This window comes from Oncorhynchus mykiss, chromosome 12 (genome assembly GCF_013265735.2).
Source record: "Oncorhynchus mykiss isolate Arlee chromosome 12, USDA_OmykA_1.1, whole genome shotgun sequence".
Taxonomy (NCBI): domain Eukaryota; kingdom Metazoa; phylum Chordata; class Actinopteri; order Salmoniformes; family Salmonidae; genus Oncorhynchus; species Oncorhynchus mykiss.
The window spans coordinates 91,411,207-91,629,838 of record NC_048576.1 but is presented as its reverse complement, the minus strand read 5'-3'; the positions used below and the strand labels follow the sequence as shown (position 1 = coordinate 91,629,838).

Genomic DNA, 218,632 nt, shown 5'->3' with positions numbered 1-218,632 from the left:
GATAGCTGCACAAAACATCAGCAGTCCAGGCAGTAGACAGTACTTCAAGCCCCATGGTGTCTGGTTCTGCTCTTGGGGGTGGTGGTAGCCTTGAGGTTCGAGTGGGTTGCCGGTGCAAACCGAATGCCAGTGCAAACCGGAATTTTGGCTGTGGCTGAAGCTGTGCTACTCCCTAGCTTGTCGTGTTCGGTGTGTAATGTGTTGGGTATTGTGTCAGCAATACCTATATCATTGCAAATGGATATCATGGAAAATATATATTCTATTCTAATGCAGCAGTCAAAAACTATGGACCATTTAGGTTTTCATAATGTGTTGTGTTAATAAAGGCAAGGACAAATCGATGTATTATTTAATGTGCTTACTGAACACTATGTTCAAGTAATCTACATTCTACTCTGAGTACCTACATAGTGTGATAGCATGTGTACAATATATGGTGGAGCTTTGCTCCCTCTGCTGGACATGGATAGGTAGTGCAGAGAGGGAGAGGGAAATTATTGCATGTTGAAGCAGTACCCACTGAGTGGACAACATACTGGGCACTCTTTCCATGACATAGACTGACCAGGTTAAAGCTATGATCCCTTATTGATGTCACTTGTTAAATCCACTTCAACCAGTGTAGATGAAGGGGAGGAGACAGGTTAAATGAGTATTTTTAAGTCTTGAGACAATTGAGACATGGATTGTGTATGTGTGCCATTCAGAGGGTGAATGAGCAAGACAAAATATTTAAGTGCCTTTGAACTGGCTATGGTAGTAGGTGCCAGACACACCAGTTTGTGTCAAGAACTGCAATGCTGCTGCTGTTTTTCACGCTCAACAGTTTCCCATGCGTACCAAGAATTGTTAACCACCCAAAGGACATCCAGCCAATTTGACACAACTGTGGGAGACAGTGGAGTCAACATGGGCCCTGTAGAACTCTTTTAACACCTTGTAGAGAGAGTGCTCAGATGAATTGAGGCTGTTCTGAGGGCAAAAGGAGGGGGTTGCAACTCAACATTAGGAAGGTGTTCCCCATGGATTACAGGCAACATTCGCACTGAGCTAAAGGGTAGAGCTGCCGCTTTAAAGGTGCGGGACTCTAACCCGGAAACTTACAAGAATTCCTGCTATGCCCTGCGACGAACCATCAAACAGGCAAAGCGTCAATACAGGGCTAAGATTGAACCATACTACACCTCCTCCGATGCTCGTCTTATGGGGCAGGGCTTGCAAACTATTACAGACTACAAAGGGAAGCACAGCCTCGAGCTGCCCAGTGATACGAGTCTACTAGACGAGCTAAATCACTTCTATGCTCGCTTCGAGGCATGCAGCACTGAGACATGCACGAGCGCATCAGCTGTTCCGGACAACTGTGTGATCACACTCTCCATAGCCAACGTGAGTAAGACCTTTAAACAGGTCAACATACACAAGGCTGCGGGTCCAGATGGATTACCAGGACGTGTGCTCCGGGCATGGGCTGACCAACTGGCAGGTGTCTTCACTGACATTTTCAACCTGTCCCTGATTGAGTCTGTAATACCAACATGTTTCAAGCAGACCACCATAGTCCCTGTTCCCAAGAACACAAAGGCAACCTGCCTAAATGACTACAGACCCGTAGCACTCATATCATCACCATTATCCCAGAAACCCTAGATCCACTCCAATTTGCATACCGCCCAAACAGATCCACAGATGATGCAATCTCTATTGCACTCCACACTGCCCTTTCCCACCTGGACAAAAGGAACACCTATGTGAGACTGTTATTCATTGACTACAGCTCAGCGTTCAACACCATAGTACCCTGAAAGCTCATCACTAAGCTAAGGATCATGGGACTAAACACCTCCCTCTGCAACTGGATCCTGGACTTCCTGACGGGCCGCCCCCAGGTGGTGAGGGTAGGTAGCAACACATCTGCCAGGCTGATCCTCAACACTGGGGCTCCCCAGGGGTGCGTGCTCTGTCCCCTCCTGTACTCCCTGTTCACCCACGACTGCATGGCCAGGCACGACTCCAACACCATCATTAAGTTTGCAGACGACACAACAGTGATCAATTTTCATTTGGAAGAGTCAGCTTTTTAAACCAACATGGCTCAGTTTAAAGTGTTTTTACATTGTAGTAAAACAAAATCTCATTGGATATGCGTTTCGACACTGATCACCGACAACGACGAGACAGCCTATAGGGAGGAGGTCAGAGACCTGGCCAGGTGGTGCCAGAATAACAACCTATCCCTCAACGTAACCAAGACTAAGGAGATGATTGTGGACTACAGGAAAAGGAGGACCGAGCACGCCCTCATTCTCATCGACGGGGCTATAGTAGAGCAGGTTCAGAACTTCAAGTTCCTTGGTGTCCACATCAACAACAAACTAGAATGGTCCAAACACACCAAAACAGTCGGGAAGAGGGCACGACAAAGCCTATTCCCCCTCAGGAAACTAAAAAGATTTGGCATGGGTCCTGAGATCCTCAAAAGCTTCTACAGCTGCAACATCGAGAGCATCCTGACTGGTTGCATCACTGCCTGGTACGGCAATTGCTCGGCCTCCGACCGCAAGACACTATAGAGGGTAGTGTGAACGGCCCAGTACATCATTGGGGCTAAGCTGCCTGCCATCCAGGACCTCTACACCAGGCGGTGTCAGAGGAAGGCCATAAAAATTGTCAAAGACCCCAGCCACCCCAGTCATAGACTGTTCTCTCTACTACCTCATGGCAAGCGGTACCGGAGTGCCAAGTCTAGGCTTCTCAACAGTTTTTACCCCCAAGCCATAAGACTCCTGAACAGGTAATGAAATGGCTACCCGGGCTATCTGCATTGTGTCCCACCACCCACCACCCGCCAACCCCTCTTTTACATTACTGCTACTCTCTGTTCATTATATATGCATAGTCACTTTAACTATACATTTATGTACATACTACCTCAATTGGCCCGACCAACCAGTGCTCCCGCACATTGGCTAACCGGGCTATCTGCATTGTGTCCCACCACCCACCACCCGCCAACCCCTCTTTTACATTACTGCTACTCTCTGTTCATTATATATGTATAGTCACTTTAACCATATCTACATGTACATACTACCTCAATCAGCCTGACTAACCGGTGTCTGTATGTAGCCTTGCTACTTTTATAGTCTCGCTACTTTTATAGCCTCGCTACTGTATATAGCCTCGCTACTGTATGTAGCCTCGCTACTTTTATAGCCTCGCTACTGTATATAGCCTGTCTTTTTACTGTTGTTTTATTTCTTTACTTACCTATTCTTCACCTAATACCTTTTTTGCACTATTGGTTAGAGCCTGTAAGTAAGCATTTCACTGTAAGGTTTTATTCGGCACACGTGACAAATAAACTTTGATTTGATTTAACAGGTTTTTACCCACATGACCCAGCAGGAGGTACGGTAGAGGAATCCCCTGCTTGTGACCACATCACCCAGAATGGACTGGGGTGTATTAACTAGAAACACGGTGGGCTGGGCCCTGGGGTGTATTAACTAGAAACAAGGTGGGCTGGGCCCTGGGTTGTATTAACTAGAAACACGGTGGTCTGGGCCCTGGGGTGTATTAACTAGAAACACGGTGGTCTGGGCCCTGGGGTGTATTAACTAGAAACACGGTGGGGTGGGCCCTGGGGTGTATTAACTAGAAACATGGTGGGTTGGGCCCTGGGGTGTATTCACTAGAAACACGGTGGTCTGGGCCCTGGGGTGTATTAACTAGAAACACGGTGGTCTGGGCCCTGGGGTGTATTAACTAGAAACACGGTGGGCTGGGCCCTAGGGTGTATTCACTAGAAACACGGTGGGCTGGGCCCTGGGGTGTATTAACTAGAAACACGGTGGGCTGGGCCCTGGGGTGTATTAACTAGAAACATGGTGGGTTGGGCCCTGGGGTGTATTCACTAGAAACACGGTGGTCTGGGCCCTGGGGTGTATTAACTAGAAACACGGTGGGCTGGGCCCTGGGGTGTATTAACTAGAAACATGGTGGGTTGGGCCCTGGGGTGTATTCACTAGAAACACGGTGGTCTGGGCCCTGGGGTGTATTAACTAGAAACACGGTGGTCTGGGCCCTGGGGTGTATTAACTAGAAACACGGTGGTCTGGGCCCTGGGGTGTATTAACTAGAAACACGGTGGGCTGGGCCCTGGGGTGTATTCACTAGAAACACGGTGGGCTGGGCCCTGGGGTGTATTCACTAGAAACACAGTGGGCTGGGCCCTGGGGTGTATTAACTAGAAACACGGTGGGCTGGGCCCTGGGGTGTATTAACTAGAAACACGGTGGGCTGGGCCCTGGGGTGTATTTACTAGAAACACGGTTGTAAGGGTTCTCGTCCTCCTCTTCTGAGGAGGAGTAGCGAGAAGGATCGGAGCGTGGTAAGTGTGCATGATGTTTTTTAATAAAGACAATAGAACACTTGAAAACAACAAACGATGACGTGAATATACAAAACCGACAACAGTACCGTGTGGACCAAACACTCACACGGAAAACAAACACCCACAAACCAGAAGTGAAACCCAGGCTACCTAAGTATGATTCTCAATCAGAGACAACTAACGACACCTGCCTCTGACTGAGAACCATACTAGGACGAACACAAAAACCAACATAGAAAAACAAACAGACTGCCCACCCCAACTCAAGCCCTGACCATACTAAAACAAAGAATAACAAAACTATGGTCAGAACGTGACAACGGTGGGCTGGGCCCTGGGGTGTATTAACTAAAAACACAGTGGGCTGGGCCCTGGGGTGTATTAACTAGAAACACGGTGGGCTGGGCCCTGGGGTGTATTAACTAGAAACACGGTGGGCTGGGCCCTGGGGTGTATTAACTAGAAACACGGTGGGCAGGGCCCTGGGGTGTATTTACTAGAAACACGGTTGTAAGGGTTCTCGTCCTCCTCTTCTGAGGGGGAGTAGCGAGAAGGATCGGAGCGTGGTAAGTGTGCATGATGTTTTTTAATAAAGACAATAGAACACTTGAAAACAACAAACGATGACGTGAATATACAAAACCGACAACAGTACCGTGTGGACCAAACACTCACACGGAAAACAAACACCCACAAACCAGAAGTGAAACCCAGGCTACCTAAGAATGATTCTCAATCAGAGACAACTAACGACACCTGCCTCTGACTGAGAACCATACTAGGACGAACACAAAAACCAACATAGAAAAACAAACAGACTGCCCAACCAACTCACGCCCTGACCATACTAAAACAAAGAATAACAAAACTATGGTCAGAACGTGACAACGGTGGGCTGGGCCCTGGGGTGTATTAACTAAAAACACAGTGGGCTGGGCCCTGGGGTGTATTAACTAGAAACACGGTGGGCTGGGCCCTGGGGTGTATTAACTAGAAACACGGTGGGCTGGGCCCTGGGGTGTATTAACTAAAAACACAGTGGGCTGGGCCCTGGGGTGTATTAACTAAAAACACGGTGGGCTGGGCCCTGGGGTGTATTAACTAGAAACACGGTGGGCTGGGCCCTGGGGTGTATTAACTAAAAACACAGTGGGCTGGGCCCTGGGGTGTATTAACTAGAAACACGGTGGGCTGGGCCCTGGGGTGTATTAACTAGAAACACGGTGGGCTGGGCCCTGGGGTGTATTAACTAAAAACACAGTGGGCTGGGCCCTGGGGTGTATTAACTAAAAACACAGTGGGCTGGGCCCTGGGGTGTATTAACTAGAAACACAGTGGGCTGGGCCCTGGGGTGTATTAACTAGAAACACGGTGGGCTGGGCCCTGGGGTGTATTAACTAGAAACACGGTGGGCAGGGCCCTGGGGTGTATTTACTAGAAACACGGTTGTAAGGGTTCTCGTCCTCCTCTTCTGAGGGGGAGTAGCGAGAAGGATCGGAGCGTGGTAAGTGTGCATGATGTTTTTTAATAAAGACAATAGAACACTTGAAAACAACAAACGATGACGTGAATATACAAAACCGACAACAGTACCGTGTGGACCAAACACTCACACGGAAAACAAACACCCACAAACCAGAAGTGAAACCCAGGCTACCTAAGAATGATTCTCAATCAGAGACAACTAACGACACCTGCCTCTGACTGAGAACCATACTAGGACGAACACAAAAACCAACATAGAAAAACAAACAGACTGCCCAACCAACTCACGCCCTGACCATACTAAAACAAAGAATAACAAAACTATGGTCAGAACGTGACAACGGTGGGCTGGGCCCTGGGGTGTATTAACTAAAAACACAGTGGGCTGGGCCCTGGGGTGTATTAACTAGAAACACGGTGGGCTGGGCCCTGGGGTGTATTAACTAGAAACACGGTGGGCTGGGCCCTGGGGTGTATTAACTAAAAACACAGTGGGCTGGGCCCTGGGGTGTATTAACTAAAAACACGGTGGGCTGGGCCCTGGGGTGTATTAACTAGAAACACGGTGGGCTGGGCCCTGGGGTGTATTAACTAAAAACACAGTGGGCTGGGCCCTGGGGTGTATTAACTAGAAACACGGTGGGCTGGGCCCTGGGGTGTATTAACTAGAAACACGGTGGGCTGGGCCCTGGGGTGTATTAACTAAAAACACAGTGGGCTGGGCCCTGGGGTGTATTAACTAAAAACACAGTGGGCTGGGCCCTGGGGTGTATTAACTAGAAACACAGTGGGCTGGGCCCTGGGGTGTATTAACTAAAAACACAGTGGGCTGGGCCCTGGGGTGTATTAACTAGAAACACGGTGGGCTGGGCCCTGGGGTGTATTCACTAGGTACCAAATTATTTATTTCTTTGCGGAACAGGGAGGGACTATCTTTAATTTGTCCAATATGACAAGTTTTTACTTTGCAAAAACATTTTGCTACACACTGTAGCAAAATGATCACTTGTTTTGCTGCAAATCTTCACTTGTTTAGTTGTGAATACACCATGGATGAGAAAATGAAAAGCATCCCCATCCGGGCTTAGAAACGAATAGAGAGAAACAGGCTATTGAATCGTCTATTGACCTGTCGTTATGCCCTTGAGCAAGGCACTCACCACTAAACTGCTCTCCAGCCAGGGGCTCTGCTCATTGGCTGACCCTGTGCCTCTCAACATGTGTGTATTTCGAGGTTGTGTGGGGGACATTTAAGTATCCATTCTGTATGTGTATATAGTATTCTATTCTTTGTCTATTCTATTCTACAGATATATGTGTATATTCTATTGTATATGTGTATATTCTATTCTATATATGTATATTCTATAGGTGTATATTATATTCTATTCTACAGGTATATGTGTATAGTCTATTCTATATGTGTATATTCTATTCTATATTTGTATATTCTATACGTGTATATTCTATTCTATACGTGTATATTCTATTCTATACGTGTATACTATGTTTTATTCTAGAAGTGTATATTTTATTCTATATGTGTATATTCTATATGTGTATATTCTGTTCTATACGTGTATATTATATTCTATACGTGTATATTCTATTCTATATGTGTATATTCTATTCTATACGTGTATATTCTATTCTATATGTGTATATTCTATACGTGTATATTCTTTTCTGTATGTTTATATTCTATTTCATTATATACATTTATATTTTATTATATTCTACAGGTATATGTGTATATTTTATTCTAAATGCGTATATTCTATTCTGTATGTGTATATTCTAAATGCGTATATTTTATTCTAAATGTGTATATTCTATTCTGTATGTGTATATTCTATATGCGTATATTCTATTCTGTATGTGTATATTCTATTCTGTATGTGTATATTCTATATGTGTATATTATATTCTATATGTGCATATTCTATTTTATTCTATATGTGTAAATTCTATTCTATACGTGTACAGTTGAAGTTGGAAGTTTGCATACACCTTTGCCAAATACATTTAAACTCAGTTTTTCACCATTCCTGACATTTAATCCAAGTAAAAATTCCATGTTTTAGGTCAGTTAGGATCACCACTTTAAGAATGTGAAATGTCAGAATAATAGTTGACAGTGATTTATTTCAGCTTTCTTTCTTTCATCACATTCCCAGTGGGTCAGAAGTTTACATACACTCAATTCGTATTTGGTAGCATTGCCTTTAAAATGTTTAACTTGGGTCAAACGTTTCTGCTAGCCTTCCACAAGCTTCCCACAATAAATTGGGTGGATTTTGGCCCTTCCTCCTGACAGAACTGGTGTAACTGAGTCACGTTTGTAGGCCTCCTTGCTCGTACACACTTTTTCAATTCTACCCACAAATGTTCTATAGAATTGAGTTCAGGGCTTTGTGATGGCCGCTCCAATACCTTGACATTGTTGTCCTTAAGCCATTTTGCTTCAACTTTGGAAGTATGCTTGGGGTCATTGTCCATTTGCGGCCAAGCTTTAACTTCCTGACTGATGCCATCTATTTTGTGAAGTGCACCAGTCCCTCCTGCAGCAAATCAACCCCACAACATGATGCTGCCACTCCTGTGCTTCACGGTTGGGATGGTGTTCTTCGGCTTGCAAGCGTCCACCTTTTTCCTCCAAACATAACGATGGTCATTATGACCAAACAGTTCTATTTTTGTTTCATCAGACCAGAGGACATTTCTCCAAAAAGTACGATCTTTGTCCCCATGTGCAGTAGCAAACCGTAGTCTGGCTTTTTATGGAGGTTTTGGAGCATTGGCTTCTTCCTTGCTGAGCGGCCTTTCAGGTTATGTCGATATAGGACTCGTTTTACTGTGGACATACATTCACCCGTTTCCTCCAGCATCTTCACAAGGTCCTTTGCTGTTGTTATGGGATTGATTTGCACTTTTGGCACCAAAGTACGTTCATCTCTAGGAGACAGAACACGTCTTCTTCCTGAGCGGTATGATGGCTGCGTGGTCCCATGGTGTTTATACTTGCATACTATTGTTTGTACAAATGAACGTGGTACCTTCAGGTGTTTTTGAGGTCTTGGCTGAATTCTTTTGATTTTCCCATGATGTCAAGCAAAGAGGCACGGAGTTTGAAGGTAGGCCTTGAAATACATCCACAGGTACACCTCTAATTGACTCAAATGATGTCAATTAGCCTATCAGAAGCTTCTAAAGCCATGACATAATTTTCTGAAATTTTCCAAGCTGTTTAAAGGCACAGTCAACTTAGTGTATGTAAACTTCTGACCCACTGGAATTGTTATACAGTGAACTACAGCTGTATATGTATATTCTGTTTTATTCTAGATGTGTATATTTGATTCTAAACGTGTATATTCTATTCTATATGTGTATATTCTATTCTATATGTGTATATTCTATTCTATATGTGTATATTCTATTCTATATGTGTATATTCTATTTTATTCTACATATGTATATTCTATATGTGTATATTCTATTCTATATGTGTATATTCTATTTTATTCTACATATGTATATTCTATTCTATACGTGTATATTCTATTCTATATGTGTATATTCTATTCTATATGTGTATATTCTATTCTATATGTGTATCTTCTATTTTATTCTACATATGTATATTCTATTCTATACGTGTATATTCTATTCTATATGTGTATATTCTATTCTATATGTGTATATTCTGTTCTATATGTGTATATTCTATTCTATATGTGTATATTCTATTCTATATGTGTATCTTCTATTTTATTCTACATATGTATATTCTATTCTATACGTGTATATTCTATTCTATATGTGTATATTCTATTCTATATGTGTATATTCTATTCTATATGTGTATCTTCTATTTTATTCTACATATGTATATTCTATTCTATATGTGTATATTCTATTCTATACGTGTATATTCTATTCTATATGTGTATATTCTATTCTATACGTGTATATTCTATTCTATATGTGTATATTCTATTCTATACGTGTATATTCTATTTTATTCTACATATGTATATTCTATTCTATATATTTATTATATTCTATACGTGAATATTCTATTTTACAGCTATATATGTATATTCTATTTTATTCTAGATGTGTATATTTTATTCTAAACGTGTATATTCTATTTTATTCTAGATGTGTATATTTTATTCTATACGTGTATATTCTATTTTATTCTAGATGTGTATATTTTATTCTGAACGTGTATATTCTATTCTATATGTGTATATTCTATTTTATTCTATATGTGTATATTCTATTCTATACGTGTATATTCTATTCTATACGTGTATATTCTATTCTATATGTGTATATTATATTCTATATGTGTATATTCTATTCTATATGTGTATATTCTATTCTATACATGTATATTCAATTTTATTATTTACGTAAATATTTTATTCTATTCTACAGGTATATGTGTAGATTCTAGTCTATTCCATATGTGTATATTCTATTCAATATATGTATATTCTATAGGTGTATATTATAGTATATTCTACAGGTATATGTGTATGTTCTATTCTGTACCTATATATTCTATACGTATATATTAAATTGTATTCTATAAGTGTCTATTCTATTCTATTCTATATGTATATATTCTATTCTATGTGTGTATTTTCAATTTTATTCCATATTTTTATATATTATTATATAGGTTTATATTCTATACTATATTCTACGGGTATATGTGTATTTTCTATTCTATATGTGTATATTCGATTCTATACTATACATGTATATTCTATTCTATTCTACAGGCATATGTGTATATTGTATTCTATTCTATAGGTGTATATTGTATTCTATTCTATACGTGTTTATTCTATTCTACAGGAATATGTGTATATTCTATTCTATAGGTGTATATTGTATTCTATTCTATACATGTATATTCTGTTCTATTTTATACGTGTTTATTATATTCTATACGTGTATATTATATTCTATACGTGACTTTTCTATTCGACATGTGTCTATTCTGTTGTATATATGTAGGTTATATTCTATTCTGAGGGACTTGCAGGCTCTGGGACCTGCAATTTGATGGATTATAGATGTAGCCTATATGTTAAACAATGAATGTGAAGAACAGGGACCAGATGTCCTCTTCTATTTCATTTTAATTTCACACTGTAACTATATTCTTAATGTGGTTAGCCTTACATGTAAATCCAGATCTAATCACATGACAGTGGAGCATGCCTCTATTATGTAACAATATGTCGGCTATCCACTAGTAGTCATCGTACGATCCAATGCCATGTGACGCCACTTCCCCGGGATAGGAGGCGTTGGCCCACGGTTCTGCTGCTCAGGCGTCACTTCTATGCAGAAACCGGCTATCCTGCAAAGGGACATACACTAGACAAAGCCTATACATAAAATCGAACGGTGCAGGTATATTTGTGTCTTCGTTCGTGCTATTACTAGGGGTTGCTTGTCCAGCATATAGGCTACGTTGAAATATCATATATAATATCATCGTAGTCTTTTCGTGCAAAAAATGATCAAGAACGGACATCACCCAATGAACACAACAGGGAAAGATGCAGGGACGAACGTCGGCGCTACAGCTTGCAGTCCGGAGAAGAGAAGACGAACCATCCGGGTGTGGTGTGACGGGTGGTGAGTGATACAGAATAACAGTACAGTGACAGCTAGATATAAGGCCTGTGTGGCTACATTGTTGCCCTGGGCATGCATACAATTAAATGAGGCATGCCCACCTCTATGATACTTACACAAATATAGTATATTTCAAAGATTGTATATTTTAATGTGGGGAAAACGTAGCATTATTTCACCATGTATCTGATGTTCAGTGAACTGTCCATAGCCAATGCACTTCTTAGAAATACTGCCATAAACATGCTTGTTCCATTCCGTCGGCATCCCGCCTGTCAAAACAGAAAGGTGTTTCAATAGGCTGCCGCATCACATGCCAGGTATGTTTACCTACCAGTCTTACTCTCAGTAATGGCGACATGCCACCAGGGTATTCACTTTGCATCTTATTCGAGCGATAGGGTAGGCTAAGCACGGCGACCGTAGCCTAGGCAAACTGCATTCACGCATAGTGTGCATACAAGTGGAGAAGGGTGCAATTGTGCCCGCAATTCGGGGTGTTCCTGCATGTGGACGTTCCTGCATCTGCAGGAACCCCTCTTTATACTTATATTGGTAAATGTTTAAGTTTGGGAGAAGCAGGAGGTAGGGAGCTCCAGTACAGTTGGTGGCGTTAATGCACAATAACGTTGGATGCCAGCCACCGATAAACGCCACATAAGAAGGGGTGAGGTGACAACGGTAGCTAGTGTACTTCATCCCTTGCCTGACAGGCACTGTTTTCCCGCAGTTCAGGTAACGACGGCGAGGGCAGGTGTTCAGCAGGTGGGAGAGAAGTACACCGTGTGCTAGCTTAGCCAGCTAGTCCTAAGGAGGACTCCCTTACACAGCAGGAGGACTCTGTTACACAATCAGAATGATGAAACTGAGTACTGAGTACTCCTCAGTTTCATCAGCTGTCTGGGTGGCTGGTCTCAGATGATCCCGCAGGTGAAGAAGCCGGATGTGGAGGTCCTGGGCTGGCATGGTTACACGTGGTCTGTGGTGGTGAGGCCGGTTGGACATACTTCCAAATTCTCTAAAACCCCATTGGAGGCGGCTTATGGTAGAGAAATTGACATTAATTTCTCTGGCAACAACTCTGGTGGACATTCCTGCAGTTAGCATGCCAATTGCACGCTCCCTCAAACTTGATACATCTGTGGCATTGTGTTGTGTGACAAAGCTGCACATTTTAGAGTGGCCTTTTATTGTCCCCAGCATAAGGGGACTGTGTAATGATAGGGAACCAATAGGGTGCTCGAAGGGGGCCGTTCATGCAGGAATGAATGGGATGTTCGATGGGGGATGTTCATGAAGGAACCAATGGGATGCTGTAGATTCATTTACACAGTGCAGGTAATACCACCTAAATACCACCAAAAGTCAGGTAATTCAAGACAGGAAGAGGGACCTCTGAGATAATACCCAGTGTCAACAGTCCACATTCCTTCCAACACACTTCAGAGTACAGTGTCAGCACTCTGAAGTCTTCTACATCTGTCCCTCTTTCCAGGAACAAGGGTGTTTGTTGCATGCTATATTTCTTTGCATGTTTGTATTTTGTTGCACGGAATTCATAGTTTTCACAAAATACAGCAGGTTACAAACAGCACCCCATAGACCTGCACTATAACTCACTCCACCTCCCTGACACCCACTGTGTTGTGCTGTAGGCGTGTAAACCACAGCACCCTCTTCCTCAGTGTTGTAACCTGCTTATGAAGCAGCCGAGCGCACGGGCAGCAGAAACACTAACAAGCCTGCCATTGTTCCGTGGTCAGAGTTTGTTTCAAAACGGAGTGGTAGTGTGTGGAAACTAAACACTGACATTGTCGAGTGTTTCTGCCATGAGAAACACCGCCACACACAATCTCCCCCTGGGGCAGAGTCTGCAGCTACAGGACATGAACCTGACCCACGTCAGGAAAGTAGGAAAGAAAACACGCGTTGAATTCCTGCGTGTGAAGATCAGCATTACGGTGGCTTTCTCTGGGAGAATTCCCGTCATTTGGGTGCAGCCACCTAGCCGTGGTTAGATGGAATGTTGCAGAATGTTTTGGATGCCAGAATATTAATCGGTGGGGTGAGTTCCCAAAGCGTGCCTGTGTCAACAGAGCTCATTTCACTAACCCTTCTAACCCCTCGGCCCACACCTGCCATGTCCATGAAAGTTCATGCCCTGCGGACTCACTCGTCTGTCCTCACTAAATACAGTACATTGTTTGGCCATACATTGCAGCAGCATCACCATGTTCTTGTTGACATCTAGCACCATCAGCTGTAGCAGGCCCTAGGAGCGGCACTGGGCAGATTGACTCAGGAAAGGAAATATATATTTGTTTGTCAGTGAGACTTTAGGCTAGATTCTGTCAGATCTGTGCTAGCCAAGACCCACATGGCAGTTGTTTTGGCAGTGTTGGAAGTGAGAGCTGTCAAATCCACAAGCGGACATTGCCATTGGCTGCATGGATTCGCATTAAGATAAATCCTAACTGGTTTAGAAGTTTGAGCACTGGAATGTGAGCTGTCATCTGCCCCTCTATTAGGCTGATAGAAATCCTCTATTTTGTTTTGTGATTTTCAATTTGAGTGTAATTTTTTTCAGAAATTGCCTACATTTACTCATTCTGAACTTGTAACGCGAGTGGGAGGGGTGTGGCTGTGTTTACAATGACCACACGAGAAGACATTCTGCTTTGACGGCTCTAATGCAGTTACACCTCCGACACCACCAAAACATCAGCTGTGCCGTTAACTAGTTAACGCTTGATCTGATTGAATCCTGCCTTAAATCTGATAAACTATCAATTGTTGGAGTGTCACTTGTCAGTGTAAGTGAGACCTTGTCTGTTTGACTATCTATCCGGACTAGATATTGTAGGGTTGCAAAATTCTGTGAACTTTCAATAAATTCTCTGGTTTTCCCAGAATCCCTGTTGGAGGATTCATGGAATCAGGAGGGAATAAACAGGAAATCCAGAATTCAAACAGGGTTTCTGGAAAACCAGGGAGTTTATTTTGCAACCCTAATCTAGACACTGTCCTGCCTTTAGGGTTGAAGTTTGAGACATTCTGTTCTTAATTGGTTTCCAGTGACAGAAGGTAGCCAGGGTCCAAGTTAGCAACATCATCAACTGAGCTCTAAAGTCCACTGACACTCCTCACTCAGGCTTTCACATAGCTGCTGCCAGGCTGTGTTGTGTTCATTAGGCAACAATCAGAAGGAAAAAAACACATACTGAAACAGGAAGGGACTACCTGGATGCTCATTTTCATTTACCGTTGCAAAATGTTTGAAAACGTGTGTGCCCTAATGAAGACGACCCAGAACACAGCCTATAAACATTCAGTTTACAATCTCAGTCAGGTGAGGAGTCATTCTGAGGTGATGTCTGTCAGCATATCCCCAGTAGTAATAATCTCAGTCAGGGGAGGAGTCATTCTGAGGTGATGTCTGTCAGTAAATCCCCAGTAGTAATAATCTCAGTCAGAGGAGGAGTCATTCTGAGATGATGTCTGTCAGTATATCCCCAGTAGTAATAATCTCAGTCAGGGAAGAGTCATTCTGAGGTGATTTCTGTCAGTAGTAATAATCTCAGTCAGGGGAAGAGTCATTCTGAGATGATGTCTGTCAGTATATCCCCAGTAGTAATAATCTCAGTCAGGGAAGAGTCATTCTGAGGTGATTTCTGTCAGTAGTAATAATCTCAGTCAGGGGAAGAGTCATTCTGAGATGATGTCTGTCAGTATATCCCCAGTAGTAATAATCTCAGTCAGGGAAGAGTCATTCTGAGGTGATTTCTGTCAGTAGTAATAATCTCAGTCAGGGGAAGAGTCATTCTGAGATGATGTCTGTCAGCAAATCCCCAGTAGTAATAATCTCAGTCAGGTGAGGAGTCATTCTGAGGTGATGTCTGTCAGCATATCCCCAATAGTAATCATCCTAACAGATGTAATGGCACCATAGATTATCTTTATGAGAGAGATAGCACAAGAAGCCTTTATTGGCCTGTGTCATGTATCTATGGTACATGGTATATCATGTATAGATAGTATATCCAAGCACATTTTAATAACAGCATAGATTATCTTTCTGAGAGCGATATCATATGAAGTATTTGTGATAAATACAAGAAACCATTAGACAGGCATCAAACAAAAATTTGAACAACAAGAAAAGCGAGAACAAATGTTTGGGCCGTCTTGCTGGAGGGTTGCTAGCCTGGCAGACGTGTAGACCCACGAGGAGGTGGGACTGGTATCAGCCAGACTCTGAAGTCAGGAGGACTGGTATCAGCCAGACTAGGGGTCTCAGCCAGTAACGGAAATTAGATGGTCTTGGGACTTTTGGGGGGGGGGGGGCTTGTGCTCTTCTGTTGTCTGTCTACTTCCTCTGATAGTGCTCTCTGTTGTCTGTCTACTTCCTCTGATAGTGCTCTCTGTTGTCTGTCTACTTCCTCTGATAGTGCTCTCTGTTGTCTGTCTACTTCCTCTGATAGTGCTCTCTGTTGTCTGTCTACTTCCTCTGATAGTGCTCTCTGTTGTCTGTCTACTTCCTCTGATAGTGCTCTCTGTTGTCTGTCTACTTCCTCTGATAGTGCTCTTCTGTTGTCTGTCTACTTCCTCTGATAGTGCTCTCTGTTGTCTGTCTACTTCCTCTGATAGTGCTCTCTGTTGTCTGTCTACTTCCTCTGATAGTGCTCTCTGTTGTCTGTCTACTTCCTCTGATAGTGCTCTCTGTTGTCTGTCTACTTCCTCTGATAGTGCTCTCTGTTGTCTGTCTACTTCCTCTGATAGTGCTCTCTGTTGTCTGTCTACTTCCTCTGATAGTGCTCTCTGTTGTCTGTCTTCTTCCTCTGATAGTGCTCTCTGTTGTCCGTCTACTTCCTCTGATAGTGCTCTCTGTTGTCTGTCTACTTCCTCTGATAGTGCTCTCTGTTGTCTGTCTACTTCCTCTGATAGTGCTCTCTGTTGTCTGTCTACTTCCTCTGATAGTGCTCTCTGTTGTCTGTCTTCTTCCTCTGATAGTGCTCTCTGTTGTCTGTCTACTTCCTCTGATAGTGCTCTCTGTTGTCTGTCTACTTCCTCTGATAGTGCTCTCTGTTGTCTGTCTACTTCCTCTGATAGTGCTCTCTGTCAAAAAACAGTTAAAGGATCCACATAACGACATGATTGCCCCAAAATGGAGTACATGATTGATTTTAGACATTGATGCTCAATCTATCAATTTAAATGTACAGTAAGTGCACAAACACTTAGAGATTGTATATTTGAAAATATGTCAGTTAAAAAAAACACACAGTATGGTTACTTTGTAAACACATGTGACATGGTGTAGACTTAAAGATATCTTTACATTATTATAGTTATTCTATTTGACTGTTTTTTTACCACAGATTTGTTCCGTTTTATCCTGTTTACCTTATTATAGTGATTCTGTATATCTATCGTTTATCTCTTTAGTTGTGCACTCCTTGCTGTGCTATCTCAATACCACTGTGTCATTCTCTACTAGGACCTAGCTGGTGTTATTGTAGCTCTCTACCATTCTCTACTATAACCTAGCTGGTGTTATTGTACCACTCTACCGTTCTTTACTAGGACCTAGCTGCTGTTATTGTACCACTCTACCATTCTTTACTAGAACCTAGCTGGAGTTATTGTAGCTCTCTACCATTCTCTACTAGAACCTAGCTGGTGTTATTGTAGCGCTCTACCATTCTCTACTATAACCTAGCTGGTGTTATTATACCACTCTACCATTCTCTACTAGAACCTAGCTGGTGTTATTGTACCACTCTACCATTCTCTACTAGAACCTAGCTGGTGTTATTGTACCACTCTACCATTCTCTACTAGGACCTAGCTGGTGTTATTATACCACTCTACCATTCTCTACTAGAACCTAGCTGGTGTTATTGTACCACTCTACCATTCTCTACTAGAACCTAGCTGGTGTTATTGTACCACTCTACCATTCTCTACTAGGACCTAGCTGGTGTTATTGTACCACTCTACCATTCTCTACTAGGACCTAGCTAGTTGGGTGTCTGTCTGCTAGCTGACCTTGCCACACTACTTAATATTTCATCACGTCCTGTGATCCTCTGGTGATTCCTACCCTGCTAAAAAAAACAACAGGAGCAGCATCACCCCAGGCCACCTTTCAAGCCACCTAGCGTTCCTGGGTTACACTGTCCAAGGGCAGACAGGCAGATATACAGGCAGGCAGAGAGACTTGGACACCAAGCCTAGGACTGCAGGGCCTCTCTCACAAGCATAGTCTCTTATGTAACCCTTAGTCCTTTGTCTCAGTCTCCTTACACACACACAGACACACACACACACACACACACACACAGACACACACACACACACACACACACACACACACACACACACACACACACACACACACACACACACACACACACACACACACACACACACACACACACACTTCACTTCACTTCTGGCCTGACCAGCCACACTCAGTAGTCACATTAAGCCCCCTATTTAGAACAAGCATGTGGATTCCATTCCTCTAACAGACAGTGTGACCGAAACGTCTGAACGGTCAGGGACTGCTTATACTGTTCAGTCATCACACACAAAACAATGTCCTTTTGGCCGCGCCATACAACGTGTTCAGTTAACATTCAATACCGTTGATAACTGACTTGCCAAGTTAAATAAAGGTTAAATAAATAAACAATAAAAAATGCCTTTAAGAACAGCCACGTGGGAAAGAAAGCTGATAAAAAAGTGATAACATTAAGTGGTCCATCTTGAAAGTTCACTTAAGGGCAGTAGGAAGTAGGAACAAGAGCAGTCTGCAGTGTATAGTGATACGACCACATCACACCATGGTTCAGGGGTTCACTGTGTCATCACTGCCCTACCCCTTAGACAGGCAGGCTACTTAGCAACATGAGATTCTCTTACTGCTCTGGGCTGGACATCTCTAAATCGTGACAGCTCTATTCCGATGACATTTTATAGCAGCGATAGCAATCAGGTCATGTACAGTAGTTGTAAATGGTTCATGACTGATTTGATCCATTTTTACGATCAGTCAAATTACTACAGTTGATGTACCATTAACACACGTTGTATTGACACAATACACTGGTGATAAGAAATCTCCAGGTTTCAACTTTCTCTCTAATACTTTACTGTAGGCAATGTGCCTTTATGTCAAGTGCCTCTATAACACAGGTTACATGACTACAAATGTGCTCTTCTAGTTTCGCTATAACATGCTACTGAAGAGACTATGATGTCATTTGCCACATAATGGAAGTTATAGCCCTGAAATTCAACTCAACTTGGAAGCCAGTTCCACTGCTTTTTTCCATTTCCCCCCTCTAGCCAGGGACTGATTTAGACCTGGGACACCAGGTGGGTGGAATAAGGATCAGGTAGAACAGAACCAGCAGGCTCCGGACCTCGTAGGGTCAGATGTAACCCTGGTGGGCCTGGGGAATGGAATGGGGAAAGTGATACATCCAAAAGAGGTCACAGGACTAGAGGTCGACTGATTAGTCGGCATGTGCGATTAATTAGGGCCGATTTCAAGTTTTCATAACAATCGGTAATCAGCCTTTTTGGACGCCGATTATGGCCGATTACATTACACTCCACGAGGAAACGGCTTGGCAGGCTGACCACCTGTTACGCGAGTGCAGCGTCAAAAGGACCTTGTGGCTGCAATGAGCCAAGGTAAGTTGCTAGCTAGCATTAAACTTATCTTGTAAAAAAACAATCAATCTTCACATAATCACTAGTTAACTACACATGGTTGATGATATTACTAGGTTAACTAGCTTGTCCTGCGTTGCATATAATCAATGCGGTGCCTGTTAATTTATCATCAAATCACAGCCTACCTTAACCTCGCCAAACGGCTGATGATTTAACAAAAGTGCATTGCCTAAAAAAGCACAATCTTTGCACAAATGTTCAATACACAGAAGTATATATTTTTAAACCTGCATATTTAGTTAAAAGACATTCATGTTAGCAGGCAATATTAACTAGGGAAATTATGTTACTTCTCTTGCGTTCATTGCACGCAGAGTCAGGGTATATGCAACAGTTTGGGCTGCCTGCCTCGTTGCGAACTAATTTGCCAGAATTTTACATAATTATGAGATAGCATTGAAGGTTGTACAATGTAACAAGAATATTTAGACTGATGGATGCCACCTGTTCGATAAAATACGGAACGGTTCCGTATTTCACTGAAAGAATAAATGTTTTGTTTTCGAGATGATAGTTTCCAGATTTGACCATATTAATGACCAAAGGCTCGTATTTCTGTGTTTATTATATTATAATTAAGTCTATGATTTGATATTTGATAGAGCAGTCTGACTGAGCCGTGGTAGGCAGCAGCAGGCTTGTAAGCATTCATTCAAACAGCACTTTACTGCGTTTGCCAGCAGCTCTTAGTAATGCTTGAAACACAGCGCTGTTTATAACTTCATGCCTATCTACTCCCGAGATTAGGCTGGCAATACTAAAGTGCCTATAAGAACATCCAATAGTCAAAGGTATATGAAATACAAATGGCATAGAGAGAAATAATCAATGCTTCATGATTCCTAAAATAACTACAACCTAAAACTACTGGGAATATTGAACCACCAGCTTTCATATGTTCTGAGCAAGGAACTGAAACGTTAGCTTTTTTACATGGCACATATTGCACTTTTACTTTCTTCTCCAACACTTTGTTTTTGCATTATTTAAACCAAATTGAACGTGTCATTTTTTATTTGAGACTAAATAGATTTTATTTATGTATTATTTTAAGTTAAAAAAGAAGTGTTCAGTGTTAATTGTCATTATTACAAATATATATATATATAAAAATTGGACGAATAATCGGTATCAGCTTTTTTTGGTCCTCCAACAATCGGTGTTGGTATCGGCGTTAAAAAAATCATAATTAGTCGACCTCTACACGGGACAACAGCGTCCTGTCATCTATAGTACCCATTATGACAAGCTTCATTGTATATAATACCATGGTTCATCATGTTTATGACTGACTATGATAGATGGTATGTCTTATGTAGCTGTTATAAAGGCTTTATGAATCCATACATCAGGGGGCCTACAATATAACATTACCACTTGCTGTGCTAATTCTCACTGTACCTGTACCTCAACCACCACTGAGTGAGGAGCTGGAACAGACACCAAACCACTGCAGGGCCTGTCATGTCAGCAGTTTGAGTGATAGCAGGCTAATGCTAATGTCCACCTGTTAGTCATCACCGTGCTAGATTACTCTGTACCAACCTGAGTCCCAATCTGGGCTATAATCTAATCAGCTACAGATGGAGTGCTCAGTGCTCGTCTCCATGGCTACTCTGGATGTAGTGACTCTGTTTCTCTGACTGTTAGTTTGGTGGTACTAGATGTACATTATAGACAGGTTTCCCAGAACCAGATTAAGCCTACTCCTATTTTACAAAACATTCTCAGTCCAGGAATAGGCTTAATCTGTGTCTGTGTATGAATGCTCCCTAGTATTAACTGTGGCTTTGTTATCCTTCCTCTAGCTATGACATGGTCCATTATGGTCACTCCAACCAGCTGCGGCAGGCCAAGGCCATGGGAGATTACCTCATCGTTGGAGTACACACAGACGGTAAGAGCTTCAGGGTTGGGGTTCCAGTCCCAGCATGCAACAGGGGAGCCTCCATCACACCAGGGCTGGGGTTCAAGTCCCAGCATGCAACAGAGGAGCCTCCATCACACCAGGGCTGGGGTTCAAGTCCCAGCATGCAACAGGAGAGCCTCCATCACACCAGGGTTGGGGTTCAAGTCCCAGCATGCAACAGGAGAGCCTCCATCACACCAGGGTTGGGGTTCAAGTCCCAGCATGCAACAGGAGAGCCTCCATCACACCAGGGCTGGGTTCCAGTCCCAACGTGCAACAGGAGAGTCTCCATCATACCAGGGGTTGTATTCATTAAGAACAACGTAAGAAAATGGATGGAAACAGGGAGGAGTTACCTGGACCAATACCAGGCGTTACCTTGTCCAATAAGAATTGTTAATTTCCGTTGTGGGCCCTAATGAATGTGGCCCTGACCTCCATGGAATAACCACCACCTCCCAATCCCCTCAGATGCCCAGACCCAGCATAGTGACCTCATCTTTCAGTCCTCAACTGCCAATACTAGTCCCCCATTACATCTCCTACCCCAACCAAGACCCCAACCAGACCTGACCTGCATCACCTCAACGCAGAGCCAACACCCCCTAAACACACACACACACACCAAAGCATCTCCCACCAGACCCTATCTCTCTCCTCCTTCTCTCCCAAACCCTTCAGCCTGACATGGGGAGGTGTCGTGTGGCCAGCCTCCCACTGCTTTAATAACTCATCACCATCAGACACCAGAGTTGTGTTCATTAGGCACAAAATTAAATAAAAACAGACTGAAACAAGGATGGACTACCTGGATGGACTACCTGTTTTTCATTGCGTTTCCTAATGAACACGAGCCACTTGTGTGCTGTAAGATCTTGTGACAGTAGTAACACAGGGGCCCAAACAGTGGCTGGGACACAACAACACATCACAGCCTCCCATGGCACACTAGGGCACTCTGACACTGGGACCGACAGACACACTGTGCGACGGGCACCATGTCAGTGTTTACCATAACCCAGAACTACATGGCTTAACTCAAACAATAGAGCCTCACACACTGTGGTCTGTCAGGGACAAAGGAGCACATATATAGTAGGCTATAACCTCTCTATCACAGAGAGAGAGAGGGGGGGGGGGGGTGAGAGAGAGGCGAGAGGCGAGAGGCGTGATAATGGATTATCTTTGCTACAGTGTGGATAATGTACTGTACAGTCAGTGTAAAACTATTATACAGCTGGTCATGTATTTCTCTCTACCCCCCCTTAGGTTTATAACAGACAAGGTCATTGTCACATCCAGTTTTGATGACTTTGCTAAAAGATATACACAGACTGTAAAGCCCTTGTCTTACCCACATTTATCGTTTATAGCCTGGGCCTAGATCTATTTGTGCTGTCTTGCCAACTTCTATGGCAAGGCATGCCGATGAGCACAGGGGTTAATTTGGCAGACAACACAAACAGTTCTGGGACCTGGCTGGATTATTTCACTTTATTGAAATAAATTCACAGTCAACCAAGTGTTGGCGGCCATTCAGTATATCCACCCCTATGTTGTTGTACACACTTTGTTATTGTTTGAGTCCATCACACTATCTACTGTAGCAGCCTGGTGGTCCAGTCTTTTCATGCTCTAGCCTACTATTTTCTTTCTTCGTTGTCATGCCAATGGTTGACAACAACATGACAGTTGGCTACAGCTCATGCAGTATAGCAGGGTTTCCTAAACTCGGTCCTGGGTCCCCCCTGGGTGCACTTTTTTGCCCTAGCACTACACAGCTGATTCAGATAATAATGTGTGGGGGGGGGGCAGGACCATTGTGAAGCACACAAAGACTGTGTGAGAGCAAAGTCTAGCGTTGCGTTTGTCTTAATATCTGTGGTGCTGTTGGTTGCAACGTCTTGCTGAGTGTACCTTATCCTGTCAAGACGTTCAGGACACTATCTGTTTATGACTCGTCTATTTAAAAATATATATATTTCACCTTTATTTAACCAGGTAGGACAGTTGAGAACAAGTTCTCATTTACAACTGCGACCTGGCCAAGATAAAGCAAAGCAGTTCGACACAACCAACAACACAGAGTTACATATGGAATAAAACAAACATGCAGTCAATAATACAGTAGAAAAATAAGTCTATATACAATGTGAGCAAATGAGGTGAGATAAGGGAGGTAAAGGCAATAAATAGGCCATGGTGGTGAAGTAAATACAAAATGGCAATTAAACACTAGAAGGGTAGATTTGACAGTAGATGAGTGTGCAAAGTAGAAATACTGGGATGCAAAGGAGCACAATAAAATAAAAAATACAGTAGGGGGAAGAAGTAGTTGTTTGGGCTATTTATAGATAGTCTATAGTAAACATGGTCATTATGACTCGTCTATAGTAAACATGGTCATTATGACTCGTCTATAGTAAACATGGTCATTATGACTCGTCTATAGTAAACATGGTCATCATGACTCGTCTATAGTAAACATGGTCATTATGACTCCTCTATAGTAAACATGGTCATTATGACTCGTCTATAGTAAACATGGTCATTATGACTCGTCTATAGTAAACATGGTCATCATGACTCGTCTATAGTAAACATGGTCATTATGACTCCTCTATAGTAAACATGGTCATTATGACTCGTCTATAGTAAACATGGTCATCATGACTCGTCTATAGTAAACATGGTCATCATGACTCGTCTATAGTAAACATGGTCATCATGACTCATCTATAGTAAACATGGTCATCATGACTCGTCTATAGTAAACATGGTCATTATGACTCGTCTATAGTAAACATGGTCATTATGACTCGTCTATAGTAAACATGGTCATCATGACTCGTCTATAGTAAACATGGTCATCATGACTCGTCTATAGTAAACATGGTCATCATGACTCATCTATAGTAAACATGGTCATCATGACTCGTCTATAGTAAACATGGTCATTATGACTCGTCTATAGTAAACATGGTCATCATGACTCGTCTATAGTAAACATGGTCATTATGACTCCTCTATAGTAAACATGGTCATTATGACTCGTCTATAGTAAACATGGTCATCATGACTCGTCTATAGTAAACATGGTCATCATGACTCATCTATAGTAAACATGGTCATCATGACTCGTCTATAGTAAACATGGTCATTATGACTCGTCTATAGTAAACATGGTCATCATGACTCGTCTATAGTAAACATGGTCATTATGACTCGTCTATAGTAAACATGGTCATTATGACTCGTCTATAGTAAACATGGTCATTATGACTCGTCTATAGTAAACATGGTCATCATGACTCGTCTATAGTAAACATGGTCATTATGACTCGTCTATAGTAAACATGGTCATCATGACTCGTCTATAGTAAACATGGTCATCATGACTCGTCTATAGTAAACATGGTCATTATGACTCGTCTATAGTAAACATGGTCATTATGACTCGTCTATAGTAAACATGGTCATTATGACTCGTCTATAGTAAACATGGTCATTATGACTCGTCTATAGTAAACATGGTCATTATGACTCGTCTATAGTAAACATGGTCATTATGACTCGTCTATAGTAAACATGGTCATCATGACTCGTCTATAGTAAACATGGTCATTATGACTCGTCTATAGTAAACATGGTCATTATGACTCGTCTATAGTAAACATGGTCATTATGACTCGTCTATAGTAAACATGGTCATTATGACTCGTCTATAGTAAACATGGTCATTATGACTTGTCTATAGTAAACATGGTCATTATGACTCGTCTATAGTAAACATGGTCATCATGACTCGTCTATAGTAAACATGGTCATCATGACTCGTCTATAGTAAACATGGTCATTATGACTCGTCTATAGTAAACATGGTCATTATGACTCGTCTATAGTAAACATGGTCATTATGACTCGTCTATAGTAAACATGGTCATTATGACTCGTCTATAGTAAACATGGTCATCATGACTCGTCTATAGTAAACATGGTCATCATGACTCGTCTATAGTAAACATGGTCATTATGACTCGTCTATAGTAAACATGGTCATTATGACTCGTCTATAGTAAACATGGTCATTATGACTCGTCTATAGTAAACATGGTCATTATGACTCGTCTATAGTAAACATGGTCATCATGACTCGTCTATAGTAAACATGGTCATTATGACTCCTCTATAGTAAACATGGTCATTATGACTCGTCTATAGTAAACATGGTCATCATGACTCGTCTATAGTAAACATGGTCATCATGACTCGTCTATAGTAAACATGGTCATCATGACTCGTCTATAGTAAACATGGTCATTATGACTCGTCTATAGTAAACATGGTCATTATGACTCGTCTATAGTAAACATGGTCATCATGACTCGTCTATAGTAAACATGGTCATTATGACTCGTCTATAGTAAACATGGTCATTATGACTCGTCTATAGTAAACATGGTCATCATGACTCGTCTATAGTAAACATGGTCATTATGACTCGTCTATAGTAAACATGGTCATCATGACTCGTCTATAGTAAACATGGTCATCATGACTCGTCTATAGTAAACATGGTCATTATGACTCGTCTATAGTAAACATGGTCATTATGACTCGTCTATAGTAAACATGGTCATCATGACTCGTCTATAGTAAACATGGTCATCATGACTCGTCTATAGTAAACATGGTCATTATGACTCGTCTATAGTAAACATGGTCATCATGACTCGTCTATAGTAAACATGGTCATCATGACTCGTCTATAGTAAACATGGTCATCATGACTCGTCTATAGTAAACATGGTCATCATGACTCGTCTATAGTAAACATGGTCATCATGACTCGTCTATAGTAAACAAGGTCATCATGACTCGTCTATAGTAAACATGGTCATAAAATGTGTCTCTTACCGTCAGCTGATTACAGGACACTTGTTAAAGGGATAGTTCACTCAACTAATTTCATCATCATCACAGCTTTTTCTCTGTACTGAAAGTGCTCTATCTTGAAAACTTAACTGCTGATATGGACACTTTTTGGGGGATCATGTTAACAGTGTTCTAATGAACAAAATACTAAAAGATGAAGTCTCCCTTTAATGCCAGGTGAAAACACTCTCTACAGCTATTAGCTTCTGGTGGTCGGTGTGTTTTGATGGATATCAGTGACCATTAGTAATAATACCTCCTCACCCTGTAGGTGAGATCTCACAGCACAAGGGTCCCCCGGTCTTCACCCAGGATGAACGATACAAGATGGTGAGAGCCATCAAGTGGGTGGATGAGATAGTGGAGGGAGCGCCCTACGTCACCACGCTGGAGACCCTGGACAAGTACACCAGTGACTTCTGTGTGCACGGAGGTGAGTTTGCTGAGATACTTGAATGGGTGGGCCGGTTCTGAATATTCAGTTAATCTTTATTTAACCAGGATAGGCCACTCAGCAACTGTTTGTGTAGAGAGAGAGAGGAACACCCCCCCCCATGTCTTTGATAGGTTTGCTGAAAATCTGAAACAGAAAATTTTAATTGACTGTAACACCACATAGTGCAGACTCAAAAATAGTAGAGTAGAACTTATTTTCATTGTATTGTTTTAATGTGAAGTGTAACATAGTAACACAAAAACATAGTAACAGTAGTAACACAGTAACATAGTAACACAGTAACATAGTAACACAGTAACATAGTAACATAGTAACATAGTAACATAGTAACACAAAAACATAGTAACAGTAGTAACATAGTAACATAGTAACATAGTAACACAAAAACATAGTAACAGTAGTAACACAGTAACATAGTAACACAGTAACATAGTAACATAGTAACAGTAGTAACATAGTAACATAGTAACACAGTAACATAGTAACATAGTAACACAGTAACACAGTAACATAGTAACACAGTAACATAGTAACATAGTAACAGTAGTAACATAGTAACATAGTAACACAGTAACATAGTAACATAGTGACATAGTAGCATAGTAACACAGTAACATAGTAACACAGTAACAGTAGAAACATAGTAACACAGTAACAGTGGTAACATAGTAACACAGTAACATAGTAGTGTATTAATACAATAACATTAGTAACATAGTATCACAGTAACACAGTAACAGTAGTAACATAGTATCACAGTAACACAGTAACAGTAGTAACATAGTAACATAGTGGCATTGTGACACAGTAACAGTGGTAACATAGTAACACAGTAACACAGTAACATAGTAACACAGTAGCAGTAGTAACACAGTAACATATTAACAGTAGTAACACAATAACATAGTAACATAGTAACACTGTAACATAGTAACAGTAGTAACACAATAACATAGTAACATAGTAACAGTAGTAACACAATAACATAGTAACAGTAGTAACACAGTAACATAGTAACATAGTAACACAGTAGCAGTAGTAACACAGTAACATAGTAACAGTAGTAACACAGTAACATAGTAACATAGTAACATAGTGGCATAGTGACACAGTAACATAGTAACACAGTAACACAGTAACATAGTAACACAGTAACATAGTAACACAGTAACATAGTGGCGTATTAACACAATAACACAGTAACAGTAGTAACATAGTAACACAGTAACATAGTAACACAGTAACATAGTAACACAGTTACAGTAGTAACACAGTAAAATAGTAACATTAGTAACATAGTAACACAGTAACATAGAAACATATTAACACTCTAACACTACTATACTATAGTAACACAGTAACATAGTAGCATATTAACACAATAACACAGTAACAGTAGTACCACAGTAACTTATTAACACAGTAACATAGTAACACAGTAACATAGTAACACAGTAACATATTAGCACAGTGACACAGTAACATACTAACACAGTAACATAGTAACATAGTAACACAGTAACATAGTAACACAGTAACATATTAGCACAGTGACATAGTAACATACTAACACAGCGACATAGTAACACAGTAGCATAGTAACATACTAACACAGTAACATAGTGGCGTATTAACACAATAACACAGTAACAGTAGTAACATAGTAACACAGTAACATAGTAACACAGTAACATAGTAACACAGTTACAGTAGTAACACAGTAAAATAGTAACATTAGTAACATAGTAACACAGTAACATAGAAACATATTAACACTCTAACACTACTATACTATAGTAACACAGTAACATAGTAGCATATTAACACAATAACACAGTAACAGTAGTACCACAGTAACTTATTAACACAGTAACATAGTAACACAGTAACATAGTAACACAGTAACATATTAGCACAGTGACACAGTAACATACTAACACAGTAACATAGTAACATAGTAACACAGTAACATAGTAACACAGTAACATAGTAACACAGTAACATATTAGCACAGTGACATAGTAACATACTAACACAGCAACATAGTAACACAGTAGCATAGTAACATACTAACACAGTAACATAGTAACATACTAACACAGTAACATAGTAACACAGTTACATAGTAACATACTAACACAGTAACATAGTAACATATCAACTTATTAACCCATTAACATATTATATTAACATAGTGGCATTATTAAACCATTAACATATTATATTAACATAGTGGCATTATTAAACCATTAACATATTATATTAACATAGTGGCATTATTAAACCATTAACATATTATATTAACATAGTAACACTGTGAGGAACTAGTAACACAAGCATTTCACTGCATCCGCCATAACATCTGCTAAACTGTTTACGCGACCAATACACTTATTTGATTTAGTTTTAATATTTTTGGGGGGAATATCCTGTTTTGTGTTTTCCCAGTATCTAATTGTTCTATCTTGCCTCTTGACCTCCTGTAAAGTATCTCATGTCTGTCAACTTGATCAGAATATAGCAGACATGTTGAATGTGTCATTTCAGATGACATCACACTAACAGTGGATGGGAAGGACACATACGAAGAGGTGAAGAGGTCAGGGAGGTACAGGTGAGAGTTACTCAAGCTGGAATGAACCTTGAACTAAAGCTGTCGTTAATAATATACACTGAACAAAAATATAAAGGCAACATGTAAAGTGTTGGTCCCATGTTTCATGAGCTGAAATAAAAAATCCCAGAAATGTTCCATATGCACAAAAAGCTTATTTCTCTCAAATCTTGAGCTCCAATTTGTTTATATCCTGTTAGTGAGCATTTCTCCTTTGCCAAGATAATCCATCAACCTGACAGGTATGGCATATGAAGAAGCTGATTACACAGCATGATCATTACACAGGTGCACCTTGTGCTAGGGACAATAAAAGGCCACTCTAAAATGTGCAGTTTTGTCACACAACACAATGCCACAGATGCCTCAAGTTTAGAGGGAGTGTGCAATTGGCATGGTAACAGCAGGAATGTCCACCAGAGCTGTTGCCAGAGAATTGAATGTTCATTTCTGTTACCATAAGCCACGTCGTTTTAGAGAATTTGGCAGTGCGTCTGTGAACGGAGTGCCCCATGGTGGGGTTATGGTATGGGCAGGCATAAGCTGCAGACAATGAACACAATTGCATTTTATCGATGGCAATTTGAATGAACAGATATACCGTGACGAGATCATGAGGCCCATTGTCCTGCCATTCATCCGACGCCATCACCTCATGTGTCAGCATGATAGTGCACAGCGCCATGTTGCAAGGATCTGTTACACAATTCCTGGATGCTGAAAATGTCCCATTTCTTCCATGGCCTGCATACTCACCAGACATGTCACCCATTGAGCATGTTTGGGATGCTCTGGATCGACATATACGACGTGTTCTAGTTCCAGACAATCTCCAGCAACTTCACACAGCCATTGAAGAGGAGTGGGACAACATTCCACAGGCCACAATCAACAACCTAATTAACTCTATGTGAAGGAGATGTGTCGTGCTGCATGAGGCAAATGGTGGTCACACCAGATACTGACAGGTTTTCTGATTCACGACCCTACTTTTTTAAAAACGTATCTGTGACCAACAGATGCATATCTGTATTCCCAGTCATGTCATATGCATAGATTAGGGCCTAATGAATGTATTTCAATATGAATTGTAGCTGCAAAATCTTAGAAATTGTTGCATTTTTCGTTTATATTTTCTATAGTATATTTTCTATTATTTTATATATTATCATATTATTATTGCTGTTGTTATGCTCTGTTTACAATTGTACAATTTTATATCATGGCCTGGTGTGGTTCCAGGGAGTGCAAGCGAACCCAGGGAGTTTCTACCACAGACCTGGTCGGTCGCATGCTACTGATGACCAAAACCCACCACAGCAACATAGTGAGTATAGAAACCCCTCATAGGTTACCATGGTGAGTATAGAAACCCCTCATAGGTTACCATAGTGAGTATAGAAACCCCTCATAAGTTACCATGGTGAGTATAGAAACCCCTCATAGGTTACCATGGTGAGTATAGAAACCCCTCATAGGTTACCATGGTGCGTATAGAAACCCCTCATAGGTTACCATGGTGAGTATAGAAACCCCTCGTAGGTTACCATAGTGAGTATAGAAACCCCTCATAGGTTACCATGGTGAGTATAGAAACCCCTCATAGGTTACCATGGTGAGTATAGAAACCCCTCATAGGTTACCATGGTGAGTATAGAAACCCCTCATAGGTTACCATGGTGAGTATAGAAACCCCTCATAGGTTACCATGGTGAGTATAGAAACCCCTCATAGGTTACCATAGTGAGTATAGAAACCCCTCATAGGTTACCATGGTGAGTATAGAAACCCCTCATAGGTTACCATGGTGAGTATAGAAACCCCTCATAGGTTACCATGGTGAGTATAGAAACCCCTCATAGGTTACCATAGTGAGTATAGAAACCCCTCATAGGTTACCATAGTGAGTATAGAAACCCCTCATAGGTTACCATGGTGAGAATAGAAACCCCTCATAGGTTACCATGGTGAGTATAGAAACCCCTCATAGGTTACGATGGTGAGTATAGAAACCCCTCATAGGTTACCATGGTGAGTATAGAAACCCCTCATAAGTTAGGAGTTCTTCCACTTCAGTTGAATTTCCACAGTCTCCTGTTGACATCAAAAATGTAGAAGTCATGATATGCTCCTATCTGTCATGTCTCCGAGCTCCTATTGTTACAGTTGAATAATAGATCAACTGAAGCCTGTTTCCTCTCCTATGTCCCCTCAGGGCCATTCAGACTATCAACAGCACACAGACAACTTTGGCAAGGTAGGTCCCATGTCTACTCTCATACAAGTACACCTTTAAGAAAAGTAATTTTTTTAAATCCCACAAAGGCTCACTCTGTGAAATGCACAGCTGTCTGTTTTTGATCATTTAAATAAAGAAGTGCCCTTTAAAAAAGAGTGCACTTGACCATAGCAACTGCTTTGTCATGGTCTACTATTTGTGTCCAAATCCTGGGTAGACTTTCTCTGCTACAGCTTTAGTACCCCCCCAACTCTCGCCAACTCTCTCTCTGAAACAAAGAGTGTTATTGTGGTGCCCAGTTGATAATCAAAACTGTGGGCCTGGCCAGGTGGTAATGAATACCACCTCTGTTCCCTCTGAATGCAGAAACTGACCAGAGAATCTACATTTGAACAACGTTTAGATTCCAAATGGGGGTGGGAAAGAGAACGGAATGATCACCGTTACGTAACAAATGTTCTCTTTTTCAAACGTTGAAAGAGAGAGAAAAAATATATTTGGCCAGTGTTGAATAAATGTGTTGGGGGCTCTGACGGACATTGAGATATACCTCACAGTGCTGACGGACTGGCTACTGGATGTTCAAGAAGAGGGATCTCCGATGGTGTTTTACTCATTTGGCCACTGGGTGGCGCAGTGTGATCATTTTCTCCTATGAGAAAAGACCATAGTGAATATTGAATACCAACTTTGAATACCAAATGCTATAGGATTTTAATAAGTCAAGCTGCCACATACTGGCATGGTGTGTTGTTCCCCTTTCTGCCCAATGAACACATTTATGGACAATACTTCATTCCATTTAGGGGACTTTAAATCTTTTGGCACAATAACTCCCTCAGAGGTTCCACCTGTATAGCCTCTGTAAGGAATATCATACAGCATCATCTATTACTCAGTGTAATGATATCATTCCTTTGCTGGCTTGGAATGAACATTTAGTCGTGGTTTGTCAAGTGCTACACTGTATTTATACTTTGTGCATTATGGGTGTTGCAGGGTCCTAAGGGCCACAGTCCGTGGACGGGGGTGTCCCAGTTCCTCCAGACGTCCCAGAAGATTATCCAGTTTGCCTCAGGACAGGAGCCTCAGCCTGGGGACACCATCATCTATGTGGCTGGAGCCTTCGACCTCTTCCGTATCCTCTGTCCGGTGGCTCCATGAACGCACTACTTTCAATTGCATGTGTTTGATACCATTCCATTCGTTGCATTCCAGCCAATACAATGGCTGGAATCCTGCATGGTGATGTCTCCCTCCACCAGCCTCCTCATATTTACCATGTCTGGTGCCAGGACATTTTCCTGACCATGTCTATAATATGAAGTGTGTTGATACAGGTAACTGACAAAATAAAGGAAACACTAACATAAAATGTCTTAATAGGGTGTTGGGCCACCACCAGCCAGAACAGCTTAATTCCCCCTTGGCATACATTCTACAAGTGTCTGGAACTCTATTTGAGGGATTAGACACCATTTTTCCACCAAAAATCCATCATTTGGTGTTTTGTTGATAGTGGTGGAAAACGCTGTCTCAGACGTCGCTCCAGAATGTCCCATAAGTGTTCAATTGTGTTGAGATCTGGTGACTGAGACAGCCATGGCATATGGTTTACATCGTTTCCCTGCTCATTCAGCGACCACTTGTGCCCTGTAGATGGGGACATTGTCATCCTATGGTGGCATTGCCATGGTAGCCAAAAATAATGGCTTACCCAGCATTTTTTTCATCACCCTAGGCATGATGGGATGTTACTTGCTGAATGAACTCAGGAACCAAACCTTTGTGGAAGTACCTGCTTTCAATATACTTTGTATCCCTCATTTAGTCAAGTGTTTCCTTTATTTTGGCAGTTACATGTACATAAGAACAGTTTGACTTGTTACTAAGGCCTTCTCTGACAGCTGTGAAGGCCCTGATGGTAGGATACTTCAATGGCAGGTGACTCTATACAATCATACCTACCATGTTAGAGCAAAGAGTTGTTATTTTCTGACCATGTGACCTGACCAAGAAAAACTGGGCCATAGAAAGACAAACACCCCTCATGCTAGTGTAACTGATGTGAAATGGCTAGCTAGAACTGGGCCATAGAAAGACAAACACCCCTCATGCTAGTGTAACTGATGTGAAATGGCTAGCTAGAACTGGGCCATAGAAAGACAAACACCCCTCATGCTAGTGTAACTGATGTGAAATGGCTAGCTAGAACTGGGCCATAGAAAGACAAACACCCCTCATGCTAGTGTAACTGATGTGAAATGGCTAGCTAGAACTGGGCCATAGAAAGACAAACACCCCTCATGCTAGTGTAACTGATGTGAAATGGCTAGCTAGAACTGGGCCATAGAAAGACAAACACCCCTCATGCTAGTGTAACTGATGTGAAATGGCTAACTAGAACTGGGCCATAGAAAGACAAACACCCCTCATGCTAGTGTAAACGATGTGAAATGGCTAGCTAGAACTGGGCCATAGAAAGACAAACACCCCTCATGCTAGTGTAACTGATGTGAAATGGCTAGCTAGAACTGGGCCATAGAAAGACAAACACCCCTCATGCTAGTGTAACCGATGTGAAATGGCTAGCTAGAACTGGGCCATAGAAAGACAAACACCCCTCATGCTAGTGTAACCGATGTGAAATGGCTAGCTAGAACTGGGCCATAGAAAGACAAACACCCCTCATGCTAGTGTAAACGATGTGAAATGGCTAGCTAGAACTGGGCCATAGAAAGACAAACACCCCTCATGCTAGTGTAACCGATGTGAAATGGCTAGCTAGTTCGCGGGGTGCGCTCTAATAGCGTTTCAATCGGTGACGTCACTCGCTCTGAGACCTTGAAGTAGTTGTTCCCCTTGCTCTGCAAGGGCCGCGACTTTTGTGGAGCGATGGGTAACGATGCTTTGTGAGAGGCAGTTGTTGATGTGTGCAGAGGGTCCCTGCTTCAAGCCCAGGTAGGGGTGAGGGACGGAAGCTATACTGTTACACTACCTAGCTGCACTACACTTATGTGACGTAGATGTTCTATATTTCTATAACTGGCTAGTCCTGTGGTCAGCCAAAACACCTGGGCCCAGTCATCTACAGTGTGTGGAGAGGTTTGAGATTATAGACTGGACTCAGAGGCCGAGTTTGTAGATACTATAGTTGTTGTTGTCGGCCTTGACCAATGTCTTCTCAGATATTGGCCATGTGGACTTCCTGGAGGCGGTTTCCAGGCTTTCAGACAAGCCATATGTTATAGTGGGGTTACACTTTGACCAGGTGAGTCTGACAAGCCATATGTTATAGTGGGGTTACACTATGACCAGGTGAGTCTGACAAGCCATATGTTATAGTGGGGTTACACTATGACCAGGTGAGTCTGACAAGCCATATGTTATAGTGGGGTTACACTTTGACCAGGTGAGTCTGACAAGCCATATGTTATAGTGGGGTTACTCTTTGACCAGGTGAGTCTGACAAGTCATATGTAATAGTGGGGTTACTCTTTGACCAGGTGAGTCTGACAAGTCATATGTTATAGTGGGGTTACTCTTTGACCAGGTGAGTCTGACAAGTCATATGTTATAGTGAGGTTACTCTTTGACCAGGTGAGTCTGACAAGCCATATGTTATAGTGGGGTTACTCTTTGACCAGGTGAGTCTGACAAGTCATATGTTATAGTGGGGTTACACTTTGACCAGGTGAGTCTGACAAGTCATATGTTATAGTGGGGTTACTCTTTGACCAGGTGAGTCTGACAAGCCATATGTTATAGTGGGGTTACACTTTGACCAGGTGAGTCTGACAAGCCATATGTTATAGTGGGGTTACACTTTGACCAGGTGAGTCTGACAAGCCATATGTTGTAGTGGGGTTACTCTTTGACCAGGTGAGTCTGACAAGCCATATGTTATAGTGGGGTTACTCTTTGACCAGGTGAGTCTGACAAGCCATATGTTATAGTGGGGTTACACTTTGACCAGGTGAGTCTGACAAGCCATATGTTATAGTGGGGTTACACTTTGACCAGGTGAGTCTGGCAAGTCATATGTTATAGTGGGGTTACTCTTTGACCAGGTGAGTCTGACAAGCCATATGTTATAGTGTGGTTACTCTTTGACCAGGTGAGTCTGACAAGTCATATGTTATAGTGGGGTTACACTTTGACCAGGTGAGTCTGACAAGCCATATGTTATAGTGGGGTTACACTTTGACACAATCTGGTCTATTGTCTCCTCAGTTGAGCTGTAAAACAGATCATTTAGACTGGGATTTGTAGGTCTAATACAGCCATTTATATATCAATAAGTATAAATTCTGGGTAACAATTACTGTAATAATTGTGCATTAAAATGGACAAAAATGGCTTTTTAGCAAAAAACTATTTCTCAAGCAAGAAGTTTGCAAGGACTGTCTAGGAGTGGTCTCAGTGGGGAGAGGATCATGTAAACGTAGCTGTTATTGACAGAGAGGTTTGGAACTCTTTGTTATTGGTCTGTTGACCAATTTACCGCCTGGTGATGGCTTTCAGAGGCAATGTTCCCTCAAGGTTCTCGGTGATCCCATTCACGGTAAACGCTGCATATTTCAACTCAATCAGAAATGGCCTTTTAAAACCCACAATGCCTATAACCAACCCACTGTCAAATTACATCCTGACACTGATAGTGGACATTTGCATCATCTTATTCTTACTTTTGGGTTTTGTGTGAATTTTTCAGGAGGTGAACCGCTACAAAGGGAAGAATTACCCCATTATGAACGTCCATGAGAGAACACTCAGTGTGCTGGCCTGTCGGGTAAGTTCTCTCTCCTTCTCTTCCATAAAAGATACTGTACATCTCTTTTGTAAGAGTTATTTTGTAAATTGTGTGTATGCAGGGCTCCCTTGTGAGAGAGACCTTGGTCTCAATGGAACTGTTAAAATAAAGGTCAAGTATAATAATGAGAAATTCTGAGTATATTAATCTAATGCCCTTCTGTTCTGTTTCTGTCTGCAGTATGTCTCTGAGGTGGTGATTGGTGCGCCTTATGCAGTCACGAGAGAGTTACTAGACCACTTCAAGGTAAGGGTTCAAGACACTACACTTGTTCTGCAGAGCCATTTGAACCAGGCTGAACATGCTTACATTTGTGGAAACTCCCAAGGTTAGTTTTGGGTCTCATCCTGCATGGTATCTACAGTGGGTTAGTTTTGGGTCTCATCCTGCATGGTATCTACAGTGGGTTAGTGTTGGGTCCCATCATGCATGGTATCTACAGTGGGTTAGTGTTGGGTCTCATCCTGCATGGTATCTACAGTGGGTTAGTTTTGGGTCTCATCCTGCATGGTATCTACAGTGGGTTAGTTTTGGGTCTCATCCTGCATGGTATCTACAGTTGGGTCTCACCCTGCATGGTATCTACAGTGGGTTAGTTTTGGGTCTCATCCTGCATGGTATCTACAGTGGGTTAGTTTTGGGTCTCATCCTGCATGGTATCTACAGTGGGTTAGTGTTGGGTCTCACCCTGCATGGTATCGACAGTGGGTTAGTGTTGAGGTCTCATCCTGCATGGTATCTACAGTGGGTTAGTGTTGGGTCCCATCATGCATGGTATCTACAGTGGGTTAGTGTTGGGTCTCATCCTGCATGGTATCTACAGTGGGTTAGTTTTGGGTCCCATCATGCATGGTATCTACAGTGGGTTAGTTTTGGGTCCCATCATGCATGGTATCTACAGTGGGTTAGTTTTGGGTCCCATTATGCATGGTATCTACAGTGGGTTAGTTTTGGGTCTCATCCTGCATGGTATCTACAGTGGGTTAGTTTTGGGTCCCATCATGCATGGTATCTACAGTGGGTTAGTGTTGGGTCTCATCCTGCATGGTATCTACAGTGGGTTAGTTTTGGGTCCCATCATGCATGGTATCTACAGTGGGTTAGTGTTGGGTCTCATCCTGCATGGTATCTACAGTGGGTTAGTTTTGGGTCCCATCATGCATGGTATCTACAGTGGGTTAGTGTTGGGTCCCATCATGCATGGTATCTACAGTGGGTTAGTGTTGGGTCCCATCATGCATGGTATCTACAGTGGGTTAGTGTTGGGTCTCACCCTGCATGGTATCTACAGTGGGTTAGTGTTGGGTCCCATCATGCATGGTATCTACAGTGGGTTAGTGTTGGGTCTCACCCTGCATGGTATCTACAGTGGGTTAGTGTTGGGTCTCACCCTGCATGGTATCTACAGTGGTTTAGTTTTGGGTCTCACCTTGCATGGTATCTACTATCTACAGTGGGTTAGTTTTGGGTCTCACCCTGCAAGGTATCTACTATCTACAGTGGGTTAGTTTTGGGTCTCACCCTGCATGGTATCTACAGTGAGTTAGTGTTGGGTCTCAACCTGCATGGTATCTACTATCTACAGTGGGTTAGTTTTGGGTCTCACCCTGCATGGTATCTACAATGGGTTAGTGTTGGGTCTCACCCTGCATGGTATCTACAGTGGGTTAGTGTTGGGTCTCATCCTGCATGGTATCTACAGTGGGTTAGTTTTGGGTCTCAACCTGCATGGTATCTACTATCTACAGTGGAATAGTTTTGGGTCTCATCCTGCATGGTATTTATTTATTTTCCATTATTTTACCAGGTAAGTTGACTGAGAACACATTCTCATTTGCAGCAACGACCTGGGGAATAGTTACAGGGGAGAGGAGGGGGATGAATGAGCCAATTGTAAACTGGGGTTTATTAGGTGACCGTGATGGTTTGAGGGCCAGATTGGGAATTTAGCCAGGACACCAGGGTTAACACCCCTACTCTTACGATAAGTGCCATGGGATCTTTAATGACCTCAGAGAGTCAGGACACCCGTTTAACGTCCCATCCGAAAGACGGCACCCTACACAGGGCAATGTCCCCAATCACTGCGCTGGGGCATTGAGATATTTTTTTTTAGACCAGAGGAAAGAGTGCCTCCTACTGGCCCTCCAACACCACTTCCAGCAGCACCTGGTCTCCCATCCAGGAACTGACCAGGACCAACCCTGCTTAGCTTCAGAAGCAAGCCAGCAGTGGTATGCAGGGTGGTATGCTGCTGGCTACAGTGGGTTAGTGTTGGGTCTCACCCTGCATGGTATCAACAGTGGGTTAGTGTTGGGTCTCACCCTCATGGTATCTACAATGGGTTAGCATTGGGTCTCACCCTCATGGTATCTACAGTGGGTTAGTGTTGGTTCTCACCCTGCATGGTATCTACAGTGGGTTAGTTTTTTGGTCTCACCCTGCATGGCATCTACAGTGGGTTAGTGTTGGGTCACCCTGCATGGTATCTACAGTGGGTTAGTGTTGGGTCTCACCCTGCATGGTATCTACAGTGGGCTAGTGTTGGGTCTCATCATGCATGGTATCTACAGTGGGCTAGTGTTGGGTCTCATCATGCATGGTATCTACAGTGGGTTAGTGTTGGGTCTCACCCTGCATGGTATCTACAATGGGTTAGTGTTGGGTCTCATCATGCATGGTATCTACTATCTACAGTGGATTAGTTTTGGGTCTCATCCTGCATGGTATTTACAGTGGGTTAGTGTTGAGGTCTCATCATGCATGGTATTTACAGTGGGTTAGTGTTGGGTCTCAACCTGCATGGTATTTACAGTGGGTTAGTGTTGGTTCCCATCATGCATGGTATCTACTGTGGGTTAGTGTTGGGTCTCATCATGCATGGTATCTACAGTGGGTTAGTGTTGGGTCTCATCATGCATGGCATCTACCGTGGGTTAGTGTTGAGGTCTCATCATGCATGGTATTTACAGTGGGTTAGTGTTGGGTCTCATCATGCATGGTATCTACAGTGGGTTAGTGTTGGGTCTCACCCTGCATGGTATCTACAGTGGGTTAGTGTTGGGTCTCATCATTCATGGTATCTACAGTGGGTTAGTGTTGGGTCTCACCCTGCATGGTATCTACTATCTACAGTGGGTTAGTGTTGGGTCCCATCATGCATGGTATCTACAGTGGGTTAGTGTTGGGTCTCATCATGCATGGTATCTACAGTGGGTTAGTGTTGGGTCTCATCATGCATGGTCTACTTCTGCAGGTGGACCTTGTGTGCCATGGGAAGACAGAGGTGCATCCTGACAAAGACGGGTCGGACCCCTATGCTGTGAGTACCCTGTGCCTTTTTCTGACACAACTCTGTTACTAAAGAACAATGTGCTTGTGCACTCCAATTGATACAAACTACAAGGCCATGGGGACTTGGTATAAGGTGCTCTTTGAAAGGGTAGTCTGTGACTGGCAGAAAACTACAAGGCCATGGGGACTTGGTATGTTTTACATTCACGTACATTGGGGGGGGGGGGGGGGGGGGGGAGTATTTAGTCAGCCACCAATTGTGCAAGTTCTCCCACTTAAAAAGATGAGAGAGGCCTGTAATTTTCATCATAGGTACACTTCAACTATGACAGACAAAATTAGAAAAAAAATCCAGAAAATCACATTGTAGGATTTCTAATGAATTTATTTGCAAATTATGGTGGAAAATAAGTATTTGGTCAATAACAAAAGTTTATCTCAATACTTTGTTATATACCCTTGATGGTATTTTGGCCCATTCCTCCATGCAGATCTCCTCTAGAGCAGTGATGTTTTGGGACTGTTGCTGGGCAACACGGACTTTCACCTCCCTCAAAAGATTTTCTATGGGATTGAGATCTGGAGACTGGCTAGGCCACTCCAGGACCTTGAAATGCTTCTTACGAAGCCACTCCTTCGTTGCCCGGGTGGTGTGTTTGGGATCATTGTCATGCTGAAAGACCCAGCCACGTTTTATCTTCAATGCCCTTGCTGATGGAAGGAGGTTTTCACTCAAAATCCCACGATACATGGCCCCATTCATTCTTTCCTTTACACGGATCAGTCGTCCTGGTCCCTTTGCAGAAAAACAACCCCAAAGCATGATGTTTCCACCCCCATGCTTCACAGTAGGTATGGTGTTCTTTGGATGCAACTCAGCATTCTTTGTCCTCCAAACACGATGAGTTGAGTTTTTACCAAAAAGTTATATTTTGGTTTCGTCTGACCATATGACATTCTCCCAATCTTCTTCTGGATCATCCAAATGCTCTCTAGCAAACTTCAGACGGGCCTGGACATGTACTGGCTTCAGCAGGGGGACACGTCTGGCACTGCAGGATTTGTGTCCCTGGCGGCGTAGTGTGTTACTGATGGTAGGCTTTGTTACTTTGGTCCCAGCTCTCTGCAGGTCATTCACTAGGTTCCCCCGTGTGGTTCTGGGATTTTTGCTCACCGTTCTTGTGATCATTTTGACCCCATGGGGTGAGATCTTGCGTGGAGCCCCAGATCGAGGGAGATTATCAGTGGCCTTGTATGTCTTCCATTTCCTAATAATTGCTCCCACAGTTGATTTCTTCAAACCAAGCTGCTTACCTATTGCAGATTCAGTCATCCCAGCCTGGTGCAGGTCTACAATTTTCTTTCTGGTGTCCTTTGACAGCTCTTTGGTCTTGGCCATAGTAGAGTTTGGAGTGTGACTGTTTGAGGTTGTGGACAGGTGTCTTTTATACTGATAACAAGTTCAAACAGATGCCATTAATACAGGTAACGAGTGGAGGACAAAGGAGCCTCTTAAAGAAGAAGTTACAGGTCTGTGAGAGCCAGAAATCTTGCTTGTTTGTAGGTGACCAAATACTTATTTTCCACCATAATTTGCAAATAAATTAATAAAAGATCCTGCAATGTGATTTTCTGGATTTTTTTCTTCTCATTTTGTCTGTCATAGTTGAAGTATGATGAAAATTACAGGCCTCTCTCATCTTTTTAAGTGGGAGAACTTGCACAATTGGTGGCTGACTAAATACTTTTTTTGCCCCACTGTAATTCAGCAGACCGCTCTTATCCAGAGCAATTAGGGTAAAGTGACTTGCTCAAAGGCACATCAACAGATTTTTCACCTAGTCAGCTCAGAGATTCGAACCAGCAACCTTTCGATTACTGGCCCATGCACTTCACCGCTAGACTTCCTGCCACCGTATAAGATGCTCTTTGAAAGAGTAGTGTATGTCTATCAGAAAACCAAAGGGGATAATAGCCACCACTTTACTAAACGAGAACTGTTGAACAATTTATCATGGGGTTTACAGTACTTTTCCCATCAAGGCAATCTCACAGAAAAATGTAGGGATGAACTTCTCCATTTAAAAAGCCTTTGTTACTTGGTTACTAAGTGGTTACAATGTATTTGGAAGACTGATATAATATACAGTATTGTATATAATAACATATGCCATTTTTTGCAAACTTTTATCCTAAGCGTGCAATGTCTAAGTGAATGTTTAAGTGTGGACTGTGTTTCTCTAAATGCAGGAGCCCAGGAAGAAAGGAATACTGCACACTGTGGACAGTATGAACAGCCTCACCACTGATAGTATTGTTCAGAGGATCATCAAAAACAGGTGAGGGCAGGAAGGAGTGAGATAACCTGGTATGTCACATCATCATGATAATATCTCTGTAGTTTTAATGATGCTAAGGTCACGTCATTATGATAATATCTCTGTAGTTTTAATGATGCTAAGGTCACATCATCATGATAATATCTCTGTAGTTTTAATGATGCTAAGGTCACGTCATTATGATAATATCTCTGTAGTTGTAAGGTCACGTCATCATGATAATATCTCTGTAGTTTAAATGATGCTAAGGTCACATCATCATGATAATATCTCTGTAGTTTAAATGATGCTAAGGTCACATCATCATGATAATATCTCTGTAGTTTCAATGATGCTACGGTCACATCATCATGATAATATATCTGTAGTTTTAATGATGCTAAGGTCACATCATCATGATAATATCTCTGTAGTTTTAATGATGCTAAGGTCACGTCATTATGATAATATCTCTGTAGTTTTAATGATGCTAAGGTCACGTCATCATGATAATATCTCTGTAGTTGTAAGGTCACGTCATCATGATAATATCTCTGTAGTTTAAATGATGCTAAGGTCACATCATCATGATAATATCTCTGTAGTTGTAAGGTCACGTCATCATGATAATATCTCTGTAGTTTAAATGATGCTAAGGTCACATCATCATGATAATATCTCTGTAGTTGTAAGGTCACATCATCATGATAATATCTCTGTAGTTTAAATGATGCTAAGGTCACGTCATCATGATAATATCTCTGTAGTTTAAATGATGCTAAGGTCACATCATCATGATAATATCTCTGTAGTTTCAATGATGCTACGGTCACATCATCATGATAATATCTCTGTAGTTTTAATGATGCTAAGGTCACATCATTATGATAATATCTCTGTAGTTTTAATGATGCTAAGGTCACATCATCATGATAATATCTCTGTAGTTTTAATGATGCTAAGGTCACATCATCATGATAATATCTCTGTAGTTTTAATGATGCTAAGGTCACGTCATTATGATAATATCTCTGTAGTTTTAATGATGCTAAGGTCACGTCATCATGATAATATCTCTGTAGTTGTAAGGTCACGTCATCATGATAATATCTCTGCAGTTTAAATGATGCTAAGGTCACATCATCATGATAATATCTCTGTAGTTTAAATGATGCTAAGGTCACGTCATCATGATAATATCTCTGTAGTTTTAATGATGCTAAGGTCACATCATCATGATAATATCTCTGTAGTTTCAATGATGCCAAGGTCACATCATCATGATAATATCTCTGTAGTTGTAAGGTCACGTCATCATGATAATATCTCTGTAGTTTTAATGATGCTAAGGTCACATCATCATGATAATATCTATGTAGTTTAAATTATGCTAAGGTCACATCATCATGATAATATCTCTGTAGTTTCAATGATGCTACGGTCACATCATCATGATAATATCTCTGTAGTTTTAATGATGCTAAGGTCACATCATTATGATAATATCTCTGTAGTTTTAATGATGCTAAGGTCACATCATCATGATAATATCTCTGTAGTTTTAATGATGCTAAGGTCACATCATCATGATAATATCTCTGTAGTTTTAATGATGCTAAGGTCACGTCATTATGATAATATCTCTGTAGTTTTAATGATGCTAAGGTCACGTCATCATGATAATATCTCTGTAGTTGTAAGGTCACGTCATCATGATAATATCTCTGCAGTTTAAATGATGCTAAGGTCACATCATCATGATAATATCTCTGTAGTTTAAATGATGCTAAGGTCACGTCATCATGATAATATCTCTGTAGTTTTAATGATGCTAAGGTCACATCATCATGATAATATCTCTGTAGTTTCAATGATGCCAAGGTCACATCATCATGATAATATCTCTGTAGTTGTAAGGTCACGTCATCATGATAATATCTCTGTAGTTTAAATGATGCTAAGGTCATGTCATCATGATAATATCTCTGTAGTTTTAATGATGCTAAGGTCACATCATCATGATAATATCTCTGTAGTTGTAAGGTCACGTCATCATGATAATATCTCTGTAGTTTAAATGATGCTAAGGTCATGTCATCATGATAATATCTCTGTAGTTTAAATGATGCTAAGGTCACGTCATCATGATAATATCTCTGTAGTTTCAATGATGCCAAGGTCACATCATCATGATAATATCTCTGTAGTTGTAAGGTCACGTCATCATGATAATATCTCTGTAGTTTAAATGATGCTAAGGTCACATCATTATGATAATATCTCTGTAGTTTTAATGATGCTAAGGTCACATTATCATGATAATATCTCTGTAGTTTAAATGATGCTAAGGTCACGTCATCATGATAATATCTCTGTAGTTTCAATGATGCCAAGGTCACATCATCATGATAATATTGGGGAAAAGTAAAGAAAGTCACCCACTATATTACTCCCAGTAACCTTTCTCTACTTTGTAAGTGTATGAACCATTTGTCTGAACCTGCACAGCATTTTGGGTATGCGTTTTCAGCTCCCACTATAAAATGATATAATAACACTATCTGCCATTTAGCAGATCGCTTTATCCAAAGCGAATTACAGTCATGCACGCATACATTTTACGTACAGGTAGTCCCGGGAATCGAACCCACTATCCTAGCGTTGCAAGCATCATGCGCTACCAAGACATTCCAATGATACTATACTCTAAATCACAGAAGGGTAAATATTCCATGCGTTACCATGATGGTTTTAACCAATAGCCCTCTGCACACTATTGAAACCTCCCCTCTGTGTCCCCTGCGATGTAGGCTGCTGTTCGAGGCCAGGAACCAGAAGAAAGAGGCCAAAGAGATGGCTGTGATCCAGGCCATGAAGAGAAGAGAGGAGGAGAAGGGCAAGGAGAGAGCCCAGGCTGTGCTCTAGGACGACAGGCCCGAAGGAGCACTCCCACCACGAGGAACCATTGACCACCCTTAGGGTCAATCTGAGACGGACTAAACCCAATACATCTAACCCCCACCACCAATGCAGCGCAGTAAATCCACCTCATCTGGGTTCCAATTCCCAACCAACACCCTCCAGGTCACACAGTCTCCTTACCAACAGCCAGACAGCGAGCCTTTGTTTTCAACATGCAGTATTCTTACAATGGGAGTTCTGTTGTAGGTTTGACATGGTAACATGTTAGGTAAGGCTGTTTTCTTTGTCTTAATATCTTAATACAGGCTGTATGCATTTACATGTTCTTTATTTCTTATGGTTTGACAAACCACCTTAACAGTATAGACCTCTCACTGTCTCCCTTCCTCACTGAGTTAGAACTAGACAAGGAACCAGAAGGCCCAACGTAGTTACTGAGTTATAACCAGACAGGGAACCAGAAGGCCCAACATAGTCACTGAGTTATAACCAGACAAGGAACCAGAAGGCCCAACATGGTTACTGAGTTATAACCAGACAGGGAACCAGAAGGGCCAACATAGTTACTGAGTTATAACCAGACAGGGAACCAGAAGGGCCAACATAGTTACTGAGTTATAACCAGACAAGGAACCAGAAGGCCCAACATAGTCACTGAGTTATAACCAGACAGGGAACCAGAAGGCCCAACATAGTTACTGAGTTATAACCAGACAGGGAACCAGAAGGCCCAACATGGTTACTGAGTTATAACCAGACAGGGAACCAGAAGGGCCAACATGGTTACTGAGTTATAACCAGACAAGGAACCAGAAGGCCCAACATGGTTACTGAGTTATAACCAGACAGGGAACCAGAAGGGCCAACATAGTCACTGAGTTATAACCAGACAGGGAACCAGAAGGCCCAACATGGTTACTGAGTTATAACCAGACAAGGAACCAGAAGGCCCAACATGGTTACTGAGTTATAACCAGACAAGGAACCAGAAGTCACTGGGTTATAGCCAGCCAGACAGGGAACCAGAAGTCCCAGCCTAGTCTTGTGAAACCAGACAGGTGTGTCTCTAAACAAATCTGTCTGTGCAAGTTAACGCCAGACTAATATTTGTTTTCTAAATAATTAACATAACGCAAGTTATTTTTCTTGGGGTTGATTGAGCTTTATTTAAACAGGAGAATTATGAATGATTCATTTCTGGGAGAAATAGTGTGGTTAGGTTGAAGTCTGTCAGGCGAGGCTTGGGCTTGTTGCTTTGGAGACCCATCAAACCACCTCTGCTGCTCCTAACAGAGCGATTATTGAACAACCAACACATTGGATGCATCCAACATGGCACTGTTTTTCCTATATAGTGCACTATGTTTAACACGGACCTGATGGTCAACAGTAATGCATTAAATAGGGAATAGGGCTTAATTTCAGATGCAGCCGTTGTCATTCTCCAAGGGACTGTTGCTGCTGTCATCGTGGCAATAGGCTAATCCCCTCACAACTTACAGTCCTATCTTATCTATCTCTGTATATATGTACTGTATGTATGTATTATAAATTAATATTAACCAGGAGAACTCTCTGGAAGATGTTGAAACCACTAGAGGTGTTCAGGGGTGGGTTTGAAAATGTACCATCTCTGTGAGAGCCTATTGGTCGATTTTACCTTGGGAAAAGCTGAGGTCATTAATGATTCAAGCTTTCTATCAGAGACTACCCTCAACTTTCGGACAGTTTTAATCAGTTTCTAGAAGAGAAATGGAATTGAATATTACACTCTTAGAAAAAAGGGTTCCAAAAGGCTTATTTGGCTGTGCCCATAGGAGAACCTTTTTGGGTTTCAAGTAGAACCCTTTTTGGTTCCATTTTGAATCCAGGTAGAACCGTTTTGGCAACCCAAAAAGTTTCTACCTGGAACCAAAAAGGGTACTTCAAAGGGTTATCCTATGGGGACAGCTGAAGAACCCTTTTCGGTTCTATATAGCACCTTTTGTGTAGATGGGCCAACCTATGGGACCTCATGTAGATAATACTACCAGAACATACTGACTGGAACTGTTCTATGTTATAGAATGAATCTATAATATAGATAGAACGGTTCTCCACTACAACAAATGCAAACTATTATTCCAGGACCCATTGTCCAACCTTTGAGCGCAGTTCTAGTTTTAACCACAGCAGGTCCCTCTTCCTCTGTAAAAGACACGATTTATCCTTGTACATTCTGGTAGAGCACTGAACTGAGTTTTAACCACAGCAGGTCACTCTTCCTCTGTAAAAGACACAACTTATCCTTGTACATTCTGGTAGAGCACTGAACTGAGTTTTAACCACAGCAGGTCACTCTTCCTCTGTAAAAGACACGACTTATCCTTGTACATTCTGGTAGAGCACTGAACTGAGTTTTAACCAGATGCTTTTAATGGCAAATTATTTTAAACGATAGGAGATTATGAAATATGTACGGTGCTGTTAACTTAGATAAACTAATGACCTTTTACTGTCATATGATCAAAAGTCTTAATCAAACCTCTGGAGAAGAAATCACCATTTCAAAACATTAATCGGATTAAATACTATATTTTTCATAAATGTATATTTTTCAGTCAGACCACCTCGACATAAACTCTGGTTGGTTTCATATGTTTTAAAAGCATATAAAATATTGTCTGTCTATAAAGTTGGAATGTATTCAATGTACTGTATAGGCTACAGTGATCTCCTATGTATGTTATTGACAACTCTGATCTCCTAAATGACAAACGCTGTGGAATTTGGTACAGTATATTATCATTGTCAATAATAACAACTCCATCTGAAAAACTGTGTTGGTCATCTTGACTTTGTTTCCTTCTTTACCACAAGACCAGACTCAGGACAGGATTCATTCTGAGGGTTCAGGGTTCAACTGGAAAACATAGTATAAGTAGTAAAATTGTATGTTTCATAAAAATCTGCTTCTTTCCCTTGCAGTACATTTATTCAAACACACAAGTGTACTACTCAGCTATACCGAACTGCAGTGTCTTTTGCATTTTTTGTCTTTAAATTTTTTGGGTGGGAAACAAAGTTCTACTCTCTCAAAACAAATGTCAAAACTTTTTTGTGCAAAATTATTAACATTGTTTTCACACACATTAAAACCCAATTTTGCTAAAACATTCACGCAAACCCTTTCATGAAAATTTAACTTTCAGGTGAGTAATTCTGTAACATGTACTCATTATGTTCTTAATGTGTAAAATTAATAATATACTGTACACTGGCCTGATAGAAATGGTGTCACGCCCTGACCTTAGTATTCTTTGTTTTCTTTATTATTTTGGTTAGGTCAGGGTGTGACATGGGTAATGTATGTGTTTTTGTCTTACTCTAGGTTGTTTGTACTGTCTAGGGTTTTTTGTAGATTTATGGGGTTGTTTTCATCTAGGTGTTTATGTTGGTCTATGGTTACCTAGATTGGTTCTCAATTAGAGGCAGGTGTTTATCGTTGTCTCTGATTGGGAACCATATTTAGGCAGTCATCATCTTTGGGTATTTCGTGGGTTATTGTCTATGTTATGTTGCACATCATTTATATAGCGGTCACGGTCGTCTTAATCGTTTTGTTGTTTTTTGTTTAAGTGTTTTTCGTGTTCTTCATTCAATAATGAAGAATGTATTCACACCACGCTGCGCTTTGGTCCCCTCCATACGACGATCGTGACAAATGGAGAGTCATTGTTCACTAAATGTTTGGCAGTGTCTATACATGTGTAAACAAATATGTATGTGTTGCATAAGGGAATACAGGTAAATACACACAAATGGATTGATTGTTCTGAACAGCGATAGGTATCCAGAGTTTAGACTCATTTGACTTCATTCTCTACAGGGCTAGGTTTCTATATACCCCCAAAAACATTTTTATAGTTTGTTTACTTCACCTTTGTGGAAAAGGCTGAAGATTTGAGCTAAATTACACATATGAATAGTTTCCCTGGATACGCATCTTTGAACGCCAGAGCCATTCCTCAACAAAACTGAACATTAAATCTGTCACATTGAGATTGACCCTATAATTGAAATCTAATCTATAACCTCACCCATCCCTTTATGTATTACTGCCCTCCAGTTGCAAAAAGTGACATCCAAAAAACCACTTAAGAAACCTATACAACATTCTATTCACGCTATTCCAGCCATTATTATGAGCCGTCCTCCCCACTGCAGCCTCCTGTATAGGAAGATTTTGAACTCTTTTGGGTTCCATGTAGAACCCTTTCACAGAGGGTACTCCATGGAACTCAAAAGGGTTCTAACTGGAACTGGTGATAGTGATAGCTATTTAACAGTCTGATGGCCTTGAGATAGAAGCTGTTTTTCAGTCTCTCGGTCCCAGCTTTGATGCACCTGTACTGACCTCGCCTTCTGGATGATAGTTATTACTACTCGGGTCCAATCCAGGTCATAAAAAATCTAATCAAACTTTATTTGTCACGTGCGCTGAATTCAACAGTGAAATGGTTACTTTTTTTTTTCTTCTAACCAATAGCGCAAAAAAAGTTAGGGGAACAATAGGTAAGTAAAGAGAGTAAAAAACAGTGAAAAGACAGTGGAAAAAAAACAGTAGCGAAGCTTTATACAGACACGGGTTAGTCCGGCTGATTGAGGTAGTATGTACATGTACGTAAATATGGTTAAAGTGACTATGCATATATAATGAACAGAGAGTAGCAGTAGTGTAAAAGAGGGGTTGGCGGGTGGTGGGTGGCGGGACACAATGCAGAAAGCCCAGTTAGCCAATGTGGGGGAGCACTAGTTGGTCGGGCCAATTGAGGTAGTATGTACATGAATGTATAATTAAAGTGACTATGCACATATGATAAACAGAGAGTAGCAGCAGCGTAAAAGAGGGGTTTTGGGGGGCACACAATGCAAATAGTCCAATACTTGTTCAGGAGTCTTATGGCTTGGGGGTAAAAACTGTTGAGAAGCCTTTTTGTCCTAGACTTGGCACACCAGTACCGCTTGCCATGTGGTAGTAGAGAGAACAGTCTATGACTGGGGTGGCTGGGGTCCTTGACAATTTTTTGGGCCTACCTCTGACACCGCCTGGTGTAGAGGTCCTGGATGGCAGGCAGCTTAGCCATAGTGATGTGCTGGGCCGTACGCACTGCCCCCTGTAGTGCCTGGCGGTCAGGCTGAGCAATTGCCGTACCAGGCAGTGATGCAACCAGTGCTCTCAATGTTGCAGCTGTAGAACCTTTTGAGGATCTCAGAACCCATGCCAATTTTTTTTTAGTTTCCTGAGGGGGAATAGGCTTTTAGTCGTGCCCTCTTCACGACCGTCTTGGTGTGTTTGGATTCTAGTTTGTTGGTGATGTGGACACCAAGAACTTGAAACTCTCAACCTGCTCCACTACAGCCCCGTCGATGAGAATGGGGATGTGCTCTGTCCTCCTATTCCTGTAGTCCACAATCAAATCTAATTTTTATTTGTCACATACACATGGTTAGCAGATGTTAATGCGAGTGTAGCGAAAGGCTTGTGCTTCTAGTTCCGACAATGCAGTAATAAAGTATAAAGAAGGTCCATGAGTTACTCATTGAAAGTACAAATTCTGGGTCCATATTTACTGTATATAGAGTACTGTAGGAGTGATGATCTAGGATTGGATCATCCTTGTCCGTGTAATCTTATTCATTGGTCCAAATTAAATTAAATGTAAAATAATATATAATTGAATTAATTTAAGATCAATTAAATTACTTAGTGTTCACCGACCTACCAGGTGACGTGCTCGTCAACGTGATCCTGGGCATCATTTTGAGAGTACTATTATACTTTGTTATTATTATTATTGTATTGTTATTATTATAAGGTGTGCTTTCGGAAAGAAAGAACATATTTAGAAATCAAATGTACTTCCTATTATTCTCTTTCCGATGCCACCTGTAGCGCCAAAACCCAACACCAACGTCCCTTCTGATGGCTTATAAGGTTGATTTGCTGCTGGAAATGGGCTGGCTAGCGGTTCCCAAACTAGCGTTCGCAACACCGTGTGGGATCGCCTGATATCAAAATGGGATCACTGGAGAATTTCCAAAATCCTGAGGGAAAAAAATGTATAGACAGAAAAATACATATATTTTAACATTGTTTTTGTATCTCAAAATCATTGAAATGTGGTTAACCTTAAAAATCTAAATTCAAATCATTCATATCTAAAAGATTACATTCAACCAGGGAGCGCCCTTAGATCATGGGAAAATGCACTTGAATCATTACCACGGTGAATGGCTAGGCCTGCAACACTATGAAACCACACACTATTGCAGAGACTTAGATATTACAGGACGCAATTGATATGGTGAAACAATGTGTGGGGAGGCAGAGGCACAGAAACTCACATCAATACCTTTGTCAGATATCACTGTTCCATTAAGAATTAATGCTATTGCTAGCAGTCAAGAGGAACCTGACTGAAACACTCAACCTACCCAGCTTATGTGCTCCAAAGGGTTAGCTGAGAGGGCCGAGATGCCCATGAATTTACTTTTGTTTGCTATACATGTCGGTGAAATATTGAGATATTGAGATATTCTTTCACAATTCCAGACCATGAAAGGCACAGGGCATGTTCAGTGTGCTGCGTGGCTATATTGACAAAAACAGATTCCATGGGATCGAATGGTGGGCTTTTGCACAGAAGGGGCTCCATCTATGGGGGGACGGCAGGCAAGTCTCTGCACTCTAGTTATGAATGTGTCTCCCTCTGCCATATGGACACATTGTATGATACACCCAGAACAGCTGGCGGTAAAAGAGCTGAGCACAGAACTCGTAGACATAATGCAGCAGGTAACTTCGATTGTAAACTACATCAAACCACATCCACTGCACCGCCTGTTGCAAAACTATGTGGAGGTATGAGATCCGAGCATGACAATGTTCTATTTCACACCGAGGCTTGGTGGTTATCGAAGGGAAATGTTGGAAAGATTTTTCGCATTGAGTGAGGAACTGTTGTCATTCACAATGGGTGTAAAAAAACAGACTTTGACTACTGTGTAATGAAAATAAAATGTAACATACATATCTGGGAAACTGAACGAACTGAATGCAAGCATGCAGGGGAAATACATGACACCATAGACACTGTATATTTGATAAGCAATGACTTGAAAAACTACAAACCTCAGATTTCCCACTTTCTGGTTGGATTTTTTTCTCAGGCTTTTGCCTGCCATATGAGTTCTGTTATACTCACAGACATCATCAAACAGTTTTAGAAACTTCAGAGTGTTTTTCTATCCAATACTACTAAGTCTACTAATTATATGTATATTCTAGCTTTTGGGCCTGAGTAGCAGGCAGTTTACTCTGGGCACCTTATTATCCAAGCTACTCAATACTGCCCCTTAGTCCCAAAGCAGTTAAACAATTTAAAGGCAATGCTACCAAATACTAATTGAGTGTATGTACACTTCTGACCCACTGGGAATGTGATGAAAGAAATAGAAGCTGAAATAAAACATTATCTCTACTATTATTCTGACATTTCACATTCTTGAAATAAAGTGGTGATCCTTTCTGACCTAAGACAGGGAATTTTTATTTGGATTAAATGTCAGAAATTGTGAAAAACTGTTTTTAAATGTATTTGTTTCAAGTTATATCAACATGACATAGATTTTTCATTTTAATACATTGATAAGACATTTGTTTAATATGTTCTTGCACTATTATCTCTTTGTTACAGAGAGTTGTCTATTTCAACACACATCTCTTTGGCTTTCAAAAGTCTGGCTTGTGATTTCCCCAGTAACCCAGGCAGATCACAAGGCTGATTTGACTCTTCAACCTCAGGAGGCTGAAGAGATTTGGCTTGGCACCTAAAACCCTCACAAACTTTTACAGATGCACAATTGAGAGCACGCTGTCGGGATGTTTCACCGCATGCAACGGCAACTGCACCGCTCGGAACCGGTCTGTTCAACGCATCACTGGGGACAAACTACCTGCCCTCCAGGACACCTACAGCACCCGATGTCACAGGAAGGCCAAAAAGATAATCAAGGACAACAACCACCAAAGCCACAGCTTGTTCAACCAGCTATCATTCAGAAGGCAAGATCAGTACAGGTGGTACTCGGTCCCAGCTGACTGAAAAACAACTTTTATCTCAAGGCCATCATACTGTTAAATAGCCATCATTAGGCGGTTTCCACCCTCTTACGTAACCCTGCACCTTAGAGGCTGCTGCCCTATACACATAGACTTGAAACCACTGGCCACTTTAATAATGGAACACTTATCACTTTAATAATGTTTACATATTTTTTGCTTTGCTCATCTCATATGTATATACCTTATTCTATTCTACTGTATTTTAGTGTATGCTGCTCCAACATCGCTAATCCTAATATTTATATAAAGATGTGTATGTGACCGATAAAGTTTGATTTGATTTGTCTGTCTTCTATCTCCTGACCTCCTTAGCGTCATTCAGAGTCATAAAGAAAGGTGGGGGGAACAGATTAACTATTGTCCCAGGTGGCCTTTATGGCCCCACAACATCATGGAGCTGACATTCCAGAACTTGCAACCAACTCATGGACAGGAATGGTGACGCTGGTCTCCAATACCGGAAGATCTTCCCCAGTCTTTATTATTTTTGTTGGTCCTAGAGTCACGAAATGTTCAGATAACATTGAGGAGAGTTACTGATGTCAGTACATGGAAAGAAAAGAGAATTGACAAAAATTTAGATTTCATCAGACAGTAACTTTTTGCTACAATTCATATTTTATAAACTATAGAGCTTGTTAATTTCAATTGAGGAATGCAAACTTCAACATTCTAAACTGAAATAACTGCGAAAGAACTTTCAGAATGTTCAACCTATGTCTGTCTGTCTGTCTGTCTGCCTGTGAGGTCCCCGTTAGTATGACTAGGGTCAAACATGGTGCAAAGTACATCACCAGGTTATGCTGAATCACAGGTGAGAGTACATGTGGATATTAACTGTACACACGTGTTGAACCTATACTGTACTGTTCATACTTTTGATATCTACAGTATATTTTCATTATTTAGTCAACCAAGCGTAGCCTGGTCCCAGATCTGTTTGTTTGTAATGATTACGATTCCGATTTTGATTCAGTGTTTAATAGTCACATGTAAAGGGTTTCAGGTGTTATTGCAAGGTACAGTGAAAATCTTGGGCTCTGAGCTTCAACATGCAGGACTAAGTGAAATAAAATAATGAAAATGGTAATTAAACCTCAACAATATGAATAGAAATTGTACTATATACGTTATAACTGTAGCAGTGATGAATAAATAAATGTCCATTGGGGTGGAGGCAGAGTAAAGACTGTTGAGGGGTTGTGGGGGTATGACCATAGGGGGAGCAGCATGACCATTGAGGGGGTGTGGGGACCAAGTGAAATTAAAAACAAAAAAATATATGATTAAAAAAAGTAACAATATACTGTACATATTAACAACTGCAACAGTGATGCTCTACAGACCTGACCACTAGAACTTCCCTCTTGAGTCTTTATTTGAGTCATGGTCGGATTTGCCAAAAGGAGGACGGGAGAGGGCCTTATATTCGTGTCGAAAGGTTGGTAGCAGTGGTCAAGAGTAGAATTTCTGCGAGTTTCACTGCCTGGTATGGCAACTGCACCGCCTGAGGATGGTGTGGTCTGCCCAATGCATCACCGGGGGCAAACTACCTGCCCTCCAGGACACCTACAGCACCCAATGTCACAGGAAGGCCAAAAAGATCATCAAGGACAAAAACCTATTCACCCTGCTATCATCCAGAAGGCAAGGTCAGTTTAACATTTTTTTTATTTATTTTATTTAACCTTTATTTAACCAGGTAAGCTAGTTGATAACAAGTTCTCATTTACAACTGCTACCTGGCCAAGATAAAGCATAGCAGTGTGAACAGACAACAACACAGAGTTACACATGGAGTAAACAATAAACAAGTCAATAACACAGTAGAAAGAAAAAAAAATAGTCTATATACATTGTGTGCAAAAGGCATGAGGAGGTAGGCGAATAATTACAATTTAGCAGATTAACACTGGAGTGATAAATGATCAGATGGTCATGTGCTGGTAGAGACACAGGTTTGCAAAAGAGCAGATAAATAAATAAAAACAGTATGGGGATGAGGTAGGTAAATTGGGTGGGATATTTACAGATGGACTGTGTACAGCTGCAGCGATCGGTTAGCTGCTCAGATAGCAGATGTTTAAAGTTGGTGAGGGAGATAAAAGTCTCCAACTTCAGCGATTTTTGCAATTCGTTCCAGTCACAGGCAGCAAAGAACTGGAAGGAAAGGCGGCCAAATGAGGTGTTGGCTTTAGGGATGATCAGTGAGATACACCTGCTGGAGCGCGTGCTACGGGTGGGTGTTGCCATCGTGACCAGTGAACTGAGATAAGGCGGAGCTTTACCTAGCATGGACTTGTAGATGACCTGGAGCCAGTGGGTCTGGCGACGAATATGTAGCGAGGGCCAGCCGACTAGAGCATACAGGTCGCAGTGGTGGGTGGTATGAGGTGCTTTAGTAACAAAACGGATGGCACTGTGATAAACTGCATCCAGTTTGCTGAGTAGAGTATTGGAAGCTATTTTGTAGATGACATCGCCGAAGTCGAGGATCGGTAGGATAGTCAGTTTTACTAGGGTAAGTTTGGCGGCGTGAGTGACGGAGGCTTTGTTGCGGAATAGAAAGCCGACTCTAGATTTGATTGTCGATTGGAGATGTTTGATATGAGTCTGGAAGGAGAGTTTACAGTCTAGCCAGACACCTAGGTACTTATAGATGTCCACATATTCAAGGTCGGAACCATCCAGGGTGGTGGTGCTAGTCGGGCGTGCGGGTGCAGGCAGCGAACGGTCGAAAAGCATGCATTTGGTTTTACTAGCGTTTAAGAGCAGTTGGAGGCCACGGAAGGAGTGTTGTATGGCATTGAAGCTCGTTTGGAGGTTAGATAGCACAGTGTCCAAGGAAGGGCCAGAAGTATACAGAATGGTGTAATCTGCGTAGAGGTGGATCAGGGAATCGTCCGCAGCAAGAGGAACATCATTGATATATACAGAGAAAAGAGTCGGCCCGAGAATTGAACCCTGTGGCACCCCCATAGAGACTGCCAGAGGACCGGACAACATGCCCTCCGATTTGACACACTGAACTCTGTCTGCAAAGTAGTTGGTGAACCAGGTAAGGCAGTCATTAGAAAAACCGAGGCTACTGAGTCTGCCGATAAGAATATGGTGATTGACAGAGTCGAAAGCCTTGGCCAGGTCGAGGAAGACGGCTGCACAGTACTGTCTTTTATCAATGGCGGTTATGATATCGTTTAGTACCTTGAGCGTGGCAGAGGTTCACCCGTGACAGGCTCGGAAACCAGATTGCACAGCGGAGAAGGTACGTGGGATTCTAAATGGTCGGTAATCTGTTTGTTAACTTGGCTTTGAAAGACCTTAGAAAGGCAGGGTAGAGTAGATATAGGTCTGTAGCAGTTTGGGTCTAGAGTGTCTCCCCCTTTGAAGAGGGGGATGACCACGGCAGCTTTCCAATCTTTGGGAATCTCAGGCGATACGAATGAGCGGTTGAACAGGCTAGTAATAGGAGTTGCAACAATTTCGGCAGATAATTTTAGAAAGAGAGGGTCCAGATTGTCTAGCCTGGCTAATTTGTAGGGGTCCAGATCACCTATCTGGATTTGGGTGAAGGAGAAATGGGGAGGCTTGGGCGAGTGCAGGGCTGTTGACCGGGGTAGGGGTAGCCAGGTGGAAAGCATGGCCAGCCGTAGAAAAATGCTTCTTGAAATTCTCAATTATTGTGGATTTATCAGTGGTGACAGTGTTTCCTAGCCTCAGTGCAGTGGGCAGCTGGGAAGTCTCCATGGACTTTACAGTGTCCCCGAACTTTTTTCAGTTTGTGCTAAAGGATGCAAATTTCTGCTTGAAAAAGCTAGCCCTAGCTTTCCTAACCTACTAACCTCCTGTTGGTTCCTAACTTCCCTGAAAAGTTGCATGTCACGGGGGCTATTAGATGCTAATGCAGAATGCCACAGGATGTTTTTGTGCTGGTCAAGGTCTGGAGAGAACCAAGGGCTATATCTGTTCCTGGTTCTACATTTTTTGAAAGGGGCATGCTTATTGAAGATGGTGAGAAAGGCACTTTTAAAGAATGACCAGGCATCCTCTACTGACGGGATGAGGTCAATATCCTTCCAGGATACCCGGGCCAGCTCGATTAGAAAGGCCTGCTCGCTAAAGTGTTTTAGGGAGCGTTTGACAGTGATGAGGGGTGGTCGTTTGACTGCAGACCTTTTACAGATGCAGGCAATGAGGCAGTGATTGCTGAGATCTTGGGTGAAAACAACAGAGGTGTATTTGGAGGGCAAGTTGGTTAGGATGATATCTATGAGGGTGCCTGTGTTTACGGATTTGGGTTTGTACCTGGTGGGTTCATTGTTAATTTGTGTGAGATTGAGGGCATCAAGCTTAGATTGTAGGATGGCCGGGGTGTTAAGCATGTCCCAGTTTACGTCACCTAGCAGCACGAGCTCTGAAGATAGATGGGGGGCAATCAGTTCACATATGGTGTCTAGGGCACACCTGGGGGCAGAGGGTGGTCTATTGCAAGCGGCAACGGTGAGAGACTTGTTTCTGGAAAGGTTGATTTTTAAAAATAGAAGCTTGAATTGTTTGGGTACAGACCTGGATAGTAAGACTGAACTCTGCAGGCTCTCTCTGCAGTAGATTGCAACACCGCCCCCTTTGGCAGTTCTATCTTTTTGTAATGTTAGGGATGGAAATTTCTGGGTTTTTGGTGATCTTCCTGAGCCAGGATTCGGACACGGCTAGGACATACGGGTTGGCCGAGTGTGCTAGGGCAGTGAATAAAACAAACTTAGGGAGGAGGCTTCTAATGTTAACATGCATGAAACCAAGGCTTTCACGGTTACAAAAGTCAACAAATGATAGCGCCTGGGGAATGGGAGTGGAGCTAGTCACTGCAGGGCCTGGATTAACCTTCACATCACCAGAGGAACAGAGGAGGAGTAGGATAAGGGTACGGCTAAAGGCTAAAGCAACTGGTCGTCTAGTACGTTCAGAACGGAGAGTAAAAGGAGCAGATTTCTGGGCACGGTAGAATAGATTCAAGGCATAATGTACAGACAAAGGTATGGTAGGATGTGAATACAGTGGGTGTAAACCTGTGCATAGAGTGACGATGAAATATATATTGTCTCTAGAAATATAATTTAAACTAGGTGATGTCACCACGTGTGGTAGGTGGAACTAAAGTGTTAAATAAGGCGTATTGAGCAGGGCTAGAGGCCTGCTCAATAATTACTAACCAAAACAGAAATGGACAAGGCATTTTGACATTAACGTGTGGCATGCGTAGCCGAGTAATCATAGCAGTCCAGTGATTGGCTTCAGGCAGCTAGCAGGCCAGGGCTAGCAAGCTAGCAGAAGGGCCTTGAAGGGACGTCGTGGCAGAAGAAAGTCTGTTGTGGCCCCCTCGTGCTATTTCGTCGACAGATGGATCAGCAGGGCTCCGTGTGGTAAACCAGGCCTATTGGCAAAATAGGTATAGTGGCCAAAGAATTTACAGGAGTTTCCCCTTGAAATTAGACATGTCCGTGGTAAGGACAACTTGATTGACTTTCAAGGTTGGGCAGTTCATACCTTTTGTGTTTAGCCAGTATGTATCTGTCACAGCTGGCTAGGTGTGTAGAGAGGAATCAGGCGCAGAGAGCAGAGAGGTCCAGGGGAAAGATGCACTTTAATGAGGCACCAAAATGAAATGCCCAAACACGCAGGGCGCAAAACACTGACCAACCCAAAACAACGGGTAACAAGGTCCAGAGCACTAACAACACCAACGACACAACGTGAACATCAAAATAACAAAGTGAATGAAAGAAACGAAACAGTTCTGTCAGGTGAGACACACAAAACAGAAAACAACTACCCACCAATCCTAGTGGGAAAACAGGCTGCCTAAGTATGGTTCTCAATCAGAGACAACAATCGACAGCTGCCTCTGATTGGGAACCATACCAGGCCAAACACAGAAATACCAAACCTAGAACAAAAACATACAATGCCCACCCCAACTCACGCCCTGACCAAACTAAAACAGAGACATAAAAAAAGCAACTAAGGTCAGGACGTGACAGTATCCCTGGCTCACAATTTAATTTGACTGCACGTTTCAACGTTTTGGAGATGGCTATTGTTTTGGTTGGGCTCGTTCTAAGGGGACCAGATTAGACGTTGCTTCACGTTGCTTACGTGACTTTTTTGGGGGAAAAATGAAATAAAAGAGAAAAAATATATTATATTATATATTTAAGTAAGGGTTTTGTCTTGTATTTAATTGTTGACAGCCAATAGACACCAGTTTATATTGGAGAAGGCGATGTATTTAAGATTATGTTGTGAGATGGAAGTTGTTTTCTGTTGGTGGTGAGCCAACTTGTTCAATAAAAATATAGGATATATTGTTGCCTTAAGTGGGAAGGTGTCACAGGCATTGGTTTTTCCATTCATGTTTGGAGGTTGGACGTTAGCACGTAGTGTCGTTAGTCAGTATGTGTTCTACCTGTGCTGGTTTGCCATTAGTGGGTAGGTGTTTCAACTGTGCTGGCCCAGGTGCTATTTAAGAGTGGCTGGCCCACTGTTCCAGTTGTCTTGATAGTTGGTTCTCCCTATTGATTTCCAGAAAGACAATCCTTTATCTGATTTTGTTTTGCGACAACTTTTTGGTTTGCCTCCTGTCTTTAAGTTTGTTGTGGGTTTTCATTTTGTTTGCTTCTTAGTGGGCTCTCATGGTGGGTGTCTTTTAGGTCAAGGTTGTTGTTGCGATGCAATTTTCAGTTGACAGCCCCATGAGTGTTTTTCAGAACCCCTCCTAAAACCCCACCTGTTTTGTTTTGGTTGTCATTGACTCTTTGTTAGGTCCTCTTTCTGTTTTGAGCAACATTTTTTGGTTTTCTTGTTGGGGAATGTTACACGCACCAAAAAGTTACTTTTTCCAATGCTCCTACAAAGTCACATGCAGGTGAGACGTTTGATTTCTATATAGTATCAGAAAGAGCAGATTCTGAGGTTTCCAAAACATTTACCGTTGCCAAACAACTGAAGATATGAGTTCTATTTCAAAATGTAACTTTTTCCTATGTCATGACGTTGCCCTCTTTGGGTACAGCAAGCCCCATCCCCCTCTCTCTGTCTCCCACACTCAGGCTGCTGCGACCTCAGGTTGTAAATTCCTGGAGGAGATTATCTCCTCATGGCCACAGTATAGAACCAGTGAGTTTTCATAGAGAGAACAAAGGAATTTCTTCCACCTCACAGAACTTGAGGTCCGAACAACATTTATGTTCTGGAGAAGGTATAAAAATCGGTGAAGAATCCAGCTACGAACTGGTCCGTTTGGTACAAATTTGTAAAACTCATGGGAGACGGTATGGCCACATTACCATAACGCTGTTTATATAATAGCCTCAGTTATGAGGCTTGCATCTAATTGCTGTACAGGATGAATGAGGAAAGATTAAACTATTTGTGAAATTATGGGATGCTATGTAATGATGTAATGTGAGAGAATTGTATTTCTGTGTAAAGTTTCACTTAAGTCACTGGCATGCTCCATGAACACAGCCAGGACTTGGCGTCATGAGACAGCCTTTTTCTGCTCTTCCGAATAAAACCCCCACCTTGAGAATTTCTCAACAGACCATGTTTCTTTCAATTACGAGAGGACAAAGGTTGCAGACCAGCTTACCTTGATAAGGAGAGGGCCAAGGTTTGAGACGATTGCTGAATCGTTTAACCATCCCACGTGGTTAAACTCTTAGACTATCGATACCGACAGAATAAGAACACGTCTTTGATATTAATTACTAGTCTGCAGCTAGGAATTCGGTATCATTGAACGCGATTCAAATATCTGAAAGTTATATTAGGAAAATTATAACTTTTTTATCTGAATAGTTTCCTTGGTGCCCCGACATCCTAGTTAATTACAGTTACATGATTAATCAGTTTAATTGCATAATAATAATTACAGAGAGTTATTTGATAAATCAGTCTTCAGTTTAATGATGCCAAAGACACGACACCTAGAGTAACTGCTGTTCATTTTGTGCTCTACCAGCTCTACACATGAGCAGGCGTGAGAGGTAACAAATCGTTTACAGTAACATACTAATGAAAATGTTATTGTGTTCCTTGAAATAAAAATGTTTTTGTATTCTGTTAACCAACACCTTCATAAACACAACCAAAGTACTTTTCCATAGCATGTATTAAATGTATGTGTTAGAATGTTGCAGTCAAAATGGCTAGTAAGGGTGGTAGCGAGGCCCAGCAGTTTAGGTGTAAAAAAAATATAAATTTTATTTAAACAATTTCTAGAAACATGTTTGCATCAGAACCTAAGTAATCTTGCTAGCTTTTGCTGCTAGTTACTTTGTTATCTTGTTATAAATGGCATAAATACACCACAGAAATTCACTTACTAGATGCTGTATTTCTAGATACAAAATACAGATAAATATAAATGTTAACAAATTATTATTATATTAACACTAATAAATGTATTGGTCAGAAACTACATACATTATATGGCTTAGAAGGAAGTACAGAAACGTTTAATATTAAGCATGGAACACATGTTTATTTATCTTTTGACATGCCAGATACATCTCAACATATTTTTAGAGTGCAGGACAAACACAGCATTCCTTAGTCTAAACACTAATAATTTCCTGTATGCAAATTACTTCTATATTTTGTGCATAGTTAACACATACAGTATTTCCATAATGATAAAGTGAAGATTTGTCTATACTGAACTTGTATTACATGTTAAAATGGGTTGAATCCTGTGGATAGGAGACACTGGCATAACAAGAACATTACTAATAATAAGAGCTGAATATAACAATAACTCACATTCCAGTTTCCTGTTTTTGAAGTGTCTGTATTGTATTGACTATGCATCTAGTCTCTTGATGTATTTCTGTAATGCATTGCTGTAATGTATAGCTCAATTTGCAAAACGTTTTGCATCGTGTGTTTTTAATTCCTCAAAAAGTCCAGTTTGATTGATTGAGTTTGTTTTGATTCTATGTCAGTAGCCGTGGCTTGCATTTCTGTGAAACCAAACTTGATTTCTAACCTGATGCTGCGGTCCAGACCCTTTGTGGTGTCAGGACTTTGAACAGTGAAAGATCCAATCTGATCCATTCCCCACTCATCAACATATTTGGCATTCAGTCTCTCTGTGCTGAAAAAACTGAAAGATATTTCCGTCTGATCACTTGATACGGGATTGAAGATGTGTTCCCTGACTTCATCACAACCCACTGACTCACCCTTCTCCACCAGTTTATGGAAAACATCACAGCAGTACTCAGTTCCCTCATTAGTTGTGAATTTCTTCTCAGGTTTGTGCTTTGACTCATCAAACCTCTGATATACAGTGATTCCATAAGTCAGGGCACTGACTCGTGACGACACTACCTTGGGGTTTTTCCCAAACAGAACAGCCCCCTTGATAATGACCTCCTGGGGATCAGTTGGAAAGAGCACTTTGCATTGACCACTAAACTGCTGTTTAATGTGACTCCGCAGTGTGTTACATGAGGCATAACCTCCCACTAAGAGAATGAAGTCAATGCTGAGGCCTTCAGGATTGTCCTTACTTTTACTTTTCAAGATTTGTCTGATGCTCTCAGTAATCCCTTTAAAACTATCATCAAAGAAGGACCGCATTCTTTCTTTTGTGATTTTGATTGACCCCTCCTCCCAGGAAGCTCCCTGACTTGTCTTGAAGAAGTCTGACATTTCTGAGTGGTATTTCTTTGCTAATTCTCCCAAGTTGTAAGGGCAGGATATGTCTATGTCATCATCTGTACCCTTAAGTAGAGAAAAGCCATACATCATCTTTTGCAGCTCAGGGGCATAACATTTCTCATAGTCATCCCATAGTTCATCAGAGAATATTTCTCTTAGGAACATTTTCAAATTCTTGTCAACAGTCCCCCCTCCCATGTCATTTCCAGAGGCCTTGTGCAGCTCCTTCAGTGTTCCACCTTGTAGCACCTCATGCACTGTTATGTCAATAGTTCCACCTGAAAAAGCACAATATCAGACCTGTTAAATATACTACAAGCCATATTTTCTTCCTGCAATGCAGCTCTTTTTGTAAATTATACCAAAATGATAATTTGAAATACAGCTTATAACTATTTATACACTGCAAACTGACAACTAAGCCCAGACTGACAAGTAGCCAACATTTCAAAGACACAGGAGAGGAGTGTTTCTTTGGTTATAAATGTAAACCATGAGGTGGTCTTTGATCATTGGAATAAATACTATACAATAAAAATAAGTTGATGCTGTATAGTAAACAATGCCGAAAAAAAACTGACTGCCTTAATTACTTCTGGAAGTTATTTGTGCACATATGCTTTTTCTGAATTTGAGTATCCAGCATCAACTTATTTTGTTCTATAGTCTACAATTTATTTGATAATAACACAATCATTTCATACCTTCGTTACATTGAGCCATGATCATATGACATTTATTTGTGGGAATAATTGGGAACAGAATTCCCAAAGTCAAGTTATTTTGAAGTAAATTCCTGGCATTGTTTGTGTTTTTATTCCTTAATTAACAATGAATATTCTAAAAACAGACGAGTTTGCAGAGCCAAATAAAATCAGCAGATTTGGATTTGGTCTGAAGGCCACCTATTGCCTTTCCCTGCTCTATGGCTGCTGGGCTGATGACCTACTGAGGCTGACAGTCTATTTGGGATTGGAATGACCATGCATATAGTAAACACTTGTTTGAAATAGATAAATAAATTGTGAATTGTTTGAGATGCTCTTATCACCATACCGCCACAGTCCACAACCATGTACTTGGTTCCAGGGGTTTTCTCCAATGTGTCTTCGTTAATCTCTTCTGCTATAAAACCATCGGATGGAAGCTTCTTACACCAGACTGATGCTGCCTCTGGTTCCAAAGCCAGTATTAAGCTGTCTGAGTTTAGATCTGTCACAAGACCAGCCTGGAAATGAGTTAAAACACAATTATATGTAGTTATTGGAAGGAACAACTGTATTGTGATTGGTAAAGCTGACAAATGTACTGAACTCAATAAAATCATACTTCCAAATGATGGCTAAATGTTTACATGTAAAATAAGACAATCACAACACATACATGTCCCATAGCTCACCGCTGTTGCTGCCTCTCTCATGAACTGCTTGGCTGCAGCATCCCATATGGCTGGAACAGTCAGGACCCAGGTAACATCTGAGGCAATGAACTGCCTGCCACTTGTGTGATCACCAATCGTTTTCAGTGCATGGTCCTTCAGATACCGCAGGGTTTCTGCGATTATCTTCAAAGCACTCATCGATTTCCCATTGTGTGCTTTAATCATCAAGTTCTTATTGATTGTCTGAAAAAGAGTATACAACATAAATCCAAAATAACATATTGAAACAAGTGACACCTTTTACATTACTTTTTACAGCAGGTCGGGTATTGTAATGATGTGCACCACCACATCCAAGTACATTTTGTCCCATGCGAATCTGCCATTTCAGTCATTTTTAAACGGCAGGAGAGTAAAGCCCTGTTCGGATGGAACTAGTATTACTAGAGATGTTGGTTATGCCATTATTATTCCAGCATGTGCTCCAGACAATTTGTACGGGTTTAGTGTGAAACTGCCCCTTAATTATTATAATTGTTTTTATTCAATTGACTCATGGACGTTTTTATTCTAGGCTTGAAGATATTTAAACATAATGTCAAGACGATAATAGGCTACACTGATTACTCTTATTTGGCTACCAAATGTATAGGTGTACCATGATATTTAAATTGAGGAAGTATAATTATTTTAGCGATTTGTCCATCCTAATATACTGTAAGTGCCAGCAATCCTGCTGATTTAAGCTGCTGGACATTAGTTACACCTGAGAAGCATTTATGGATGAGAAAGTGAACGTGCCATTTCCAAAAAGTTTGGCTCAGTGGGGGAATCTGGGATTCCCTTCTTTAAATATATTGGCTACTACACCAACAGCCAGGGTTTCATTAAATAAGCCTATAGGAACAATTATTTTGTATTGCACATTTATGACATTCATTTCATTCATTTCATTAGCCGAACTCCCACAGTAAAACAAAATGCATCCGTTTAAATAAACTAATCCCATTGAATAGGGTTTAACATTTAACACCAGAAAAAAAGGGTTTTCGGGTAACTCCACCGTCCTCTGATAATACTATTTCCGTGCATATATACTGGCATCCGTATGTTTTGCGCGACATTAGAGTTGACTCTTAAAACAAAGTGCAGCACATGTATTCAACCCTGACTGTAAGAAATAGATCGCAAAGCAGAGCGTCCTCGATTCCCTACTGAGCTACACTTTTTGGAAATGGCAAGTTCACTTTCTCATCTGTCATCTGTTTAGCTCACATCAACAGGATTGGGGGATTTCCATTAGGATGGGACAGACGTCTACTGTGGATCGCTAAAATAATGAGTATGGATTACCTGTATAGATTATGATCGTCTAGCCATGATGTTAAAATATTTTCACGCCTAGAATAAAAATGTACAGGCTTCCGTCATAATAATTACAAAAACGTATCCCCTATGAATCACCCTCAGGAATAACGCACATGCTGGGGTACTAATTACATAACCGATGCCTTTAGTAGGCCCCTCTACTAGTACCAAGTCACATTTTGTATTAATACAATGGCAGTTCAATCATTAGGTTGTTTGTCATTTCATTAGTAAGTAACCTACTAAGTACTTACTTTGCTATAAAGTTCCATTTTTGAGTTTTCAAAAAGATAATGTTTCTGTGCGTCAGCTCCATGCATTTTTGTGTACGCCATTTTAGCGTCAAAGCCAAACATTTTAAATTCTTCATGTTCATCAAACAAAATGCAGGTGGGAGTCTTTGGGGAGTTGAATCCATGTTCCTGTCCCCACTTCGGAACCCTGGGTCTTGGTTCGGAATTTCCAGATGACACACAGAAGGCATAGCCACTGTATGCTGTGCCAAAGTCAATGGCGATAAGAAACCATCCACCCATTTTAGAACCAAGCCTTATGTTTTAACAATGACTTATTTCCAGCTTCTCTAAACCTTAGTTTGACAAGCGGTTGAATTTATAGCTAAAAGTTTGGCTTTCACTTTCAACACTTGAGAAGCCCAACCCTTGTGTGAAGGGGTATATTAGCAGGAACACAACAGTATCACTACTAAACACAGCAAAGGTGGACAGTGAAAACGTGCCAAACATGAGCTATCAGCACTGTCCATGTTTGGAATCGACAAAAAAGGACTTGGAGGGAATTAAAAATCAGTTTGAGACCTTGATTGCCAACATGTAAGTAGTATCTCCATCTACCCGCAGTTTTTTTTTCTCAATACATTTATTTACATTCAAGTAGTAAATGTCAAAACATTTGAATTGCTTTTTTACTAATTTCACATGTCTGTGGTCTATTTTCAAAACTCTTCACACAAAACAAACATTGCTGACATTCAAGTAAAACGACTACTAACGACTACAATTTGCAGCGTTGTATGTGTCCATTTTAATGAGCCAACCTGAACACTATTCAAATACAAAATATCAAAGTGAAACAAACGAAACGGTCCCGTGTGGTAACAAACACGAACATGGAAAATAATCACCCACAACTCAAAAGTGAAACCAGGCTACCTACATATGGTTCTCAATCAGGGACAACGATAAACAGCTGCCTCTGATTCAGAACCATACCAGGCCAAACACAGAAATCCCAAAACATAGAAAAAGGAACATAGACAACCCACCCAACTCAGTGCACACAGATGGAAGATGGTGGCGGGGAAATTCAGCTAGCTAGAAATATTGTATGCTGATTTCACAAACAGGATCCAGTTGCAGAGGGAGGTGTTTAGTCCCAGGGTCCTTAGCTTAGTGATGAGCTTTGTGGGCACTATGCTGTTCAACACTGATGGTGTTGATGTGAGCCATGACCAGCCTTTCAAAGCACTACATGACTTCCAACGTGAGTGCTTAGGGCGATAGTAATTTAGGTAGGTTACCTTCACTTTCTTGGGCACAGGGACAATGGTGGTCTGCTTGAAACATGTAGGTATTACAGACTCGGTCAGGGAGAGGTTGAAAATGTCTGAAAAGGTCAACATTCACTTGCCAGTTGGTCTGTGCATGCTCTGAGAACATGTCCTGGTAATCCGTATGGCCCTGCGGCCTTGTGAATGTTGACCTGTTTATAGGTCCTGCTCACATCGGCTACAGAGAGCGTGATCACACAGTCGTCTGAAACAGCTGGTGCTCTCATGCATGCTTCGGTGTTGCTTGCCTCGACGCGAGCATTCAAATTGCCATCAATAAAATGCAATTGTGTTCATTGTCCGTAGGTTATGCCTGTCCATACCATAACCTCACTGCCACCATGGGGCACTCTGTTCACAACGTTGACATCCGCAAACCGCTCACCCACACACCATATACGCTGTCTGCTATCTGCCCACTACAGTTGAAACCGGGATTCATCTGTGAAGAGCACACTTCTCCAGCGTGCCAGTGGCCATTGGAGGTGAGCATTTTACCACTGATGTCGGTTATGACACCAAACTGCAGTCAGGTCAAGACCCTGGTGAGGACGACAAGCACGCAGATGAGCTTCCCTGAGACGGTTTCTGACAGTGGTGCAGAAATTCTTTGGTTGTGCAAACACAGTTTCATCAGCTGTTCAGGTGGCTGGTCTCAAACAATCCCGCAGGTGAAGAAGCCGGATGTGGAGGTCTTGGGCTGGCGTGGGTGCACGTGGTCTGTGGTTGTGAGACTGGTTGGACATACTGCCAAATTCTCTAAAATGACTTTGGAGGCGGCTTATGGTAGAGAAATGAACATTCAATTCTCTGGCAACAGCACTGCGTTTATATTTTTGTTCAGTGTAGTTATACAGACTTTAGAGAATTTGAAGTTAAGATAACCTGAACATGTGAACGTCGGTTTGGTGTCTCTAGCTTGAACTGTTCAACAGTTACGGTTGGTGAGTTATTTTATGCAACTTTTTATTGGTAATTCTTTAAAATCTGTAGGAACTATAACTATAAAAATGTGCATAAAATAACTCCACAGAATCGTCTACAAAGTCATTGTAGGCTGTAACGTTAAGATATCCCTTCACTGGAACTAAGGGGTCTATCCCGAACCATGAAAAACAGAGTTTACAGTTGGCACTATGCATGCTGGCAGGTAGCGTTCTCCTGGCACCCACCAAAACTATATTTGTCCGTCGGACTGCCAGATGGTGAAGCGCGATTCATCACTCCAGAAAACACATTTCCACTGCTCCAGAGTCCAATTGCGGCGAGTTTTACAGCTCTCCAGTCTATGCTTGGCATTGCGCATGGTGATCTTAGGCTTGTGTGCGGCTGCTTGCCCATGGAAACCCATTTCATGAAGGGCGGCAGGTATCCTAGCGGTTAAAAGCGTTGGGTCAGTAACCAAAAGGTCGCTGCTTCGCATCCCCGAGCCGACTAGGTGAAAAATCTGTCTATGCCATTAAACAAGGCACTTAACCATAATTGCTCTTGTAAGTCCTAATTGCTCCGTTGCTTCCAGAGGCAGTTTGGAACTCGGTAGTGAGTGTTGCAACCGAGCACAGACAATTTTTATGAGCTACATGCTTCAGCACTCGACGGTCTCATTGTCCACTTTCTTGGCCACCGTTGTTGCTCCTAGATGTTTCCACTTCACAATAACAACACTTACAGTTGACCGAGGTAGCTCTAGCAGGGTAAAAATATGACTTGTTGGAAAGGTTGCATCCTATGACGGTGCCACGTTGAAAGTCACTAAGCTCTTTAGTAAGGCCATTCTACTGCCAGTGTTTGTCTATTGAGATTGCACGGATGCGTGATCGATTTTATACACCTGTCAGCTATGGGTGTGGCTGGAATAGCCGAATCCACTAATTTAAAAGGGTGTCCACAAACTTTTGTATATATAGTGTAACTCATCAACAGTAACTCTTAAACCGTTCAAGCTAGAAATACCAAACCAACTTTTATATGTTCAAGCTATCCTCATTTTACATTCTTAGATCAACTATAACTGTATAAATTAGCATAAAATAACTCACCATCAGTAACTCATAAACCGTTCAAGCTAGAGATACCAATCCAACTTTCACATGTTCAGGCTTTCCTAACTTATCTTATCCTATTCCTGCAATCAATTATTCAATCTTTCCATCTACCTACATTTAACTACAACCATTCAATACCATTACTACTGCAGTCACTACCACTTTAATAATGTATTTCACAACCATAAATACTAGCAAGCACACCATATTTCCTTCAGGAAATGTACTTTTCTAGTTATGACTTTCTACCTCATAACAACGACCTATTATTATATATCATAATTATGACTTACTATTTTATAACTAGTAGTCAGACTTTTGTTTTTTTGGGGGGGGGACAGGCTTCCATAAATTTGTCTAGATCAGTGAGAATAAAATCCATTTTTCTAATCCATTTTAGTTCCAGGTTGTAACAGAGCAAAAAATCCACATGGATGAATATTTATTATACCAACTATATTTTCCCAACGTTGCTCTGTCTTCAAAACAATTTAACACAATTCATCCATATCTCATTAAATTGCCCTTTATGATTGTTTTGTTGTTTCTAGTTTTTGATTATTATTTGTGTACTTTGACATTTTTGCCGCACTGTTAGGAACTAGTAATCCAAGCATTTTGCTGCACCCGCTATAACCTAAAACTTTGTAAGCGACCAACACACTTTTATTTAATTTGTCAGTAAATACTAGCCACTATTAGTAGCCTATGGGGTGCGGTACATAAGTATAACCATATTTAATCTCAGCGCCATACCACAATAAGACGGAGAAATACAATCTGTCAGCCAGTAGAATTTTCATTGACCGTTCATCAAGTGTGGGCTACTGTACATCTGCATAGGCTACTGTCCTCTCTTTCTCAAGTCGGTAGGTAATATGTTAGAATGTGCAAGCAGCGTTTCCCACTAAAAAAAGTCACTGCAAAATATTGTTGAATGAAAACGTACAGCCAATACCTCCACAACAATCCCATATGTGCTATTGTTTATTATTTTATATATATAATATTATATATATTTTATAATTTCTTTGTCATAACATCATTGCTCATAATTTCTTCAACTTTCAGGCCCGTTCCAGCCTGAAACCAACTCAGTATAAACACTGAACTTGGATAATGACATTTCGTGTAGAGGACACAATGGTGTATGACAAACCGTACCTGTATCGTGATAAGGGCAAAAGAGATGAAACATCTACCATAGCATATTTCATTCTAAATATTTATTGTCCTCTTTTTGTAGTAAGGGTTCGAGCTGTCCATCGTGTGCGAAGAAAGACGGAGAGAGTGAGAAGACGGTGTCACGATCGTCGAAAGGAGCGGACCAAGGCGCAGCGTGCGAATAGTTCCACATAGTTTATTTCAAAGTGAAACTTAACAAAAACAACAAAGAATAAACGACCGTCCAGTACAGAGCGCACTTAGGCACTAACTGAAAACAATATCCCACAACACAGTTGGGAACAATGGGCAACTTAAATGTGATCCCCAATTAGAGACAATGATAAACAGCTGCCTCTAATTGGGAACCACACTCACAAATCAACATACACATACAAAATACTAGATAACCCCCCCTAGTCACGCCTTGACCTAAAACACCATAGAGAACACCGAGGGCTCTCTATGGTCAGGGCGTGGGTACCCACGCCCCCCAAAGGTGCGGACTCCGGGCGCAAAACCTGAAACCAAAATGGGGAGGGTTGACTAGCGTCTGTGGCGGCTCCGGTGCGGGTCTTAGCACCCGCCCAAACCACGGATCCGGCCATGGAGCCGGGCTGAACGCCGTGCTTGGACTGGGCAGAGGAAGGCTCTGGCCCTGGGAGCGAGTGCGGGGAGCCGGCACAGGACGTACCGGGCTGGGGAGGCGCATTGGAGACCTGGTGCGTGGAGCCGGCACAGGTGGCACCGGACTGATGACACGCTCTTCAAGGCGAGTGCGGGGAGCTGGCACTGGATGTACCGGGCTGGTTTCCTTCCGACATGCTTGGCATTCAGGCCAAAGAGTTCAATCTTGGTTTCATCAGACCAGAGAATCTTGTTTCTCATGTCAGAGTGCTTACGGTGCCTTTTGGCAAACTCCAAGCGGGCTGTCATTTGCCTTTTACTGAGGAGTGGCTTATGTCTGGCCACTCTACAATAAAGGCCTGATTGGTGATGGTTGTCCTTCTGGAAGGTTTTCCCATCTCTACAGAGGAACATCTCCCTGACCAAAGCCCTTCTCCCTTGATTGCTCAGTGTGGCCAGCTGTAGGAAGATTCTTGGTGGTTCCAAACTTTTCCATTTAAGAATGATGGAGGTCACTGTGTTCTTGGGGACCTTCAATGCTGCAGACATTTTTTGGTACCCTTGCCCAGATCGGTGCCTCGACACAATCCTGTCAGCGACCTCCACGGACAATTCCTTCGACCTCGTGGCTTGGTTTTTGCTCTGACATGCACTGTCAACTGTGGGACCTTGTAAAGAGGGGTGTGAGCAATTCTTAATATTATTATTTATTTAACCTAATGTAACTATTTAAGCCTTTCCAAATCATGTCCAATCAACTGAATTTACCACAGGTGGACTCCAATCAAAATGTAGAAACCTGCGAGATGATCAATGGAAACAGGATGCACCTGAGCTCAATTTCGAGTCTTATACCAAAGGGTCTGAATACTTATGTATTCTGACACTTTGTTTAATTCAAAACATGTCTAAAAACCTGTCATTATGGGGTATTGTGTGTAGATTGATCAATTTTAGGATAAGGCTGTAACGCAACAAAGTGGAAAAAGTCAAGGCGTTTGAATTCTTTCCGAATGCACTGTACCACACCCCCCCGGGCCTTATTGTGGAATTATAATTTTGTGTAATGTTGCATAATCACCTTCCGGTGTAAAAATCTTGGACATTAAAAACAATAGGCAGTGGTCTGAAGCCAAAAAATAAAGGAAATTCACATGAGCACCACAATGCCTATTCCACCCATGCTCTACCAAGGTGTTCCAGCACATAGCTTTGACCTACTATAGTAGCTATGTTGGTGTTGTACTTCAAACTATGTGTAGGCAAGTTGCTTAGGATTCAAACCTTCTCAAACTGCCTCATTCATACTCTTAGAGGCGGTGCTTCCACAATAATGTGATTTGTACCGCCTACAAGGAAAGGTACTGGATTCTCCACACACCTCAGTAAGACATTAAGTCAGCAAGTAATATTTCAGAATGTGCAGGCAGCGTTTCCAACTAAAAAAGTCACTGCAAAAGAATACCTCCACAACGATCCCATATAATTTGCTATCGGTTAATATTTTATATACCTGTACTTTTTAAATTTTGATCATACAAAAAATGTACTAATGACATTATTTGCCAAATACAGAGTCCTTCGTCCACTGAATTTTCTTTGTCATAATGTTATTTCTAAGCCCAAACCTGACCAGGCCCAAGTGTATTCATAAACTTTCAGGCCCATTCCAGCCTGAAACCAACTCCGTGTAGAAACTGAACTATGCTTGGATAACAGTTGGTGTAGAGGACACAATGGTGTTATGACACACTACTTTTTTCAATAATTTTTGTAAAATGTTACTTCATTCTACATATTTAATGTGCTCTTTTTGTAGAATGCTTCCATGCCGTTGGTATGAGAAGAAAGACACGGAGATTGAGAAGGACCGAGAGCATAAACAAAGGTGTTATTAACATTTATTCAATTGAACTTAGATTATGTAATTTATCCACACCATACTTGGCTAAATGTAGAGAGATATACTGGAAATTCATTGAACTTTAAAAAAAATAATTGAATGTTACATAATGCATTAAGTTAACGCAGCTGTTAGGCTGGATTTACAGTATACTTCATTACTCTGTAGAAGCTCCACAGCCGCTTTGTGACTTCACCACACTGCATGGGTGGCATTCAGTGCAATTCCACGGTGACACTGACTCAGATTTTTCATTTTAAAAAGTATGTTAATTAAACAAAAAACAATGATTGCAAAGTTGAACAAACCATTCACTTATATGCACAATACTACTTTTAACAATTTCCACTGAAAATATTTACAAAAACACATTTACTTGAAGAACAGTGGAGATGCAAAGATTGGTAAAAGAATGACTGCACAAACAGCACAAATCAGCACAAATATTTGCAATCATTGTTTTTTGTTTGAAATACATTTTTAGCTGAAACATCTGAGTCTCCGCGTAACTCTGCTATCATGGAATTGCCTGCATGCCAACATGTGCTTTAATAAGGTTTTGCCAAATAGACTGCTCGGAGGAGTGTTAACCAAGTATTAGTGTGTCAAACACCACAAATGTATTTATTGTGCTCATCAAATACTTATAATGATTGTTGACTTTGCTCTTAACACAGTATTGCCGAGATGGAAAACTTTTACAAAACAGAGCTTGACAAAGTGAGGTAAATACTACTCTGGCACTAAATAATACTAACCGCTTTTGAATCTACAGTATCTATTGTGCAACCCAATGGCACACTATTCCCTAGTGCACTACTGTCGACCAGAGCCCTATGGGACCTGGTCAAAAGTAATGTACTAAATAGGTAATACTATGCTGTTTGGGATGCAGGCTCTGTGTTCTAAGGGAGTATTTTTGCTCGAATACTGGATCTAAGGTTTGTATTTTGACTAATAATCGAGTACTCAAACTTTTAAAATGTGATTATCCTTTGTGGAGTATGTCAAGTGTAAAGAAAATATGTTAAGTTTCACTTTCAGTTGTGTGTCAGCCGACAGCATACCGCAAACTATTTATCTTTAACAGAAGTACTCAATTTATGAGAGTAATCAAACAAGACATCTTTCAATTGCCCATCCCTAATCTTTAGAACTTGTCTGTTTGGGGTTTTACAGTAGCCTACACTCTACAGACTGAATATGATGTGGTTACCTGGATGGATGGTAGGTCAATGACATGTTGACCACAAAACCACTGCATACCGTTGATCAAATGTTCTTCACATTTTCCAATCACAGATCTGATCTTGAAGCAGAACGAAAGAAACATGATTCCTTTAAACAGAGGTATAGTATTCAGAACTATACAACCATTTGGAACATTAGCCTAATTCATGGATATTCAGAGGGCATTGTAGCTACTGCACATGAATTCAGTATTACATTTTTAAAATTAAGAATTTGAAGCAGCTGTAAGAGTCAATGGATGTTCAAGAAATGAATATACTGTATAGATAATTGTTAATTCATTAATATAAAGTGACAGTTAAGTGCTATAGGTAAATGAGATTGTTTTTTAGGTGGACTCTTTCATGAAGCCTAAATATTTTATCTTCTTACTTCAACTTAATCCAGAATGGCAAGTGAATTGTCCCCTGAGATAGAAAGCAGAGGAGATTTGTCTGAAGACATCACCAACCCCTGCAGAGAAACACAACTCAGAAAGATGTATGATCAACTGCAACTTGTTGAATGGCCAAAGATCAAAGAAGCATTCAATTCATCTGGTTATGACCCATCCAATGCAGAACGCTTGGTGAAGGTAATACATCTGGTAACATTTTAAAATGCTTTACATTCATTTGAATGTGGTTCATGCCAGAGGTAGAACAACTTTGGCTGAATGACTTCAGTCTTGCTTTATCTTTATAGCACAAACGTTATTCAAGCTCAGATATAATAATGTTTGTGCTTTTTGTGGATACCACTTTATGGTATCGTGATAGGACACGTTCGAGGTGGCATGGGGTGATATGGAGAGGAAGAAAAAGGACATGAAACAACTGTTTTCATTGGACAGCACCACACAACAAAGCACAAAAAAGGTACACCATCTCGGAGTGATGTATAGTAATTCACTTTTTTGAAGTTTAGCTTATTTTCGATTGTCTAAGGTTGCTGTTTCCCATGCTTTTGAATGCAGCTCTAAGTCAGTTTTGCTAGGGTAAGTTTGGCGGCGTGAGTGAAGGAGGCTTTGTTTGCGAAATAGAAAGCCGATTCTAGATTTGATTTTGGATTGGAGATGTTTGATATGAGTCTGGAAGGAGAGTTTACAGTCTAGCCAGACACCTAGGTATTTGTAGTTGTCCACATATTCTAGGTCAGAACCGTCCAGAGTGGTGATGCTAGTCGGGCGGGCGGGTGCGGGCAGCGAACGGTTGAAAAGCATGCATTTGGTTTTACTAGCGTTTTAAGAGTAGTTGGAGGCCACGGAAGGAGTGTTGTACGGCAATGAAGCTCGTTTGGAGGTTTGTTAACAGATTGTCCAAAAAAGGGCCACATGTATACAGAATGGTGTTGTCTGCATAGAGGTGGATCAGGGAATCACCCGCAGCAAGAGCGATTTGATTTGACACACTGAACTCTGTCTGCGAAGTTGGTGAACCAGGCGAGGCAGTCATTTGAGAAACCAAGGCTATTGAGTCTGCCGATAAGAATACGGTGATTGACAGAGTAGAAAGCCTTGGCCAGGTCGATGAAGACGGCTGCACAGTACTGTCTTTTATCGATGCCGGTTATGATATCGTTTAGTACCTTGAGTGTGGCTGAGGTGCACCCATGACCAGCTCGGAAACCGGATTGCACAGCGGAGAAGGTACGGTGGGATTCGAAATGGTCAGTGATCTGTTTATTAGCTTGGTTTCAAAGACTATAGAAAGGCGGGGCAGGATGGATATAGGTCTATAATAGTTTGGGTCTAGAGTGTCACCCCTTTGGAAGCGGGGTATGACCGCGGCAGCTTTCCAATTTTAGGGATCTCGGACGATATGAAAGAGAGGTTGAACAGACTGGTAATAGGGGTTGCAACAATGGCGGCGGATAATTTTCAAAAGAGAAGGTGCAGAGTTGGTTGTGTACATCAGTAGGAATAAAATCTAATTTAATATATTTTTATATTTAATTTTAAACAGCAAATGTGAAGACTGTGCAAAGGGTGTGTAGACTTTGACTTTGAACTGTTTATGGGTTGACCGGTGAAAAGTTGCTCGTCTTGAACTTTAGCTAACATGGGCAGCAGCTGTACAGGGAATGGGCTGTCAGTCAACCTGAATTCATGAATGTTGTCAACACAGAGAACTTGATCAATTCATAAAAGCTGTTTCAATAAATACTTATTGGAAAAATTGTCAAAAGTAACATTCATGTGACATTTGATTGGCTTTGAAATAGCTTTTATACTCAAGAAATAGTGATTTCAGTTACTCAAACTCAATCACGATTGGCTTGATTTATGCCGTTTTCATATGCTAGTCAAAACTCGGAAATATCCAACTTGCTAAATCATTGTAGAAAGATGATCCCGAGTTTCCAACTTGAAGTATCAGAATCAACCAATAGGAAGCTCTATTAAAAATAGTATGTTAATTTTAGTTTGAGGTTTTGAGTTTCCAATTGCATGTGAACGTGGTATTTGTGTACCAATTTTGTGGACAGGTCAGGGATATCTCTCTTGGTAAGTAATGACCATACTGTATTAAGACAATTTAGTATTAATAGAATGCATCAAAATAAAAAACTAACATGCATTTTCCATTCATAAAATGTGTAGGGTAAATTACCACAGTAGATTTGCTGTGGTAAAAGAGGGAATAACTGCCAAACAGTAAGAGGAGCTTGAAATGTTGAAAGCAATTGAGATGGAGCTGTGAAGGGTGATCAAAGCTCTCATTGATTGTTTAACGAGCAATCCCCTTGCAGTGATATGGTGGCCAATGTTGGTTGCAATTAGCCTAGCAGTTGGATAGCAGAAGACCGCTATGCTAAGTTTGTGAAGCATTAAAGTCTTATTTAAGAATGAATTGGTTAAAAATCTATAATTCTAGTAGGAACACGATTAGACACTACATTGCCATTTCCACACTCCATCCCAAGGGGGCAGCAGCAACCTGCTCCAGGTCCCGTGCCAAGTCTTGTTTATAGAGTGTGGTACTCTAATATGAGTATGAGTCATAATACCCATTAACCCTAGCGGTAAAACAGGGAAATGGTTCCAATTGTTTTTCCATCATTAATTTTAGAAACACTTTAGATAAGGGATGTGTTTCATGAAGGCTTTCCTTGGCATGACGTTTTGATAACTGTGTGAATCTTTCTTGGACAAGGTGACCTTTATCAATGTATTTACACCAGAAAATAATTAGCTGCTAAAGTGGCTATCATAAAGAACTAAACATGTCATGAGGATCTGGATGAGACTGCTGAATCGAGGCAAAGGTAAGAATCTCTTTATTAACTATGTGATGAATAAATTGGATACATTTCTTTAAATGAATTGACAATTCTGTGAACAGTCTTGTGCAAGTTTAAATTTACACAATACCTGTTTACAAAGGTGTCAGCTAGAGATTGCAGGGATATGTAATTTTACATGTCTACTTTGATGCTAATTGGCATTTTCGAATCTGTTAGTAAATGAGACAAATACAGTGCCTTGCGAAAGTATTCGGCCCCCTTGAACTTTGCGACCTTTTGCCACATTTCAGGCTTCAAACATAAAGATATACAACTGTATTTTTTTGTGAAGAATCAACAAGTGGGACACAATCATGAAGTGGAACGACATTTATTGGATATTTCAAACTTTTTTAACAAATCAAAAACTGAAAAATTGGGCGTGCAAAATTATTCAGCCCCTTTACTTTCAGTGCAGCAAACTCTCTCCAGAAGTTCAGTGAGGATCTCTGAATGATCCAATGTTGACCTAAATGACTAATGATGATAAATACAATCCACCTGTGTGTAATCAAGTCTCCGTATAAATGCACCTGCACTGTGATAGTCTCAGAGGTCCGTTAAAAGCGCAGAGAGCATCATGAAGAACAAGGAACACACCAGGCAGGTCCGAGATACTGTTGTGAAGAAGTTTAAAGCCGGATTTGGATACAAAAAGATTTTCCAAGCTTTAAACATCCCAAGGAGCACTGTGCAAGCGATAATACTGAAATGGAAGGAGTATCAGACCACTGCAAATCTACCAAGACCTGGCCGTCCCTCTAAACTTTCAGCTCATGCAAGGAGAAGACTGATCAGAGATGCAGCCAAGAGGCCCAAGATCACGCTGGATGAACTGCAGAGATCTACAGCTGAGGTGGGAGACTCTGTCCATAGGACAACAATCAGTCGTATATTGCACAAATCTGGCCTTTATGGAAGAGTGGCAAGAAGAAAGCCATTTCTTAAAGATATCCATAAAAAGTGTTGTTTAAAGTTTGCCACAAGCCACCTGGGAGACACACCAAACATGTGGAAGAAGGTGCTCTGGACAGATGAAACCAAAATTGAACTTTTTGGCAACAATGCAAAACGTTATGTTTGGCGTAAAAGCAACACAGCTCATCACCCTGAACACACCATACCCACTGTCAAACATGGTGGTGGCAGCATCATGGTTTGGGCCTGCTTTTCTTCAGCAGGGACAGGGAAGATGGTTAAAATTGATGGGAAGATGGATGGAGACAAATACAGGACCATTCTGGAAGAAAACCTGATGGAGTCTGCAAAAGACCTGAGACTGGGACGGAGATTTGTCTTCCAACAAGACAATGATCCAAAACATAAAGCAAAATCTACAATGGAATGGTTCAAAAATAAACATATCCAGGTGTTAGAATGGCCAAGTCAAAGTCCAATCCAATCGAGAATCTGTGGAAAGAACTGAAAACTGCTGTTCACAAATGCTCTCCATCCAACCTCACTGAGCTCGAGCTGTTTTGCAAGGAGGAATGGGAAAAAATGTCAGTCTCTCGATGTGCAAAACTGATAGAGACATACCCCAAGCAACTTACAGCTGTAATCGCAGCAAAAGGTGGCGCTACAAAGTATTAACTTAAGGGGGCTGAATAATTTTGCACGCCCAATTTTTCAGTTTTTGATTTGTTAAAAAAGTTTGAAATATCCAATAAATGTCGTTCCACTTCATGATTGTGTCCCACTTGTTGTTGATTCTTCACCAAAAAATACAGTTTTATATCTTTATGTTTGAAGCCTGAAATGTGGCAAAAGGTCGCAAAGTTCAAGGGGGCCGAATACTTTCGCAAGGCACTGTATATTGATTACAGTCACTTTGTCCAAGAGAATGTAATGCTCAATGAGTGAATAGGTGTGGAGTCAGGCGCAGAGAGCAAAGGATGCGGGAAAAAACACGCTTTAATGTCCAAAAAAATCACAGGAACAAAATAGTATACCCAACACAGGCGTAACTATAAAACAAAATAGTACCCTGATGTGAAATACTAGGACAGCGAGAAAACCCAACAAAACACTAACACCTCTCACAAATACAGAAGAACAAGCCCGCACAAACAGAAGCGGGCTAAACGAACTTAAATAACCCCACCCTAACAACCAAACAATGAACAGGTGAAACCAATTAGACAAAACCAAACGAACACGGAAAAAAGGATCGGTGGCAGCTACTAGACCGGCGACGACGACCGCCGAGCGCCACCCGAACAAGAAGAGGAGCCACCTTCGGTAATATTCAGAGAGATTTACATAGTTGAAAACATCACGCCAAGGTAAGCCTGCATGAAACACAGCCCTTATTTTAAGGGTTTTTAAAGTCCTCTATGGGAAAAATGAATGGTGGAAAAACGAATGAAACCATTTCCCTGTTTTACCACTTTACCACAACTCAGACAGGAGGATTACGGTCAGTGACTCAACCCACTCAAGTGATACACCCCTCCTAGGGACAGCATGGAAGAGCACCAGTAAGCCAGTGACTCAGCCCCTGTAATAGGGTTAGAGGCAGAGAATCCCAGTGGAGAGAGGGGAACCGGCAAGGCAGAGACAGCAAAGGCGGTTCATTGCTCCAGTGCCTTTCCGTTCACCTTCACACTCCTGGGCCAGATTACACTCAATCATATGACCCACTGAAGAGATGAGTCTTCAATAAAGACTTAAAGGTTGAGACCGAGTCTGCGTCTCTCACATGAGTAGGCAGACGATTCCATAAAAATTGAGTTCTATAGGAGAAAGCCCTGCTTCCAGCTGTTTGCTTAGAAATTCTATGGACAATTAGGTGGCCTGCGTCTTGTGACCATAGCGTACATGGGGTACCGGTACAGAGTCAATGTGCGGGGGCACCTGTGTCGAGATAATTGAGGTAATATGTCCATGTAGGTAGAGTAACTTTGCATAGATAATAACAGAGTAACAGAGTAGCAGCAATGTTCCGGGGGGGCAATGCAAATAGTCTGGGTAGCCATTTGATTAGCTGTTCAGGAGTCTTTTGTACTGGGCCGTACGCATTACCTTCTATAGAGCCTTGTGGTCGGAAAGACCAAGCAGTTGCCATACCAGGCAGTGATACAACCCGTCAGGATGCTCTCGATGGCGCAGCTGTAAAACCTTTTGAGGATCTGAGAACCCATGCCAAATCTTTTCAGTTTCCTGAGGGGGAATATCTCTTGTCATGACCATGTTAGTTTGTTGGTGACCTGGATGCCAAGGAACTTGAAGCTCTCAACCTTCTCCACAACAGCCCCATCAATGAGAATCGGGGTGTGCTCGGTCCTCCTTTTCCTGTAGTCCACAATCATCTCCTTTGTCTTGATCATGTTGAGGGAGAGGTTGTTGTTGTCCTTGCACCACACGGTCAGGTCTCTGACCACTTCCTTATAGGCCTGTCTCATCGTTGTCGGTTATCAGGCCTACCACTGTTGTAATCTGCAAACTTAATGATGGTGTTGGAGTTGTGCCTGGCCGTGCAGTCATGAGTGAACAGGGAGTACAGGAGGGGGCTGGACACGCAGTGTGGAGTGCAATAGCGAATGCATCATCTGTAGATCTGTTGGTGCGATATGCAAACTGTTGGTCTAGTGTTTCTGGGATAATTGTGTTGATGTGAGCCATGACCAGCCTTTCAAAGCAATTGATGGCTACCGATGTGAGTGCTACAGGTCGGTAGTCATTTAGGCCGTACCTTAGTATTCTTGGGCACAGGGACTATGGTGGTCTGCTTGAAACATGTTGGTATTACAGACTCAGACAGAGGTTGAAAATGTCAGTGAAGACACTTGCCAGTTAGCACATGCCCGGAGTACACGTCCTGGTAATCCATCTGGCCTTACGGCCTTGTGTATGTTGACCTGTTTGAAAGTCTTACTCACATCGGCTGTGGAAAGCGTGATCACACAGTCGTCCGAAACAGCTGATGCTCCCATGCATGTTTTAGTGTTACTTGCCTTGAAGCGAGCATGGAAGAAGTTTAGCTTGTCTGGTAGGATCGTGTCACTAGGCAGCTCTCGGCTCTTCCCTTTTGTAGTCTGTAATAGTTTGCAAGCCCTGCCACTTCCGACGAGCGTCGGAGCCGGTGTAGTACGATTCAATCTTAGTCCTATATTGACGTTTTGCCTGCTTGATGGTTCGTCAGAGGGCATAGTGGGATTTCTTATAAGCTTCCGGGTTAGCCCCGCTTCTTGAAAGCGGCAGCTCTACCCTTTAGCTCAGTGTGAATGTTGCCTGTAATCCATGGTTTCTGGATGGGGTATGTGCGTAGAGTCACTGTGGGGACGACGTCGATGCACTTATTGATAAAGCCAGTGACTGATGTAGTGTACTCCTCAGTGCCATCAGAAGAATCCCGGAACATATTCCAGTCTGTGCTAGCAAAACAGACCTGTAGTTTAGCATTTGCTTCATCTGACCACTTTTTTATAGACCGAGTCACCGGTGCTTCCTGCTTCCTTTTAATTTTTTCTTGTAAGCAGGAATCAGAGGATAGAATTATGGTCAGATTTGCCAAATGGAGGGCGAGGGAGAGCTTTGTACTCGTCTCTGTGTGTGGATTAAAGGTGGTCTAGATTTAATTTTCCCCTCTGGTTGCACATTTAACATGCTTGTCACGTTCTGACCTTTATTTCTGTTTTGTATTTATGTAGTATGGTCAGGGCGTGAGTTGGGTGGGCAGTCTATGTTTGTTTTTCTATGTTTTGGGGCAGTTCTATGTTTTCGGCCTAGTATGGTTCTCAATCAGAGGCAGGTGTCATTAGTTGTCTCTGATTGAGAATCATACTTAGGTAGCCTGGGTTGCACTGTTTGTTTGTGGGTGATTGTCTATGTTAGTGGCTTGTGTCAGCACAGGTCTCATTGTGTAGCTTCACGGTCGTATTTGGTTTATTGTTTTCGTTACTCTTTTGCATAGTGTTCAGTCTTTCTTTATTAAAGATTCACCATGGACACTTACCACGCTGCGTATTGGTCCTCAGATCCATCTCGCCTCTCCTCTTCAGATGAAGAGGAGGACGGCCGTGACAGAATCACCCATCAACCAAGGACCAAGCGGCGTGGTAGAAAACAGCGACGACAGCAGCAGCAGCGGCAGCAACAACAACAGCGGCCGGCTTCACAGGACTACACAACTTGGGAGGAGATAGACAGATGGGCCATCGACCCAGGGAGAGTGCCGGAGCCCGCCTGGGATTCGATGGAGCAGTGCAAGGAAGGTTACAGGAGAATGAGGTTGGCGAAGGCAGCACGGCAGTGCGACAGGTACGAGAGACAGCCCCAAAATTTTTTTGGGGGGGGGGCACACGAGGGGTGGAGCTAAGCCAGGTAGCAGACCTGCGCTCACTCCTCGTGCTTATTATAAGCAGCAAGATACTGGGCAGGCACCGTGTTATGCGGTTAAGCGCACGGTGTCGCCAGTACGTGTCCATAGCCCGGTGTGCTATAGGACAGCCCCCCGAGAGTGTCATGCGAGTGCGGGCATCGAGCCAGGGCGTATGGTGCCTGCTCAGCGGGTCTGGTCGCCGGTACGCAGTTTTGGCCCAGGGTATCCTGCGCCGGCTCTGCGTGCTGTGTCTCCGGGGCGCTGGGAGGGTGCAGTGCGTCCTCTGCCTGCGCTCCGCTCGTGCCGGGCGAATGTGGGAATGGAGCCGAAGGGAGAGGTGCGTGTAGTAAGCACTAGATCTCCCGTGCTTACCCACAGCCCGGTTCAACCTGTGCCTGCACTCTGGACGGTCCGGGCTAGAGTGGTTATCCAGCCTGGGGAAGTGGTGCCAAGGTTGCGCACCAGAGCTCCAGTGCTCCCCCACAGCCCGGTCTTTCAGGTGCCTCCTCTTAACCCCAAGCCTCCTGAAGGTCTTCCCAGCCTGGTGGTTCCTGTGGCAGCCCCACGCACCAGGCTGTCTCTCTGTCTCCTCCCTGCAGGTGGTCCTGTCTGTCCGGCGCCGCTGCCGGAGTCTCCCGCCTGTCCGGCGCCTCTGCCGGAGTCTCCCGCCTGTCCGGCGCCTCTGCCGGAGTTTCCCGCCTGTCCGGCGCCTCTGCCGGAGTCTCCCGCCTGTCCGGCGCCTCTGCCGGAGTCTCCCGCCTGTCCGGCGCCTCTGCCGGAGCCTCCCGCCTGTCCGGCGCCTCTGCCGGAGCCTCCCGCCTGTCCGGCGCCTCTGCCGGAGCCTCCCGCCTGTCCGGCGCCTCTGCCGGAGCCTCCCGCCTGTCCGGCGCCTCTGCCGGAGCCTCCCGCCTGTCCGGCGCCTCTGCCGGAGCCTCCCGCCTGTCCGGCGCCTCTGCCGGAGCCCCCCGCCTGTCCGGCGCCGCTGCCGGAGCCCCCCGCCTGCCCGGCGCCGGAGCCCCCCGCCTGCCCGGCGCCGCTGCCGGAGCCCCCCGCCTGTCCGGCGCCGCTGCCGGAGCCCCTCTGCCCAGAGCCCCTCTGTCCCGAGCAGCTGCCCCTCTGTCCCGAGCAGCTGCCCCTCTGTCCCGAGCAGCTGCCCCTCTGTCCCGAGCAGCTGCCCCTCTGTCCCGAGCAGCTGCCCCTCTGTCCCGAGCAGCTGCCTCTCTGTCCCGAGCAGCTGTCCCTCTGTCCCGAGCTGCCCCTCTGTCCAGTGGGGTCATTGAGAGGGGTGGTCATGCTGAGAAAGCCACGGAGGCGGACAATAAGGCGGACTAAGACAATGATGAGGTGGGGTCCGCGTCCCGCGCCAGAGCCGCCACCGCGGACAGACGCCCACCCAGACCCTCCCCTATAGGTCAAGGTTTTGCGGCCGGAGTCCGCACCTTTGGGGGGGGGTACTGTCACGTTCTGACCTTTATTTCTGTTTTGTATTTATGTAGTATGGTCAGGGCGTGAGTTGGGTGGGCAGTCTATGTTTGTTTTTCTATGTTTTGGGGCAGTTCTATGTTTTCGGCCTAGTATGGTTCTCAATCAGAGGCAGGTGTCATTAGTTGTCTCTGATTGAGAATCATACTTAGGTAGCCTGGGTTGCACTGTTTGTTTGTGGGTGATTGTCTATGTTAGTGGCTTGTGTCAGCACAGGTCTCATTGTGTAGCTTCACGGTCGTATTTGGTTTATTGTTTTCGTTACTCTTTTGCATAGTGTTCAGTCTTTCTTTATTAAAGATTCACCATGGACACTTACCACGCTGCGTATTGGTCCTCAGATCCATCTCGCCTCTCCTCTTCAGATGAAGAGGAGGACGGCCGTGACAATGCTGATAGAAATGAGGTAAAACTGATTAAGGTTCTCTGCATTAAGTCCCCGCCCACTATGAGTGCCGCCTAAGCGATAAGCGTTAACCTGTTTGCTTATGGCGGTATACAGCACATTGAGCGCGGTTTTAGTGCCAACATCGGTCTGTAGTGGTATGTTGATAGCTACGAAAAATACAGATAGTGTGGTCTACAGCTTATCATGAGATACTCTACCTCAGGCGAGCAAAGCCTCGAGACTTCCTTAGATATTGTGCACCAGCTGTTGTTTACAAATATGCATATCCACGCCTTGTGTCTTACGCTGCTGTTCTATCCTGCCAATAGTGTATAACCTGCCAGCTGTATGTTCTTAAAACCTCTTGGGGATAGTGAGACGCTAGCGTCTCAAGTGGCCAATAGCCTCGGGAAATGCAGAGCGCCAAATTCAAATAAAACGCGTTAAAACTCAAACTTTCATTAAATCACACATGCAGGGTACTCAATTAAAGCTACACTCGTTGTGAATCCAGCCAACATGTCAGATTTTAAAAATGCTTTTCGGTGAAAGCATGAGAAGCTATTATCTGATAGTATGCACCCAGCTGAACCATTTGTAAACAAAATAATTAGCGTAGCCGGCGCTACACAAAACGCTGAAATAAAATATAAAACATGCATTACCTTTGACGAGCTTCTTTGTTGGCACTCCAATATGTCCCATAAACATCACAATTGGTCCTTTTTTTCGATTAATTCCGTCCATGTATACCCAAAATGTCCATTTATAAAGCAGGCTTTATCCGGCAAAAAAACTGCTTTCCAAAACACAACGTCCCTACAAAACATTTCTAAAGTTGCCTATAAACTTTGCCAAAATATTTCAAACTACTTTTGTAATACAACTTTAGGTATTTTTAAACGTTAATAATCGATCAAATTGTAGACGGGGCAATCTGTATTCAATAGAGCAAGTAAACAAAACATGCACCATTTTCCCTCTTGCATAACTATCAACAGTGTAACGTTGTTCCAGGATGTGCCTCTTCTTCGTTTCACCAATGATTAACTTCAACCTAATTCCAAAGACTGGTGACATCCTGTGGAAGTCGTAGGAACTGTAAAATGGTCGCTATCTAATTTCCCTTGGCAAAGACAATTGAGGGAACGGTCAGAGAAAAAAATAATAATAATCTGAACAGTTTTTCCTTGGGGTTTTGCCTGCTACATAAGTTCTGTTATAGTCAGACATGATTGAACCAGTTTTAGAAACTTCAGAGTGTTTTCTATCCACACCTACTAATCATATGCATATAATATATTCCTGGCATGATTAGCAGGAAGTTGAAATTGTGCACGCTATTTATCCAAAAGTGGAAATGCTGCCCCTTATCTCTTAATGTTGTCATTCAGCCACGAATCTGTGAAACATAAGATATTACAGTTTTTAATATCCCGTTGGTAGGATATATGTGCGTTCAGCTCGTTCCATTTATTTTCCAGCGATTGAAAATTGGCTAGCAGGATGGAAGGCAAGGGCAGATTAGCCGCTTGTCGCCTGATCCTCACAAGACACCCGGATCTTTTTCCACAAAATCTAAATTTCCTTCTCCAGCGATTGACGAAGATGAGGTCCTGGTTGGGTGTCTGTGGAAGTCTGGTTGATAAGGGTGATCATCAGTCAGTGTTCCAGCTTGCAAGCCTGGAGGTTTTGTTTGGTGGCCATGAGGCCTTCCGTTCATTTTTTTTATCTTGCCTTTGATATTTTTCATTGTTGTGCTTGTGTATTGTTTTTGTCACCATCTGAACAAATAATAATATTCTTGAACTGGCTGACCAAGAGGTCAAGAGAGAAGTAAGGTTGCTGTCTCCCTGGGCACATGTACATTCAAGACTTAGGCACATATGCTGATTTCTCACATAAATGCACAACTTCATTCAGATTACAGAACATGTAACTAGGCCTAAGACCCCTAGACTTAGCGAGTGCAAAAATATTAGCAGGCAAGGTAGTCGGTTATTCAACATTAAGCCTTGATAAGCATAAAGGTGGAGAAAATCAGGTGATTGTGAATCTTTCGTTTGGGTATGCCTGTTTGTAGTTTCCCCTTTTTAGTATATATTTATTTTCGTCACATAAACTGATCAATAATCCACTTGGGCTGGCCATGGACCAAGGGGTCCAAACAGAGCTGGCCATGGACCTAAGGTACGGTTGCTGTCTCCTGAGTACAATCATTCAACACCTGATCGCATGTGCTTACTTCCCACGTTAATGCACACACCAAGGTTACAGACCATGTAGCTAGGCCTAGTACCCCTAGACACAGTGAGTGCAACAATTTCAGCAGGTTTGTTATCAGTTTTGTAATAGTACCTTATTTATGGTTTGAAAGATGTTTTCTCTTTCCTAAAGGTCTCAGAATATATGCAAGCAGCAGTCCGGAATCTTCAAATGGCATTGTTCTACAGCCAGAAAGCTGATGTTGTTAAGGTAATATTTAAGACAATTAATGCAATTGAATCATTCTGCTTACATTTGTAATTCTGATTAAATCAACCTGGGCACACTGCCAACAAAACAGCTCTCTGCATGTGCAAAGTTACCCCAAAATGATGGGAACATTTTCAAATTCATTGGACACAACTTTGGAATATTACGTCTAGCAATGAGTGTGAAACACATTTTACCGTTGTTTACATTCATCTGCATGAATATTCACTTTCTCATGGACATCGTAAAAGGAAAGCCACAAGATGATTTCTGCTATAATATTGTAAGTGTTAAGATGATTTCATAGATCAGTATTTTGTGGACAGAATGTTGCCCAAAATTCATTATTTAAAAAATGTAATTCTCTTCCACAGGATCAACTCTCCAGTCTACGCATCACAGATCTTCAGGTCAAAGGGATTCGAAACCACATTTTTGCAGAGTGCTACTGGTTGGGTAGTTTGATGGCTCTGCACAACCCACCTCTTAAACCTAACTGGCAGTGTTGTGATGCCAATAGGAGTGTCAATTTTCCACCTCTTATAATCCCCAGTGAGGTGGAGAAGTTTCAATGGAACTTTAACAATTAATTACATTGTTAACGAAGCATTCGGTTCAGAGGGATAAACTATAAAGCAGGATCAATGAGATTATGTTAACTTTGATTTTCAAAAAACTGAAATGACTTTAGATTTTCTGGTTCATTAAGAAAGCAAAACTTAGACATGTGTTTTTGGTTGTTGAGTCAATTAAACTGTGCCCATTTCAAGCTTATCTTTCCCAAATAAAAAATAAGTTATTTCAGAATATTTGGGCAAGTTAGCTGGCTGGCTAACTCATTAAACATGCTTTGTAATATACCCCTCCGATGGGTAAGACAGTTGAACTAAAGCTCAACAATTTGGTCCATTTCCCCTGCTCAGGCGTTGCATGCTTAAACCAATGGTTGCGTGCCACGTTATTGACTGTCATCAACTGACAGATTGCTATACCATATGGTGTTGTTAGCTAATAATGTAAAATACCTATCCTGGCGTAAGACCTGGCCAGTATCCGCAACTCCTGGGCAGAGGAACATGCCCTATAACTTAAAATATAACTTACATATCATTTATGCCTTAATGAGTAGTGCCGTGCGTTTTGGCTATTTATGTCACATGACCTGGAATTTAATATTTTTTATTTAAGGCTTTTTTTTTATCAAACTGTCCCCTTTTCTTTTTCCGTCAGATCTTCTAGCACCATCCTCAGACGAGTGCTGACATTTTTGTTCTAATTCTCATTCCTGGAAAAGACTTAAAAGAAAGGTTCAAATACAGGTCATGTGACATGAATAACAAAAGTACAGGGCTCTACTCATTAAGGCATAACTGAGTGGTATACTAAAAAAAAGCAGAACTAACGAGTAAACCAGCTAACTTACCTAAATGTTTTGAAATACATTTAGATTTTTTGAAAGATAAGCTTGAAATTGGCATGGTCTAATTGACTCAACAACAACAAAAACACATATCTAAATTCAGCTTAACCTACAGTTTAGCTGAATAAACAGTTATTTATGGTTGTTTGTCAAAGTTAGCTAGTTATACATAGGCACACAGCCATGCTAATTGGCTGGATTATTATCTATTTAGACAACACATTAGTCTTACTCTTATTCAGATATCACGTCCAACATCACACACATCTACCTACTCAGATTTACTACACACAAAATATCCTGACTGTCACGCTCTAGATGGCACGGTAGAATTAACTTGAAAATGGAGAATGAAGTACTTTTAGCTTTATAGCTGAAGCTGGTAAAATCACTCTACAAACTATCATTGTGCCATTAACGAGATCACAAATATTATGGACACATTAGAAAAAGCAGTTTCTGCCTAGAGACAAGACTAACAGGAACTAACAGTACAGGTAGATTACATTAGAAACGGTACTACAAAAGTACAATACAAGAGAGAGAAAAAACAAAGAACTGGAGGAACTTATTCAAGAACAATCTAATGTAGTCTTTTATAAAAAATAAAGCAAACTCCATGGAATATGGAGATAAATGTTATTTCATGCCAACTTAACTTTTTTTGTGAATATGGCTTCCTCCCTGTCAAACACATTAGAGAAAAATGATCGAAATCCCATGGATTACATTATTTCCCTTCTCTGCTTCAGTTCGATCCTCCTGGTATGATGGAGGTAATTGGTAACTTAAAGATATCAGCAGCAGGTCATGATGAGATTGGTGCCTCATTCGTGAAGTCAGTGTCTTCTTTGATCACTGAGCCTCTAACGTATATCTTCAACAAATATCTATGCAAACTGGTATTGTTACTAAAGATTAGAAAATTGCCAAACGTATCCCCCTCTATAAATCTGGTATCCCAGATCTTTGACAAATTATCACTCAATATCTGTACTACCATGTTTTTCTAGAAAAATCGGTGTGTAAAAAAATGTTGAAACATTAAATCAACACTGTATTCTATATGAGCACCAATATGGTTTTCGTAAAAACTACTCCACAGATATGGCCTTTTTGCAACTTGTGGATAAAATCTTTACAGTCCTGAACAACAATGAATACGTGCTTGGCATCATTTTAGATTTATACAAAGCGTTTGATCATGAAATATGACTTTCTAAATTGCATTATGGTTTTCATATAATTGGCTATATATTTATGTTTATGATAGAGAACAATTTGTTTATGCAAACGGCCGTGCATCTACCTGGGCCAAGATATCCTGTGGCGTGCCACAGGGAGGGATAATTGGACCTTTGTTATTCCTAATCTATATCAATCTATACCGTAATAACCATTCTCTTTGCTGATGATACCATTTTGATTTTAACACACAATCATTTTGACTCACTAATTAATGAAGCCAACTCGGGCATGGTCAAATTTTCTGAATTGTTCCAGATAATTTGTTAATTTTTAAATGTAAACATCTGACCTATATTGTATTCACTATTAAGAATAAGAAATATTGTTAAATAAAGAGCCAGAATCTCAATTGGTAGGAATGAAATCAAACCAGTCATATCCACTAGATTTCTCTGAGTTCTAATTGATGAAAAGTTATCCTGGAAAGATCATATTCAATTTGTCTGATCAAAGTGTTGGTATCATTAGAAAGATTACTGCTTTGTTTCATCAGATTTGCTTCCTAGCTCTTTACTATATCTTATGCCTCCTACCTGCACAAATTAGTCATACTACAAAAGACATTTGCAAGACTAGCTACCTCCTCTAATTGCCTGGCTCCATCTGCACCTTTGTTTAAGAAACTCAATATCTTGTCTATGTACCGCATTAATGTATGCCATTTATGCACTTCCATCTCCACACTTTTATACTTCCCAGACAGTTTACCTTTCAATGGATTCTTCCAGGTTAACTCTGAAATCCATCTATATAACACAAGACACAGTGATAACCTTCACCCTCCCCACTGCCGTACCTCACATTGGCACCTCTATATCTGATAGAGAATTGACTTACTCCTAGAATCCACATTGGCAAAATATCATCTTCCCTCAATAGATTCAAGCGGAGAGTGGGGGTCAGCCTGATGGACCAAACTACTCCATAATCATCTCCATATAGCCTAACTCTCACACACACACGTGCACATTCACACACACATTTAAACAACACAAATATATATTTTTCCTGATTACTGATCAATTCATTTATACATTTAAAATGAGTAGATTTCCAACCACACCTGCACACCATTTCTTTTGATGTTCTAATTTGTCATTACAGTAAATAATCTATGACAAATGACGTTAAACAGAAGGTATTTTTTATTTATACCTTTATTTAACTAGGCAAGTCAGTTAAGAACAAATTCTTATTTTCAATGATAACCCACTGTTCCTAGGCTAACTGCCTTGTTCAGGGGAAGAATGACAGATTTTTACCCTATCAGCTTGGGGATTTGATCTTGCAACCTTTCGGTTACTAGTCCACTAAGCTACCTGCCTAGTGGTCAGTAATTGTTGTTTGTTATGATTGCTAAATTGCTGTTGTATTTTTTTAAATGTAATTTCATTTTGTCAAATGTGTAATTGTATATTAGTCTATTTTAAATCAATGGGATATGTACTATGTATCAATGCAAAACAAATAAACCACTGTTTAAAATACACATGGAATTTGTTGCTAATCTAACATTTTGTCTTGGAGACAGCAGTTCTGTCCCTGTCTTTCCCTTCAGCCTGGCTCCAGGAAATGCAGCCATTTTAACAGGTGGAAATGCTGGTCAGTCACACCTGCAATATATTTACACAAACAATTAGTTGAAAAGGACCAATAGGGAGCTCACAGTTCACAATCACATTACTACCCTACGGCATCTAATAGAGGCCATACACTGTCCTTTCCGTGTGTGGTAGTTGGTGCCGTTTTAAGATGAGGGAGGACAATTTAAAATATTTAATGAGCATGGCCTTATTTCTATTACAGCATATTGGATGACTCATTCATATTCCATTCACCCAGTTCAATGTAACATCGATAGGTTTAGGCTACTACATGATATTATATTCCCTATACCCATCATGAGTGAACGTTTACAACGTATGTGCATAGGTCGAGATATATTTTTGTAATCGAGTTGACAGACAGTGACACATTCAATACCGGATTGTACCCTCTTGCCTGGTCAAAGCTGATCTAGGGTGTAATCATTAGTCCAACATTAGTCACTTTGCTTTGTATAATTCCTTCTCGCATCTACGCACTCTCTTCTCACCTTTTCCCTTCGCTTCAGTGCTCAACATATCAGCTGTCTGGTACCAGGCAAAAACATTTTTTAAACATGCATACCATAACCGTTGCACACAGCCTACATCCTTGTCACCATTTTAGCTATCATCATAGTCAATATAGCTACTAGAACTAACGCATGAGTAAACGCACTACAGTCATGCAGTACAGTAAGCAAGCAGTTTAGAAACTTACACTGTGGCAATAAATGAATAAACCTTGACTTGGAAGAGATCCAGTGTTGGATAGCCATAGCCAGTTAGCTAACATAACATCCCTCTCTAATTGAGCCGTGTGTTTTGAGTATGCTAAACTAGCTAGCATTCGCTAGCAAAGTAAGTGAGAAAAAAATACGAAGAAATATAACTAGCTCTCTCTATTGATTTTTCTTCATTTTTGAAGAAATGTATTTTGTGTTTCTCTTTGAGTCAACTAGACCAACTCACCTTTTTAAGCACTTTACTACTATATTCATTCTAGGATCCATATCTCTGACTGTATAAGTCTATGGAAGGGGGTGAGAACCATGAGCCTCCTACATTTTGTATTGAAGTCAATGTACCCAAAGGACGGAAACTAGCTGTCCTCCGGCTAAACCATGGTGCTACCCCAGACTGTGCTGTTGAGGCTACTGTAGACCTTCAATGAAATAGTGTCTTAATCAATTATTTGTTGATGTGAATATATTTAGTATAGTTTAATCTAAAAAGCATAACATTTTAAAAATCTTTAACTTTTTATTTTTACACAGGCTGTATGCATTTACATGTATTTAATTTCTTATGGTTTGATTAACCACCTTAACAGTATAGACCTTTCACTGTCTCCCCTTCCCTCACTGAGTTAGAACCAGACAGGGAACCAGAAGGGCCAACATAGTCACTGAGTTATAACCAGACAGGGAACCAGAAGGCCCAACATAGTCACTGAGTTATAACCAGACAAGGAACCAGAAGGCCCAACATAGTCACTGAGTTATAACCAGACAAGGAACCAGAAGGCCCAACATGGTCACTAAGTTATAACCAGACAAGGAACCAGAAGGCCCAACATAGTCACTGAGTTATAACCAGACAAGGAACCAGAAGGCCCAACATAGTCACTGAGTTATAACCAGACAAGGAACCAGAAGGCCCAACATGGTCACTAAGTTATAACCAGACAAGGAACCAGAAGGCCCAACATAGTCACTGAGTTATAACCAGACAGGGAACCAGAAGGCCCAACATAGTTACTGAGTTATAACCAGACAAGGAACCAGAAGGCCCAACATGGTTACTGAGTTATAACCAGACAAGGAACCAGAAGGCCCAACATAGTTACTGAGTTATAACCAGACAAGGAACCAGAAGGCCCAACATAGTTACTGAGTTATAACCAGTCAGGGAACCAGAAGGCCCAACATGGTTACTGAGTTATAACCAGAGAGGGAACCAGAAGGGCCAACATAGTCACTGAGTTATAACCAGACAAGGAACCAGAAGGCCCAACATAGTCACTGAGTTATAACAAGACAGGGAACCAGAAGGCCCAACATAGTCACTGAGTTATAACCAGACAGGGAACCAGAAGGCCCAACATAGTCACTGAGTTATAACCAGACAGGGAACCAGAAGGCCCAACATAGTCACTGAGTTATAACCAGACAGGGCACCAGAAGGCCCAACATAGTCACTGAGTTATAACCAGACAGGGAACCAGAAGGCCCAACATAGTCACTGAGTTATAACCAGACAAGGAACCAGAAGGCCCAACATAGTCACTGAGTTATAACCAGACAGGGAACCAGAAGGCCCAACATAGTTACTGAGTTATAACCAGACAAGGAACCAGAAGGCCCAACATGGTTACTGAGTTATAACCAGACAGGGAACCAGAAGGCCCAACATAGTCACTGAGTTATAACCAGACAAGGAACCAGAAGGCCCAACATGGTTACTGAGTTATAACCAGACAGGGAACCAGAAGGGCCAACATAGTTACTGAGTTATAACCAGTCAGGGAACCAGAAGGCCCAACATAGTTACTGAGTTATAACCAGACAGGGAACCAGAAGGCCCAACATAGTCACTGAGTTATAACCAGACAGGGAACCAGAAGGCCCAACATAGTTACTGAGTTATAACCAGTCAGGGAACCAGAAGGGCCAACATAGTCACTGAGTTATAACCAGACAAGGAACCAGAAGGCCCAACATAGTTACTGAGTTATAACCAGTCAGTGAACCAGAAGGCCCAACATAGTCACTGAGTTATAACCAGACAGGGAACCAGAAGGCCCAACATAGTCACTGAGTTATAACCAGACAGGGAACCAGAAGGCCCAACATAGTTACTGAGTTATAACCAGACAAGGAACCAGAAGGCCCAACATGGTCACTAAGTTATAACCAGACAAGGAACCAGAAGTCACTGGGTTATAGCCAGCCAGACAGGGAACCAGAAGTCACTGGGTTATAGCCAGCCAGACAGGGAACCAGAAGTCCCAGCCTTGTCTTGTGGAACCAGACAGGTGTGTCTCTAAACAAATCTGTCTGTGCAAGTTAACGCCAGACTAATATTTGTTTTCTAAATAATTATCATAACGCAAGTTATTTTTCTTGGGGTTGATTGAGCTTTATTTAAACAGGAGAATTATGAATGATTCATTTCTGGGAGAAATAGTGTGGTTAGGTTGAAGTCTGTCAGGCGAGGCTTGGGCTTGTTGCTTTGGAGACCCATCAAACCACTGCTGCTCCTCGCACAGCGATTATTGAACAACCAACACATTGGATGCATCCAACATGGCACTGTTTTTCCTATATAGTGCACTATGTTTAACACGGACCTGATGGTCAACAGTAATGCATTAAATAGGGAATAGGGCTTCATTTCAGATGCAGCCGTTGTCATTCTCCAAGGGACTGTTGCTGCTGTCATCGTGGCAATAGGCTGATCCCCTCACAACTTACAGTCCTATCTTATCTATCTCTGTATATATGTACTGTATGTATGTATTATAAATTAATATTAACCAGGAGAACTCTCTGGAAGATGTTGAAACCACTAGAGGTGTTCAGGGGTGGGTTTGAAAATGTACCATCTCTGTGAGAGCCTATTGGTCGATTTTACCTTGGGAAAAGCTGAGGTCATTAATGATTCAAGCTTTCTATCGGAGACTACCCTCAACTTTCGGACAGTTTTAATCAAGTTTCTAGAATAGAAACGGAACTGAATATTACACTCTTAGAAAAAAGGGTTCCAAAAGGCTTATTTGGCTGTGCCCATAGGAGAACCCTTTTGGGTTCCAGGTAGAACCCTTTTTGGTTCCATTTTGAATCCAGGTAGAACCGTTTTGGCAACCCAAAAAGTTTCTACCTGGAACCAAAAAGGGTACTTCAAAGGGTTATCCTATGGGGACAGCTGAAGAACCCTTTTCGGTTCTATATAGCACCTTTTGTGTAGATGGGCCAACCTATGGGACCTCATGTAGATCATACTACCAGAACATACTGACTGGAACTGTTCTATGTTATAGAATGAATCTATAATATAGATAGAACGGTTCTCCACTACAACAAATGCAAACTATTATTCCAGGACCCATTGTCCAACCTTTGAGCACAGTTCTAGTTTTAACCACAGCAGGTCACTCTTCCTCTGTAAAAGACACAACTTATCCTTGTACATTCTGGTAGAGCACTGAACTGAGTTTTAACCACAGCAGGTCACTCTTCCTCTGTAAAAGACACGACTTATCCTTGTACATTCTGGTAGAGCACTGAACTGAGTTTTAACCAGATGCTTTTAATGGCAAATTATTTTAAACGATAGGAGATTATGAAATATGTACGGTGCTGTTAACTTAGATAAACTAATGACCTTTTACTGTCATACGATCAAAAGTCTTAATCAAACCTCTGGAGAAGAAATCACCATTTCAAAACGTTAATCCGATTAAATACTATATTTTTCATAAATGTATATTTTTCAGTCAGACCACCTCGACATAAACTCTGGTTGGTTTCATATGTTTTAAAAGCATATAAAATATTGTCTGTCTATAAAGTTGGAATGTATTCAATGTACTGTATAGGCTACAGTGATCTCCTATGTATGTTATTGACAACTCTGATCTCCTAAATGACAAACGCTGTGGAATTTGGTACAGTATATTATCATTGTCAATAATAACAACTCCATCTAAAAAACTGTGTTGGTCATCTTGACCTTGTCTCCTTATTTTAAAAACTATTTTACTAATAGAATTTTCGCTGCCTAGTTGTTCTTAAAGGATCAATTTACCACAAAAAAATATATATTTTTTGTATTTTGTTAATTAGACCATGCATGTTAGCAGTTAACGTCTCTATTCAATCAGTATCACTGAAATTCAGTGTTACAGCGTGGTTGAAATTTAAAGGCAAAGTTCACCCGTTAGCAGAGACTGCATTCACGGTAAAAGCTGCATATGTTGGCTCAATCGGAAATTACCTGTGAATTTCGATCAGGCAATCTGTAACGCTTCTGCAATACAGATTGAATAGAGCCATACGTTTTCAAGATAGAGAACTTTAGATAAAAATAAAAGTGTGATGATGGTGTGATTTACATCATCACACTTTTAGCATTTTACTAAAGGTGCTCTATCTTGACAACTTAGGGTCTTGCACCATATCTAAAGTGGACTAATGAGCAAAATACTTGAAGATAGTTTGAGTAAAGCTATCTTTATAGGCAAAGGAATTATAAAGGTAATCATCATCATTCATTAAAGAGTATGAGGTCATGTGTTGGACAGATAAGTGAACCTTTGATCCGCCTAAATTAGGGTCAAATTGCATCTGTCAATCACTTCACACTACAAAGTCAGGAAATGTCAGTTCATTACTGTGACCATTTTTTATTAGCCAGAGCCTAATTAGTGTGCAGTATATCCTCATACAGAAAAGTGATATATTGAATATACAGTGGAGAATTAACACTTTCTATGAAGTAGGTCAACATTTGTACAATGCTTTATATTATAATATCCTTTATAATGTGTTATGACACTGACTATACACTGAGTGTACAAAACATTACCCTCTAATATTACCTACCCTAATATCTTGTTGCAACCCCTTTTGCCCTCAGAACAGCCTCAATTCGTTGGGGCATGGACTCTAGGTGTTGAAAGCGTTCCACAGGGATGCTGGCCCATGTTGACTCCAACGCTTCCCACAGTTGTGTCAAGTTGGCTGGATGTCCTTTGGGTGGTGGACCATTCTTGATGCACACGGAAAACTTGAGTGTGAAAAACCCAGCAGCATTGCAGTTCTTGACCCACTCAAACCGGTGTGCCTGGCACCTACTACCATACCCCGTTCCAAGTCACTTAAATATGTTGTCTTGCCCATTCACCCTCTGAATGGCACATATACACCATCCATGTCTCCATTGTCTCAAGGCGTACAAATCATTCTTTAACCCGTCTCCTCACCTTCAGCTACACTGACTGAAGTGGATTTAACAAGTGACATCAATAAGGGATCATAGCTTTCACCTGGATTCACCTGGTTAGTGTGTGTCATGGAAAGAGCAGGTGTTCCTAATGTTTTGTACACTCAGTGTAAGCATCTATAGTAGGGAAGGGAAAGGGAATAACTCAGAAGTGGTGATAAACTCTGTATGATGTTTTATTGATAATGAACTATAATGAGTTATAAGGCTATAATGTATTATTATAGCCATACTTGTTTGGAAACACAGACAATATAGTTTTTAGACACATTAGGCCTTGTTATACTGTAGCGATCCTGCTATATGAGCCACTTTACAATTCCCACCAATTCAGTTAACCCTATTGACGCAATGCATAGGGTTTCACGCCAGTCTGAGACCAATGTTTGCTACACTGGTGTCAGAAGTGGGATGGCGGCTGTGAGGTCATCGGAGCTCACGGGCCTGGACATGTGAGGGGTTGGAGTAGCGATCCTCGCTATATGAGTCAGGTTACAATTTACACCGTTTCTATTGGCACAATGCGTAGAGTGTTTGCCTTTACGCCTGGATCACACCTACTGTGATTCGTTTTTAAACACCTCGATCACACCTACATCGGTTTTGCGCAAAATGGTACGCAGCATCATCTGCTACCATTTCAAACCGTCTACGCATACAATTTGATGCATATGTTCGACAAATCCAATGTATGCACCACACAGAAGACACTGCAACGCAATGCTGCAAGGTAAACACACAGTTCCATTGTAAATGAATGTACTTATGGTGTCCCAAAACACAAATATTATTTCCGTGTGGTCGAGGCGTTACAGTGGCAATCAGCAGTTAAAACCATAACAAAACACATCCCCGCCCCTGTTTTCGTAAAAAGCTGAGGAATGGGACTGGAGAAATGTTACCACTCAAATTCATAGACAGCTATGGATGCAAGGACTGACCATCTATGATGTAAACATTCTAGTTTTAACCATGATGAGGCTATATAGTGTTTGTTTACAAGAGCACGTAATATTATAAAGCACTATGCACGTGTTTGTTCAAATAAAGCGATCCATTTAGTTATAGAACACTGTAATAGATATTTGTAGGCTTTAAATAAATTCTGCTTCAGTCTCGCGCTCGTGATTTGTATCTTCATGATATGAGCACGGGTCTTCTCCACTAATAATCCACAGGTGTTATCTGTTAGGTCAGTTACCGGCAAGATTTGACCAGTGAGTAGTATAATCTATAGAAAATGATTGGACATATTCAATGTTCTTGAGGTTTACCTAATTTATCTTTATCGCGTGTTGAATTTTCAGCCCCAGTTTGTAGCAAACGTTACCGCAAAGATGTTCCGCTTTTTCAATATTCTGCCAGCCCCTCTGCAGGTATATCAAAATGTTGTTTTTGTTTGTGTTAACGTGTACCCCTCATTTGTTTTTCAAGCAAACATCTCCGGACAGTCGTTATGCGACATTTTAATAGAACATACTGTATCTTCGACTAAAGTTTACTTTTCAAACCTAGATGTGCGTGAGATCAATTTGCTTTCACCCCGTACCCGACGTTACTGAGGATGAGAAAAGGGCGAAAATTCAAAGCTCTAATATAGAACGAGATTTGTTTGAACAAGCCAAGCTTGAGGTGAACGTGATCAAAATATTGCTACTTGGTAAGTTTGTGTGCGTGCGAGGTGTATGTGTTGCAACAACCATGTCTCACATAATTTCGTATTATTATGTATGGAAATCCGAGACCCCTAAGTATGATATGTTATCTTTGGCATGGTTACTTGAGACAGATGGTTACTTAATGCCAAATTGAAAGGAGTTTGGCTGGGTGGGTATAACACACATTTCTAGAAACACAGTGGATAATTATAATTTAGGCTACTTTTGAACTACTTTTATCCACTTTGCAACAACTTAGCGTGTTAGCTAACCCTTCCCAATTATGTAAAGTACTTAAGAAGATATACTTTCAAGTAGGCCCTACTGCTGTAGTTTGTGGTATCTGTACTTTACTATTTATATTTTTGACTACTTTTACTCCACTACATTCCTAAAGGAAATAATGTACTTTTTACTCCGTACATGTTCCCTGACACCCAAAAGTACTCGTTACGTTTCGAATGTTTAGCAGGACAAGAAAAGTGTCCAATTCACACAATTATCAAGAGAACATCCCTGGTCATCTCCTGCCTCAGATCTGGTGGACTAAACACACATGCTTTATTTGTAAATGTATAAGTGTTGGTGCTGTGTTTGCTTAATATGAGGAATTTAAAATTATTTATACTTTTGATACTTAGTTACATTGCAGAAATCGCCCTGCCATTGGTTGCTAAAACTCTAATACACTGAACGAAAATATGAATGCGATATGCAACCATTTCAAAGATCTTACTGAGTTACAGTTCATATAAGGAAATCAGTCAATTTAAATAAATTCATTAGGCCCTAATCTATGGATTTCACATGACTGGGAATACAGATATGCTGTTGATCCAGAGCATCACGAACAAGCTCAATGGGTGACATTTCTGGTGAGTAAAGTCTGGTGAGTATGCAGGCCATGGAAGAACTGGGGCATTTTCAGCTTCCAGAAATTGTGTAAAGATCCTTGCTACATGGAGTACTGGAGTGCAGTATCATGTTGAAACATGAGGTGATGGCGGCGGATGAATGGTATGACAATGGGCCTCGGGATCTCTTCATATTCAAATTGCCATCGATATATTGCACTCGTGTATGTTGTCCATAGCTTATTACTGCCCATACCATAACCCCACCACCGGGGCACTCTGTTCCCAACGTTGACAACTGCAAACCGCTCACCCACACAACGCCATACACACTGTCTACCATCTGCCCGGTACAGTTGAAACTGGGACTCATCTGTGAAAAGCACACAATTCCATCGTGCCAGTGGCCATCGAAGGTGAGCATTTGCCCACTGAAGTAGGTTACGGTGCTGAACTGCAGTCAGGTCAAGACCCTGGTGAGGGCGATGAGCATGCTGATGAGCTTCCCTGAGACAGTTTCTGGCAGTTTGTGCAGAAATTCATAGATTGTGCAAACCTACAAATTAATCAGTTGTCCGGGTGTCTGGTCTCAGACGATCCCGCAGGTGAAGATGCTGGATGTGGAGGTCCTGGCCTGGCGTGGTTACACGTGGTCTGCAGTTGAGGCCAGGTGGACATACTGCCAAATTCTCTTAAAACAATGTAGGAGGTGGCTTATGGTAGAGAAATCACCATTACATTCTCTGGCAACAGCTCTGGTGGACATTCCTGCAGTCAGCATGCCAATTTCACACTCCCTCCCAATTGGATGGCTTGTGGTTAGAGCGTTGGGCCAGTAACCGGAAGGTTGCTGGATCGAGTCCACGAGCTGTCAAGGTAAAAATATGTCGTTCTGCCCCTGAGCAAGGCAGTTAACCCACTGTTCCCTGGGTGCCAAAGACGTTGACGGTTATGGCAGCCCCCCACACCTCTCTGATTCAGAGGGGTTGGGTTAAATGTGGAAGACACACCTCTCTGATTCAGAGGGGTTGGGTTAAATGCGGAAGACATATTTCAGTTGAATACATTGTTGGACAACTGACTAAATATCCCCCCTTTCCCCTCAACTTGTGACATCTGTGGCATTGTTGTGTGTCAAAACTGCAATTTTTTTTTTAGTGGCATTGTATTGTCCCCAGCACAAGGGGAACCTGTGTAATGATGCTGTTTAATCAGCTTCTTGATATGCCACATCTGTCAGGTGGATGGATTATCTTGGCAAAGGAGACATGCTCATTAACAGGGATGTACTAAATTCGATAGAAATAAGCTTTTTGTGTATATGGAACATTTCTGGGGTCTTTTACTTCAGCTCATGAAACATGGCACCAACACTGTGTTTTTTTGTATTTGTGTAGTTTGCCTAATTTCAGTTTGTAACAAAATAAGCTGCTCTAGTGTAGAGAATCATTCAACCATCTAAACCCTTGTGAAATATATTTTCCATAATCTTTTGAAGACGCAAAAGAAATTGCGCACATAGAACAGATCTACCGCTTCTTAGACTTGCGTTCAAGTAGAGTAATAGAACTATAACTCATATTTCTACAGTGTGAATTTGGCCAGGTCACCCAAATAGTTACAGCAATTACATTTATTTTTTGATAATTAAGCCTATTTAAAACCAAATACTCTTGAGTCATTTTCTATTAAGGTATCTTTACTTTTACTCAAGTATGAACGTTGGGTATTTTTCCACCACTGACCCTGACCTTAACCATTTTAGCTACCCATTTGCCTAACCTTAAGCCTTTAACCGAACTCCTAAACTTAACCCTAACCTTATAATGCAAACGGTTGATAGATCATTTAGAATCTCAGCATGTACAACTTTAGCATTTTAGCTAATTGTCAACTTTTGAACTACTTGATACTTTGCAACTACTAGCATGTTAGCTAACCCTTCCCCTAACACTTCCCTTAACCCTTTAACCTAATTCCTAAACTTAACTCTAATGTTAGCGAGCTAGCTAACCTTAGCCACCTACTTGGAATTCATAACATATCAAATGTTTTGCAGATTCCTAACATAATGCATGCTTTTTATGAATTCATAACATGTAATAGAAATTGTCATTCTTAACATATCACCCATTTCGTATGATAGGCATCCACAAATGAATACATACCATACGAAACGCAACATATCATACTAAATGCGGTGTCTCGGATGTATGTACAGAAAAATACGAAATGCTCTGAGACCAGGTTGGTTGCAAATCACAAATATGGCCAACCATGTCACTGCAGAATATATTTAATGTGTTTTGTGATTTAAGTTCCCATTAGATTGCACTGATGTGATGACTACTTTGTTCCAGGTGCTACAGAGAGTGGTAAGAGTACCATGGTCAAGCAGATGAAGGTCATCCACAGTCATGGCTTCTCCAAGCCAGAGCTTATTAGCTTCAAGGTGCTGTACACTTTACCCTCCTTGGCAGAGATTCTCGAATGTGTTGTGACATGTTTTTTTCTTTAAAGGGGATTCTTGGCTTTGTTACACTACATTCTCACTATTCTAAAGAACCCAGACAGGTCCATAGCCTGTTATGTTGTTGGCTTAAAAAGGCTGTATTCAACAGTCACGATACCATGATCAATGCATACTGCCCTCCATTAATACTGTGTGCTTCCATTCTGTAAGAAAATGCTCTTACTGATGCTTAATCGAATAGTGTTTTGGCTGGACAGGGCACTGATGTAGCTGATAGTGACTCCACTTGGGAGATTAGGGAGGGAGTTGTTGCGTCTGGATGTATGGTATGGGAGCTGGGGTTTGGGAAAGGTGATTCTACCTCCTACCAATCAGACCATGGAGGTAGAAGAGCTTAGGTGTGGTTAATGGTAGCTGTATACTGTTCAAACCATGTTTTTTTTACTGTGTACAGTCCTTGGCTAGAGGTCTGTAAAGGTGGGTGTTACATTATTGAACATTTTACATTCACATAGAACAGGCATGAATATCTGTCTGGTAGAATAGAACAAAAATAATGATTCCCTATCTGCAGTGTTGTGAAGAATAGCCCAGTCCCAGTGTTCAATGGTCACCCCTCTCTCTCCCTCCCTCTCTGGCTCACCATCCAAAGTATTTAAACTGAGCCCTCCATGAGTGATTCCATCAGACTACTGAACTTTCTCGATTAGCGAACATTTATTGATTTACTTGTCTGTCTTGATGTATTCACACTTCATATTTTAGCTGCCATGTATACCGAAATAAAACTCAAACTCCCTCCCTTCACAGGCTGCAGTGCTGGATAACCTCCTGACCTCCATGAAGTTTGTGCTGCGCGGCATGGGACTGCTGAGGATTAATCTGGCCAACAAGAAGAACAAGGTGAGGGAGAAGAGCTAGTAGCTAGTCTTGGAGCATCATGTCATACTGACTGACCACCTTGTTAGGACCTTTTGATTTGACAATTTAAAATACGTAGTTACTCCAGGCAACCGATACATAAACCACAACTAGCAGAGGGTACTAGCCAGAAGACCATTTGTGGTCTTCTATCAAACAGATACAGCACACATGATGAAATATGGTCTCTATTCACACCCTCTGGTAATGATGCAACACATTCTGTACCCCCATTTAACACATGTTGACCTAACAGGATCATACAGTGTAACTAGTCAGCCCAGTTTTAGACCTACATCTCTTCCCATGGTCATAGCTTCCTCCTTTTGAAACTGTAGAGCTCAGATGTCACGTTAGATGTCAGCCTTGCTCTGGTATTCTCCTAGCTACGTCCCTAACACGATCACAAGCCATATCTTGAAGTTTAAAAGCCTCTTTGCCTCACACATCTTTCTTGACCTCACTAATAACGACAAGTGGACACAGGGACTGGCATTTATCTTCTACATCTGTCATTATGATTTAGTTGGGTTTTTCATTAGGACCAAATGGAAGAAAAGACTGAAACCGAGAGGGACTACCTGGACTAGTCCAATAAGAAACACTAATTTTACATAGCAAAACACACACAAAAAAAGCATATGTCTTTCATTCCCTAATGAACAAGACCCGAGACAGCAAATGTTTATCATATTCCCAAACTGGAGCAATGCCGTCGGGGGTATGCCAAATAAAAATATGATTTACATTTATTTATTTTTTAAAACTTTTTTTTCACCTTTTCAAACAGTCCATTTATATTTTCCAACGGGGTCTATACATTTGGGTGAGTTTTTTTTTCTTCTCTCGCCTGATTAGCCTCGTTTCACTGCCAAAAATAAAATTAAACCATCTAGTGTTCAGCGAAATAACAACACAATGTCAAATACAGGTAGCCTAGTCAAATAATTAACATCCAATCACATTAACCGTTACACTCTCGCGGGAATTCCATTAACGGTCGTATGTAGCCAAACATAGCTGCTGCTCATGTTGGCATCTGTACTGATGGCACAAAAGCCATGACAGGGAGAAATAGTGGAGTGGTAACGCTCGTGCAAGCAGTTGCTCCCGACGCCACTTGGGTACACCGCAGCATCAACCGAGAGGCTCTTGCTGCCAAGGGAATGCCTGACAGCTTGAAAGGTGAAAATGGTTAATTTTGTTAAAGCAAGGCCCCTGAACTCCCGTATTTTCTGCACTATGGGCGACGGCCATGTAATGCTTTTACAGCATACAGAAGTGCGCTGATTATCAAGAGGCAAAGTATTGACACTCTTGTTTTTTAAATTGAGAGACGAGCTTAAAGTTTTCTTTACTGACCATAATTTTCACTTGTCTGACCGCTTGCATGATGAGTTTCTTATACGACTGGCCTATCTGGGTGATGTTTTTTCTCGCCTGAATGATCTGAATCTAGGATTAAAGGGACACTCCGCAACTATATTCAAGGTGCGGGACAAAATTGAGGCTATGATTAAGAAGTTGGAGCTCTTCTCAGTTTGCATTAACAAGGACAACACACAGGTCTTTTCCATTATTGTATGATTTTTTGTGTGCAAATGAACTCAAGCTTACGGACATTATCAAATGTTATATAGCCTCCAGTCCACTTACTGATAAACTGAACAAGAGAGCCTCATTGAAATTACAACAAGCAGTTCTGTGAAAATTGATGGACAACACATGCCACTGCCAGATTTTTGGATAGGGCTGAGCTCAGAGTATCCTGCCTTGGCAAATCTCACTGTTAAGACACTGATGCCCTTTGCAACCATGCAACCATATATGAGAGTGAATTCTCGGCCCTCACTAGCATGAAAACTAAATACAGGCACAGACTGTGTGTGGAAAATGATTTATGACTGAGACTCTCCAATATAACCCAACAGTGCAGAGTTATGTGCATCCTTTCAAGCACACCCTTCTCATTAACCTGTGAGTTATTCAACATTTTTGATGAACAAATAAGGTTTTAAATGTAAGATGGTTAAATTTATTGATTATTATTTGTGCCCTGGTCCTATAAGAGCTGTTTGTCACTTTCCACGAGCCGGGTTGTGACAACTCCCACTCATTCTTATGTTTTAATGTATCATTTTGTGTTTGTGGGGGGCAGGCTTACAATGATGGCAAAAAAACATTTGAGGGTGCGCTGTCCCTGGTGCTAGACGGGGTATGCAGCTGGAGATGAATGTTTTGAAGGGGTACGGGACTATATAAAGTTTGGGAACCACTGCCCTGGAGTATCGGTGATCATGAAGCCCTCTTCCTGTTGTCCCCATGCAGGCCCATGCCCGCTCTGTGCTGTCCTGTGGCCAGTGTTTCGGGGAGGACGGGGAGCTGCTGCCGTTTGTGGCCCTGTCTTTCTGTGCTCTCTGGGCCGACCAGGGTGTGAAAGCTGCAGCTGCCAGGGGCTATGAGTTCCAACTCAACGACTCAGCGCTCTAGTGAGTACCTTACATGTAGTGTTGTCACTGTACTCAGTATCACAGTTCTCTGAAGTATGAGCATGGCAAGGAAACAACGTACGGAGCGCACTGAATTTCATGATGAAACAGTGGAAGTTGATAATGCTGCGTTTTGGTATCAATTTATATTTTAATCAACCTCTGTTGGAGAGCGAGGTAGGGGCAGTGTTGTCTTTTTCACTGTCGTCACTCGCATCCTATAATTGAAGGTATAGCAGAAAGCATATGACATAAAGCAGGTTCTTAAAGGCTCAAACAGTTTAATAGTCTGTCTCGTGGCTGCTTTTCTTTGCCATGGAAAATCAAGAATCGTGCTACTGGTGTCGTGACGCATGTTCTATCTGCGCCGTCCCACCTCATTCAGACTGACTGGACCGTGTGGATCCTCCCAGGTCTTACAAGGGAAGCCTTTGCTTACTTCCTCGTCGATATACACATAATGGGATTGTAGCGAAAAATACATCCGTCACAGGAAATGAGTCTCCTGACATTTTGCTGAATTGACATTTTTAATTGGTCCTTCATTATAATGTCATGCCTGTCATGTCTTTGTAAAGGTGGTTGGTTAAAAAAGGACATGGGGGAAAAAAAGACATGAGAATTACGTTTGAAATGCTTGTGTGTCTAATGAGCAAGTGAGGGGATGACAACCGGGGATTATGTACATACTACTATTTACAGTGGCGTGTTGTGATTGGGATAATTGGTTAAAAGACTCCTGACTGTCTGCGTTATGAACTAAGCAGCGGCCAAGTGTTCTGCTTCACAGCTATTCAGCTTTACTTTACCCACCACCTGGGGGGCAGCTGTCGGTAAGGTGGCATCAGAGGGCTATGTATGGGTAAGGTGGCATTAGAGGGCTATGTATGGGTAAGGTGGCATTGGGGGGCTATGTATGGGTAAGGTGGCATTAGCAGGCTATGTATGGGTGAGGTGGCATCAGGGGGCTATGTATGGGTAAGGTGGCATCGGGGGGCTATGTATGGGCGAGGTGGCATCGGGGGGCTATGTATGGGCGAGGTGGCATCGGGGGGCTATGTATGGGCGAGGTGGCATCGGGGGGCTATGTATGGGCGAGGTGGCATCGGGGGGCTATGTATGGGCGAGGTGGCATCGGGGGGCTGTGTATGGGCGAGGTGGCATCGGGGGGCTGTGTATGGGCGAGGTGGCATCGGGGGTCTGTGTATGGGTGAGGTGGCATCGGGGGGCTATGTATGGGCGAGGTGGCATCGGGGGGCTATGTATGGGCGAGGTGGCATCGGGGGGCTATGTATGGGCGAGGTGGCATCGGGGGGCTATGTATGGGCGAGGTGGCATCGGGGGGCTATGTATGGGTTTGCCAGCCAGAGGGGTTGGCGGTGGATCCACATATTGCGGCGTTACCCAGCTCCAATTTAATCTGCACCAGTTTATTCTCCATTTGTCCTCTTTTTGAATATACTCCTGTATATTAGACTGCTTATGTAGATGGCTACTTAAACACCATGGCGTCATTCTCTGTAGTTGGAGGTATGTGTGCGTTTTACGTGTTCCTAAAACAGGCCCCTGCCCTGAACTGAGGTCATGCTCAGAATAGTTTTTTTATTGTTGTTCTGGTGTCATAGACACACATCCTCTCTTGTGGGGGTTGATCAGCGGTGTTTCTAAGCATGTGATGTGATGGGACATAGACACACATCCTCTCTTGTGGGGGTTGATCAGCGGTGTTTCTAAGTGATGTGATGGGACATAGACACACATCCTCTCTTGTGGGGGTTGATCAGCGGTGTTTCTAAGCATGTGATGTGATGGGACATAGACACACATCCTCTCTTGTGGGGGTTGATCAGCGGTGTTTCTAAGCATGTGATATGATGAGACATAGACACACATCCTCTCTTGTGGGGGTTGATCAGCGGTGTTTCTAAGTGATATGATGGGACATAGACACACATCCTCTCTTGTGGGGGTTGATCAGCGGTGTTTCTAAGTGATATGATAGGACATAGACACACATCCTCTCTTGTGGGGGTTGATCAGCGGTGTTTCTAAGTGATGTGATGGGACATAGACACACATCCTCTCTTGTGGGGGTTGATCAGTGGTGTTTCTAAGCATGTGATATGATGGGACATAGACACACATCCTCTCTTGTGGGGGTTGATCAGCGGTGTTTCTAAGCATGTGATATGATGGGACATAGACACACATCCTCTCTTGTGGGGGTTGATCAGCGGTGTTTCTAAGCATGTGATGTGATGGGACATAGACACACATCCTCTCTTGTGGGGGTTGATCAGCGGTGTTTCTAAGCATGTGATATGATGGGACATAGCACCACGTCCTCTCTTGTGGGGGTTGATCAGCGGTGTTTCTAAGCATGTGATGTGATGGGACATAGACACACATCCTCTCTTGTGGGGGTTGATCAGCGGTGTTTCTAAGCATGTGATATGATGGGACATAGCACCACGTCCTCTCTTGTGGGGGTTGATCAGCGGTGTTTCTAAGCATGTGATGTGATGGGACATAGACACACATCCTCTCTTGTGGGGGTTGATCAGCGGTGTTTCTAAGCATGTGATGGGACATAGACACACATCCTCTCTTGTGGGGGTTGATCAGCGGTGTTTCTAAGCATGTGATATGATGAGACATAGACACACATCCTCTCTTGTGGGGGTTGATCAGCTGTGTTTCTAAGCATGTGATATGATGGGACATAGACACACATCCTCTCTTGTGGGGGTTGATCAGCGGTGTTTCTAAGCATGTGATGTGATGGGACATAGACACACATCCTCTCTTGTGGGGGTTGATCAGCGGTGTTTCTAAGTGATGTGATGGGACATAGCACCACGTCCTTGGGGAGGACACTATTAGGCGCTTCATGTGAAGCGCGTCGGGTTTTTACGTCATTTTGTTTCAAGTGTCATCAAATCTCAATTTAGTGCCTCTTTATGCCTTGTTTTCAGGGACATTACCTTTGCTGAATGGGGTGTTGTTCAAGTGAAGTGTGGATTATGATGATGTGGGTTTGGGTTAACGGCAGTAGCATTCTGCTCTCTTTAGTTATGTTTCATACTGATGTTGTGAGTTTTATTTGATAAAAAAACAATTTAATATAATGTGCCCTTATTTTACCAGGTAAGTTGACTGAACATTCGCATTTACAGCAATGATCTGGGGAATAGTTACATGGGAGAGAAGGGGGGGAAATGAATTAGTCAATTGGAAGCTTGGGATGATTAGGTGACCATGATAGAATGAGGGCCAGATTGTAAATTTAGCCAGGACACCGCGGTTAACCCCCCCCCCCCCTACTCTTAACAATAAATGCCATGGGAATATTTAGTGAAGACAGAGTCAGGACACCCGTTTTAATATTCCATTCAAAAGACAGATCCCTACTCAGTGCAATGTCTCGGTCACTGCCTTGGGGCATTGATCTTTTTTAGACCAGAGGTAAGAGTGCCTCCTACTGGCCCTGCAACATCTGTTCTCCTAGCCCAATAATGGATTAAAGGAGCCTAACATTACTCCTCAGTCCAAACATGTTCTGTTTAAAGGGTGAATTGGCTCTAGAAGCCAAAACAGCCAAATATTCCATCTAAACGTGAATTGATTCTCAGTTGCGGCACAGTTCTAGAAACATAAATGCTTCCACTTTCACATCACAATAATAACACTTACTGTAGGGGGACAGTTGCAGGGGACATTTAAAAAAAAATAAAAAAATTGTGACATGTTAATCAAATCAAATCAAAGTTTATTTGTCATGTGCGCCGAATACAACAGGTGTAGACCTTACAGTGAAATGCTTACTTACAGGCTCTAACCAATAGTGCCAAAAAGCAAAAAAAGTGTGTAGGTAAGTAAAGAAATAAAACAGTAAAAATACATTTGAAAAAAGAGTAGCAAGGCTATATACTATATATATATATACTATACTAGGCTATATATACCTGTTAGGCTTATTGAGGTAGTATGTACATGTAGGTATCGTTAAAGTGACTGCAGGTCCCAGGATCCTTGTGGTCTTCTGTTTACAAACAGGTGTTCGGAGATGCAGAGAGCTAAATAGCACAGTTAGTCCACTCTGTTTTTTTCTGTAAACAAGCGCGGTAACATGAAAATATGGCCGTGTGGGAACCCTAACCATATAAAGGTGTGTATCAATTGAACCTTTTGATTTTGGAAAAATGATTTATTGCTAACATGAAAGAAGTTCCTTTTGCTTCCAAAGCCTTACTGCAAGCGACATGTTAATGTTCAGACCGAGTGTCGCAGATCTTAACACAACTCCCCCCTACAGAAGATGCCTTCATCTAATGACTTATGTGTAATGTAATAGAACTGAGTCATGATAAAGGGCTACTGGTCTCCCATCCAGGGACCAACCCTGCTTAGCTTCAGAGGCAAGCCAGCAGAGGAATGCAGGGTGGTACGCTGCCCTCACACTATACAATTGAGACACCAGACACACACACACACACACACACACAGGGTGTACAAAACATTAGGAACACCTTCTTAATTTTGAGTTGCACCCCCTTTTGCCCACAGAACAGCCTCAAATTGTCAGGGCATGGACTCTACAAGGTGTCAAAAGCGTTCTGCAGGAATTCTGGCCCATGTTGACTCCAATGTTGTCAAGTTGGCTGATGTCCATCTGTGGTGGACCATTCTTGATAAACACAGGGAACTGTTGTGCGTGAAAAACCCAGTGGTGTTGCAGTTCTTGATGGACTCACATGTCAATAGAGAGTCTGTCTGCATCTGAAATGGTACTGTCGTGTCTTTACTATCATTAACTGAAGACTGATAGTTTTTATCAAAGAGTCTCTGTAATTAGTTACTGCGCGATCAAGTTCGTCTTTCGTTGAATTGTCAGTCTCTCGCTCGCTCTCTCTCTCCGTCTTGTTTAGAAGGGATAGTTCAGTGACATTCGTTATAGATGGATGTTTCGGCGGTTGTCGTTCTTCACGTTCAATGATACTGAATTCCTAGCTGCAGACTAGTAATTACTATCAAAGACTTGTTCTCATTCTATCGGTATTGATAGTCTAAGAGTTTAACCATGTGGTATGGTTAAGATTCAGCAATGGTCTACAACCTTTGTACTCCTGTGATTGAGAGAAACTGCGGATAATTTATCAAATTTGGGTTTTATTCGGAATGGCAGAAAAGGGCTGTCCCAGGATGTCTGACCCTAACTGGGCTCAGGGGCGGTCCTCTGATTTAGTTCAAATCAAAAGGGAATTGTATTTTTCTTCATTAAACAGTCCACAATCATATTACACAATTATACAAACAGTATCATACTCACTCATTCATCTTATACAACAATTAGATGTAAACCTCATATCTGAGACTATTATATAAACAGCGTTTTGGTAATGTGGCCACACCGTCTCCCATGAACTTCCCAAGTTGTGACAAACGGACCAGTTCGTAGCTGGATTCTTCACCGATCTTTTATACTTTCTCCGGTACATGAAATTTGTTCGTACCTCAAGTTCTGTGAGGTGGAAGGATTTCCTTTGTTCTCCATGAAAAACGACTCTCTAACTGTCCATGAGGTCTTCTCAGGAATTTACGACCTCTGACCACAGCAGCCTAGTTGAAGGAGGCAAGGGGGAGGCAGGGAGAGGGGGATGGAGTTGCTATACCCAAAGAGGCCAACGTCATGACAGTACCCTATTCCCTTTAGAGTGCACCACTTTTAGATCAGAACCCTGTAGTCACTAGGGTTTAGGGTTCCATTTCAGACACCCTTGGTATGACTAAGGATTACCTCTGTCCCAGCTCTCTCCCCTGTCCGTCCTCTGTCTGTTAGACCACCTGTTCTAATTGATCTCTTCCACATGAATTGGCAGATCAGACGGTCGTGACACACTTTGACTTCCTCTGGATGTGAAGGGAGGAAATTATGATTGACTGAACTGATGGACTCAAAGGCTCAGTTTTTTTTTCTGGTCTTCTCTCCTCTGCCGATCACTGATCTCACAGGTCATTTCAGGTGAAAGCAATATAATGGAAACCTTTCCTGTCCTTTCACTCACTGGTAGTCATGAAGGGAAGGTGATGAGGAGAGGAAGCCATTTGAAGTATTAAGACTGTCCAAGAGGTTATACATGACAGCTTACATGCCTACACACTTTTGTTACAGAAATGAGCAGGGAGGGAGGGAGGGGGTGGGTGTGTGTGAGGGCAAAAGGGAGGGAGGGGGTGGATGTGTGTGAGGGCAGAAGGGAGGGAGGGGGTGGGTGTGTGTGAGGGCAGAAGGGAGGGAGGGAGGGGGTGGATGTGTGTGAGGGCAGAAGGGAGGGAGGGGGTGGGTGTGTGTGAGGGCAGAAGGGAGGGAGGGGGTGGGTGTGTGTGAGGGCAGAAGGGAGGGAGGGGGTGGGTGTGTGTGAGGGCAGAAGGGAGGGAGGGGGTGGGTGTGTGTGAGGGCAGAAGGGAGGGAGGGAGGGGGTGGGCGTGTGTGAGGGCAGAAGGGAGGGAGGGAGGGGGTGGATGTGTGTGAGGGCAGAAGGGAGGGAGGGAGGGGGTGGATGTGTGTGAGGGCAGAAGGGAGGGAGGGGGTGGGTGTGTGAGGGCAGAAGGGAGGGTGGGGGTGGGTGTGTGAGGGCAGAAGGGAGGGAGGGGGTGGGTGTGAGGGCAGAAGGGAGGGAGGGGGTGTGTGTGAGGGCAGAAGGGAGGGAGGGGGTGGGTGTGTGTGAGGGCAGAAGGGAAGGAGGGAGGGAGGGGGTGGGTGTGTGAGGGCGGGAGGGGGTGGGTGTGAGGGCAGAAGGAATGGAGGGAGGGAGGGGGTGGGTGTGAGGGCAGAAGGAATGGAGGGGGTGGGTGTGAGGGCAGAAGGGAGGGAGGGAGGGAGTGGGTGGGTGTGAGGGCAGAAGGGAGGGAGGGAGCGGGTGGGTGTGAGGGCGGGAGGGAGGGAGCGGGTGGGTGTGAGGGCAGAAGGGAGGGAGGGGGTGGGTGTGAGGGCAGAAGGAATGGAGGGAGGGAGGGAGGGGGTGTGCATACTTGGTGGATGACACAATGAGACTGGACCGGAATGTCTGGAATGCCTGGCTCGTGGCGGTGTAGTGCAGCGTGGGTGGGTAGGAAGGTGGTTGGCGGGAACCTCTCCGTCTCACCCTGGAGGTATCACTTTACAGCGCTTCGTGACATTCTCTACTGCGCCAGCTTGTGTGTTGCTTTGTGAAAAGTGCTAATTGCTGTGTGATCAAAAGGTCAGCTCCAATATGTCATGTTATTCCTCCCCCTTAGATCAACACTACTCATTTGGCCTTTCTCTTCTAATGGTTGTCTGTACCTGTTTTATTGTGGCATGAGAAGTGACTTGTTGTTTTGACGTGTTCTAATGATGAGTTCTCTCTTATGGACTTGGCTTTTAGAGCTCTGCTGAAACAGTCAGACTATGGTAACACAGCTATGACGTTATACCTTCAAAGTATTCCAGTAAGAAGCTAGCGTTGATATGTCTCATGAACCTGATTTGCATACAATGAGTGAAGGTGTGTTGACACGGAACATGCTTTATAATTACAAATTGTAAAGACGGGTCATTTCCCTAAGGCTTGGTGTGTTTTAACACCATCCACAGTTTTTTGATGTTTTTGACTGTCCCTTATCACTATGGACATCTTCTGACTCAAGTCCCTGTGGATCCTACGGATGACGTAAGTTTTCTATGAACACGTTCAACACAAAGCATCTCTCACGGAATTATTTTTTGTGTGGACGTTTGTCTGATCACCTAGATTAGAATGCTGGTCCTCTGGTGGTGGATCCCACCTAGCTAGCCACTTGGTGATCCCACCTAGCTAGCCACTTGGTGGACTGTCCAGTGGTGGTGGATCCCACCTAGCTAGCCACTTGGTGGACTGTCCTCTGGTGGTGGATCCCACCTAGCTAGCCACTTGGTGGACTGTCCTCTGGTGGTGGATCCCACCTAGCTAGCCACTTGGACTGTCCTCTGGTGGTGGATCCCACCTAGCTAGCCACTTGGTGGACTGTCCTCTGGTGGTGGATCCCACCTAGCTAGCCACTTGGTGGACTGTCCTCTGGTGGTGGATCCCACCTAGCTAGCCACTTGGTGGACTGTCCTCTGGTGGTGGATCCCACCTAGCTAGCCACTTGGACTGTCCTCTGGTGGTGGATCCCACCTAGCTAGCCACTTGGTGGACTGTCCTCTGGTGGTGGATCCCACCTAGCTAGCCACTTGGTGGACTGTCCTCTGGTGGTGGATCCCACCTAGCTAGCCACTTGGTGGACTGTCCTCTGGTGGTGGATCCCACCTAGCTAGCCACTTGGACTGTCCTCTGGTGGTGGATCCCACCTAGCTAGCCACTTGGTGGACTGTCCTCTGGTGGTGGATCCCACCTAGCTAGCCACTTGGTGGACTGTCATCTGGTGGTGGATCCCACCTAGCTAGCCACTTGGACTGTCCTCTGATCTCCCACACTCTCAAATGACTGCTTAATTTAGTTATATCTCTCCCATCTCTGTCTCTCTGTCGCTCAGTACAAGTTACTCATTAAACTGCCTCGGAGACCATATACTCATACAACTCATCACTTTTACATACACTACCGTTCAAAGGCTTGGGGGCACTTAGAAATGTCCTTGTTTTTGAAAGAAAGGTACTTTTTTTTTTTTTTTTTTGTCCATTTTAAAACATTAAATTGATCAGAAATACAGTGTAGACATTTTTTAATGTTGTAAATGACTATTGTAGCTGGAAGCGGCAGATTTTTTAATGGAATATCTACATAAGCGTACAGAGGCCCATTTATCAGCAACCATCACTGTGTTCCAATGGCACGTTGTGTTAATTAATCAGTTTCTAATTTTAAAAGGCTAATTGATCATTAGAAAACCCTTTTGCAATTATGTTAGCACAGGTGAAAACTGTTCTGATTTTAAAGAAGCAATTAAACTGGCCGCCTTTACACTAGAGTATCTGGAGCATCAGCATTTGTGGGTATGATTACAGGCTCAAAATGGCCAGAAACAAAGACTTACTTACTTGGGAACTCGTCAGTCTATTCTTGTTCTGAGAAATGAAGGCCATTCCATGCGAGAAACTGAAGATATTGTACAACGCTGTGTACTACTCCCTTCACAGAACAGCAAAAGAGGAGTGGGAGGCACCGGTGCACAACTGAGCAAGAGGACAAGTACATTAGTGTCTTGTATGAGAAGGAACTTTGCCTAGAAGGCCAGCATCCTGGAGTCGCCTCTTCACTGTTGATGTTGAGACCGGTGTTTTGCGGGTACTATTTAATGAAGCTGCCAGTTGAGCTTTTCGATCATAAACAAGGACATTTCTAAGTGACTGCAAACATGTGGAGTGTAATCTCAATGTAGTAATTTTATTTTTACTCCGTTATGCACTGATTAATGCATCAATAAAATATAATTTTGAACATAATTCACCATGTTGGTATTTTTTTTAAATCAACATTGTCTGATTTATGTTCTTCAGTTAAACCATTTACAGTCTTAAAGCTGTTTTTGTTTCTTTTGACTGTCGTTTCCTCCGTCTGCCTTTCCCAGTTTCTTTGAGAACATAAGTCGGATCATCTCTCCCAGATACATTCCCACTGAGGCGGACGTCCTGCGGGTGAGAGTGCGAACCTCCGGAATCATCGAGACTCAGTTTCCAGCCAATCACATGGTTTTCAGGTAAGGAATGGTTTTCACTGGCTCATGTGAGAATTGCCTTGTCTAAACCAGTCCATAATTCATCTACCCATGAATCTTGTTCAATACATTCATCGTGCTTTCTAAATGTTATTTTGCATATGTTCTTTATAACAAATGTACACCTTTGTCTTACTTCAGAGTATAACTAACAACTCTGTTATAATGACGCCATATGTCATAAGACAATGACACCCATTGATACCTTGAGAAAATATTCTGTGTGATCATACATTCTCAGTTCAGTGTCATAGTGTTATATCTGTGGGTGGTGTTGTGAAGGGGTTTGTGGTATGGCTGTTTAGAGCAGGTCGGCGTCATACTGACAACACTACATGATTACAGGCGACGGGGTGATATTTCAAAAATAATTCTGCTTGCCAACTTCCTCTGGTGATCGTCATCTTATGGTTCCTTGAGTATGACCATTTTCAAATGAGCATTATGAATGTCCATAGTGCTTCATCTCAAACCAATAGAATATTCTGTATTGGCTCATTCTAGTAAACTGTTGTAGTATCAAGACGATGTCCCCTCTTCGCCTCACATATGTGTATAAGAAGCCTCTGTGTAAGTCTGGTGTTTCAGCTGTGTGTGATTGTAAAAATGGCTTCAGACAAGTTGTCACAGTTTTTCTGGCTTCTTGGTCTCCTGATGCGCAGAGAGGAGAACTGTGCAGGAAGATTGTCGGTGAATCACTATCACGCCATAAGAGAATGTCATGTATTCTAGTTCTAACCGATGGGAACCACTTTCCCAACATGCAGTACTGTTTTCCAGAGGCTTGAATTCATAACTGCAAGCGTACCCAGACGTGCTCCACCCCAGCGTGACTACAAAAATGACCGTTGGGCACGACGGGACTATTCCTAGAAAAATAAAAGGATCACTCGGATGTCTACCGTGATTTTAATATGTACTACAGGGGCAAACAGAAATGAAGATATTTGGCTTGTCAGACACCTTCCTCAGAGCCATTAATTAATCTTTGTTCTTTTTTGGCTTGGCTTGGCTTGGCTTGGCTCGGCTCGGCTCGGCTTGCTGTGACATGGAGGGGTGGGTGAAACTTAGTGAATCATACCGCAGCCATAGAACTTTGTTCCCACAATGTGATGCCATGGACAAAGGGCACAAAATTGCATAAATGGATGAAGGTAGCTAAGAAAATTAAGGCATTTTTGTACTCTATTGGTAATATTCTAGTTTATATGATGCTAATAGAGTTTTAGTTTTGTGTTTTCTATGGAACCATGTATTTCTTTTTACTTTTCCAAACCCCTAATTTCCAACCCCCTAATTTCCAACCCCCTAATTTCCAACCCCCTAATTTCCAAACCCCTAATTTCCAAACCCCTAATTTCCAAACCCCTAATTTCCAAACCCCTAATTTCCAAACCCCTAATTTCTAAACCCCTAATTTCCAACCCCCTAATTTCCAACCCCCTAATTTCCAAACCCCTAATTTCCAAACCCCTAATTTCCAACCCCCTAATTTCCAAACCCCTAATTTCCAAACCCCTAATTTCCAAACCCCCCTCGGTTTAATTTCTTCAATAATTAAATGTATGCGTTTAAATCAAATCCCCTTACATCTGCATGACATTTCTTGAAATCTCCATGCAATATCAATGCCTTTAACTTCACAGTCAAATGTTTTTCTGTCTTATTCAATTGGTCTTATTGAATGATGAATGTGGCCAAATGTTTCACGATAGCCAGGGGATGCCTACGTGGGCAGTGTAGGTGGAGTTTGCCATTGTAATGAGTACTGTAGAGCCGGGGGTGAAATATTATTCCCCGCTTGCAAAATGAGTGTGCCCATTGAAAAACAATTTTAAAAAAGTGGGGATGGATTTGTGCAGCTCAAGTTCCATCTATGAACTTGAGTGGTTACATTTCACCAGCTCTATCCTTCAGCTTTATAGCAAACCAAGAGCAGGGCTTCTGTTTGACTGAAAAACAAATGTAGTGTTTCAGTGTAGTAAACAGTTGAGTATGCCTTCTGATTATCAAAATCATTTGTTGGACTGCACTTTTCCCAAAGTGTCTTGGTACACAAAAGGAGCGTGCTGATCTCCAGGGTGGGAAGGGGTTGGGTTATAAACCAGCCCTGCTGATTTCCCTACTCTCTGGGCTCTAATGTCCCATGGTGGCCCCATCTGGCCCTTCTCACGACTTAGCAAGGGGTGCCTGAGGAGTGCTAGCAGACACCCCCTCACAGCTGCAAGGGAGGCGGCATACTGAGGAATGAATCAGACCTATGAGATATTGATGTCCCTCACTCATGCGCTCGCTCTCTCTGTGCTTCTGAGAGAGAAGGAATAGCAAGAGGTTTCCTCCTAATGGCCACGAAATCCCCTCCACACCCCTTCTCTCCTTGCTGATTCTCCTTGTGCTGATTCTCCTTGTGCTGATTCTCCTTGTGCTGATTCTCCTTGTGCTGATTCTCCTTGTATTGATTCTCCTTGTATTGTGCTCCAGCCTGCTGAACACGTCATGGCATCATGCTTCAGCTCCACTCTTGTGTATTCCACATAGAACCATGATCAATGACACTACCAGGTATTAGACGTGGATACAGTTGGTTGTGAAACAGAACTTCAGCAACATTAAATGTCAACTTTTATTTTTTCTCATCACGACAGAGACCCAGTCATGTAGCAGTCTTGTAATGGTTCCAAAAATACTCTACCTCAATGACTGTTATCTCAGGGATTGCTGCTGTAGCCTGGTAGTCCAGTAATTAGCTAACTCCTCTCTGTGTTGTGTGTTTGTTCATTGTATGACATGACACCAATGGAAGAGTTGTATGCCGTATGGGACCAGGCTATCTTTGCACTGCCCGGTTTTAAAACAAAATGTGACCCCAAAGACACAAAGTATCTGACAAGGGTAGTGTAATCACACTCCTGGCGACCATCAGATGCAGGTTGGTCACTATCACAATGACCTGTGTCACCAAGACCCTGAGTTTCATAGGGATTCAACATGGAATACTACTTTTCCAGTTCGAGAGTTTAAATGTTTTACCCAGAATGCTCTACTCCTACTCCATGTGCTTTAGACAATACTCAGTTGTTGGTTACAGCACGTACAATAAGGGACCAGACTGCTACTATCTTGTTGTTAATCCCTAGAGACTGGAGTACAGTAGGCCTATTCCTGTGCTTCAGTGTTTGCTGGTGGTGCTGGGTGTAATATAGTCTGAACAAAAATAGATCACAGAAATGTTCCATATGCACAAAAAGCTTATTTCTCATTGTGTGCACATATTTGTTTACATCCCTGTTAGTGAGTGTTTCTCCTTTGCCAAAAGAATCCATCCACCTGACAGGTGTGGTATATCAAGAAGCTGATTAAACAGAATGATCATTACACAGGTCCACCTTGTGCTGGGGACAATAAAAGGCCACTTTAAAATGTACAGTTTTGTCACAATTCAATGGCACTGATGTCTCAACATTTGAGGAAGGGTGCAGTTGGCATGCTCACTGCAGGAATGTCCACCCAAAGCTGTTGCCAGAGAATTCAATGTTCAGAGAATTTGGCAGTACGTCCAGCCAGCCTCACAACCGCAGACCAAATGTATGGCGTCATGTGGGCGAGCGGTTTGCTGATGTCATCGTTGTGAATAGTGCCCTGTGGTGGTGGGTTCATGGTATGGACAGACGTAAGCTACGGATAACGAACACAATTGCATTTTATCGATGGCAATTTGAATGTACAGAGATACTGTGACGAGATCCTGATATTGTCTTGCCATAACTCCACCTCATGTTTCGCCATGATAATGCACAGCCCCATGTCTCAAGTATCTGTACACAATTCCTGGAAGATGAGAAATGTCCCAGTTCTTCCATGGCCTGCGTACTCACCAGACATGTCATCCATTGAGCATGTTTGGGATGCTTTGGATTGACGTGTACGACAGCGTCTTCCAGAATCCCATTGATTTTGGAACTCATTTCCCTTGTGCCTGACACCTTGTGTGGACAGAAGGACAAATCAATGAAATGTGGAAGTTGGAAACATTTGTGATGGGCGGGTGTGAAGTTATTGTTTATTTTTCCAGTCAATTATGTTCAACATTCTGAACTATTTTCATGCATTTGAATGGATCTGTAAGTTATTTTGCTTCATTGATGTTGATCACATTTCAAGATGACACAGGATATAATTAGTGACATTGAAGTTCTGTTAACAACGACATTAAATAAATATTGTTTTTCTTACCACATGTTGCATCTGGCCACTGCTGCCAATAACTCTCTCCCCAAGTGACTGTACCAATCTGTCAAATCTTTCTTCAGCTTTACATCAGTTACATGAAGTCTGTCCATTGTTCATACACTATTTATGGTGTTTTGCTTCAGTGCTTTCAACCTTTTCAACCTCAAACTTACAATATCCCCCGTGGAGGGTGATGTACATATTTTACAAGTCTTTGGAAATGAAATGATTGACACCAGAAGCTGTAGCCTGTTAATTTGTGTTGTCACCTCATGTCTCTAAGTTGTGAGTAAAGTTGTCTGTCTGCCTACCTACAGGATGTATGATGTGGGCGGCCAGCGGACCAAGAGGAGGAAGTGGCTCAGCTACTTTGACTGTGTCCGGGCCGTGCTGTTTGTTGTGGCGCTCAGTGACTACGACATGACCCTGACGGAGGACCGCTCTATGGTAATAGATAGTAGATACCATTTAGCAGAAGGTAAGGGAGTTGGAGCTGTTCAGTCTCAGCTTTGATTAAAAAGTAGAGGGGGATGTTGTGTACCCTACAGTACCTTCTCTACGTCAGAACAATGTATCAAACCAGTAGAATGGCCTAAAGCTGTGTATGGTACCATCTAATATTTGAAGCTGACAGATTGAGTGAAACTTTGTTTAGATCTTTTATGTCCAGTATCATTGATTTTCTTCATCCCCCCCTTTTATCTGTCTCGCTCGCTCTGTTCAAATCTCTCTCTGTTCTCTCTTTCTCCCTCTTAGAACCGGCTACAAGAGAGCCTTGAACTCTTTACCTCCATCTGCACCAACATAGTTTTCAGAAGTACCTCATTGGTAAGTTTTCACATGGAGATTGTCTGACAACACCTACTTAACAAATGTCTGCCATAACACAGTCCTCTGAACAGATTGCCTTTCCCAAACATTGTCACTCTTAAGTAAAACCATTACACACTCAATCAAGGTGAGGGTTTCTCCTCTGGCCACTTCCAGTTACCCACATTCAGCTGCAGGTAGAAGTTGCCCTTGTTGACAGATCTAGCATCAGATTAGCCTACCACCCAATTCTTACCTTATTTCAATTATGGGGAGAAATTATGTGGTTTTAGAGGAAACATCTTCCTGTACTCCCAATGTCACGTGCTTGATGTTGGGGCTGTCTATGCGGTGTGGCAGAGCCCAGGGCCACGTTCAGGCATATCACATATGGAGCTGACATGATTCCTTCTTCTACACGTCCGAGAGGCCTTTCTGTTCCACATGACACGGCTCCTTCTGAACTTTCCACAGCGTTCAAACATGTCGCCATCGCATCATGGTGTTTAATTGACTGAGCTGTATAAATAAAGGTTAAATAAAAGCACAACGCTGTGACCTGCTGAGGGCAACCCAGTGGATGTAATTAAAGCCCATGGAGTCCCCAGAGTGCCTCCTGCTAACCACCTCTGCCCAGCCAGCCGCAGGCGGCACAACTGCCTCTAATTGCCTCAGACACAGGCAATTACCACACAAGGGTCATAATTGAGGTGATCTCAGTTCAGCTCTGAGGCCGGGAGGACTGTTTATAAAAAGCGTGTAACGAGCTTGTTTTAATTTGTCTCGTTTAGACTGTAAAAGGTTTTAAAAGACGTTTGGACTGTGGATGTGTGAGTCATAATCAGTTTTCTGTCGTTAATTACACTCAACAAAAATATAAACGCAACATGTAAAGTGTTGGTCCCAAGTTTCATGAACTGAAATAAAAAATCCCAGAAACGTTCCATGTGCACAAAAAGCTTTTCTCTCATGTTGTGTACAAATGTATTTACAGTGAGTATTTCTCCTTTACCAAGATAATCCATCTACGGGTGTGGCATATCCAAGAAGCTGATTAAACAGCATGATCTTTATACAGGTGCATCTTGTGCTGTGGACAATAAAAGGCCACTCTAAAAAGTGCAGTTTTGTCACACAACGTGATGCCACAGATGTCTCAAGTTTTGATCAAGTGTGCAATTGGCATGCTGACGGCAGGAATGTCCACCAGAGCTGTTGCCAGAGTATTGAATGTTCATTTTTCTACCACAAGCCAACGTTATAGAGAATTTGGCAGTGCGTCCAACCAGCCTCACAACTGCAAACCACGTGTATGGCATTGTGTGGGCGAGCGTTTTGCTGATGTCAATGTTGTGAACAGTGCCCTATGGTGGTGGTGGGTTTATGGTATGAGCAGGCAAAAGCTATAGACAACAAAGAAAATAGCATTTTATCGATGGCAATTTGAATGCACAGATACCATGACGAGATCCTGAGGCCCATTGTCGTGCCATTCATCTGCCGCCATCACCTCATGTTTCACCTCATGTTTGCATGATGATGCGCGGCCCCATGTTGCAAGGATCTGTACAAAATTCCTGGAAGCTGAAAATGTCCCAGTTCTTCCATGGCCTGCATACTCAAACATGTCACCCATTAAGCATGTTTGGGATGCTGTGGATTGATGTGTACAACAGCGTGTTCCAGTTCCCGCCAATATCCAGCAACTTTACACAGCCATTGAAGAGGAGTGGGATAACATTCCACAAGCTGCAATCAACAGCCTGATCCACTCTATGTATAGGAGATTTGTAACTCTGCTTGAGGCAAATGGTGCTCACACCAGATACTGACTGGTTTTCTGATCCACGCCCACATTTTTTTATGGTATCTGTGACCAACAGATGCACATGTGAAATCCATAGATTTGGGCCTAATGAAGGCTTTTCAATTGACTGATTTCCTTATGAACTGTAACTCAGTAAAGTCTTATTTTTGGTGTCTGGCCATGCCCTACAACAGACAACCTCCCAACTAATTTCTCTTGTCTTTCACCTTTTTAGGTTATGTTACTGGTATCTCTTTCTCTCTTACAAGCTAATGATGTGCATTTGGAAAGTATTCAGTCCCCTTTTTCCACATTTTGATACATTACAGCCTTACTCTAAAATTGATTCAATTGTTGTTTTTCCCCCCACATCAATCAACACACACTACCCCATAATGAGAAAGCAAAAACTGTTTTTATAATTTTTTTCAAATGTATTAAAAATAAACTGAAATCACATTTACATAAGTATTCAGACCCTTTACTCAGGACTTTGTTTAAGCACCTTTGGCAGTGATCACAGCCTCCAATCTTCTTGTGTATGACTCTGCAAGCTTTGCACACCTGCATTTGGGGAGTTTCTCCCATTTATTCTCTGCAGATCCTCTCAAGCTTTGTCAGGTTGGATGGGGAGCGTCGCTGCACAGCTATTTTCAGGTCTTTCCAGAGATGTTCAATCGGGTTCAAGTCCAGGCTCTGGCTGGGCCACTCAAGAACATTCAGACTTGTCCCGAAGCCACTCATGCGTTGTCTTGGCTGTGTGCTTAGGCTCGTTGTCCTGTTGAAAGGTGAACCTTGGCCCCAGTCTGAGAACCTGCTCCAGAGCGCTCAGGATTTGATCAAGGATCTCTGTACTTTGATCTGTTCATCTTTCCCTCGATCCTGACTAGTCTCCCAGTCCCTGCCACTGAAAAACCTCCTCACAGCATGATTCTGCCACAACCATGATTCACGTAGGGATGGTGCTAGGTTTTCTCCAGACATGATGCTTGGTATTCAGGCCAAATAGTTCAATCTTGGTTCATCAGACCAGAGGATCTGTCACTGAGGAGTGGCTTCCGGCTGGCCACTCTACCATAAAGGCCTCATTGCGGAGTGGTGCAGAGATGATTGCTCTTCTGGAAGGTTCTCCCATCTCCACAAAGGAACTCTGGAGCTCTGTCAGAATGACCAACGGGTTCTCGGTCACCTCCCTGACCAAGGCCCTCCTCGCCTGATTGCTCAGTTTGGCCGGGCGGCCAGCTCTAGGAACAGTCTTGGTGGTTCCTAACTTCTTCCATTTAAGAATGATGGAGGCCACTGTTCTTGGGGACCTTCAATGCTGCAGAAATGTTTTGGTACCCTTCCCTAGATCTGTACCTCAACACAATTCTGTCTTCGACCTCATGGCTTGGCTTTTGCTCTGACTTGAACTGTCAACTGTGGTACCTTTTATAAAGACAGACAGTGTGCCTTTCTAAATCATGCCCAATCAATTGAATTTACCACAGGTGGACTCCAATCAAGTTGTAGAAACACCTCAAGGATGATCAATGGAAACAGGATGCACCTGAGCTCAATTTCGAGTCTCATAGCAAAGGCTCTGAATACTTTAACATATCTTGTTTTTCTTTTTATAAATATGTAAACATTTCTAAACCTGTTCAGTTTGTCATTATGGGGTAGTGTGTAGATGGAGGATAAAACCTTTTTCAAATCCTTTTAGAATAAGGCTTTAACGTAACGGTGGAAAAGGGGAAGAGGTCTGAATACTTTCTGAATGCACTGTTTATTTGTTACTGTGCTTTTCACAGGTTTGACACCAGCTGTGGACCCTGAATTGAAAAACTATATCAGTGTTTTTGGTTCTCTTCTAGGAAGATATTGTGTGTCATGTGAGTTGGTATAGGTCAGGAGTGACACAGTAGAAGGAATGTATGGGATAGTGTGAGTTGGTATAGGTCAGGAGTGACACAGTAGAAGGAATGTATGGGATAGTGTGAGTTGGTATAGGTCAGGAGTGACACAGTAGAAGGAATGTATGGGATAGTGTTAAAAGGTTTACTTTTAGAAATGCAGCTTTATTGATTTTATTATCTTTGTCCTCAGAAATTGTTCAAATGTTGACATTGATTTAGCTATTTATGCTTGTGCAATTAAGCTCTAGTCTATCAGAATGATATATTTTTGTATTGTCATCAAATCTTTTTCAGATTCTGTTAATGAACAAAAGTGACCTCTTCCAGGAGAAGATCTTAAACTCAGGAAGGCATTTGCGACTCTACTTCCCTAGTTACAAAGGTAAAATAATAATATTGGTATCAATTGTAGTTAGTTTTTGCTGTTGTCCAAGTCAGTCAATCCAAAAACATGTGGAAATGTACTTGTCAAAAATTATGCCTGATTATTTTAGGAATAATGCAAATCTGTTTTATTCCTCTGCTGATTTAGCGAACACCATTGCTTTTAGATAAAGCTGTGAAGAGAATAAAATGACCTCTCTTCACGTGTGTATTCTTCGGGTACAGTTGAAGTTTGCATACACCTTAGCCAAATACATTTAAACTCAGTTTTCACAATTCCTGACATTTAATCCTGGTAAAAATTCCCTGTCTTAGGTCAGTTAGGATTATCACTTTATTTTAAGAATGTGACATGTCAGAATAACAATATAATTATTTATTTAAGCTTTTTTTCTTATATCACATTCCCAGTGGGTCAGAAGATTACATACACTCAATTAGTATTTGGTAGCATTGCTACCAAACGTTTTGGGTAGCCTTCCACAAGCTTTCCATAATAAGTTGGGTGAATTTTGGCCCATTCCTCCTGACAGAGCTGGTGTAACTGAGTCAGGTTTGTAGGCCTCCTTGCTCGCACACACTTTTTCAGTTCTGCCCACACATTTTCTATGGGATTGAGGTCAGGGCTTTGTGATGGCCTCTCCAATACCTTGACTTTGTTGTCCTAAAGCCATTTTGCCACAACTTTGGAAGTATGCTTGGGGTCATTGTCCATTTGGAAGACCCATTTGCGACCAAGCTTTAACTTCCTGACTGATGTCTTGCTTCAATATATCCACATTTTTTCTTCGTCATGATGCCATCTATTTTGTGAAGTGCAAGAGTCCCTCCTGCAGCAAAGCACTCCCACAACATGATGCTGCCACCCCCATGCTTCACGGTTGGGATGGTGTTCTTCGGCTTGCAAGCCTCCCCCTTTTTCCTCCAAACATAACGAGGGTCATTATGGCCAAACAGTTCTATTTTTGTTTCATCAGACCAGAGGACATTTCTCCAAAAAGTACGATCTCTGTTCTCGTGTGCAGTTGCAAACCGTAGTCTGGCTTTTTTATGGCGGTTTTGGAGCAGTGGCTTCTTCCTTGCTGAGTGGCCTTCTAGGTTATGGTGATATAGGACTCATTTTACTGTGGATATAGATGCTTTTGTACCCATTTCCTCCAGCATCTTCACAAGGTCCTTTGCTGTTCTGGGATTAATTTGCACTTTTCGCACCAAAGAACGTTCATCTCTAGGAGACAGAACGCGTCGCCTTCCTGAGCGTTATGACGGCTGTGTGGTCCCATGGTGATTATACTTCCATACTATTGTTTGTACAAATGAACGTGGTACCTTCAGGTATTTTTGAGGTCTTGGCTGATTTCTTTTGATTTTCCCATGATGTCAAGCAAAGAGGCACTGAGTTTGAAGGTAGGCCTTGAAATACATCCACAGGTACACCTCCAATTGACTCAAATGATGTCAATTAGCCTGTCCGAAGCTTCTAAAGCCATGACATCATTTCGGGGAATTTTCCAAGCTGTTTAAAGGCACAGTCAACCTAGTGTGACCCACTTTAATTGTGACACAGCGAAATAATCTGTCTGTATACAATTGTTGGAAAAATTACTTGTCATGCATGAAGTAGATGTCCTAACCGACTTGCCAAAACTATAGTTTGTTAATTAACAAGAAATTTGTGGAGTGGTTGAAAAATGAGTTTTAATGACTTCAACCTAAGTGTATGTAAACTTCCGACTTCAACTGTATGGTCAATATGGATCCTGGTGGCTATTCAGTGCATTTGAAAGTAGACTTATTCCACATTTTATGTTACAGCCTTATTCTAAACTGGATTAAAATAAATATATTCCTCATCAATCCACACACAATACCCCATAATGACAAAGCAAAACAGATTTTTAGAAATGTTTGCACATTCTTTTAAAAATGAATATAACTATTTACACAAATGTTCAGATCCTTTACTATGAGACTTGAAATTGAGCTCAGGTCCATCCTGTTTCCATTGATCATCCTTGATGTTTCTACAACTTGATTGTAGACCAGTAAATTAAATTCATTGGACATGAGTTAAAGGCACACACCTGTCTATATAAGGTCCCACAGTTGACAGTTCATGTCAGAGCAAATCCTAGCCATGAGTTTGAAGGACTTGTTCGTAGAGCTCTAAGACAGGATTGCGTCGCGGCACAGATCTGGGGAAGGGAACCAAAAAATTTCTGCACCATTTAAAGGTCCCCAAGAGCACAGTGGTCTCCATTTTTTTTAAATGGAACATTTGAACCACCTCTTTCTAAAACTGACTGCCCAGCCAAACTGAGCAATCGGGAGAAGGGCCTTGGCCAGGGAGGTGACCAAGAACCCGATGGTTACACTGACAGAGCTCCAGAGTTGCTCCAGAGTTACTCTGTGGAGATGGGAGAAGATTCCAGAAGGACAACCACATCTGCAGAACTCCACCAATTAGGCCTTTATGGTAGTGGCCAGACGGCAGCCACTCCTCAGTAAAAATCACTTGGGAGTTAGCCAAAAGGCATGAGAAACAAGATTCTCTGGTCTGATGAAACAAATATTGAACTCTTTGGCCTGAATGCCAAGCGTCACGTCTGGAGGAAACCTGGCACTATCCCTACGGTGAAGCATGGTGGTGGCAGCGTCATACTGTGGGATTGTTTATCAGCGGCAGGGACTGGGAAACTAGTCAGGATCGAGGCATGGATGAACGGAGCAAAGTACAGAGATCCTTAATGAAATCCTTCTCCAGAGCGCTCAGGACCTCAGACTTGGGCCAAGGTTCACCTTCCAACGAGCCTAAGCACACAGCCAAGACAATGCAAAGTAATGGCTTCGAGACAAGTCTCAATGTCCTTGAGTTGCACAGCCAAAGCCCAGACTTGAATCCCATCGAACATCTCTGGAGAGATCTGAAAATAGCTGTGTAGCAAAGCTCCCCATCCAACCCGACAGAGCTGAAGAGGATCTGCAGAGAAGAGTGGGAGCAACATCCCAAATACAGGTGTGCCAAGCTTGTCGCGTCACACCTGTTACGAACTGGCTCGTACCCTGTAACAGAGGGAGACGATGGGGAGATAAAGAAATGTTGTGTCTTTGGCTATGCCGGATTAAGTGATATTGACATGCTATTCTTTAAAATAATTTCTCTGTAATTAATATTACCTGATTAAGCTAATCAGGTAAATGTAATTAACTAGAATGTTGGGGCACCAAGAAATAATGTTTAGAGCTGTTATCTTCCGAATAAACTCTTAAAGACCTGGTAATCTTTTACCTCAATAGCAGTCAATTTAATCATCACTTTATTTAGTTTAATCTGAAAGTTGTAAATGATTGGTTATCTTCACGAACCCTGGCTAACAAGTTGAATCAGCAATACAAAATGTGGTTTAATTATTTATTTACTAAATACCTAAATCACACAGAATTACATCTACACAGAATTGATCATACATTGATTGCAAATTATGTCAAGGAAAACGTCCCTAGCGGAAGGAACGGATACGACGGCTGGTTACACAAAGAAAGGGTGTTGGGTTTGAGTGAAAGAGCGGGAAGACTAAAGAACAAAGGGAGAAGCTATGTCTCTATCGGGCCGTAGGCAGCTATGCTATCGTAAATACAGTGTCTTATGCATTCTAAATAACCACCCATTTGAAAAAGGAAAATGCAATCAATATTTACTCTGAGCTGTGCTTCGGTAGATTGGTCGTAGATAGAAGGCGGGGTGGTCCAGCATGGTTCTCTGATCCTCTGAAGAATGTCTAGTGGTGAATGGATACTCTGTCCATCCTCTCCTAGCCCACGTTTAGCGGACGGAGAGGGTATCACTTCTCTAGTGAATAAGAGTTCAAAGTTCATACCAAGTTGCCATACTTTTAAGCTCATGCTATATTCTGGCTGGTATAGTCGAATTTCATCCTTTCGGTGTGTTGACCGTCATCTTCACGTTGAAATTCGATGCTAATTTCGTTATGTTCTTGTCGTTCAACCAGAGCTCACGCTGATGTTGGCTTAGTTCTGTAGGTGACCTTCTTTTTAACGCGGGGACCACAAGTCCACGTCCTTGGAACAGGAAGTTACATTTTCGTGAAGGGGCTTATATAGGGTTGGGGGAGAGGGCCGTGTTTCATAGTTTACAACCGATGTCTGTTCACATGGGCCACTGAGTTGGGCATAGTTCACTCATGAAAACCATTTCTCTCACTTAGGAGCTAAAATTACATTTCATATTTAAACATTTAAATTGCACAACAATTCCATGTGAATCTGATAACTAGAATGTGTAGACTTTCCAAGATAGTTTGTCGTCCTATCATCAGTAATAATGTCTGACGCCAACTGATCTGACATCATATTCATTAAGTACCAACGCATATTTTCAACTGGTTAGTTTACCCAAATAGGGTTCCGTTTCCCACCATTTGATGTTCCCAGACTCTGTTAACAAAGGGATTTTCAATAGTCACATCGGTAGAGAGGGGAAAAAGGGGAAAGGTATTTATTGGGGTCATAAATCTCCCCCAACAGGCCAACTTTATGACAGAAATAACGAACATATTTATTAAAGAAAGTAATATATATCTAAGTAACAATGGGATGTGTGTGTGTGTGAGTGGATGCTTGCATAGAAGGTGATAATGAGGAGTGTTCAGAGGTGCCAAAACCCTATTAAATAAAACAAGAGAAAAGAATTCGGCAGACAGTGGGAGTGTTAGCAAACATTTCTAAAATCCTGTTTTGGTTTGTCTGTGTGTGTTGATCAGGGGGAAAAACACTTGAATACATTTTTGAATAAAGATGTAACCTAGCAAAATGTGGAAAGTCAAGGGGTCTGAATACTTTCCGAAGGCACTGTATATGTCTGGTTTTATGATTCTATATTTTAGAGCTCAATGTACCCCCTGATTCGGTTTAAGCATTGTTTTAAGCAGTTCAGTGTTTTTGTATTAAAGTGTGAGAAGAAAACAAGGGGAAAACCAGGAAAAAATTGCGGAATTTGGAAAGACAAAAAAAAATCATAATTAGGCAAATTTGAAATGGTTTTAAAAAGCTTTACTAACATTTTCTGTGCATGACAGGACTTTAGAGCCTGTGTCATTTTGCGAAATGTCGAGGTCAATATCGGCTATGCACCGAAGAGGGAAAACGGTTGGGCCGTCCTAGAAGTGTTTTAGTGAAATATAATAATTTTGCCATTGAGACGTTTTTATCCAAAGGGACTTAGTCATGCGTGCATACATTTGAACATATGGCTGGTCCTGGGAATCAAACCCACTATCCTGACATTGCAATGCTCTACCAAGATGCATGACAATGTTATAAATGCTTTGTGAAGCCTCAATTGAATGATTTATTAAGCTGTGCTTATGCCACCCTTTTATAAAGCACAGGTTTGTAATATTTAACAGTGGGTTATGGTATATTTGACATTGGTGGTTGTCACACAGTTATGCCACTTGTATGAACCCTTTATAGAGCATGACATACGTTCTACATTTATATAGTGTTTAGAAAGGCTATAGGCTGCATGTCATTTTAAAGCTGGGACTGGTTTCTCCATATGGAGAATCCCTTCTTTGCAGGCATTCCTGTGTTACTGTGTTTTCTATGGGAATCCCCCTCCAACATACATCCAGAATCCACATTCCGGTTTACGCTGCCACATTCTTTAGACTGGAACTACTGCACTTTCCCCTGCAGCATGAGGGGACTCCTACTCATAGCATTCCCAATGGGAGTATCAAGGTACAAGACAATGGCTGGGGTTTAAAGTGCACCCTATTCTCTACATGGTGCACTACTTCTGAACAGAGGTCTATACGACACCATTTCAGACACAGCCACTCAGGAGCCAGAATGTCTTGCCTGGGGGGTTATCATGGCAGACCGATAACACCTCACTTATACACAGCCTCTCTGGTCCTAAGGGCTCTGTAACAGTCTTATATATTTCACTCTCATCCCTCAGAACTGGACGTGTGGTAATTAAAATGGAGGTGTTTCAGTTGAGCTGCAGGGGTTGTTCTCTCTCTGTTTTTCCACTCTATAAAAACCAAGTTGTTTTGTGTGAACTTGTCACGGAACATAATTTCACTTGTTCACTGAGTTTCAGTTCATCATGCCTAAATGAGACATTTATCTCCAGACACTGGATTTTTTCAAACCTTTAAATTTGTCCATGATTCTGAAACATGTACACACCTAACTAATACTGTGAGTCCTTTATAAAAATACATCTAGGAGCAAGGCTCAGCAGACATTCACCGTTTTTCATTTTTAGGACGCATGATTGCTACTAAACATGTTTCCTTACAGCACTCTTGTACCAGAGTCAGTCTTTGTAATCGTGTGATGGAGTTGATGATGATATGGAATAAGCTACAAGCCTATGGAGATGGACAGGGGTGGACTGAGAAAATATATTTGCCAGAGAATTTGTAACACCAGCTTTTAATTTTTTTGAGGCCCCCTTCATTAGCCAAATGATCACAGCACAAAAAAACTAAATTCACTTAAACATGGGCCAGCCCATCAGGCAGTTGTGGGAGATTGAACTTGAAATTCAACTCGTATACTTAACTCAATTGGGTATATGTCACTCAACTGAGGGGACTTCTCTGCTACGTCCCCTTATACAGGAGCCGACAGGGACGTGGATGCTGCCTCGCGTCACATCACTGGCATGTTTGTGGCCTGCAACAGGACCCCCAACAAGCTTGTCTTCCACCACTACACCACCGCCACGGACACACACAACGTACGGGTGGTCTTCCACGTCGTCATGGACACCATCGTCAAGGAGAACTTGGAGGCGGTCTCGTTGCTATAAGACCTGACCTGGGTGCATTTGACTGCATCAGTGCCTTTAAAGACACTTTCTAGATTTTATTGATGGATATTTGTTTTTATATAATTTAATATAGGTAATATTTACTAATATAGATGGACATTCCTCATTTGGATTTTTTTTCAATAATCATGTTGGTGTTGACATTTTGTTTTAATTCAATAAAATAATGTACAGGCCTTACTTGTCTTTGGTAATTATTTTAAGATAGTGGCAGATGTATGCCAAGCTTGAGTGGTTTGCATTAAAAATGTCTTAAAACATTTACATACAAATAGGTGTCTGGGTGAGAATTGTACAAATGTGTGAAGCAGGATTAATTTAGACCTATAGGGCAAAATCATTTGAGTGCAATATAAGATGTATTTATTCATTCAACAAAGAAATGAATACATATGTACATTGCTATGCATGACATAATATGATTTAACAGACGGGTATTACCCGTTAGGGGAAGTAGTAGTCAGACTGCGCATGACAGTACGCTAAAACAGACATTCTCACAACATTTGTGCCATATTTGTGAAAATGAGAAACATTCGCTTCCATCGAACATTATCAGTCCATCCACGTTCGCGGTGCTGATCATGCTTCCACACAGTCCAATGAGTCGAGCGATACGAACACGTCTGCTTTACATTGAAATAACCTTGAGCCATCCTGAACAAGTTCGCAGCTCTGCAGATTCGGTGTGATATCTTTGATACAAATAGCCTGGGAAAAAAACAAGACATTTTAATCAACATAATGCAACATTAACGAGAAAGTTCGTTGATGTTCAAGACCTGTGGCTGTTTGAGATTAATTTCCCCAAAATGTGGATTTTGAAAATAACAATTTGACTTTAAACTGATTGTAATATGTCCTTTTCTAATCTAGTCCAAACTTGACTGTATAAAGAGGCTGTAGGCTACTTGGTGGTGCGCTGGTGCTGAATGGACAGCTCCTTCATGATGATCCAGTTTCAGGGTGTCAAAACAGTTGGAAATATAAAAGTAGTCTACCAAAAAAAACATAATTGAACTACTTTTATTCTTGTGCCCTGAGCAATGTTTAACTTTTACGCACCTTTAAGCACTTTTACCCATTGGTGCGCATTGCTCAATTGGACATAAGTAATGTAAAATATAGCCTCTTACCATAGATTTAAGGACCGAATTCAGTCGACTGCTCGGTTCCGAGAGGATGCTGTTCACCGTAGACTCTCCGCTGTCCGCCACCGAATCGGTCTCGGACCTCCTAACATATGGTGATCTCCGGATCCCGGACAGCAAACCCGATGCTCTGCCCACCGAGTAGTAGCTTGGGCCGGAAACTTGCTTGTACCATGCTTCGGTTGGGTTGCTAGAAACCAGCATGGAAATAGCTACAATTACTAAAGCAAGTTTAACGGACCTCTCCATGTCGAACACTGTGTGAAGTTCTCGTTCTTGCGCTCCTTTCTCCCTATAACTTCACCCCAATGACAACTTGGTATATGTTTTTTTCTTACTGTCCTCTCTTATATAGTGACCTCGTGATCGTATTTACATTTCGTCAACTAGGCTACGATAGAGTGGGTGATTCATATTCGCTTGATAGAATCTTGTGTGGATTGATCCGTTTTACGCGTTGGAGAGCCAGGGACGTAGGCTTGTGGAGTCTGAAGGGGGGTATGGTGTCAGACATGATCTGACGTTTAATTTAGATGAAGCGAATCTATTTGTTTATAAAACTGCTGAAGAGTAGTAACGTCAGGTTCTGCACACATCAAAACACTTTAACCACTTTAATTTTCTGACGATTTACAAGGTTTACAATTCACAATGCTGCTCAAGTTTCCTATATACACTGCTCAAAAAATAAAGGGAACACTAAAATAACACATCCTAGATATGAATGAATGAAATATTCTTATTAAATACGTTTTTCTTTACATAGTTGAATGTGCTGACAACAAAATCACACAAAAATTATCAATGGAAATCAAATGTATCAACCCATGGAGGTCTGGATTTGGAGTCACTCAAAATTAAAGTGGAAAACCACACTACAGGCTGATCCAACTTTGATGTAATGTCCTTAAAACAAGTCAAAATGAGGCTCAGTAGTGTGTGTGGCCTCCACGTGCCTGTATGACCTCGATACAACGCCTGGGCATGCTCCTGATGAGGTGGCGTATAGTCTCCTGAGGGATCTCCTCCCAGACCTGGACTAAAGCATCCGCCAACTCGTGGACCGTCTGTGGTGCAACGTGGCATTGGTGGATGGAGCGAGACATGATGTCCCAGATGTGCTCAATTGGATTCAGGTCTGGGGAACGGGCGGGCAAGTCCATTTCATCAATGCCTTCCTCTTGCAGGAACTGCTGACACACTCCAGCCACATGAGGTCTAGCATTGTCTCGCATTAGGAGGAACCCAGGGCCAACCGCACCAGCATATGGTCTCACAAGGGGTCTGAGGATCTCATCTCGGTACCTAATGCAGTCAGGCTACCTCTGGCGAGCACATGGAAGGCTGTGCGGCCCCCCAAAGAAATGCCACCCCACACCATGACTGACCCACCGCCAAACCGGTCATGCTGGAGGATGTTGCAGGCAGCAGAACGTTCTCCACAGCGTCTCCAGACTGTCACATGTGCTCAGTGTGAACTTGCTTTCATCTGTGAAGAGCACAGGGCGCCAGTGGCGAATTAGCCAATCTTGGTGTTCTCTGGCAAATGCCAAATGTCCTGCATGGTGTTGGGCTGTAAGCACAATCCCCACCTGTGGACGTCGGGCCCTCATACCACCCCCATGGAGTCTGTTTCTGACCGTTTGAGCAGACACATGCACATTTGTGGCCTGCTGGAGTTCATTTTGCAGGGCTCTGGCAGTGCTCCTCCTCGCACAAAGGCGGAGGTAGCGGTCCTGCTGCTGGGTTGTTACCCTCCTACGGCCGCCTCCACGTCTCCTGATGTACTGGCCTGCTCTGGACACTACGCTGACAGACACAGGAAACCTTCTTGCCACATCTCACATTGATGTGCCATCCTGGATGAGCTGCACTACCTGAGCCACTTGTGTGGGTTGTAGACTATGTCTCATGCTACCACTAGAGTGAAAGCACCGCCAGCATTCAAAAGTGACCAAAACATCAGCCAGGAAGCATAGGAACTGAGAAGTGGTCTGTGGTCCCCACCTGCAGAACCACTCCTTTATTGGGGGTGTCTTGCTAAATGCCTATAATTTCCACCTGTTGTCTATTCCATTTGCACAACAGCATGTGAAATGTATTGTCAATCAGTGTTTGATTTCACAGAAGGGTGATTGACTTAGAGTTACATTGTGTTGTTTAAGTGTTCCCTTTATTTTTTTGAGCAGTGTTTTTATTAATGTTATGTTTTTATTTTATTGGAAACCCACTGTGAAGTTTAGCATACAGCCTACCTAGCCTACAGTAAACCTTAAAAAAAAAATAGATTTCTCAGTTTGAGTTTTTTCAATTGTAGTATAAACTATTCTCTGTTTTGACTAATATTAATTTTAGGTTTCACAAATGTATGGTGCATGTTCATATAGTTGGTTTATTCTATACATCTTCTGTGTGGAATAACGCATATATTTGGGAATAATTTACTTCTGGAAATGTGAGTCAAACACAGTAGTCTGCCACCATGTGGACAATGTACAACACCACACACAATCACTTCAGTGTAACAATATTCTCCTTATTTGGTCTGGACCGCAGCAGAAGTTGTGATTGGCAGGCCTACTTTTTTGCACTGAGCTGATGGTACAATCTGGGTCAACGCCCTCAACCTCCACAGGTCTCTCTGTTCATGGCTAACATATAGTATAGTAAGTGGAAATGACTTACAGTGCCTTCAGAAAGTATTCACACCGCTTGACTTTTTCCACATCTTGTTGTGTTAAATTGACTGAGGTTTTGTGTCACTAGCCTACACACAATACCCCATCATGTCAAAGTTAATTACAAATGAATTACAAATTAAAAGCTCAAATGTCTTGTTTCAATATGTATTCAACTCCTTTTGTATGGCAAGCCTTCTGTTGCATGGACTCACTTTGCAATAATAATGTTTAACGTTATTTATTTTATGACTGTACCCCACACATACAATTATCTGTAAGGTCCCTTAGTTGAGCAGTGAATTTCAAACAGATTCAACCACAAAGCAAGGTTTTCCAATGCCTCCCAGAGAAAGGCACACAAGGGCACAAAAAATAAGTAGACATTGAATATCCCTTTGAGTATGGTGAAGTTATTAATTACACTTTGGATGGTGTATCAATACACCCAGTCACTACAAAGATACAGGCATCCTTCCTAAATAAAAGTTACAGTTCAATGACTGCGATAGGAGAAAACTGAGGATGGATCAACAACATTGTACTTCCTCCACAATACTCACATAAATGACAGAGTGAAAAGAAGGAAGTCTGTACATAATACAAATATTCCAAAACATGCATCCCGTTTGCAATAAGGCACTAAAGTACAACTGCAACAAATGTGCCGAAGAAATTAACGTTATGTCCTGCATACAAAATGTTATGTTTGGGACAAATCCAATACAACACATCACTGAGTAACACGCTTCATATTCGAGCATGGTGGTAGCTGCATCATGTTATGGATATGTTTGTCATCGGCAAGGACTAGGGATTTTGATAGGATAAAAAGAACCAGAATAGGCAAAATCCTAGAGGAAAACCTGGTTGAGTCTGCTTTCCAACAGACACTGGGAGACAAATTCACCTTTCAGCAGGACAACAACCTAAACACAAGGCCAAAGATACACCATTATTGCTTACCAAGACAACATTGAATGTTCCTGACTTAACTCGGCTTGAAAATCTGTGACAAGACTTGAAAACTGCTGTCTAGCAATGATCAACAACCAATTTGACAGAGCTTGAATAATTTTTTAAAGAATAATGTGCAAATGTTGTGCAATTCAGGTGTGCAAACTCTTAGAGACTTACCAGAAAGACTCACAGCTGTAGGTGATTATAACATGTATTGACTATGGGGTGTGAATACTTATGTTAATTAGACATTTCTGTATTTAATTTACAATAAATTAGCAACAATTTCTAAATAAAATGTTTTCACTTTGTCATTATAGGTTATTGTGTGTAGATGGGTGACTAAACAATCTAATTGAATCCATTTTGAATTCAAGCTGTAACAAAACAAAATGTGTAAGAAGTCAAGGGGTATGAATACTTTCCGTTGTGCCTGTGGTAAAATGACCTGATTTGGTTGCAGAGAGTGTCTCTGATGTCAACAGGACTCTCACTCAGCTCATTAGCTTGCTGATACACACAGACATTTTGATGACACTTGCAAAGACAGTTTGCCTTTTTGCAGGGCAGCTTCTGATGAGTAACTCCAAGCCCCAAAATAAATTGACACAAAACGTCTGTGTTTTAAACTAGATGACTGAGGTTCACTCTGCATTTCTGACTGCTATATTAAGAACTCCGACTCAAGTGAAGGACCTTAGAGAGATTGCTGTTTGGCTACAGAGATGAGTGTTGGGCTGACACAACCCATCTGTATGGAAATAGCTCTGGCTCTACTCATTTTGCCAGGTAAGAACGACAAAGGAAATAAAAAAATAAACACTAGGAAGTAATGTATTATATGTATCATGTATAATTAGTGGTATACAATGTATTGTGTCATGTTGGAGTCACTTTTATTGTAAAATAAGAATAGAATATGTTTCTAAACACGTCTACATTAATGTGGATGCTACCAGGATTACGGATAGTCTTGAAAGAATCGTGAATAATGATGAGTGAGACAGTTACAGACACATAAATGTCATACCACTCCAAAAATGCTTAACCTTCCCGGTTATTGTAAGGGTTAGCATGTCTTGGGGGTATGATACAGTGCATTGCGAAAGTATTCGGCCCCCTTGAACTTTGCGACCTTTTGCCACATTTCAGGCTTCAAACATAAAGATATAAAACTGTATTTTTTTGTGAAGAATCAACAACAAGTGGGACACAATCATGAAGTGGAACGACATTTATTGGATATTTCAAACTTTTTTAACAAATCAAAAACTGCAAAATTGGGCGTGCAAAATTATTCAGCCCCTTTACTTTCAGTGCAGCAAACTCTCTCCAGAAGTTCAGTGAGGATCTCTGAATGATCCAATGTTGACCTAAATGACTAATGATGATAAATACAATCCACCTGTGTGTAATCAAGTCTCCGTATTAATGCACCTGCACTGTGATAGTCTCAGAGGTCCGCTAAAAGCGCAGAGAGCATCATGAAGAACAAGGAACACACCAGGCAGGTCCGAGATACTGTTGTGAAGAAGTTTAAAGCCGGATTTGGATACAAAAAGATTTCCCAAGCTTTAAACATCCCAAGGAGCACTGTGCAAGCGATAATATTGAAATGGAAGGAGTATCAGACCACTGCAAATCTACCAAAACCTGGCCGTCCCTCTAAACTTTCAGCTCATACAAGGAGAAGACTGATCAGAGATGCAGCCAAGAGGCCCATGATCACTCTGGATGAACTGCAGAGATCTACAGCTGAGGTGGGAGACTCTGTCCATAGGACAACAATCAGTCGTATATTGCACAAATCTGGCCTTTATGGAAGAGTGGCAAGAAGAAAACCATTTCTTAAAGATATCCATAAAAAGTGTTGTTTAAAGTTTGCCACAACCCACCTGGGAGACACACCAAACATGTGGAAGAAGGTGCTCTGGTCAGATGAAACCAAAATTGAACTTTTTGGCAACAATGCAAAACGTTATGTTTGGCGTAAAAGCAACACAGCTCATCACCCTGAACACACCATCCCCACTGTCAAACATGGTGGTGGCAGCATAATAATTTGGGCCTGCTTTTCTTCAGCAGGGACAGGGAAGATGGTTAAAATTGATGGGAAGATGGATGGAGCCAAATATAGGACCATTCTGGAAGAAAACCTGATGGAGTCTGCAAAAGACCTGAGACTGGGACGGAGATTTGTCTTCCAACAAGACAATGATCCAAAACATAAAGCAAAATCTACAATGGAATGGTTCAAAAATAAACATATCCAGGTGTTAGAAATGCCAAGTCAAAGTCCAGACCTGAATCCAATCGAGAATCTGTGGAAAGAACTGAAAACTGCTGTTCACAAATGCTCTCCATCCAACCTCACTGAGCTCGAGCTGTTTTGCAAGGAGGAATGGGAAAAAAATTCAGTCTCTCAATGTGCAAAACTGATAGAGAAATACCCCAAGCGACTTACAGCTGTAATCGCAGCAAAAGGTGGCGTTACAAAGTATTAACTTAAGGGGGCTGAATAATTTTGCACGCCCAATTTTTCAGTTTTTGATTTGTTAAAAAAGATTGACATATCCAATAAATGTCGTTCCACTTCATGATTGTGTCCCACTTGTTGTTGATTCTTCACAAAAAAAATACAGTTTTATATCTTTATGTTTGAAGCCTGAAATGTGGCAAAAGGTCGCAAAGTTCAAGGGGGCCGAATACTTTCGCAAGGCACTGTATTTGTACTCCTTGGATTGGTATTACAAAGCGGGATTTACATTTATTTTATTGAACCTTTTTTTTGTCAACAATCTAAACAAAATAACATGTAATGTCAAAGTGGAATTTATTTTATTCATATAAATTAAATAACAAATATAGCTGTTGCATAAGTGTTAATCTCCTTGAGTCAATACATGTTATAAACACGTTTGACAGCAATTACAACTATGTGTCTTCTTGGGTCAGTCTCTCAGAGCTTTAGCCACCTGGATTGTGAAATATTAGCCAATTATTATTTTCCTAATTCTGCAAGTTCTGTAACTGTCACCAATGGGGCGGCAGGGTAGCCTATTGGTTAGAGCGTTGGACTAGTAACCAGAAGTTCAAATCCCCGAGCTGTTGTTCTGTCGTTCTGCCCTGAACAGGCAGTTAACCCACTGTTCCTAGGCCATCATTGAAAATAAGAACTTGTTCTTAACTGACTTGCCTAGTTAAATAAAGGTAAAATAATAAATAAATACAAAATGGCCTCATGGTAACATCCCTGAAAAGTTTCCTTCCTGTCCTGCAGCTCAGTTCAGAAGGACGACTCTATCTTTGTTGTGTCTGGGTGGTTTATAACATCATCCACAGCATAATGATTAACTTGACCATGCTTAAAGATATATTCAATGTCTGATTTATTGTTACCAATCACTGCCATTCTGTATGAGGCTTTCCAAAGGCTCCCTGGTCTTTGTAGCTGAATCTGTGCTTGAAATTCAATACTTGCCTGAGGGACCTTACAGATGTTGTATGCATTGGGACAGAGGAAGGGTTAGTCATTCAAAAACCATGTCAACCCCTATTTTTTCACTCAGAGTGAGTCCATGTAACTTATTACGTGATTTGTTTAGCCAAATTTTACTCAATCTGAACTTGAACAAAGGGGCGGAATACTAATGCAACAATTATATTTTAGTTATGACATTTTTATTCATCTTTAAAAAATGATTGAATTTTTCTTCCATTTCTTTGAGTATATTGTTGACCAAAAAGTGACAATTAAATCAATTTTCATCCCACTTTGTAGCACAAAAAAAAATGTGAAGCAATTCAAGGAGTATGAATAATTTGGCAAGATGCCATAAATACATAGGGGAGTGTAAATCAATAAAACATAGATCTTTGTTTCAGGGGTTTTGTGCACCGACTGGCTTGTGGCATATCAACCGAAAGAGATCTGTGCAGTAAGAGGCTCTTCTGTTGTCATTTCATGCACATTTCACTATCCTGAGAAGCTTGATAACAAGAACCTAACAGTGGAAAAAGTCATGTGGAGTCAAGGGAGGAAACAGTTTTTTGATGGCCCTTTCATCACTGAGAGTAATAATAGAACTCATAACAGCACCAAATTTGAGTACGTTGGTAACAAAGTTCATAATTGTTCTTTGCAAATCCACCAAGTAGAGCAGAGAGACAGTGGAGAATATGCATTCAGATTTGAAACTAACAACGGCAATTGGACGGGAAAGAACGCTACAAACGTGAATGTTTCTGGTAAGTCTGTTTTCCATCCTTTGCTTCAAAAGTGAAATGTTCTTAGGTCACCATTGCATTGTCAATAGATTAGGACATTTACAGTTGTTTTTTCTCCACTTTTAGAGTTGTTCATTTCGATGACAACACCCAAAGTAGGCAAACCAATAAAAGAAGGGGATTGTGTGAATCTGACCTGTATGTACAACTGTTCATCTGCAGTTATGTGGTTCAAGAACAGAAAACCCCTGCAAGAGGAGTCCTCAACTCTTTACCTCCGTGACATATCCTTTCAAGACTCTGGAAACTACTCGTGTTCGCCAAAGCATTACAACAGACCACTTTCTGGGGTTATCAGGGTCAATGTTGAATGTGAGTAAAGGAAGGTTTTATCAACAAGTAACACTGTTTTCTAAAAAGTCACTGATGGGAGGAATACCTGTCTGATCTCTTTCAGATGGCCCTAGGAATACCTCAGTCTCAGTCTGGCCGTCGTCTGAAGTTTTGGAGGGTAGTGATGTTATTTTGACCTGCAGCAGCAATGCTAACCCAACATTGAACTACACTTGGTTTAAAATAGATGGAGACAGTTGTCTGGAAATGGTATATCAGGCTGAGCTACAGTTTAATGTTACTCTCACTGGTAATAGTGGGAAATACTTCTGTGTCGTCATCAATAAGCATGGAAGACAGAATTCCACTATTCTATCACTGAAAGTCAAAGGTAAGTACAATAACATGTTGTAACCACAACGGGTTACAAAGAGTAACAATTCCAACAATCAGAAATCTGAACAACTTAAATGCAAAAACAAATGCACTTGTCTTTTCCTAATAGCACTGACTTTTCTTATAACTTCTTTATTGAGGAAAAATGTGTTTACTATGACTGTGATATGTGGTTGTCTCACCTAGATATCTTAAGATGAATGCACTGATTGTAAGTCACTTTGGACAAGAGCGTCTGCTAAATTATTTAAATGTATTTTAAATTATAATGCTTTTGTGTTCATATGCAGATCATGCAAAGGGGATGGTAGCTGTGACACTCACGATACTTATTGCAGTTCTTGCTGTTGTGCCAATGATTATCATTGTGCCTATGGTTGCTTGGCATCTTGTTGCTCACAGGTACGTTTTACCCACTATTTCCTCAAACTAATTTTTTTAGCTGATTTACTATGCATTCTAAATGAGTCAAAATCATGCTGCCTATTTGTGTGTCCCCAGGAAAAAGACTACAGCACCAAAACCACACACAGAAGAGAACACACAGGTGACAATATGTTTTAAACCATTTGTTACCAACTATGTGTTCCCAGCTATTTGTTCCCGGCTATTTGTTCCCAGCTATTTGTTCCCAGCTATTTGTTCCCAGCTATTTGTTCCCAACTATTTGTTCCCAGCTATTTGTTCCCAACTATTTGTTACCAGCTATGTGTTTGTTATTTGTTCCCAGTTATTTGTTACCAGCTATTTGTTCCCGGCTATTTGTTCCCGGCTATTTGTTCCCAGCTATTTGTTCCCAACTATTTGTTCCCAACTATTTGTTCCCAGCTATTTGTTCCCAACTATTTGTTCCCAGCTATTTGTTCCCAACTATTTGTTCCCAACTATTTGTTACCAGCTATGTGTTTGTTATTTGTTCCCAGTTATTTGTTACCAGCTATTTGTTTCAAAATATTTGCTCCCAGCTATTTGTTCCCAGCTATTTGTTACCAACTATTTGTTACCAGCCATGTGTTCCCAGCTATTTGTTCCCAACTATTTGTTACCAGCTATGTGTTTGTTATTTGTTCCCAGTTATTTGTCACCAGCTATTTGTTTCAAAATATTTGCTCCCAGCTATTTGTTACCAACTATTTGTTACCAGCCATGTGTTCCCAGCCATGTGTTCCCAGTTATTTGTTCCCAGCTATGTTCCCAACTATTTGTTACCAGCTATTTGTTCCAGCTATTTGTTTTGGGCTATGCACGTAGGTCATATTTGTGCTTTTGTGTTGCAACCAAACAATAATTCTTACATCCTTATCCTCAAACTAATTGTGATGATAGTCATGCAGGGTCAATGTTTGAACCCAATGCAGTTGCAGCACAGTGTGCCACAGCTATCACATGTACAGAACAAAATGCAGGCAGTCACTATTTATGCAGTCTTCACCACAAAAACACCCACAATGTTCGTGGTGAGACACAAGCAGAAAATCCTGCAACCAGTATAGACTGTAATTGTATATGTCTGTGTGTGGGTAGGAGCAAGTGTACTGGCAGATTCACAGAGGAAATTGATGTGAAAGTGTGATCATTTACAATAAGGAAGTGGAAATATCGTAGCTGAACTTTGTTTTGCCCAGATATTTTTTAACTATTGTGCAGAAAGTTCTGCTGTTCACTGCCAGTATTTTCTCTGTCTCTATCTCACTGTGTCTAGACCACAGAAGCGCATGTAACCAGCCTCACATCAGACTGTAGTCTGACAGAAGAGTGGAGAGAGGAGGAACCATCGCAACAGGAAGATGTCAGCTATACAACAGTGCACACCAACACCAAGCAAAGGGCAAACATGTAAGTAAAGTGATAATTGATTAAACAATACACAAATCAATGGGTGATGTTACCTTAACCAACTGCACTGTGTTTGTGTTCACGTCCTCTGTTAGAGAACAGCAGAACGAGGAAACTACGGCCCTCTACAGCTCTATATGGTAAGACAGCTACTTTAAAGAAATACACTTAATATGAACATTTTATTTAGATTTTTTTGTGATAACCAATAACAATATGTTTCTGTTTCCACATGTTCAGGGAGCAACAAGCCAAGGAGGACCTCTACAGTGTAGTATCCAGGTACCAACCAGTTATATCCTCTCTGCAACAAGGACAATGACCGTCGCAATGACAGGCCTGCGTATAAAGGGAATGTAGTTTTACCAACGACACTTCTTCATATTCTAACGGTCTACAGCCATGTTTTTAGACCTAGTATAAACCAGTCTTTATCAACAATGATTTGAATAATAACAATTAGAATGTAAAAGATAATGGTAACAACAATAGAATTCCACAACCATGATAATGACTGTGTTCCTGTTTGTAGACCCACTCCTAGGGGGAAACAGGCCCAGGATGACCCAGTCATCTACAGCACTGTGTTCAGGTAACACATCTCAACTAAGACTTTGTGTCACTTTGGCTGCGTTTAGACAGGCAGCCCAAATTCTGATGTTTTTTTCTCTTCACAAATTTTTTTTTTTTTTACCAAGCAGATCAGATCAGCTCTGAAAAAGATCTGATGTGAAAAGATCAGAATTGGGCTGCCTGTGTAAGCATAGTCTTTGCCTTGGTGTTTTAAAATAAAACAAAACATTATGATCATGCAGTTCTATTACCATAAACGTAAGGCAGATATTTTCAGAAGTAAAAATCTAATCTGTGTTTTACAGTGTACATTGACCCAAAATACTTTATTTTGGTTTCAGGCAGTAGTTGAGATGTTGCCTGGCTAACCAAACTCCTTGCTCCGGCCAACCGCTATGCCACGCCCACAGATGTTAGTGTCTTCCGAGTCTGGATCGGAGTACCTTCCTGACAATTTCTAGAATGCAAACACATTCTAACCACTCGGATTGGTCCCAGAAACTGATGGGTTGGGCCAGAGCCAGTACACACGTGGGTAAAGCGCATTGATAGAGGACTCATCTTTTTATCTGTGACATAGCGTCTGTGACAGCATGTGCAGCACCATTTAGGCTATCTTCATTTTGAAGTAGTTAATTTTCTTCTTCAGGTTGGCTGATCCCTCCTGATGACCCGGTTGGACATGACTCCAACATGGCCACCAGGAGGGATCAGCCAATAAATGTTGGAAGTCTCATCCAGTTGATTACATTAAAATGGTGGAAGCCCTCAAAGGCGCTTTTAAAATTCTTCATTGGCTTTGATACTCTGATTGGTTAGAGATTATCCAATTGCTGATGACCTAATTCTGACTTCAGCTGCGTCTGTCTGACTGAAGTACGTAGCAAACAGAACGGCTGAAGATTTCAGTTACCTTGTGTCGTCAGGCAAGTTGAGATGGTGAACCTCACACAATGGACCCTGAGGATCTATTAGACTCCACTAGAGGTCAGAACAGAGCCTTTGCATGATGAATGAACTCACAGCTGTGAACAGAGGAAGAGAGTACGATATCTGCAGTACACCTGAGACAATGCAGATGGCCACCTTGGATATCTGCAGTCCAATCATTTAAATATTCCATAAGAATAAAGACTCCAATATTTAGAGACATTGTTTCTTTTGGTTTACTTTTTCAATGTATTTCACCTAGTCATATGCATCTGGCAATGCATTTGACATTTATTTTGAAAACCCTTTCCTGCAGTCAAACGACCAAAAGCACCCTCATTGGTAGAATGAGAATGTAAATATTTTTTCTAATTTCATAATTTTAAACATTATATCCGGTGTTCTATTTAAAGACGATTTGGTTATATTTCAGTCTTCTATGATGTATATAAAGTGTCAACTTGGGATGCAAAATTGAATAAATTTAAACTCTATGTGACATGGTACAGGTGTCTTCTTTTTTTAAGCCCATAACCATGTGTGTGATGTATATACTTCTGTTGCAAAGTAGATTTGTTTAAGACTACCAAGAAACACTGTGGCCCTGATTTAGCCCACTGCAGAAAAAAGTACTTTAATTTCATTGTATGTACTTTATAGCTATCCTTAGCCATTATACTTTACAGTCTTAAGTAAAAATGTAAATAAATACATGAAGCGTATCAATCTAATTTATTTAGCTTGTATTTGTTTATGCAAATCCATCACCTCTCCATGTGCACTCCTTCTGTGACCTACAGGGGATGACATAGAAACTCTCCTCTGAAACCCTGTTCAATGACAGATTTCCTCATAGAAATAGATCCATCACAGAACATACGACTTGAATGGAATGTTCTTTCTAATAATTCCACTTCCAGGACTACTCTCCATTTTCTGAGCTGAAGCATCACCATGGCATAGCCCCTTGACCCATGACCTCATCATCTGAAGGTCATCCTGCTCTCCGGCTCCCTGAGCGAGACGGCCGGGTGCAGGGGATAGGAAGGCACCTTCTCGAAACTGCGGAAGACCCTGGCTCTGGACACAGAGAAGAAGGAGAGGTGACCCTGGTCACAGTCCATTTACAGCCCAATCTTACCAGGGTGCTACTGAGAGAGGTAGGGCTGAATGTTCCCATTGTGGCAGAGTCCTGAGTTCCCTTTCCTCAGCCTTGCAGTAGTGTTCTCCGGAGTGTCTGGCTCATCCCCTTTTTCTTGTTCTACCTCCCTCTTTACTTTTTGATACCTCTTTTCTTTCTCTATGTCTCTCTTTTCTGGACCTACTCTTGTCTTTTTCAACTCTTTTTTTGAACCACCTTGCTCTCTTCCTTCTGGCGTCCATAGAGACCACTCCCCACTTCCTGCTGTTCTATCCATTCCTTCTGAGGGCCTCGAATGTACCTCCTGCCTCTTACAGTCCACCTACTTCCTCTTGGCGAACGCTGCTGCAAAAGCCTTTCCAATCCCCCACTTTCCAATCCCCCACTTTCCAATCCCTCACTTTCCAATCCCTCACTTTCCGATCCCTCACTTTCCAATCCCTAACGTTCCAATCCCTCACTTTCCAATCCCTCACTTTCTAATCCCTCACTTTCCAATCCCTAACGTTCCAATCCCTAACTTTCCAATCCCTAACGTTCCAATCCCTAACGTTCCAATCCCTCACTTTCCAATCCCTAACGTTCCAATCCCTAACTTTCCAATCCCTAACGTTCCAATCCCTCACTTTCCAATCCCTCACTTTCCAATCCCTCACTTTCCAATCCCTAACGTTCCAATCCCTAACTTTCCAATCCCTAACGTTCCAATCCCTAATTTAGCAATGTAAAGAATGTTAGCTGACATGGGCTAATCGACTATCTGTGACTGACATAAGAGTAGAACTGCTGATGCACAAACACATTTTGTAATTGAGCCTTGTGTAGTCTACTATTCCAATTCGCAGAAATTTGCCAGTCTCACATTCTGAAAAAATATATAAAATGCAAATGTTTGGAATGGACTTGACTCAACATTATGAATCATGACATCATGCTGAACCAAAGAGAGAGGATATTTTCAATTGGGTACAAGACACTACCGTCTGTCACGTTCTGAATGTTGTGCTCTGTTGATTGTGCCCGTTTTCCCCTTGCATACATGAGTAATGGAGGTGGTTTGGTGAACTACGCTTGGTGAACTCGTGATGACCTTGCCTAAGACCAGGACCTGTATTCATAAAGCGCCTCAGAGGAGTGCTGATCTAGAAATCAGATCGCTCCCTGTCCATATACAGTGCCTTGCGAAAGTATTTGGCCCCCTTGAACTTTGCGACCTTTTGCCACATTTCAGGCTTCAAACATAAAGATATAAAACTGTATTTTTTTGTGAAGAATCAACAACAAGTGGGACACAATCATGAAGTGGAACGACATTTATTGGATATTTAAAACTTTTTTAACAAATCAAAAACTGAAAAATTGGGCGTGCAAAATTATTCAGCCCCCTTAAGTTAATACTTTGTAGCGCCACCTTTTGCTGCGATTACAGCTGTAAGTCGCTTGGGGTATGTCTCTATCAGTTTTGCACATCGAGAGACTGACATTTTTTCCCATTCCTCCTTGCAAAACAGCTCGAGCTCAGTGAGGTTGGATGGAGAGCATTTGTGAACAGCAGTTTTCAGTTCTTTCCACAGATTCTCGATTGGATTCAGGTCTGGACTTTGACTTGGCCATTCTAACACCTGGATATGTTTATTTTTGAACCATTCCATTGTAGATTTTGCTTTATGTTTTGGATCATTGTCTTGTTGGAAGACAAATCTCCGTCCCAGTCTCAGGTCTTTTGCAGACTCCATCAGGTTTTCTTCCAGAATGGTCCTGTATTTGGCTCCATCCATCTTCCCATCAATTTTAACCATCTTCCCTGTCCCTGCTGAAGAAAAGCAGGCCCAAACCATGATGCTGCCACCTCCATGTTTGACCGTGGGGATGGTGTGTTCAGCTGTGTTGCTTTTACGCCAAACATAACGTTTTGCATTGTTGCCAAAACGTTCCATTTTGGTTTCATCTGACCAGAGCACCTTCTTCCACATGTTTGGTGTGTCTCCCAGGTGGCTTGTGGCAAACTTTAAACAACACTTTTTATGGATATCTTTAAGAAATGGCTTTCTTCTTGCCACTCTTCCATAAAGGCCAGATTTGTGCAATATACGACTGATTGTTGTCCTATGGACAGAGTCTCCCACCTCAGCTGTAGATCTCTGCAGTTCATCCAGAGTGATCATGGGCCTCTTGGCTTTATCTCTGATCAGTCTTCTCCTTGCATGAGCTGAAAGTTTAGAGGGACGGCCAGGTCTTGGTAGATTTGCAGTGGTCTGATACTCCTTCCATTTCAATATTATCGCTTGCACAGTGCTCCTTGGGATGTTTAAAGCTTGGGAAATCTTTTTGTATCCAAATCCGGCATTAAACTTCTTCACAACAGTATCTCGGACCTGCCTGGTGTGTTCCTTGTTCTTCATGATGCTCTCTGCGCTTTTAACGGACCTCTGAGACTATCACAGTGCAGGTGCATTTATACGGAGACTTGATTACACACAGGTGGATTGTATTTATCATCATTAGTCATTTAGGTCAACATTGGATCATTCAGAGATCCTCACTGAACTTCTGGAGAGAGTTTGCTGCACTGAAAGTAAAGGGGCTGAATAATTTTGCACGCCCAATTTTTCAGTTTTTGATTTGTTAAAAAAGTTTGAAATATCCAATAAATGTCGTTCCACTTCATGATTGTGTCCCACTTGTTGTTGATTCTTCACAAAAAAATACAGTTTTATATCTTTATGTTTGAAGCCTGAAATGTGGCAAAAGGTTGCAAAGTTCAAGGGGGCCGAATACTTTCGCAAGGCACTGTAGTCTTACTCATTATGATCCAAGATAAAACTGATCCTAGACCAGCACTATCACTCTGACATGCTTTATAAATACCGGCCCTGAAGATGAATGCCTAGGATATAGTTCGAACCCCAGTCAATAACACATGCTTACCTGTGTCCTCGTGACACTGCAGGATGGCGTCTAGCTGGACCACCAAACCTCCATTCAAGACGAGCAGATTGGACACCATCTTCTCCACGGCCCGGCTGTCCAGCTGAATGTCAGGGCAAAGAACCTGGTCAACCTCTTCTTTCGAAGAAAGAGGAACACAAAGCTAGATTAGTTCCCCCTTGTCCCACACCCTCATCATTCTGGTACTCGAATGACAGTAAAAGAATGACAGCACAAACAGCAATTATGTTAGCAAACTTTGCATCTCCACTGTTCTTAAAGTAAATGTATTTTTGTAAAATATTCAGTGGAAATTGTTAAAAGTTGTCCTTGTGCATACAGTTGTACGGGTTGTTTAACTTTTCAATCATTGGTTTCTGCTTGACAAACATTTTAAGGGGAAAAATCGGAGTCTCAGCGTCACTCTGTTATCATGGAATTGCCCACAATTAAGATGCAATGTTCAGTCACCGTTCAGATTTCCATACTAGTAATAGGTACATTAATAAATCAATGTCTATTCGTTGCAAAAACTCCTCTTCACTTCCCATCATTGCCAACCCTCAGTCGACGAGCAGCCAAGCTGTATTCTAGACTTACTGTAATATGATGCCAGCATTGTGTAACGTTCTCACTTTAGAGCCTGCTCTGGCCACTTGGCTGGAGGTACAGCAGTAGTAGTAGCCTACTAGGGTGGTGTAGAGACAGCTGCGTCACAGTGATTGTAGAGAAAACGTCTGGGGGAGCTGTACACAGAGTACCCCCATCCACGCAGGGTGTATGGGGAAATCCCTGGGCTAGAAACCTGATCTGTGAGATCCACTGTCATAAGTGGATGCTGCTCAGTGTTCACCCTCACCATTACAGTAGAGGAGGACTTGTGCCTAAAAAATACATTGTTATTATAATGTTCATGCAATTAAGTCAGATATCATATTACCTTGAATCTCATTCAAATTCTATGATTAAATAATTGCACAAAAAAGCAAATGTCAAAGGAGGTTAAAGCATTGCACATTTAACTTGGCATGCAAGTTGATGACAATAACCAGAAAAGTTTGCTTTAATTAATGGGCACGGGGCCCAAACATACAGCAACTGCTATCAGTTCTTGATTAATCAATGAACCTTTATTAATTCACTTGGGGGAAAGAAGAATGGCAAAACATTATATGACCTTTACAGTTGGACAGTTTAAGGGCAAGAACATGCCATGTCATTCGGAAAAACCCCCACCATGTAGCTGCCCTCGCTTGCCATGCATGTGATAAATTGGGAACTCACTGAATAAAATAGTTGGACAGTGGACACGGATTAGCTTGTTGACGCCCATTTCTCACTAAACGAAAGTGTAATTCTACTTCACCCATTTCGTGGAATGGTAAAACAACAGATCCTCGTGTGATTAACACAGGTAAATGTATACAGTAGCAGAGCTATTTTCAATTACCAACCGTTAGCCAACTTTAGCACTGAGGTAGCCTTTTCGCTCCGAGAGACCTGTCCACATTCCCGGAGCCAAGAGACTAGCACTGAGGTCAGATGGTGTGGACGGCTTTGCCGGGCAACTCAATATTGCTAGCTAGCTAGCTAGCTAGGTCACGGTGTACTACGTAGCTAACAACTGTGTAGGCTATTTACCAAACTAGTTAGATGGTAACTGCTTGAATCGAGGCAGTGAAGGGTTGGTGTCATGTCATAATAATGATCTACATGTCAGATAGCAATACAGAACAAACTGCTGTACGTTGTCATGTCGGTGACAGGGTTTTGGCATTCATTTGCAATCGTTTAACGTTATATGGGAGATAGCTAGCTATATGCTATCCATCTGTGGTCGTGCTTTTTTAGCTAGTTAGCCGCTATCTGGGTACCAGTCGTTTCAGCTAACATTCCACTCTTTATCGAGTGGATTGTAGCAATAGCTGAACAGAGCCGCGCCAGGCTAGCTAGAAAGCTTGCTATTGATAATGTCAGTGCATTTCATCGTCATTTCCGAGGAGCTTTTGCATTCGTCAAATTGTAATACAGTTGGCTAGTTAATTATCCAGGTACTAGGCTGTTGTGTAGTTCTCTAGAAACGAAAGAGGAAGTGGCTATCGGCTGGGTAGCAGAGGATTCGTTTGGGACTGGATAATGTATCAATCGCTGGGTGGGCGTGGGCAGAGTTGAGCATTCAGGAACACCAACACTGTACTGACAACTTTCCGCTTTTCCCAAAAGGTAAACAGGAGCTAGCTCGGTTGCAATGTTATATATTATAATTACTTAGAAAAAATATTTAGGAAGGAAAAGCAATTTCTAGTTCACTTAGCTACATGAAAAAAATGTGTTTGGGGGTAGAGCCATAACGTTAACAGAAGATATAGCCTGGACTGAAGATAACTTACTGTATGTATGGTTTTGGGGCAGTTATTATAGTCTGCCACAAAACAGATCCAAGAATATATTTGACTGGCTTTAGTTTAAGGAAGTGGCTATACCTTTAGCTGGCTAGTTGTTTGTCATATTTCATTGAAATTCAAGAACGTTTAAGTGAAATAGATATTTTGTCCGGAGCAGTGTTCCCTCTGAAATACAGACGCCATTGAAACTTCAAGATGAAGTGCACAGGTTGTGGCCATGTTGCGTTTGAGAAAACTGCTAGATTCTGCAGCCAGTGTGGCCATCAACTAGCTGCACCACCAGTCACCAAGGAGCCTGGTCAGTACTGCCCTGTAATGTTATGTTATATAAATACATGTTCTTACTGTTTTACTTGAAGAAAGTAAATGGGATTTTGTAAAAATGTCTGTGGAAATTGTAATCCTTGTGCATAGACTTGTATGGTTTGTTTAACTTTGCAATCATTGGTTTTTGTTTGACACACATTTGAAAGTGAAACATCTGTCACTGTCACTCAGTTACCGTGGAATTGCCTGTATACAGTCGTCATTAAAAATAAGTAAAAATCTGACTCTGACCCTCCTGTCATGTAATCAAACTTGTCTGTACGTGAGTAAAATAACTACTAACTGTGTATCTTTATGAAGGCACATTTATTGCTAACTTGCAAGCCACATGAGAGAGAGATGCTTTCCTCATGAACCCCTACATTCCCACAGGCCCTCATTAACATATGGCCAATCAGGATGCAGTATACGAATAATACACACTTCTATCAACATATGATTTATTTTACAACTGTAATGGTGAATGAAGAAAGAGGGGGATATATTTTAAATTGAACCTTTTATTTAACTAGGCTAGTCAGTTAAGGTCTCCCAAGTGGCGCAGTGGTCTACGGAACTGCATCTCGGTGCAAGAGGTGTCACTACAGTCCCTGGTTCGACTCCAAGCCGTATCACATCCGGCTGTGATTGGGAGTCCCATAGGGCGTCGCACAATTGACCCAGCATCATTTGGGTTTGGCTGGGGTAGGCCGTCATTGTTAATAAGAATTTATATTTGCAAGATGGCAGCCAAACCGGCTGCCATCTTGTATGAATTGATTTTGTCCCCCCACACCAAACGCGATCACGGTTAAAATATCAAAACAAACTCTGAACCAACTATATTAATTTGGGGACAGGTTGAAAAGCATTAAACATTTATGGCAATTTAGCTAGCTAGCTTGCTGTTGCTAGCTAATTTGTCCTGGGATATAAACATTGGGTTGTTATTTTACCTGAAATGCACAAGGTCCTCTACTCCACCAATTAATCCACACACAAAACGGTCAACTGAATCGTTTCTAGTCATCCCTCCTCCTTCCAGGCCTTTTCTTCACTTGACTTTATATTGCGATTGGCAACTTTCATAAATTAGGTGCATTACCTCTACTGACCTCGTTCGTCTTTCAATCACCCACGTGGGTATAACCAATGAGGAGATGGCACATGGGTACCTGCTTCTATAAACCAATGAGGAGATGGGAGAGGCAGGACTTGCAGTGCGATCTGCGTCAGAAATAGAACCAACTTCTATTTTAGCCCTCGGCAATGCAGACACTCGTTGGCGTGCGCGAGTAGTGTGGGTGCAATAATTGAATAATATAGATTTCTACATTTATTTTGCAATGCTTGCGGACGCGACACAAGCGGTGTAGTCAGCCTGTTAGCCCTTGGCAACGCAGACGCTTGTTAGCGCTCGCACAATAATTGAATAATATAGATTTCTACATTTATTTTGCAATGCTTGCGGACGCGACACGAGCGGTGTAGTCAGCCTGTTAGCCCTTGGCAACGCAGACGCTTGTTAGCGCGCGCACAATAATTGAATAATATAGATTTCTACATTTATTTTGCAATGCTTGCGGATACGACACGAGCTGTGTAGTCAGCCTGTTAGCCCTTGGCAACGCAGACGCTTGTTAGCGCGCGCACAATAATTTAATAATATAGATTTCTAAATTTAATTTGCAACAAGCGGTGTAGTCAGCCTGTTATTAACTGACTTGCTTAGTTAAATAAATACAATTACACATTGTAAATAACAGTGACGGCCTACACTGGCCAAACCCGGACGAAGCTGGTCCAATTGTGCGCCGCCCTATGGGACTCCCAATCACGGCCGGATGTGATACAGCCTGCATTCGAACCAGGGTGTCTGTAGTGACGCCTCTAGCACTGTGATGCAGTGCCTTAGACCTCTGCGCCACTCGGGAGCCCCAATAGCCTACACCAATGTTCCTTCTAAGCTGTGCTCAGCTCCCCTCTTACTGCCATGCAGATGAAATACCAGTGCCCACAGAGATGCATGAGATTGAACTTCACTCAACTTTCTAAAGAGTTTCCCTCTTTAGTTAACACTATCAACGCGTCACTCTGCTGTGGGACTTGTGCTCAAATCAACACTATATTAGACACTTTCAATGTAACACACCGAAACAAAATGAACTGTGCAAGAGTTAGTGCGAGAGATTTTCTTTTAGGCAGTGCACATTGGAGAAGGATTTGATTGCATTGACATGCAGAACTTAGGCCCTTACTCTACACAGACCAGTGTGTCATAACCAATCAGCGCTGTAGTAGGCCTAGATGCAAATAGCCATTGACATATATGGATCTGTGCAATTCACCCAGAACTGGACAACATCTGCTATCTTGAGTAGATATGCTTGTTTTGAAATCAAAGCGAGAGCTGCATGTAGCCAAATGTGCACATTTGTTCATATTCTTTTCTAGTTAGTGAGTTATTAGCCCAGTTATAGCTCATTTCTTGTCAACAATGGGGAGTGGTTGCTTCCTACAGGAGCACAAAATGTGTGCATTTCTAGCCATCTTTGAAAATCAAGTCATGTAAAGACCATTTTTTGATGTCTTAAAGGGGCAGTGTTGTATTTTGGTCTTGATTAAGCCAAGTAGGCAGAGTGTAGCACATTTTGTCTGAATCTCTGTAATAAATGGAATGGGAATAAAAATGAGTTTTATTTTAAGTGGTTTCTTGCATCAAACACCACAACATTTTCAGGCACCTCCTTGTCTGAAGGACAAGTGGATAAACAGGTTAATGTCAAGCCCTGCATGTTGTTTTTCAGTCTCATGTAATGTAGGTCTACATTGATCACCACACATTTGCTGCTTCTGTAGTCTGAATGATAGAACAGCTATTTCCATGTTAAAATGTTATGGGATGCATTTTTCTCAATTGTTAACTGTAACTTAAAGCAGTAAAGCCTCAGTGTTCACAGTAAACGTGCACCAATGTTCAAGTTTGTGCTCACTAGACCTGAAATTTGCTCAGTGCCGAAAATGTTTTGAGTGAACATTGGCCTACACCAGACAACTGAGGGAATTCTGATCAAGTTGACAATGTAATTCACAAGCACTAATGCAACTGATTTATTTATTTTTTTTTTCAAATGCAGACAACACTTCTGGAAGTTCACCTAAACCGTTAGATCCATCACTGGAGAGTGTGAATGAGAAGACGGAAATGGAGAGTGATGTGTCAACCCTGAATAACCGGGAAACTAACACTTCTCCGAAGCGGCCCAATGAAGAGCCCAACAGCAACCCTAAGAAAAAGGTGGATATTAAAACCAACATGTTTTTGAGAACTTCCTCGTTCTAATTTCTGATTTTTTAAATTTATTCTGTGTTTGAAAATATTTTTATCTGAAGATGTTGTTTTATCAGTCACTAAACTGTGTCAATAATACTGTCCAGGTATAGAAACTGATCACCTAGCTTGTAGGCCCCCTGCTGCTCCTGCAACAGCTAATAGGAATCCTAATAAGACACAAAATGTAAGTAATGTTGATTGACGGAAGAGTGGATATACTAAGGTTTGTTCTCTTTTTTCAACCTTTGGCTCAATCAGAGAAAAAAGAGGAAGAGGACCAAGAAGAAGAAGGACGGCAGCCCTGCGTCATTGGACTCTGACCAGTTGACCTCTGACCTGTCTGACATCTCCCTTATGGACAGCCATGGGAATAGCAGGAAACAGGACGTTGCAGAGTCCTCCGACAGCGATGCTAGCGCCATGGACGAGACACCCAACTCACTTCATGACACTTCTGCCTTAGTGGAGAAACCAGCCAGTGCATCATCAGCAGCACCCAGTACAATCAGTCCATCTGAGAACACGTCTGACAATAAAGATCCTCCAAGCACTACCTCGTCACAGCCTGAGGCCAGCGCAGAGAGCCATTCTGCCGAAGGGAAAGATCAACAGCGCAGTGAAGAGAAAGACCGATCTCAGTCACCTACAAAACAGACCTCCAAGTCGGCTCCGAATGACACTCCTGCCTCTCTCACCGACTCGGCTGGCAAATCCACCACCATCACCATCCCCCCTCTTCAGTCAGCCTCAGTGGTATCGGCGAAGACCACTGACCAGAAAGCTCCAAAGGATGCTGACTCAAAGACCGCTGAACAGAAATCTCCAAAGGATGCTGACGTAAAGACCGCTGACCAGAAATCTCCAAAGGATGCTGACGTAAAGACCGCTGAACAGAAATCTCCAAAGGATGCTGACTCAAAGACCGCTGACCAGAAATCTCCAAAGGATGCTGACGTAAAGAGCACTAAGAACAAGAAAGACGTGGCCAACTCAAAGCAGACGAACCTGAACCAGAATGCGAACGTGAACCAGAATGCTAAGCAGAACCAGACCAGACGAGACAAACAGAAAGGGACAGATGATCAGCAGAACCAGGATTCGAAGCAAACCACCGCTGGTAATAAGATGGTGTTTGGCACTCAGAAGAAATCAGAGGTAATGTAGCTGCTTGACATTACAAAATACACTGAGGGTACAAAACATGCTCTTTCCATGACATAGACTAACCAGGTGAATCCATGTGAAAGCTATGATCCCTTATTGACTTCACTTGTTAAATCCACTTCAAGCCTTGAGACAATTGAGACATGGAGTGTGTATGTGTGCCGTTCAGAGGGTGAATGGGCAAGACAAAATATTGAAGTGCCTTTGAACTGGGTATAGTAGTAGGTGCCAGGAGCATCGGTTTTGACTGTGTCTAGAACTGCAATGCTGCTGGACATTTTAACACCTTGTGGAGTCCATGCCCCGACAAATTGAGGCTGTTCTAAGGGCACAATATAAGGTATTCCTAATGTTTTGTACACTGGTCCAATTGTGCGCCGTTCTATGGGACTCCAGTATGTTTCCTTCCCTGACGTGGTGTGTGTTTGAGATCAACTACATTGTCGTCAGACTGCGCAGAACCACTGATCTACAAATCACCTTTAATTTTAGTCTTGAGTAATTATATTCTGTGCTTCACCCTGCTGAAACTCATCCCCTCAAACACACTATTTACATTTTAACATTTGACTTACAATCAGCACATTCAATTAAGATTGGTATAACAAGCACATATCAGAGTCATTTCAAGTGAAACCTTCCTCATAAAAGCAGGTATCAGTGAAATCCGTGCTAGTAAGAAAATGTAAGTTCCAGTATGCACACGAGAAAGATGAGTAGAGTAGTAAGGTGTTCTGTTTTTTGCCCTAGGTGTAGGGTGCCAGGGAGGTCAACCAAGGTACTGAGAGACCATCTCTTTAAAGAGCACCTTGGTTGACCTCTGGCCAGGTGGAGAGCAGACTGATCCTCAAACTGTCTGTTTCCCCTCATGCCAGGTGGAGAGCAGAGGCTCCAGTGTGGACCCACAGGTGAAGGTGGAGAACATGGAGGTCCAGCAGCAGCCTTCCCGTGGGGGGGGAGATGCCTCCTCCCCTACACCACAGAGCCCAGGCGTCAAGAAAGAGAAACAGAAAGACAACAAAAGCGACGACTCTGAAACCAAGGGTCAGGATGTTCCACCGCCAAAAAGGTATTTACAAGTCTTGTGTTGTTCAAAACAGAAATCACACAATTATAACACAAAGAACCTAAAAGGCACACTTTTCTTGCATTGATCAACATCTATAGGTGCACAAAAGCACTTTCAAAAACACCCACAGACTCGCACAGCGCTACTATCCACTGTTGTCTGTGTACACAATGTTGTGTTTATTTCCAAACACGTTTCTGAGAGAGGAAATCCACTCTACAGGTACAGAAGCAAAGTAAGTATTCATACTCCTTGACTTATTCTACATGTTGTTGTCTTCCAGCCTGAATTCAAAATGGTTTAAATACATGTGTTTTCTCAACAATCTACAAACAATACCCCATAATGACGTAATAATGTTTTTAGAATTTTTGCAAATTGATTGAAAAGTAAATACAGAAATATTTCATTTACATAATTATTCACACCCCTAAGTTAATACTTTGTAGAAATCGCTGTTGGTGGCGATTTCAGCTGTGAATCTTTTTGGGTATGTCTCTAAGAGCATTTCACTCGTCAAGCTCTGTCGAGTTGGTCGTTACTTGCTAGACAGCCATTTTCAAGGCTTGCCATACATTGATGATGATTTAAGCGAACTGTAACAAGGTCACTCAGGAACATTCAATGGCGTCTTGGTAAGCAACTCCCAGTGTATATTTGGCCTTGTGTTTTAGGTTATTGTCTTGCTGAAAGGTGAATTTGTCTCTGAAAGATTTTCCTCTAGGATTTTGCCTGCACTTATATTCTGTTCCTTTAAAAAATATATAATGTTATTCCCCTTTTTTCACCCCAATTTCATGGTATCCAATTGGTAGTAGTTACAGTCTTGTCTCATCGCTGCAACTCCCGTACGGACTTGGGAGAGGCGAAGGTCGAGAGCCATGTCCTCCGAAACACAACCCAAGGACCCATGGACCTCCCGGTCGCGGTCGGCTGCGACAGAGCCTGTGCTCGAACGCAGAGTCTCTGGTGTCACAGCTAGCACTGCGATGCAGTGCCTTGGACCACGTCTTCTGTTTATTTTTATCCCAAAAAACTCCCTAGTACTTGCCGATGACAAGCATACCCATAACATGATGCTTCCACCACTGTGCATTGAAAAACCTCCCAAGTCTTTGTGGTTGAATCTGTGTTTGAAATTCAGTACTCAATTGTGTGGTACATAAATCATGATCACCACTATTATTGAACATGGAATGAGTACATGCAATTTAAGCATATTTTTTACTCCTGAATTTAATTAGGCTTTCCATAACAAAAGGTTTGAATACTTACTGACTCAAGACATTTCAGCTTTATATTTTTTATTATTTTCTACAAACAAAATTCCACTTTGACATTGTGTGTGTGTGGTGTGTGTGTGTGTGGTGTGTGTGTGTGTGGTGTGTGGTGTGTGGTGTGTGTGTGTGGATCAGTGACATAATCTCAATTGAATCCATTTTAAATTTGGGCTGTAACACAACCCAATGTGGAAAAGGTAGTGAATACTTTCTGAGTGCCCTGTATGAGGAAGGGTGGAGATGGGGATTGAACCCCAGTCTCCGGTGGGGGAGGTGCTTGTGCCCGGGAGTGTTACACATTCCACCATGGATCAGCACATTTGAAATCCCTTTTATCAGTACCGATCACGCCGCCACTTGGCTAATACAATACTCATGATTATACTCTGATTAATTTTGTTTGGTCCAATTTCAGGATTCCTCCAGGGAAAAAACAGCTCTCTGCAAGGGAGAGACTCACAATCTATTTCCACGCTGTCCTCTCCAAGGATTTCAAGCTGAACCCGGACGAGGATCGCATCTTCATCAGGGCTGGGGGGAACATTGGGAACTGGAAAACCAATTCCGTTGAGCTCACTGTGTCTAAGTAGGTTTTTATATACATGTATCAGCCGTCAAGACAGTTTAGCCAAATATGTTTAATATTTATTCAATAGGAACCTGCTTATAATGTTCAACGTTGTTCCCATCTATCTCACATAGAAAACAACCGACTCGTGGGGGGGGTTAAATGTATATGATGTGTAACAGAGGATAAACCAATGCATTACCTCCTACAGGGATCTTGGAGAGCATGGGTTCCTAGTCGAAGGGAGCTTGATCACAAGCAAATCTAATGCAACTGTGTCCATACCATACAAGTACCTTGTCTACAAGCTTAAAAAGCAAAAGTACGAGTATGAGTACATATACAAACTGGATTCTAACTACCCCACCACCAACAGATGTCTTTTTGTCAAATCCCATCTGCTTAATGAAGAAGGTGGGTGCAGTTGCTATAACAACTTCTATAGCAGTTCTTTATTGTAAGTCACTGATTTTAAAATGTTCCATTTTCTTCATGTAAGTTCAAAACCTTGTTGATGTTTATCATACATCTATTTGGTATTGCTCGTCTATTTATGCTCACACTGTCTTACATGTGAGGAAATTGTTTAAAATGTACTCAAATATATTAAGCAATGATTTTGTTTGGTTTCAGGGGACTGGCATCAGTATGATGACATCATCTGTGTGGAGCCGTCCAAGAACGTGCTCAAGCGGCTAAAAGACGCTTTATGGCCGGAACAAAGGAAAAGTGTCATCGAAGGCCGAGAAATAGCAGGGAAAGTTATGCTGGAAAGTATATTTGACCTCCTCAGGAGCTGGACTGACATTAACTTCAAGAGTTTCCTCAATCAGCTGAATCAGTTTTACCAGATCTATGGGAACCCGTTTGTCTATGAGGAGACACATAAGAAATGGTACTCCTTAGACTACGATGAAAAAGATGTAAGTGAAATTGTTAATGTCCCACCGGCTCTGGAGCTCTCTCCTTCCACCTATCCGAAACTCCGAATCCCTCTCCATCTTCCAGTGCTGCCTAAAGACCCACTGCTTCACCCTGGCCTAGATGTACCCCCACCCCCACCTACCTGAATGCTAATGCATGCACTGATGTTACCCCCCCGCCCCCTAGCTGTTTGGCTTTTGCTTGTTTTGCTGTCTCCTGCCCTGCCTCCCCTCTTCTGATTTATCCCAGTTATTTTGTTGCTGTTAGAAGTGAAATGAGAGCAAGCATTTCACTGTGTCTATTTGCTTGACTTGTAGAAAAGATGACACCCACTCATATGATTTTAACTCTGCCCAATAAACGTGCGGACGCTGCACAATGCTGTAAATGTATAGAGGTAATATTGTGTGTGGGAATGATCATTTCTATAATGATTGATGTTGTTTTTTCACATGTATTTTTCATTTGGTTGTCTTATTGTACGTTTCTTTTGTATGTGGAAGGGAAAAGCAAATGGATGAGTGTTGAGTTGCAGTGTGCAACCGTCCCCAAAACAAATCTGTTAACATTCACTGTTTGTTCTGCCTCCCCAAGGTCAGGAAGCTGCTGAAGCAGTTCATGCTGGATAACGTTGTTCCTCAGCTGCAGAAGGAGGGTGAGGGGAAGAGCTGCTTCATCCAGGACCCCATGAGGGCAGCTGTGGTCATGCTGTACGTGTGGAAGCAGTTCGGCCTCAAGCTGGACCACGGAGAGTCCACCCGGCTCTGCAGCGCCCTGTGCTTGCCCAAGCTGCCCAAAGACTCCTTTCTGCAGTACTGGACCGACTTCGCCCAAGCCGTCTCCGGTCTCAAAAAGTGGGTTTTGGCGTCAGGATTGCTGCTTATTTTTTGCCTATTGCAGACATTATGATTATTGTTTATTTTAATACAAGATGTAATCATTTGTATTAGTCAAACTGAGTAATATATTTTACACACATCTTCTCAAAACAGTTTCTAACAAAGTGCTTGTTAGTGGATGAGTTGATGCTGATTTAGTGGATGAGTTGATGGATGAGTTAGTGGATGAGTTGATGGATGAGTTGATGGATGAGTTAATGGATGAGTTGATGGATGAGTTAATGGATGAGTTGATGGATGAGTTAGTGGATGAGTTGATGGATGAGTTAATGCTGATGCATTTCTTTTTGTGTGGAAATCAACCTGTTGTATTTTTCTCTGCACTAGCCTGCCAGACATGTTGGTGGCTCTGATCAACAGTGTGAAGACTGAAGGGCCCCGGTGGATTTTGGTGCTCCCCCTGCTCCACCTCCTCAAGGGATCCTCCAAACCGTTCACACCCATATCTACCACAGTCACCCCCAAGTACGAGCAGTCCTGGGCGGGCCTCCAAGGCCTCAAAGCAGACTACATGACACACAACAGCCAGGACAGGAGGTACAGTCCTTCTATTCTCCCGGTGGTATTAGAAAATCATTCTTATTGTCTCACTAGATTACGCTAAAGGTTTGGCCTTTCGTAACTATGTCCTGTTCCTTTTTTGGTAAACAAACAAAGAAATTAAATACCCTGTAGAAATTCCCAAAAATTATATATATATATTATACATATTGCCGTCGGGTAAGTATTCAGACCCCTTCACTTTTTCCACATTTTGTTATGTTACAGCCTTACTCTAAAATTGATAAAATGTTTTTAAAAATCCTCCGAAATCTACACACAATACCCCATAATGGCAAAGCGAAAACAGGTTTTTAGAATTTTTGCAAATGTACAAATGCATATTGGTATATTTGGTAGCACTTATTTGTTTTTCCTTTGCCTCCAACCCCATTCGATGTGTGGAACGGATGTGGGTGGGGCCAAGTCTACATAAGGGTGCACATTTTTTATTTTTTTACAAAAGCTCGTGAGGCCGATGGGTAAGTTTATTAAATATCAGTGATACTACCAAGAGCAGTGTGTTTCCCTTTTCCTTCCTGTTGTTCAACTGTTGCCATGCACCTGCAAATTAGATTGCTCAGATGTGCGAGTGCCTTTTTGAATTTTGCAAATGTACAACAACAAAAAACACTACTGTTTAAAAGTTTGGGGTCACTTAGACATTTCCTTGTTTTTGAAAGAAAAACACTTTTTTTTGTCAGGTACTATTTAATTTTCATCTGTGCTAACATAATTGCAAAATGGTTTCCTAATGATCAATTAGCCTTTTAAAATGATAAACTTGGATTAGAACACAGGAGTGATGGTTGCTGATAATGTCCGTCTGTATGTAGATATTCTATTAAACATCTGCGGTTTCCAGCTACGATAGTCATTTACAACATTAACAATATCTACGCTGTATTTCTGATCAATTTGATGTTATTTTAATGGACAAAAATTGTGCTTTTCTTTCAAAAACAAGGACATTTCTAAGTGACCACAAACTTTTGAACAGTAGTGTGTTTTTTAGTTGTACATTTGCAAAAATTCTAAAAACATGTTTTCGCTTTGCCATTATGGGGTATTGTGTGTAGATTGCTGAGGATTTAAACAAAACTCATGGCTTGGTTTTTGCTCTGACATGCACTGTCAACTGTGGGACCTTATATAGACAGGTGTGTGCCTTTCCAAATCATGTCCAATCAATTTAATTTACCACGTGGACTCCAATCAAGTTGTAGAAACATCTCAAGGATGATCAACAGAAACAGGATGCGCCTGAGCTCAATTTTCTGGTCTCATAGCAAAGGGTCTGAATACTTATATGAATAAGGTATTTCTGTTTTTTTATTTTTAATACATTTGTAAAAATAATCTAAACCTGTTTTCGCTTTGTCATTATGGGTTATTGTGTGTTGATTGCTGAGTAGTTTTAATTTTTGAATAAAGCTGTAATGTAACAGAATGTGGAACTAGTGAAAGGGTCTGAATACTTTCTGAAGACACTGTATATAATTTAGATTTTTTATTGATGATATCCCATCTTTTTTCCCTCCTTTTTTTTTAGAGCGATGTTGAATCTCATGAAAAACAATGGCCATCTGGTTGAGATGGACAGACTAGTGTCTCGGTCCTGGATGTGTCTGCTGACCATAGAGGACTTGGTGGAATGCAGCATACTCATCAACGTGGAATTGCTGGACCTGCTCCAAGTCTTCACTCTGAAGGCCCCTCAAGATGTCACCTACAGCAACAAGCAGGTGAGCTGGACACTAGTTTCCCCCCTGACTACATTGCCTACAGAAAGTATTCACACCCCTTGATTTACTCCACATTTTGTTGTGTTGCGAAGTGGGATTAAAATGGATTTACTTTACTTGTTAACGATCTACACAAAATATTCTAACATTTTGTATAAAAAAATATATTAAAGTATTAAACCCCAAGAGTCAATACATGTTAGAATCACATTTGGCAGCAATAAAATCAATACAATTTCTGGGAGTTTTTCACACCTGGATTGTGCAACATTTGCCCATTTATTATTTTCAAATCTCTTCAAGCTCTGTCAAATGTGTTGTTGATCATTGCTAGACGACCATTTTCTGGTCTTGCCATTGATTTTAAAGTAGATTTAAGTCAAAACTGTAACTTGGCCACTCCGGAACATTCACTGTCTTCTTGGTAAGCAACTCCAGTGTAGATTTGGCCTTGTGTTTTAGGTTGTTGTCCTGCTGAAAGGTGAATTCATCTACCAGTGTCTGGTGGAAAGTAGACTGAACAAGTTTTTAATCTAGAATGCTTACCTCCATTCCATTTTAGCTGATTATTTCAACTGATTGGTTATGTGTCTTGTTAAGCAAATTATTACTCTAATTTATTTAGGCTTGCCATAACAAAAAGGTTGTACTTATTGACTCTAGATATTTCAGCTTTGTATTTTTAATTAATTAGTGAAACATTTGAAAAACATAATTCCACTTTGATATTATGGGGTATTCTGTTTAGGCCAGTGACAATCTGAATGTAATCATAATTTAAATTCAGGCTTTAACACAACAAAACGTGGAAAAAGTCAAGTCAGGTGTGAATACTTTCTTAAGACACAGTATGTAAAGCGCATTGAGCTACTGGTAAGTGTGCCATATAGCTAAATCCAATCAGTTGTTTTTATAACTAGTTGAAGAAGTAATACCCTGTAGGAGTGGGCTATGGTAGTTTAGCGGTCTTAGCCGCTGCCTCCAGAACAGAGGAGTGTATATATCATATACTCCTGCAGCATGGGTTTGAATCCGGCCCACAGCTTTTTCAGCGTACTCTCTCCTCTATCTCTATCCAATAAACCCAGAATGGTTTTAAAAAGTATTATAGAGCATTGAAAGTTTCAAATCAACTTGTTTTTTAACAATGTGTTTTTTTTCTGCCCTGCAGTATGTGTCGGACACTCTCTCACATATTCAAAGCAATCTCATCGAGGAGAAATACAGGTGACTGACTTACTGTAACTCATTTGGTTCACTCGTTTCCTTTTGATCTTTGATGATAGTTATTGTACAACGTCCACTGTTTTTTGTGGTTGCAGTTGTTTTAGTGAGGCGTATGGCAGAGAGTGCTTGGCAACGGCAGTGAAGCTTTTTGAGAAGATCTGCAAAGGAGTCCGATCCACTTCAACCTACACGCAGAACTTCACAGACATCCCTGTGGCATGCATGAACATGGTTGTCTCAATATCTGAGTTTGCCCGGGCCTTCGAATCACAGGTATGTGGAGTTCAAATAGAAAATGTCTGATGACTCATTTAGACTTTGCCCAAGATAAGCGGTTGGCCAACAGTATGTATGTAATGACTCTCTAGATAACAAGGTTATTTAATAAACAGAAAATACATTAAGAAAGACGTCTTTGAATCTGACCACTATCTTGTATTTCAGGGAATTTTCAGCGATGTCACAATACTATATTATCATAATACATAGATGCCGATACGATATGTATTGGGATTCTATATGTATCATGATTCTTTATTGCGATTCTTGCTCACTATATGTCTGCTGCAGAGCGATAAGAGAGAGCATGAGAAAAACAACTTTTGATCAAGTCGGGGAAATAATAGTTTCAAAACATGTTGGTTCACTATTTAAAAAGAAGATGGAGAACAAGCTCTAAAAGGAGAAACACCAGAGTTTTGGTGCAGGTACAGCTGACTAGTTCAGACCATAGAAAAATATTTACTAGAACGGACATTCCCATTTAAGTCAATTTTCTGTCATGGGTGGACCGGTGGCCATATTGAGTGTACCCATGAGTGTTCCAGACAAATTGCTGTGGTTTGAGGGTCTTTGTCCATTCTAGTAGTTGTATTTCTATGGTTGAGACATTTCCGAAAAAGGATGGAATAAAAAAAGGATAACTTATCATTCCTTTCAAGGCAACTAAGGATGTGGAAAGAGAGCATATGCATGCCAAGGAGCTGGATCTGCTATCCGAGGCGATGGTGATCGTCAGATCCTGGATCGGCACAACCTTCAGAGACCGGTTGCTAGCCAGGAGTGTGACCACCTTGTACCTCAGTGTAAATGTCACCACAGAGATAGAGGTGAGAAAATGATTCATTTTTGTTGTGCAAATCATGACCTTGATTTTTATTTTTTCATGTGTAGTTCCGTATTGTTTGTTTTTTTACTGACTGCTCTTTTTTTATTTGCCAGATGTGGAACAACATAATCTCTCTCAAGTTCGCCAATGACGATTTCACAAAAGAATGGAGACAAACGTTCACTAGGGACTTGGAGGGCAAATTGAAACAGGTATGAAACTTCCACACATACAGTAGAATTGAGACCAGACTGAAATATCCATTGGTGAAATGACTGAAATACCTTTTCTGCACTTCTAGGAGTCTCCTCTGGATCAGATAGAGATCTACTGTTCCAAGATTGAGGTCCTGAATGAATCTCACCCTCACGTAGCCAAGACTATCGAGAAATGTGCCCTAGAAGCTGTCACCTCACTGTGCCAGGTAAGTAGACTGGTTACACTTGACTTAAATACAGATTCAATATACAGTACCAGTCAAGTTTGGACAAAACTACTCATTCCAGGGTCTTTCTTTATTTGCAATATTTTCTACATTGTAGAATAATACTGAAGACATCAAAACTATGAAATAACACATGGAATCATGTAGTAACCAAAAAAGTGTCAAACAAATCAAAATATTTTGGGGATTCTTCAAAGTGAATGGATGATCTCCGCATGTGTGGTTACCACCATGAGCATGGAGGCGGAGGTGTGGGGGTGCTTTGCTGGTGACACTGTCTGTGATTTATTTAGAATTCAAGGCACACTTAACCAGCATGGCTACCACAGCATTCTGCAGCGATCATTTGTTTTTCAACGGGACAATGTCCCAAAACACACCCCCAGGTTGTGTAAGGGCTATTTGACCAAGGAGAGTGATGGAGTGCTGTATCAGATGACCTGGCCTCCACAATCACCCGATCTCAACCCTATTGAGATGGTTTAGGATGAGTTGGACCGCAGAGTGAAGGAAAAGAAGCCAACAAGTGCTCAGCATATGTGGGAACTCCTTAAAGACTGTTGGAAAAGCATTCCAGGAGAAGCTGGTTGAGAGAATGTCAAGAGTGTGCAAAGCTGTCATCAAGGCAAAGGGTGGCTACATTGAAGAATCTCTACTTTAAAATATATTTTGATTTGTTTAACACTTTTTTGGTTACTAATATGTTATTTCATAGTTTTGATGTCTTCACTATTATTTTACAATGTAAGAAAAATGAATGAGTAGGTGTGTCCAAACTTTTTATCTTTTATAAGCAGGTATGAGCCCATATTAAACTCATCCGCTTCTGAATGAAATGGAAAATAAACCTTGATGAAGAAGTTGGCTAAGACATAAACCTAATCTCTTATTTTAGTAATTCATATCCTGTACAAATCTCAATCTCTTCAATGTTTTTTTTCTTCTCACACAGAGCAAGTCCGAGGGTAAACTCTTTGACCGGTTGAAGATCAACTATAAGTTTGGCAAACTCATCTCAACCATCATCCAGAAGTCCTGGCCGAGAGATGAGCGTGGTGATTACCACGAAGACGACGACGTGGTCTTTCAACACCTGCTCTCCTGGACAGCCGCCAAGAACATCTTCCAGCTACACGGTACTTCCATCAGTCTATTTACTGTTCTTCCATCAGTCTATTTACTGTTCTTTAATCAGTCTATTTACTGTTCTTTAATCAGTCTATTTACTGTTCTTCCATCAGTCTATTTACTGTTCTTCCATCAGTCTATTTACTGTTCTTCGATCAATCTATTTACTGTTCTTCCATCAGTCTATTTACTGTTCTTCCATCAGTCTATTTACTGTTCTTCCATCAGTCTATTTACTGTTCTTCCATCAGTCTATTTACTGTTCTTCCATCAGTCTATTTACTGTTCTTCCATCAGTCTATTTACTGTTCTTCCATCAGTCTATTTACTGTTCTTTAATCAGTCTATTTACTGTTCTTCCATCAGTCTATTTACTGTTCTTCCATCAGTCTATTTACTGTTCTTCCATCAGTCTATTTACTGTTCTTCCATCAGTCTATTTACTGTTCTTTAATCAGTCTATTTACTGTTCTTCCATCAGTCTATTTACTGTTCTTTAATCAGTCTATTTACTGTTCTTCCATCAGTCTATTTACTGTTCTTTAATCAGTCTATTTACTGTACTTCCATCAGTCTATTTACCTGTTTTAGTGTATGGTCTGATTTCTTGATGATTTTGGCTGCCGTATTGTCCCGAAAGACTCTCTTCTGGCCGTCTTTGGCCATCACTGTGTCCCAACCCTGGTGAAGTTTATGGAGTTCAATTGTATGTGGTGTTTAATCGTTTTTGTGATCTCAATGAGACTTTTCTGGTTTCACATTGAGAGTCCTGTAACTGTCTCAAGCATTTAACCCATCTTGTTTCAGTATCCAGCTGCTTTTACCCCGTATTGTAATGTAAATCATATGTGGTTTTAGGTGCAGATGAAAAGCTGATTGAGCAGCTCTCTGAAGAAGCCAGGGACAGGATGGCCATAGCTATCTCATCCTTCACTGCCATCTCCAACCAGCTGGTCCACGGAAACATCCGGATCAAACTGCTCAACTCCGTCTTGGAGAAGAGGGATACTTTCACAGAGCTGCTGAAAATAGGTAATGAAAGGTTGTGTTTTTTTTAGGGTGGAAAATGTCCATTACATGTCCATCTTTTTCAGAAATCCTGGTTGGAAGATTCTTTCCTCTGAGAATTCCTCAACCGGGATTAAAAAATAAATAAAAAAGAAACTTTTGGAACATTTCCATAATTTTGCAACCCAAGTTCTTTGTTCATATGAAAGGATTTCATAATGTTGATAAAGGCTGTCTTCTTTTATTAGTCTTAGTGCTGTTTGCTTATGAAATGTGTGTTTTTGATCTAAATGCAGACTGTCTTTCGGAGAATGAGCGCTACAAGGACAGCGCCCCCATGAAAAGGCTGCTAATGTGTAGGCAGGAGGAGGTGAAAGCTGTCTACCATGAGAAGGAGCTGGTGGAAGTCCTGCTTACCATGAGCCGCAAACTACAGGAACATGTCGTAGGTAGGTGTGTTTGTGTGTGTGTGTATTCAGTCAAAGGCCCAGAGAAGTCAAATGGGTGAATGAAAGTAAAATCTTTCCAGGGAAGGTTGCGTTTGGCCAGTCTGATAAGTGGTCCTAATCGTTTTCATGCTTTATCCCTCTGTTGCAGTTCAATTTGAAGGCTTGGAAGCAAGACTACAGACCAACATCGAAGCAATGACCCTTGACCAATTCATGGAGGTCCATCCATTTGACCAACTCTCTTCTCCAACGGCCGGTGTAGTCACCTTCTTCGAACTTGAGGACGACGTGAGAGAGATGGCAGAGGTTCTGCACATATTTAAAGACAGCTACATCTTCAAGTTGTGCTGGGAGAAACAGGCCCGAGACCTTGCCAGAAGAGATGCATATGATGAAGACTATGACCCTGAGGAATCGGTTGACTACTTTGTAGGACCAGTCGAGATACACAGCGATATTTTTCTTCCTTGCTACGCGAAGTACGATAAGATCTACAAATGCCTGAAGAACGGCAGCCTTCGGCTCGAAGAGGTAGATACTCTCTTCAAGGCCTACAGGGGCAAGTACGAAGAGCTGGCGCAGGACTTGGATATCATGTGCAGAAACGACAAGTCGGATAACAAACAGTGGATCCAGAGAAGGGTGCACCAGATTGAGCAGTACCACGAGCTTCACCTGGCTGTGGAGTCTGCTCAGGTCATCATGTTGGTCAAGCAGACGCTCAACCTTCAAGGCAACTTCCAAGTCCTGCAGACACTGCTAGAAGTTGTGAGTTGGTGTGAATTGCCATTTCATTTATTTATCACAGGTTTAAAACAAATGTCATCTTGTTTTGTGCACATTCACTGACGTTGCTAGCTAGCTAGTTACCTTGGTAATAAACTTATTCTAGCCAACTAAGCTACCGCTCAAACATAGAAAATGTTAGCAAGTTTGCTTTTGCCACTAGGCAACATTGTATCAGCTTTCTAGCCACCACTGTCCTGGCCACCACTGCTGAAAATGACAGTGCTCGTTAAAAGTTGGTTTTACAAATTATTGCGAGCTAGCTAACAAACTGCATCGCGCGGATGTCGCGCTACCCTTGAATTTAAAAAGGTAATTTACATTTGAGCTGACACCCGTGGCGTTTTTCTGCATGGAACTAAACTGTGTATTAAACCTTTCAGCCAATCAGAAACAAGTATTCAGCCAAGTACTGGTAGAACAAACAATACTCAAACAAATTCTGTATTTCTCTGTTGTCAGACGCATGAGGACTTTAAGAGGGAGCACCTGGATCGTATTGACAATGACCTGATGCAGACAAAGCTGGTTCTGGTGGACATCACAGAGCCCCGCAGACTGTGTCTCCGGGAGCTCGGCCTCAGGAAAAACTTTGTCATCTGGGTTAAAGAGGCTCTTGAAGGTACACGGGGGTGATCATCTTTACCTTCAAGAGAGTAACCTGTCAGTAATCAGTCACTAACTGTATCTATTGAAAATAGACAGTCATGTTTTGTGTAGTTATATTTCATGTGATTATCATGAGGTCTCATGTTATTTGTTATACTGTATCTGAACTGCTTGTCTGCACAATTACCCATTGTGGGATAAATGTAGTGCTATTGGATTAACCAGTCTGTTGTGCTCTATTCCAGATATCAACGAGCTGAAAGTGTTTGTTGACCTGGCTTCCATCTCTGCTGGGGAGAATGACCTCGACGTGGACCGCGTGGCCTGCTTCCATGATGCTGTCCTGGGTTACTCTCCGATGCTGTACGAATTGAAGCCAGACTCCGGTTTCCAGGCCTTCAAGGAGGTGCTGAAGAAGCTGTGGAGGGCATTGGACAATGACAACAACCTCCCAAAGAAGCTGGTGAGGACGTTTTAGGATATTTTACTTACTTTCAACCTACCTTAAATAAGCCAAAACTTCAAAAAGATAACTATCCCTTTAAACGTGGAAAACTACCTGAGTGTGAATGTCCTTATTGCAGCGTGACACAGCACGCCACCTGGAGTGGTTGAAGACTGTGAAGGACAGCCATGGATCTGTGGAACTATCCTCTCTCTCCTTAGCATCAGCCATCAACAGTAAAGGAATCTACATCATCAGTGCCCAGAACCAAAAGAAGGTAGGCCTGAACAACAATCCATAGAATATACAGTTGTTATTTTCAACCATCTTTAGAATTATCATCTGTTACTCATGTTCATTTTAGCCAGAACTTTGTTCCAACTGCTTACCGACACTTTGAAGTTCGGTTAAAACGTTTACCACTCCAGTGTGTAGAATGATACTTCAGTGGAGTAGAATATTTGTCATAGTTCTACAGTGCCATGGTTCAGCATCATTTTTGTCTTTTTGTCCTTCCAGTTGAGCCTGGACACGGCCCTGAAACTGCAGATCCCAGAGGAGCACGACGAGGGCCATGAGATGCGCCGGTACTCCCTGGAGGACCTGAGGGAACTGCAGAACAAACTCATGCTCATGTCTGGGAAAGGGGACCAGGGCCAGTGTGAGGTGGACCAGTTTGCAGAGGTACTGTAGTCTTTTTCTTTCTTTAATTTAACCTTTTATTTAACCATGCATGTCAGTTAAGGTTAAAGCCTCTTCTTCAGGGTGCGCTTGGTAGTCATATAGTTATAGAAGAGAGGAGCATTTGGTATGGGATGTTCTAAACAAGGATTCACTTTGTGTTCTTTTCCTCAGGTTTTCGCCAGTGTCCAGAGGCTAGCTGTGGCATTCATTGCCCTGTTCACGGCAGGGAACCCCCTGTTCAGACACTGGGAGGCCAACATCAACTGTAGTTCCCTCAGCCAAGACGCCGGCATCATCATGGACTTCAACCTTGGCAGCGTTGTCAGTGTGATTATGGTGGAGGGCAGCATCGTGGAGCAGCTTCCTGAGCTGTGCAGGAAGATGGAGAAGTGTCTGAAGTACTGGAACGACTTCATGGACAAACAGAGATCCCACAATTACTACCTGAACTACTACACCGCCGAGCAGATTGTGTACCTGTGCTGTAAGCTGACTCAGCAGAATGTGTCGAATTTGGAGGACCAAGTTCTCATGATGCTCTCCTTTGTCAAACCCAACTGCACAGCTTCCGATCTTAGGCAAACCTGGCACACACTGCAATACGAGATCCTCACTAACCCACCTGTGCAAAATGAGGACATTGACTTCCAGACTTTTGTTGAGGTGCCGAGCGGTGTACAGGGAGGTCTGGATTTCATTGGAGAGTTGAATCTCTCTTCAGACAATCTTCCAAGTCTTGTGGAGCACATTAGCGGCTCAGGAAAGTTGGACTTGATGTGGAACGCCTACATGAGAGACATGAATTCTTTCCTCCCAGACACTCTCGACGTCCGAAACTTCGGAAAACTGCTAGAAATTCTGGCCAACATAGGTGATGAGAATGAAGGAGACATGACTGATGAGAAGAAATACAAAAGCATTGAAAGATTGATGCCCAAGGGCCTGGCTATCGGAAGTCCAAACCTCATAGTTTCCCCACACGACGAGATCCTGACGTCTTGCATCTCCATTTACATGAGCAGCAAACACGAGCCGCTGCCCACATACGATGAGGTCCTACTGTGCAACTCCTCCACGCCTTACGAGCAGGTGGAGCTGTTCCTCAGACGCTGCCTCACTGCCGGCTACAGAGGAGAGAAGATTTACACCATGCTCTACGGCGATCAGCTTAGCTACGAAGTCAGCTCCAAGGTGGAGAGCTTTTTCCAGCGAATTAAAATGCAGAGCAGGAAGGACTACAGGCTCGTGATCATCTGCAGCTCGGACAGAGAGCATGCCTACCTTCCCTCAGCCTTCAGCCAGTACAGGTTACACATGGTGCCCCAGGAACCCCTGAGCAGCATCCAGAGGTACCTCAACAAACACTACACGGTCCCGTCAGATCAGAGCAGTGCTGCTGCTGTGTTCAAGGACAGGATGTTTGTTGGAGTTGTGTCGTCCAGTAGAGCTGGAGTTGGTGAGTATATTTGGCCTTCAGTTTATGTAAACTCCTGTGTTGATCATTGAATTGGTGGTTTGATATATCCTACTTATCCGCTGGATTTATGCTTAAAATAATGACATGATCTTCACACTTTCAGGTAAGTCCCTTTACATCAAGAGGCTGTATGAAAAACTGAAACACTCCACCAAGAAGCCGTCACTGCTGAAATGCATCCGCTTGATCGAGCCAAGGGTTGATGAGAATGTTATTCTTCAGTCTCTGCTGAATACCCCCAAGTCGAAAGAGCTCATCATCTTCCACTTCGATGTCACATCTTCGGTAAATATACTGTAGCCTATTGGTCATTATAATTTGTTTAGTGATAGTTTAACTATTTTTTGATAGAATGTTTACCAATTAGATTCATTTAGTGATATTTTGCTGAAATTCTTTTTTAAACATGTTTTATCAACAGGTGCGGAAAGGCCTCTATGAGTTTCTCTTTAAACTGTTGGTCTTGGGATATTTGATGGATTCTGAGGGAAGGATGTGGAAATGCAGCAACAAACAGCTTTATGTCATTGAGATCCTACAGTCAACAGTAAACTTGCCCAGAAATGGCCCAAGAACGGTAAATATTTAGTCTCTTGGTGTTAAATCCCATACATTTTCATTGTGATAAGAGAAAAAGAACACTCACACTTTCGTTCCTCACACTTTATTTATATACAGAATGCACGTGCCAACTCCACATTCCTGGATGTGTTCCCAAATGTCTTCTGCCGCCCACCAAAAGAGGTTCTAGATCTGGAAATGAGGATGCGGGAGGACCCCTCCTTTGTAAAGCTTGAAGACCCATTCATGGATGACAAAGAGTTCAGGAGTGAAGCATACCAACGACCCTACCAGTATCTGACGCGTTTCCATAATCAAATCGACCTGGACACCTTCATGTACAATGGGGTGGAAGGCACTTATGTAGAATGTCTGCAGATGCTCTTTATGTTCTGTGGCATAATGGACCCATCGTGGGCAGAGTTAAGGAATTTCGCATGGTTCCTAAACCTTCAACTACGAGACTGTGAGACGTCAGTCTTTTGTGATGCCTCTTTCACCGGGGACACCCTCCAGGGATTCAAGAACTTTGTGGTGGACTTCATGATACTGATGGCCAAGGACTTTGCCACACCGTCCCTCAGCATCTCTGACCAGAGCCCCGGGAGGCAGCAAATGGACCTGACTGGGGTCAGCGATGAAGACTTGGCACCCTTCCGGATCAGGAAGAGATGGGAGTCAGAACCACATCCATACATCTTCTTCAACGATGACCATGTGTCCATGACCTTCATTGGCTTCCATCTTCAGCCCAACGAACAGAACTCTGTTGACGCCATCGATCCATCCACAAGAAGGGTGATCAAAAGAGACATCATGACCAGAGAGCTGTATGAGGGTCTAAAGCTACAGAGAGTCCCTTTCAATATCGACTTTGACCAACTGCCCAGAGGGGAGAAGATTGAACGCCTTTGCAATGTTTTGGGAATCCAGTGGCCTCTTGATCCTGATGAAACATATGAGCTCACCACTGACAATATACTGAAGATGCTGGCCATCCACATGCGTTTCAGGTGTGGCATCCCAGTCATCATCATGGGGGAGACAGGCTGTGGGAAGACAAGGCTCATTAAATTCCTATGTGAGCTTAGGAGGAGCGGAGTGGCCACGGAAAACATGAAGCTAGTCAAAGTTCATGGTGGGACCAGCTCAGACATGATCTACACCAAAATCCGGGAAGCAGAAGCCATTGCGTTCACCAACAAACAAGACTACAGCTTTGACTCTGTCCTCTTCTTTGACGAAGCCAACACCACGGAAGCCATCAGCAGTATCAAGGAAGTCCTCTGTGATAATACAGTGGAGGGAGAGTGTTTGGTGCCCCATTGCGGCTTGCAGATCATCGCCGCATGCAACCCTTACAGAAAACACACTGATGAGATGATTCAGAGGTTGGAATCTGCTGGACTGGGATATCGAGTCCGAGCTGAAGAGACTGATGAGAAGCTGGGCTCCATCCCTCTCCGCCAGTTGGTGTACAGAGTCCAGGCCTTGCCCCCCAGCATGATACCTCTGGTGTGGGACTTTGGCCAGCTCAATGATCACACTGAAAAAATGTACATCCAGCAGATTGTCCAGAGGGTGGTTGAGACCAACACAATTGATATAGTATACACCAGGTTGATCGCGGATGTCCTGTCTGCTTCGCAGAGGTACATGCGGACAAGGAAAGACGAATGTAGCTTCGTAAGTCTGAGGGATGTAGAACGTTGCATGCAAGCCTTTGTGTGGTTCTACAAAAACCATGCGATGCTGCTTGCTGAGCTAAATCAGTATCAGAGAAATCAAAACGCAGAGAGGAGTGAGAGGAACCAGAGGGAGCCAGAAGCAAGAGACCCAGTCTTGTGGTCTGTAGTGATGGCTCTGGGAATATGCTACCATGCCTGTTTGGAAAACAAGGACAAGTACAGACAGAGAATCTGCAAATACCTCACTGAAACCTACACCCCATTCAAAGTGATGCAAGAGATCTCCCTCATGCAGGATCTCCTTCTGAGCGGAGTGCCCTTGGGCGAAACTATTGCACGAAACAACGCTCTGAAAGAGAATGTCTTCATGATGGTGGTCTGTATAGAGCTGAGAATCCCCCTCTTCTTGGTGGGGAAACCTGGGAGTTCAAAATCTCTGTCTAAAACCTTGGTGGCAGACGCCATGCAGGGCCAAGCCGCACACTCTGACCTCTACAAAAGGCTTAAGCAGATTCACCTGGTGTCCTTCCAGTGCAGCCCTCACTCCACACCGGAGGGCATCATCAACACATTCAAGCAATGTGGTCGCTTCCAGGAGGGGAAGAACCTGAACGAGTATATATCTGTGGTGGTGCTGGATGAGATTGGCTTGGCTGAGGATTCTCCCAAAATGCCCCTGAAAACCCTCCATCCTCTGCTAGAAGAGGGATGCATCGATGATGAGCCGCTACCGCACAAAAAGGTTGGATTCATCGGCATATCCAACTGGGCTTTGGATCCTGCGAAGATGAATAGAGGCATTTTCGTCTCACGTTGCGACCCCGACGAGAAAGAGCTGATTGAGAGCGCTAAAGGTATATGCTCGTCTGACACAATGATTTTGGAGAAGGTCAGGGATTTCTTCCAACCCTTTGCCAGGGCCTACCTAAACATCTGCCGTAAACAAGGGAAAGGTTTCTTTGGTTTGCGTGACTACTACAGCTTGATCAAGATGGTTTTCGCAGTGACCAAGGCTTCCGAACAGAGGCCTAGTGCAGAGAAGATTGTGGAGGCGGTCCTCAGGAACTTCAGTGGCAGGGACGACGTGGATGCAGTCACAGTCTTCACCCAAAGGCTCCAGAAGATACAGATCAACTTGAATCTGGAGAGCATCAGCACCATCAATCTTGTCAGACAAAACATTTCTGCGATTGGCCAGGAGGATGAGTGCCGCTACTTGCTAGTTCTGACCAAGAACTATGCAGCACTACAGATCCTGCAGCAGACTTTCTTCTCTGAGAGCTGCCAGCCAGAGATTATCTTCGGGTCTAGCTTCCCCAAGGACCAAGAGTACACCCAGATCTGCCGCAACATCAACCGAGTCAAGATCTGCATGGAAACCGGTCGAACCGTCGTGCTCCTGAACTTGCAGAACCTCTACGAAAGTCTCTACGATGCTCTGAACCAGTATTACGTCTGCTTGGGAGGACAGAAGTACGTTGACCTGGGACTGGGGACACATCGTGTCAAATGCAGAGTTCACAAAGACTTCAGGCTCATTGTCATTGAGGAGAAAGAGGTGGTCTACAAACAGTTTCCAATCCCTCTCATCAACAGGCTTGAGAAGCACTATCTGGACATCCATACAGTTCTCAAGGAGGAACAAAGAGCAGTTGTTGTGGAGTTGGAGAAATGGGTTGGGCAGTTTGTGGCCCTCAATAACCAACACACCATGGCCCCCCAGACATACAAGTACCTACCTCCTGACGTTTTCATTGGCTACCATTCCGACACGTGTGCTTCAGTGGTCCTCCAAATGACAGAGAAGCAAAGGGGAGAGACAGACATTTCCGACCCCCAAAGAAGAGTCCTGGACGAGGCCAAACTGATCCTTCTGAACTGTGCCACTCCAGACTCGGTGGTTCGGCTGGACTGCACTGTTCTCCCCAGGGTGGAGAGTGAACATCTGGCCAGGATCTATTTTGAGGACCAGAAGCACAGCTCTTTGGCCGACTTCATCTTCTCTCACACTCAACAGGACGAGCAGTGCCATTCCTCCTTCACAGAGGTAACAATTTGTTATATATATATTTTTTTAAATTACCACCATCAAATGTAGGCTTTCAATATTCCAATAATTCTTAGTTTTTTCAGAAATCTTGATTGGGGGATTCCCATAATCAGGAGGGAGTTCTCCAACCAGTATTTCTGAAAACCCTGGCAACTTTAGGACATGACATTATATAACTCTTATTAAACGTTTGTTTATATAGTCCTATTTTTATTTTTTTTTACTTTCCAAGGTGACTACCTTTTCCAGACTTTTAACAGCATCAGATGTTGGGCCACTGGAAGAGGTCGTGAACAATGTCGAGCTTCTCTCTCTTCAGCAGTTTGACACTGAGCACTCCTTCCTCAAGAAGATCAGGTTTGACACCTTTTAGTTCATCCTCATCATGCTTAACTGATTGTCCATTAGCCGTTGAGTTGAAACCTTTTGGTCAGGTTAAAAACATTGCTCTCTTCTTAGTCATTTCCTCACATCTGGAAATGGGAGAGAGAATACATCTGGCAACAAAATACTGATCATTCAGTCAGATTTTGATGAAGCGTCGCACAGTGCAAATCTCATTGCCTCCGCCAAGTAAGTGAAGTCTGGAATACATGTCATTAAATAAAAACATTTTTTTTTAAACGAAATCTGATTATATCTAATAATTTATCTAATTCATTTCAGATATTCTGCCATCAATGAAATCAACAAATCAAGACAAGTGGAGATGGGAGGCAAGGTCTTCGTCTACTTCATTACTAAATTGCCAAGAATGGAAGGAGGGACATCCTATGTCGGATTTCATGGAGGTGAAGTTATCATTGGTTCAAACATTTGACAACTTTAGAACATGTTGAAATGGGATACGTGCTCAAAAGATAATCCGAGATTTGAAAACTGTTGTTAAAAAAAAAACGTTTATGAAGTTATTATTTTTTCCAAATCCAATATAGACCCCTGGAGGTCGGTTCATATTGATGACCTCAGAAGATCGAAAGATATTGTGTCAGATATCAAAGCCTTGAGAAACCTTACCATCAGTCAACTGTTTGAGGAGAAAAAGGATGAGCCTGAAGGTGAATGACCTTTAAGACTCGTATTGATGATCATGACAAAATGTCTTCGTACTGATACACTTCTTCAGAAAAAATGACCTGTTGACATCGTTAAAAGAGCCTTGTATGTTTATGCACAGCGATGGAGGTAGATGACATGTACACTGAGACAGAGCAACAGGAATTGGAACATGAAGACCAAACAGTGAGTTTTTTACACCATTACTTACCCGCCAGTGTTGTGATTGGCTGTGATATTTGTCTATTGATTTCTCTTCGCCAGAGGGGCATCCGTTGTCAAAATGGGATTGCCGTTCTGACTTCGTGGCTGTGTTATTTAGTGCAAATGTAATTTCCTGGTTGCTAAAATTCCACACTCAATTTCAGTTTGTGACAAAACAAGCACTGAAATTGTACAAACAGTGTAGAAATCATCATAGTTTTGGTTGAAAGGTCCTATATGACAGGTCTACACTATTTAGCATTATAAACTGAGATACAATCTAATGCTTTAAAAGAGGATGCACTTTTGGATGTTAGACTTTAACGTTTTAATATTTAGGTGTTTATTATTTTCTACAATATTGTTTTTGGCATTCTGTATGATGGACTTCCTCTTGTACAAATTACAGTAATACTGCAAAAATTCAAAACAATCCTGTTTGTAGCACCATTTTAAATATCATGTGTACATAACCCATGTTGTTTTACTGTACATAAACCATGTTGTTTTACTGTACATAAACCATGTTGTTTTGGAACACCTTCCTCGTGTTTCATGTGTCTTGACCATGTTCCTACTGCAGAGCTGGGGGAGTGTTGTGGACACCACGGCGCTAGTACGTAGCTGTGTGCAGAGCGCAGTGGGCATGCTCAGAGACCAGCTGGAGGGCGGAGTCCGTAGTACCAGGAGAGTGGAGATCCTGCTCACACTCCTGACTGACAACCAACAAATAAGAGGTAGGATAACTACTATAGTACTAATTGTTTATTTTTAGAATTTTAAAGCGACTTGGAGATTCTTCTTGTAGTAATAAGTGCTATATAAAATAAATCTGTTATTATTGCTGTTTAGGCCAATTCTTAATAACTGTTTACCCATTGGCGTGCTAAATCTAAGCAGTAGTGCGTGCTAACGCCGGAGAAGTTTGAAAATTGAGAGACTCTACAAGCGATCTCCATACTTCTCTGGCATTACCATATCCAAGCTTGCATGGATACAGCACAACACTGGGTCATCATTGACATGCATTCCATTCTCAATGATAATACTCAGACTATGAATGTTCTTGAACAGCTGAATTTCTGAGGACCGTGAAGAGACGTCTTCACTCGTTGCTGTCGACCCATGATGACAACACGCTCAAACTGTCCTCAAATAACTGGGTCATCAAGGAGGCGTCCAACATTGACGCACTGCAGGAAGGAGGGACATTCAGGTGAGTGACCACTATGATTTCAAAACCTCTTATGCCAGTACAAATTCTCATTGTAAATTCAAAGGGACTTTAAAGATAACTTTTTTTTAACTAACTTTTTAAAACGGACATAAGATATTTTTGATTGGCCAAATAACCATACATTTTGCCTTGTACCATATTGCCCATAAACGGCTCTGCTAAACTGATTTTCTACTTTTTTGTACCAGACACACCCTATGGAAAAGGGTGCAGGCTGTGGTTATTCCCTTCTTGGCCCAGCTGGTCTCTGTCATCGACCGCGACCGCAACCTGGACATTCTGCTGGACTCCAACTCTGGAGAGGCGGTTAAGAAACTCTGGTTGGACATCTTTGGGAACGATAAACTACTCGAGGTTCCCTACACAAAACTGGACCGCAAGTAAGTACTGTACTGTCACAGCAATGGTTATGTTGTTGGACTAGAGAGCATAGAAATAAAATGACAAGAACAGCCATTTCTAATCAAGTTGTTGTTCTACAATGGGTGGACCGGCGGCCATATTGAGTATTACAGTCAAATTACCATGGTCTGAGGGGCTTTGTCCCTTCTAGTAATTATATTTCTGTGTTCAAGACTAGAGATGCTGTCTTCTGTCAGCTCTGATTCTAGAATGTCAGTGAATCAACAACTCCCTCTCTCTTGCCACCCTATATTAACCCCTCCCTTCCTGTCCCAGTTCAGAGTCAAAGACCATCCTGGTCCAGAACTACATTGGGCTGGACAAGAACATCGGCTGTATCATGCCCTTCAGCTGGAGGATCAGGGACTACTTGGATGAACTCTGGGTCCATGCTCTCCAGCATGAAGGTAGTGGGTTATGACAATACCTCATATGTCTAACTTATATGTCAGGGATCAACAGATTCAGCCAAGGGCCCATTTTCTTTTTTTGTTGGGGGGCCGGAACATAATTACAAGTAATTTGTAGACTGCAAGAAGCCCAAACAGATATGTTTGACTAAAACATAATCATTTCAAACCTTGCTTACATTCGTATACAATCACGTCTCTCTCTGTTATGCGTGGGAATACTTTGGAACAGATTTCTTAAATTTAAATCCCTTGGAGCTGATTTCCTGGTGTTTTTACAGTCTTATGTTCAACAACGAAAATAAAAAAGTATTCTATTTTTTTATCAGAAAACCTTAAGGCCTCCAGTTTGGGAACCCTGTAATGTTGTAACCAGGGGTTGTATTGGAGGATCGTTAATTTATTTAGTGAATAGGGCATTACGTTTTGACCAACGTTCAGCATTGTTTTACTGCTACATCCCTGGTTGTAGTCTATGTGTTGTCTTCAATAATTCTTCAGAACTAGGTCTCTATCTAGGAAGGATGTTATTTTCTCTTCATTTAACCTAGTTATGGTGTTTCTGGGATGTTCAGGTCACACTCAGGGCCAGTTTGAGGAGTTCTTTAGGAAGACCCCACTGGGCCGCTACATCTCAGAGGCAGACCCGGAGATGCAGGCTGAGTTCTTCCACAGGTACCTGCAGGATTTCATCTCCATGACCATGAATGTGACCTGTCAAGAGGATCTGCAGGTAATGAGTTTCATTCTTTTACTGTCAACATTTATAAAATGATGTCATTAGTCTGTTTTTATGGATCCCAGCAATCATTGGAAAACATGGATGTCTGTTTCTGACTGGAGAGTCCTGCCTAAATAAAGATGAATTGAATTGTTATTTCAAGGTGTTAATTATTAGTTTGTGTGTGTGTATGCATCCATACATCCTAACCAACCATCCAGCTCCTTTGCGGTGCCTTGACCTGTTGTGTGAACGAGCTGCGGCTGCGTCACGATGACGTCATAGGGAAGGAAGTGACCTCGCTGCCCTGGGTCCACGCTGCCTACCATGAGTTTAAGAACCGCCTGCAGAACCTGTCCAGGATGATCAGCATGGAGCCCCAGTTGGCCCAGGTCCTCCGGGGGAACACACATGCCAGAGAGGGGGATGAACTGGTCAGTATTACTGGGAAGCTCCACTGGGGCGTTGGAAAAACACTATGTTCTATACCAGCTGCACTGGAGTCCAAACTGTGGGCCAGCGCAAGCAGAGCGCGAGGCTTCTAAGTGTGAACATCTTGAAATGAAAACCAGGAGCAACACACATTATTATGAGCCGTCCTCCACTCAGCAGCCTCCACCAAAGTCTAGTATAGCAGGCCAGTTCAGTGTTAAAGGGATTCTTCATTTTATTTCAAGCAATGATACATGTTTTCTTCCAGTCTTTTGAATGCTGGTAGAGATGAAATGGAAGGTAAATATTTGTGTTTTAGCTCAAGCGTAGGGGAGATGCTTGCTGTAATATCACTCCTTTATGCTGTGTGGCTTGTGTTGTATTGGCACGAATACTTGTGTTCATATAAACCATTTTCAGGAACAAGGATATCTTAAATAGATTCCTCTGCATTGTGTCATTTTACATTGACCATAGCCTTGTGTGCCTGGCATCTATGTTCTCCTCTGCCAGGATGCAGAGCCAATGTGATAATGCAATGTCTAGCTACATGAGACTGTGTTACCCCTCAAAGCATGTGTTAACTCCCCAGGTGCTGGACGTGTATGCGGCCGTGGCCTGTGTAGAGTACCTGGAGCCCCAGGCTCTGGACACGGACGGCCAGCGGCTGGTCTGGCTCAGACAGGTCAAGAGGCTCCAGGTTCCCATCGAGCTGGTCTGCTCCGAGGAGAATCTGAGACACTATAAGGACAGGAGCGTGGCCATGGTCCACAGAGTTCAGTGAGTTAACAGGGATTCTATTCAATCTCAATGACAGGAACTTGAATGTCAAGGTTGACACAGTGACATTGACATGGCCAGTATATAAGCTGACTCTATTTATCAACTGTTGTTTTTTGTTTGTTGCATTGTTCCTTCAAAAGTACCTTTATTTCATTTTGATTAAAACAAATTAAAAAGTGTAAAGCTGTCCAGTCATCTGATGGGCAGTTTTGTATTATTTGGTAGCTGCTAAAACTTTAGAACAACAGAATGCCAGTTGTATTTTTTTTGTGACTTGTTTTTTCTGTGGTTTCTGTAGGACTGGGTGGAACCGCGTCGTCACCCTGTCTCTGTTTGTGGAGCACATGTTACTGGGCATCGAGGCGGTGGAGAAGAAGCTGAATCCTCTGGTCTTGGAGCACACCAGAGGGTTGTGCCAGGTCAGTGTGGTCTGGGGTCATATCTATAGGAATAATGATGTCAATTGACAATCTCCATCAAAAATGATTTAAATCCAGGATTGGGCTTACTCTGTGTCTGGGAAACCTCCTTTTAGTGTATGTATAGTACTGTATAGTGGCACAGCGGTCAAAGGCACTGCATCTCTGTGCCAGAGGCTTCACTACACACACCCTGGTTCGAATCCAGGCTGTATCACAACCGGCCGTGATTGGGAGTCCCATAGGGCGGCGCACAATTGGCCCAGGTTTGACCAATGTAGGCCGTCATTGTAAATAAGAATTTGTTCTTAACTGACTTGCCTAGTTAAATAAAATGGTGCCCTTCAGTGGTCTATTTTAGTCAGTGTAACAGGTAACCACACCACTCCTCTGATTTGCCTGGGCTAATATCAGAATAATATACTGAACTAAAATATAAATGCAATATGCAACAATTTCAAAGATTTGACTGAGTTTCAGTTCACATAAGGAAATCTGTCTATTGAAATAAATTCATTTCATCTATGGATTTCACATGACTGGGAATACAGATATGAATCTCTTGATCACAGACACCGTAAAAAAATGTGGGGATCAGAAAACCAGTCAGTATCTGGTGTGACCACCATTTGCCTCATGCGGCGACACTTCTTTGCATAGAGTTGATCAGGCTGTTGATTGTGGAATGTTGTCCCACTCCTCTTCAATGACTGTGTGAAGTTGCTGGATATTGGCGGGAACTTGAACACGCTGTCGTACCCATTGATCCAGAGCATCTCAAACATGCTCAATGGGTGACATGTCTGGTGATTATGCAGACCATGGAATAAATGGGACATTTTCAGCTTCCAGGAATTGTGTGCAGATCTTTATGACATGGAGCCATACATTATCATGCTGACACATGAGGTGATGGCGGCGGATGAATGGCATGACAATGGGCCTCAGGATCTCGTCACGGTATCTCTGTACATTGAAATTGCCATTGATAAAATGCAATTGTGTACATTGTCCGTAGTTTATGCCTTTTTAAAGGGGTGGATCTGCTTAATATTGAGGAAAGAATATTGGTTCCATCAATGTAATTGTCTGCATCATTTCCAATCTCCCATATATTTTTGGGGTAAATATATACAGTGGGGAGAACAAGTATTTGATACGCTGCCGATTTTGCAGGTTTTCCAACTTACAAAGCCTGTAGAGGTCTGTAATTGTTATCATAGGTACACTTCAACTGTGACAGACAGAATCTAAAACAAAAATCCAGAAAATCACATTGTATGATTTTTAAGTAAAGCCATCCCTAAAGCCAACACCTCATTTGTCCGCCTTTCCTTCCAGTTCTCTGCTGCCTGTGACTGGAACGAATTGCAAAATTCGCTGAAGTTGGAGACTTTTATCTCCCTCACCAACTTCAAACATCTGCTATCCGAGCAGCTAACCGATTGCTGCAGCTGTACATAGTCCATCGTTAAATAGCCCACCCAATTTACCTACCTCATCCCCATACTGTTTTTATTTATTTACTTTTCGGCTCTTTTGCACACCAGTATCTCTACCTGCACATGACCATTTGATCATGTATCACTCCAGTGTTAATCTGCAAAATTGTAATTATTCGCCTACCTCCTCATGCCTTTTGCACACAATGTATATAGACTCTTTTTTTCTTTCCTACTGTGTTATTGACTTGTTTATTGTTTACTCCATGTGTAACTCTGTGTTGTTGTCTGTTAACACTGCTATGCTTTATCTTGGCCAGGTCGCAGTTGTAAATGAGAACTTGTTCTTAACTAGCCTACCTGGTTAAATAAAGGTGAAATAAAAAAATTCAACCTGAACATTCAACCTCTCCCATCTATCTCTCAACGTCATCCTTTTTGGATTTCTATTTGCCATATATTTTTCAACTGTGCTATGATGCTTCACAAACGAATTGAGCACTATTCACAACGTTGACATCAGTAAACCGCTCACCCACACGATACCATACATGTGGTCTGCAGTTGTGAGGCCGATTTTTGAATGTACTGCCAAATTCTCTAAAACAAGTTTGGAGGAGGCTTGTGGTAGAGAAATGAACATGACATTTTCTGGCAACAGCTCTGGTGGACATTCCTGCAATCAGCATGCCAATTGCACGCTCCCTCAAAATTGTAGACATATGTGCCATTGTGTTGTATGACAAAAGGCCGCTCTAAAATGTGCAGGTTTATTGTCCCCAGCACAAGGTGTACCTGTGTAATGATCATGCTGTTTAATCAGCTTCTTGATATGCCACATCTGTCAGGTGGATGGATTATCTTGGTAAAGGATAAATGCTCACTAACAGGGATGCAAACAAATTTGTGCCCAAAATTTGAGAGACATACGCTTTTTGTGCATATGGGATATGTCTGCAATCTTTTATTTGAGTTCATGAAACATGGGACCAACACTTTACATGTTGAGTTTATCTTTTTGCTCAGTGTCATTTTTCCTTTCCTTTCAAAATGGCATTTGTTGTCTTTGTTCTATCAAGATCCTGGAGAAGGACTCTGACCTGAAAATGAAGAAGCCGTTTGAGGCGGTGATCGGTATACTGAAAGCCTGCAAAGACGGAGCAATGGAGCGCATTTTCAGGTACGGATTCCCTTTCCTTCCGCATCTGTCTGGAAGTATGTTTCTATTAGAATCCTGATCCAGCAAAGCAGAGATTGGCTGGTATTATACCACAAAGGAAGCATATGGCTGGATCATGATTAGACTCTGACCACTAAAACCTCAATGCCTTACTTATAGTGGGTATATACAAGGACCTGGAGTTTTTCCTGGTCACATTCACATAACAAAGAAAAACTCAGGGCCTTCATTATAGTGTATAACTAGTGTCTAGCTCTATAATTTTAACTAACTTAACGCCCTGCATGCTGTATGCTTTACTTGCATACCGATATCTTGTCCGTGTCCAGGTTTGGCCTCCAGCCGTGCCCTGTGTGTATGAGCGACCCCCATGACCCCCTGAGCCTGCCGTGTGACCATATCTACTGCCTGGCCTGCATCAGACAGTGGCTGGTCCCAGGTCAGATGTTCTGTCCTCTCTGCATGCAGGCTGTGCCAGACGACTTCGCTCTCAGGCCCTCTGAAGACATAAGGTGAGGGCGGACCCTCTCATATTGATTAGTACATGACTAAGGTTATTAGACATACTGATGGCTCTGTTATCTGAAGAAGATAACCTCATGGAAATAACTCTGACTTTATTGTGATTTAATCTTATTTGAATGTTTTATTGTTGTTTAAGCTTCAATTCATTCATTCATTTCCCTGCCATTCATTAGTTTCACTGCCATTCATTAATTACCTAATACCGTTTTTGTGAAATGCATTTTAGGCTCACCAGTTTTAAGTGCTTTCATACTGTTAGGTTCTAAATGAACCTTGTAAACACTCATGGAAGATTAGTAAAGCTCAAACCAAGTTTACAGCTGCATAATACAGACATATTTCCACCAGTGGTAGTATATATACCCCAGTTTGGGTGAAGTCTCCTCTTTCTCTTTATTGCTAGGCAGGAAGTTAGGTTATGCGGGCCATAAACTGTTCCTTCTCCCTAAATGTGACCTGACCTGACCTCGACCCCCTTCCTCACTAAACCACATCTCTCCACCGTCATGCAAACCTGTGATTGCCTTCCATTTACTCAATACATTCCAAACTGAATTGCCTCCACCATATACATTCCTCCTACATATACCCACTAACTTCTGGTGTAGAAACCAGACTATGGCACTCAATATTTCAATAGGATACCCGATAATTCACACCATTTCAAGTTTAGAGTCAGAACCCATCAATACTGTAACGGAATTTAATTGTTGGTCACGATTGTGTCAATCATATTATTATACAGAGTTCTCATCAACCAGAGCGCCCGCTTCAGGAAGCAGTGCAACGCCTTCTTCATAGACCTGGTCTCAACAGTGTGCTTCAAGGACAACTCTCCCCCCTGCAGGGCCATCATCCTCCACCTGCTCTCCTTCCTCATGGTGGAGGTCCACTCTGTGCCCATCATCAGAGGTGGTGAGTGGGTGGAGATGGGGGTGTGGGCCACTGTGTTTGTCTTGTGTGTTGTGGTCCTCACAATCCTCTTCCTCTTTGCCAGCTCATCGTCAGATTCTGACCAAGGCCCTCTCTCCCTTTGACGATTCTGTTGACAAAAACCCAGTAGTTCGGTCGGTTGTTCTTAAACTCCTGCTCAAATACAGGTGATTATGTGACTAGTACTGCTAGACTACTCTTTCATTCATGATTTTAAATATATCAACATTTTTCAAATGCCCCTCACTGTTTGATTAAATTCATGTTTGTTTTTGAAGCTTTGATGATGTGAAAGACTACCTGCAGCAGCACCTGACAGCAGTTGAACAGAGCAACATCTTGGAGGAATCAGACAAGAATGAACTGTATTCTCTGTATATCAACTGTCTGGAGGTAGGTGTACATATGGCCCACTGAATCATCTGTCTGGAGGTAGGTGTACATATGGCCCATTGAATCATCTGTCTGGAGGTAGGTGTACATATGGCCCATTGAATCATCTGTCTGGAGGTAGGTGTACATATGGTCCATTGAATGGAGGTAGATGTACATATGGCCCATTGAATGGAGGTAGGTGTACATATGGCCCATTGAATGGAGGTAGATATACATATGGCCCATTGAATGGAGGTAGGTGTACATATGGCCCATTGAATGGAGGTAGATGTACATATGGCCCATTGAATCATCTGTCTGGAGGTAGGTGTACATATGGTCCATTGAATGGAGGTAGGTGTACATATGGCCCATTGAATGGAGGTAGATGTACATATGGCCCATTGAATGGAGGTAGGTGTACATATGGCCCATTGAATGGAGGTAGATGTACATATGGCCCATTGAATCATCTGTCTGGAGGTAGGTGTACATATGGTCCATTGAATCATCTGTCTGGAGGTAGGTGTACATATGGCCCATTGAATCATCTGTCTGGAGGTAGGTGTACATATGGTCCATTGAATCATCTGTCTGGAGGTAGGTGTACATATGGCCCATTGAATCATCTGTCTGGAGGTAGGTGTACATATGGTCCATTGAATCATCTGTCTGGAGGTAGGTGTACATATGGCCCATTGAATGGAGGTAGGTGTACATATGGCCCATTGAATCATCTGTCTGGAGGTAGGTGTACATATGGCCCATTGAATCATCTGTCTGGAGGTAGGTGTATATATGGCCCATTGAATGGAGGTAGGTGTATATATGGCCCATTGAATGGAGGTAGGTGTATATATGGCCCATTGAACGGAGGTAGGTGTATATATGGCCCATTGAATGGAGGTAGGTGTATATATGGCCCATTGAATGGAGGTAGGTGTATGTATGACCCATTTGAATCTACAGTAGCATGTATGTGGTTGGTGTATATAAAGAGTTATGCATCAGTAATTGTTGGTGTGAAGAGATATCGGCTAAGTACATTGATTTGACTGTTTGGAGTTGATGCAAAAGCCTAGCCTTAAAAGTAATACATAGTGTCATGCTTGAAACTCAGTCTTTACTGCTGTGGATTTAGTTATGTCAATGGCTGCATGTGCTATTTCAGTGAATAATGCTGTTTCAGTGACACGTGCTATTTCAGTGAAGTGTGCTATTTCAGTGAAGTGTGCTATTTCAGTGACGCGTGCGATTTCAGTGAATAATGCTATTTCAGTGACTCGTGCGATTTCAGTGAATAATGCTATTTCAGTGACGCGTGCGATTTCAGTGACGCGTGCGATTTCAGTGAATAATGCTATTTCAGTGACGCGTGCGATTTCAGTGACGCGTGCGATTTCAGTGAATAATGCTATTTCAGTGACTCGTGCGATTTCAGTGAATAATGCTATTTCAGTGACTCGTGCGATTTCAGTGAATAATGCTATTTCAAGCAACTACATGTAGAGTTTTTGCATTGTAATTTCAGAAAATTTCCATAATAATCTATCTGCAGTAATAGTGGAATGATAGTGTTTCACACATTTTTTTTTATTTTGGGCCAATACAAAATAGCATTCTAAAATGCAGACTTGCTATTTGACAATGAAAGCCAGATGGGAAAACTGCACCCTCCCTCTTACATCGACGTCACTAAAAGGCGTGGTCATCTCCTCATCGTGCACAACGGACAATGGCAGACTGAGACAAGCGGCCAATGTAGAAATCGCTTTGTCATTTCCTGGTTACTGAAATTCCATGCTCAATGTCAGTATGTGTGAGAAAACAAGCACTGAATAGTGTAGGGAATCACTGTAGCATCTACATCACTGTGAAATAGCTTTTCAATGACCAAAAATATTGTTTTTACGGCTGTTTTGAAGTTGATGGACGTAACTGAAAGTAAAATAGTCTTGCTATCAAGGATCCTTGGGAAGACAGATGGCATTAACCTCTCCACCGTGTTGCGGGGAAATGGCATGCGGGGGAGGGGAGGGAATTGTTTATATTGAGCCTAAGTGTAGTTGCAGTTCACCAAGCTTCTACATGGGTGACACATTCTACATGTAACATCTTTCAGTGACATGCTTTTTCAGTGACATCATTGTCACACCCTCCTCTCCATCCCAGGATTCCATGTTTGAGCGGATGCAGTGCCACACGGTGGCGGAGCAGCAGGCCTGCATGCAGGATGAGAGGGTCTTCCTGGGGGACTTCCTGCAGTTTGATGCCGGCCACGCAGCCACCGTAGAGTACCTGCAGCAGGTGGCCAGGGTGCGCATGGGGCTGGACAGGGCTGCAGACCTGCTGGTCCACATGCTGTCGGCTGCTGCCACAGGTACGTACGTCATCCTGGATCCTGTTCAGTTGGGTACAACTAGCATTGGGTCATTTCAAGTAGTCTGCCTGTATCACTCCATTTAATAACGTTTTTTTCTTCCGTTTTGTGCCTGTTGAACACAACCCTTGTGTTTCAAAATGATACTTGTGGGTGTAGGTCAACTGTCGTATAATATATATGATTGATTTGATAGACTATTCAATCATTTAATTAATACAGTAGGACGGCAGGTAGCCTAGCGGTTAGATTATTGGGTCAGTAACTGAAAGTTTGCTGGTTTGAATACCCGAGCCGACAAGGTGGAAAATCTGTCGATGTGCTCTTGAGCAAGGCACTTAACCTTCATTTGCTCAATGGGCGCCATACTACTATGGCTGACTCTGTAAAACAACATATCTAACTTCACCTACCCGGTGTATGTGACTATAAAACCTATCTATTTAAAAATAAAAAAATAGTATACGTTTGCCTAATTATCCTAGTCCTCCTCTCAATCAATCGTATGTGTTCATGTGACGCTTCCCTCTCCCATTATGGTCCAATAGGATCGCAGGAGGAGTCTCCTAACGGCGTTGCGGCCTTCCTGACCAGCGTGGTAGAACTGTGTAGACGCAGCGGGAACGACTGGTACCGGGTCTACCTCATCCGTAAGATCTGCAGCCAGCGCGGCGTGGAGTTTGTTCAGAAACTCCTGAAGGTGGCTGACATCCGGTGGTTGTTCCCTGCTGAAGTTCTGCAGCAGGTAATGGTGGCCATTTTGTCTTTCTTTACGGGAGAGTAATGTAGGGAGCAATACGATGTCCGTACCAAGCTGGAAGTGGGACAGGGATAGTCAACCTTTTAGCTTCGGGTGTTCTTATTTCATCCAAAATGTTTTTAAGTTTGTATTTGTTAAAAGGGTATTTAATATCTAGAATCTCATGGCTAGCATTTTTGGAGTATGTAGCGATTTTTTTTTTTACAAAGTATTCCTGTATTGATGTGATGATATAAACCATATTTCATACCACTTGAACCACTCTTTCTCTCTTCTGTTGTCCTTCAGAATGAAGATGGCAGCCAGATAGACCAATATCTTGTGTGTGGAGAGGATTACAAGACAATTCGAGATGCTGTTGCCAAGGCAATGATGGAAGGCAAAATCGAGGGATTGGACAACGCTTGTGAGGTATTGTTGTAGTTCTACTTTACTTCATAACTGAAACACCTGCAGAACATTTTACATAAGCTTGTGATTTGATTTTGCTTGTTCATGTGTATGTTCTTTCTATCAGATATTCTGTTTTTAAAGTGTTAAAGGCCCAGTGCAGTCAAAACATGATTTTTCCTGTGTTGTATGTATATTTCCACACTGAGGTTGGAATAATACTGTGAAAGTGATGATAAGGCCCTATTACTGTGAGAGCTGTTTTTCAGCCTGTTTTGGTGGGATGGAGTTTTGGCCTTCCATGGTGGTGACATCACCAGGCAGTAAATTAGTTAATGGACCAATAAGAAAGAGTTCCAAATCTCTGCCAATAACAGCACGTTTCCAGTTTTCCCATCCCCACTCAGTCCACTCCCAGACAGACCACTCCCAGACAGACCACTCCCAGACAGACCACTCCCAGACAGTCCACTCCCAGACAGTCCACTCCCAGACAGTCCACTCCCAGACAGACCACTCCCAGACAGTCCACTCCCAGACAGTCCACTCCCAGACAGTCTACTCCCAGACAGTCCTAGCAAAACTCTTTCTTGAGAAATTGCTCTTTGTTAAGAAGCTATTGTTTCTGTTTAAAACAATCATAGTAAGGTACTTAATTATTACCAATAAATTATTTGATATTGGGGGAAAAACACTCCATTGTTTGTGTGTGTGTGTGTGTGTGTGTGTGTGTGTGTGTGTGTGTGTGTGTGTGTGTGTGTGTGTGTGTGTGTGTGTGTGTGTGTGTGTGTGCAGCGCTGTAAATGTCCTCCACAGAAGAAAGCAGTCTACCTGCTCCTGGCCCTGTTCAGAGAAGTCACCTCTCTCTACAGATCAGCCAATGACAGCTTCCATCCTAAACCTGTGGTAAGAGTCCTTATACAAAGACAAGATACTGTGATGTAGTCCCAATTCTCTCCTTCCTACCCTTCACTGATTTGAAAGAAAATGACTGACATAAGACATATGGTGGAAACTCCTACTAGTCCATGTCACCACCAATCAAATGCTTTTAGATTTGCAGGAAGTAGTGAATGAGTACACGTCAAGAGAAAGGAATATTATTGTCAGTCTCTTCAGCTTCCATACTTCACCTGTCTTTACACCTAAAGCTAACACTGTGTATCAACTGTCTCCTCAGCTTCCATACTTCACCTGTCTTTACACCTAAAGCTAACACTGTGTATCAACTGTCTCCTCAGCTTCCATACTTCACCTGTCTTTACACCTAAAGCTAACACTGTGTATCAACTGTCTCCTCAGCTTCCATACTTCACCTGTCTTTACACCTAAAGCTAACACTGTGTATCAACTGTCTCCTCAGCTTCCATACTTCACCTGTCTTTACACCTAAAGCTAACACTGTGTATCAACTGTCTCCTCAGCTTCCATACTTCACCTGTCTCTTTAACATTGTCTTTACACCTAAAGCTAACACTGTATCCCCCCCAGCAATGCCAGGCCCTGTTGGCGTTCATCCAGGCCTCCAAGGTGTTGGTCAGCCCAGAGGTGAGGGCCTTCGCCCAGGCCCTGGTGGCCAACCGGCTGGGGCCCCTGGAAGTCCGTCCCGGGGCCTCTGGGGCCCAGTGTGTGGTGGTGGAGCTGAGCATCCACCTGGCTGCAGTGCTGCTCTGTGGGAACCAGGGTGTACTGACGCCCCTCCAGCAGCTGGCCCTACTGCCTGCCAACATGCAGGTGGGAACACTGTAGCTGCGTGCCCAATGGCACACTGTTTCCTATGTAGTGCACTACTTTAGTTTTGACCATGGCCCATAGGGTATGGACTAGTTAAGAACTCCCCTCACCTGGTTGCCTAGGTCTTCATTTGACATGAATAGAAAGGAAATAACAAAAAACATCTTCCACACGGCCCTCCAGGAATTTAGTTTGACACCCCTGGTCTGGAAGGAATCCAGGCTAAACCCTTTTCACACAACAAAGCCGAGCCAAGCTGTACTGGGCTGGCCTGGTAACCTGTGAAAATAAATATCAATGCCAGCGCAGTATGGTTTGGCTTTGCCCTGTAGTCTGAAAATGGTTGGTTGATTAATTATTGAAATACTTTAAAAGGCATATCCACCACATCAGTGAAGTATCAGTCAGTACAGTCCATGGAAAACAACAGCGTTCAACACATTAAAGCCAGTGACTTATCTCCAGGGTGGTCCTAGTATCCCGTTCTGTTCATGTATAGTCCAGCTAACGTTGATGTTTGTTCCTGTGTGTCTTTAGAGAGCCTTCCTCCCCACCATGCCAGAGGACATGCTAGCAGTGGCTCACAAAGCCATGGGGCAGCTGCAGTGGTACTGTAAGTATAGTAACAGCCACAACAAAGGATGTGTGAAATTTGAAAGATTTAGCAGATTTAACTGTCTAAAATGTGAAGTCATCCAAGCTTTTCTTCTGCTCTTACACAGTTTGTCCCAACAATCACCCGTGCACCATCGGTGAGGTACGTAACGTTTGAGTTTATTCTGAATAATCTTATCTTTGGTCCTAACTTTCAGTTAAGTACTGTTTCTCAGAATCTCTCTCTCTCCTACCCCTCTGTCTGACCCCTCTAACCACAGTGTGGCCAGCCCATGGAGAGGAGTCGCTGCCTGGACTGTGGCCTCGAGATTGGAGGGGACAACCACATAGCTGTCCCTGGCTTCCAAGCCGTTCAGATTCAGTGAGTGGGATTTTTATGGAATTTCTAAGACCGCTGATAATGACTTGAGCAGGTGCTGCACTGTACAGACTTCGGTTCAAACAGAATTTTATTTGATTTCAAATTGTTTAGCTGTGCTTGATTGAGCTGACATGGCACAATGGAACCAATGGAATAGCCCCCAAAGTACAAACCCTGGCCATCTGGCCATCCAAGCAGGCTCATACTATTTGAACCCAGGTCTGGTATCATGACGGCACCGGAGAATGGAGAAAAAAACACATGTTGTTTTTCCCTTCTTCACAGGGGTGACCGCACCCAGACCGGCCACATCCTGGGAGAGCCCAGACGGAGAGACAACCTGGACATGCAGGACACCAAGAACATGTCCCCAGTGCCCTTTAACCTGCTGCGCCTGGTCACACACATGGCCATGCTGCTAGGGGCCAGCAGTCACCCCCAGGTAAGTACACTAGAGCAGGGGTTTTCAAACATCTCCTCGTGATCACACACATGGCCATGCTGCTAGGGGCCAGCAGTCACCCCCAGGTAAGTACACTAGAGCAGGGGTTTTCAAACATCTCCTCGTGATCACACACATGGCCATGCTGCTAGGGGCCAGCAGTCACCCCCAGGTAAGTACACTAGAGCAGGGGTTTTCAAACATCTCCTCGTGATCACACACATGGCCATGCTGCTAGGGGCCAGCAGTCACCCCCAGGTAAGTACACTAGAGCAGGGGTTTTCAAACATCTCCTCGTGATCACACACATGGCCATGCTGCTAGGGGCCAGCAGTCACCCCCAGGTAAGTACACTAGAGCAGGGGTTTTCAAACATCTCCTCGTGATCACACACATGGCCATGCTGCTAGGGGCCAGCAGTCACCCCCAGGTAAGTACACTAGAGCAGGGGTTTTCAAACATCTCCTCGTGATCACACACATGGCCATGCTGCTAGGGGCCAGCAGTCACCCCCAGGTAAGTACACTAGAGCAGGGGTTTTCAAACATCTCCTCGTGATCACACACATGGCCATGCTGCTAGGGGCCAGCAGTCACCCCCAGGTAAGTACACTAGAGCAGGGGTTTTCAAACATCTCCTCGTGATCACACACATGGCCATGCTGCTAGGGGCCAGCAGTCACCCCCAGGTAAGTACACTAGAGCAGGGGTTTTCAAACATCTCCTCGTGATCACACAGCTGTTCCATGTGTTGGAACTATTCCAGAGTTAACACACCTGATTCAACTGATCAACGAATCATCAAGCATTTAGGGCTCTCGAGTGGCGCAGCTCTCTGAGGCACTGCATCTCAGTGCAAGAGGCGTCACTACCGTCCCTGGTTCGAATCCAGGCTGTGTCACATCTGACCGTGCGCACAATTGGCCCAGCGGCGTGGGTTTGTCTGGGGTAGGCCGTCATTGTAAATAACAATTTGTTCTTAACTGACTTGCCTAGTTAAATAAAGGTTAAATGTTTTACTTACTTTTACTTTTTTTGATAAGGTGAATTAGAATTAGTTCAGGGCCACAACAACTAAAGTGTTGAATGTCTGAGGAGGTTGAAAAGCACTGCACTAGAGGTACCTGCTGTACATGGATGGATGGGGTTATTGGTTTGACTGTTGTCCAGTGGTGACCGTTACATCTCTTGAAGGACACTTGCCTCAACGGAGTCTCTTGATCTCCCTCTTTTTCTCTCTGTCTCCGTCTCTCTCTCTGCTCACTCTCGCTCTCTTTCACCCCCACTCCCTCTACCCTCCCCCTCTTTCTCTCTCTGTCTCCGTCTCTCTCTCTGCTCACTCTCGCTCTCTTTCACCCCCACTCCCTCCCTTTCTCACTCCCTCTACCCTCCCCCTCTTTCTCTCTGTCCGTCTCTCTCTCTGCTCACTCTCGCTCTCTTTCACCCCCACTCCCTCCCTTTCTCATTCCCTCTACCCTCCCCCTCTTTCTCTCTCTGTCCGTCTCTCTCTCTGCTCACTCTCGCTCTCTTTCACCCGCCTCCCTCCCTTTCTCACTCCCTCTACCCTCCCCCTCTTTCTCTCTCTGTTTCCGGCTCTCTCTCTGCTCACTCTCGCTCTCTTTCACCCCCACTCCCTCCCTTTCTCACTCCCTCTACCCTCCCCCTCTTTCTCTCTCTGTAGGTCATCGGTGCCATCATCAAGCCCCCAGTGCCCGACCCCGGTGCGTTCCTGTGGGCCCACCTGTTGAAGGACATGGAGCAGGTGACCAGGTCGCTGGGGAAGGGGTCTGACGACACGGTCAACACCGTCCACCTGGTCATCAGCAGCCTTCTGGGGCCCCACCAGCCTGGCCAGTGTAAGGGACCAGAAACACCTCCATGTCCTCAATAGGTTTACAATCACTAAAAACAAGCATCACCTTAGGCCACTAATGCTGTCTGATTACAAGCCAACTAAGCATGCTAATGGTGCTATTAAATGAGCCATTCCTTATTGAAGTTTTAGAATCATATGTACATTCTTTACCATTATATTGTTATTGAATCATTGTCTGTGAATGATATCAGACACTGAACGTTTCCTTGACTCTTGTCTGCTTCTCTCTCCAGGGCCTGTTCCCTATGACAACCTGCTCTCCACCAAGGAGGCCCGAAACGGCTGGGAGACCACCGTCAGCAATGACATCATCACACCTCAGCTGAAGGTACCAACTGATTACATCAGTCACCATTTGACTCAGTTCATCATCTCTAGATTAATAAATGACTTTAGTACCTTTTTTAATACAGTCAACAACATTTGTATTTGTTCGGTAGTCCATCTATAACTGTCGTGTTCATTAGAGCACCCAATGGAAAACGTTTTAAAATGTTTGCAATGGAAAAGAAAAACATTTTGCGTTTTCTTATTGGACAAGTCTAGGTAGTCCCTCTCTCTTTTGAATTTGTTTTCTTCTGTTTATTGTTTAATGAACACCGCCCTGAATAACAGAAACATGATCTGAATGATACCCTTTCTTCCCCTCTGTCTCTCTCTCCCCTCGTCCCATCCCGTCTCCAGCACCTGGACAGGCGGCTGAAGGAAGTGAACGCCTTTGTCCGGGCCGACTTGCGGGTCTCCTCCAACCCTGTGATGAGGCTGGTGTTCGGGGACCCGCGCCTCTTCCTTGCCTCTCTGCCCCGGGAGTCTCTGATCCACAGTTCGGCTGTGTGGAGCTGCAGGGAGCGGGTGTCTCTACTCAGCCTCACCCACATCGTGGAGCAGCACAACGGCAGGGACACCCTGCCCATGCTCTGGCGGTTCCTGCAGAGGGTATGAGCTGAGGCATCGCTGAACGGAAACCTTGGTCTTATTCATTAGTGCACAGCGTAGCAAAATGTTTTGCGATGGAAGCGAGCGATTCTTATTGGACAGGTTTTTGTAGTCTCTCCTTGTTTCCGGTAATCATGGTAGCATCCGCATTAATGTGAAAATGTTTAGAAACATATTCTATTCTTATTTACAATAAAAGTGACTCCAAAATGACACAATACATTATTTACCATGTGATTTCTATTGGGCACAGAATAATCTGAAACACAACCAAAACATTCATTATAATGTTAATAATAAACGTGTTTACAGTCACAATGTTGGTCAGACCTTCGTTCTATGCGGTGTGATTGGCAGTTTGTTTGTTTTACCGTACCCTGTGATTGGTTGCGGTAACATCACCCCCCCCCCCCTCTGATTGGTCTGGTGACAGGAGGCAGAGCTGCGGTTGGTGAAGTTCCTTCCTGACATCCTGGCACTGCAGAGAGATTTGGTGAAGAGGTTCCAGAACGTGACTGACCTCACCTGCCATACCATCGCTGACTTCCTTCACAGCCAGAAAGCAGGTACTAGTTTAAACTATACTTCTGGGTTAGTCACAGTACTGTATGTCCAACTGAAAACAATCAGTGGTATTTTTTGTGTTATTGGCATGGTACAGCGAGCAGATATATCATTAGTTTCACTCTACTGAGGCCAGCCGAGCTAAGCTGTAGTGTACTGTAGTGTAGTGGCCTGGTGATGTTTCCACCATACAGGCTGGAAAATCAAATAGAAGAGTCGGCTCAGTACAGTTCAGGCCAGAACACTAGTGTCAAAAGGGTATTCCAGTTGGTTTACAATATAGGCTTCCATGTGGATTATTATGTTTGTTGTCACAGCCTCCCTCACAGCCTGGTACGAGAAACGGGTCAAAATCTTCCTGACAACATGGAATCAGCTCCGGGTCTCCCTGGCAACCAACGGTATGAGCACAGATGATCGTAGCACAACTCTAGGGCTCTATTAATTAAGGAATAATAGAAATATATACAATATTTTTTAAATATGCTCTTTGGAGGGGCACTCATGCATGATTTCTTAATCTGCTCTTTTGTGATTTATAATCTGTGTGTTTTGGCTCTGCTCCAGGTGAGATTAAAATCCCTGGCGAGTTCTGCCGGGAGGACCTGGACCTGACCAGTGACTTCCTGGTTCTGTTGCCACGGCGACAGGGTCCCGGCCTGTGTTCCACGGCGCTGGTCAGCTACCTCATCGCCCTGCACAACGAACTGGTCTACTGCGTGGACAAGCACACTGGAGAGGAGACCAGGTGAGGGTGCTGTTGTCCTATCTCAGAGTAGGAGTGCTGATTCAGGATAATTTTTCCTTTAGAATCACAATAAGATCACTTGGATGGGGGGGACCTGATCCCGGACCAGCGCTCCTACTCTGATACATATGGCCCCTGGTCTCATTAGGCTTGTTAGAAAAAATGCTGTATGCATGGTCGGTCTGAGAGGGGATACCTAGTCAGTTGTACAACTTAATGCATTCAACTGAAACGTGTCTTCTGCATTTAACCGAGAGAGGTGTGGGGGGCTGCCTTAATCAACGTCCAAGCCATTGGCCCCCGGGGAGCAGTTGTTGTTAGGGGTTAGGGGTTTTTCCACCTTGCCGGCTCGGGGATTCAAACCAGCGACATTTTGGTTATTGGTCCAACATTTTTAACTGCAAGGCCAGTGGTTCCCAACCTTTTTCGGTTACTATACCACCAACTGAATTTTACTCTGCCCAGAGTACCCCCTCGTGCATTTTACCAGTAGGACTATGGTCTCTTGAGTCTTCCCAAGTACCCCTGGTTGGGAACCCCTGAACCCCTGCTGAACTGATGGAAAGCAGAAGCAGACATGGTTGATATCACCAGATTAGTTCACTCTTCCCCTTTCTCTCCCCCAGCTACACGGTGAGCCCGGCGGACCTGAGCGACCTGCACGTGATCCGCTACGAGCCGGAGAGGGATCTGCTGCCCTTGGTTCTGTCCAACTGCCAGTACAGTGTGGAGCGTGGCCAGGAGGCCCTGCATGAGTACGACCTGCCCAAGATCCAGCAGCAGATCCTGGCCCGCTTCCTGCAGGGAAAGCCTCTCATCACTCTCAACGTGAGTCTGTCTGTCAGCACACGGTCAGTCAAATGTACAGTTCTCGGCATCGACAAAGTTACTAAATGCCTGTGCTGCAGCAAGGTCAATCAATCATTCAAATGTATTTATAAAGCCCTTCGTACATCAGCTGATATCTCAAAGTGCTATACAGAAACCCAGCCTAAAACCCCAAACAGCAAGCAATGCAGATGTAGAAGCACTAGCACTGGCTAGGAAAAACTCTCTAGAAAGGCCAGAACCTAGGAAGAAACCTAGAGAGGAACCAGGCTATGAGGGGTGGCCAGTCCTCTTCTGGCTGTGCCGGGTGGAGATTATAACAGAACATGGCCAAAATGTTCAAACGTTCATAAATGACCAGCATGGTCAAATAATAATCACAGTGGTTGTAGAGGGTGCAACAGGTCAGCACCTTTGAGTAAATGTCTGTTGGCTTTTCATAGCCGATCATTCAGTTAGAGACAACAGGTGCGGTAGAGAGAGAGAGAGAGAGAGAGAGAGTCCAAAACAGCAGGTCCGGGACAAGGTAACACGTCCAGTGTCAGGGTTCCATAGCCGCAGGCAGAACAGTTAAAACTGGAGCAGCAGCATGACCAGGTGGACTAGGGACACGCAAGGAGTCATCAGGCCAGGTAGTCCTGAGGCATGGTCCTAGGGCTCAGGTCCTCCTCCGAGAGAGAGAATTAGAAGGAGTATACTTAAATTCACACAGGGTACATTGTTAATGTGACAAACTCTCTTGTAGGGTAACGCTAAGTTCATTAGCAATCGTCTAACAATAACAAATGCAATGAAATACATTTTTGAAATATTCTCTTAAATGGTGCAACTACGTTCACGTATAAACATATGTTTTACTGAAGTTAGTGTGGGGTAGAGGTTAGACCAGAACGGTCTAGATTTCCCTTTTTACAGAAACACTTAGCTGTCACAAGCTGCGTTTTCACATTCTGATCTTTTTTTCACTAATTGTTCTTTTGACCAGTCATATCAGCTCTGAAAAAGATCTAATGTGATTGGTCAAAAGACCAATTAGAGTAAAATGCAGCCAAATTGAGGTAAAGACAGGAGTTACTATATGACCGTGTATTAGACAGGTTTTGATGTGTTGCTTACCACCTCATACAGGGAATCCCAACCCTGGTGAACAGACACGACCGCAATTATGAAAACATCCTCAAGGATGTGAAAGGAAAGGTTCAACAGGTAAGTCACAATAACTCTGGTGACATGTTGTCACATGGTACAGTATGATATGAACGGGGAAATCTGGTATTGATACACTACATCCAATTTTGGAACACAACCCTGGCATGAGGTTGAGTTGACCCTGTTCTATGCCTTGTCCACGTCTCTGTCATTTGCCTTTGTGTCCCCAGGAGCCCCTGCCCATCCTGACCCTGTCGGCGCTGGCCGGGGAGCTGCAGTCATACAGCGAGGTGTGTGAGGCGCTCTCCACCGTGGAGGTGGCTCTGGGCTTCCTGGCCATGACGGGAGGCGAGCCCCAGCTGCAGTTGGAGCGCTACCTGGAGGAGGTTCTGCAGATGGGAGACCAGACTGGCCCACACATCCTAAAGGTCAGTCCCCTTCCTCCGTCCGGAGCCCACAGACTGTCCGGGTGCAGCAGTAACATACCTCTGTGCCCTTGCCTTTAAATAGTTTAACTTGGGTCAAACGTTTCGGGTAGCCTTCCACAAGCTTCCCACAGTAAGTTGGGTACATTTTTGCCCATTCCTCCTGACAGAGCTGGTGTTACGAAGTTAGGTTTGTAGGCCTCCTTGCTCGCACACGCTTTTTTCAGTTCTGCCCACAAATTTTCTATAGGACTGAGGTCAGGGTTTTGTGATGGCCACTCCAATAACTTGACTTTGTTGTCCTTTGGAAGTATGCTTGAGGTCATTGTCCATTTGGAAGACCCATTTGCGACCAAGCTTTAACTTCATGACTGATGTCTTGAGATGTTGCTTCAATATATCCATATCATTTTCCTATCTCATCATGCCATTTATGTTGTGAAGTGCACAAAACCGTGCTTCACCGTTGGGATGGTGTTCTTTGGCTTGCATGCCTCCCCCTTTTTCCTCCAAACATAAAGTTGGTCCTCATGCCAAACAGTACTATTTTTGTTTCATCAGACCAGAGGACATTTCTCCAAAATTTAAGATATTTGTTTCCATGTGCAGTTTCAAACCGTAGTCTGGCTTTTTTATGGCGGTTTTGGAGCAGTGGCTTCTTCCTTGCTGAGCAGCCCTTCCGGTTATGTCGATATAGGACTTGTTTTACTGTGGATATAGATACTTTTGTACCTGTTTCCTCCAGCATCTTCACAAGGTCCTTTGCTGCTGTTCTGGGATTGATTTGCACTTTTCGAACCAAAGTATGTTAATCTCTAGGAGACAGAACGTGTCTCCTTCCTGAGCCGTATGACGGCTACGTGGTACCATGGTGTATATACTTGCGTACTATTGTTTGTACAGATGAACGTGGTACCTTCAGGCATTTGGAAATTGCTCCCAAGGATGAACTAGACTTGTGGAGGTCTACAATTGTATTTATTTATTTTGATTTTCCCATGATGTCAAGCAAAGAGGCATTGAGTTTGAAGGTAGGCCTTGAAATACATCCACAGGTACACCTCTAATTGACTCAAATGATGTCAAGTCTGCTATCAGAAGCTTCTAAAGCCATGACATAATTTTCTGGAATTTTCCAAGCTGTTTAAAGGCACAGTCAACTTAGTGTATGTAAACTTCTGACCCACTGGAATTGTGATACAGTGAATTATAAGTGAAATAATCTGTCAGGAAACAATTGTTGGTAAAATTACTTGTGTCATGCACAAAGTAGATGTCCTAACCAACTTGCCAAAACTATAGTTTGTGGAGTGGTTGAAAAACAAGATTTAATGACTCCAACCTATGTGTATGTAACCTTCCAACTTCAACTGTAGTTAGCATATTATCAGTCAGTCTTGCCTAATTTGGTATTAATTGTAGCCGAAAGTTAATACAACACATCCCTCAGTAAGGTGAGCTCTTTCAAGAGAATCCATTAGCAGTGATTTAATGTTTTCTGATGTGATTAGAGGTTATATTAAACTAAGGGATAGTTCACCCAAATTACAAAAGGACATGTTGGTTTCCTGACCCTGTCTATTATAACGCAGTCTATTGACAAGGTAAGACAGGAATGCATTATTTGGTTTTGTTTACCTGGCCACTGTTTCAAATGCTAACCTTTTTAGCACAAATCCAGTGCAATGTTGCCCTGAGCAGGTGTAGTCTGAGTCACTGTGTTGTCCTGTTGTCCTCATGCAGGCCCTGAGCAGGTGTAGTCTAAAACACTGTGTTGTCCTGTTGTCCTCATGCAGGCCCTGAGCAGGTGTAGTCTGAAACACTGTGTGGCCCTGTGGCAGCTCCTCACCTCACTCAAGTCTGAGAACATGCTGCGCCTCAAGAGGGTAAGACGACGAGACACCACACATTCACCCAGACAAGTCTTCACATGACTTTGTTAGGGTCATGTTTTTTTATACTGGTTATGAAGTTTTGTCTGGATTACTGTTTGTATGGGTGAGATGTGCTTGTATTACTTACAACATAAGTTGTAACATTGTGACTGAAGTTGTACTAACTTACAACATTAATTGAAACTAACCTTAGTTACACTAACTTACATAATGTGATAAATAGAAAATGATCATAATGTCATGTTACACCCTAGTGTATATTAAAGCTTCTCTAACCCTCCCCATCCTCAGGACCCGTTTGTGGGGGTCTCAGAGGAATACAGAAATCCCCTGGGAGATGAAGACCGGAGGCTACTCACTACGTTCTTCACCAAGAGCAGCGCTGACTCGTTCCTGCTGGAGATGCACGAGTTTCTGCTGCTGGTCCTGAAGAGCCCCCGTGCCCCCGACACATACAGGCCTGACTGGGGGTAAGCCAAGGGGATAACAGCTAGCTGGCATGGTGTAGTCTCTCTTGACACTCTTAGCGGTTCCATTTTTGATATTGTAGTATTGTTTACGTCACATGAACATCATGTCTTAAGTACTAGTCAAAAGTTTGGACACACCTATTCATTCAAGGGTTTTTATTATTATTATTTTTTTCTCCATTCTACAACACAACTATGAAATAACACATATGGAATCACGTAGTAACCAAAACAAAGTGTCAAACTAATTAAAATATTTTTTTGATTTTTCAAAGTATCCACCCTTTGCCTTGATGACTGGTTTGCACACTCTTGGTGTTCTCTCAACCATCTACATCTGGAATGCTTTTCCAACTGTCTTGAAGGAGTTCCCACATATGCTGAGCACTTGTTGGTTGCTTTTCCTTCAGTCAAATCAAATTTTGTTGGTCACATACACATGGTTAGCAGTGGTTAATGCGAGTGTAGCGAAATGCTTGTGCTTCTAGTTCCGACCGTGCAGTAATATCTATCAAGTAATCTAACAATTTCACATCAACTACCTTATACACACAAGTGTAAGGAATGAATAAGAATATGTACATATAAATATATGGATGAGCGATGGCCTCAACAGCATAGGCAAGATGCAGTAGATGGTATAGAGTACAGTATACATATGAGATGAGTAATCTAGGGTATGTAAACATTATATAAAGTAGCATTGTTTAAAGTGAGTAGTGATACATTTCTTACATCCTATTTTTAATTACTAAAGTGGCTAGAGATTTGAGTCAGTATGTTGGCAGCAGCCACTCACTGTTAGTGATGGCTGTTTAACAGTCTGATGGCCTTGAGATAGAAGCTGTTTTTCAGTCTCTCGGTCCCAGCTTTGATGTACCTGTACTGACCTCGCCTTCTGGATGATAGCGGGGTGAACAGGCAGTGGCTCGGGTGGTTGTTGTCCTTGATGATCTTTTTGGCCTGCCTGTGACATCGGGTGGTGTAGGTGTCCTGGAGGGCAGGTAGTTTGCCCCCGGTGATGCATTGTGCAGACCTCAGTACCCTCTGTAGAACATTACAGTTGTGGGCGGAGCAGTTGCCGTACCAGGCGGTGATACAGCCCGACAGGATGCTATCGATTGTGCCTCTGTAAAAGTTTGTGTGTTTTTGGTGACAAGCCAAATTTCTTCAGCCTCCTGAGGTTGAAGAGGCACTGTTGCGCCTTCTTCACCACGCTGTCTGTGTGGGTGGACCATTTCAGTTTGTCCGTGATGTGTAAGCCGAGGAACTTAACTTTCCACCTTCTCCATTACTATCCTGACGATGTGGATAAGGGGGTGCTCCCTCTGCTGTTTCCTGAAGTCCACGATCATCTCCTTTGTTTGGTTGACGTTGAGTGAGAGGTTATTTTCCTGACACCACACTCCGAGGGAACTCACCTCCTCCCTGTAGGCCGTCTCGTCATTGTTGGTAATCAAGCCTACCACTGTAGTGTTGTCTACAAACTTGATGATTGAGTTGGGGGTGTGCATGGCCACGCAGTCGTGGGTGAACAGGGAGTACAAGAGATGGCTGAGAACGCACCATTGTGGGGCCCGGGTGTTGAGGATCAGTGGGGTGGAGATGTTTCCTACCCTCATCACCTGGGGGCGGCCCGTCAGAAAGTCCAGGACCCAGTTGCACAGGGTAGGGTCGAGACCCAGGGTCTTAATGACGAGTATGGAGGGTACTATGGTGTTAAATGCTGAGCTGTAATCGATTAACAGCATTCTTACATAGGTATTCCTCTTGTTCCAATGGGTTAGGGCAGTGTGATTGCGATTGCGTCGTCTGTGGACCTATTGGGGCTGTAAGCAAATTGGAGTGGGTCTAGGGTATCAGTTAGGGTGGAGGTGATATAGTCTAGTCTCTCAAAGCACTTCATGATGACGGAAGTGAATGCTACCGGGCGTTAGTCATTTAGCTCAGATACCTTACCGTTCTTGGTAACAGGAACAATGGTGGCCTTCTTGAAGCATGTGGGAACAGCAGACTGGGATGGGGATTGATTGAATATGTCCGTAAACATATCAGCCAGCTGGTCTGTGCATTCTCTGAAGAAGCGGCTAGGGATGCCGTCTGGGCCTGCAGCCTTGCGAGAGTTAACACGTTTAAATGGTTTACTCACGATGGCTGCGGTGAAGGAGAGCCCGAAGGTTTTGGTAGTGGGCCGTGTCAGTGGCACTGTATTGTCCTCAAAGTTGTTTAATTTGTCTGGGAGCAAGACGTCGTTCTGCCCGACGGGGCTGGTTTTCTTTTTGTAATCTGTGATTGACTATAGACCCTGCCACATAGGTCTCGTGTCTGAGCCTATGAATTGCGACTCTACTTTCTCTATACTGACTCTTAGCTTGTTTGATTGCCTTGCGGAGGGAATAGCTACACTGTTTGTATTCGGTCATGTTTCCGGTAGCCTTGTCATGATTAAAAGCCGTGGTTTGCGCTTTCAGTTTTGCGCGAATGCTGCCATCAATCCATGGTTTCTGGTTGGGGAAGGTTTTAATAGTCACCGAATCAGCGTATACATCAATGTTGTTGTCTGAGGCTATCCAGAACATATCCCAGTCCACGGGATCAAAGCAACCAGTGTTGAACAGACCTGAGCACGGGCGTTTCCTGCTTTTGTTTCTGGCTATAGGCTGGGAGCAACAAAATGAAGTCGTGGTCAGATTTGCCGAAAGAAGGGCGAGGTAGGGCTTTTCATGCGTTGCGGAAGTTAGAGTAGCAAGTTAGAGTAGCAATGATCCAGAATTTTGCCAGCCCAGGTCGCACATTCGATATGCTGATAAAATTTAGGGAGCCTTGTTTTCAGATTAACCTTGTTCAAATCCTCAGCTACAACAAATGCAGCCTCAGGATATGTGGTTTCCAGTTTACATAGAGTCCAATGAAGTTATTTCAGGGCCGTCGAGGTGTCTGCTTAGGGGAGATATGCACAGGTGTGATTTTAATCGAAGAGAATTCTCTTGGTAGATAATGCGGTCAGCATTTGATTGTAATTCTAGGTCAGGTGAACAAAAGGACTTGAGTTCCTGTATGTTGTTATGATCACACCACGATTCGTTAATCATAAGGCATACACCTCCGCCCTTCTTCTGACCAGAGAGATGTTTGTTTCTGTCGGCGTGATGCGTGAAGAAACCAGGTGGCTGTACCGACTCTAATAACGTATTTCGAGTGAGCCATGTTTCTGTGAAACAGAGAATGTTTCAATCTCTGATGTCCCTCTGGAAAGCAACCATTGCTCGGATTTTGTCTACCTTGAGACTGGACATTGGCGAGTAGTATACTCGGGAGCGGTGAGCGATGTGCCCGTCTACGGAGCCTGACCAGAAGACCGCTCCGTCTGCACTTCTGCGGCATCGTTGTGTTGGGTCGCCTACTAGGAACCGATCCATTGTCCTGGTGGTGGTCTAAACAGAGGATCTGCTTCGGGAAAGTCGTATTCCTGGCCGTAATGTTGGTAAGTTGACGTTGCTCTTATATCCAATAGTTCTTCTCGGCTGTATGTAATAAGACTTAAGATTTCCTAGGTTACCAGTGTAAGAAATAATACATAAAAAGAGTCTGCTGTCCAAGGTCATCTGATGCAGCACTCCATCACTCTCCTCCTTGGTCAAATAGCCCTTACACAGCCTGGAGGTGTGTTGGGTCATTGTTCTGTTGAAAAACAAATGATTGTCCCACTAAGCGCAAACCAGATGGGATGGCGTATCGCTGCAGATTGCTGTGGTAGCCATGCTGGTTAAGTGTGCCTTGAATTCTAAGTAAATCACAGACAGTGTCACCAGCAAAGCACCCCCACACCATCACATCTCCTCCTCCATGCTTCACGGTGGGAACCACACATGTGGAGATCATCTGTTCACCTACTCTGCGTCTCACAAAGACACAGCGATTGGAACCAAAAATCTCAAATTTGGACTCCTCAGACCAAAGGACAGATTTCCACTGGTCTAATTAATGTCCATTGCTTGTGTTTCTTGGCCCAAGCACAACAAGACAGTTGCGAAGAGGGCACGACATAACCTAATCCCCCTCAGGAGACTGAAAAGATTTTGCATGGGTCCTCAGATCATCAAAAGGTTCTACAGCTGCACCATCGAGAGCACCATCGGTTGCATCACTGCCTGGTATGGCAACTGCTCGGTCTCCGACCGCAAGACAGTACAGGGGGTAGTGCAAATGGCCCAGTACATCACTGGGGCCAAGCTTCCTGCCATCCAGGACCTCTATACCAGCCGGTGTCAGAGGAAGGCCCTAAAAATTGTCAAAGACACCAGCCACCCTAGTCATAGACTGTTCTCTCTTCTAAACAGCTTATACCCCCAAGCCATAAGACTCCCAAACATCTAATGAAGTGGCTACCCAGACAATCTGCATTCCCCCCCCGTCCCCTCTTCTACACTGCTGCTACCCTCCGTTGTTGTCATCTATACGTAATCACTTTAATAACTCTACCTACATATACATATTACCTCAACTAACCTGTGCCCCTGCACATTGACTCTGTACCGGTTCCCCCCCTGTATATCCCTGTAAAAACATAGTCTCGCTATTGTTATTTTACTGCTGCTCTTTAATTACTTTTATTTCTTATTCTTATCCCTATTTTTTTTTTAAACTGCATTGTTGGTCAGGGGCTCATAAGTAAGCATTTCACTGTAATAAAATCTTTATTTGAATGATGTTTCATAATATGGACTTGGTCTTTTACCAAATAGGGCTATCTTCTGTATACCACCCCTACCTTGTCACAACTGATTGGCTCAAACGCATTAAGAAGGAATTAAATTCCACAAATTAACTGTTAACAAGGCACACATGTTAATTGAAATTAATTCCAGTTGACTACCTCGTGAAGCTGGTTGAGAGAATGCCAAGAGTGTGCAAAGCTGTCATTGCAAAGGGTGGCTGCTATAAAATATATTTTGATTAGTTTAACACCTTTTATTGTTTACTGTATGATTCCATATGTGTTATTTCCTAATTTTGACATCTACACTATTATTAAACAATGTAGAAATAGTAAAAATAAAGAAAAACCCTTGAAATTAGTAGGTGTACTAGCACTTTTGACTGGTACTGTACGTGTTTCATAAGGGCCACAAACATCTCTTTTTGAGGCATGTTTGATGAAAGGAAAAATCACAAACACTGCAAAACTTACACACACACACACACACACACACACACACACACACAGGAAAGTGGAACGTGTGTCCATTATCCTCTCCTCCATTGTCCTGCAGCCTGAAAGACACCCTGGTGTCCTACATGGAGCGGAAAGACCTTGACGTTCCCCACGACGTGGACGAGTTGTTCCCCGGAGAGATCAGTCTGGCTCAGTACATAGAAGCCTGGAAGTTCACCGTGGCCTTCAAACAGGAGCGCAGCCAGAGATAGCTCAACCACCGACAACTGATTCTACTCTGCCTTTGTTTGCATCCCACATTGCTCCCTATTCCCTACATAGTGCACTGCTTTTTCTTCCTGAAGAGTCGAACATCATTTCATACTTTTATTGGTTTTTAGACAGGACAGTATGAAGTCAGGGGGACAGACTATGTTGGAGGAATGACAAGTCGGAAGGGAGCATAGCCAAAGCTCCAACCCCCAGACTCCGCCAATGTAGTGCACTACTTTTGACCAACCAGTTTGGGGTGCCATTTCAGATGTAGACTTCGTACAGACTTTATAGTCCCTGTATAGTGTATGTAAGGGCCACAGATATGTTTACAATCAGGTTTATAGAATACACGTATGTGATATAGATGCATATGTTTTACACAGGGGAACATGAAATGAGTGCCTTTTTGGAAATGCACTTTCAAAGTGCCAGCAGACAGGTTCTACTCATGTACAATACCTATAAACTGTTTCATTCTGGTATCTAAAAAGTCAACTGTGATTTGTACTAAGAGTACAATGAGTGAAGGGGAGGAAGTTACGAAAGTTGTAGTTAGCAAATATTTGTTTTATTAGTTGATAAATATGCAAATCCAGTGGAGGCTGCTGAGGGGAGGAAGGCTCATAATGTCTGGAACGGAGCGAATGGAATGGCATCAAACACATGGAAACTATGTGTTTGATGTATTTGGTACCATTCCACCTTTTCCTCTCCAGCCATTATTACAAGCCCTTCCTCCCCAATTCAGGTGCCACCAACCTCCTGTGATGCACAAAATGTTTGATTGCTGATGATCTTTTGTGCACTTTTCCAATGTGACTTTCTCGGTCACATAGTGGTGGTAGTGGAGGGAAAGACTGAAGTCTAAATACCTAGACTTTTGGTCTTAGACTCAGGGATGCAACTAGGTGAGATGTTGGACTATAACTCTGGGGTCTGACATTTTTATCTCAACCAAACAGCAATCAAGAAAATAATCAAGATTTATCATAGGTGATGTTTTCTAATGAGGGAAATGAGTTTGCACATTTCTGAAGCCACTTTGTTATTAATATCTACGGTGTCCCCAATGGAAAATTAGGTTTTATAATTCACTTTGTCCGTTAGGGCCACCGTAGATATCTATTTACATGGCTTTGCCTCAAGTGATATGTTTTGTCCTTTCATAACGGACTCATGTTCAATCATCTAGTCAGAAATGGCATGACAGTTTCCCCTTACAGAATCACTGCCTTACAGAATAAACCATGCTCATTGTATTTTGCACTTTAAGTTCCTCTTGTTGAACTTAAAGTTGGACCAAACGTTGTTTCTGTGTTTCATTTCATTGCTGAAGAGCGTGACATGCAGTGATTATTATGTTGAAACAAAATAAATTGTTTGTCTCTCAGCAAATCTTTCTTTGTTGTCATTTTATTGTGGTCAATTTATGGTCTTTCTTGCCGCCACTGAAGACTGTTAAAAATGACAGTCATTTGATCAAAGAACAGCGTTCGGTTCAGGACTGTGGGTGTAGCAAATTAACATTTAAAGTGACTGTCCCATATGAGAGTCATAATCAAATGTATCTGTTTGTGATGTGTAACATATAAGTGAAAAGAAGATAAAACAAGCATCATTATTTTACTGACCAGGTGGTCTCCATCAGCCCAAAGTCTAAATGCAGGCAACAAACTGTTCTATTTCTTTATTTAGCACACAAAGCAGTCACACATTTGGACAAATATAAATTATATTTATTAGATTATGATAGTTGAAGTCAAATCTAAAATCAAAGATGATTTGTTATATGCACAGGATACATGGTGTGTACAAGGTACAATGAAATCCTTACTTGCAGGTTGACCTCAACATTACAACAAAAATGTAAAAATAAGTAGAATATAATGGAAAAGGAAGAAATGGGAAACACAAAAAAGGAAATTAGAACTAAATCCATAAGCCTCATTATGAACAGGAGAAGGCAGTTTACTCGGGTTATACGTACATTAGATCAGTGTTATTCAATCTTGTTAAGTAGGAACCCCACTTTAAAAAATCTGTAAATGTTCAATTTTACATCAACCAATATCGAATTCATTCCATTTAATTTCTTATAAAAAATTAAGAGAACCAATAAATATTAGAACTTTTACGATTAACCCCCCCCCCACCTCCCAAAAAACAACAATGTAAATAACACAAAATACACTCAATTTAATCAACTAAATAAAGTGACACACATTCCTGTCAAGTTAAGTGTAAAAAAACATCTTGCAGTACTTTGAGTAGGCTATTTTGAGATTGAGATTTTCATATTGTCCCATACAATAATCTATATTCTTGTTTGTTATTTTATTTGTAGGTGGGGACCCCACTGTATTTCCCTCGCAACCCTGACTCCACTAGGCGTTGCGACCTTTACTTTGAACACCAACAAATTAGCTGAAACATTATGGGCTGGTTTCACAAGGCCACATTAAATCAATATCCAGTTCTAAAATGGCATAACAAGCATTCACATTCCTGACAGAGAACCTGAGATGGTTAAACTGGTCCTGTATCTCACAATTGAGTTTAGCATGACATGTCAAATGTTAATAAAATGACAAACATTAATTTCGTATTACTAAAGCACTTATATTTACTTATTGTAGCATCATCTCAGGTCACAGCTTCAGTGCCTGTTTGGCTTTGAGACAAATATCAGCTGCCCTCTGTCTGAAAACAGCCTGACCGATGCCCAGGTTTAAAGTGGTGCCGAACTTGTAGAGAGAGATTACTGTGTACAAGATATTATCGTCAAAGGATGTAGAAGAAAGAACCTTGCTTGAGTAATGAATGAAAATCCACAGTGCGGTAAAGAGGAAGAGAATTCCCTGCAGGATACCGGCGATGGTGACCCTCATCTGACTGTGCAGTCGGGGAGAGGAGAAGGGGCTGCCGCTCTCTTTCATGCTCTTCATGTGTCTGTGCAGGTAGCACACCGTGGCACAGCTTGACCCCACCATCACACAGAGGCAAAAAAAGACGTAGATAATTTTCAAACACTCACTTGCTGTCAGTGTGTGAAGCAGGACTGTTAGAGAGGCAGCATCAGTGGCGTTGGCTAATGTGGTTGTGTTATTAATCGGCACCTTTTTGGGAGAGACATTAACAGTACCATTCGTTGATGTGAAACCTGTGCTATTAGAAGGTCCTTTTCCTGAGGAATAGAATTCTCCTGCAGCCCTCACAGCAAATTGAAACATAATGAACATCCCGTCTCCAAATAGGCCCCAGTAGATGATGCTTTTGATGTTCCTCTTCACCCAGGTGAAGAGAGCTCGCTGGGCAGGGACGATCTGGGTGTAGTAGAAGAAATTCAGCCATACAGATGTTGACATGCTGGTTGATGCCATGTACAACATTATTAGATAAGAAGCAGAGTAAAACTCAGAACTGGCAGAGACCATCCACAAGCATTGTGCTGCAATGAGAGAGACCAGGTAGACAGTGGTACAGAATACCATAGATCCCAGCAGTAACTTCATGGGCTGTTTGAGTCCCTCTCTGCCACGCGGTGGGCAGAGCATGCAGAAGATGAAAAATATGTTTGCAAAGATGTTGAGAAAGGTGAGCGGTCCGTTGACTATTGTGAATGACAAGTCATCCATCATGATACGTGTCATTTTTGAAGAGGATTTTCTTTGCAGGGGTAGCCTATCTTCTCTGTCAGTGTCTGGTGTTCAAATACTGGACACCCAATCCCAGTCTGGTGTCTGAGACATCAGGAAAACAAACTCAAATGTAGCGTAACCTGTTTACATTGCAGATACATGCAAATGATTGAGGTGTAACGTCAACACAAAAAGTGACTATTGCATAAGTCACCTGCATCATTAGCATAATTTATCCTACCATTTGTGGTAGAGATGGATTCAACTTAACCTGGACTATAACAACAATTCGTAAATGCTTTGTCACGTACACATATTTTGTAGATGTTGTTGGAAGCGCAGCAAAAATATGTTTCTAGCTCCAACCGTGCAGTAATACCTAACAATACACACAAATTCCCCAAAAATGTAAAGAAAGAAATGAAGGAATATCAGAACGAGTCAGTCGAGAATATAAATATATACAGAGTGGACAAAACATTAAGAACACCTTATTGATTATGTGTGTGTGCCATTCAAGGTGAATGGGCAAGACTAAATATTTAAGTGCCTTTGAACAGGGTATGGTAGTAGGTGCCAGGCACGCTGTTTTTTGTCAAGAACTGCAACGCTGGTGGGTTTTTCACACAACAGTTTCCAGTGTGTATCAAGAATTATACAACGGATGGGTCTAATCCTGGATGCTGATTGGTTAAAACCTCATTACCACTGTTGTCTATTCAACAAGTTACCACCGACTAAATCTATGACGCCTATTTACTCTGTTCCATCTGATTGTGCAATCCACTGTCTCATCAGCCCAGCCAGGCAATTTATCAACTTGATCTCCACTATAAAAAGCATCTAGACATTATCTCACATTTCTTTAAGACTAACATTTAGTTTTCAACAGTGGAGATTTGTATAAACCTTGTCTGTCTCTCTGACATTTGCAACATTGTTTCAATATTAAAAGTTGATCTCCAGTTGTCACATAGACTTTGTCTTGGGCCTAACAACACCTAACAATGCAGCTGTGGGAAGCCTTGGAGTCAACTTGGGAACTCTTTCGACACCTTGTAGATTCCATGCCCCAAAGAATTGAGGCTGTTCTGAGGGACAATATTTAAACTCAACATTATGAAGGTGTACTTAATTTGTTATATATACATGATATGTATATGATGGTGTGTATAGACAGTATGGACAGTATACGAACAGAAAAGGTGTGTACAGCAGTAATTATGTAGGATGAGCCTTGGTTAGAATACAGTGTATACATATGAAGTGGGTAAAACTGTATGTAAACATTATTAAAGTGACTATCTACATAGGGAAGCAGTCGTTAAGGTGCAGGGTAGAGTACCGAGTGGTAGTCGGCTAGTAATAGTGAATAAGTTCAGGGCAGTGTGCTGGGCGGAGGCTGTCTAGTGTTGACTATTTAACAGTCTGATGGCCTGGAGATAGAAGATGTTTCTCAGTCTCTCGGTCCCAACTTTGATGCACCTGTACTGTTTCCGCCCTATAGATGGTAGTGGGGTGAACAGGCCATGGCTCGGGTGGATGAGGTCCTTGACACTGGGTGCTGTAGATGTCCTGGAGGGCAGGCATTGTGCACCTGTTGATACATTGGGCTGATCGCACAACCCTCTGGAGAGCCCTGCGATTGCGGATGGTGCAATTGCCGTACCAGGTGGTGATACAGCCCGACAAGATGCTCTCAAAGGTGCATTTGTAGAAGTTTGTATGGTGCATTTGTAGAGGTTTGTGACGGTCTTAGGGGCTAAGCCAAATTTATTCAGCTTCATGAGGTTGAGGAGGCAGCACACTCTGTGTGGATGGATCATTTCAGGTTGTCTGTGATATACATGCCAAGGAACTTGTAGCTTTTCACCCTCTCCACTGCGCCCCCGTCAATGTGGATGGGGGTGTGCTATCTCTGCTGTTTCTGCTTTTTTGTTGACGTTGAGGGAGAGGTTATTTTCCTGGCACCACTCCACTAGGGCCCTCACCTCCTCCATGTGGGCTCTCGTTGTTCTTGGTAATCAGGCCTACCACTAATGTGTCGTCTGCAAACTTCATGATTGAGTTGGAGATGTGCATGGCCACAAAGTCATGGGTGAACAGGGAGTACAGGAGGGGGCTGAGCACACGTCCTTGTGGAGCCTCTGTGTTGAGGATCAGTGTAGCGTCGGTGTTGTTGCCTACCTTCACCACCAGTAGTCGGCCCGGAAGGAGGTACAGGATCCAGTTTCACAGGACAGGGCTCAGGCCCAGGGCCCCGAGCTTAGTGATGAGCTTGGAGGGCACTATGGGGTTGAAGGCTGAGCTGTAGTCGATGAACAGCATTCTTACATAGGTATTCCTCTTGTCCAGATGTGATAGGGCAGTGTACAGTGCGATGGTGATTGGGTCATCTGTGGATCTGTTCGGTTGGAATGCAAATTGTAGTGGGTCTAGGGTGTCGGGTAAGGTGGAGGTGATCCTTAACTAGCCTCTCAAATCACTTCATGATTGCAGAAGTAATTTAGTTCTGTTACCTTTGCTTTCTTGGGTACAGAATCAATGGTGGACATCTTGAAGCAAGTGGGATAGGGAGAGATTGAGTATGTCATTAAACACTCTAGCCAGCTAGTCTGCGCATGCTCTGAGCTGTCAGCCGTGCGAGGGTTAACACGCTTGCATGTCTTACTCACGTCGGCCATGGAGAACGAGAGCTCACAGTCATCGTGAGTGGCGGTGGCCTGCATTGGCGGCATTGTGTTTTCCTTGAAGCAGGCGAAGAAGGTGTTTAGCTTGTCCGGGAGCAAGGCATCGGTGGCATGGCCAGCTTTCCCTTTAGAATCCATGATTGTCGCTGCCACATATGCCTCATGTCTGAGCTGTTGAATTGCGACTCCACTTTGTCCGTGTTCTGTCATTTTGCTTGTTTGATTGCCTTACATAGCTGGTCTGTTTGTACACGTCCATGTTCCCAGTCACCTTGCCATGGTTAAATGTATTTCAGTTTTGCATGAATGCTGCGCTCTATCCAAAGCTTTAATTGTCACAGTGGGAATAACATCTTCTATGAAGGCGATGTTATTCCCACAAGGGTAAGTTCATCGTTAGCACCATAGGATCCTATGGTTCTAAGATGAACTTAGCCTTAAAACCTCTTAAGGATCTTACCATTGGGGCCTAAAATGACATATCCAAATCTAACTGCCTGAGGCTCAGGACCTGAAGCAAGGATATGCATATTCTTGATACCATTTGAAAGGAAACACTTTGACGTTTGTGGAAATATGAAATTAATGTTGTAGAATATAACACATTAGATCTGGTAAAAGATAATGCAAACAAAAACCGCAGAGAAAGGCCATATAATCAGAAAGGAATTTAGACACAATTTAGATTTTGTTAACCAGATGGCAGCAACCTGATTCAGTGAAGCATTATTTTACTACACTATAGTCTGCCATTTCCAAATGAGACGTTTTTCCAAATGAACTTTTGAATTCACCAAAAGTGCTTTACAGTGGCTAATGATGGCAAAGTTGTTTTCAACAAATGATTTGCCTACTTTAGCACTGTGTAATTTAGATGAAACAGTCACTAGCGACCGTTCAGAATGACTGGGCATCAGTCATCAGTTGGACACAAATATGGCTGCAGCCTCTGAAGAAAGTTCATAACAATGTCAACGATGCAACCAAGCAACCCATGAATACCTATTATAGTGTTTTATAATTAACTGAATCCCTTTATTTAAAGTAAAGAAAACACATTAAGTGTTTCATGGAGCTTCATAATTAATTATGAAACTATGCTATAAGACACTTTATAATGTCGTCATGGCATAGTGCTTTTTAAGCATTATGCCACCTGTGACAGACCATTTTCTGATTAGTAGGGCTGTAATGCATTATATGTTTTACAATGGCTCAAGGATGCTATACAAGCAATTATCTTGTATAGTGAGTATTATAAGGCACTAAAGCTGTATACACTTATAAGGCATTATATGTGTACACATCAAAGTGTTACTGAACATTACATAACATTCCTGCATGTGTAAAATTAGGTAATATGCTGTGGTTGGTGGCAGAGGGTCTACATCAACATTTCTGAAAGTCTCTTCAGGTTGATTGCTTTTACGGAGGCATCTATCTTCTAAAACGGAAATAGTCTGTATGCCAGTATGAAAATGGGTTCAAATGTTCCATAACCTGTTTGCATATCAAAAACAGATGGAAATACCAACCAGCTTCCAATTGCTGGCGTGCCTCTGAAGCTAAGCAGGGTTGGGCCAGGTCAATCCAGGGGTGTATTCATTCTGTAGTAGGTTTCTTAAACAGAAGCAAAGGTTTCTTAAACAGAAGCAAACATAATAAAATAGAGTGGGACCTACCTGAATTTAATCAATAGAAACTTTGGTTTTGCTCGGTTTGCTTCCATTTGGTTCTTAAGTGATAAACTGTTTCCGTAATGAATTTACCCCAGGTAAAATGCTTATGGAAGTGGTGTTGGAGGGCCAGTAGGGGGCACTATTTGAAAGTCCCAATGCCCCGGGGTGGTGACTGGGAACCACTGCCCCGGGCTCGGTTTCAACAAAAGCATCCTAGCTAGCAGACTGGCTGCAGACTTTATAGAGCTGGATGCTAGCTAGCAGACTGGCTGCAGACTTGATAGAGTTGGGAGCTTCAGTAGCTAGAAGACTGGCTGCAGACTTGATAGTGCTCAGAGCTAGCTAGCAGATTGGCTGTAGACTTGGTAGAGCTCAGAGCTAGCTAGAAGATCGGCTACAGACTTGTGGAAGGGAATGTTATGGATGCATGTGACCACCTAGCTTGCTAAACAGGCACTTTCCATGTACTTGACACTGTGAAATAAAATGTTACCAGGGTAGCTACGTGTGTGTTGTTGTGCATTGTTATATCCATTGTTGAAATTATCGCATTTTACTCCAGTGCTGCCAACATTTGAAGGAAGCTTGGAGTGAGATTTGCTATGTGAATTTCATTTCCACCTGGCACACCCCCTAGACAATGGGTCTGGGTGTCCTCCCCCATGAATCTTTCACTGTTTTAAAGCTATTTTCCTGCAGTTCTACATATTTTGACATGAACCACAAGTCAGGCATATTCAGGATGCTTTGAATATTAAATTAACACTCAAAATGTGATAACTTTGTTACTTTTTGGGGGGATGAAATTTGAAGATTGCAAATATTTTGTTTACATATTTTTTTTAGGTGGTTTGACACTTTATTCAGACAGCAATGAAATGGGGAGACAGGCAAATGGGAGAAAGGTTAGAATCAGGGCTTGAACTCTGGTCTAAGGTAGAAAGCTGTATGCGACATGTGCCAGGGAGTGTTTGAACTACATCAAGGCTCTGCATAGGAAATACTAACCTCAGCAACAACAACAAAAAATCGTCCTGTCAGTATTTGTATGACCATAACAAGATTCAACAACTGAGACATAAACTGAACAAGTTCCACAGACATGAGAACAAGTTCCACAGAAATTGAATAATGTGTCCTTGGACAAAGGGGGGATCAAAATCAAAAGTAAGTCAGTATCTGGTGTGGCCACAGGTCCCAGACGTGCTCAATGGGATTGAGATCCGGGCTCTTTGTTGGCCATGGCAGAACACTGACAGTCCTGTCTTGCAGGAAATCACGCACAGAACGAGAAGTATGGCTGGTGGCATTGTCATGCTGGAGGGTCATGTCAGGATGAGTCTGCAGGAAGGGTACCACATGAGGGAGGAGGATGTCATCCCTGTAACGCACAGCGCTGAGATTGCCTGCAATGACAACAAGCTCAGTCTGATGATGCTTTGACACACTGCCCCAGACCATGATGGACCCTCCACCTCCAAATCGATCCCGCTCCAGAGAACAGGCCTCGGTGTAACGCTCATTCCTTTGACAATAAACGTGAATCCGACCATCATCCCTGGTGAGACAAAACCGTGACTCGTCAGTGAAGAGCACTTTTTGCCAGTCCGTTCTGGTCCAGCGACGGTGGGTTTGTGACTGTAGGCGACATTGTTGCCGGTGATGTCTGGTGAGGACCTGCTTTACAACAGGCCTACAAGCCCTCAGTCCAGCCTATCTCAGCCTATTGCCGACAGTCTGAGCACTGATGGAGGGATTGTGCATTCCTGGTGTAACACGGGCAGTTGCTGTTGCCACCCTGTACCTGTCCCGCAGGTGTGATGTTCGGATGTACCGATCCTGTGCAGGTTGTTACACGTGGTCTGCCACTGCGAGGACAATCAGCTGTCCATCCTGTCTCCCTGTAGCGCTGTCTTATGCGTCTCACAGTACGGACATTGCAATTCATTGCCCTGGCAACATCTGCAGTCCTCATGCCTCCTTGCAGCATGCCTAAGGCACATTCACGTAGATGAGCAGGGACCCTGGGCATCTTTCTTTTGGTGTTTTTCAGAGTCAGTAGAAAGGCCTCTTTAGTGTCCTAAGCTTTCAGAATTAAAAAGAATTATGTAAATACTTATGAGCATTTATTTTATTATAAGGCACAGTATAAGTGCATATAAAGAATAATTGTATTATATGTATTTTAAGGAATAGTAAATGCACTAAACTCAGCACCAAACTCACCAAGAACCCCCTGTTGGTCACATGTTTGTCTTGATTTTTTTCCTTAAATTTTTCCCCTCTTCCCAGCATAGGGCGCTAGTCGATTCTGGTGCAGCTGGGAACTTTATGGATCGCGGACTCGCCCTTAAGTTAGGTGTTCCGTTCATGCCGATAGATTCTCCCTTTCCTGTGCACTCCCTAGATAGCCGGCCATTAGGGTCAGGGATGGTCAGGGAGACCACGGTCCCACTGGACATGGTGACGCGGGGGAATCATAGGGAGCATATCAGTCTCTATAGTATTGATTCGCCTGCGTTTCCAGTGGGGCTAGGGATTCCCTGGCTGGCCCGGCACAATCCTAAGATTTCGTGGAGACAGGGGGTTCTACAGGGGTGGTCAGAGGAGTGTTCTGGAAGGTGTCTAGGAGTTTCCATCGGTGCCACATCCGTGGAGAGTCCAGACCAGGGTTCCACGGTGTGCATTCCCCCCGAGTATGCCGATTTGGCAATCGCTTTCAGTAAAAAGAAAGCGACTAAATTACCACCTCATCGACCGGGAAGGGATTGTACGATAGATCTCCAGGTAAACGCTGCGCTTCCCAAGAGTCACGTGTACCCATTGTCCCAAGAGGAGACGTTGGCTATGGAGACACAGGTCTCTGACCTCCTCCCTATAGGCTGTTTCGTCGTTGTCGGTGATGTCTGGGGTCTGCCATTTTTATCTCAACCAAACAGCAATCAAGAAAATCAAGATTTATCATAGGTGATGTTTTCTAATGAGGGAAATGAGTTTGCACATTTCTGAAGCTACCTTGTTATGAATATCTACGGTGTCCCCAATGGAAAATTAGGTTTTATTATTCACTTTGTCCGTTAGGGCCACCGTAGATATCTATTTACATGGCTTTGCCTCAAGTGATATGTTTTGTCCTTTCATAACGGACTCATCTTCAATCAT

At 42.4% G+C, this 218,632-nt stretch overlaps 7 protein-coding genes across 23 annotated transcripts; 6 read left to right on the top strand and 1 right to left on the bottom strand.

The window, feature by feature from the left end:
• The first annotated feature begins 11,173 nt into the window (after positions 1-11,173).
• Positions 11,174-47,531, top strand: LOC110512124 (ethanolamine-phosphate cytidylyltransferase-like). Of its 3 annotated transcripts, XR_005035198.1 has the most exons (14): positions 11,174-11,548; positions 21,103-21,191; positions 26,410-26,571; positions 29,143-29,209; positions 30,452-30,536; positions 31,425-31,466; positions 32,439-32,586; positions 34,637-34,719; positions 36,163-36,240; positions 36,442-36,507; positions 39,518-39,583; positions 41,806-41,894; positions 44,684-46,970; positions 47,050-47,531. XR_005035198.1 is itself a non-coding variant. In XM_036939158.1 (13 exons), exons 1-13 carry the CDS (start codon positions 11,427-11,429, stop codon positions 44,796-44,798), a joined length of 1,203 nt encoding a protein of 400 aa, XP_036795053.1. In that variant the 5' UTR covers positions 11,174-11,426; the 3' UTR covers positions 44,799-47,531. The 3 variants fall into 3 exon arrangements, 2 of the variants coding, with proteins under 2 accessions (XP_036795053.1, XP_036795052.1); XM_036939158.1 differs by having other exon boundaries at positions 32,448-32,586; positions 44,684-47,531; XM_036939157.1 differs by having other exon boundaries at positions 44,684-47,531.
• Positions 36,520-38,144, top strand: LOC118937777 (filaggrin-2-like). Its single transcript, XM_036939159.1, has 2 exons — positions 36,520-36,795; positions 36,982-38,144. The coding sequence occupies exons 1-2, from the start codon at positions 36,563-36,565 to the stop codon at positions 37,721-37,723; spliced, it is 975 nt and encodes a 324-aa protein (XP_036795054.1). The 5' UTR covers positions 36,520-36,562; the 3' UTR covers positions 37,724-38,144.
• A 13,954-nt stretch (positions 47,532-61,485) lies between the features above and the next one.
• LOC110487038 (heat shock 70 kDa protein 12A) lies at positions 61,486-66,835 on the bottom strand. Of its 2 annotated transcripts, none has more exons than XM_021558937.2 (4): positions 66,720-66,835; positions 64,085-64,309; positions 63,742-63,913; positions 61,486-62,963 (listed from the first exon to the last, which is right to left on the bottom strand). In XM_021558937.2, the coding sequence occupies exons 2-4, from the start codon at positions 64,289-64,291 to the stop codon at positions 61,909-61,911; spliced, it is 1,434 nt and encodes a 477-aa protein (XP_021414612.2). In that variant the 5' UTR covers positions 64,292-64,309; positions 66,720-66,835; the 3' UTR covers positions 61,486-61,908. The 2 variants fall into 2 exon arrangements, with proteins under 2 accessions (XP_021414612.2, XP_021414611.2); XM_021558936.2 differs by lacking the exon at positions 66,720-66,835 and adding an exon at positions 65,689-66,083.
• On the top strand, positions 66,073-91,083 carry si:dkey-61p9.7 (uncharacterized protein LOC559161 homolog). Of its 2 annotated transcripts, XM_036939160.1 has the most exons (9): positions 66,073-66,267; positions 70,296-70,388; positions 72,660-72,728; positions 73,421-73,468; positions 74,046-74,093; positions 74,382-74,568; positions 74,753-74,851; positions 86,849-86,926; positions 87,301-91,083. In XM_036939160.1, exons 1-9 carry the CDS (start codon positions 66,179-66,181, stop codon positions 87,514-87,516), a joined length of 927 nt encoding a protein of 308 aa, XP_036795055.1. In that variant the 5' UTR covers positions 66,073-66,178; the 3' UTR covers positions 87,517-91,083. The 2 variants fall into 2 exon arrangements, with proteins under 2 accessions (XP_036795055.1, XP_021414623.2); XM_021558948.2 differs by lacking the exon at positions 70,296-70,388.
• Positions 91,084-98,257: 7,174 nt separating this feature from the next.
• LOC118936481 (guanine nucleotide-binding protein G(o) subunit alpha-like) lies at positions 98,258-131,465 on the top strand. Of its 3 annotated transcripts, none has more exons than XM_036939153.1 (11): positions 98,258-98,400; positions 98,491-98,559; positions 98,699-98,843; positions 102,056-102,147; positions 102,979-103,071; positions 105,418-105,578; positions 115,146-115,274; positions 119,840-119,969; positions 120,279-120,350; positions 124,332-124,419; positions 131,078-131,465. In XM_036939153.1, the coding sequence occupies exons 2-11, from the start codon at positions 98,521-98,523 to the stop codon at positions 131,266-131,268; spliced, it is 1,140 nt and encodes a 379-aa protein (XP_036795048.1). In that variant the 5' UTR covers positions 98,258-98,400; positions 98,491-98,520; the 3' UTR covers positions 131,269-131,465. The 3 variants fall into 3 exon arrangements, with proteins under 3 accessions (XP_036795048.1, XP_036795049.1, XP_036795050.1); XM_036939154.1 differs by having other exon boundaries at positions 98,357-98,375; XM_036939155.1 differs by lacking the exon at positions 124,332-124,419 and having other exon boundaries at positions 98,382-98,559.
• Positions 131,466-136,511: 5,046 nt separating this feature from the next.
• LOC110487032 (B-cell receptor CD22) lies at positions 136,512-144,565 on the top strand. 4 transcript variants are annotated; one of them, XM_036939150.1, is made up of 11 exons: positions 136,512-136,867; positions 139,964-140,326; positions 140,528-140,677; positions 140,763-141,029; positions 141,325-141,436; positions 141,536-141,581; positions 142,737-142,870; positions 142,966-143,010; positions 143,111-143,152; positions 143,403-143,462; positions 143,785-144,565. In XM_036939150.1, exons 1-11 carry the CDS (start codon positions 136,804-136,806, stop codon positions 143,789-143,791), a joined length of 1,290 nt encoding a protein of 429 aa, XP_036795045.1. In that variant the 5' UTR covers positions 136,512-136,803; the 3' UTR covers positions 143,792-144,565. The 4 variants fall into 4 exon arrangements, with proteins under 4 accessions (XP_036795045.1, XP_036795044.1, XP_036795046.1 ...); XM_036939149.1 differs by having other exon boundaries at positions 140,432-140,677; XM_036939151.1 differs by having other exon boundaries at positions 139,951-140,326; positions 140,432-140,677.
• Positions 144,566-149,621: 5,056 nt separating this feature from the next.
• On the top strand, positions 149,622-208,861 carry LOC110485301 (E3 ubiquitin-protein ligase rnf213-alpha). Of its 8 annotated transcripts, none has more exons than XM_036939147.1 (67): positions 149,624-149,856; positions 151,024-151,145; positions 154,291-154,451; positions 154,746-155,642; positions 156,527-156,720; positions 158,416-158,586; positions 158,780-158,982; positions 159,202-159,491; positions 160,087-160,346; positions 160,719-160,928; positions 162,484-162,676; positions 163,848-163,903; positions 163,999-164,176; positions 164,845-165,012; positions 165,125-165,223; positions 165,313-165,435; positions 166,409-166,592; positions 167,443-167,616; positions 167,889-168,041; positions 168,190-168,809; positions 169,290-169,449; positions 169,682-169,899; positions 170,021-170,158; positions 170,401-170,565; positions 170,737-172,021; positions 172,146-172,327; positions 172,464-172,619; positions 172,721-176,338; positions 176,574-176,698; positions 176,801-176,914; positions 177,008-177,132; positions 177,277-177,399; positions 177,519-177,583; positions 178,185-178,338; positions 178,676-178,817; positions 179,027-179,218; positions 179,517-179,647; positions 180,226-180,383; positions 180,593-180,805; positions 181,396-181,583; positions 181,885-182,005; positions 184,527-184,627; positions 184,957-185,139; positions 185,898-186,064; positions 186,150-186,252; positions 186,364-186,478; positions 188,633-188,840; positions 189,389-189,585; positions 189,889-190,011; positions 190,786-190,896; positions 191,482-191,724; positions 192,262-192,337; positions 192,447-192,481; positions 192,600-192,700; positions 192,986-193,142; positions 194,823-194,997; positions 195,251-195,345; positions 195,702-195,953; positions 196,387-196,519; positions 196,835-196,918; positions 197,085-197,265; positions 197,892-198,093; positions 199,222-199,299; positions 199,473-199,670; positions 201,464-201,553; positions 201,854-202,032; positions 207,306-208,861. In XM_036939147.1, the coding sequence occupies exons 2-67, from the start codon at positions 151,043-151,045 to the stop codon at positions 207,457-207,459; spliced, it is 15,951 nt and encodes a 5,316-aa protein (XP_036795042.1). In that variant the 5' UTR covers positions 149,624-149,856; positions 151,024-151,042; the 3' UTR covers positions 207,460-208,861. The 8 variants fall into 8 exon arrangements, 7 of the variants coding, with proteins under 7 accessions (XP_036795043.1, XP_036795042.1, XP_036795036.1 ...); XM_036939141.1 differs by having other exon boundaries at positions 185,898-186,067; XM_036939142.1 differs by having other exon boundaries at positions 151,005-151,145; positions 185,898-186,067.
• Positions 208,862-218,632: the final 9,771 nt, after the last annotated feature.

Bases quoted from the DNA above. Each gene is read 5' to 3' on its own strand.
- LOC110512124 (XM_036939157.1), top strand. From the start codon at position 11,427: ATGATCAAGAACGGACATCACCCAATGAACACAACAGGGAAAGATGCA. The intron at 36,508-39,517 runs GTAAGGGTTCAA...CTACTTCTGCAG, and splicing joins AGTTACTAGACCACTTCAAG to GTGGACCTTGTGTGCCATGG. The intron at 41,895-44,683 runs GTGAGGGCAGGA...CCTGCGATGTAG, and splicing joins CAGAGGATCATCAAAAACAG to GCTGCTGTTCGAGGCCAGGA.
- LOC118937777 (XM_036939159.1), top strand. From the start codon at position 36,563: ATGCTTACATTTGTGGAAACTCCCAAGGTTAGTTTTGGGTCTCATCCT. The intron at 36,796-36,981 runs GTCTCATCCTGC...GTTAGTGTTGAG, and splicing joins CTACAGTGGGTTAGTTTTGG to GTCTCATCCTGCATGGTATC.
- LOC110487038 (XM_021558936.2), bottom strand. From the start codon at position 65,970: ATGGGTGGATGGTTTCTTATCGCCATTGACTTTGGCACAGCATACAGT. The intron at 63,914-64,084 runs GTGAGCTATGGG...ACTCATTTCCAG, and splicing joins TGAGAGAGGCAGCAACAGCG to GCTGGTCTTGTGACAGATCT. The intron at 62,964-63,741 runs GTATGGTGATAA...GTGCTTTTTCAG, and splicing joins CATGGTTGTGGACTGTGGCG to GTGGAACTATTGACATAACA.
- si:dkey-61p9.7 (XM_036939160.1), top strand. From the start codon at position 66,179: ATGAGCTATCAGCACTGTCCATGTTTGGAATCGACAAAAAAGGACTTG. The intron at 72,729-73,420 runs GTGTTATTAACA...CTCTTAACACAG, and splicing joins GACCGAGAGCATAAACAAAG to TATTGCCGAGATGGAAAACT. The intron at 74,094-74,381 runs GTATAGTATTCA...AACTTAATCCAG, and splicing joins CATGATTCCTTTAAACAGAG to AATGGCAAGTGAATTGTCCC.
- LOC118936481 (XM_036939153.1), top strand. From the start codon at position 98,521: ATGTTCCGCTTTTTCAATATTCTGCCAGCCCCTCTGCAG. The intron at 98,560-98,698 runs GTATATCAAAAT...TTTCAAACCTAG, and splicing joins TTCTGCCAGCCCCTCTGCAG to ATGTGCGTGAGATCAATTTG. The intron at 98,844-102,055 runs GTAAGTTTGTGT...ACTTTGTTCCAG, and splicing joins GATCAAAATATTGCTACTTG to GTGCTACAGAGAGTGGTAAG.
- LOC110487032 (XM_036939149.1), top strand. From the start codon at position 136,804: ATGAGTGTTGGGCTGACACAACCCATCTGTATGGAAATAGCTCTGGCT. The intron at 142,871-142,965 runs GTAAGTAAAGTG...GTCCTCTGTTAG, and splicing joins ACCAAGCAAAGGGCAAACAT to AGAACAGCAGAACGAGGAAA. The intron at 143,153-143,402 runs GTACCAACCAGT...TCCTGTTTGTAG, and splicing joins CTCTACAGTGTAGTATCCAG to ACCCACTCCTAGGGGGAAAC.
- LOC110485301 (XM_036939141.1), top strand. From the start codon at position 151,043: ATGAAGTGCACAGGTTGTGGCCATGTTGCGTTTGAGAAAACTGCTAGA. The intron at 156,721-158,415 runs GTATTTACAAGT...GTCCAATTTCAG, and splicing joins GATGTTCCACCGCCAAAAAG to GATTCCTCCAGGGAAAAAAC. The intron at 176,699-176,800 runs GTTTGACACCTT...CTCTCTTCTTAG, and splicing joins TCCTTCCTCAAGAAGATCAG to TCATTTCCTCACATCTGGAA.